Raw genomic sequence first — 288,358 nt, forward strand, 5'->3', positions numbered from 1 at the left:
GGTGTTACTTGTGACGATATGGCAGACATTTGGCAAGTACTATCGACATCTCACTTGTGACCTTGTGACGCGGCCCTGCGGGGACACTGTGTTGTATTATGAATAAGCGACATTCGCAGAAAGCCTACTGTTATCTCCCATATATGGGGCTAATGCTAAACTTGTAGAGAGTAAGCGGTAGAGAAGGTCTGAAGTGTCCTCTGTCCTAGGTGCGGTTTGGGCCTGTCCGGGGTGCTGCCTGCAGAGTGAAGCAGAGGGAGGATCTGGGGCCTCAATGTATGAGAGAGAGAGCCTAATGTAGTATACCATAGCATAGCAATCCTGAATAGCATAGCAATCCTGCATAGCATTATAATCCTGCCACATCAACCCCCCCGTTTGGTCGTCCCTGAACAGGGTGTAGACATCAGGGAGCAGGATTGGTACATAATCGCAATCAAAGAGACCCAGGTATATGGGTGACATAAGGATAGGGTGGAGAGGCAGGATATCCATGATTTTACCGAATCCACGTCATCTAAACGCAAAATCATCAAATTGGTTTTTCTTCACATTTTAATTTCTCCAAATTTATTTTTAATTATGCGGGGCAAAAACCCCCAGCCACCCTACGTCTCCCTACCTTATCCTATCCCCTTACTCCACCCCATCTATGTTTTTACATTTACCTACTTACCTAACCAATTTGAATAAAACAAATTGGGTGATTTCTGAGTAGGTAAAATTGGATTAGGTGAAATCAACGGTATCGGGAGAGGCATAGGGATTGCTACTGAAAGGATACTTTATCTAGAGACAGAGATTGTGAGCCTACAAGGTCCTCATTCAAAGGTTCAGCCCAATCAGTGTTGGACATTTGACCTAACACATCTATAATTTCCTGTTCACTGGAGGCGTCCTCTGAAATTTGATACGTCTCTATTTCAAGGGAGAGCAGTCTGGCCTGAGTGGGCAAGTGAAACGCATGTCTTCCACAGCATGACAGAAGGCAGCGAATAAGAAAAACTATCATTGCAAAGGCTACAACTATTACAACAATAATTAAAATACCATGTAGAATGGAAGAACCCAGTAAACCAAAAGTGTTTTGAATCCAAGTTAACAGTGAGCTGGCATAACCTTTGTTTATACCGTTTAAAGTGGTACCAACCCCTCAGAGGTGTTTTATGACGTCCTAAACCTGGGAGGAGTTATCGGGTACCCAAGTGCCGCATTCTTGTCCTATAATTTTAAAGGTGCCCCCTTTGGCCGCTAGTAAATAATCAAGCGCATTATATTCTGGTGGACCATAGTTCTGAGCGCAACCTGTTCGCTTTTAAGTATCTGTATTCCTTTGGCGGTGTTATTGGCTACCTGTTTGAGGAGGAGTGATAGGGCATGATGATCGGCACTGTTAGTTGTAGCCATGATGCTCGGGATCAGAAACCTGACGAGGCCTTTGAACTATGTGCAGGCGTCGTGTCTGTACCAGCGTGGTGTCTAGTGAGCCTCTGGAAAAAGGGACACATGGCAGATTGCTGGGCGAATTAACCCAATGGTGCGCTGACCAGTCCAGTTAACTGGTAGCCATTGGTAGGTGCTAGCCCACCAAAGGAAATATAACCCTCTGTGGGTGTAGAGTGCTATGTTGGCGCTATTACTATTAAATTGTCCTATCTTACTGACAGCTGTGTCGTTATAGTCGTTGGTAGTAGCACTTCTGTTAAGGACATAGGTTGCTGGTGTGATACCCATTGAATAACCACAAATGTTATGGGTGGAAGGTTTTGAATGAATCTGAACCACTGGCATTGCTCTGGGCAACCTTCCACACCACTGTTTTTTAGCCTGTCTGTGCCATTGCAAAAGGGGTCCGCCATATGCAAATCAGTCAGGTACTGCCACCAATGGTAGAAGCACAGCCCGAACCGCTAGGCCAGGTGCCTTCTGCACGGAAACACAAGCGACCCCAGACATGTTTCGGCCTTGTTGGGCCTCCTCAGTGAGGTGCAGCTTAGTTCCCTATGGTGCTGGGAGTCAAGAAGAGTCATTGATAAGGAGATCATAAACAACATTCAGCCAGATTGAACGGGACGGGGATGAAGGGAATCCCCTCACTGGCATACATAGGAATGTTGCAGCATATATAGCAATCAGAGGCATTCATTAGGTCCGTGTAGGCCCAAGAGAAGTTGAGAAAGGTGTTGGTGTCTGGGTGTAGGATGGTGTATGTAGGGTGAGGCAGAACACATACCATGGAAATGAACAGCCACATGATGCAAATACCTCACAATTACTTACGTAATAGCAGCACTATTCCTATCTTTAACAGTCAACCCTATGCAAATTGAAGCCTTATGCCCAGAATCTCCAAAGAGTGTCAGTCATTACAGGACCCAGTATACAGGATAAACGATGATGCAAAAGTTCAGGATCCTTGACAGGATGATGATGACAGATGCTTAGAGCTGGAAGAAATCAGCTGCGGTGCTGGGCACACTCAGCTGGACTCCAAAACCCCCTTTGGCTGGAGGACTTATGCCCCTACATTTCAGGTGCACAGCGTTATTGTGGCTGCTTGATGAAACCTTTGAAAGTGATGGGCCACCCACAGGAAACAAGGGTAGCAAAAACATTTGAGAGCGATGGGCCACCCATATGAGACAAGGGTAGTAAACCTTGAGAGCAATGGTTCACCTGCTGTTGTTAGGTGAGATGGTGGCCACACTTTGCAAATTGTACCTTGGGACAGGTAGCAGTACTTCGTCGTCGAGGAGTGCTAGATGCGGAGCCACCAGTGTTTTAGCTGCTGGGACCCCAGTGGGCAGCTGATATGGGGTCTCTTTCTCCTGTACCCCTGCAGATTGCAGTTTTGCTGTGTATTTGGTGATTGTGGACGCGCGTTGTCTTTTACCTGGACCTCTTGAAGTTTTTCGTATTCAAGTGGAGGTGCTGCTTTCACACACTGGCTGGCGTCGAAACAGGAGTAATTTCCTCTACAGCAAACTGCTGTTTGGGTTGTCAGCAAGATATGGAAAGTACCTTTCGAGCGAGGATGCAGGGACGATTTTCACTGATGCACTTTCAGAACCACCCAATCTCCCGGCAGGAGGCTGTGGCACAGCGTTTCATGTGGTCGAGGCAGAGCTTCTTGAATTTGCTGGAAGTGAGAACTGACAACGACCATTAGTCTTTTGCAATATGACACAACAAGATCATAATTCAGTTGTAAGTCACAGAGTTCAGGGGAAGGTGGTGGAGTAACTGACCTCCCCAAGAGTATCTTGTGGGGGCAGAGTCCATGTACTCTGTTTACAGAGTTTCTTAGGTCCACGAGGACAAGCGGGATGGCATCAGGCCATTTTAGGCCGGTTTCCTGGCAGACCTTGGCAAGGAGGAGCTTCACATCGAAGTTTCAGCATTCCACTGCCCCTGCTGATGGTGGGTGAAAATGACAATGAAGGTGCTGGAGGAACCCCAAGGCACTGCAAATGTTCTGTACTATCTGTCCAGTTAAATGGGTGCCTGTGACAGAGTTTATGGATACTGGCAGGCCAAAGCTTGGGATGAACTCCTTTAGCAGTTTCTTGGTCACTGTAATGTAATTAGCATATTTACAGGGTTAGGCCTCAGTCCATCCAGAAAATGTATCAATAATGAGTAGGTCATACTCAAACGAGGCACACTTAGGTAATGTAATGAAATTTATGTGGCTATTCATGAAGGGGCCATAAGGGACTTCATGTTTCCCTGGAGTGGTTTTTACAGGCTTTCCAGGATTAAAAGTGAGACAGGTTAGAGAGTGTGCACAGTATTTCTGAGCTATGGAGGGACACTTGGGGGCAAACCAATATCTCTGGACCTCTGAAGTCACTTGCTTGAATGGGACACAGAGTGACAAACACGTGCAGGATATGGCAGGAGTGCTAGTGGGGCCACCAACAAGCCCTTCTTTACACGCCATAGACGATCGGAGCAACACATTCATGCTTTTCCCAGCCCTCTTTCCCGGCCTGGGGGGCCGCTTCTCGGTGCTCCACCAGGACGGAAAGAGATGCTAGCGGTCCTCCAATGATTTCAGAAACAGCGGCACATAATCAGGAGCTTGAGGGCCATGGATGGCCACATTTGTTGCATGGGCGTCAGCCAGCGCATTACCCTGCGAGGTGCTGTCAGAAAGTCGAGTGCGTGCATTGTACTTCACAATAGCCAAATTGGTAGGAGCAGAATCGCATTAAGCAGGGCTTCAATATAAGGTGCATTACGAATGGGAGTACCTTGTGTAGTGAGGTAATCTCTCTGTTTCCAGAGGGTCCCATAGTCATGTGAGATACCAAAAGTGTAACGTGAATATCAGTGTATATAGTGACTGTGCGTTGTGTGGTGATCGTGCAAGCCTATGTTAGGGCAATGAGTTCAGCAACTTGTGCTGATTATACTGATGGAAGCTAAACAGCTTCTAATACTTGAAAGGAGGTGCAAGCAACAAAACCTGCCTATATAGTCCCTGTTGAAACTCTAAGACAAGAATCTCTTTTCTTGGGAGGATAGCTCAGGGGCAACGTGCTCACCTTGGAAGCAAGATGACACAGTGCAACACAGGTTCGATCCCCAGGTCCGCACTTAGACACCTCTGGGTATTAAGCGTGTTATAAATAACCAATTACAATAAGACAAGACCCATCAAAAAAGAGAATGAGGTCTGCATTGGAGAAGGGTATATCCTTGACGTCTTTTCTTGGTGATGATACGCCAACTGCTGCAAGGCAGTCGTGCCAGTGACTGTCATAAGGTGTAGGCAGGAGGGAGGCAGGGTTCAGTGGGGCACATCTGATGAGTCATGTTGGTGGCAGAGAGGAGCAGTTTTTCATATTTGGTGAGACGTGCAGCAGATAGGTGTGTGTTGTGTGAGGAAGAGTGCTAATACAGAGTGTGATACTGTGTTGTCAGCTTTTGTAAAGAGAAGGGCAGTGGCAGCTACAGTTGTGAGACATTTGGGAAAGGCAGAGGCTACACAGTCTAACTGTGAGCTAAAATAGGCTACAGGGCATTGTAGGTCCCTATGCTTCTGTGTGAGAACGCCTAAGGCATGCCCCTATTTCTCATCACAGAACAGGGTGAATGATTTAGAGTAGTCAGGAAGGAGGAGGGCGGGTGCAATCGAGAGGGTAGTCTTTTTTTCTTGGTGACTGCTGTGGAAGCGTCAGGAGACTGTGAGCTTGTCAGGCTGGGAGTCATGTAGCTTCTTCTGCCTAGGTGTAACCGTGCAGGAATAATCAAGGATCTAGGGTGAAATGAATTGCTCATCCCTAAAAAGGAGCACAGCTGCCTTTTAGTGGCAGGCATGGGGCATTGCAAGATGCAGGACACTCTAGAGGAGGCAAGGCACCGAGCGCCATGGGAAATATTGTGTCTTGGGTAGTGGACTGCAGGTAGGCAGAGCTGCAATAACGCTTTGTGTACTTTGTGACCTTTTTCTGCCAGGGCAGTGAGAAGCACTTCGGAGTCGGCGAGGAAGACCTGAAAGGAAGGGGATGCTAACAGGAGGTCATCCATGTACTGGATCATAGTGGAGCCCCCCGGGAAGGTGACATCCTGGAGGTCTTCCTGCAGAATCTGGGAGAAGAGAGACGGGGAGCCAATAAAGCCCATTGGAAGGGACCTTTAGGTGAGCTGACATCCCTTGTAGGTGAATGCAAAGAGGTACTGAAGAGTCCTAGTGGATGGGGTAAGAGAAAAAGGCAGAGGGAAGATCAATACAAGTGAAAAATTGGGCATGGGGCGGGATACAGGAGAGAACGGTCAGGGGGTCTGGGACCTCCGGATGTGAAGGTATTACCAGCTTATTAAGTGCTTGTAAATCATGAGAATTTTTCTGTGCCCTTTTTCTCAATTGGGAGCATCACAGTATTGCAAGGGCTCTTGGTTTAGTAGAGGATGCCCTGATCAATGAGGGAAGAGATGACAGGCATGTTATCTCCTCTGCTCGAGGGGTACTGGGGCACACGTGGGAGAGGCACCTCTGGATTGAGAGTGATGCAGACAGGTTTACCAGAGAGAATGTGGCCTACTTCATTTGCATGTGCTACCCAGAGGGCCAATGGCACCGAGTCAATAAGGTGTTGTACCTGTGTTGCTTGTGCGGGTGTGAGTATTGAAGGAGGCTCAGTGGGAGTCTCCGGGTGGGTGGGCTGTTGGAGGAGAAACAAACATTCAGCTTGCCTAGCTTGTGGAACCTCTAGATAAATACCATCAGGAGAACAATAAATAGTGCAATGCATTTTACATAGCAGATCAATACCTACCATATTTGCAGGTGAGCAACGGCTTAACAGAAAGGCCTGATGTTCGGTGATGGGACCAATATAAACAGACAATTCATTTGATACCGGGTGTGGGATAGTGGTGCCAGATATGCCAACGGCATTGACAATTTTGTTTGAGGCATCCACATTTGGAAATTGAGCAGCTCGCAGTGTGTAGCGCTTGGCACCAGCGTCAATCAAACAGGTCACTCTCTTCCCTTCGATGTCAAATTTGAGATAGGGACCAGACCGGTCCAGTGGTAGCAAAGCAGCATACAGCACGGCAGGGTCTCTCTGGGAATGTCACTGTGGACTATTGGAGATCTGAATGTCCTGGTAGCCCCTGTTAGGAGAAGGAGGAGGTGGAGGGGCAGGTGGTGTGGGCGTAGGGTAGCAATTAGGACTGTTACGAGGAATGAAATAATTGCGAGGAGTTGTGGGACCATATTGCCATGGTCTGGAATGTTTGGTAGGACATTGCTGGATGAGATGGCCCATCTGCTTGCAATATCTGCAGAAAGGTTGCCCTGGCAGGGGTTGCTGGGCAGGAAAAAATGGGTGTGCAGAAATCTGTTGTGGTGGGTGTCCCTTCTGGTGAGCATAACTGTGAACAGTGGCTCGACCTGTGGGCAGTGTGAGTAATGCTGGGGGTTTGGGGGCAATTATTGAATCTGGAAAAGCCATTGATTGGGCTGCGGTCATCTCAACCCTGTAGCAGAAACTTGTTCCATGATCAGTCCACCTGTGTGGGCACAGTGCACAGAATGATACCTCTGTGCCTGAAAACCTGGAACACTCGTGGTAGCTCGCATCTGTTCTCCAACCCTAGCTGCCTCGATAATTTAAGAGAGGCCAACTGCGTTTGCTTGCAAGAGACTTAGCTATTAGATGCCCTGATCCTGGATGGCTATACAATATTTACCCAAAGGGCCAAAGGAGGTGGGGGGGGGCCTCGGTGGACTGCTTACTGCAGTGGGAAACACTTTGGGCTTGAGTGGTTCAATTATTGAAGGGCTTCCGTTTGGAGCCCTGGGGGTGGATCTCTCCTCACGGGATGGCTCACTGAAACTATTGATTGTTAACATCTATTGGCACAAAGGTATTGCGAATGCTGAGGCGTTTGTTGAGAAAGTGTGCCATTTAATGGATGAATGGTCCTTTTTACATCGAAACGGCATGCTCATAGTTGTGGGTGATCTCAATTCTGACGGTGGGTTCCAGGAAACTCTGTGGGATATTTGTGATTTGCATTTGGATCCTGTGGGTACCTCTGTGAACAGGCAGATTGGGAAAATATGGTATCTCAGGTTGGGGGCCCTTGGCCTACAGCTGTTGGTTGGGAAGCTATGTCCTAAAACCAAGGAAACAGTCTGGCATACTTGGCATCGGTGGAACAGCTCATCTATTGTTTAAAAATGCTTGGAGCGATCACTGCTTCTTGACGGCTGTCTTTGATCAGGGAACAAGTATCAGAGAGTTTAGATCTCAGCCTTATGTGGTAGCTAATGTAGCAGGGAAAGCAGTCAGATGGACGGAAACAAATATCATTGCCATGAATCCAAATCTGAGTGCCACATTGAACACTACTACTCTCGACGGAAAATTAACAACTTTAATGCTGTCGAGATCCAGCAACTAATAGGTGTTCTGATCTCTGGTATTCGTCCCAGGTTAGCAACTAGAGGGAGCGACACACCCACTGTTACAATGGGGAATTGGCCCTAGTGAAAGCAAGTATGAGGAGGGAACTGAGAGTTATTCAGAGATCAGATTTGGACGAGCCTGCTCGAGCTAACTCTATTAGGAAAACTAGCAGAAGTACAAGAATTACTGTAAAATATTTAAAACATGCCCTTCTACAGCGGGATGCTGAAATCATGTTAGGGGTATTGATTAACACCAAGGTAAGTGCATTTTGGCCCTTGGTTAATGGGCAAGATCCCAACTACGTGGTTACCCAGTTAAATTCGTTTATGAACTGAGTTTTTAAAGTAGGTTTGGGAGGCCAACGAATGATCAATTTGAGGAAGAGAAGGTCAAAATTGATAAATTGGATACCCTTAGGTGGGAGCCCCAGTTGGAGATGAGTACTATTCACTCTCTACTAAGTAAATCTAAAAAAACACAGGCATCTGGAGCAAATGGTCTAACTAATGAAACCTTTAAGGCGGACCGAAATCTTTGGGCCAACATACTGTACCTCGAATTTAAAGGCATTCTTAGTACTGGTGTGACGCCTTTGTCTTGGAGTACGGTCCATATAATTCCTATCTATAAATGTGGAAGTAGAACAGATCCTAAGAACTATAGGCCCATCTCATTAATAGATGCTGAATACAAGATCTTCTCGGCATTTCTGCTCTCACATTTAGAAGAATGGGCCACGCTAGCCCACCCCCTTGATAGATTGCAGACGGATTTCCATAAGAGCCATGCGACTAACATCAACAGGCGCATCCTTAAATGTATTCGAGAGGATGCATGGAGAAGACCGAAGGGTTGCACCTATATGGTCTCAATTTATCTCTCGGCCGCGTTTGACTGCATTCACCGCAGCAAACTCTGGGCTAAATTGGCAGCATGGAGCATGCCGGCAGGTTTATTTAGACTTATTCATGGGGTACATGAGAATAGCAGGATATAAGTTCGCTTAAGCCAGAAGGGGGATCTATCAGAACACATTTGTTGCTACAGGGTTGTTACGCAGGGATGTGTCCTAGCCCCCTGGCTGTTCAATCAATATATGTCAGATGTGGCGATTTGTTTAGCTAACGAAGGGTTGTTAGCCCCAAAAATAGGGACTGCCAAAATGATATGACTTGCATACGCAGACAACTTTTTGATCTTCGACCTAACTAGGGTCGGTCTGCAAAGGCTTCTGAATAGATTTGCCGGTATGCTAAAGAAAATGGTCTCATCATTAACCCTGCTAAAATATTGGCTTTCTCGAAAGTAAAAAATAAGAATAGTCACCACTGCTGGCAGGTTGAAGGGACCCCCATCAAAACATCAGTGAGCGTCAAATATTTGGGTTTCCACTTTGGAGTACCTAAGGGATCTAGGCTGGGTATTGATATCTTGATGCGAAAGGCTAAGATGCTGGAATCACAAATTGTAAAAATCGACCGCAAGTACGGAAGTTGCTCACTGAAGCCGGCAATTATCTTCTTCGAAGGAAAGATAGTGCCAAAATTAATCTATGGGCTTGAGTTGTCTACAGCGGGCACTATGAAAATCCTGGAAAAAATTGAGGGTAGGAACTGGAGACAGATACTCGGCATTCCAAACGCAGTACCAAGCTCGGCCATCAGGTATGAGTTAGGTGCGTCCTCTCTGCTGGCGAGGGTACAATGGCGCTTACTAACATTAAATGCCAAGATCAAGGCACCTATCCCGAATGCCCTATATCACCTCTTGGGAGATAACGTAAAGCTGTCAGTAGATTTGGCAAATCCCATAATAGTTGTGACTCGATCCTATCCAATATTGTCTCGAACCTTGAGACCCTGATTAATAATCCCCTGCGAACTAAAAAGTCCCTGCTGGATTACAATTGGATTGTAACCACATATGCATTTCACTCAATGTATCGATGAGCCATCTTACCCACAAACATAAATGTTGAGGATCTGTCTCCTCCATTCTCCTCCAATTCCCTTACCGCTACCATCGCAGTCTTCTACTTAGACTAAGGCTGAGATCTAAATGTTGGGTGACCTGGCGACCCAACTACTTTGCATACAGTGATGACCTACTGTGGAAGCACTTCGTTAGCATACAGAATGTTTCAGAGGGCCTGGCCCCATCAGGCTTTGTTAAAGGCTTGAACCTCTTGATAGCCTGAGGAAAACCCTGGACCGCTAAATACTGGTTTCAGATGTAGCTGCTATGGTGGCCACTACCTCCTTAAGCCTCATTGACTGTTTTTCTTTGTAACTGTCTTGGGGTATATTTTATTGTTTTTATAATTGGGAAACTAAAATGTTGTTCCTTCTGATTTATTTAGTAATCACAAGGATGTGCAGTTGGTTTTGAACGTATGTTTATCTTTTTGCCAACTGCGTGGAAATATAGTTTTGGAAAGTTTTGTAACATCCTCTGAAAAGTGATCGCTTTTTTACCTTTTTATTTTCTGTATCCATTTAGTGATTTATACTTGCATTATGTATTTTCACTGCTACTTTACTGACTTGTATGTTTATTTGGTTTTCTCTATGTACTTAGTTGCCCTGTCTATATAATGAATTGGTTTCCTTTTTTAATTTGTAAAGGTTTGATATAAACCATATACAATAAATGTTCTGGCGTGAGGTACCCGGGCATCTCCAGCCCCAAGAGGCAGTTTTTTGTTGAGCATGCTGTATTTGCAAAACCATGAGGTAGGCGTCCATGTAGATTGGAGTGGGAATCTACCTGGCTGGGAGTGGGTCCAGGGTGGCGTGTAGGTAGAGGCCGCTGGTGGAAAAAGTGGAATCGGGCAGGGGGAGGAGATGTTGTTAAGTCTCCCGAGGAGTGGATGGAGAGGTCAAGGAAGCAGGCGGGGATGTGAGAGGCAGGAGAGGGTGGTGGGGTCCTGTAATGTGACAGTTGGCGGATGGAAGTGGAAAAGGAGATGTGTGGGACCTCAGGTGAGGCAATCATGGTGCTAGTTCATCTAAAAGGTCTACATGTGGCGCTGTGGGTGCTTCTGAACCAGAATCTCTAATGGTGTCTCCAGAAACACTTGGGTAAAGGCCTGTTTTGCGAGTGTGTTTACTGTTTGGCGGCCGGCTGGCCTTTGAGGGATGCTTGTACTACTCTAATTCTTTCTCTAACCTAGTTTGAGTGTTCTTAAGCGATCTAGTTTGACTGTCGTGCAATCTGTCCATGGACACTTTAAAGAACTCATCTCAAGTCTGGCTGTATCCCAGCAGTAATAGCGCAGGAACCCGAGTAGCAGTAAGGCAGTAAGTTCCCATTGTGTCCATTGGAACCAATGGGGTTGGGGCCGCTATTAGTGCCTGGCGCAATTCGCGCCTAGTGCAATTAACGCTGCGCTAAAAGCGCAAAAATATGGGCAGAAAGCAGGATTTTTACCTCGAGCAAAAAGCTGGAGGTAAAACTCAAAACTTTCCGTCCAACTCATAATAGGGCCAGCCCTTAAATGTGGCGGTAATAGCGTTACTGCCGCATTTAAGGTCTACCGCCCAATAATGATGATGCCCCTTGTACCAGGTGAAATAAGCTGACCAATGACCATCAGACACCTTAACTTTCTTTGTTCCAAAGCCTCGCGCAAGACAACAAGGTGATCCACATGAAAGGCCCCCTTAAGTGGCCACCGAAACTCCTTTTGAATCTGCATCAAAAAATTCCACTCTTTTAAATATTTACAGGTGAATGCCCCATATGTTGAAAACATGAAAAAGGCATTAGTCGCTACTGCAGGAGTATGTGTTATTGTGGAAAGCTCAGATCCCATGGCTAAGTCTAGAAATCAAAAGATTGGTATTTATCGGTGGTGACAGTAGAAAGACATACCAGAGAGGTGGTACACAAAGGGAGACCGGAGCAACAAGTATTGATAGAGTTTGATGAATATAAAGCTTAAGTAAGACAAGATGCACCAAAGGAACTGCTTCAGGGTTCCTCAGCAATAACATTTGACGCTTAACTGTCAAATGGCTAAAGTCATCTGCATTGCCTTTATAGCAGAAACTAGAACACAGATATAGACTGCAAGGCTCTGAGTGTTGAGGTAGGTAAAGCAATGAAGGTGGGAAGCCAATCACAAAAATGTAGTTATGCAGGAAATCTTTTCTTGTCATTCAAGGCCTCCCCAATGCCTGGAAGTAAAGCATGTAGGTATTTCTGTGAAAAGTGAATAGTAACAAGAAAAATCTTGACAGTGCCGACAATAATCAAGAAAATAAACACAAAGTCATTTCATTAACCCAAAAAAACAAAACCAGCATGACGTGTAACCCCCAAGTGAATAAGGTAATTCCCTAAACACAGCAGGCCTGCAGGCATAAAACTAAAGAAGTCTGGTGTAGGCCAAGGATGTGTGGTAATGGCATACCACAGCGATTCTCTGATTGAGTGGCAAGGCAAGCCACGGCTGAATAATACGGCGGCGGAGAAAAAAAGACAAGACAACCCTGTAAGCTGCAATCATGCAAACAGCAGCCCACAGGAATGTACTTCAATCTACCAGCAACGTACCTCTGAGAAGGCACCCTTAATAGACACCCAATGGCAAATGCCTCTGAACAAGCATCCAAACCTGGTGGCCCTGCGACAAAACACTTGTATGCCCCCAGTCACAAACCGTGTCTATGTGGCGGCACACATAAACCATGTGATCAGCGACTCTTAAACTCTCTCAACCTGGAGACAACATCATGTCTCAATAGCTTGAAAACCAGAAATAGACAGTGACATCACACAGTGGCCTATGCCTAAATCACAAGAAAATACAATGAGGATCTAAACCTCCCCTTTAACCAGTGCAAGAAGCAAAACGAACATTAACCCAAACTGTTAAACCTATCCTGACGAATAAAGATTTTCAAGAATAACTTATTAGACATTCTTAGTTCTATTAAAGACACAGAGGTGAGCATTATACTTCTCTTTCTTTATTCACTTCAAAGAGAAAGAGCTCAGCAGCAAGTTTTTATGCACCCAAACAGATGATATTTTATACATAACAGGGATGCAGAAAAAACATTCATGAAATAACTTTAACCTGAAGAAAATATATACAACTTCTAGTCCATAATAACAGTCACTGAGGCTTGGCCCAAGTTCATGACAGGTCACAGAACATGTGACAGTAATCCTCCAATGCCAGTAGACAAACCCCTCCAAATAGGGACCAATAGTACATAACTCCCTTTTTCGAGGTTGCGAACCATGGAAATAAAACAAGAAAAGGAAATAGATGTAACTGTGGCTGTAAGGCTGCGGACATCCGTAGAAGCCAGCGTAGATCAGGATGGCTTATCCCAAGTCACTATGAGAAGAAAGAAAAAATCAAAGGTTTCCTGATGAATATGATAACCCTATTCAGTGTGCAAGGGCGGCAGAGTAATTAGCACTTTATGCAATTTTACATGGCATGCGTTACAATTAATCCATCGCTTAAATAGGACATTGAACAATTGTACGTAAGCGTGGTATGCGTGACTTTATTTCTCTAGTCGGGCGGGATAATGCTCACCTCTGTGTCTTTAATAGAATTAAGACTTTCTAAAATGTTATTCTGGAAAATCTTTACTCTATGTCAAGGCCGGAGGCTCACATTATGCTGGTTTAAAGCTTACTTACCACTATGGATGCAGGTTGCTCCACTGGCTTCAGGTAGAATTGTTTAAAGATAGACTCGCCTGCCCAGTCGGCCATCTTCATGATGTCCTCTAAACGGACTCCAACCTGAAAGGCTTTGGAGGCCATGGTGCCTCTCACTGAGTGAGCGATAAAGAGATTACTATCAATTAATGCTTGGGAGAGAGTCCAGCGTATCGAGCGTGCCAATGTTGGAGCGGCAACCACCCTATATGGCCTGTGAAGTGCTATCAACAGTTGTCCGTTAGGAGTGGTCCTGAGTGGCGCGGTCACCTCCTCGTAGACCTTCAAGCACTTGACCAGACATAGTTTTGGCTGTTCCCTGAAGGCAGGATATGATATCACTATCAAGTTGCATTTGGTTCTCCTGGATATATGGAATACTATGCCATCTGGAGAAAAGGACCTGCCTGCTAAGTCGAGCGCTCCGACATCTGTGACTCTCCTGCAGGAGACTGTGGGATGTTTTCACTCACTCATCCAAGCCCTACAACAGTACTGTGCATTGCTGGTAGCAGAAACATCAGAATGTCCACTGGAAAGCATGCTGCTCACCAGAAATCATCCAAAAATGCGCAGTAAAAATCTGAAAGATAGGCTGCCATCTACATTTGCCATGTCAGTGAGCACAGGAGATCACTGCCTAAAACCACCATTGGGATACCCACACAGTAGCCTGAAACCACTTGGAAAAAGCAATGCTGATTGCAAAGGAATACAGATCTGTTCAAAAATCTGTTTTATTTGGTGTCAAAAATTGCTAAAATCAAGGGTCACAAAACCACCAAAAAGATCCAACCTTCTTGGGGGGTGTTCCACATTACTCTACTGCAAGAATCCACATCAGTACAATATTAGCAAGAATCCTATGCTATCAAAGTAAAATCCTCTTTTAAAAAATAGACAGCTGTCAAAAATGGGTGCAGTACCGTTGCTCGCCTCCGACAGGCGCTGGCGATCTAAATTCTGACAGGAGAGCTGTATTTCAGAAGCTAAATATGCCAAGCAAGAGAATTCCATCAAAATGCCATATAGAGTGCTACCCAGGGATTTCATGTTGAAAAAGACTTGGTTTAGGGAGATATTGCTTATTTTAAAGTTTATAATGTTATATTTTTTTATAAGGAACTTAGTTGCAAGTGACTAGAAGGCAGCCTGATGCAGTTCAGACTTCAAAAGGTTTGCTTTCCCATGAGAACCCTTCACACCTCAGGCCTACACCAGAAGGCAGGATATTGCATGGTCATGTTAATCAGATGGAGAGTGGCACCCTGGTCTGCTGCCCTCAGTCAAGACAATAGACTCTTTCAATTGAATAGAATATGCTGATTTGGGTGTGCCTGAACAACACTGCTCTGGGAGAAACAAGACATGTGACCTCTGAGTCAGAGCCAAGCTTCTGGGGGCGGAGATAAACCAATGGGTGAATTCAATTGAGAGCAAATATATGTTTTATAAAATTGCAATTTACAAAGTGTTCCAAGCTGACAGAAAAGTACAACTTTGAGAGTCTTAAAATAAAAAATGCACTCACAGTTCAAGACTAAGTTGGACGCCGTGGGATGTTCTAAGGCCAAGCCCCATAATTATTAATATTGTTGATGCAGTGTTTATGCTAGAAACCTAAGAACTTCCAGTAATATGCTCAGAGAGGGTGTGTAGGTCTGTGTAAAATTGGGGGCCGGACCAATATTGCGAAACCCACCGAAATCACAAATAAGTTGTAATTTCTGAACTAAAGCTCTTAGGAAAATCAGAGTTGGAACAGAATGTACCTTAAGTAATCTATGATGTGTACATGTATTCTCAACAACTTGTGTATCTGGGAAACCTGGTTGTTATGAAAAATTGATTTTCTATGAGAAACCAAAGGGGAGGGATTACAGCTGAGCCATAAACACAGCATCACTCTGACTCACCACTCCTTTCTCCAGTCAGAGGACAGTAAATCCTCTAACTTATCAGGATCCTCAGAGGGTTGGGCAAAGACCGTCAGCCTCCACACCCACTTGGAAAACACATAAAAAGAGACTGCTGAGACCCAACTAGGGACTGTCTTTGCACTACTCACCGATTCCTGTGAAGCGCTCTGCCAGACCAGATCCAGACAAAGACTCCAGACTCCAGAGACTCCAGATTCCAGATATATTCAGAGACCAGACTCTAGAACCCAGCTCTAGAACCTTAAGCAGGGGCCTAACCCAAAAGCTGAACTCTTCTCAGCAGGCCTCAGAATCCAGAAACCTAACCAAACTATTCAACAGCCTTGCCGTGCTGTTCGCTTCTAGCCCAGAACCCCGTGCCAGAACCGAGATCCAGAGAAAGCAGAGCTGTATCCAGAACCCATCAGATCCAGTTCAAGAGACCAGACCAGACCGCCGTGCAGTGCCGATAGCAGACCAGAGGCCGTGCTGTGAGCAGAACCCAGAGGGCCTGAGACCTGTCCGGTGGCGAAATGAACCGCAGCCCAAACCTGACCAGATCTGTGACGAGGTCCATTCTATTCCAAAACTAGGAGTAAGTATCCAGTCTAGACCTGTACAGAACCAATCTCTTAGTCTAAAGTAATCTTATCCCATCCATTTCAACCTGTCCAGAACTGCATTCAAAATTTTGTGTCCATCCTGCGATTTCAAATCTGTAAAAGCATCATCTGTCATTCTGAAATCTTGACTTTATTTTTGAAAATCTACCTCCACAAAAACGTCTATCTTTTGAACCGCACGTCCTAGAATTTAACTGTCATTTTAAAGCTAAGAACCTAAGCTTTCCAACAAACCTTATAGTTTTTCCGTAATCGCGATTTACGCACGCGGAAAAAGTGCCGCAAATTGCAATTTAGCTCCATTTCATTTTCTGTCAAAATAGCTGTCTTTTGCTTGCAACTGCTGACTTTCGTTTTCAATCTGATAATCATTCATGAATTATTGCTAGTGTTGACCTGTACCAATCCAAAGTAACTATCACCTACCCTGAATTTCCTTTGGTGAATTAAAATCATTTTAGCATATTTTTCACTTCATTGCAATCACATCTAAAAGGACTTTGCCTGCTTTAAATCATACCTGTTCTCTCTAAGCATGCTGGGGGGAACTGGGATTGAACTGCATTATTAATTGTATTCTTGAAACCTGTGTGTCCTCATTTCCATCTCTTCCTATTGCATAAGGGGGGAGTGAGTTGTCACAAGGGAAAAAGTGATCATATTATCTCTTGCTGAAACCATATCGAGTTTATTTCTGTGTTGCCTTCTTTCCCACTATTGCCTTTCCTTAAACCATACAAAGTATTCTCTGCTACCTTATCTTTTTTATACCAACTCCTAAGTGATTAAAGAGAGTGTGCTATTGTAATATTACCCATTGTTGACCACTATTATATTCATAAGTGTGCTATCAGATATTATTTTGTTCATAAAAGTGTGATATATATATATATTGTTTAATTTTCCAATAAACCTTTTTAATTTGCAAACAAACCTACTTCTTGGCTCAGTGAGGTCAGGGGGATTCAAAGAGAGGGGCATTATATAAGGGTTCATCATCCAGATTTAAGATCTTTGACATAAAAATATATATAAATAAGGGCTTCCATTGGGCATCCCAGACTAGGCATTGACTTAGTTGGAGTGCTGGATTGAAGTCACTTACAGATTGGGGGCTCGTAACGGGACTTCTGGATTAGACCTACCACTTGTGCAGCTTAATACAGTGTGCTGACAGGATAAATAAATCCTGTTGGATCACCACGCTGTGTTACGCAGTAAAAGCACCCCTCAAAAGGGAACGCTCTCAGGAAACGGTCGGTTTTGCAAAATAAAATAAAATTCTGTAAGTCAGGAAGGAAATCAATTTCCAGAATGAAGACACTGGTAGACATCAAGATAGCGAGAGAGCACCTCTTACATAAGCTATTTGTGAGAGGTGAGTGGACTCAGCAGGACCAGAATATGTGGTTGGCTGCAGGCAATCACGCAACAGGTCACTGCAACTGGGTTAGTTATCTGGAGAGATCAGGGCCCCTTACACGTGGCCCTGAGTAAACTATACATGGCCCCTAAGGCCAAAGATGAGCACGGCAAGATTGTCAGGATAGCGGCATATTTATATTTATATATGGCAGCCATACAGGACAAATGTGCTGAAGGCCAAGATCTGGCAAGTAGGTACCATTTTGAGACGCCTGCTCCTCACTGCCACATGCCGAAACTTCCCGCAGGGCACACGAGACGGCAGATCATCCCGAGCTGCCCAGCCCCAATGACTTTGCTCTTGGCTGCCTCCTGACTCGGCCATCTGCTCCAACTTCTGCTGTGCTCCTCTAATAATCACAGGCTTTTTTCCTTGGGACCGACCCCGGACCTCATCCACATCTCCAGGGGTCCCACACCAGTCACCCACGGGGTGCCTGCCTCCAGCCTGGCCACTCTCCCGACCCACGCAACTCCCCCCTGCGCCTTAATCTGCCCTTCGATGGAACCCCCCGGGTCCATCTGCTCCTACTGGAAGCACGACCAGTGAGTCTCCTGACTTTTTTGGCCCCAGGAGAAGGCTACAACCTACCCAGCCGAAACGTCAGCAGCACACTAACCCAGATTTTCTATGGGCTATCACTTGTGTTGCTCCTAAATCTCTAGCATCATTCTCAGACGTAGACCATAATATAAGGTCAGACAATAGCCGGGCACAGGAGACCTATATTTACCGTCTCCTCTACTTGCACTCTCACAGTGTGTTTTTCACATCCAATGACATGGGACACTTGATTCACAAGATGTTGGGCATATGTACAAATGATTAACCCATATCCCATGCCATTTGCATTTTGCCATAGTGAATTTTCAACTTTGTATGTGTTTTCATCAATGGATGTCATGTATTGTTATGCAAAGAAATAACTTAAATATGCTGTACAAAGAAAAAACAGCTCACAATAGAAAGCTAAATTAAAAATTCTTTCTATAATTTTGAGTCATGTGTTTGGCATCAGCAAGCATGTTGCTTCCTACAATGGTTGCTCAAATTGTATGCGCTCCCATTAGGGTCTAAAAACCAGTGTACACTAAACTCCCTCTGTACACCTCTTAGATTCATAGAGGGTAGGACAACCCCCCTGTTGTAGCTTCTCCAGCCCTCCTGTCCTTCCCGATCCAGGGCAGCCTCTTTTTGTTTAACTAAGTAGGCAGCTGATGGCATTAGAGAAGGCCCAATCTGACCTGGACTCTTCTGAGCAGAGGCTGCACAGGAGCCAGGAGTCAGAAAATGATAGTAGACAGTATATCATTAAAATAAAAGAGGACATGGGTATCCTGCAACAGGAAAGGGCAGACCAGGATACCAGAATTCTGGCCTTGCAGAAGGAGCATCAAGAAGGTTTGGACTCCCTACTGCAGAGCCAGAAAAAGCTGGAGCAACAGATAGATTTCAACAGGGCATGCACAAAGCAGGTAGCCACCCTGCAAAGCCAATTGGATAAAGAAAAAGAGGAGAGCAATACATTGATTTTGAAAGACCTGGATACCCAGGCAGAGTTTGATGAAGAGAGCCAGAAAGCTGGTGCCCTTCAATGGCAGAGGGACGACCTGGCGGCACAGATGCAGGCTCTTACTCAGGAAAGGGATACCTTAGGCCAGGAAGTCTGCTACTTAAAAAAGAAAATGGAAGAAAATTACCTGGCCCTCCAGGGACGGGGTGACCTCCAAAAAGAGCATCATAACTTGTTAGAGCACACCAGGAGGGTGGAAGATGCTCTGGCAAGAAAGGAGCAGGCCAGTAGGGATGGGACTCAGGAGGTAACCCTCCTGCAGCAAAGACTGGCCCAGTACTCCAAGACTAACCAGGAAGCACAGAGAGAGAATGAAGCTCTCTGCCAGCACAATGATAGGCTCCAGCAACAGGTAGCCATGCAGGAGAGACTGATAGAGTCTAGCAAGGCCTTGATTGAGGAACTGAAAGCACAGGCTCTGGCAGGGCAACAGGGAGCAGGGGCTGATAGAGATGAGGTTCGCTGGGAAAGGGAAACACCTGAGCATAACCTCAGGAGCCCTAGTACCAGAGGCCTTTATCTCTCCCAGTCCCTGGACTCTGCCACCCCCAGGTCCCCTGGCGCACATGAGCCCAGGGCCACGGGGATGGCAGATTACTAACCAGTCAGAAGTATGGGGCTCATAGGCCAGTACCCCCCAGGAATGGATGGGCAGGCATCCGGGTATGGGCACCCAAGTACAGTGCAATTTAGTGGGGAACCCCGGTAGAGTAGGCCCTCTAAGGGCATTCTGAAAACCTCTGCTCAGTTAGGTCAGTGGGGGGGTACCCATCAAATCCGGGCAGCAAGGAGGAATCTGAAGACTCCCCTGAGCGTCACAGGGCACAGGAGACCAGGTCCCCACATTCTGCCAGCCATTCCCAAGCTTGCAGAATCTGGGAAAACCTGAAAGAGCAGACGGGCACCTCTGGGAGCAGTGCCTCTGAGTCAGAGGATGAATGGACCAGGGTTACCCAAACCAAGAAGTCCAATAAGGCAAAAAGGGCCTTGCTTAAGGACCCCTTAAAACAGATCAAAGCAATAAGGAGCGTCATCACTCCTTACCATAAGAACTCCAAGTATTCTGTTTGGGAACACTTGGAGCTCTTTGAGCAAATGATGGAGACTTTCCATTTGAAAGACAGCAGTAGCTGCATTCAGTACGTAAAATGGACATTCTCCCCAGAATACTCCAGTTTCTTTGCGGGGATGGAGGACCAAAACCATTTAAGATGGTCCACATATAGGGCGGCCATCTTGAAACACTTTTCTGTTCACCGAAATCCCCAAGAGGCTCGCAAGGCAGCCTACAATTTGCAATGTGGGGAGGATCAGGCCCCACAAGAATTTGTGCAGGAGTTGAAGCGTGCCTTTGCGCAGACTACCAAAAGGGTGCACACTGATAGCAAAGAATTTAACACTTTTTTCCATGCCTTACCCAAATACATCATGACCCAGCTAGTAAGAGATTTTCATGAGAAAAGGTCACTAGACTGGGCCATTGAACAGGCCACCCGAATCTATGAGGTGCAGAAGCCCATAGAAAATAAAAGTAATGCTCAAAGATGGGGGGGGCCTAAAAACTTGCCTGCACAGAATAATTCCAAGCCCAGAAGGCACTCGGGCCAGTCACAGACAGGGAGCCAAGGAGGTAGTCCCACAAATGGGGTCCCTCACTCCCCTGACTATGTAAGTCCCCGCTACAAGGGAAACCGACCCATCCTGGGTTATGTTTGGACTCCTCCAGCCCAAGGGGGGGGATCCAGCCAAGCACCTAACCCAGGGAACTTCCCTCCTAACTTCCCCCAGGAGGGCAGAAATTCACCAAACCCTGGGCAGAACTTTTTCCCCAGGTATCCACCCAATTTCCAACCCCAAAATCATCTATCCTTCTTTCCTCACTTCCCTGAGCCTGGACCACCTAATCTGGGAGAGGGGAGGCCAAGGGTGGAGGGGTACCCAAATCTTCCCAACCCGGGGGTACTACCAGAGAAGGGATAGCTACCCTTCCCGGGATCAGCCCAGGGCAGAAAACTGAACCCTGTATCAGCCTGAGCAGGTTTCACAGTTAGAGCGTCACGCCCAAAATATGGCAGAGGATCTGGGCTGCATACTGAGGGCTCAGCAGAACCCCCAGATGAGCATGCCGGCGCAGAATGCCCCAAACTCTGGACCTGATGCTCCAGAACAATGACGGGGGCAGCACCCCGACAACCCACCGGTTCCCAGGTAGGAGGCACAAGGGGAACGGGGGTGTAAAGCCTCAGAGGAAGCTTCCTTCCCCACTTGTGAACAGCCCCTGGAAACCCAGGAACCGGAAACAAAATCTCCTATCCCTGAAAGTCTGCCACCCAAGGAGCAGAGAGGAGGTAGGAGAAACAAAGGACCCAAACAGACCCACTTTGAGGAGGAGGTACAGATCTTCCAATTTGAGGGAGAGGGATCCTCGGAGGATCCTGGGAAAAGGATCTTCTCCTTCAGAGATGGGGAAACTCCTCCCAAAGAAAAATGGGTCCCAAGGGATTCACATCCAGACTGGGTAGATGTGGGGACTGAGCTAGCGCTCGCCCCTCATCTCTTCCCAGAACCAACAGCATCAAAATCCCCTGGTTCAAACCCATTCTGGTGACTGCCTCCAAAAAGGGGGGGCGGCCTGAACCGGAACCAGGGGAACTCAAAACTTCTCCTATCTCCAGTTGCCAACTTTTTCTTTCAGATTCCCAAGACTCTCCACAGAATTCTGCCCAAAACTCTTCTCTTTCAATGTCCAAAACCAGAAAATTAGCCCACTAGTTGTCCAAAAATGTGCATTATCTGTGCCACCTTGCGGAGAAGGAGGGAAGATACTATGCCCCGGTACAAGTACAGGGGCAGGGTGCAATTTTGGCACTGGTGGACTGGGTCCCAAGCTACCCTTCTGTCCAAAAAGGCCTTTGATGAAATGAATTCAGGTAGAGGGGAGAAATACCAAATTCCTCTCACCCCTCTTGCTGGACAACTGCAGAACTTTGACGGGAAGGAGATTCCCGTCGAGGGGACTGTGGATTTGGACATTAAAATTGTGCGACACAAGATGAAACACCCGGTCATAGTAGTGACTCCAGAGGGCCCCCCTTGTTTACTAGGGAATGACCTCCTGAGAAGGTTGTCACCCCTAATAGATTACATAAACAAGGTCCTCTGGACCCAGACTAGCCGACCAATAAAATTAAAACAGAGAGTCAACCATGTTAGTTTAAACGGCACATGCCACATGGTTGAACAAAAATCTGACCAAGTAGAATTTCACTTCCAGAACAACCAAATTCCAGACGTGACAGTAATAGCAGTAGGACAACAGACTGGTGATGGGGGGTCCTCTCTATTTCTGAAAATCAAACTTCCTTCCAGTTTAAGGTGGTATTCCACACTGGAAGGAAACACTCTGAAATTCTTTACCAATCCACAATCAGACATTCCTACTCCAATAGTGCAGAAAGATGTGAAATCAGCTCAGAGCCTGGATGATATTCAGTAAATTGGAGAGCAGTTGTTCATCACTGTTCAGTTAAATGATGGGAAGGACTCTGTTCTCGCCCGAGTGTGTGTGAACAACGGTAAGAGCTTCATCAGCGAAGCCATGTTCCGCCAACTCCCAAAAGATCCAGCCACTCCCACATTCAAACTGATAGACAAATGGGAAATGGATCTGGAAGCATCCAATTCCAAACATCTCCTGCCAAGCAGGTGTATGCTCAAAATCTCCATTGGCAACAAGAGCATAGTCCATAATTTTTGGGTCGCCTTTTACTTAGGCAGTGACATTCTCAATCGCTTTGCCATTAGTTTGGACCTAATAAACTTCAAAGCTTGGTCCCGATTAGCGGTTAATCCCGTGGGCTTTGATGACCAAGTGAAAGCATTTAGGTCAGCACAACTGCTGCCTTATGCAGTTGAAATTCAGATTGGAGAGGATGTCACCATCCCAGAAAGGACCCGACAATTCTCCCTGGAAGTGAAAGTTAAAAGCATTTCTCCTCCACAGATATTGCTCTCTGCTGTCTGCCTACTGGATCATCGCTGCTGGTTGTAATACCAGCCTCTACACGCCAGACCTCGCGCTCGCTTCCTGGAGGAGGCGGAGCGCCCTTGCGCTCACGTGACAGGTCACGTGTCTCTTCTGCCGGCTCAAAGAGGAGCACAACCCGGCCGAGCGGCGCATTTCTCCTCCACAGATATTGCTCTCTGCTGTCTGCCTACTGGATCATCGCTGCTGGTTGTAATACCAGCCTCTACACGCCAGACCTCGCGCTCGCTTCCTGGAGGAGGCGGAGCGCCCTTGCGCTCACGTGACAGGTCACGTGTCTCTTCTGCCGGCTAGAAGAGGAGCACAACCCGGCCGAGCGGCGCATTTCTCCTCCACAGATATTGCTCTCTGCTGTCTGCCTACTGGATCATCGCTGCTGGTTGTAATACCAGCCTCTACACGCCAGACCTCGCGCTCGCTTCCTGGAGGAGGCGGAGCGCCCTTGCGCTCACGTGACAGGTCACGTGTCTCTTCTGCCGGCTCAAAGAGGAGCATAACCCACCCTTGCGGCGTTAAACCCGACGGGGTAAAGGGCGTCGGCTGTTGTGCGGCTGTTTGGCGCAGTGGGGCCCGCAGAAACACTGCTAGCTTGCTTTACACCAATCAGGAAATGACTGCTCAATCAAGTCATGGTGGACCCGTCCTAAGGCGTAAGACCATTCAGCAGCGCCGGATGCAAAATCCTTGGACTGCCCTCAAGCCTGACGGCTCGCCCTCTACACTCAAGAAAACAAAGGTAAGCGAACCAAGTTGCTTGCTTTCACCTACTGCCTTTAACGATCCGCAAGTAGCCCCACTAGCTGCTATGAACAATCTTGCATTGCTCCACACTCCTGAAGTTACAATCTCTGGCACCGAGTTAATCCCACCATCCCCAACTGTACGCGAGCAAATAGCCGTGACGACGGCCATGTCCGGATTGGCGGACATGAATCTTTCGCTGCTTTGCACACAAGTTATTCCATCTGACGTTCCCGCTGAGGTACCTGTAATGTCAGGAGAAATACTAGACGCTGTTGCGACATCTACAATAGACAATGACCTGATTGGCCATCAAGAAGAGCCAGCGTAAGTCTCTAAACTTTCAGTCCACTTAGAAGTCACTCACAGCACAAAATTCCAACCTCAAATGCGTTTACATTCTTTAAAAGACTTACCTCCGATTTCCCGCTTACCATCGATTGTATCTCCTCCTCTGACAAAAACACTTACAGAGCAGTCGTCACTAACCGCCGAGGCTGTTGATGAATTTTTCTCTCCATTTGACTTCACTGACGCCGAATTAATGGAAGCTTCCCAATGTGACGAGGTCACTGAGCCACAAAACAATTCTTCGAATATCGGAGTTGAAACTGAAAAAGAATTGGATGCTATTGTTGATAAGCGGCAGGTGTGCATACCCACTCCTACTCCGACGTATACAGATCCAAACGCTACCCAGCCTCCAAAAAATTACGAGAAAAGAAGTACTTTGCACCATCTAATTGCAAATGTTCACCGGTCACAGAGCATATCAACCTGTCGCCTAGAGCCTTCAGCCTCGTTGCAAACACTTAAAAAACAGCAGAATATTATAAATAAAAATGACATGCAACGAAACATGATGCAACTAGATGACACCCTCTCCATTTTGTCAAAAAACAGACCAAACTCGCGCTCAACGCTCTACGTTGAAAGAGCAGGGTGCGACCTTACAGTATCAACGCTGCAAACACCAAGTTCGAAGCCATACGTATCTCACACTGGAAAGAAACAAGCCAGCACACCAAAAGCCCCATCGGCTCGCACGAACCCAGTACCTTTATCAAACGAGAACATCTGTGCTGCACCAGAAAACTCATCTTCAAGTAGCGACTTGCAATCAGAGACATTAAATAACACACGCTCTTCCGTTGAAGAAAATTCAAGAGTCAAATCTAAACCTAGTCTCTCCTCTGCCGCTGCCATGCAGATTTATAACAATGTTTTAGCAGCTTCCTCAAAAGCCCTTCTTCCCTTTTTAAGAATGTACGAATCCCTTCACGAGTCCTTTAAAGATCAGACTGAGCTCATTATAAATATAAAAACCAAGATGGATAAATTTGAAGCAGTCAACAAAGCCCTACAGACGCAACTGACTCACGAGGCCGAACAAACGTTAAGATGGCAAGAGCGGCTGAGTGATCTCGCCGCACGTCACCATTGTCAAAATGACTCTTTAATGGACGGGCTACTGGATGCAGTACAATGGATGAGGCACACATCAGACAATGGTAAAGTTTCAAACTCTGGTGCCCCATGGTGTTGTACTGGGCCTCACTTGACAACTACCAGCGTGTCACCAGAGGTCGCCACCTTGAACAAGGATTCGTTATTGCACCCTACGGATTTGAATAACTTAAAGAACATAAAATCGCATTTGTCAACCAAGCTTCCAGTAGTGGCCAACATTTCAGTAGTGGTGTCATCACAATGTTCCACACGCACCACCTCCTGATGCTCTCACAAACCGCCTCCTGATGCAATCAGCCAGCCTCTGCATAGTTACTTTCAACATCATAATTTCTCTCTTTTACCTCCAGTCTCATATGGCCTGTCTCCAACCTCCTCCCCTCCCTCCTTTGTCTCGCCAAACTCCGGTCACTACCTCCCTTCCTAAACTGTGAACTTGCTACAAACTCCTGTAACTACCACTTTCTCCAAACATTTCCACCACTCTATTCTGAGTCATTCTTTTTATACTCTATGGACCCCTTCCTACGCTGGTGATCGGGTTTTAGGGTTTGCAACTCTGCATAACTCTGCATAATTGTTGGGGCCCCTGTATTAGTAAAAGATAAGTTCCCTATTTGGGAACTCCCGTCCCCTGCACAATATTGAAGGCTCAAGGAGCCAAACATTTACAGATAGCACTTTTGTCAAAATTCTTCAGAATATCGTTTTCATAGTATACATTGGAAAAAAGCCAATAAGTAAAGAATAAGTTATCCAATTAAGTGCAAAGTATACTTTTTTTATTCACAAGAGGGTACTATGCCCAACGCGTTTCGCGATTAGCTCTCTTCTTCAGGGGCCAATACAATTTCGGATTATTGCAATTTCAGATTATTTTCAATCCAGTCAACAAAAAAAAATCAAACATGTATGTGATTAGAAATCGAGTGTACATATCGACATTCAATGGCACAAGTTTACATTTTCAGCAATATATCCCACAAATTATAGTTTTAAAAAATATACATTCATACCTTCATTGTGATCTCACAAATATTAGACAAAAAGAAGAACTAATTGTTAAACCAGCTAAGGTGATTCAGAAAAAGCCTGCTAGGGTCATGGTAAAGCTAAGGTAAGGTAAAAATTACATGTGACAACCATCGCCCAATATTATAAAAGCAAAAAGATACCTAGAGGTCTTCTAGTCTACCTCAGACCCACGTTATGCAAGGACATCAAACATTCATGAAAATTCTAAATAAATGTTCCCTTGATCTCATTTTACTGACTATTGAAGAACTGGCAAAATCATTATCTTACATAAATCAAGAAATCGATGACCTAACAGAACAACTGTTAAAACTTAAATCAGCAGATGATTTTAAAACTATTCTTGAAGACGCAAACAAAAAGTTGGAATCATACAAAACGGACATTGAGCAGCGTAAAATTAGGAAGTTCCGACAAGACACTTTAGACTGTGCACGTGACAGTCTGCACATGGCAGGACTTCTAGAATAGTCCAAGATCAGCACCATCCAGACCCCCAAGATCACCAGGACCTACCAACAACAGTGACGTCACCAGCGGTGAAAACGAGATTCCCTCACAGACTCCTGAAACACCACAGACAACCGCACCTACACAGCCAGGCAACAGCCGTGAAGAAATTAATATCTCAAGTACAGTACCAACTACCTCTACAGAAGTTCCTTTTTTAGGAGGAGGAGGAAAACCCAAAGACGGAAAAAGAAAACAACGCCAGAAACACAAGCTGAATCAATTATCGCGAACATCTCATCCAAACAGTTGACCAAGTCACAGATTGATAGCCTCAATTTGGGATTATCATTCATACCAACCAACAACACTACCAACTTTGAGGAAGAAGACAACCTGTTCAAACTCATACGGAAAATGGAATTAAAAGTCTTCTTTGACTCTCTTCCTGAGTTTGTGGAAAAACGCAAAAAAAATGTAAATACATGGAATTGAAAATCCAATCATTAACTTATTCAAGTTAAAAACTACCAACGATTTAAGGCGCCTTAAAAATACTACCTCCAATAAAACTAACATCAGAAAACACCAATTTAAGTTGATCAAAGAATTGGCTGACAACACCTCTATCACACTGAAACCAGCTGACAAGGGGGGGGGGCACTGGTCCTAATGGATAACGACTTCTACAACAAACAATGCTATAATCTACTGAAAGATGAACGACTTACCTAATAGTAGATTCTGATCCGATTACCTCAATACAGAAAACAATCAAAGAAATTGTGGAAAAGGCGGAAAGCATGGAATGGATCACTCAAAACATTTTCTAATCAAAAAAATCTCCGGTTACTCCGGTTTTCTATTCCCTTCCAAAAATACACAAAAACAGCAGCAATCCTCCATTCAGACCAATTGTAGCAGGAACTGAAAGTATTTTTCACGCCTTGGCCATCTATTTGGATCGTGACTTAGAACCTCTGGTACAACAAACCATGACTTATCTAAAAGACACAGCTCACTTCCTTAGACTACTTAATGAAATACAAGAAAACACAAATCATTGATTCTGACATTATCCTATTTACACTGGATGTAAATAGTCTTTACACGTCAATCTCTCACAACAAAGGATTAGAGGCATTGGAGTGGTCTCTCCTACAACAAAGAGAAACTCGTCCAAATTATTTTTGCAATGGAATTCATGAACTTGATTCTCTATAACTACTTTCGGATTGATGGGAAATACTATTTACAGACCGCAGGAACATCAATGGGGTCAGCAGTAGCACCGTCATACGCCAACATCTTCATGTTTTACTTTGAACAGACATACGTACTCAATAGAGCTCCCTGGAAAAATAAGATAGCCTTTTGGAAAAGATTTAGCAAGGATATATTTGGCATCTTGCTTGGGACCACCGATGAATTACAACACTTTTTCCAATACCTCAATGAATGTGACGAGAGTATTACCTTCACTTTGGAAATTGGTGAACCAAATATCCATTTCTTGGATGTGAATATTGAAAAAATTGGGTCGGCCTTAGTAACCAGCATCTACAGGAAACCCACGGATACCAATAGTACATTGCACTTTGGAAGTTTTCACCCTGCCAACTGAAAGAGAATCTACCATTCAGTCAAATGCTACGGCTCAAAAAAATTACCTCGGACACAACACGACTAATAGAGGAGTACGATAAGATGAAACATCGGTTCAAGAGAAGAGGTTTCCCTGAAGAAACTCAAACAATGCCATTAGATGCACAGAACCATACACTCGTACAAAACTACTAGAAGTCCACCCAAAAAGAGAGACAACAAGATTGATTCATACGTTGAAATTCTCAAGTCAAAGTTATTGTATCAAAAAGATAATCATGTAAATTGGGACTTAATAAAATCGGATCCCAGTTTATATAAACTATTCCCAGAACCCCCAATGCTTGCTTACAAGAGAGGTCGAAATTTCAAGGACAGTTTAATAAGAGCAGAAAAAGCAAAAAAATCTACTCAAATAATCTTCAAGAAACAAAATTATGGCACACATCCTTGCCTAAGCTGTCAACATTGTGCAAACATAATCAAAAGGAGACCACATCCGCCACCCAAATAGTGGAAAAAAGATTTCTCTGAAGGATTTCTCAACTTGCGACAGCAAGATAGTAGTATATGCACTGAGATGCCCATTCGGCAAATACTATGTAGGAAAAACCATTTGAAAGGCCAAAGAGCGTTGGACGGAACACAAGTCTAACATTAGAACATCCAATCTCAAATCCCCAGTCTACAGACATTTCAAAGCTAATGGACATAACATCACTCAACTCAGATGGGTCATCGTGGAAGTAATCCACCTCCTGCCAATGGGAGGTGATCTGGCCAAAAGATTGGCCCAGATAGAACTCTATTGGATCCACAGATTGGACGCACTAACACCACATGGTTTGAATGAAGACTACTATATTTAGGACCGTTACTTTGAACTTAATCAAGTCCAAAGACCTGAACCAAATATTCCCTACATCTTTGACATATTGCACAAAAGGCCCCTACATCCTATGCATCTATTTACATCAGATATAGCATCACACAAGTGGGCTTGTTCTAAAAAGATTGTGAACTCATTATATGAGTCAGATATGTGTTTCCTGCAACTACATCAAGAATAAGAACTGCATAACCAAAGTGTCTATATATTTCTTATATAGCACACTGATGTAGTTTGTATATAATATTGTTTTTTCAAACAACACTGGGTAATTGATATATAGATTATGAACTCAGGTGAGTCAGACTACTGAGTTTTCATTGAACAAGAATGTATATCTGTCCTTATCCTTTCAAAACTAAGCATAAAACATTATCACTCAAGTCTAGCCGAGAAATCAGAAGCCATAGAATTGTTCTTCTAACACTTTAAACCATGATTATATACATTGTTTCTTAGAACCTTGCACTGTTTTTTTAAGAAACCATGTTTACAGACACTTTAGTCTGTAATTAATACCGGGATTTCACTAATACTGTGCACTTTGGGTCTAACACAGTCATCATCTCTGCGACATTCAATTAATACCACAGACACTGCCACTTGACATTGACCATGACTATGACCACTATTTCCACGTGTCATAATCACGTAATCCATCACATTATGATTATTAACCATTGATTGTGCCATCTTTTTCACACGAAAAGCAAAAAAAATAAACCCCCCCCCAATTTTTTTTATACTGGACGTGCATGTTTGTGTAGATATGACATCATCCGCGTCATAAATGGCAGCACTGCCAGATCCAATATATCTCGCCTTGGAGCCTGAGGTAACCCTCTTGGACTCCTAGGAACGCCACAGATACCCAGGATTGCTGCTTGACAATCAAAAGTAAGTGAACTTTCCAGATCAGCAGGATCACTCTGCTTCTTTCCTCCCCGTTTTTGTAAAAAGTGTTAGTTCTTTGTAATATTTACCCATTTTACTTACCCATCATTCTTACCTGATTTTCAGGACCACCACTTATCATCAGGACTGCTGGTTCTATCTTTCCACACATCTTATTGGGATTAATATTGACCTCAAGTAAAGCTAACTCCTCTGTCTACAGGAACAAACTATTCCACACAGCACCTTTACTACTGTGCTGGTAAGTTTGTGTCCTACGTTTTTGTTCTGTACTTATGAAGAACATCCATCTTATAGATTCAATCTACTGGCAGAGTGGATGAATATGCATACCACTCCATGCTATATGCATCCTTTGGACACAAATAGGATAAGAATTTTTAATTCAGATAGGTATTCTCTAACTTACCTTAGCTGCACCATGACTCTAGTAGGCATTTCCATAATCACTTTTGAACACAAAAGAATTCTAATTCAGATAAGTATTCCCTAACTTACCTTAGCTGAACCATGACCCCGGCAGGCTTTTTCTGAATCACCTTAGCTGGTTTAACAATTAGCTCTTCTTTTTGTCTAGTATTTGTGAGATCACAATGAAGCTACGAATGTCTAGGTCTCCAAACTATAATTTGTGGGATATATTGCTGAAAATTTAAATTTATGCCATTGAATGTTGATATGTACACACTCTAAAATTTGTTGATTTCTAATCACATACATGTTTGATTTTTTTTGGCTAGATTGAAAATAATCCGAAATTGTATTGGCCCCTGAAGAAGAGAGCTCATCTCGAAACGCATTGGGCATAGTACCCTCTTGTGAATAAAAGAAATATACTTTGCACTTAATTGGATAACTTATTCTCTTTATTGTTTACCATATTTTCTGTGGAGATCAGACCCTGTGTTGCCCAAGTTTGCCTCAGAGAGGGTGTACAGTTTACTCTGTGTGGTTGCAGGTTTCTTTGCAATGCCCCTATAGAGCCAGTGGTAGCATCACCTGGCATTTGACCGTCATCTGCCCAATAAAGAGTGTCTCAAGTGTGGGTGAGCAGATCATGCACATACCACTCCTGGGTCCTTCATCCACTAGATCAGGGTGGTCACGCGCTCCCTTGGCCACGCCTCTAGATGTCCCCAGAGTAGGGCAGGGGATTGCTTTTTATTAATCACACCATGAAAATCAATCAATCATAATTACTTGTTGGGTAAGTCCTGGTGTGAGTGCCAACGCAGAGCGATGCCGGCTGCATCTCAGCATTGGCTCTGAAAGTTCTCGGCAGGCACTAGAAACTCATTATCTAAAAGCTTCTTAGTCTGCCACAGTTTAAGTCCTCCACCAACCCTGACGGGACTTTTGTTCTAGTGCTTGTGCTATGCTGCAATTCTGCAGGAAGCCCCACCCACTTTTCTCAGTGGATCACATTCTTACCGTGAGGGTCACCCAACACCCCTTCTTGCATATTCCCAAAAATGGCATGCTATCAATACCGAAAGGCATGCACAGAAATTGTGTATTGGGTGGCAGTGCTCCCTGGGGAATGTACTCTTCCAGCATCCCAGCTTGTACCGCATCCCTAGCCCAATTTGGAAATATTCAGATTGGTACTCTGACTAATGCTGTCTTGAGAAGGAAGATTCTTATAGTTGTACAGAAGCTTGTACTGCTCTGCAGGCCCAATCCTGTCTTACATAAGCACTTTCTGCTCCTCCCCCCATGCGCGTCCAGTTGCCATTTCCCCCTCGGCCCGCTCTCCCGGACCCATGTACCACTTGAACACTTCTATCTGTTTTTCCCAAACTGGACACGTGATGGAGACTGTAGATCACATGCTGGGGTCACCGGCAAGGTGCCTCCATGAGCCCCTTTGGCCGACTCATACAGATGAACATCTCGACAATTGTACAAACGTAAGGTTTTGTTATTCAAATAAATTAGCAGCTCATATATGCAATAAAAAACAATAACTGAAGGCCCACAACCAACTAAAATACCCCCATTACTAGACGTCTTAAAAATGGTTCTTTAACAGCAACAATTATATATAAATTATTCAGCTCCAGCTGCTTGTTGCCCTGCAAGAGTCCTGGTTAAAAACAGCTCATTCAACAGTCCCTTGATGAGAGGCGGTGCTGAGATGTGGGAGACGGGGTGGAGCAGCACCGGGCATTTGGCATTTGGTTTGAACCACCCCTGTCCTGTGCACAGCCAGCTGAGTCCATCTCCGAGGAAATGGCATGTGATCCAAATGCATAGGAGCTTGTCCATGTATGGTTGCTTGGCTCTGCTGCCGCGCCTCCATCTGTTCATTGGCTACAAGTACTGGGGGCAGGATAAACTCTCTACTTCCACCTCGATGGAGACTATGTGGTGCCCAGGTACCATAGCCAAGCCCAGCACACGGGGCTCACGGGCAGAGAAAGAATCTGAAAAGAGAAAACAGAGCGTGATGATCATTCCTACAAGTGTTTCATGGATCAAGAAAGGTGATCACAACCCATTAAGAAATATATGGCTAAGTGCATTCAACAGCTCTTATTCATTGCCTCCCACTGTGTGAACCGTTTGGCAGTATCTGGCATTTTTTGTTTACATATCACGGTTTACACTGCACAAGTATTTTTTTGAGATCGTGTCAACACCCCTTTCCAATTTGTTGAAATCAAGCACATTGGCTTGTTTGTAGTTTTCATTTTTTAACTGTATTGAGTGTCAGACTTTGTGCAAACATGCGTTTTACCAAGACATGGTGGCATACCCTTCAATGCATTGGGCTGGTTAAAGGGGTGGGAGATTGGCAGGGACTTAGGTAGAGAGGCTATTGCCACCTAGGTTCATGATGGTGCAATTCCAGAACTAATACTCCTGGAATCCGTGTCTTGGCATAGGCCTGGTTTGCTAAAGACAATCTTTCTAGGCCAGGCTTTATCGATACCACCGGCCCATTTCCTAGCCTCCTGCTCCCTTATTGCTCTGCCCTCTAATGTTGGGGACAGCCCCACAAACCGGTGTCTCCTCCCCAATCCCAGTTTCTCTCGTATTATGCAGGGACACGCACGCAACCCCCTTTCTCCTTCTCTCGACCAAATCTTTGCCTTCTGCACCCACCGCCCACAATGACCTGCCACCCACACCCACCCCTCATTTCTTCCGTCTCGCTGTTCCTGCATGCATGAAAACTGGTCACTTCCCATTCAAGAAAAGCGTCCCTGTGACACCGCGAATTCACTCGTTAATAAAACCCGAAAAAAAACTACAAACAAGATAACGTGCTTTATTTCAACAAATGGGAATCCGCACCAATGCCATTGGTGTCACATCTCAAATAATGCGGGTTTAGGGCAGTCAAATCAGACCAACAGGCTGCAAACCCCACATTGTACCACCTATGAGCTCAACTGCTACAAAGCAGAAAAACGGCACATACTGACAATATCATCATTACGCCATTGCAAAACAATATACTAACCTAAATCTGCATTTTGGAAGGGTCTCATTTTGGCGGAAGCGTGGCTTAAGTGTTTGGTAGTGTTCGGTTGTGGAGATCAAGAGGACAAGTACATTACGTGCAAAGTGGGTCCCCAAAATAGTTGAAACTTGACTGAAGTGCGTTTTGTTTTTGTCTGTTAAGAAGCCCCGATGCACAAAACTGTTGGTGGGAGTCAGTATAATCTGCATATCAGAGTCTGGTAGTTCTAAACTGATTGAACTACACAAAACCTAAAAGGAAAGATATCACGGAATACGCTTTGCTTCCCTCTTTAGAATATGACGCTCTGAGCGAGGACTGCGGGCTGAGCCTTTGACTCGCTCAGTAGTATATACTAAACTAAATACCGTCTGATTTTGGAGTTTTACTCTAAAATTTGGATTGAAGATCTCCACTCTAGAAAACAAACTCCGTAGAGGAGCGCGAGAGGAACGCCAGTGATGTCAAAGCCATATAACCTGAGGAGTGCTTCGTCGGGGGATACAGTTGGTTTGATAAGATTAGAAGAAATTCCTGCTCCCCCGGAAGAAATGGATGCATTAAGCAGGCCGACTTTTCGAGCATATAAATGGGGGGGAATTTTCTTGCCTCCTAAGAGTGTTTTTCCTGTGGATATTCAAGTGCCAACAAGTTCAGGCATAGGGATGAACTTGAAAGAAACGAGAGAATCCACTCACAGGAATCAGGCAATAAAAAACGCTATATCTGCAAATTTGAATTTTACTGTTAATTGTATGGTATGGTATTGTTTATTTAGCGCCTATACACAGGCAAGTGTTTTAAGGCGCTCAAGGAGGGTGGGAACACAGGGAAAAAAACAACAGTTGCTCAGAGCCCTTGAATTTCTGAAGCAATAATGGTCTGCACAAGCAGATTAAGTGAATATGGTACATTTGACAGTTAAGATACAACAAATAGGCCTGACGGCGATTCTGCTATCTTTTCAAGTGCACATTAAATCTTCCTTCGACTTCTGGCTTCTCTTTCTTGAAACCCTGGTTACGAGCTGGCTGAGAAGCCTTGTGAGTAGCACTGATAAGTTGTAATAAATGTCTTCAGTCCCATAGCACCAGGGAAATGGTGGTTAATCTTCATTGGAACCAGTCCAAGTGGGAATTTGCAGTTTGGGAAAATGCTTCCAGGGTGTGGCAATGCTTCTGCAGTGGGCATGGCAAGCGGAGGTGGGGTGGGGGGACGGAGCAAGCATTGCAGTTCCCATGCAGCTAGTGCTCTGGTGGATCCCTATACCTTGAGTGCGCGTGGGCATCCCTACACTGATCCATAATGGAAAAGAAGGGGGCAAGCCAGCAGATGTTGTAGAGGTCTGTTAGCTGGCACGAGGCATCTGTGCCCAGTTTTAGCACTGCAGCCCAGACACGGACTGTTCTCGTGCATAAGCTTCGGCACTGCCTGGTGACGTATCGTCTACACATGGTGCCACACGGTTTGAGCAAGTTACCCTAACTAAATTGAGGCATGTCGTGGAGGACCAGCCCATGAAGTAGCATTATCTTCTAGCACCAACCACCTGCAGTGTAGCATTGGTCGTGTTGCCGCTTTGCTACTTGAGGTGAGGCTGTGTTACTGAAGAGTTGATTATTCCCTACTGGTACTGCATAGGAAAAGAGGTGCACATCACCAGCTGCACAGAATTTGTGAAGAACGAACGGCCCGAGGGATGTGGCCAGTTCAGTGAAACAAATTCTAGTGCAGTGGCAGTCACCTGATGATTATGCTGTGAAAGGGCCCTGCTGTTGGCCCAGTGCTTGTTATATTTATTCTACAAGCCACTTGTTTTAGCCTATCATTTTGTATGTTTATTAAATGAGCCCACCACAAATATCCCAGACAGAGCATAGAATGCACTGCCAACTGACACAAAGAAGGAAACAGACATCAAGGAAGTCAAAACACCTATTAAAGAATGCCCCCGACCCCTGAACCGCCCAGGGAATCCTACTTCCACTAGATCATTCCCTCTCCTACCACCATATCTCCCAAGACTTCAGCATCCCCTCCAAAGCCCATGAGACGTGCCTGTCAGGGAGACAACCGAGGCGTTACAATGGAAAGATTCTACCCTTTTCTGTGGATCTGTGTTTTCTGAAGTAATTGTATTTTTCTATGTAGCAATTTATCAAATAGAAAATTTGAAAATATGATTTGACACATGCATTATTGCCATTGGGGTCAAGGCATGAAGCAGATCACATTAGTCAAAATGTCATGGGGTTTAAGGGTAGGGTATTTGAGACCCTGGCGTTGGTACCAGTAATGGAGGGTGCTGCTTTCATGCAAACAAGGCCTTGTGATGGATCCCTCTGTTGACGTGTCGAAGACTGCAGCTGACTGAGAGAATGAGTGTGAATTGCAGGAAACATTGTGTCAAAATGCTTGACTACTCGGACGCCGCCCAGGAAGGTCACAGCACGTCGTGGGATGGGTCGAATTGCAGGTTATCTTGGGACCGATTATGCCCACCGGTCCATGGGAGGAAGTTGTCCTCATTGGAACTTCACTCTCGATTCACAAACGGGGTCAGGACAGCAACAGTCACTTCAACAGGCTTCACTGGTTACTGGGAGGGGCTGCAGGCATCTCTGGTCGTCTTCATTTATGGTTCTTCTGTTCCGGTGGTCCATTTGTCTTCAGCTTCCAGATCCAGGCCATTTATTCAGGAACCCAGCCAATCAGCACTCATGCTACATATAAACCTTGCGGGGTGGAACTGGATTCAGGGAGGCATGTCAGAAGAAAGGGCTGCAGAGTTTCAGACTCCTCTCTCGTTTCCCTTCTTCACAAACAGTCTGGAGTTTTGGCCGGCTTCCCAAAGGATTCCCGCCAAAGACAAAAAAATCAAACAAGGAGCACCCCCACCCAATATGGCAGAAGAAGGACCAAGAAAGGACAAGCACACAGGAAATGGCAAAAAAGGAACACATCCACCATTTTGGGCCAATGGTGACCCTTCTGTGCATTACCGAGGCTGTGAACACAACCCGCGGGTAAAACCCATACAAAGGTCGGTAGAACACATCCACTGCCACCAGCCATTCAGATGTGCTCGTCACTGTAAAAGAATTGTTACAGGAGCAGTGAGAAAGGGGATACTATGTAAACCCTCAGTACTCCACATAAGGTGGAGTGTGCTGATTCTATGTCAAGACTCGGAGGCTCAGATTATGCTCTGATCTTCTCTTTACTTCCCCAGCAGCAAAGTATAAACAAATAATTATGAAAAACAATGCAACATAAAACTACAATTCCCAAAAACTACAGTGAATTTGCAGTTCCTTTTTCATAAGTCCACAAAGCCCATGTGCTCTTTCCAGTCCAATCACATTTCACTTTCCCCTATAAACACTGCATATTCCAATATTTCTTCCTCTTTCTTTGCTGCTCGAGCAGCTGAGATAAGTACTTTTCACTTTATTCAATATTTTAGAAGGTTGAATGGTTGTAATGGTCTAATGTGTGCACGCGCATAGATAGCTTTTATAAAAATGCTCAGCCCGTCAGGGAGTCTGGGTGGAACAAATCCGCTTAGTATTAGAACGTTACGGGACTCGTTCCGGCGACCACTTGCCTCATTAGGAGGCACTATTACACGGAGGTTCGCAACAGGACTCCTGGGGTTTCCGGCGCCATTGCGAACATATGTGGAAGAGAGATTAGGAGGTCCTTTTTCATACGAGCGCATTTCCAGAACTACTGTCCAGAGGAAGAAGCAGGGGTAGAGGCTGGAGAGGCAGCGGTAGACAACACCACCAGAATAACACAGGTGAGAGAAACAAAAGCACTGGCGAAAGGGATGGAAGCACATTCCTCCAGGAGGAGGAAGTGTGAGGTTGCATTTAGAAAAATGGGAGGAGATATACTCAGATGCATGGGTGATGCAGACGGTTCGAGGTTTTCAGTTAGAATTTTGGCAGGAACCGTCACATGTAAACATACCAAAGCAGATAAGGTTCAGCAAACAAGACGAGGATATGCTAGACAGAGAAGTAGAGTTACTCAAACTAAAAAAAGGCAATCGTCCCAGCCTCAGAAGGACAGGGAGGTTTCATAAGCAACCTGTTTTTGGTAAAAGGCAAACACAAGGTAAGACCAGTGATAAATCTCAAAGGTCTGAGTTATTTTCTAATATACAGACACTTCAAGATGGAAGGGATTCAGCTGCTAAGGGACATCCGACAGAGGGGATAGGTTAGCAAGAATAGACCTCAGAGACGCCCATCTAACAATTCCGATTCAGCAGAATCAGAGAAAACTACTACAGTTCCTCTGGAAAGGAGAGAAATGGGAGTTCAAGCGTCTTCTGTTCGGTCTAGCATCAGCGCCATGGTGCTTCACCAAACTATTGAAACCAGTGGTAAGTCACCTCAGGGAACAAGGAATCCGAATGATTATTTACCTGGACGACATTTGTATGCGCCAGAACAGAGAGATTCTTGTAGAGCAGATTCAGGAAACAACAGATTTACTACAACAGCTGGGATTTCTAATAAACTGGGAAAGTCAGAATTAGAACCAGCGCAGGAGATGGAATTTCTGGGTTTTATCTTAGAGAGACCCCAGGGTACTCTCAGACTACCTTTGGGGAAGGGGAACTCCATAAAGAAAGAAAGAGCATGGTGACAAGACAGGTGATTTCTCTGAGGGAGATAGCGAGGTTGGTAGGTCGTCTGTTATCATTGATACAGGAAATCTTTCCAGCACCTCTGCACTGCAGAGGTTGAAGATAGAACAGGACAGGTCTATCTTACAAACAGAAAGTGCCCATATCTCAGGAAGCGAGAACGGAGCGAGAATGGTGGTACTGTCACATGGAGGCATGGAATGGCAGGGTGATATTTGGCTCATCCTCGGACCTGGTAATAGAATCGGACGCCAGTCGATGGGGATGGGGTGCCAGATGTGGCGACCAATTGAACGTGGGGAGATGGGCGAGTGAGGAATTGGGCCTACACATTAATTGCTCGAACTCCTGGGGGGATCCTTCGCAGTCCGTTGTTGAACACAGGAAGGAGCGAGATGTGCCATATTACTCAGGATTGACGTTCCGGCAGTCAGATACATAAACCGACTGGGCAGGACGAGATCCAGGATGCTGACAGAGATAGCCAAAGCGTTTTGGCACCTATGTCTCCAGAGGGGAGTCAGCATGAAGGCAGAGCACCTGCCGGGGGAGCTCAACCAGCTGGCGGACTGGAATTTGAGATACATGAGAGACTCCAGCGACTGGCAGCTGGACGACTCAGTATTCCAGGAGATCAGGCATCGGAGAGGTCTGTGTCTGATGGATTTGTTCGCTTTGAGGTTGAACAGGAGGATCTCCACATTTTTCAGCTGGAGACCGGATCCAGAAGCGACGGCGACGGATGCATTTCTCCAGGTATGGGGACCGGCGAAGGAATACGCTTTCCCCGCCGTTCGCCATGATAGCACGTACTGTGGCATAGGACAGGAGATCGGAAGCGACAGTAATTTTAGTGACACCCAATTGGAGGGGTCAAGCATGGTTCCCAGACCTGCTGGAGAGGTTGTACGATTTTCCATTTCTATTGCCACAAAGAAGGGACATAGTCTAGGTCCAACAGGAGAAACTCACCCATTGGTACAATCAGGGAACCTGAACCTGATAGCATGGGCGATTTCAGTAAGGTCTGAACCAAGCCAGGTCTTTCGGGGACGGCTCAGTAATTTATCAAAGAGTCATGGGCACCGGGAACCGGGAAGGCCACAGAGTAGCATGGCGAAGATGGAATAATTGGTGTATGGAGAGATAAGTTCATCCCATACGAACTGATGTAATTCACATTGTGAATTTCCTTGCGGCACAGGCAGCTCAGGCTAAAGCATACAGAACTATTAATACCTACAGATCTGCGATATCTGCAGGACATGAGTACATTAAGGAAAACCAGTGGGTGAACGTCCTTTAATATACCGATTATGGAAAGGTGTCAAGTGCATGAGACAACCTACACCTAGGTATTCGCGTCTTTGGGACGGGAGTGTGGTCTTGCGGATATTTGAGGCCTGGCCGGACAATGAGAATCTTTCTAAGAAATCTCTGTGGGCTAAATTAACTACTTTGTTATGTTTAATTACCTGCAAAAGAGTGTCAATTGTGAAGGCGTTAGAGACGAACAGGAAGTCTTTTTTGCCTACAGGTGTTATATTTTACATTGAAAAAAAGGACAAAAACAGGTATTAAGACTGTAGAATATATGGCATTTCCTGAAAAGCCCAGATTATGTCCAGTTAGGTGTCTGAAAGCTTATGAAACTAAGTCAGATATGGTGGGAACCATGGGGGACTATCAGCTGTTAATAGCAATCAGGAAGCCTTTTAAAGCAGTAGCTTCGGCCACTTTGGCTAGATGGGGGAGATGGTGCATGGCAGAGGCAGGCATTGACATAGGACAGTTTGGAGCACATTCGCTAGAGGTGCTACGGCATCGTCAGCCTTTATGTCAGGGCTCGACTGGAAGATATTTTGAAGGCGGCAGACTGGTCTAATGAGACAACGTTCAAGAATTTTTATTTTAGACCAGTGGAACAGATAGCGTCGTTGGTGGTAAGTAAGCTTTAAAACAGCTTAATCTGAGCCTCAGAGAATTGACATAGAATACAGATTTTCCACACATACGTTACAGAAAGTCACGATTCTATTAAAGACTCGGAGGCGAAAGATTATTCCACCCAATTCAATCGCTATAATGGATGAATGGTAGCAAAAACATTGTTTTAAGAGTATTATAATTTGTAAATGGTAATGTAATGTTTGCCATTATGCGATTACCCACCCGTTCAGGAGGAGATATGTCATGGAATTTATATTTTTTGACAGGATCATAGCAGAAGACAACAACGTTGTGAAGAGGGATCAAAGAAAAGAATAAAGAAGTTGTCTACCAGTTGGGGCGCAAGTTAATAAGTTGTTCGATCAGCGGCAGAAAGAGGAAGGACTGTTGGAATATGCAGTGTTTATAGGGGAAAGTGAAATGGGATTGGACTGGAAAAGTAACATGGGCTTTGTGGACTTATGAAAAACGAACTACGAATTCACTGCAGTTTTTTGGGAATTGTAGTTTTATGTTGCGTTGTTTTTCATAACTGTTTGTTTATACTTTGCTGCTCGGGAAGTAAACAGAAGATCAGAGCATAATCTTTCGCCTCCGAGTCTTTAATAGAATCATGACTTTCTGTAACGAATGTGTGGAAAATCTGTATCTTACAATAGAAAATGTAAAAGGGATGAAAAGCATCCCTCTTCCCTTGGGAACAATAGTTCACCCAAGGAGAATAAAATAAATATAAAAGGGAAGCCCAAAGGGCTCCAAGTAGTACTGCACAAAAGGTGCCGTTGTGCTACAAAAGTAAATTACAGAAGCCTTAGAAATATGGAGGTATACATGATATCCATAAAATAATGAACTAGGATATCCATAGACTGAGCAAAAGACGAGCGAGTGGGGAAAAAGGTTCCCCCTTACTCGGGAGAACAGACCAAAAAAATCCACGAGTCCAGCTAAAAGTGATGGGGTCTTGCAGGTGAGGGAGATTTAGCATAGAAATGAAAATAAATCTACCCATCACTGCACTCCCCGGGATGGATGAGCTACGATACATCCTGCTGTTCTCCATTGTTATACTTCTAATCATTGCAGCATTTTCCACTTAGTACCCACGAGGAGAGCAGCTCCAATAAGTATGTATGTTAGTTAATGAAAAAAAGGTACGGGTGCTTGGTAATAATTGTTAGGGAGTCTTACACTTGTGTGGGGGAGATTAGCGGTGTGGGTCGGAGAAAAAGATCAGTTGGTCATGTCCAAACAAATGTAGGTAATGTGCATGCAAATAGTCGGTAAACAAGAGAACAGACTGTAAATATGAGGAATGAGGGTGGTAAAAGGCTACCATATGTGGAAGTGCAAGGCAGGCCAAAATGGGGATGGCCATGTGGGCGACCCCAGAACAAGCCACAGTTTATAGGTCAGGGAATTAGCAGACCGCAGTGATGTGTGCGCTGTGTATGCAGACTGGGGCTCCCGCCCCTCTGGCAATAACAGGCAGGCTTCCCAAGAAAGTGAGAACATAAAAGAAGGCACCAATGTCTTTGCAGAAATAAGGAAACACATTTATTACAGATAGGGAAGCAGGCTCATTACCAGCACAGTAAGTTAGGCACACTAGACATGGACGATTGTCTGCACAGGCCTGAGGGCATTGATGTGAGAAATACTGGCTAATCACACCCAGAGGGTGAGGGAGATGGAGAGGTCAGAGGGGCAGAGAGTGTGGGAGAGTGAGGGGCACAGAGAGAGAGAAACCAGTAAAGAGCCAGAGGGGCAGGGGCAGAGGAGAGCAGGTTGGGGAGGAAGGGGCACAAGGGGATGGAAAGGGAGTAGGCCAGATTGGGAGAAGTGTACCTGATTGAGTCTTTGTAGCTCAACTTCCCCCACCCACACATCGAGCAGTTCAGCCAAAAAAATAAAAAAATAAAAAGAGACCTAGCCCTGGTTCTCTGTCCACTTATAAGGTTGTTGCTTCCTCCCTGTAGAGCCCACCCACAAGAAGGCAGGGGGCAGGAGGTCAAAATATTAGCAATAAAAAGGGTTGGGATTCCACAGGAAGGGTATGGTGGGATCAAGGGGGAAGGGAGCAGGGACTTGACAGGTGGGCGAACATCCAGAAACAACAGCAAAAGAAGAAGATGGAAGGGCTCCCCCCACCCACACTTGTGGTGACCACAGCTGTTCTCCCGAGTCCAGGCAGGAAGGGGCAGGAATCTGAGCATAGACAAGTCCCTTGGGGGAGCAGGAAAGTCCAAGTGACAGAAAGGGGAGAAGGAGGTCACAGGATGGGGACAGCTGGGTATACATTCATGAACTGGGAAGGGGAAGAGTTCCTCAGGAAGAGGTGATTCACTGGCCGTAAAACTGCCACCTGCTAGCTGTGCCTGGGGTCGGAACAACTGTTATGGAATACATTGAAATGCAGCAATCCCCTGTGCCTGGGTCAGTGCAGTCACATACAGGGAAACACATTTGTGGAAATGTAAAGTCATGCGATACATTCAAATGCACCAAGTGACATGAAATACATTAAAATGCAATATGTGACATATATAAGAAACACAGGTATCCACCCGTGGAGACTCATTTCCAAATATATGCCTTAAACCAATTAAGCTTTGGGGCTGCTGATGAATCACTCTAGCTTGTTTTGCAAGCTGTTAAAGACTGCCTCACTACATTGCGCTTGTTTTTCACCCCTTGATCCTTTGATTCACCTTATTTGGATTATCCAAAATGTCTAACCTCCTTCCTACACAGAGAACTAAGGTAAAGGCAAGATATCGGGTATTAGGAACTTGTAAGTGGGATCAGAGGGACCCACACAAGTCCATGCTCTGACGACAAGTGACAGTAAAGAGAGTCCCCTACCAAGTGTAGGATTGCACTTTCTCCCTTCGGGCATTAGACAGTCCACTGCCGATGCTGAACAATCCTTTTACTGCTATCGCTCCCTGTTCCTTCACTTATCCAAAAGAAAAGCCTCGATCTCTCTGGAGGCGAGTTTTCCATTCCCTTGCCGGGATTGCATTCTGACCCGTCTCAATTGCTGGACAAAGAAACTGATTGCAGTTGATTAGGCTAGTCTGGGGACCCAAAAGACATGAGGGAGAGCCAAGACATCCTTACAAGACCCTTTCAGCATGGCAGTAGTGTAGCTCTAACCAAACCTAAAGTTAGACTACTTGGCAATTTAGGACCAGCATTCCTCTAACGTGGGGAATGTTGGAAGTTCCCCTCCCTTCGTAGTGGAGGACGGATGCACCGCCTATACTCATAGATCATTACTGACAAGTAAGATTTGTAAACTAGACCTCATTTAGATTAACACTAGCATCTGGCTCCTGCATCCAACATGTCGATCGGCCAGAAGGGCAGGAGGTGGAGTGGCAATCATCCACAGGAGGGACCGGCCATACCCAATCATTCCCTCTCACAGAACAAGCTTATTCGAAACACTTGCCTAAGAGCTCCTTTTATCACACAAGGAATACATCACCCTCAAATTCATTTACAGACCACCTCACAGTCGTGACTCTTTCATTAACATCTCCATCTTAATCTCCACTGTCAAATTAGCACACACTAATAAGGTCTTTCTCAGAGATTTTGACATCCTGAGTCTCACACCAACAACCACAATTGAAGCTCACTAGTCACACTGACCGAAACCATGGACCTTAAGCAAACTGTGCTCTCCCCCACTCACAACCAAAGGCAACACCCTATACCTAGTCTTTAGATACCTACTCCCGATTAACCCCAACAAGTGCTCAGAGCCTTGGAGAAACAGTGGTGCAAAAACCCCACAGATTTCACCAACCTCAGATCCCTCTACACCAACTGTAGGACTCTGATCACAGAGGCCAATGCTGCTCACTACTCTACCACCATCACAGCAGCCTCTAACAGGAGCAAAGTCCTCTTAAAAGTAATGAAGCATTGTACCAAGTCCTCCCTCAACCAGAGATGCCAACAACTCGGGTAAAATTCTACAAAAACAGCCTTTTGATTAAAAATAACAGATAATATCCGACAGACCACCGAATCAACATCCCCCAGCTTTAGCCCCTTCTGTACGCCAGTATGCAAACTGCCCTCCTGAACTAAGTTCTCTCCTCTCTGCCCCCAGGAACTCCTACAAATGATCACCTCCCCCAAACCTACCTCTTACTCGACTAGATTACCCTTGACGGGCCCGAGCTCAACGCACTGCTCAGAATCATTAATGCCTCCCACACTGAATAGTAATTCCCAGGGTCCCTCAAGACTGATCTCATACGACCTATTTTGAACAAAACAAAACAAAAAAAAAAACGACCTGGCCATCTACCGGTCCAATACGAACCTCCTGTGCATTTGAAAAATCTTGGAAAAAAAACAATTGCTACAAAACGACTTGCTCAACTACATCTGCTACACGACTTCAGTCAAGGTTCTGTACCAAGCGCAGCATTGAGACAGCCACTATCCAGGTGGTGAACAATACTCTCCAAATCATGGATAAGGGAGACTCATGCCTTCTTTTTCTCCTTGACCGCTCAGCTGCATTCAACATGTTGACCACCGCATCCTCCTCTCCCTCTTTGCTGACAGGACGCGATACTGGCACTGCCCTGAATTGGATTACCTTGCACCTCTCAGGCTGTCACAAGGCCATTAAGATGAATATGTTGCATTCTAACTGACTCCCAATCTCTCATGGATCCTCTTTAATGTTTATTTCTAGTTTTTGGGCAGCCTCCTTAAAGATTCTGATACAGCCATCCACCAAAGTGTGGATATCCACCAATTCGTGGACGATACTCAGTCATACATGAGTGTAAAATACCCGAAGCATAGTCTATGTGGTTACATAGCCATCATCCAGACCTAGATGTTGACTGCCTACCTCAAAACTAACCCCTCCATGACCAAATTCATTCTCATCAGCCCCCTGCTAAACAACTGTACAATACAATGCGCTGCGCTTAGTATGAATAGATTCGCAACTCGCTTATGCTTCACCTGAAGAGCAGCCTGTCCTTCCAGAATCACATGGCCAAGCAGACCCCAACAGCCTGGCCCCAAGTCTCTGCCTTTTACTAAAACAAATACTTCATCCCACTGTATAACTTGTGGACCATAGTGCCGGCTCTTGTGGTCTGGAATATAGATTAGGGAAAAGCCCTTCTGAGGGTCCTTCCAGCCGCTCACTTGGCTCCCCTAAAGGCAGTCCAACATGCAGCAGCACACCTCAGTAACAGAGTGAGGAAAGTTGACCAAATAGCCCCCACCCTATGTTAACTACACAGGCTTTTTCTCTAGGCCAATATACTGTTCAAGACTGCATACATCATCTACAAAGCAGTCGTGAGTTGCAAACCAGTATACCTGGCAACTAAGCTCCACATATCTCGTGGCACACACTCCTAGCACCGCAAATAGACGACTAGCTCGAATCACAACTCACCTGCAAAGAGAGGACTCCTGCAAACAATCCTTCTCTTGTCACACACCCACACTATGGAACTCCACCCCAGTACCTGCTCAAATGCCCCCAAAATTCTCCAATTCAGCAAAGCTGACAAAACATGGTCATTTCAATCTGAACATTTTAACCCTGTACATCCCAGAGTTTGAGCTCATGGGATTCAGGAGTTGGCAGCCAAATGCAAGCAATCCGGTGGGGTGTAGGAACATGTTGCCTGAAAGGCCACTTTTGACGCCTCCACTACAAAACGTGGACAGCAACCATGAGTGCATGGTAGAATACTACAGAATGAAGAATAGAGCTTACAAAACGGATAACCTTTCAAAAACGTGTTCTCACAGGAAGCATTATAGATTGATGGCACCCTCCTGGGGCAATAACTATAGTTTCTTTCTTGGTCATGTAATAAAAAATCTGTGCTAAGCAAGAATGTTATGTTTCTTTAAAAGAGGCAAACCCAAAGACATATTTGGGTCCCTACATTCAAGGACAGCATTCTCCAACCATTTAACTCAACTGGTTAAGACCCCATTTGGCTAGCAATGGCGGGCAGAGGAGCAAGCGAGCGAAAGGACGCGTGTCAGGGAGAAAAAGCTAAATGGCGAGAGAAAAAGAGAAGAGCACGATAGATCATGACAAAATCTGTAACATCAGGCTTAGGATACTGAATTATTTGAGTTCTCACTACAGTACCCAGATATTTCCTTTGTCTAATGTATCCTATTGAAGAGGATTACTTAGGAGCTATTTGACAACATGAACAACCAACACATCCTAACCTGTGGATTTCAAGTACTCTTGTGCAGAGCCCAGGATAACGTTGCAGTCCCTGTCAGTGCATAGGAAGCACCCGACCAATGTGCGCCCATCTGTCATTCTTATCCTCATGTTCTTGTTCAGCAGCTCTTCCAGTTTCTGCCGGGCACGCACGTATGGAGAATCCTCTCTCTCACCATCCGAATCCTGCTCAGCATCATAAAAAGGAAGAAAAACACAAGAATAGATGAGCACCATTGTTCCAATGGACCAGAAGATACAAGGGTCTCTCTGCAGCACATTTTGAGTTCCTACAGGTAAGGGAGCCTGGGTGTGATTTGTAAAGGCTCAGATCCGGCTCTAAATCACTGGCAAACATTCTGGTATACAACTAAAGATGGTTACAGCTGTAATGAATAATTTGTCTGCCTTCTCCTCTCCGGCCCACAGCAATGGAGAGTTTATCATGTAATTGTATGAGCCCAACTGTAATCAGTTGCTGTCAGTGGTGGACTAGTCTACAGAGAACTCGAGATTTCTTGGTGGGAATCTACCCCATGGGAGACATTTATGGGTACACTGTGTGGGTGAAAACTGAAAATGTCAAATGTAATGTGTTCCTCGGCTATATTTGTGATCATAATAAGTCTATGCTAACTGCCATGTTGAACAGCGCCTTACTGTCAATTCTGTGCAGGCCCTATGTTCTAATATGCGTGTCTTAACCACAAGATCAATGCCTACTGCCTAGCAGTGCATCGCTTCCATAGTTCCCACCTGACGTGTTTCTCGCTTGATATATATAGGTGTGTTTTTGAGAGAAGACTTTCTAGGCAAGACGGCCTTAGCAGACGGAAATAGTCATTAAGTAAGCAAGCCAGTGTGCGCTTAACCGTGTGTGAACTGTAGAAGTAGCTTGCACACCAGGAATAGCAATGTTTAATAAAATGTCTTCCGCTGATAAACTAGATTGCAGGGGTTAAAATTGAAATTCATAGAGCTGGAGCCGGAAGTAGTGTCAGGATATTCCTCGCCCCAGCAGTTACTCATCGTGACCCCCAGAGGTATCTCACTTCCAAATAAGAAGCAACTATAATTTTGTGTACAGTACATATGACTATTCATGTTTACATTCTATATGTTTACTAATGCACCTTTTATGCAAATTCCCAAACACCGAGCTAATATTCAGATAAGTATATTTGTGTTCACAGTCGGCTTGGGGAGCCAAACGTAGCTTCTTGTTGCCGTTAGTATCAAGCAAATCAGGCGCTTCTAGGCCCTATCCAGGAAGCAAATATCTCCTAGCTCCCTTTAATTTCAAAGCCTGAGATTGTGCCTTCCCAAGCATGAGAACTAAGCCTGTGTCTAGAGTTTGTATGCTTCAACGTTTCACCAGGTCTCTTCACTTCTATCCATGGGGGAGCCCTTTCCTGTGAGGCTAGGGAGATGAGGCCGCTACCGAATAGTTGCACGAGGGCTGGTAATATGCAGGAGGACCGCATAGGGAGGGGCCCCCTCCTGGGGATAAGGACATCCACCTTACCACCACACCATATGAAACCCTAGCGTCAAGGTTACCCTTTTCACCCACAATGGATAGTGGAACCATGTGTTTTTGTGACTCCAGGACTGGGACGAAGAAGAACATGAAAGACCTATGGAGTAACCATATGCAAAGCCAGCCATGTACTGTCAGAAGGTGGCTCACTGGAGGCATGAAGAGTGCCACAGAAACTTTCTCAGATGGTGTTAATGTTACACAAGGGCGGAGTCAACAGTGTAAACAAGGAAGCAAGGACGGCCTAAGGATCTCTCACTGTGGAAGTCAGCTGTACACAAAGGGAGCCCGGGAAGTTCTAAGTTGGAATGCTGTAGCCGGAGCAGTTGCATGTCTCTGGGAAGGAGAGAGGAACAACAGGATGTTACTGGAGCTTTCTGAGAGCTGGGTCCAGAAAAAATGCAGATATCACGAGCCTGCCACAGAGCTGTGCAAGAAGCAAGAAGGAGAGGCCCCCTTCAAGCCACCAGGAAGAACCGGAGCCGTGCCCAAAAGCCACCACAGGCAACAGGAATGGCAGGAAGATTGGGTGGGGTACGGGAAGAGGCCCAACTCAAGCAGAGTGCACCAGGAGTCATCTCCCTCATCACAGTGGTCAGACCCATACCGCTGCTCAAGCAGAGTGCATCAAAAGTCATCTATCTCAGTGCAGTGGCCCAGTCAATATCCTGCTCGTTACAGTGGTTCAACCAATACCACTGCTCAAGTAGATTTGAGAATGATTTACAAGAAAGATAATTACCCATCAGATGTTAAATGGAAACCAAATAAGGCCATGAGGTTTCTACTTCCTGGAAAGAGTTGACGCGACTGATCCAAGTTGTCTGCAAGAGTGCTGTGAAACCACTGTGGGGAACTTTTATAAAGGAACCATGGGGAAGGGAGTCATATCCCTGGCCCCTATTTGAAGGGACAGTGAAAGAATCATGGCTGCTATAAGACTGAAGCAAGATACTAGGAGAAGATAGTCTCTCTCTAGGCGAAGTAGACACACACTTTACTTGTGTTTTAAATTTTATGGTGAGATTAGTTGGTTTCTGACAGAGGACAGAGCATATTTCATTTGGACAGACATTCTCACAGTTCACCAAAGGTTTCCTAGGTTGAGGCAGGGCACGCCTCTTAAAAATGTAGGGAGAGATAGGTTTCTTTTTACGTTCTATAATAAAGGTCTGTAACCACAAACATGACCCCTCCTCGTCAGTCTCCTTCTTGTACACCCTCACAATGGTGAACCTGAACATTCACCTGAAACATTGTTGCTTGACGATCTCATGCCATGTCTGAACCTCGCTTTCCATTGAAATGCATGTGTGCTCTCCTGCATAAAACCTCTGTGCCTGGAGGGAGTGGGGTTTGCTGTGCCGAGTCTTGTTCTGTTGCTGGGTTGCTGTTGTCCTGTCCTATCAAAGACATTCACCAATCTACCTGTAGAGTGTGCGGTTGGTTTTTCTACAACACCTGGTTTCCTGCCCCTCTTACCAAACCCCTTTACTATCATTTCTCCCCATCCCTTTGAAGCGATATACTTTTATGTTGAACTACTTTTTAATGCCTGGTTAGGGACAACTGTGCTGTAAAAATTCACAATTTTGACCCTTTTTTCAAAGTTTTCTTGGGCAGAGAACACCAAAGTTCTGCTTTTGTGGCTTTGGTTTCCTCGCACAATGTAATCCGAGGCCACTTTGAAAAATATTTCCAGCACCACATTGGGTTCTCAGTCCACCCCCGATTGCTATTGGATAGAGACACATGCGCAACTCAGTTTGCTCATTATACCTTTTTAGCGCAGCATTCACATAATAGCTGGCAATGTACCCTTACTCAAATTCGGTTCTCAACCCAGCAACTAATTCACTTGCACAAACAGTACTCATATCAAACACTGTATCCAGTCTTGTTACTGCAATTTTCATCGCAGTTATTTTATCCAACAATTACCTTTTTTTTTAAATAGCAAAATGCAGAGGTGGGTGGGAGGTGCATATTATCTCCCTATCCCTCCCTCTTCCTCCCTCACCTCCCTGTAATTTGTGGTAAAAAAATAAAAAAGGACAGCAACAAAAAGCTAAGATTAAAATCAAATACACCAACTGGACACAGCTGGTAAAGATAGGATACTGTTACAGTACACATCTCTCTACCAAGGCTATTGTGATTTTCCAACAATGTAATGTATAGTCTTCTCTGGTAATATGAGGGCTATGGTCTACTGTGTTCCCAAACAACCCACAGTACATTTAGCTGCTATACGTCACAAATACAAAATATTGGCCAACAGATAATGTGAGAAACCTGAAGGTTACTCCCTGACTAGTCCCCGACAATCTGTCGTCCAGATGGCAAGGACACAGCCATCGCTACTGGATCCAGTTCCTGGGAGTGGACTAGTGAGAGATGATTACCTGGATGGGCGCTTCTCTGGGAGTGGAAGTGGGATACCGACAGGTGAGACGTGGTATCCCCCTTCTTACAACACCTTTTCCCCCCCATCATACCCTGTAGGATACGCTAACACTACTCCACCTTTTCCGACGCAACACTTTTGCACACCACAGAAGATGACGGACAAACACCAGAGATGTTTACCTGACATGTCCCAGTACAAGGGTCTGGAAATTGACCTGAATCTCACACACCGGACGGCCCTTTCCCTTCCCCACAGGGATAAAAGGTGGAGCATGAGAGCACAATACGAGCAAGGCAGACCGCACAAAGAGAGAGCCAACTCAGCACGGCAGTTCAAGGAGGAGTAGTAAAACGGCGTGAATTGAGAGGTTGCCAAGGAGAGACGCGACCTTGCCCCTTCCGACCAAGGCCTGTGAAACCTCTGCAGAAGGAATTGTAAGGCTGCGAACAACAGCCAGTGTATGTGGCAGCAGATGTCAACGGTACACTGGGCCATCTTCCGCTCACAACAAAACTGGGATAGACGCTGGGCCCCATGGTATCCGCCTTGACTCCAGAGACAAGAACAGCCAAGTGGTTCATCACAGCTGGCGAGTCGAGGGGGGGCCGATAAGAATCCGGACTGTATTGAAAGAAAGTGGCAATCTGCTAATTAAAGAAAGTACAAAGAACTGTTGATACGCAATAGTTAAGCCAGCTATAGAGGAGTCAGGCACCATGTGGGTGCTCACTCAGGAAACTCTGGATGATTACCATGTTGTTGAAACTACCATTACCAGAATGCCTTGCGAGAAAGGCAAAGAGGAGGTCAAAGTGGTCATACAGGGATCTAGTAAAATCCTCTGTACAGTCGAAAGCCTTTGACCGACAGATGATTGTGAAGCTAAGGAAAGCGAATCCCACCTTGTAAGAACTATTCAAGCAATTGTATGATTGGCAAAATTAGCAAGAGTGAACCCGATGGTGGGAATCCGATAAAGAGGGGACCAAGCCGAAAGTGGCGATAAAAAGTGCGTTGACAAGAGTGAACCCGGCAGAGGGATATCCACAATGAACTGTTTAAAAAGACATTAAGATTCATGAACGTCACAGACGAAATTGTGTTAAAAGCCGCACCCGATCGAGGGAAGCAAACATTCGAAAAGGGTCTGAGCCCGGAAGTGGGGGATCCAAGGGTGAAAAGGCATGACCCATTGTGCAAACAGAAAGTAACTTTTGTTTATTTATTTTGAAGACATCAGGTCTTCGGAGGCAAGAGACTTTTTGTAGAAAAGAGGCTTAAACACTGAAGGCATAAAGCGGAGAGCAGAGCGGTTAGCTCGTGCTGGGGAAGCTCGAGCGTGTGCTGTGCACAGGAGTCCCACCTTGTCCCGTGCACAAAACGTGGGAAAGGGAGACCCCGACAACCGCATCCTGACTTATTATTTCTTAGTATAGGCCTTTTTATTTGACAAGACGCCACTAGGACTGCCTTATTATTATTTGATGGTTGTAGCTTTCTCCCATCTTAGATTTAGATTAGGTGTTTTTCCAACCCACATTTACAGTTTAATAAACACGCTTGAACTGTGATCTCTTGAGTCAGTCTTTACATTTGCCACCATAAGTTCCTTGCCATAAGTAATGTTTTGAAGAACAAGGATGTCAATTTCGATCAGCCATAATTTACAATAATACATTACAGATGGCAGAGGCATTCCCTGCAAGGGTGCCTGTACATTAGCACGTTGAACAGATGACTTACAAGGGTGATATTAACCTAGGGAGGAGCTTCAACGCAAAGAAGAATCCTGCACAAACATTAAAAATTACATTATTAGGCGGCACTGGAGGGGTTGCTGGGGTCTGGTAGTACTAGAGGATGGTTGGGCAAGGAGTGGAGTGGATCTTGCTCTTTGGCCAGTAGGTGAAGTTTCAGCCAAGCTTTGAAGATATTCACTGCGCTACGTCCACTCCATTTAATAGCATTAGCACAGACCCATTTAATCCAACACTCAATGGAGCAACAGAACATCACAGCTGCACTTGTCCGTTTGCATACCTGATGTACTACCCCGCACCATGAGGTGAGGCTTTTCCAGTCTGTTCACATACCTATACTGACTGTAACCAACATGCTTGTTCCTGCACCCTACAAATTGTACTATGCACTTTCTGTAACTAGTTTACACTCTGTGGTGCGCCCACAGCCTCCTGCCCTTTCTTGCCTGCATTTCTGCTGCACCCATGTTCCATGAGATGAGGCCTCACTTACTATACACCACTGACCTTTTCCTTTTTCCTGCTTGCACCTCCAATTTCGGCCCTACCATTAGGAGTGATCCCATCCAGACTCTGCACACCCATCTGTATTGCCCCCTGCTTGTTTGTACTTTGATGTATCCCACCATACCATGATGCAAGGCTTTTTGCATCTACCTACCTATAACCACTGGTCTGACACTTTCAGCCCTGTGCTCTTTTGTATTTAACATACCTGAAACCACAACACCTTCAGCCCTGCAGTGTGTTTTTTTATTTAACCTACCTGAAACCACTGGATTGACACTTCAGGCCTGCGCTTTGTTTTGTACCATTTGCTTGTCTGCATGCCTGATGTAGCCCCCTGTACTATGAGGTGAGGCTTTTCCAGTTTTGCACACACACTTGTATGTAACCTGTAACCAATATGCGTATTCTGGCACTTCGCGAATTGTACCATGCGCTTTCTGTAACTAGTGCCTAGATGCCTGTGGGTTTTGTGCGAAGAGAGCTTACACAAGGTCTCATACTCTCAGGAGGAGCCAGGTGCTGTGTACACCCGCTCTCCGGTCACTTGGTTCTGACATGCTCACCATACCACAGGAAAGGAAAGCTTGGCCAGTCAGTGCTTCCTGGAGCAGTCGCATGCCGGACCAACTTCTGCATGACTTCATGATGATGGACTAGGGAAGAAACACTTGGTTAGAGAAAGAGAAAATCCGTTATACAAGGGAGAGGAGGGAGAACGGGACGCCGAGTAGGTCCAATCCCAAGCCCTGCAGGAACCAAGAGACCGATCTGGAGAGTTTTAGACTAAACTTAATTAACAGAACTATAAAATCCTGGGGAGGATCAAGGAAATGCACAGTTAGGGCCGCAATCCAAGAGAGAAAAAGAGAAGCCTAGGCTGATGATGAAATCCCACAAGCAGAAAGGTCTCCAGTCCACTGAAGGCTATTTATTACCTCTGGCAGAAGACAGCGGAAAAATGTTCTGCAGACCTTCTCAGGGCAATATCTCCAATGTCAGAGACCAGAAGGAACAAGCCAAGTCAGAGACAAGAAGAAATAAACCGGAGTCTGTTGAAGGCTCAAGCCCAGGACAATCACTGTTATGTGGGTGACAATATCATAGTCCAACAAGATTCTCAGGAAAAGGGGAGTTATTGGGGCGTGGTGGAGAACTTCCTTAACTGGTGGTAAGCAACAGCAATACTGTAACAGGGGGGTGGGTCGTGCATGTAAGAAAGCTACTGCGGTCTAAGGGGTAAAGGAAATACTTGATGGTATCCTGGTCCTTGAACCTTGGAAGAGCAGTAGTTATCAGAGTGCATAAATGTGTGCCAGAAAAAAAACAAAAAGAAAAGGAGAGAGTAGGGTGCTATATCCCCAGGGATGGTTACTTGATTAGGGAATTCAAACACTAGGTCCTTTGGACACACCATTTCGCACATTTGGTTATGCCTCCAGACTCTTTTCGGAATATTCCCCCTGCCCCCTCTTGAAATATAGTGGGAAACCCCAAGTTCTGTGCTGCACCAATAGATGTGATGATGATCCTGATATTAGTTGACTCTTTCAATACAAACAGATTGGATTATATTTAAATGACCTATTAAATGTACGCCCTTCTATAGAAAATACTCCTGACAAATTGAATCACTGTTTTTTTTTTTTTATTTGAAAAATCTACAGTTTTAACATATGTAAAAACTTTTGTTTCAATTCTACTGACATTGCACCAAACTCCTCCAAAACCAATAGCTCTTCACATAAAGGAAAGGAAGAAGACAGATGATCAGAAACAAAGATAAGAATACATCAGGAGAGCAATCGGTCAGTAATTGTCCGGGAAATCCCAGCTACCTTTCTTATGGACGGGGACTATAATGGCTGTTAGCCATGACACCGGAAGACATTTTTGCAGAGCAATGCAGGCAAATAAACGCTCAATAAAGGTGGCCCAGACAGTTAGATCCTCTTTGAGAATCACATTGCTGATCAAGTCAGGGCCAGCAGCGTGAGAATTCTTTAGGCTTTTGATTGACAGTTCAATTTCATCGAGCGAGTAGGCAACAGCCCAAGGACCCTGACTTGCAGCTGAATAACACACAACAATAGAAATTAATTTTTAAAGATTAATTCAAGTCAGTTTTAACAGATTTCTGTGCAAATTAAAACTGTGTACAATTGTTGGTAAAGGGTTCCTACTCGTGGGATGGTTGTGAAATAAGACATGGGTACCCAGAGAATGGCCAAACAAGACAGGTGGTGGCCTCATAGTCATCCACAAGACCTTGTGGCCCTGTACAAGACTTGATGTCAACAACATTTGTTTCTTCAAAGTCCTCTCCTGCCACTTCCCGCTCTCCCCGACAGACATAGTCATCTTGTATCTCATCTACAGACCACCCAAACCCAACACCATCTTCATCAGAGACTTCACCGACATGGTCACCACCATGTCCTCACGCACACCAACATCATCGCCCTAGGTGGCTTCTACCTCCCAGGCAACAAGGCAACAAGGCCACCAAATCGATGAAGGAAGCTCTCCTCGGCTAGCTCGACACACTAAACCTCACACAGCACACAAACGACCCAATGTACGAGAAAGGCAACATCCTCAACCTAATTCTCACTGCACTGTCTTCCCTCCACTATATCTCTCCTCTCCCGATTCACTGGTGTGACCACCTGTCCATACCTTCAACATCCTGCATACCACCCCAGTCAAGCACTCCCAGCAGAAACCCATCAGACAAACCTTCAGGTCCTTTGAAGAACTTCCAGATGGAAGCCCTCGACAATTTCCACCTCACATGGACCGAACTGTGCCTCTCTACTGATAGCATTCAACACCACCCTCTTAGCCGCCATCGACCGTCACATGCGTCAACGCACCTGCAAACCAAAACCGTCAGCGCCCTAGTATGCACAAGAACTCAACAGCAGCTAAAGAGTAATCAGGAAACAAGAAAAAACCTGGCGCTGTTCCAGAACCGCATCCGACCTGGCGCTCCTCAAGGAATTCCGAACAACCCGTCGACAACTAATCAACATAGCCAAGGCTTCATACTATCAGAACACTATAGCAGAAGCAGACAACAAAAGCAGAGCCCTCTTCAAAGCTGTCAAGCACTGCATCAACCTGCTACCTGGCCCTGCCATACCACACTCCATCGAAAAATCCATCGCCATTGTTAGGAAAGATTCCCATTTATGTGTAATTTTCTCTCCAGTTGTGTATCCAACTTTTTGCTGCTGTTTAAACACCATAGTCTGACTTTGCCAGTGAAGCACAGTCTTTCTGCACTCCACTGGACTTTCGCTCACTTTTTTAAAGGGAAACTGACATGCCCTTAAAGTCAGTCAGTGCTGGGAGACTTTGCTTTCTTGCAATGTTGGGTCTTCCTTTTGTTTTCAAAGGCCCTAGACTCCCTCAAAGGAATTTTCAGGAGAAATGCAGATATGCCTTGGACAGGGCTGGTGGCGGCTTATCTTTTCACTTATTTTTAACCCTTTCTTGCCATGAAAACCGCGTTTTTCCGCGATTGGCACAGGAAGGTGGCCTGGCTACAAAATGGCCATGCCACGAGGTTCTTTGTCCTGTCCTTTGGCCATCTTGTCCCTTTGCCTTCCCCAGGTCGAGCCGACCCGGGTCAGTCCTTATTTGGGCATACATGCTCAAGTGAAACACCAAGCTTTCGCTGGCTTCTGCATGCCTTGTGTGTGTGCTTCCAGGATGTGGGCTGGACTGTCTAGATCCAATACACATCCTGGGTGCCAGAGAGTCTAGTGTGCTGTGAATGACTGGGACCATTGTGGTTCGTGATTGGTCCACGGCCGGTGTGCCTGTATGTGAGCAGATCTCCCATTGGGTCCTCTTCGTTTTGGCGCAAATGAGATTCCGGATAATAGAAGGCTCCAAACACCCACATCAGGTCGTTCTCGAGTTCTCACTGAACATAGGATAGGATCCTGAAACTAAGAAGCAGAGTCAAAGAACCACTGGTGACCCGCTGGAAGGTTTGGCACAGTGATCCCACTGTTCTCCCGCTGGACCCCTCTGCATTTCATCAAACTAGAAGGTCTACAAAAGCGCTTTGAACCATTTGAATAGTGGGACCAACTATTCACGGCACCTGCAAGTAAGCCTCTTCGGAAGTGTCCCTGGGCCAAACAGTGGGCGGACCAGCTTGCGCAGGATCTTTGCTCTGAAACCGCCGCCATTTCGAGGAGAACCTTCAAACGTGGTACATCGCAAGCCCTGCGTTCAAAGCACTTTCACATCGAATTTCAGGTCTGGAATAATGAGAGTGCACCTGTACGGAGTACAAGCTTTTACTGTGTCGTCCAGCCATGGTGACAAACTTCGCAGGTGCCTTGCTGCGGTGTGCCCTGAAACCTGCTACAGTGCAACTGGTCTGATATATCCACCAGAAGCAGAGAAATCGCCACTGTACCGCCAGGGAATCATAGCTGTAACTTTGCCGCTGAAAGCCGCAGAGCCGCACAACTGCCGCATTTGAGCCTGCAACCGAAGTGAACTCGACTGCCGAAGTTTGGTCCTGAGTGCGCCGGGGGTTCGTGAGTACTTGCAACCCTTACCGGTGGCCCCTAGCGCATCCACCCACTTTTACGCACGAGTGTCCCCTGAGGGCCACTCACCTTTCCACAGGTAGCTTGTACAACCGCCGCATTCCTAACTCCTGGAACCTGTTCTGCCCTTTTTGGGAGACCCTCCATGAATAGTGGGAACTTGTTCTTCATTGCCTCACCTACCTTCCTGAGCTGCTGCAGCTCCCATAAGAGACCCTGTTTTTCCTAGTGTGCACCAGCATTTGGAAGTACATTGAGCACTAGGCTCCTCTCTCCGTAGGGACTGGACTGCCTCTCAGTTAGGGTTTATTTAATGAAGAACTGCCTAAAGACTATCTGTACTGCTCATTTCCTTCCCTTTTAGGTTGTGGAACCATTCTGTGCGTTTAACCCTTTAGGCCACTTGGTATTGTATATGTGTTAGAGTAGTGTTGTATTGGTTTAATGTATTACTGTTGATAATTACTTTATGTTGAAGTTCAAATGCCTTGAATATATGTACATGTATTTTTAATATATATATATATATATATATATATGTATATATATATATATATACACACACACACACACCTGACTGGGGGTTATTTGTAGTGTCCTTTACTGTGTGTGCTCATTGAGGTCTTTCAGTCACCCTCACCCCTCCCGAGACCTAGTCTTGACCACTGCCAATGCTACTTTGATTGGTCTGGCTTGTCCAGAAGGTAACCCTGTTCCAAGAAACTAGGCTGACCTTGAGATCCTCTGCCCACCAGGTCAGAGTTCAGAAATCTTTCTTAACAGCCATCAATACCTTCATCAACGAAATAAGCACGATTCGTCAGCACATAAACACCAGCTCTGCATCCACAGACCAACCTCACGTCCCTACGTGCGGAATCTCCACACCCAGGACAACAGAGGACCTGGTAGAAACCCTGGCCACCCACAAAGCCACATCATATACAGATGACATCCTCCCAGCATCCATTCTCAAGACCCTCCCCTCAGAAGCTCTCCTTCGCTACCTGGAGATCATCAACATCTCCCTAACTCAAGGCACCTTTCCATTGAGCCTAAAGACCGGCCAAATCCTCCCTCTACTAAAAGGAATCCACTCCGGATCCCAACAACCTAGGCAACTATCGCCCCATCGCCCATCTTCCCTTCCTAAATAAGATCATAGAGAAGTGGTAGCCCCGCAACAACAGCAACACATTAACACCAACAATCTCCTCCAAACCTACCGATCCGGTTTCAATACCAGATGCAGCATGGAGACGGAAACCATACAGGTGGTCAACGACTCCCTCAACATCCTCGATGACAGCCACCCTTGCCTACTGGTTCTACTCAACCTCCCAGCCACTTTAGTCACAGTAGACCACCAGGCGCTCACGGATACCCTACATCGGTGCATGCTGATCAGTGACCTTGTCCTATGTCCCGGGAGGATAGCGCAGTGGCAATGTGCTCGCCTTGGAAGCAAGACGACACGAAGCAACACAGGTTCGATCCCCGGGTCCGCGCTTAGAAACCTCTGGGTGTTCGAGTGCATTATAAATATGCAACTAAGACAACAACAAAAAAAATTCTAACAGCGCCTCTATGCATCTGGGCTGCGTGAGTGCTTTAAAAATGCAAATAACTAACTATGCTGGTTCAAGTCCTACCTTACCAACCGCCAGCAGTTTGTTCAGATTGGACTTCTCTAGACTACCTGTGGAGTTTCGCAGGGTTCCATCCTCTCCCCCAGTGATCTTCAATCTATACATGAAGCCGCTGAGAGCCCGCCTAGCCACACACAGCATCCACATCCACCAATACGCCAACGACATACAGCTATACCTCAAGACCGACTCCATCAAGGACATCCTCTGCCTCTGGCTGATCCAGTCGTGGATACGCAGTGCATACTTGAAGCTCAACCTCTCCAAGACCAAATTCCTACTCCTCACCAACAACACGAACATCCAGGCATACAGACCTGACTATCAACCGTGAGCCCCGAGGGCTTCACACCCAAGCTCTCCTTTTGCGCCACTTCCCTTGGGTCAAGGGGCGTGCAAGTAACCCTGGAGGTAACCCTGGGGAGCTCCTATCTGAGATCCTGCAATTGATTATGCTACAGCGACTATGCGCTATGATATTCAATAAAAAACACAGCCAAAGACAAAAGGCACCCTGTATCCTGTCCAGAAACCAATGAAAATTGGATTTGGCAAGTTGAAGAAATAAGCGTTTGAAGGAGCGCCTCCACGATCCTCAAAACGGTCGCCGGCGATCAGCGACCTACGCTGGAGGGAAGAGTAGCACAGCAGGGCAGAGTGGTCCACTCGAAACATGCAGCGGAACTACCGGACTCAGTCCCCTTGCTACCTGAGATGGCAAACTCCTCATGAGGGAGCCTGCTGCTTGAGCAGCCGACGAAAAAAGCAGCGTACCGAGCCCCGAGCATCTGCGCAGTGGGGGCAGGGCGCTGGGGAGTCCAGAGCGGCTTGCCTTGTGGGCAGGGAGTGTAACCTGTGGACCGCGGAAGATACCCTGTGGAGGCCCTGGATGAGGTAGGGATCTGCAATTCGCCATTCGCCCAACGCAACTGCCTGCGGGAACCTTATTGCACGGGAGGAGCGCCATATGCCCATTGGCCGGCGACCGCTAACAGATTGGGGGCAGTGGACGGTGCATCAGCCCTGCTACGGAGCAAAAAAACTGGCGCGCAACGGCGCAATGCACTACTCTCAATTGCACTCAACTGCAAACACGTAAGACGGAGGCAACGAGGGAATTGCCCCTGTCTGAGAATTAAGGACTGCAGACCACAAAACACAGCGAGTCACGGAGAGTGCGCTGAGGGCTGCCCGCCTTACACCGCTGCTTTGGGCTTTGGACTGATGTTGGATCCGGTTAACACACCTGGACATCCGACCTGAAACTGGTGAACCCCCCCCGGGTGGGACCTCAATCATCATCACACGCCGCCAGAGTCGCTGTGACGCCTGGGAGTGAACTAGTTGGGGAATAGAGCGCTATCACTAGATATTAGACCCCTTGTGTGTAAATGCTAAAATTGATTGCGACTTTGAACACTCTAGAATTGCTATAAGTGCATTATTGAGGAGCCAAGTGCTGTGGGGCGGAGCACCTAGCCCCCATACCTAAACTGCGACCTAGGACTCAAAATATCCCCTGTGGATGCTGGGACCTGGCCCAGGGCGGATGCAGCCATTTAACACCAATGGCCCTTGAGTGACGGCTGCAGGGTACCTCAGGAGGACAGGAGGGACTGCCCCCGCGCAAAAGTTAACAGAGGCTACTGCAGAGAAGCGCAAGGTCTCCCCCATTGCACACCAACCGCTAACTTGTGGCCATAAGCACGTCTGAACACTGCAGAAATCTGGACCGTTACTGTTGTGGCGAGAAAGGGCTGCGACCACTGGAACGTTTTAACCCGGAAGAGTTGGTTATCAAGCCTGACACAAAGGTCCACTTACCTGAGTCTGTGAAATAAAAAAAATAAAAACACAAGCCTGTGGCCTGCACCCATTGACTGAGCCACTGAGGAATGCCTCCACATCACTTGAGCCTCATAACTGACAGTGCCAGCGATCTACTGAACTGATTCACGCCTGACCAGCTGATTACGTACCGCCATGTAGTACGAGGGAGTCCCTGCATCAACTCACGCCTATGTGGACAAATCAATAAGCTACCTTCATCAAATCACAGAAGGCCACCCTGAACCGCGGACCAGGTTGGGGGGAAACAACTGGAAGCTGAGAAAGTGAGAACTGGAGTGTGTGCCAGAGAAGAGAACAGCGCAGAACCCAACAAAGTCGCTGTGCTTGGCCTTGGGGCTGCACACAGATCACTAGGGTGGCTGGATCTGCCTGTACCCAGCAAAACACCCAATCACTCAACCAACAAGACACACGCTCCCCCTGCGGCGGGGTCACCACATACCGATCATACCACCACTCATTAGACGGCGGGGCCAATACACGCACTCCTCGGAGGGCGGATTCTCGAGTCACAGTCCAGAAGACAGATAGGGCACTGGCGGCTAGCTCTGGCCACAATCATACAGCCATGTCCCCCGCCAAGGGCAAAACAAAGTCAACAATAATGTACTCCTTTACAGCGGCTAAACAGAGACCTCTGGCGCAACTTGACACGATGGCACAAGGAGAATCACAGGCCTCTGAAGAGAATTCCAAGGATGATCAGGTGATGCAGGCTATAGATGCACTCAGAACATTCATAGATACAAAGATTGATGAGGTCAAGTCGGATATGCAGCTCATGAGGCAAGACGCACGCAACCTGACAGAAAGGGTAACCACTGCGGAGGTTGGCCTCCAGGAATCGGTGGAGACCACAGCTGACCTGAAGCCGAAAGTGCAGGAACTTGAGAAGAAGGTGGCTATATTAGAGGTGAGGTCAGAATAAGCGGAAGGATGAGCACGCCGCAACAACATCCGCCTCCTGGGAATGCTGGAGGGCGTGGTCGGCCCGGACCCGACTGGGTTTGTGGAGACTTTCCTACAACAAGAAATTGGCGCTGGTCGGCTGTCCCAGGGTTTTGCGGTGGAGAGGGACCACAGATCCTTACAGAAGAGGCCACTGCCGGGCTCGTACCCCCACCCGATGATTGCATAAATCTTGAATTTTCAGGATAGGGAAATAATACTTAAATATTCAAGAGAAGGTGGGGCAATCAAAAGAGACAACTCCAAGATCGTCATTTACCCGGATTATACACCTACAGTACAGCAAGCAAGGAACTCCTTTGTACCGATAAAAGCGAGACTCCGGCAACTGAACTTAATATATGTTACTATATCCATCCCGCCTGAAAGTGCTATACAAAAGGGAGAGCAGTATTCCTGGAAACACCAGCGGCGGCTAACATGTGGTTGGAGCACAACAATCTGGCTGGAGGAGAAGAACTGATCACGTGAGCAGCACTGAACGAGGGAGGGTGAAAGGGCTCTTGAACAGAGGGCCTACGCCAAGAACTGTGATAACGTGATTATACTGTCTACTAGACCACTGTAGTGTTGATTTGTATGCTTATTTGGATGGCGAGTCCGCTGGGCCGCACAAACTGCGCACTAAAACCCACCCCACAAAATGACTAATGCAGGCCTGTTGCTAGCACAATACCTGCGCCAAATGACCTGGATGGGCCTTGAAGGCGCAGGAGCACCCGAACGCTGCGGAACCACAACAGCAGCTGGGTGCAGTTACTTGTTTATGTTTGTAAACTTGTTCATTATGGTTGTAGTGAAGTTAATTGTGAAGTCTCCAGATGAAGAGGGGGCGCGTCGACGCAGGTCGCGGGAATGATAATGAGTCGAGCACTGATGGGTGTTAGAGCAGAGGGAGGTCCTCGGACATGACTGCCAGGGTGGTAGGACAGAGACAAGGAGGGGGAAGGGGCAGGGGAGGGGGGATTCCTAGAACTTGATACCAAAAAGCCATGGCTACGCAAATTAAAGTGTTGACGTGGAACATAAGGGGAATGGGTACCTATCTCCGCAGAAACCGGGTCAAGTCTTATCTGAACAGAAACAAGATCTCCATAGCCCTATTACAGGAAACACACCTGACGGAAGAGGCCATGTCCAAGCTGAAAGAGTGCTGGGGCGGACAAGGTTATGGGGCAGTGTATTCTAAATACGCGAGGGGTGCATTTACGTGGATCAATCCTCAGATACAGTTCACATTGGTAAAAGTGGAGGCAGATATGGGAGGTAGATACCTAATACTGTGGGGCTATATTGAGCAAACTGAAACATGCATAATTAAGTCTTACTTCCCCAACTGTAATATACCAGCACACCTAGACATACTAAGCACTAATATAACCCAACACAGAGGTAGCTTTTTTATCTGGGGTGGGGATTTAAACTGTGTGAGAGACTTAGACCTCGACAGGTCCACCCCGCCGTTAAACCGCAATGCAGCGGCCTCTATAGCATTGAACTAAGGACTAGGCCAATTGGACTTCGTGGATGTTTGGCAGGAGCTGCACCCGGAAGAGAGGATACTCCCATTTCTCCTCTCCGCAGGGCCTGTACACTAGGCTTGACTAAATATTCGTGGGTAGAGACCAGCTCCCGCAAATAGAAGCCGCACAATATACGGGTAGATCAATCTCCGACCACTCGCCTTTGGAAGAAATCAAACTGATAGAGATCGCTGCCCAGGGGACAAAGGAGGAAGAAGAAACACCGAGTAACTAGAAACAAATACAAAGAAGCATGGGAGAGGCTCGCCAAGTTTGATTATAAAACAAGATCCATCAGGGCTCATAGAGAAGGGGATAAACCTAGCCGACTACTGGCGTGGCTCTGCAGAAGGGAGCATCCTAGGCATCTAACGACTGCACTCAAAGATCCTGGGGGGCGGGGAGGGGTGCTCCAGCAAACTCAGCAAGCGATAAATTACACTTTTAAGTCGTTCTATACCCACTGATATGCACACGACATTCCGATACCCCCAGAAGATATCCAAAACACACTTGAGGAGATCGGTCTACCAAAACTGTCACCCACACAACGTGATACACTAGACGCAGATATCACCGTTGAAGATATTAGCGATGACATAAAATCCCTGGCCACTAGCAAAACTCTGAAGCGACAGGCTACCCCCATACTTTTACAAAACATATGAGGCATCTCTCGCACCACTGCTCCATGGGGTGTTCCAGAAAGCATACGAACTAGGCATATTACCGAGTAGCATGAGGGAAACACTTGAGGTACCCTATACTTAAACCTGGGAAGCTGGCAGACGATTGCGATGCATACCGCCAGCTCACAATGCTTCACTATGATGTTAAGATATTGACCACCATACAGGCAAAGCACCTCTCCGGGTTGATAGGTGGGTTGGTGCACAGTGATCAGAATGGCCTTGTGCCGGGTCGCAACACAATTGCAAACATCGGCAGGCTTCAACACATCATGGCACAAACAGAGTTAGAGAAGGGACCCTACGCGCTGCTGTCCCTAAATGTAATCAAAGCATTTGATTCCATATACTGGGAGTGGCTATTAGCGGTCCTGAAGGAGTTTGGCTTCGGGGAGGAATTCATCAGATGGGTAAAGATCCTATACACCAAACCAGTGGCAAGAGTGAAGTCGGGGAGGGTGGTGTCCTCGGCTTGGGACATAAGTAGGGGCACTAGGAAGGGTTGCCCAATATCCCCCCCAAGCTGTATATACTGGGTCTAGAACCGATCACCATCTACTTTAGGAAACCATTTTTTGATGCAGGAATAAGGGTGGGTGGGACAGACCATGTAATCTCGCTATATGCGGACGATGTTCTCCTATATGTGAGGGATCCACACCTCAATGTGCCAGTTATGTTGGAGGTACTGGACAACTATGCAAGGGTCTCTGGCATACATTTCAGTAGACAGAAGTCCTGCCTGTTCCCGTTGGCAGGCATGAGAGACAGGAACATTGAGAACTTACCGAATGTGGGAATCCAGTGGCAGCTGAACTCGTTTAGATACTTGGGAGTCAACATTAGACACACAACAGAATTAATGCACGAACATAACACTGGAGCAGCGCTCAAAGGGCTACGCACGTCTATAATGTTCTGGTCACAACTGCCACTATCGGTGATGGGCAGGGCATCAATTGTTAAAATGATCATTGTTCCGCGATTCTTATATCACTTCCTAAATGTTTAGCAAACAAGCTTGATCCAGGTGTGTGTGGTGTGGAATGGAGGAGGCGGGATTAATGCATATGTTTTGGGAATGCTTGAAAGTGCAGAGCCTCTGGGCAAAGGTGGAGCAAGCCTGTAGAAGGATTGGTATAACACGGTATGACTGGACCCCCAAAGAATGCCTCTTGGGCACTTATCCCAGAATATCTAAAACATATTGTGAAATGTATGGATATAATGTGCATATTAACTAAGAGAACCATAGCGATGGCATGGAAGCAGGCAAAGGGCCCACAATACACTGCTTGGTACAGGGAACTAGAGCGCTGGGTGGAAGTGGAGACCAGAGCTTGGGGAGATGGCGTATCCAGATCCAATGATGGGACAAGTGTGACGTTTGACGCATGGAAAGTATTGGAATGGGAATGTTTCACCCCTCGGATGATAAACCCCCTTGAATAAGTAATCCAATAATAGAGGAACTAGGCGCCGATAACATGCACCAAGATGGGACATCTGGCCAACCCCAGATGTAACACAGCCCATTTTCAACCCCCCTCCCTCCTTCCCTGCATAAGCTGAATGAATGCATTATACCACATACGGAGACCGTTAATTTGGTTTTTATCTTATTCTGTATTGTTGAATTGCATGAGGACGAAGTAATTTACTGTAATTATTTTTAAAAAATGCCAATAAAAAATTTTAAAATAAATAAATGGGGGAAAGAGGTCACGCTGCTATCCGCATTGCTCATCCAGTGTTCCCAGACCTGGGAGGTACTTTATTACACTCTCTATGGTCCCTTGTGACAAACAAAACACGAGTTTGTCCAAACGGCCACTGCTCCTGCCTTGGGGAAGAAGTGTGTTGCATCCACAGCTGCCGTAATTAAAGGAATACCTCCTGCCTGGGGAAGCGAAAAGTGTCGGCAGTGTTATGTCGTCCTAGGGACCCACACACGCATGCATTCGGGCAGGCACACAGGAAGGACACGGGACGCGATGCTGTCTCGTCCGCGTCCCGGCGGTAACTGCCGCACGGGCGCACTTTATTACAGACGCGCATGCGTGGGCCACAACGAGGCTCGCGCATGCGCATCATCCATAACTCGGGACGTCACATCCCTTTTCAACTTTAATAAAATTGGAACACAAACTAGCAGGGTACATGGACCCCAAACAACTGGTGGCCTTGAACACAGCCTTTAGCAATTTCACTTACGTCCCGTCAGGTCTTTTCGGCTTAGTCGCCCGAGTCTAGTACATAGTCCTTGAGATAGCCTGGCAACCTCCGCTCTCGGCGGACGGGATATCTTGGTGGGGTCCCGGCCCTCATGGGACAGCCGGGTTCTGCTCCAGCTGGGGCGTGTTGCCCGTTCTCGCCTTGGTCGGCGGGTGGTTCCTCTGTGCCTGTGGCTGCCTCCGGTACTTCATTCTCGACGGTATTTTCAATTCTCTTGAAGAATGACCGGTTGCGTGTGACGGTCCCTCGGTCACAGGCCGCCGTTACCATCGTGCCCCTCACATGGGTTACCTTCCACGGGCGTGGCTCGAATGGGAGGGACAGTTTTCCTTCCGGGTGTCGGTTTCTGACCAACACCGTGTCCCCTACTTGCATTTCCTTTTCCTGCAACCCTCGTCGTCCACTTTCCTTTTCGTTGCGCCTGATTCGCTCCTCCCGAATCTTCTCATTGTCGATAATTCCGGGTGTTCGGCCTTCTACCTCCGGTAGCAGTCCTCTTGGACATCGTCCGAATAGTGCTTCCGCGGGGGCCACTCCCGTGGACTGGTGGGGCGTCGTGCGGTATTCCCTTAGAAATTCCACGAGCTTTCTCTCCAAGTCAGCCCCGCTGCTGGCGGATATTCTGAGGACTTTGTTGAGGGTCCGCATCATCCTTTCGGCTTCCCCATTGGCCCGTGGCCAGAGTGGGGACACCCTGCGATGCTGGATTCCTCTTTCCCTGAGGTAGGTGGCGAATTGGTGGCCCGTGAATGGCGGGCCGTTGTCCGAGCATATAAGATCTGGGAACCCATGTGTGGCAAACATCCTGTCTAGTGCCTTCGTTGAGAATTCAGTCGCCGTTGATTCAACTATCTCCACTTCGGGGTATCGTGACCATTGGTCCACAGCTACCAGAAAGTACATTCCCCGTCCTGTTGATCCGAAGTCCACATGTACTGTCCCCCATGGCTTTTGGCTGCGCTCCATGGATCTGATCGGCGGAGCTCTGTCCCCTGGGGTCGCGGCCTGGCACGCTAGACATCTTTTTACAAAGTTCTCTACCATTTTTTCCAAGTCCGGGAACCATACTTTTGCTCTTAACCGTGCCTTTGTCTTGACCACTCCCTGGTGACCAACGTGTGCTAGTTCTAGTATCCGGGACCTCATCGTCCCTGGCACGACGATTTGGCGTCCTCTCAGTATGAGCCCGTCGTCCGAGATGGACAGCTCCTCTCGCACCTTCCAGAGCGCTTGGAGGTCCCTCTGGGCCACCTCTTGTCGGCGCGAGTTGTCCCGCAGTACCTCTCTCCAGTCACCGCTTCTGATTGCAGTCCGGACGATGCCGAAGACCTCGTCATTGGCTGATTCCGTCGATATGACTGCTCTTGATATCGCCATCGGAAGAGAACTTTCCACCACTTGACATAGTAGTCCGTGACAGTCACTCGCACCAATGTCTGTATCTGGACCCTCTTGGTTGGGATGGCGTGATAGATAGTCAGCCGGATTGTTGGTGCCTGGCCTATACATCAGTCGTACCCCATACTCCATCAAAGCCAGCATCCACCTCTCAATCCTGGGTGGTGGTTTCGATGACACTCCGGCTAGTATGGGCAATAAAGGCTTGTGGTCCGTCACCACCACAACAGGTTTGCCCAGGATGTATAGGCGGAAGTGGCGGCAGCCCCACAGGATGGCTAGTGCCTCCCTTTCGATCTGTGAGTACTTCATTTCGGTAGTGGAGAGGGCTTTACTTGCGTATGCGATAGGGCGCATATCCCCGCGCTCGTCTGGTTGCAGCAGTACAGCCCCAACCCCTACCGGGCTTGCATCTACCACCACCTCGGACTCCACTCCAGGGTTGAAATACGCCATGGTGTCGCCATCGGATAGGGCGGTCTTCAGGGTCTGGAATGCCTCTTGCTCCCTGGCGCCCCACTTCCATGCTGTGTCGTTCCTCGTCAGTGCCCTGAGCGGCTCTGCCGTTGACGCTAGCCCTTTTATGAACCGCCCACAGTATGTTACCATCCCCAGGAAGCTTCTCACCTCGGTGGGGGATTGTGGGGCGGCAGCGTTCTTGATGTCCTTGATTTTGGCCGGGTCAGGGGATACACCTGCTGCATGAAAGATAAAGCCAAAGAAGCCTATGCGGTCCTTGAAGAACTCACATTTTTGTCGATGTAGCGTGAGGCCCAGATTTTTCAGCCTTTGGAGGGTACCTTCCAGCCTCTTCAAGTGTTCCGTTTCCGAGGCTGCGAACACCAGGATGTCATCACTCATGTTCAACACGCCTTTGAGGCCTGCTAGGGCTCCTCGGATGGTGTTTTGGAATACTTCGGCGGCTGATGAGACCCCGAAGCTTAGGCGTTTGAATTGGTATAGGCCATCGTGCGTCGTGAATGTGGTTATATACCTCGAGTCAGGGTGAAGTTCCAGCTGATGATACCCTGCTCTTAGGTCTAGTTTGGAAAAGACCTTGGCGCCTTGCAGTTCACCAATGATGTCGTCGAGGGTCGGTGTTATGTGTCTTTCCCTCTTAATCGCTGCGTTGGGCAGCCGCATATCCACGCATATTCTAACCGCCCCGGGTTGTTTTGGTTTGGGCGCCACCACAATCGGGGAGACCCATGGCGTCGGCCCCTCTACTCTCTCGATGATGTCCATGCTGACAAGGGATCGGAGTTCCTCCTCCACCTTTTCCCTGAGGTGGAAAGGTATTCGCCTGTGTTTCAGGGCCGTGGGCCTGATTGATTCGTCTATGTGGAGACGCACCGGGGGCGCTTTCAATTTCCCGATCCCCTCGAAGATGCCTGCGAATTTGTTCAGCAATGTCTCAATGTCTATCTGATAAACTTCGTATGCGAAGTGGACAAGGTTTAACGCCTCAGATGCGGCACAACTGAGTAGGGAGTGTGGGCTGACCTCTGTGACGAAGAATCTGGCCTTGATTAATACTTCCCCCTTGGACACGGGTGCCATGAATACACCTTTGAGAGGCAAAGGAGTGTCTCCCCCAAACGTGAAAATTTTTGCCATGGGTTTGTCTAGTGTTGGAGGGCCTGGGAGTCTCAGGTAGTGTTCCTCCGCGAGAACGCACACCGATGCACCAGTGTCGATGAGGATTTGTGTTGGCACCCCCAATATATTCACTTCGCACTTGGGCTGTCTTTTCTGTTTGCTCCCCGATGCGATGTTAGAGATGAAAAAGACTTCGTCTTCCTCTTCCTCGTCTTCTTCTTCTTCCTCCGCGAGCTGTAGCTTTTGAATTTCTAGTTCCAGCGCTGCGATACTCCGCTGTCTTCTGAAACCGCTACCCCGTGCTCTCGCGGGTCCTCTCTGCATGGGCACCGGAGCAGGGGCGCGGCACATGCGGGCATAGTGTCCTGGTTCATTGCACCGTCCGCAGGACCTACCCTTAGCTGGGCACTCCTCCGTGTGTGGCAGGTCGTATCCACAGTAGGTGCAGGAGGGTCCAGAGGTGGCAGGGGTGTTTTTCTCAGGATCCTTTGAGGTCCATTTGTCTTTCGGCCTGGGCCGTTTGTTTACGGCATATGCCATATCCCGTGTGCTGGGGTGGACCGCTGCGTCCATGTTCGCACCCCTGGACTCTGCCAACTCATATGTCCGGCCACTGTCTTGTATTTGTTGCAGTGACCATCCTGGCTCCCTCAATATTTGCCGTCTCAGTTTGCCTGAGCTGCATCCCTGGATCACCTGGTGTCGTATCATCGACTCTTCGTTGTCCCAGCGACACGTGCTAGCCATTAATGTCAGCCTGGCACAGAATTGGTCAAGGGATTCCTCCTCCCTCTGTTTCTCCTTGGAAAAGAGGAACCTTTCGTAGTCCACATTTGACTGGGGTATGAAGTGGTTTTCCAATGCAGTCTTTACTGTGGCGTATGTGACTATCCGCAGGTTGAGTGATTCGTATATGCGCATCACCTCTAGCCCAGCCGAATATAGGAGCGTCGCTCTTTTCGAGTCATCATCGGTAGTTCCTGTGGCTGTGAAATACATTTCTAGTTTCTTCACCCATAGTAGCCACCTGGGGCCTAGCTTAGATGGGGGGCCAGAAGTATCAAATTCCTGCATGGGCAGTAGCGACCCTTGTTGAGTCCTTATCACTCTTGTCGCGACTTCTGTTTCGCTATCGCTTCCCGCCATCTTTACAGGTCGCACAGGCACCTCTTGGTGATCTTGAGGCCGCAAACCTGACTGGGGTGGGGTTCCGCGTACCTCAGACTGCGGTATACCAGGTTGTCCCAGCTGTTCTGCGCTCTCCGTGTTGTTGTGATCGTCCCCAGCTTGTTGGGGGCGGTCAGGGTTCCAAAAATTCGTCGCTTCTTCTTGAAATGGCAGCGCACGAGCACCTTTTCAGGCCGCTGCTGCCACTCCACGTGTAGTGTTGCCGCTGGGTCCGCTCCGTGTCACCGCGTAGCAACGCAGATTTCCGGTATCTCTGCCCCCACGCACTCGGCCCACGTTGCGGCGGTGGTCCCGCCTCGTCGCCAGTTGTTATGTCGTCCTAGGGCCCCACACACGCATGCATTCGGGCAGGCACACAGGAAGGACACGGGACGCGATGCTGTCTCGTCCGCGTCCCGGCGGTAACTGCCGCACGGGCGCACTTTATTACAGACGCGCATGCGTGGGCCACAACGAGGCTCGCGCATGCGCATCATCCATAACTCGGGACGTCACAGGCAGCATGCTCCATGACAGATCTGAGCTTTGCCCCCTACCTGAATGACCTGGGAAGTGAAACAAAGCGCTCCGTGCTCAGAGCCTGCAAAGGGAAAATAATACATCAAACGTACACTCCAGGTAAGCCCTGAAACAATGCTTATCCGGTGTCTGTTAAAAAGCCAAAACCATGGAGTGCGCCAGTGACCGTTTTAAATAGTGTGTAAAGCACTATCGTTATGTCAACAAAGAGAAGAGATCGATCAACGGCAATGCTGTTCTTCAAAACACACATCAAACGCAGCATTCTCAACTTAGCAGTAACGAACGCCAAGAAGTTATGCTTTAGCAAACACGGATTCTATGACATATGATATAATATGGCATTTATAAGGCGCCTATACTCAAGTGTTTCAAGGCGCGACGCGAGGAGGACAGACAACGATCCTACTAGGCCAGGTATCATTCAGATCACGAAAGTGCATGGGAAGGGGGGGAAGGTTGAAAGTGCAGGGGGAGGAGGGAAGGGAAAGTGCATTACATGAAAAAAAAATATACAATAAGTAAAGGTAACGGCCAGCAAGTGGCAAATGCAAGTGCAGAATCAGATGTAAGTGCAAGTAGTGGGACTGGAGGGATACAGAAACAGTCTCCAAGTGCGGGGATTGCCAGGCAGGAGTGCAGGTGATTGTGACTATCCTAGGCCCGAGATCAGAGGGTGGCCAAGTAGCCAGTGCAGGTCAAGATTCGGCCAGGAGGTCAGCAAGGGAGAGGAGGAGAGAAAGTCGAAGAAAAGAGAAAGGTTTTGAGGTGCTTCGGGAACCGGAGATGGTTCTCCTTAAGTTTCAGGGAGACAGGGAGGCTGTTCCAGAGGGAGGCCCAGCCGAGGAAAGAGATCTACCATCAACTCGTTGCTTGGAGAAGCGACTGACCCCGAGGGAGTTGGAGGTGGATGAGCGAAGAGTTCGAGAAGGCAGATATTTAGGAAGAGAGAGTTGAAGGTATTGGGGTCCGAGACCCCAGAAGGCCTTGTGGACAATGCAGAGGGTTTTGAACTTAAAGGATAGTTCCGGGACTTTTTTTTTTATTGTCCCTACGGGTCGGCCATGTGTTTGTAAGCATAAATCGGTAGATCGTAGGAAACTTTCCTATGGACCTTACCCGACTTTTCGCCCATTATCGCACTCGAAATCAGCCTCCATTTTGTGATAATCCTATCATTTCGCCCCATCGACCTGGCTCACCTGCCTTTGCGGCACTAAATCAAATCCCCCGCCCCTGAGCCTGACATCAGCAGACGCGTACTGCCCATTTCAAGCACGTCTCGTGTCAACAATCGCTGCGCCTCAGCTATTGACGTGTTGCCATGGAAATGGCAGGACGCCTCTTTCCCCAATAAGTATAAACAGACCGTTTCACAACACACAGCAGCAGATTTTCGATTCCATTCCTCTCTCTGTGTTACTTTGAGTATTCTGTGACTCGTTTCAGTGCTCTGGTCAGCTACCTTCGCCGCTTGTAGCCCGTGTGAACACCTGTACCATCTCTGTAAATTATTTTACTATCTTTACCGCACAATGGCCACAATAATGCCGTATATGTACGAGCCCGAGTACACCGAGGAGGAACTACTGGAAAGGCAAGCACGCGAAAACGATGGGGATTCGGACGGCAGTTGGGAGGACCAGTCAACGGATGAAGAGCCTGGACCATGTCGCATGGACGGCGTCTCCACCTGGTGCACGTGCAATCGGTGCGAGCTAATGCCAACTGAGGAGGAGAACTGCTGCTGCCGTGAAAATTCCGGGTGCTTGGCCTACATTTCGGAAAGCGAGCAAAGTCTGCAGGAAGGCGAGCAAAGTCCGCAATGCATCACCGAGCTGCCAGAGTTCAGGGAAGCCTGCCTCTCACGGACCGTGTTGAGGATGATGATGGTGCTTATGCACGAACTTCGTGGCACTGTTCGTCCGCGTAATCCGAGTAACGAGTAAGTATACTCTGTTTGTGATGTCAGTGATGCCACTACTATTTCATGGTCGTCTCCCACATATAAAATTACATTTACATATCATTCGAACGCATGTAAATTGGTTCCATATAGTGCATTTTCTAGATATAATTTTTTTCTAAGAAAAATGACATGTGTTACCTGAATCGACATTGATAAGAAAGTTTTGTCAGTTTAATACAGTTTGCATCTTTTTTTTTCACAGGTGGTACAGGCTGGTGGCCTATCGTTGCTTCACTTGGTGGCTTCACGGGAGGCTCGGACACCGCGTTCGGAGAGTAATACCTGCCTGTGCGGTACTTGCCATTAGACAACATTTCCCCAGTGACAGTGGACAATACCGCGGATTTTCCCTCGATGTGCTGCAACCTCAACTTTACAATGTGTAATGTTTATTATTTATGTTTAATTAAAATCTAAAATAAAGCCCAACATATATTTTAACAATGGTTGTTTTGATTTTTTAAATGAATCTGGTGTGTCTCCGTTGAATAGCCTTCCAGTGCCTTGTCTTGTCACACCACATGTCTCCGGCCAGCATCCTCCCTCACGCTGGCCGCACACCTTCAATCCACATAACCGTTGAACCCATATATGCAGCAGTCATACATATATTATTTTGTGGGTTGGCATCAAGCGTTGGCAATAAAAAGCCGTTGGATTTTATTGATACAAAACATGGTTATAGGTAAATAATAAATATGGTTGATCATAATAAATCCTCTTTTTGGGCACCGGGTACAGAGATGACCCCCATATATTCTCCTGGGAGGGTGAGGTATTTATAAACTCACCCCCCTGCCTTCCATGTAGTAGATCCTGCAGCCATCCTCTTACATTCAGTTAGATGGCCTCTCCTTGGTGAGGCCCTGCGGCAAACGGGTCTTGTCTGCACGACCACCGCCCCAATCCACCCCCCCGCCCTATCAAAGGCAGTTCGCACCAGGGTACTTGTGCTGGCAAGTGGAGCTGTCAGGGAGCGATAAAGGCCAAGAGGTGCCAAAGACCATGTACACTTCAAAGTGGTCTATAGAGCATGGGTTGTTGTTCCCATGTCTACCTCCAGACCCCGTGTCTCCTGCCAAGCATCCCCCCTCACGCTGGACGCCCCCCTGCAATCCACATAAGTGTGTCTCCATTCACGAGTCTTCCTGTGTCTTGTCTGCACGACCACCGCCCCGATCCACCCCCCGCCCTATCAAAGGCAGTTCGCACCAGGGTACTTGCGCTGCTGGCAAGTGGAGCTGTCAGGGAGCGATAAAGGCCAAGAGGTGCCAAAGACCATGTACACTTCAAAGTGGTCTATAGAGCATGGGTTGTTGTTCCCATGTCTACCTCCAGACCCCGTGTCTCCTGCCAAGCATCCCCCCTCACGCTGGACGCCCCCCTGCAATCCGCATAATGCCACGACATATACACGTCATTCATTCACAAACACACCCCTGTTTCGAATTCTTTATAACCCACTTCATATTTCTAATGAGAACTTCTTTGCGCTTTGCTAGTCAACCCGTGAAGGTGCTGGTTATCTGCTCTTCGTCTCTGTGAACTTCCGTGACCACTTTGAGCAAACTCGTCAGTTTGCAACCTGTGAACTGCTCCCTGTTCTACGACAAGAAACTACTCTGATCCCTGCATCTAACTGTTTGTTCGTCAAGGTAAGTCCATGTACCATAATCATTTTGCGTCCAATTTTTTAATTTATATCTATTTGCTAGTAGTCATCAAATTGCATCCATGTTTTCTTTTCGTTCACGACAGTACATGCAAGGAACTAGTCACATGTTCTGAGTTTAGTCAAATTACTTTTTCTATTTTTTGAAAGTTATTGAAATACTTATCCGCATGTGAATAACGTGTATAGTTCCAAGAACCAAAACGGACCTTGCATTGAACCTTTTATGTGTCATTTAATGTTTTAACACATTGGTATTCATAGAGAATTGTTGATCTTTACTTTTCAGAACTTTCCATAATGCCTGCCTGTTCCATTGGCGGTTGCCCTTCGAAGACCCATAACAAATCTGAAGGTACTATAATGCATGTTTTCCCTAAGACAATAGATCAGATAAGAGAATGGGTCCGATATTGCGGATATCCAGCCTCTGAGCTAGAAAGTAGAGTCCTAGAAGTCTTTGCGGACAAGAGGGGTGATCGATACCGCATCTGCAGCAGGCACTTTAGCCCAGACATGTACTCCACATCATTGCTAATAAAGAAGAAAACACCGCGAGCGAGGCGAAAATTGCTCTCAAACGCTATTCCCACTCTATTCGTCCACATCCCTCCACTGGTGAGTCAAGTTTACGGATTTAGCTCTCGGCCTTGCGGTAGTGTGTAGCATTAGCTAACAATAATTTCCCCATTTATGTATCCACTCAATATGAAGGCGGAAGATTCTCCATCCGTGTCGTTATTGCAGTCATCAGCCACTTCAAGCGCCTATCGGGTAATCTTACTTAGCTATTCTGACACTGACTTGTTTTAGGCATGTAAATCAATAGTTTTAATTGATCGTGTAATTATTTTACCTAATGGTACACCACAGTACTCGTCCTCTAGTCTTTGTTTTCAGTTATAATTATTGTTATCCAAAATAATGCAAGTACTGTCTTTCAGGGAGATGCTGAGGAGTCCAACGCATTGACGACAACCGTAGATGTCACTCAGATGCTCGAGGTACGTTTCCGGACAGTTCCATCGATGGAGATCATCAGATCTTGCATTCTTGTAGCGTGATTGTTACACACAATGTTTCTTTCGTTTTTAGCCATTGGTATGTCCTTCTGTCGTCGCCCTCCTATGTGTCTTCTTTTTTCAATATTGTGTTCATTACTAATGAAAGTCCTATGTTTCAGGGAGTCGATGGAGCATTAGTCCAAGAAGAAGGGGGAGCATGCAGTTACGGGTCGGCGCAACAGCTTGCAGAAGTGTGCACCGCAGTTACAGCGTCCCTTGATGTTCTTATGCATTTCGAGGTATGGATACTGACAGATCAATCATGCGAGATCAAATGACGTGATTACATCCGCTATACTTCCTTCTTTATTAACGCAAGTACTATGTTTCAGGGAGCTGACGGAGCTTCTTCAACAAGAACATCACCCCTAGTAGTTGATGCAGATCTCTGGGTGGTGACACTTCCAACGATGGAGCAAATCGAATCATATTTAGATATCCATTATTTATTTTAGACAACTGATCATTTGTGCAGGTCTATTTAGATGAGCCGTTGACGCCTGCAGAAAGTTTATGTTCTTTTAAACAAAATAGAAAACCATACTAATGCAATTACTGTGTTTCAGGGAGTTGCTGAAGCGTCATCTTCAATAATATCATCAATGGAAGTCTATGCGGAGCCCGAGGTATGGATCTTGACAGTTCAATCTAACTAGATCAACAATGCGTGAACTATTGTCGTTTGAATGTTCTACACAATGCGTTCATTCGTGTTTTGCTATTGAGATGTACGTATGGGTATTGGTCCCCAAGTACATTTTGTGTTTTCAATATTATTATACATACTAATGAAAGTTCTATGTTTCAGGGAGTCGATGGAGCCTCAGTGAGTGATGGATGTGCTTATCATGAAAATATAGTCGTTGCAGCGCGAGAGGAAGTGGAGACATGCACACACGAGTCGGAGCAACAGCGTCCAGATGTTGAAGTTCGAGGCAAGAAAGTTTCAAAGAAAAGAAAGCAAAAGAAGGTTAGTGTCCTGTTCACTATATTATGTTGTCTTTCACTGTCAATAGTTCAATACTGTAAGTTGTGTTTAAACTGAACATCCCTTTTCTAATCTGTCCTCTAGTTGCGAGTGGGTGTAAGAACTAGATCTACACAGACAGTGAAGCGAACGAGAGATGTTGCTTGTCAAACCTTTTGGCAGGGACTTGAGACTGGAGATGCATCGTGCCAATGGGAAGAATATGAAGTGATTGACAACGGAGCTATACCACCACCAGCCATTGATAGTGAATGTCCTCCTGGTAGTTTGGATGCAGTCGGAGATCAATTCACAGAATCCACACCCGCAAAAAATAAGAGCGTGCGAAAGTTGAAGACATTGTTTTTTTCTCCCATCTCCGGACAAGGAACAGTTGTTGCAGTGGAAGAGAATGACATGGACGACAATGAAACACCATCAATATCACTCAGCATAGCGGAAGACGATATCAGAGATTGTACCTTTCATGCGAGTGACATGTCCTCAACGTTACAGGCCGAACCAGCTGGGATGCAGAGTGACAGTATAAGGAAAGAGGCCAAATTCATTGTATTCGATAGCTGTTTGATGGATATTATTATGATGATGAAATGTGGGCATTGGGTTGGTGGGGAAGTATGTGGGGAGCCATTGATTAATGTGACTCGTGCAATTCGAGGCACTAACCTTAAAATACATGCCACCTGTACACAATATCATCCGTTCGCATGGTCTGCACAACCCATGCTGGGGCAACTGCCAGCAGGCAATCTACTTTGTGCAGCGGCCGCACTTTTTAGTGGTTCAAGTTTTAAAAAGTTACAGTATTTCTTTCAGTTTGTGGGAATCCATTTCATTGCGAAAACTCAGTTCTACAAATACCAAACCGATTATCTATTTCCAGCCATCAGCGAAGCTTGGAGAATGGAAAAAATGTCAATGGAAAGTACATTCGCGGGCAAACGCTTCAGGCTAGCCGGTGATGGACAGTGCGACAGCCCAGGATTTTCAGCCAAGTACTGCACCTACCACTTTCAGGACATGGAAAGTAAGAAAATTGTGAGTTCGGTGGTCGTGCAGGTGTCACAAAGTACATCCTCAGTGGCCATGGAGAAAGTTGGCTTTGTAGCATCATTGCAAGAACTACAATCGCGGGGAATGGTGATCGACCTGATAGCCACGGACAGACACGTTTCAATTGCCAAGACAATGAGAGAAGAGTACAAAAATATAAATCACCAATTTGACGTATGGCATCTTGCAAAAACAATCAATAAAAAATTGTCGGCTGCAGGAAAAAAAAAAGATATGCAAGGTATTTCACAGTGGTCCAAGTCAATCAGCAACCATCTTTGGTGGAGCTCAAAAACATGTGAAGGGTCGTTGGAAATTCTACTGGAAAAATGGCGGTCAGTAATGTTGCACTGTAGCAACGTACATCGATGGTCGACAAATGAACATTTCCACAAATGTGAACATGGCCATTTGTCCACAGAGGAGGCACGGAAGAAGAAGTGGTTGATTCCTTCATCACCCACTCACAAGGCCATTGAAAAGATTGTATTTGATAAAACTATAACAAGAGATTTGAGGGGACTCACGGAATTCTGCCACACAGGAGATTTGGAGGTGTTCCACAATATGTGCCTAAAGTACAGGCCCAAAAGATTGCATTTTGGCATGGAAGGCATGATAAATCGGACTCTTCTAGCGGTCTTGGCACATAACCATAATGTTGGCCGTCAACAAAGTAGGACGACCGGAACTTTAGGGACGCTTCGCTACAATAAGGCCTTCACTAAAAGAAGTAAACAATGGGTGATCAAACCAGTGTTTGAGGATATGCAATATGAGTTTATTGAGAGACTTATCGTAGATGTCCTCGATAGGCACATACATGGAGTGGTGAACGAACCTATGCAGGGGACAACTGCATTGCCACCCAACATTGCCTCTGTTCCATGTCCACCTAAAGCAGAGCTCATTGAGAAATACACATCACGGTTTAAATGATTGTAATTTGATTGTCTGTTCTCTCGAGTCTCCTCATGTTGCAGGCCCATTGAATATGTGTAGGTATGTATTGTGTAAATAAAAGTGATTGCTCAGTGTACATGCAATGTGTCTCTCCACCCTTGCCCCTCCCTTCACCGTGCAGTAGTGCGAACCACCCGGGTGTCACCTGTGACTTTGCTCTCGAGTCTCCTCATGTTGCAGGCCCATTGCATATGTGTAGCTATGTATTGTGTAAATAAAAGTGATTGCTCAGTGTAAATGCAATGTGTCTCTCGAACCTTGTTCATTTGCGCATTAAATTAAACCAAACAGTAATATAAATCATTTTTACAAAAATTATAGAATGTTTCCGTATTACAAACACATGGCCGACCCATAGGGACAATAAAAAAAAAGGCACGCAGACAAGATGCCCTTACACTAACTGCAGCTAACTAGAAATGTGTGCTCGCTCAAAGTGAAGGTCAGCTGCTTTGATGTTTTGCTCGGGTGGCGGAACGGCCCACGACCCAGTATAAGGTTCTATTGTGATTTGACCTTGACAGGCCGGGACCATCCCGAAAGACTAAGAAAAGATAATGAATAAAATTTCAGAAACGAAACGATGAGCCACGTTCATTAGAAGAAGTAACGTCGGCAAAGAAGGAGTGGTGTTTCGGGTCTGCCCTACACAGAGACACAATGGAAAATGCAAATATAATGTAAGTAACTTTTGATGAGTTTATACCGCAATTTCATTACTATACAGTGGCTTTAAAGACGGGTTCAGTTGTACTTGTTCGTTCTATGTGGCATATTGTTTTCTACCGCGCACTATCTTGAGGAGAAACATCTGCTTTTACTGAAGCACCTCAAAACCTTCCTCTTTGCTTCTGCTTTCTCTCTCCCTCTCCCCTGCTACAACTGGTCCACTGTCTGCGACCTCGGTCCTGGGCCCTTCCACTCTCCACCTGCACTGCCTCCCTGTCAACCCCTGCACTGGGGGACTGTCTCAGTATCCTACAGCCCCCCCTTCCCAGCACTTGTTCTGCACTTAACTTGCACTTGCCACCAGCTGGCCCTATTTATTTATTATTTTATGCTACTTACCTTGTACTCCACTCCCCCCCCCTCCCTGCCTCGCCACGCCTTTAAACACTTGTGTACACCCAGTAGCGCTGTCCTCGCTATGAAATGAATAATTTTAATAAGGATCTGATGGTGAGACTAATTTCATTTTTTATGTTTTTAGGTACATCATTCACTACTGTCTGTGTCACGAGTACCAGACACCGGCGGACGGCTTCTACAGCCGCCAGTTGCTTCTCCGCGTGAACAACGTTACCACCCTGACCATTTTATGGGACGATCGCCAAGTACAAGTATGCCCTTACGCGGTACTAACGGTTAGATGCAACATACCTACCGTTGTGGTGGCCTAGTGCCTCGTTGTTGGAACAGCCATGCGATTATCAGTGCGACCGAAGAGCTTATTTTTATCGTAAACCAACACCCTGTGTACTGCACACGAACATCGCTTCCCTCAAGACGAACTAATTTGGATCGAGAGCAAAGAAAAATGCAAATCGCTGAATATTCTCTAAACATTTGATGTCCAATAAATGTACTTTGCCAAATGTACAATCTTGCCGTTTGCTTTTAAACCACGGTTTCACATTCCGAATTGTGGCGCTGTATTGTGAGATGCTCTAAGACCCTGTGTACAGCAAAGGACCATCGCGTTCCTCAATACGAACTTTTTGGAACATGAGCAAATAAAAATGCAAATCGCTGAATATTCTCTAAACATTTGATGTCAAATAAATGTACTTTACCACATTTACAATCTTGCGGTTTGATTTCAAAGTACAGTTTCATATTCCGAATTGTGGTGCGCTGTATTGTGAGCTGATCTGTGTTGATTTCCGGGGTCTGTGTGGAGTCGCGTAGAAGACGCCTGGGCGCGTTTGCCTACGCAGCACAGTCACGTCACGGATAGAGGCGGGGAATATGAATGTTTTGATGAAGTCTGATTCAGGGGCGGGGGATTTGATTTAGTGCCGAAAAGGCAGGTGAGCCAGGTAGATGTGGGGAAATGATAGGATTATCACAAAATGGAGGCTGATTTCGAGTGCGATAATGGGCGAAAAGTCGGGTAAGGTCCATAGGAAAGTTTCCTACGATCTACCGATTTATGCTTACAAACACATGGCCGACCCGTAGGGACAATAAAAAAAAAGTCCCGGAACGATCCTTTAATCCTCGCAGCCACTAGGAGCCAGTGCAGAGATTTCAGTCCTGGAGAGATACGATCCTTGGGCTTGAGGCCAAGGACACGTCTCGCAGTCCTGTTCTGGATGAGTTGCGGAGAGTAGAGGAAGGCAGATTTAGAAGCTGTTGCAATAGTCCAGCCTAGTGAGAACCAGAGCTCTGGAGACCGTGAGCTTCTGGGGGGAAAGAGAGGAAAGGAAGAATACCTCTGAGGAGACGCAGCTGGTAGTGTGACTTCTTAGAGACGGCAGAGATGTGAGGGACGAAGGAGTGTGTGGAGTCGAAGACGACCCTGAGGTTTTTTGCCTCGCAGGTGGGGGCAGGAAGAGGGCCAATGGAGGCCGGCCAGAGAGCGACAGGAAAGGTGGGTGTGCCAACAAGGAGAATCTCAGTCTTACTGGCATTAAGGCACAGGTCAGTGGCGGCACACCATTCTAGGATGGCAGACAGACAGTCAGTGATGAGAGACTGAGAAGAGGTGGCCAAGGGTAGCCTGAAAAGGAGCTGAGTGTCATCCGCATAGGACTGAAAGTTGGGGCAGAGAGCGGCAATGCGGTGGGCAAGGAGGGCCAGTTATTTCTTGAACAGCAAGGGAGAGAGGTTAGACCCCTGAGGGACACCACAGGTAGAGAAAAAGATAGCGGAGAGGAAGGACCCAAGTTGGACTTGGGATGGTCGATCAGAGAGGAAAGAAGTCAGCCATGCCAGTGCCTGACCGGTAACACCCAGGTTGTTACGGAGACGGTTGAGCGGGATGGCATGGTTGACCATATCAAAGGCAGAGGAAAGATCAAGCAAGATGAGGACACAGGGGGTGTTAGGTTCAAGGTTGGAGAGCAGGTCTTCACTGATGTTCAGGAGAGCAGTTTCCATGCTTCTGGCAGGTCTGAAGCCAGACTGATGGTCATGAAGACAACCAACAGATTCAGTATGGAGATTAAGCTGGCAGATGGCCAGTTCCTCCGGAAGCTTGTCTAGGAAGGGAGTGATGGAGATTGGGCGGTCGTTAGCCCGGCATGAGGGGTCAGCAGAGGGTTTCTTAAGAAGAGGGTGCACAGGGAGTTCTTCAGGGGGGATGGGAAGAGTGATTGCAGAAGTCAGCCAGGGTGTCAATGTGGTCCTTGATGGTTTTGGAGGAACAGGGGAGAACCTGTTTTGATGAGACTTTCATAGATCTGACTTGTCTAGAAGCCTCATCTGCAGAGAACAGGGGAAAGGCAGAGAAGGAGGGAGGAGAGGTGGCTGCAGAAGGGCCAGAGAAGCAGCAGGGGGATGGAGGGAAGAGGAGGAGAGTGAGGACAGGATGTCCTGAGTTTTAGAGATGAAGTGAGAGGCCAGTGCCATGCAGAGGGCCCGAGAAGGGACAGGAGAGGTAGAGACTGCGGCAGGATTGGCCAGTTCCTTTCAGATTTTAAAGAGTTCAGCCGAGTTGTTAGATGCGGCAGAGACGCGGGCTTGGATATGAGCTCTCTTCTTGGTGAGGACAGAGAGCCGGTATTGCCTTTGGAGCAGGCGGCAGGCCAGTTTGTCAGAGGATCTACATGAAGCACACCATTTCCTCTCGGCCACCCTGCACTTGCGTTTTAGGATGACGAGGTCAGAGTCGTACCAGGAGTTGCACTTGGCTTTAGGCGGATTCTTATGACAGGGGCAAGGATATCAAGAGTATCAGATATAGCATAGTGGAGTGTGGAGTGGGCTGTGTCAGGGTGAGAGTCAGCCGAAGGGGGAAGGGAGTGAGAAGGTGGCGGCGAAGCCTCAACTGATACACGCTTCATGGGTCGGATGACCGAGAATGTGGGTGGCAGTGATGGAGGTGGCTTGTCAGGAAAGGAGAAAGTTATCACTCCAGGAGTGAGGAGTGGAGAGAGGGACAGAAAGGGGAAGGTCTGAGGAGATCAGAACATCCAGAGTGTTTTTTGCCTCGCAGGTGGGGGCAGGAAGAGGGCCAATGAGTCGGGCCACAGGGGAGAATAGCGAGTGAGAGTCTGCAGACGAGGCATTCAAAGGAGGAGTAGGCCTGCGTAGGAGTGACAGAGGCAGGAATCCACTCAGGCAAGATCAGGGCTACACCCCCTGCGGAGCAGTTGGACCTGGGCGCAGAGAGGATCTTTTAGCCGACAGGAAGGAGCGTGTCAAAGCTTGGGACAGAGCTGGCCGTGAACCACGTCTCAGTGAGACCGAGAACATCGAGGTCAAGTTCTTCCCGAAGGCGGAAGATGTCGGAGGAATGTTTGACAGCTGACCGAGAGTTAAGAGTGGCAATGTGGAGAAGGTTGCCGTCCTTGAAGGATTTCCAGGGAGGGGTACAGATCAGAGGTACGCCCTGCGGAGGTGTAGATGGAGCCCCGGAGGGGGCAGAGAGGGAAGGAGAAGGCAAGGTAGCTGAGGAGGAGGCGAGGAAGCTGTGGAGGAGGGGAGAAGGGAAAAGGAGGTGAAGAAAGGAAATTGATGAGGCGCGGGAAGCGTATATCAAAGAGGTGAAGGTTGGCCGGAGGGCCGGGGCGTGGCTTGGGCAGCCATGGAATAGGACGTGCTTCCTGAGCAGCTCTGGAGGATCCGACATATGATCCGTGAAAACTACCTACAAAAACGCGCTACTGATTCCAGGATTGACTATACATGCATGGGAACGTGTGTTCTGCTCACCGTATAAAGACCAAGTGAATCGTTTGTGGAACTCTGGAGGAATTGCTCGGCGAACGACGGCGGCTGCTCGGTCCATTGTCACACAAGATGGCCAACAACAAAAGAAACGAAACTGAAGCACCCGGAGCGCCAGAATAGAGACAGCAGCCGCAGGGAAAGAATGATGATGGTGAAGTGGAGATGGAGCAAAACCCCTGTGGCGGTAAGCCTTGTGTCTCGATGGCTTGCGTGCTGACCCGGAAGGCAAGAGCCCGGGGGCAGAGGGAGTGCGAACAGATAGGCCGCGCCACGACAGACATAGGAAGCTCTCGCTCGGCATCGATGAGCAGAAAGCCGCGGTGAGAGGCGGCGGACGGTGCGACTGCTTGAAGAGTACTACAACAGCTGATAAGGGTGGAAAAGACGGTTGGGGAGGCACGCGGAATCGAGATAGCGAGGCCCAACGGAGGCCCCAGAATGTTGGCGCGAGGGCCTGTGAGCAAGAACAAGAAAACAATCCACAATGGATATTTTTGCCAAAACGCAACATTCTCCTGCGGCCATCGCACCCAAAGGCTCGATGGTACCAGAGGAGGGCACCACAGTGGCTGATAACCATCAGATTTTAGAGGCCATCAGATTTTAGAGGCCATCACAGAGCTGAAAGACTCGTGGGGGGTTGCGATGTTGGACCTGCGCACTTCCCTGGAGGCTAAAATGGACGCAGTGGGCATAGAAATCTCCCTGCTGAGGCAAGATGTCAGGGGGCTGGCGGAACAAACAAGCAGCCTGGAAGGTGCGGAACACGGACACCAGCACTAAACGCAAAGGAGATCCATGTACTCAAACAACAGGTAGCTAACTTGGAGTCTCGAGCAGAGGAAGCAGAAGGGAAAACGAGGAGGAACAATATCAGCGTGGTGGGCTTGCCGGAGGGTGAGGAGGGACAGGACCCGAAAGACCACGTCGAGAACCTACTCCTACAAGGAATTGGGGCTGTCAAATTCTCGCAGGATTCGCTGTGGAGCGTGCACATAGAGCCCTTATGAGGAAGCCGCGACCAGGGGCCCCTCCCCGGGCGATAATCGCCAAAATATTGAACTACAAAGACCGCGAGAAAATACTGGAGTACTTCCGAAAAGGTGGAACAATCGAAAGGGCCTCAAGCACCATCACGACGTATCCGAACTACACTATGCTGGTCCAGAGGCAACGATACAGCTATGTGGCAATCAAAAGAAGGCTGCGTGCAGCGGGAATAAAATATATGCTTCTGTACCCCGCGAAATTGAAGGTGGTGCACAAGAGCAAAATGTATTTTTTTGACACTCCAGAAGAAGCAACGACGTGGCTGGATCTGCAGGGCTGCCCGGAACAAGACACAGAAGAGACCCAAGAGGGACGTGATAAGTGACTGGGATACGGTATGCATACCGTTAAGGCGTCGAGCGAGCACCCCAGGGGTGCCTAGATGAAGATTAAGAACAATGGGCGTGGCTGTAGGAGGCTGATATTTTGATAAAATACTGCTGATTGTAACAGACTTGAAGGACTGGAATATAGTAGTGTGTACATATATGCAAATTGCATAGCAATGTGCAGTCAACCCGATGTGACATAGGAGCGGCAGGGCGAAAGCACCCTACCCCCTTCCCCCCAATTATAGTTGTAGTAGTAGGTTGGCCAGTAGGGCGGCCTCACCCTGCGGAGCTTCGAGTACAGGCGAGAGCCAGAAAGAGCTAGATGCGGGGGAGCCTGAGATCCAGGGATGGAGCTGGGCAACAGTTGGGGGGTGTGATGTTGGGGAAGGGACGGGAGGGAGGGGGAACGGGAAGTTTGGTGTGTTTTCGGTTAAAGGGAATTTAGAATGGGATGCGAGCCTATACAGATTGGATTGGAATTCAAAGTCAGACTGCACCTGGGGGAGGAGGAATGGAACTGGTACAGGCCATGGGGGACCTAAGATACTTACATGGAACGTGCGGGGGCTCAACAGCTACTTAAAAAGTTATGTTCTAACTGCGCAGGCAGAAAATAGATATTTCATTGCTGCAGGAAACCCACCTTACACGAGAGAGGATGAACATAATCGCTGAGAAGTGGAAAGGGGTGTTGGTGGGCTCATCGTACTCTGCTTATGCAAGAGGAGTGCTTATTTGGGTGGCGCCACAGGTCCCTTTTCAGCGATTGCAAGTGGTGGCTGAGATAGACGGGAGGATGGTTATGCTGAGGGGACTGGTGGAGAACAGGGAGATAAGCATTGTTAACACGTATGCCCCGAACCAGAACACAGTGGCGTACATTAGAACATTGAGTGCGAATTTGAGCGTATGCGTAGGAAGCGCGATGATCTGGGGAGGGGACTTCAACTGCGGATTGAACCTGAGGGTGGACAAATCGGATGGGAAGATGGATAGACCGGCCCCTGCAGCCAGGGCGTTACAGACATTGCTGGATGACTTTGGTTTGGAGGATGCATGGAGAGTGAGGCACCCCCAGGAAATGTGTACAAAAAGGGGGGGTTGTCCTGACTGGAGAAGTCTAAGCTGGCTGCAGTTTATTCATTGCAGTGTAATTTTTAAGACAATCAGCTATCTAAGGGTATCACAATTTATATAATTACCAAAGATAGCAGTACATGAAAAGAACGGTAATAAAACACATGTGCTAAATCATTAGTTTGTAAAGGACCAGCTTTTATTAAGTGGCTGTCCTCATTTCTTTAAGCATTTTGTGAAAGAATTGTAAGTATCATATATCAGGGTGCACATACTTCACCCCAAATCACACAACAAAATACAAACAGGTATCGGTGCAAAGCATGAAACAAAAAGTAAAGTCAGTACATACAGGCACGTGCTGTGTGTTAACATTGATCCAAAACAAGGTAATAGTATAAAGGCGTCATGTTTGCCACTAATACATTCTGTTTTGCTGTTTTTCTAATTGTAGAATGATTCTACCCAATAGATCTATAACAGGTTTACCCAATGCAACGTGTAACTGGTGTAACCTCAATAATCCTAAAAAGATGTAAAGACCTTGGGTGGGTCTATAATAGCACAGATGTAAAGACCTTGGGTGGGTCTATCATAGCCAGCCTGGCTATTACCTTGTTTTGGATCAATGTTAAACACACAGCACGTGCCTGTATGTACTGACTTTACTTTTTGTTTCATGCTTTGCACCAATACCTGTTTGTATTTTGTTGTGTGATTTGGGGTGAAGTATGTGCACCCTGATATATGATACTTACAATTCTTTCACAAAATGCTTAAAGAAATAAGGACAGCCACTTAATAAAAGCTGGTCCTTTACAAACTAATGATTTAGCACATGTGGTTTATTACCGTTCTTTTCATGTACTGCTATCTTTGGTAATTATATAAATTGTGATACCCTTAGATAGCTGATTACACATTTGTTAATGGCCCTTAGTCCCGAGTCTGGTTTGGGCTCCCCCTCCCGTATACAAAGCACCCCCAGGAAAGGCAATATTCACATTAGTCTGCCCCACAGCAGTTATCAACGAGGTTGGATTATGTCTTCACATCACCCGAAATGATAGCGGAGATCGCACAAATAGAGTACAAGGCCGGGGTTCTTTCGGACCATTCGCCCCTGATCCTCGCATGGCTATACTACCCCCCCCCATGGCGCCTACGAGCGGAGGCATTGCGAGACCCCTTTTTTAGGGAGGACTTGAGGGAGGAGATTGGAAATTATTTTGAAACAAATACTGGGAGCGTGGATTCCACGGGAACACTATGGGAGGCCTTTAAGTTGTCATGAGGGGGGAAACCACAGCGAAATCCAAGGTCTTACAAGGTGGAGTTTTAGCTGAACTGCAGCAGACGGAAGAAAAATTAGAAGAGGCCTTAAGGGGCGGAGACGATACAGCAGAGAAGCTAGAATTGACACTTAGGTTACAACAAAAATGTGTGGAATATTGGGAGAGATTGTGTAACCTTAATTATAAAAAATACGTAGAGAGACAGCATGCGGGAGGTGATAAACCGGGGAGACTTTTGGCGTGGTTATATAAGAGTGAGACCCCCAGAGTCACAATCGGGACTATAGAGAGAGAAGACGGTAGCGTAGAGGACACCCAGGAGGGAGTTAATCAAGTGTTTGTGGATTATTATAAGGTATTATACGGAGATGACAGGGAAAGTAGTCGCGCTATGATCGAAGAAAAGGTTGAGGATATGGGGTTGCCCAAGACAAGCGAGGAGGAGACAGAGGAACTAGACACCCCGATCACCTTGGAAGAATTAGGGGAGGTGGTGAGGCAGCTGCCTACTTGTAAAACCCCAGTGACAGATGGACTCCCAAGTGACTTTTACAAAGTATACATGGAAGAGGTCCTCCCCCCACTGTTAGAGATGTTAAACAAAGCGTTCGAGACGGGACGCTTACCGGAGTCACTGAGAGAGGCTGTCATAATACCTCTCCCCAAACCTAACAAACCTGGGCACAGCTGTGGTTCCTATAGACCCTTAATGCTGAATCAAGACGGCAAGATATTAACTGCTGTCTTATCAAATAGACTGAAGAAGGTTATTGGCAAATTAATACACCCGGATCAAACGGGCTATGTCCCTCATAGAAACATTACCAATAATCATAGGCGACTCCAGAGAATCATTGAGTTTGGCAGAGAAAGAGATGAGGAAATGGCAATTGTGTCTTTGGATGCAATCAAGGCCTTTGACTCCGTTAAATGGCCATGGCTGCTTGCGGCCCTGAAGCACTACGTGTTAGGGCCTGGATATGTAAGTTGGGTGAAAATTTTATATAGCGAACCGCTGGCTAGAGTTAGGACAGGATCTGTGATATCGGAAAGGTGGCAGCTCGTCAGGGGTACTAGACAGGGATGCCCGTGGTCTCCAATGCTCTACATACTGGCCCTGGAACCTCTAGCAATATATCTGAGGCAGCAATATGACACCATAGGCATCGAGGTGAAGCGGCATCTGATCTCCCTATATGCAGATGACATGCTGCTGTACTTGCGATTCCCAGAAGAAAATCTCCAGTACATCTTAGAAGTGCTGGAGAGATACGCTGTGCTGTCCGGTATAGCAGTGAACCTCCAGAAGTCCAGCTTGTTCCCATTAGGGAGGTACATGGGGATTCCAGCGGAGCGGCTACCTGAATTGCAAGTGCCGTGGGCGGTTAGCACATTTCGGTACCTGGGGATAGATATATACCACACTGTGGAGGAAGAGCATAGGTGCAATACAGAAGCAGCCACTAAAAAAATTGAGAAGTGCATGCAGTTTTGGGCAAAGCTGCCCTTGGCGATGATGGGGCGGGGAGCAATGCTAAAGATGGTGGTCCTGCCAAGGCTCCTACACTACTTCGGGAACATACCGTACCTGATTCCTAAGAAGTTCTTCACCAAATTGAATAGCATGTGTAGGGACTTTTTGTGGCATGGCACGCGAAATAGAGTGGCGTTATGGAAGCTACAGAACTTCCATGACAAAGGAGGGATAAAGCTGCCCAACTATGAGGCGTACTATGTGGCAAGCCAGTTACAGTATGTTGCCAAATGGCTCTCTGACGAAGACACCTCGGAATTTAGACTGTTTGGGCGTGATTGTGCACCTTTTTATTTGAAAGAGATGATGTGGGTACCCAGTGCGGAAATGGTGGTGCGCCCCAAAATGATGCTACTGGGGTGGAAGGTGTGGCACTGGGCATGTCAAATGATGGAGGACCCGTCCCCATGCTCACCGCAGATACCACTGGTTGCATTGACGAGGGCAGACGCGCAGCTACGAATGATACCACTGGGAACCGGCTGGGGTGGCAACAATGGGTGATATTTGGCGGGAGGGCTCTAGTATTACTTTTGAGGAGCTGCGGGAAGAAACTGGGTTGCACGAGGGCCAGTATATTACGTATCATAGAGTGGTACAGAGGATTAAGGGAACATGGCCTGAAACTGTGTTGGAGGAAGAATCAGATGCCACCATAGACGTGATATATGACATAGCTGAGGGGCCATGAGATTTCCAGATTGTATGAAATGCTGATGTCTAAAGTGGGGAAGGAGGTCACGCAGTTGAGACTTGACTGGGAAATGGAGGTTGGAGCCCCGATGGGAGACGGGATGTGGGAACGGGCGCAGGGGTATCATAAGAAGGTGTCTAGAAACACGATGCTGAAACAGATTCAGCTGTACATAACGCACAGGGCATATATGACGCCTTAGAGGATATCGAGGTTTGAAAATGCAGGGCAGCAAGCATACCCCAAGTGTGATGAGGAGAATGCGGGCATGGTACATATGTTCTGGTCATACCCGATCATAGAGCGTTTCTGGAGGGGAATGAAAGAGAAACTGGAAGAAAAAGGGGTTAAGATGGTAGTGGATATAGTGTGGGCCTGTCTGCTGGGGGGTTCCCCAGACCACAGAAGCTCAGGCACATAAGTAAACTGAGGGATCTGGCTTATGTGCTTGCAAAGAGGAGGATTGCCATGGGATGGAAGTCATGCCATGTGCCAAAGGTAGAGGTGTGGTGGAGAGATTTGCAAAAATGGGCGGATGCCGAAACCATGGCATGGCAAGAAGCGAGTAGCACAGGGGGGGGAGGAGGAGACTGAGTCCCTGATGGCCTGGAAATCACTGATAGCCGAAATGTTTGGGTCATTAGCTGACCCGGCGGAGCCTGTAGAAGAGGAGACCGAACCACAGGTTGCGGAAACTGAAGGTTTAATGCAATAGACCCGTAAAGGGGGGGTGGGTTAAGGGAAGTAGTGGTTAGAAGTTAAGAAAGTGTAATGAAACTGTTGGAACATGCACTGTTTGTTCGGTTTGTATTGTTTGGTTGTTTGTATAATTCAATAAAATGTTTTTTTTTTTTTTAAAAAAGGTTGGCCTGAGGGCCTTGAACCAGGACGGTTCCATTAGAGTTAACATTAATGATGACCTTAGAGGAATGGAAGGAGGCCAGGAGGGCATCCCACCAGGTGCCACCATTAATGGGAGAAGAAGAGAAAGGAGAGAGCACTGAGACCATATGCAGGGTCCATAGGTCTGGCGAGGGAACGACAAGGAGGATGTCTGTGAGAGTTTCCTTGGAGGAGGCACTGGTGTAGGTGTCAGCAATAGGGAGACCTGGGTTGGAGACCAGGATGTCCTTTTTAAACTTCTTCCTACCAAATTTAGTGAGGAGAGCAGGATAGTCAATAGAGAAGCAGTTAGAAAAGATAGGAGAGACAGAGAGCATCATAGGGTACGTAGGGAGAAGAGGGAGGTGGAAGGGAGAGGGTGAGACACTAGAGAAGGACACAGGGAAGGGTGCAGGCAGAAGCAGCAGCAAGAGGCAAGCTGGTTGAGCAAAAGGACAAGACGACAACACTCAGGATTAAAGACCTATCAAAAAGCACACTATAAGATAGAGGAAAACGCACCTAAGTTTGAGAATCCTGAATAGAGGGAGAAGACCTAGGTTTCATGGCAACCTAAGTAGGTTTACAAAACTGTTGTGCGACCCCACGCGATTTGCTTCCAATACACTGCACCAAAGTTATTATAAAAACGTGCAGACCACTTATACGGTGTGCTTGCTCTTGTGCTGCTTTTAACAGCAAGGCAAAGTGTACTGTTGTGATTACATTTCCAGGACCAGTAATGAAGAACTTTAGTACGTGCTTCAGAGTTTGCTTAGCAACTGGGCATCAACACACCGCAAGCACCAGCAAATGTCCAGACTTGGGGCAAATAGGGAGAGACGCTTGTGTCTAAGAAGGTTACATCAGCAGCTCCGGCATCTACTTTCTATTTACGATGCAACAGTGTCTCTAAAGGCACAACTCAGCCAGTCTTGTGGAGCCGCAGAAGAGAGAGCCTGTGCAACAACAACAGATACCCCACCACCACCATGGGGAAAGTGAATCCTGTATGGGGGGGGGGGTGGGCTGGGAGTCGTGTTGCTGCGTTGGTGCTGCCTCTATGAAGCCGGCCCACCATCATGCCGGGTGACTGAGCATCAGATCTCCACTGAGAGGGTGCTCGTGCGGCCTAAGGGGGAGGGCAAGTAACACTCTGCCCCCTAAGGGGGAGGGCAAGTAACACTCTGCCCTTCCCCCACTCCCAATGCCCCTCTTCATCTAGGGCATTGAAGCCTGAACACAGTGCAGCCCAGACATTTACTTTATTATATTTATATAGCCCAGCCATGGACCCACAGGCATTAAGTCACGTAACAAGATGGACAAGAAACACAGTGGGGGGAATAAGAAGTAGGTGAGGTCAGAGTACAGAACTAGTCAGATAGGAGGGAGGGAGGGGACGTGTCCAATCAAGATACGAAAACAGCCATGTTTTCAGCTTTTTTCTGAAAAGACTCAGGCAGCAAAGACCGCGTAGCTCGGAAGGGAGCAAGTTCCAAGCCTTCGGGGCTGCAGCAAAGAAGGCTCCATTTTCAACCTTGTTCGTTTTACAGCTCGGTATGACCAGCAGATCTTGATTACTGGACCGAAGGGATCTGCTATTAACCTTTTTACGGATGAGGTTTTGCAAGTACAGGGGTAGAAGGCCAGATCTGCATTTAAATGGAATGACCAAAAGGCGGAAGCGAATGCAAGCTTCCACCGGGAATCAATGCAGAGCCTGCTTCGACGCTGAGACATGGTCACGCGGGAGAGACCAACTACGACTCAGACTGCTCCATTCTGGACGGCCTGGAGTCTATTGATGTCCGCTTTACGTAGGCCCACCAGAGTTCTACTGGTGTTCTACTGCAATAATCTATCTTTGAACAAATAATAGCTCTCGCTATGGTTGCAGCGTTATGCTGGGAAATAATAGGTCTCGGGTGCGCCAGAAGCTTCACATAATAAACAGCTCCGGAGACAAGGCAAGCCGCGTGAGACCTCATATTCAATAGTTGATCAAGAGTAACCCCTAGAATTGTTACTTTTGCCTGTGGATAAAGTTTCACTTCACCAAGCATAAAGCAGCAATAGTCAAAGTGCAACTTCACTAGCATCCATGCGGTGCCTACAGTCATCAACTCCTTCTGTTGAGGGAGAGATCATTGCCGTCCATCCAATTCTCAATCAGAGAGTAGACTCTATTAAGTTCACCTTCATCTGTGGCATGAAAGCTAGTCAGCGGGATGACACATTGAGTGTCATCTGCATAGTTAGAAAGAAATGACTCCCTCCTGCTCCAAAAGGGAAAAGAAGGGAGCCATGAAGATGTTATAAAAGCATGGGGAGAGGCCGACACCCTGCCACCAGTGTCTCGCTGCCTGCCCCACCACCTGGACTACAGCTGATGTTGCCCCTTGTATCCCCAGGGGCAGCTTTGTCGTCTTATTAGATGTACTCTCAACTATCCTGGACTGATAAAAGTGTAAGATCAAACTAGTTTCCTGCAGCGCTGCAAATGCTCAAAGAGGACTCGGTAAACATGTACTTTGAGGCTGTGAGCCCGCATGTCATTTATGTGCTTAAAGCAGTCCCAGTAATTAAGTGTGTGTGAAGCTGTGACGCTGCAGCTTGTGGCATGCTCAATATGGTTCAAGTAACCAACAATGGTGTTGTCCGTTGGTTGGAGTTTCCCCTTCTCCCCTGCTGCAGTCTCTTTCAGAATGTGGTAGAACTGCCAACATGCCACCAGCAGTCCACCTCCAACCGTGACCAGGAAAATATGTACACAGTGGTCGCTGTATGTTTTCGTGTTTGTAACTGGCCGAGTCCCAATGTATGTGATTATTGTTTTACCCCACGGTTCCTAAGTGGACCAAGTATTGCTATTTGTGACTGTTGATTTATTTGATGTTGTCTTTGATAGATTTGTTATGAAAAAGGAGTAGTGTGGTGTTGACCCTTTAAACCCTTAAGTGCCATGGGCGAGGTATCTCGTCTTTGGGATTACCTCCCAGTTGCCAGGCACAACGTTAGAAGGCATTGAATGGCGAAATACTGAAATCACCAAAAAAGGCTTTGGCACTGGGGGGGGCAGGGTGGAAACCCATGGCAGTTAAAAGGTTAAGAATATGTGTCATGACTGACAGTCAAAAGGAGCCTCAGCCAGCACGTGTGGCAAAATCCACGAATGACACTTCTGTCTCGTGTCCAGTGCTTTAAATGGCCCGGTCCTACACGGCCCTCTGTACCTGCACGGTTTTTGAGCATTTCAGTACCTGCACTTTTCAACGCTTGAAAGAGTACCGATAACTATATTGCAAGGTGAAAATGAAAGCTTTTCATTTCACTTTATTGCAACTTAAGGAACTAAACTGCTGCAGCCTATACTGGGGAAAGCAGCGCCCTCCCTCACCCTCCTCCTCTCTCCACCACCTGCAGTGTCAACAAAAGGGGAGACAAACATGCATCTACAGTGCTCTTAGCACACGAGGCGCAGGAACACTGTTTCCCTAAGTAGGTTTCATGTTTTACCATTGGTACATTTAATGGAGCATGATTGTTTTGGAAAGCCTGGGAAATTACTTTAAGACGTATCTTTGTATAAGCAATGCTTCTTCTAATATGTAAGTGTTTTTGAGTAATTGGAGTTGTGATGGGACGTTTTCGACTGAAAACTTGCACACAGCTCCACTTACTGAACACATTTCTCATTAGGCAATGAAAGCAAGCAATAATATAACTTCCCATCTAAAACTTACTTTACAGCAATGATATCTGCTAGTTTGATACGCAAAAAAGAAAGAAAAGTCTAATTTAATATATATATTCAAACATTTTTTTTAACACAATTCATAATGACAAACTGGAAGTTTGTTTGTGTGAAAGGATCTCAGATAAACTGCTTTATCTGTGTGCTCCTTGGCACATAATTTAATCTCACGGGGCATTGCCTGCAAACAACGGTGTGTGCATAAAAGGGACCTATGCCCAAAGTGCAGCACTGCAACGTCCGGCTTCGTAACTTGGTGAGTACCTGCACTAGTACTTTTCCATTTAAAGCACTGCTCGTGTCTTATTATTGAGTCTGCAGGCTGACGCTGTGTAATCACGGTACTGCCGCCTGTGTAACTTGGGAGCCCCCAGCCCACTGTCCTGCTGTGTGATCACAGCACCGCTGCTAGCCCGGGAGACCCCAGCACTTATCGGACTGGCCTGTGTGTCGACAGGTCCAGCCCACAACAATAGGGGATGCGTTGTGAGGAAAGCGCCTATCCTCTTAAGAATAAAGAGGCACTGCTGTAAGGAGAGGAAGAGGAGAAGCCTCAGGGAGGAAGAGGCGACTGGTCAATAAAGTATGTGAACGAAGCGAGACGGTGTCCTGTGTTCTCTGTCCTTCGACCAGGCCTAACAACTGCTGACGACGATAAAACGACCCATTTTAATGGCCTGCGTGCCAGAACTGCTGTCCTGCTGTGAGCCACAAGGAGGCTCATCCGCCGAGATCCCGGCATCCTTTCAGGCAATCCACCTGTCCTTGTCGCTGGAGTGGCCGGCGTTCTGTGATGGCAGTCCGCCCGCCCCTGCTACTGCCAGAGAGGCTGGGTGCCGCGCAGCAGTGAGCCTGTAGCCAGAGGACCGCCCCCCCTCCTCCCCGCGAATGAGCTATTCGCTCATCCATGTCACCATATGAGCCGCAACGCCATCAGCCGGCCCCTCCAACCGAGAGGTGGCTTTCCACGTTGTCCCGCCCACTAGTTCCACTATGTGAAGAAGAAAAAAGAAAAAAACTGTCACAGGCAAGCGCCAGGGAAATTTAAGAAAATGACATGCAACTGCTTTCCATTGCAATAGAAATGTACAAGGACAAGGCATCAGACACAAAAAGGGGATGTGCTACTGGGACACCAACTGAAGACGCCACCACAGTAAGAAAAGCACAGCCCTCACCACCTGACGACCCACCCATAGGGCGCGGTGAACAATCTAAGGGGCGCATAGTACCCACGAACTGCACGGAGGGTGCAAGAAAAATAAAACAAACAAATTCTCCCCCGCCACAAAAAAACAGTCCATCCAGGACAACAGAGGAAGGGGAAGGTACGACCTCGTATAACAAACAACACTACTAGACACGAGAGCCCAACATACCGACCACCATGGTGGCCCAGTAGGGGAACAGGGTGTAGCTCAGCAGACCATCAGCAATGTGGTGTTCTTGAGGAAGCCATACCCATTCAGCCTCCAACCCCAGCTGGACAGATAACCAAGATGGACCCCATGGGTCGAAGAAAAGTAACCAGTAACCAGTACTCAAGGACATCTTCACTAATCTGGTAGGGACGGAAATCAACAGCACCATCAAAATCATCCCAGCGGAAGACAGAATCACCTATGACGCCCTTGTGGCTGGATAAGAAACTTGTCATACAGCCGAAAAGGGACTATGAACGGTATGTGTTCAACCAGTGCCAACAGGCGCCCTATGAGACAGTAGAAGAATTCCTCACATGCCTGTGTCAAAACCTGGTCCACTGCCAATTCTCGGCTTTTTCATATGACGAAACAATTAGACTCCGTTTTATCGAAGGTTGCATGTCGTCCACACTGCGTAAACAGCTCCTAAATAAGCCCCTGATGATCGACAAAGTCTTCCAGTCAGCAAGAGTTCATGAGTGGGTGGAGATCCAAGCATCCGTCATGGAGACGCCCAAGAAGAAGACTGATGGAGATGAGTCGGTAGTAGCCATCACCAGCAGTAGCGACGCAGGGAGAGAGACACATTACTAGACCCCACCGAAGGGACCGCCATGGGAAGATTACACACAGACGAGACCAGGCTCACGCTCACAGAGACTATGCTACTGATGCAGCCAGATATTCCCTCACGTGGGCCCATGCCTGGCAATGAGCCAACGATGCTCCAGGCGCGGAAGAGAAGGTAGACCGTTCCTGCCAGCTCGACAGAATCTGGCGACACAAAGCAACTGGAGACAGCCATACAGGCCAAGCCCGACAACCACACAGTGGAGACAACAGCAGTTCTACCCACAGCAGCCAAGAGAATGCTGAGAGCGATGGACCAGGGCCTAGACTACGGGGAGCCCCCGGGTGGTAATCAGCTGCCACAACAAAACTACTACATGAACCACTACAGTTACCCAAGTGATCCGCTCACGCACTGGGATGAATTTGCATATGGCCAGGACCCAGAATTTCCAGACGAGTTTGAGGCAGCGACTGGTAATGGTGGACAAGGATGCAGTCTCCCATCTGTTCCTAGGTGACAAGGGAGTCACTGTCAACATCATGGGGGAGCAGGAGTTCCTACTATCTGGGAGTAAACGGGATCTGGTACCGTAAAGAGCAAGGATCTACCAATGGGGAGCCATCACGCCACTACCATCGTTGGGGCAATTCAGAAAGACGCTTACATTCAAAGGGAAGACGACCGACACCATCATTCATGTGCTTAGAAGCCCAGTCAACGGGAAATGCCTGCTGAGCCATCGCATTGCGAAGGAACTTTGCCTCATAGACATTCACTTTCAAGACAATGAAGTAGTGGTATGCAGAGGAGACCACAGCAGAAATGGAAATTAAGGTATATGTCACATGAAAGGAGCCCATAATGAACAAGGATGATCAGGACCATGTTCCCCCAGCTCTTCAAAGGCCTGGGGATAGCTGACAGGAAGGTAATCCGCCTGCACATCAACAACATAAAACCCGTCCCACAACCTGCTAGAAAGTTGGGAATTCACCTGCATAGGGGCCACAACGGGGCCCACGCCGTGGATCTCACCCCTAGTAGTGGTACACAAAGATGAAAACAGACTTCGACTATGCGCCGACATGAGAGTTGCAAATACTGCCATCGAGTGGGAATGACATCCAAAGATAGAGGACATGATCGTGCAGTTAAACTGTGCAACAAAAGTCTCAGGCTGGACCTCAACCAGGAGTACCACCAACTGGAACTGCACCCTGCCTCCAGAGGAATCACCACCTTCGCCACCCATTACTTTTTTCGCTACAAGCGGCTAAACTTTGGAATCTCCTCCGCCGCAGAGATTTTTCAGAAGACCATTTTACATCTGCTGCTCCCAGTCAGGTCAGCCTTTAACTATTCTGATGACATTCTTGTATACAGCACCTCCCAGGAAGAGCATGACAAGCCCTCATCGACGTATGCAACATCCTGAAAGAGGCAGGACTCACGCAAACTACGAGAAATGCAACATCAGCAAGGACACTCGGGTTCTACGGCCACATCTTCTCTGGAAAAGGGATGCAGCCTGACCCGGAGAAGGAACGTGCCATCAACGAACTGCAGACACCCACCCACGCGGTTGAAGTGCGATCATTCCCGGGGATGGCAGGCTACTGTGCTGGATACCTACAGTGATATGCTGTTACCACTGAACCGCTAAGACGCCTCCTAGGTAAAGACAAGCTGTTCACCTGGTCCCAAGAATGCCAGAAGGCATTGACACCATCAAATCCGAACTGGCAAATGCTACTCACCTCACCTACTTCAATCCACAATGGCACACAGAACTGGTGGCCCACGCCAGCCCAGTCAGCCTAGGGGCCATCCTGGCACAGCGAGAGAGACCAGACGCCCCTGCAAGCTGCGTGGTAGCATACGTGAGCAGGTTCTTGTCCCACATGGAGAGCACAGACTCATAGGCGGAGAAGGAAAGCTTAGCAGCAGTGTGGGCCTGCAAATACTTCCACCACTTCATGATAGGGAAGAGATTCGCCCTCATAACAGAGCACCGGGCCCTCCTATCACTATTTGGCAACCTGAGGACAAAGATGCCACCAAGGATAGAAAGGTGGGGCATCTGCCTACAAGAATATGACTGACAACAGACACAAGTCAGGGGGAGACAGCAACCCTGCAGACTACATCTCATGCCACCCAACGACAAGGGACATGCCACCGAGGGAAGGGGACGCAGAATACCTATGCTACATCACAGAACAGGCCTTACTGCCCACTCTTACCGTCCATGTCCTGGCAAAAGCAACACAGGCTGGCCCATCCACTAGGTGGGCCAAGATGCTCACATCACACAACAAATGGAGGGACTACAAGAGAATGCTACACTATCAGGAGGGAGTCAACAGGCAGGAACTTGCATTGTCAGAACAAGGAGTTCTGTTGAGGGACTGCTGCATGGTCATCCCATCATCCCTACGGAGGGGGCTGTAACGCAGGCACATGGACATCGGGAGTGGAAGCAACCAAGAAATTGCTCTGACAAACAGCATGGTTCCCTCTCATGGACAGCATGGTGGAGGAATTAGTCAGGAGCTGCCTACCATGCCAGTGCCCAGCCAGAAGTGAGCCACCCCCACCCCCTGATGCAAACGCACAAACCTGAGAAGGTATGGCAAGGAGTTGCAATATATTTCAACGGGCCGCTAGAGTCAGGGACCATCTTCTGGTAATTGAGACGAGTTCTCCAGGTTTACCATTGTCAAACACACATCGTCCAGCACACTTCGTCCATGGCATTCACCCAGGTAGTCAGGCAATAGACAAAGTCTTCAGCGAGTGGGGCATTCCCACTACAGTCAAGACAGACAATGGGCCACCGTTCAGAGGCCAGGACTTCCGCCGATTTGCGATGCACATGGGATTCACACACCAGAACATAACACCTCTTTGGCCACAAACGAACGGTATGGCAGAAGGATTCATGTAGTTCATAAAAAGGACCATTCAGAAGGCGACCAAGGGGGGCATGTACATTCAGCAAGCACTGTGCCGAATGTTACGACACTACAGAAACACGCTGCACTTGGTAACAAGGGTACCACCAGGTGACCTTATGAGGGCATATCAAGCCAAGACACGCCTACCCCAGGGAAGTCAAGGAACCCAGTGGCAGCCAGAAGACCGAGACATCCTAGAAGATGAGGTGATAGAGAGAAAGACACGAGAGCAAAAGAAGCAGCCAAAGAAAGAACCGACTGGGCCCGAAAGGCAAGACCTAAAAGAGTTTGAGGAAGGAGAAGAAGTACTTGTGAAGCAATGGATACAGAGGAAAATGGACAAAAGGTATGACAGCACACCCCTTAGGGCAGCGGTATTCAAACTGTGGGGGGTGGTCCTGTGGGGTAGAGGCGGCTCACATGGTCCAGCTGAAGCATGACACTGTCTCAGGCACTAATGAAAAAGTGGCCCGCAGTTGTAAATGGATATTCATTGACAGACTGTTTGAATAGTACCCAAGGGGGTGCTTTGTGGTAAAATATAAGTACATTGTGATATTTATAGAATATTTATTCAGCAACAATGGTCAAAATTACTAACTGCGTAGGGAAGTAAATCATCAAACTGGCCCACATTGGCAAAAAAGGTGGCCCATTTTGACTGGCCCACACTAGCATTTAGTATTTTTGGTACAGGCATTGCCCTATGATATGATATTTTATTTGTATGGCGCTCCTACACAGGTGTTTCAGAGCGCAACCAGGCAAAGGGAAGGGAACAGACCAGTCCGAGCCTGGCGGCTCATCCATAATGGCAAGGGGGTGCCCACCCAGTGGCCCCCTCACCCATTATGGAGGAGCTAAGGAGCCAGTCCAGTGAAACAATGAGCTCTCCCTCAGCTGCTTTTTCCAGCTGAGGGAGTGCTCCTGGGCTGGCTGAACTGTCAAAGGAAATCCCTATTTCCTTTGACAGTTCAGTTCATTCCCCAGCCGCACATGTTCCCTGAGCCATGCAAGGCTGGGGCGTTTTGTTTCGCCAGCATTGCATAGCTCATTGGAAACGCTGGCTGGGGCACTGCATGTCTGTATGTGCAAGGGGGAGCTCCTGCGCCTCCTCGCACATACGGACAGAGCAGCCTGAACAGGGAGTTTCAGCACCCACATGCAATCCAATGCAAAAGGTATGTTTATGTTAATTTATTTTATTGAATCATGTGTATGGATGCGTGAATGCTTGTGTTAAGTGCGAGTGTATGGTGATGGATGCTCGGTGAATGATAGAGTGATTGCTGCATGAATGTGTGTAAGTTTGTTTTGGTCCGTTCGAGCTGATTTTGGCAAGTGGTGGACAGAGGGGAGGGGAAGGAGGGTTGTACAACAAAGGCATTTTAAAAATGCCTAAATGCCTTTGTTGCGCAATCCCCCTACCCACCTGCCAAAATCAGCTATCCTTCTGAGGCGCTGTGGAGCCCAGGGGACAGGGATGGTATTTTTTACTGGATTTCTATCAGAAGTCCAGTCAAAATACCATGCTTTCCCCCTTCACACCCCAGCGTCTTGCATACACACATAACCATGTTGATTGTGTTAGGCCTATTGGGGCCCAGGGGACAGGGATGGTATATTTTTGCTGGACATCTATCATAGATGTCCAGTAAAACATGTCATGTCTGCTCCCTGGGCCCCCAGCAGCAATTGCAAACTGTTTGGATATTTACCCATTTGTTTTTAAAGAATGCTCTTCAATGCAACATTTTAACCCATTATTTTATTTTAAAAATTCACGGGGGGAAACCCACCCCCCAGGCTCCACCTTGATTGGTTCGGACTCCCTCACTGGGCTCGGTCACTATGGCATTTTCAGGGGAAATAGTTATGCCCCTCCACTTATAAAAATTCAAGAACTTAAGACGGCAGGAGCTTGGCCACAGGCCTTGGAAGGAGTATTACATACATGAGAAGATCGTCCCAACTTATCGTGATGGTTATTTTTCTTTTGTATGGGAAGTGAGATACTTTTGGTTCGCCCACTGAGTACATAATATCTAAGAACTTGAATTTTAGACACAGCTACATCAACCTGCTCAAATCGACCGACCTATAGGCCTGTACTGTCTCTGTATTCTCTCATCAAAGTATTTATTGACTCATGCCTGTCATCTATCTGCACTATTTCTGTTCATATTTTGTAACCTTGTAACTTAAGCCTTGCATGTCTTGTAATTGATGCGCCCTGATACCCAGGGGCTGGTGTGCATTAGAAATAAATACAAAAACAAACAAACCCCAACAAAACGAAACCAAATGGGATAGGCGTCTTTCCTGGTCCTTGATATTATACTGGACACGTCCGTCGGGGGTTAGAACTTTCTCCTCTGAGTTTTTACCATGCATATTCTACCCTTGTGAAACTCTGTTAAAGAGCTTGTGTTATTTTAATTACGCTGGTGATACTCCCCGTACTTCGGTTACACAAATACTATTTGGACCATAAACAACTGTTTTGACAATGGGTTTTTATTCTACTCTTTAGACTTCCCTGGTTCATCTAAGCACTGCCCGAAAACGAACAAGAGCAGAGCTTTGGGTCATGCGGCGGTCTTTTGCTAAAAATCTTCATCTTTTGCTTGCAGTATTAAAGAGATTAACACAGTCTGGGGGGGACTACGTCATGCGCCCCTGCCCACTCGTATCATGTCCTTAGTACCTCCGGTAGGGGACTACCCTGACCGCTGCAGCCATTCTCCTCAAGCGACATCTCGGCCATTCAACGTCCGCGAGTCCGCAAACAAGTGTGGGCACCGCGCCCGCGGGTGCTCTGGGAAATGTAGTTCACACTGAGACTGGCTCGTGACCAAGAAAACATGCTAATGAATATGACGTTTAAAGTGAAAGAAAGCGGCCGGGGTCGTTGCGGTCTCTGGCGCCTCCAATACAAAATAATACATCTTTACTGGCATGACTAAAACAACTATAAATAGAGTGTTCTCTCTGATGTCAGGTATATTTTGTAATAGATAAGCTCAAATAAACCACCCTGGCCACTCCTTTGGTTATGTAGACCACGCCTCTCTGAAAGATGCCGTTGTTATTTCTTAGACCACGCCACCAAATGAGTATGAATTTCGTTACGTTTACCCCGCCCATCGTCATTCCCATGTTGTGCAATTGGTTGGATGTGTGTGGCGTTGTGCCGGAACGTGGGATTTGTTGGCCATCCTTTTATGTTTACTGCTCCAGAGTCTTCAGTGTACACGACAGTGAATCTTCACTTTCCATTATAAAACGGGCAACACATAATGTCCTTCTTCCATGCTTACGAAGAGGGCGGAGCAGTGGTTGCTGCGGTTACCAGGGACGCTTCAGTTCTTGGAGTTGTGGTGCAAAATGGGAACCAAAGCTCGGCCCCGATTTTTTACCCCGCGGGAGGTGTCCACGCACACCACCCCAAAGGACCTTTGGGTGTCGTACCTGGGCAAAGTGTACGATCTGAGCCCTCTCATAGCGAAGTACGCAGGTATGGTAGGATAGCACGGGGGAAAATGCGAAAATGGGCTAGCCAATGATGGTAAATGGGTCGTGGGGGCAACCTCATCGCCTCTAAGGCTTTCATGTGAATAATTCCAAATCTTCATGAAACCTGCTAATGGTGGGATTGTTAACTGTGATGGGCCAAATCCATTTTAAAGCTAATTCCCCACCACAGCTCACAACACCTGATTAGTTGGTGAAATAAAAGGTCAACCAGGTACTTTTAAAAATGTACAAAGCTGTCTGCTTGGTTGACATGCAAAAGGCGCTTTCTTCTTTTGCAAAACTGCGCATATTTTATTTGCTGAATGCAGAAAATGCTGGACACCTATTTTAAGATAATGAAAGAAATGAAAGCCCACCGCAGTCTATGCAGAAATCTCACGTTGTCCACTTGTCACATGTGAACAGGACACCCGCCCTCCCTTATTTTCTTTCATTGTGGTACTTGTAGCTCCAAATTTATAATGGCAAATGTCGATTTACCTAGCTAAGTTTTGTATGAAAATTCTGATTTTCAAAACATACATTACAGAAATTCTAAAAAAGACACGGAGGCAAAGGGTTATGCGTTACTCTCATCTTTACTTTCTCGTTTGAGTCTTTGGTAGTCTGTTGTGGCCTTGAAGGACGACAGGACGCTGTAGTGAGTCTACTCTACTTTATTAAATAACAACTGGTGTGGACTGGTATATGTCCAAGTTCTCATCAAGCACGTACTTACAATTCAGTTTAGTTCAGGACTTCCCCAGTTGAATCACTGAGGGAAATGGGTGCACTAGGATGGCACGCTGTAAGCTTCTAGGGCCCCAGGTAGCCTCCTGTGGCTGTGGTGTTACACCCTAGAAGCTGTGATGTACGGCTGCTGGAAGTTCTCACTTTATTGGCTCCTCATCAGGAGCAGGGCTGTGGTGCGACCGCTTCATCTGGCGGGCTGCCAGCTCTGAAGCGGGAAACGTTTTCCCGCGGAGCGTGGGCTCGCGAGATCACGTTACGTGCGATCTCGCGAGAACATGCTCCCGCGATCGTGTGATATCCCCACATAGTCCTTCGGTTATTAGTCTTTCAAAACAGGTGACCTTTCTCAACCAATAGTTCATAACCAGCCTTATAAACAATGTCCACCATCTTAAATCCTCCTTTCTTTCGCTGGTCCTCTCAACTTTTGCGCCCCAACCTGTAGACGGTAACTGGCATGCACCTCCAAGGCGATGATCAAGTCCCTGTCGGTTTGTTATCCGTCATGGAACTTGCAACATAAACCATATCTCTGACATTTGGTCTATTTGGGTGGGCAATCGTGACACAATAACATCTGCATAACAGAATTGCATCATTACATCATTTATCATTGTTCGCTGTTACTAGGGTGGGATAACCCTTCGCCTCCATGTCTTTAATAGAATGATGACTTTCTGTAATGTATGTTTTGAAAATCTGAAGTCTATGTCAAGACCCGGAGGCTGGGATTATGCTTGTTCAAAACTTTCTTACCACCAACGTTGCCACCTTTTTAACTGGCTTGAAATAAAAAGTCTTGAATGTCGATTCATTCGACCATTCTGTTGCTTTCATAATGTCCTCCAGTCAGGCTCACGCATTAAATGCTTTTGAGGCCATTGTTCCCTTCACTGAATGGGTGCCATAGCACTCAATATCAATGCCTGCCTGGCTCATCACCCATTTTGCCAGGGTCTCCTTAGTGCAATGAGCAGCAGAGTGACCCCTGTGAGTCACATGTCTTTTGTCATGTTTTCGTACGTTGTATATACATCGCAATGGGAATAGCTTAGGCTGATATGGGAAAGATTCATAAGACACTGATCTCAAATTCGTTTTTGTTCTTCTCGTCACATAAAAGGTTGTCCCTGGCGGGGATAGTGATTTAATGTTGACTTCTAACACTCTCACGTCAGAAACCCTCTTGCATGACAAAAGACATAGACGTATTGTCACTTTGGCAGATAATGCTTTCCTGGTTAGTTCACTTTTGTCAGGCCATGTTGGGAACATTCGCAAACTCTTATCTACATCACTTGGTCGTACTTCTCCCTCGAAGGCCTGAGCAATCGACACCCCTCAGCAATCTGCATATAAGTGGGTGTTCCCCCGACTGCCAACCCTTCTACCTTCGGGTGGCCTGCCGATATCGCTGAGCGGGCCGTATTAATGGTCCTGTATGCTTTGCCTTGTACCGCCAGCTGTGCTAAGAAGTTGGCTACTTGCACCACATCTGTTCCAGAGGGATGGATGTTCCTTTCCATGCCCAGCTATGCCGGGTTGACCATGCTGACTTGTGTGCCTTCCTGGTCCTTGGAGCCCAGCATTCCTCGCTGATATGTGCAGCCTCGCTCGCTAGTCCTGGCATCTCCTGAAATTGCCCACGCAATGAAATTGAGGCTCAACATTTTCACCAGCGTGTGGCTGTATCCCGAGGGGTCCCCCACGATCAACTCTCGCCTAGGCAGAGCTATTTGATTGTCTTGTCGTGTGACATCTCTAGCAGATCTGGGAACCACATCTGACCCCTCCAATCTGTGGTTATTAGAATCATGGACACCTGCTGTCTCCTCACTTGTGCCAGCATCCACGCTATCATTGAGAATGGCGGGCACACATACTCTGTGTTCGGACTCCAGGTCTCGAGGAATGCGTCTATCACTTCGCCTCGGGGTCTGGTCTCCAACTGAAGAACCAAGGTATTTGTCTGTTCTATCTCAATGCAAATAGGTCTGTCTGACATGGACCGCAACTCGCCATCAAGTTCTGGAATTCTCTCTCGTCCAGCTTCCAATCGCTGGCATCCCTCAAGAATATGGAGTTCCAGTCGACTACTTCACTCTGATGGCCTGGAAAATGTTCTGTCGTCACTGACACCTCCCTTTTGAAGCTCAAGGCAGTTGATGTGAGGGTTCAACTCCTTCTCTGACTATCTGCCCCCTGTCGACAAATCTCCACATTGTGCGCCCCAACCCCTTCTGCTGGCATCAGACTCTTCCGTTCCGTGCATCCATATGGTAAAGCAACCACTCAAGCTCCTCTCTCGCATCATGTATTAGGGCCAACCTTTGCTCGTAGGGTATGCCCCTCCTGAGATGTTGTATCTTTAGTCTCTGGAGGGCTCTGTGGTGGAGTGGACCTGGAAATATTGCCTGGATTGAAGATGCCGGGCACCCCACCAGCCTGGCTATCTCGTGTAACAACATTGCTTCTTTCGCCAGCATATTTTTTTCATCTCTTTTTTGATGTTGCTCACCTTTTTCAGTGGGAGTTGCAGCGTCCCCTTTGCTGTATCTACTATGAACCCCAGAAATTCCATGGTCTGCTCCGGTTGTAGGAGAGATTTCTCTCAGTTCACCAAAAAACCTAGGCGCTGAAGATCTATTGTGGTGTCCACCTGTTCCTTGTCCTGACACATTATGCAAATGTTGTGCAGGTAAATGATCACTCCTTGTTCTCTCAGAAATATTACTACAAGTTTCATCAACTTTCTGAAATACCACAGGGCTGGTGTCAGCCCAAATGTGAATTCCCATATCTGACCCATGCATCGGAATCTTAGAAATTTCTGTTGCTCTGAAGTAATGGGTACTGTCAGGTATGCATCCTTGGGATCTTTACCTGCCAATCCTCTTGCTGTAATATGTCTGTCAGGAGGTGTATGCCCTGCATCTCGAAGTGTGTGTATACCACAACACTGTTCAAATCTCTTAGATTTATGACTGGTCTCAGTTTGTGATGCCCTTTTTATCAAAAACATGATGCTTAAGAAACTTCCTGACGTATCTGTCACTTGTACTATGGATGCTTTTGTTCTATCCCTCTTATTTCTGTGCCTAGAAGTGCCATGTCTGTTGTATTCTGTACCAATTTGTATGGCCATCTCTCTTGCACTGGTAGGGTATGAAAATTTCTATGAAAACCTTGAACTGTATCTAAAACGCAAGCATCTGATGATATTGGATACTAGCTCTCTACACATTGCGCTAATATCCTGCCCATGACTGCCAGTACCTGTTAAAACCTGCCTTTATGTCTTTCACATATTTTCCCATAAACGTTACCATCCGGTCATCGATATCCAGAGTTTCCGCTATCCCCTCTGGGAGATGAGGCTTCAGGCATTCCGTCCTGAGTTTGTTCCTGGGCTCCTTTGCCAAAGGCGTCCTGCAGCGCTTTTTCAAATATGCCGTTACTTTCGTCTGCGGTTCACACTCTGTAGAGCGTGGGTGTATCAAGGCATCTGGGTCGAAATCATTCCTGGCTTCTTCCTCAATGTCAGCGGCTTTCCTTTTCTTAGGAGCTCTTTTCCGCCCCTCTTCATCAGAGGATATTATTTCGACCTCATCCTCTTACGACTGACATTGCCGGTCGTCTTCCTCATATTCCTCTGAGCTCTCTTAAGTCTCTACTTGCCATCTGCTCTCCTTTGTTCTGGAGCTCCCTTCCTTCTTTTTTTGCCCTTTCATTTCTGTGGGAAGCCCGGTGGGGTCTTGGCCTCTCTCTCGGGCTTTACCAGCTTTTTTCCTTCACACTTTCTCTCTCCCATGTCCACTCGCTCCTCTGAGTTTCATACCTTGAGAGAATCTCAACCAGTCCTCCATGAGGGACAATTGGTGGGACCCATGTCCCATACTGGTTCCCAGAGCCTTCTTTATGACGTGCCCCATACTGGGCTGGACAATTGTTTTTTGGTTGCCCTGAGCCCTTCCTTCTTCACTGAAGCTGGACGTCATGTAAAATAATTTACAGGGAGATTGTCCACAGTCAACAACAAACACAGGATTCTTGGGGGCCTGTTCCCATCAAATATATTGTACGGCCCACGGTAGCGGGCGTGTAGTTATGGTTAAGTTGCTAAACGCGCAGGAAGAGCTCTTTTTCGGCGACTTATAACTTCGTTCCCCCTGGAGGAATCCCCACCAAACTTTGCAAAAAAAGTAAATGGCCGTCTCTGAATTTCTTCGCCAAGTTGGGGGTGGTTTCGTGCATGGGGGCGGCAAAGTTATAGGGGGTGGCACCAAAATTCTTTTTTTTCTCCATAGACTGAATGGGGAAAAACTTTGTGCACGGCTACAGCCCAAACGGCTGGGTATATTTGCACCAAATATGAGCAGGAGTGGGGGCTTGGGTCAGAAAGCGTGCTTATGTGTGTTTGGTGGGAATCCGATCAGTACGTTTGTTGCAAACAACTGAAATGTACGTCTCTAGAAATTCGTGATATCTGGGTCTGCTCGCAGACCCATTTCACTGTTCGCTCCGCAGACAGAAGTGTCATTGGCTTGCGGTACGGCGTGCTGTCGGAGAAATTTGGATGCAGCCGGTGGTTGGCTGGAGGGAAGCATGCTCTGCGTCAACATTTTTTGGCAAACACAGCCATGGTGTATCGGAGGACAGTGCGCCGGCAGAAGGGTATGCAAAATATACCGTATGCCATGTGTTGGCGACAAGAAGGAAGGGAAAGGGTGGGGGAGTGACAAGTGGTTCATGTGACATATGTAAGTAGGTGGAAGAAAACGGAGGAGTAGCTGCAGTATTAGTGCATATTGTGCCAATTCACGGTTACCTAGACAGGTAACTACTTTGTGTGGTGATTGGAGGCAGCTGTCGTAAAGGCCTGATAGCTTCTGCTGCAACCTGTTTGCAGCAAACTCTTTCCGTGGTGACTGCTGGCAGGTGAATTTCAGAAGGGGAGTGAATTGCACATGGCCTAGGTTGGGTGGGAGCGCGGGTGCCTGTGCTATGTGGATGGATAGCAGTAGTTGGGCACATGGTGGCATGCATGGGTGCATGAAGTTGCAGTGGGTCTGTTGAAGGATTAGACTATTGGGTGCATGGCCGAAGACCATAGGCCATGCACTTAAGAGCCTAGGGCTTCAGCTCACCCACCGCAGCAATGCTTGTCTGACTCTGCATCCGGTAGAGGGGGGGTGCATGCATAGTGTGGTGTGTGCACATTGGTTGGAGTAGGGCCAATGTTGCGAACAGTATGTGGGTCGGTTTGCAGTGACACAATAGTTTGGGAATGGAAGTGGGTACGGCCACATTATGTGAATGAACGTGCACAGGGGTGCAGAAGACAGTGTTTTATTTATACATTATGGTAACTGTTGCAATTTTTTCCTGCATAGCTCCATGGCGGTGCACATGTTGGGTAGGAGTGCTGGTGGCAGTGCTGTGTATGTGGATTGGCGTGGTTGGTGACATGCATGCTGGCATTACGTTTCGGTGTGTGTGTGTGCAAGGCCTAGACTATTGGGTGCATGGCCGAAGGCAGTAGGCCATGCACTCAAGAGCCTAGGGCTTGAGCACACCCACCGCAGTAATGCATTTTTGACCCTGCATCAGTTAGAGGGTGGTGACTTGTACAGAATGGGTGTGGAGCATATTTCAGATGCAATAGAGCAGCAGAAGTGCACTGCCATGCGTGTATGTTTGGTTTAGCAGGTCAGGTGACTGTAAGAACATGGTAAAGTTTTTCATGTGTGGTTGGAGATGGTGTAGTGAAAAGTCACACAGTGTGGGCACTGGGTGCAGTGTTTGCATACTGTTAGTATGGCAGCAGGTATGGTTGCAGGGCAGCTTATGTGTGCTGTGTGCAGATTGCTTGGAGTATGGGCAATGTTGAGAACATTTTGTGGTTAGGTTAGCAGTGACATAATACTTTCTGAGTGGAAGCGGGTAAGACAATAGTATGTGAATGAAAGGGCATAGGGGTGCCGGAGACAGTGTAATGTTTGTACATTATGGTAACTGTTGCATTTAACACTGCATATCCATTGCAGTGTGGAGGTTGGGTAGGAGTGCTGGTGCAAGTGGTGCGTATGTGCATATTGGTAGTTGGTGACCTGCTGACATGCATGGTTGCATTACGGTGCAGGGAATGTGTGCATGAAGCACACCTACTGCAGCAATGCAGGTTTGATAGTGAAGCGGGCACAGGGTGGTGATCTTTGGAGAATGGGTGTGGAGCACATTGTAGACGTGCTACAGTAGCACAAGTGAGTTGCAAAGCATGTATTGTGCGTTCCATGATTGTGTTGATAGTTGCAACATGCTACAGTATTTGCTGTACGGCAGGAGATGGTGCAGTGAGAAGTTGTGTAGTGTGGCCACAGAGTGCAGTGTTTACGTAATGTGAATATGGAAGAGGGTATGGTTGAAATGCAGCTTATATGTGCTTGGTTACTCTCCTGTGTGCAAATTTATTGAAGTAGGCCCAATGTTGTGAAGCTGTTGTGCATAGGTTGCCAGTGACACAATACTTTGTGAATGGCAGTGGGTAGGGGTGGTTCAGGCAGTGATATGTTTGTGGATGCTGCTAATTGTGACACGTTTTCATGAATGGGTGCGTTTCGGTGTGGGGGAGTTAGGTGGAAGTGCCGCTACGTATGTATCGTTTGTGCATAATGTTAGGTGTCCACATGGTCGCATGCGTGGATCCATAGTGTTGTGGTGGGTGTGGAAAGGGCTGCACTGTTGTGCATGGCCAAAGGTGTGCTGGGTGCGCCTCAGAATCTTTGTGGATGCTGCAATTGTGCATTCATTAGCAGAAGTTTCTGGTGGAGGGGCTTTGGAATCAAACGGAACGTGTACTGAGATTGTTAAACGGTAAATATGGAGTGGTGTACAGAAATTATAGTGTGCAATGCAGATGTTTTGTATGTGATTGCTGCATGCGTGTTTGAATATTTGACAGCACCCAAAGGGGGAGTGCTGCAAAAATGCCCGTGCAAAGCGAAGAAGTACTGTGTGTGCTTTACTGGGCCATGGCCCCCACTGTAGATGGGAAAGTGAACGTGCCACATTCTGCCATTGAGCATGGTGGACATGGAAATGGAATTGTGGGAAATAGGCAATTAAGTGCGTAGGGTATGGCTCACAGGAATGGCCGGTACCATTTCGTCCCTGTGTCGTGAGGTTGATCGAGATGGAGAGCCGCATAATGCTTATTGTCGGTGATACCTTTATGTGCCATCTGCACAGGTGTTGTGTGAAAAGAGGCGTTGCTGGTAATTTTGGGTTGGAAGGAGTGGACACTTTCTGGGGCTTTCAGGGTGACTGCAGTTTCGGCGGGATGGTTCGCCTTTGCAGATATGTGGCATCCGTCACGAACGTTGACTTGTTGTGGTGGACTATGGAAGTCTACATTTGGGTTACATGTCATGTGGCCGTTTAATCTGTCACCCTAAGAGGTTGCTGAACGCAGTGATCGGGATTTTTCCTACTGCCAAGGTCGTTTTCTCATGCATATCACCAAGAATATGGGCCCATGACGGTGTAATTTGTCCCCAGCCATAGGTCGGAAGGTGTGTTATAAACTGAATTATGTGTGAATATATGCAGACTGCTGGCATGTTCTCCACCCACTATGAGTGTCATGCATGCCGGACACTGTACCTCTGGATCTGGAACTCCGTCTGTGCGTAGAACGGGTTATGCTTATAGAACAGCTAGACCGTTTTACTCAAGATGGAGGTTGTTTGATGCATTACCAGGAAAACGACGTCTGCATTATCCACGTCATTGAAATTCACGTGATTTCGGTTAGTCACGTGTTTTACGGCAGAACGTTTATAAGCAGCGTGGAAACGCCACTCGCTGCTTCTGATTGCGTCTTGGTAGCTGAACTTGTCATCTGCGTCCTCGCATCCAGTCAGTTGCTTCCCTGGCCTTCTTCGACGTGTTTCCTTCACACGCGATCTCCTGCATCTACAACTGACTTTGTTAGCGTGTCTTCTCACACGCAAGGCCCGGTTTCATTTGGATGCAGTTTTCCGGTTCACATGAAAAAACCCACGGAGACTCTGAACTCTTCAATCGCGGCTGTCTCGGCTGCGTGAACTGGTTTTCGCATGTAAATCGCACGCGGGTGTTGGAACTCTTCAAGCGCGGCTGTCCTAGCTGCGTGAAATTGGATTGCGTGTAAATCGCACACGGACGCTAGAACTCTTCAAGCGTGGCTGTCCTAGCTGCGTGAACTGTTCGCGTGTAAATCGCACGCAGACGCTGGAACTCTTCAAGCGTCGCTGTCCTGGCTGCGTGTAGTTGATTCACGTGTATCCAGCACCTGGTTGACTAAAGCCTGTGAGGAAGTAACAGGTGGACTCATTTCGTTATAAGTTCTGTTCCTGGTGTGATAGGAAGGTGTATCTTTGACTACAACTTTAATTTGCAGGTGTCTGTGCACAGAACTATCCTGTGGTGCACCAACCCGGTAACTAGCGAGAGCCTCGTGCCGTTCGGGATAAGTCTCCCTTACTAACCTTCCCTCCTTTGTCATTGTTTTTTATTTTCTTTCTGGATACTTCATGGACTTTGGTGAAGACTACAGTTCTAAGCCTACAGGTTAGTGTTGGAATCTGCATTATTACCATTCTATTAGAAAGGCAGTTGAGATAGATTCTCATTATGCTTTCTTTTCCCTAGGCTGCCTTCCTATAACTCTCCCACGCCCTTTCCAGTGATCCTCCTCTCTGCCTGTTCCACCAGTCAGAGAGTTGTATCACTTGGAAGGTCTAAATTGACATCCCTTCTATCAAGTCATGTGAATTAAAGGATCCGGAAGACCCTTATCAATTGTATCCTTTTTGGTTACCGTATCCTTTTCATAAATAACTTTGGGGATTTATGACAATGAGATCATGAGGTCGCAAAATATGCAGTGGTTCCGTAGAAATGGCATTTATTTGAGCGCCATTGGCAATGCTGTTTTCTTTTACACTGTGCAAGAAGCATTGACCAGAATGTGGTAAAAATGTGAGGAGAGGCAAACGGAAACGCATATACAGAGAAAAAACCAAAGTTGCTTGCACGCATGTAAAAAAAAAAAAAACCTTTATACATCTACGATGGTAGACCCAATCCCCTATCCAGCTTGATATTGTTTACCCCGCCGCCCCACGCCGCCCCCCACCCAAACCCCTCACTATCACAAAAAGGTAGCGTATTCCGCAGTGCTTTCAGGATTACACGTGCCACATCCTGGGTGGCCATGTGGATGTATACGGATGGAGAAATCGTGCATACTTTTACTGAACTTTGTAGTGGACGTGCTTTGGAGTGGCACAACACTTGTACTGTAAATGTGTAACGTACATTTGAATTGTTGTACAGGAGTGACAGTGTTGGATGATGGCGGCTTCGATGCGATTGGTGGATGCGTGTGTGCCTATTTACGCGTAACCCAATTAGGTACTTCTGCAGAGAAGATAGTGCAAAGGATAGAAGGACTGCTCCAGCTTTACAGGGGTGTGGCCCTCGCAGTACTTTGGGAGGCGCACATGCCAGAATATACTCTTCGCACCACGTTGCACAATTGACACGGCACTGTGGGGATTAGCCAATCAGGTACTGTGGGTGTGGTTAAGAGGAAGGGGCGGTGAAACTGTTGTACATTATACTCTGCATACTGAGGGTGGCTGACATGGCAAAACGCATTTTGTTGACTGTAGGTGATCCCTTTGTCATAGATCTGTACAACTATGCCCTGGAAAGACACTTTGACAACAATTTTGGTTTGGAAGGAGTGGACGCATTGTGGAACGCTGTGTATGAATGCAATTTTGCTGATATGCATGCACTTTGCAGCTGTAGATGTTATCGTCATCCACTACGGCGGCATGCATATGGGTGACCTCTCTTGCTTGCATTTGTTCCGCAGACTGAGGAGATTTTCCCACCGCCAAGGTGCTTTTTCGCATCCATAATACCACAAAGAGTATGGGCCACTGCTCATGGATGTTGTTCCAAGCCAGACGCAGCAAAGTGTCTCTTCAACCGAAGCATGTATGCTTTTTTGTCCGCTCGTGGAATGTTCTTCTGCAACAATGATCTCATTAGTTGTGGAAATGCAGAGTTCTTCCAAGAAAATTGCATTTTGTTGTCACCCATTGGCAATGTTGTTTTGTTTGCCCGTCTACAGGATGCAGTGAAGAGTTTACTGCACTAATGTGAGCACAAGAAAACACAAAAGCAAATAAAAACTGAAAAAAGGTGTTTCTGTAGAAGCATCTAAAAAAAAAAAAATGCTCTTTTAAGAGACTCTCCTTCCCACAAACTCACAAATTTATTCCCCCACACCTGCACGCAGCACGAAAGCCATATCCGGGGATTTTGCGGGTGGCGGTCACGGAAATGGCACTGTGGGGATTGTCCAATCCAGTGCTTATGGTGTGCGGCAATAGGAAGAAGGACTCCTGCTTCACTCGGGCCCGGCCCTCACCGTACTTGGAAAACAGCACGTGCCACATTCAATGCTTCTCACCATGCCGGCCTATGGAAATGGGACGGTAGGTATTGTCCTGTCAGGTGCTCAGGGTGTGTGTCACAGGGAAGGACTCCTGCTGCTTTACTAGGGCGCGGCCTCGCTGTACTTGGGGAAAGGCACGTGCCACATTCTGCGCTTCTCACCATGCTGGCCAATGGAAATGGGAATATGGTCTTTGGCCAATTAGGTGCTCAGGGTGTACGTCACAGGAAAGGGCGCCAATCATTTCTTCCATTGTATTGTGTAGTGGGGCTGGCAAACATGGCAGGATGCACAGCTTTCGGTGTGGTTGAGGCCTTTGTGGAAGATCTGGTTGTGTATGCCCTCCAAGAAGGCTTTTTTGGCAATTTCGATTTTTGAGGGAGTGGAGGCTTTGTGGCACAGTGAAGTGTGCAGTTTCGGCGGAGTGCTTGTAGAATGTCAATGCATGGCCACTTCTGGACCTGTACATGTTGTGGTCGTGCACTTTGGAGCCTTATTTTCGGGTTCCATGTCTTGTTCCTGTGTGTACTGTAAACTGAAGAAGATGATGAAAGTAGTGCAGCACATTTTTCCCACTGCCAAGATGCTTTTCTCATGTATACCCCCGAGAATAGTGTGGAACTATTCCAATGATTCCTGTCGCCAGCCAGAGGTCGGAAGAGGTTTCATCAACAGAAGCATGTGTGACTTCTTGTGTGCTGCTGAGATGTTCTCCTGTGAGAATGACATTTGTTCTTTGCTATATACACCTTTTCAAAGGAAATGTCTTTGTCGACCAGTGCCAATGACATTTTCTTTCACACTCTACAGGCTGCAGTGAAGACCCTATTGTAAGAATGTGAGCGGACGTAGAAAACACAGAAATACTTATAAAAAGCGCACAAAAAGGTATTTTTACGGAAGCACCTTTAAAAAAAAAAAAAGGTTCTTTAAAAAGCCGCACAACTAACTACGTCCCTTACCCTGGTTGAACGTTATTCCCCCATTCCCGCGTGCGCACAGCACAAAAAGTCATCGAATATCGCGATAGTTGCAGGGTGGCACATATTAGATACGCCCCTTTTGCAGATGACGGCCATAGAAATGTGCCTGTAGCGGCAACGGGATTGGTCAATAAGGTTTCTGGGTGTGGTGTGTACGCACAGACTGTGGACAGAAATGCAGAGGGTGCGGTTATGGCTGTGTGTTTCAGGAGCCACAGCGTGCAAGTTCTATGGGAGTTCGAAATACATTGATTGAAAGTGAATGGAAAACACTGTGCAGTAGCTGCTCGTTTTGGAATCATGTGGATTTGTAGTGCTATGAAGTACCTACAATGAAGTGACTGATTTTGGTTTGTCTGTGTGACACTTTGGTGGCACGCGATCATGCCGATATTATTGTTCATTGTGGCGGCATAATTGCACAGCATGTTACACGCGTTTCAGTGCTGTTTGCGATGAAGGCGGCACTTGCCCCGGTCATGCGTTTGTTTTCGATCTTTTGTGTAACTTTCTATTACATTATGCAGACACTGATATGGCTGCGTCATTTTTGATGTGGTACGCAAATGAAGAAAGTGCGGTAAATTGCAAAGAAGTGTATTTGTGCCTTTGTACGACATGTGCCAATGGCGTACTTCACACATAAGAAAATGACGTTTCACAGCACAAACAGTTTCCCCCAGCTATAACGTTCATCTTACTATGCCTGCCATCCCAATTTCTGCACACCCCATCCAAATTGCCTTGGTGCCCTTCTTGAAAGTAGTGGAAACATTTTTGTAGTAAGTGTTGCGCACTGATACTCTTCAAAACGCTGTGCAACACGTAAAGAAACCCCTTTCTACAGCGACTCCCTTTCCAACTGATTGAACTACAGTGTTTTGCACAGTGCCACGCCCCCCACCCTGCATCCGTTCATTGGCAATTCTATTGTTCATCTCTGAAAGGTGCTTTTTTTAAAATTTCCCTTTTTTCCTTTCCCAGTTAATTTCCATTTATTATGGTCTTCTGACACACGCCACAGAAGGAACGGCAGGAAAGGCCCGGTACAGAAGGGGCAGCATCTGCATGGATACCATAGGGGACATGCCGAGAGAAGGAATTATTGGGTGGCGCTCACCTAGATAGGCGCCAGTCATTGTTATGCTCCCAGCCGCACCCTTCCCACGCACTGCCAAGTACCTTCCCTCTATAGAGTAGCGGTGTTGCAGTACATGCACAATAAAATGCCCTTTGTCGGGTAAGGGTCTGTAGCGTTGCATATGGTCTGCAAGGATGTTTTGGAGCTCCGCTGCCCTCACGAGTGCCCCTTTTGTTGCCCACAGCAGATGTGGCAAATGCTGTACATGAAATTACTCTACGTAACTGTTGAAAGGGTGGTAGACTGCCCACTGGCCCCTTGTGCTTTCATTTCAGTTGTCATTACATGCCGTACAAACACTTCCTGCTACGCCATTAGTCTTAAGAGTAGCATTCATGGAGATGCATGCATTCTGGAATACAAGAATGTTTACAACAACGCGAAACGCATCTTTATTACGTGGAGGAGGAAGGCATTTATTCTGTGCGACCCATGCAGGTACAGTACTTTTCTAAGCACCACTAAGATTGTTCGCGCTCTGCATATTGCACTGTTTGCTTACTTGCCTTTACATGCACTAGTATGTGCGTTACCAAGCTGCACCAGCTTTGCCATTTTGCAGACTGACTACAAACTGTCCCACCTGCACTTACATGTTTTCTTCAACTGTACGACCCGCAGGCGACCTCTTGACACTTTCCGTCACACTGCTCAGTGCAGACACGATGTGGCTGTTTCACGGGTCATGGAAAGGCAAGCAGCACATCAATCAAATTAATGCAACATTTAACATGCCCACGTTACACTGCAGGTTGCTGTTCCTTGTTTACCAGTGGGCGTCATACAGTCAGGCGTTCTTTAGCCACGCATTGGTAGATTTGCAGAGCCACCCACTTAGTCGGCAGGGGTACCTGAAATGCGGTAGCCTACTGTATGAATCTGTAGGGCTGGCGACAGGGGCGGTGTTACCAGCACACAGTGGATGACCTATGCATGGGTATAGATGTGGAACGGATACACGTGCGGTTCCACAACTACGTAAAAGTGTATTCGAAGATGCAGACACTAATGGAGTCCTACAGATACTTGCAGTGTGATTGCACATACGCTGACCAGGTGCAGTCTCCCTAGCAAATGTCCATATTGCTCATCTGTAGTCATCTCGGCCAGTACTGTGCGGCACAGATTCACCGTGCAATGTTAACACAAAAAGAGAAACTACTGAAACACTCACCAACATTTACCATGTTGTTAAGTGACTCCAATCAAGCACTCCCACTAAGTCAGTGCCTTGTCTGGGATTGCTCAAGAGAAGCTCTTATTTATATATTTTATAGCAAGTTATACCCTGGATGATAAACCCTTGTATAACACCCCTCTCTATGAATCCCCTTGATCTCACTGAGCCAAGAAGTAGGTTTGTTTTGAAATTTAAAAGATTTATTGGAAAAAGTAAACAATATATATATATATATATATCACACTTTTATAATAAATTAATAATTGATAGTACACTTATGAATATAATGTTGATCAACAATAGATAATCTGACACTAGCACACTTCTTTACAATCAATGAGGAGTTAGTATAGGAAGGATAAGGTAGCAGAAAATACTTTTATGGTTTCAAGGAAAAGCAATGAGGGAAAAATGCAGCACAGAAATAAACTTGATATGATTTCAACAAAAGATAATATGATCACTTTTTCTTTGACAATTCCCTCCCCCCTATGCAAGATAAGGAGATGGAAGGAGAGCACACAATTCTCAGGAATACAAAATGCAATACAAATGTCCAGTTCCCCCCAGCGAGCTTAGAGGAAAACAGGTATGATTTTAAAGCAGGCAAGATCCTTTTAAATGTGGTGGCAATGAAGTGAACAATATGCTGAAAATGCTTTTAATTCCCTCTAGAGGTTCAGGGTGAGTGAGAGATACTTTAAATCAGTTCAGGTCAGCCCTATCAATGATTCAGGGATGGTTATCAGGTTGAAAACGGGATTCAGTAATGGAAGCAAAAGACAAATATTTTTACACGTGGTTGAAATGAAGCAAACTGACAATTTGCGGCACTTTTTTCCGAGTGCGTCGATCGTGATTACGGCGGAACTATAAGGAGTAGCAAGTCGGTTCTAGGCTTCTTGGAACGCTAAGAATCTTAGCTTTAGAATGAAAGTTAATACTTGCTTCTAGCACAAACGGTTCAAGAGATGCGGACGATTTAGTGGAGGTAGATTCTCAAAATAAAAGTAAAGCTCAGAATGACAGATGACAGTTTTGCAGAATGGGCACACGATTTCTTATGATGCAGTTCTAAATAGGTTAAAATAGTTTGAATTAGATTATTTTAAACTAAGAGATTGGTTTTGCACAGTTCTTGCTGAGTACCCACACTATGAATTTGAAATAGGCCGTCAGGGTCTGGTCAGCAGGTTTGGACTGGACTCCAGCGGGTGTTTCTGAAGTCGCAGCTCTCTGGGTCAGCTCTGCTCTGCACTTCACAGCGGTCTGGTCTGCTGTTCTCTGGTTCTGGTCTCTCTGGTTCTGGTCTGGTCTGTGGTTCTGCTGTCGGCACTTCTTTCTGGGTCTGCTACCGGTTCTGGCAAAAGTTCTTGGCAAAGAATCCAACAGCTCGCCCGGCTGTAGAATAGTTTGGTTGGATTGCTGGATTCTGAAGGCCTGCTGAGAAGAGTTCTCAGCTTGTGGGTTAGGCCTTTGCTTTAAGTTCTGTAGTCTATCTGGAGTCTAAGTTCTGGATGTTCCTTCTAGATGTTGTGTGGTCCGGCAAAATGCTCTGCAAGAAAATGGAAAATGAATGTCTCTACCTGTGTCTTGGTGTTCCTTTTATGTCTTTAGTGTGTGTGGCATAACTAAGCCTGCCCCTCACAACTTATCATTGGCCAAGTTTTCCTCTCTCCCTTGATTGGGGGACTGAGTTGTGAGTCAGGATGAGTCAGAGTGATGCTATTTTTATGGCTGGCTTAAATCCCTCCCCTTGTCGCATTTCACACAAATCTATATTTGATCCAAATACACATTTATCTATGTACCATATTTCTAATATTATATCTCCAGTTAACATATTTTCTGTAGCACCAAACCATCCGATCCCTGTCTTTGTAAGATGTCGTGTCCACTTCTGACAGAATTCTGCCCTTTTCATCCAGATAACGACCTCTAAACCTTTCCAGATTTTATACAAATGTGCACAAGGAATATGGGTATCAGATGATAAGGTGTCAGATTTTTAACATACAGACATTCTGTACCCCCCAGAACATACCACAGAGTCCTAACACCTCTTAAAATGTGCACAGAAAAATCACAAGAATAATGATATTAATTATATAATTTTGACAAGTCCGTACTATGAATTATCCATCTTTTTAAAATTATGCTCTGGCCCAGAGGGGTGTAGATTCCCAAAGCACATGGTGGAATTTCTGGTTTGTCCACTTCCTCCAACTCAAGTTGCCCCTCCCAGTTTCTCTCAAGAGGAAGCCATTTACGACCCCCCCCCCTAATTTAACATTTGCCTGAGCCAAGGAAGGCTCATTGTTCTGTTTCCTTCCAGTCCTAGATGCCACTCCCCTGATTCAATCAGAGAGGTGTCATCTCCTTTTGGTGGGGGCAGCAGAATGCAGCCAGGCCTGGGAAGAGTTGCTGGGCAAGTTTCAACTCCTGTCGGAGGTAGTTGCCGGGCAGAATTCAATCTCTTCAAGCCAGGCTTCAGCTAAATGTCACTTTTGTTCCAGTTTTCTACATCCAAATCAAACTTACAATTTTTACACATGCAGCTAGAATGCTGATTCTAAGTTCAAAACTATGACATTTAACAGTTGCAAACTATGTGACAGTCAACAGTAGGTCACTCATTTATTTTAAACATTTAGATTTTAGTGGCTTTCAGTCCAATTTAACTTAAGCTGCTGACATCCACAGCTCAGCCAGTTTCATTATGAACATTATTTTAGGCTCTTTCTTTTCCCATATTTTGTATGCACACAAGAGTTCATTATGCCAAATGTCTGCTGGTGTTCAGTGAGATTTTTGAATATCTTGCAATGTTTAAAATAAGCATTTTTAGCTTGCATTTCAGAGAAACAAAGGTGATTTCAAAGCGCTTTTTTGATCTAACAGGCACTGCTGTTTTTCCTTTGGCACCACGTTTCACTCATGGCGTTTCTGGCCCACCACGCTCGCACTGGTGGGTGGCAGGTTAGGCGACCATTTTGGTGTGCGCAGTAACTGTGCGGTTTTCCTGAATTCTGGCGCAATGTTGGCTTTTTTGGCCATCTTGGATTTTCTGAGCCCACAGCACCAAATGTTGTAGCATAATAGTTCAAACGTGGGTCAGGGCACCCAACAAGCCCCCCCGCCCAACTGCGCTTTGATTTCGAGTCGAGGGGAAGTCGGGTGCATAGGATGTTTTAATCCACGCGCTGGGATGTCCGCATCATCTTCTTCTGATTCCGCAGATGACAAAGTTCAGCATCTTTTCCTCCATCAGGGTGGATCGATCGGTTCTCCTCGCCGGTCCTGATGAGAGTATTGGGCGGTACCCCGGGCCCCTCGGATCTTGGCTCCCAGTCCCGAGGTCGTCTTCCGTGGTCATTCTCCAGATTTTCTTTCTCCTAGGATGACAAAGCAAAGCGGCAATACCGATTTGTAGACATTTCTCCCCCACAATTGTTATAGTGGGGCGGCATATACATTTTATAAATCAATAAACATTTACATTCTTATTTTTTTTTTAAAAAAACAAGATATAATTAGAAGACATTTTCATTCAAGAATCATAATATTTTAGAGACTATATGTGGGATATTTTAGGGTTGGAACTGAATTACTCTGGAGCGGCCCCCTCTGGTATTGCAGAGGACTCCTCCAGTTGCTGCAGGGTGTGTCTGGGATGGCAACACTTCAGCTGATTTATATGGACCCACTTGTCTTCCCCTTCTGCCAAACTACCTTTGGGGATGCGGATCTTGTAGGCAAATGGGGAGATCTTGTCTATAATTTCAAAAGTTCCCTTCCATTTAGGCAAACATTTTCGCTGTTTGGCCTGGTTTCTTTGGAAATTGTATAGATAAATATGGTCTCCTACGTTGTACTCTTTCATGGTGGTTTTCAAATCGTAATGGGTCTTCATGCTATCAGCTGATCTTTCTAGATTCTGCTGAGCATAGGCAAAAGCATGTTGAAGGTGTTTCCTTAAATTCTCCACATACTCATGAGTTGTGGAGGCATTTATCAATGTCTGCTCTTGGGTCCTGTAGAGCAAATGCTGGGGAAGCACCATCTTGCGTCCAGTCATCAGCTCAAACTGTGACATTTTAGTTGCAGATGAAGGGGTAGATCTGATGGCCATTAGGACCAGAGGTAATCGGATATCCCAACTTGGCCCAGAATCTGCCACAAACATTTTTAAGATGCTCACTATGGTTCTGTTGTATCTCTCTACTGCACCAGAAGAGGCTGGCCGGTAAGCAATATGTAGCTTCCTTTTAACCCCCAGTATCTCCCACATCTTAGTCATTACTTCGCTGGTAAAATGGCTACCTCTGTCTGACTCAATCTTTTGGGGTAGAACAAAACGCGATAAGATGTGGTTGATCATCAGGGCAGCTGCTGTTTCTGCCTGGCAGTTTGGGGCCAGGAGACATTGCACCCACGTGGTAAACAAGCATGTGACCATCAACATGTACTTGTTTCCCCTAGGGGAGCGAATCACAGGGCCTATGAAGTCGATTTGCAAATCTGACCATGGCAGTGTCATCCCCCTCTTTTGGAGAGGTGCCCCGTGTGTGAGGGATGTTGGCTCAAATTGTGCACACACAAGACACCCCTTCAAGTATTGGTCGAGGTTCTGCCCCATGAGTTGTCAGTATGCAACCTCTCTTAAGATCTCATGTGTTGTATGAAACCCCCTCTGACTGGCGGTGGCCGCATCATGTGCGTGACTTATCAGGCTTCGGAATGAGGTAGGGACCACCCACTGATCATGGCCAGCTTGGGATTTCCTTACCAACAAACCGTCTTGGATTCAGAACATTTTTGGACATTTCATCAACACTATAAGGTCCTCTTTCCCAATGAAATCGGTATCCGTCAGGGGAAAGTTCTCAGGATCTTCAATGTGTTGGTAAAACTTACCAATTATTGGATCCACCTTCTGAGCCGTAATCAAATCAGCATCTGGGGTCTCCTTACTCCATTGTGCAGTTGAAAGATCATTGTCAGCATTTGTCTGGGACCTAGTGATAGCAGTGACCTGGATTTCCCCCAACAGGGACTCCATCTCTATTAGATCCACTTGGATGGCCCCGGTTTTGGCCAGCTGATCAGCTAAGTCATATCCAGTCTTGTCTGGTCCCTCTACTTTGGAATGACCCTTGATCTTTTTCCAGTAGATGGTCATCCCATTTGAGGTGACCAGATCATCAATGTTTTTAATTAACTTCCCATGTTTCAGGGGTTTGTTATTAGCACAAAACATGCCTCTGGTTTTCCAATTAACCCGGTGCTCCACGAACCCGTTCCGTACATAATCTGAATCTGTGGTTATGACCAGTTCGTGGAGTTGATGTTGGACATCAGTGAGGATGGCTTGATACACAGCCATCAATTCTGCCACCTGACTACTTCGGGGACCAATTTTGTATCCAGCTGAGGGTTCTGGGGACTCACTCACCCATGCATTCCCTACACCGGCCACCAGTTCTTTTTCCCCGTTGTCAACATGGTAAGAGCATCCATCCACATAGACAGTGGGCATTCCCTCACACTTGTCCTCTTCAAAGACTTTGTGTGGGGAATTAATGTATGCCTCCATGTTGTCCTTGATTTTTAGACTTTCGTCCTCGAGACAGTTTTCTCTGGCACAATCATGCAAGTCAGCCAGACCTTGCGCGAGGGGACTCTTCTTGTTTTGGCCATATCTGACCTCCACAGGAAAGCCTTGCATTGACAGGATCCAGGAAGTGATTCGGGAATTACTCACATTTCCGGCCCGGATTCGGTCACTTTGGAGATATTGCAGAGGCTGGTGTGGAGTCTCCACTATGATGTGTTCCCCCTGGATGAACGGGCGGTAATTCTTCAATGCCCACACCGTTGCCAGGAGTGCCTTCTCACAATCGTTGAATTGTTCCTCCACAGAGGATAAAGTTTTGCTCGCATAGGAGATTACTTTATTGACCTTGTCATGCTTTTGGTATAATACTGCCGTCAAGCACGTATTAGAGAACCCTGTCTCCAGGAAAAACTCCTTGTTTCTGACAGGGTAAGCTAGGCAGGGCGCTTGTGAGAGGCTTCCTTTGAGCTGTCTTACTGCCTCAGCTTGTTCTGGACCCCATTCCCACTTGACCACTGTCAGGACTGGCTGGGTTAGTAACAGGAAGAGTAACAGGAAGAGTTTGTACATAGAATTAACATTGTGCTTTCAGAGCTGGCTGGGTTAGTAACAGGATGTCACGCCGCCCGCCTTGGGGTCCACTTACCTAAAGCGGCGCGCCCCATCCTGGAGGATGTACCCGCGCTTTTGCTTGGGGGCTCCAGGGTTGTCCTGGTCCTCGGGCGCTTCCGGGTTCCCTGGGCATGCTGGTCTGCGCATGCATGGGCGGCCGTTTCGCGTTCTCCGCGCATGCGCACTGCACGGGGCACTCGGTTTGGACAGCCTTGCGGTCCACGCCTCTCTCCAGGCTAACCAACGCCTGGGAGACAGCCCGGATTGCGTTCCAAGCCTCCCGGTGTTGCTAGCCCTATTTAAGGAGCCCGGCCATTCATTCAAACCGCGTCTCAACACGGTTTGAATTGGATCGTGTTTCCTCGCCGGTTCCTTGTGCCTTCCTTACCTGTTACCTGATTCCCGTTCTTCCTTGTTCCTGGTACCCTCCTGGTACAACCCGTGGTTGTGTTGTCCTGTCCTCCCTTCTCCTTGTCCTGTGGTTGGGGCTCCCTTTTTCTTTCCTTCTGAGTTGGGTGCCCTCTGTACCTTGTCTGCCTGCCCGCTCTGCCTCCCTCTGCCTTGGTCCCTTCCTTGTGAGCCAACCACTACCTTCCTCTGCCGGATCCAGCCTTCTACAACTTCCACTGTGACCTGATCCTTGGGACTTCCATCTTCCGGATCCAGTCCTCCTTGGGACTCAGTATCGTCATCTGGAAAGGCTCCCCCTGTCAGTGCTTGCACTGCCCTGATGCCACGCTAATCAGGGGAGAGCGCACCCGTGGCGTTGGGAGCTGGTTCACCTACAACCCGGTTCCACTCGGGCGGGAGCTGGGCTGGTTTCCCGCATCATCAACCACATCTCCGCATGACTCCTGACAGCCTGGCATCATCTTCAAGGTCCTCAACCGGACGAACAGGTACGCAACGTCCTCGTGACGCAGTCTATAACACAGGAAGAGTTTGTACATAGAATTAACATTGTGCTTGCCCAAGTCAAGATGGAGAGAAAGAAACTTAATCTGTTTGGTTAAAGGAACAATGATATGTTTGGTTTGCCTGATTGGTGGAAAGGACAATGGGTTTGATTCTTGGGAGGTGAGCAAGATTCTAAACTGCCTTTCATCCATAGAAATTCGGTGGCTGGTTGTACATTAGTTAAGCTCCTTTCAGAGTTCAGAAAATTTACCAAAGAAGTAAGAATATCGTTTTTATAAGAAAACTTAAAGAGTTAACAAGTTTCAAAATTATTTGAGAAAAGAGACATTTACAGTTAAGTTACTATAAGGAAACAAGTTTGAAGATTGTGCGTTGAAGTTTAAAGTTTATTAACTGCGTGCAATGTACTTCAAGATTGTTTAATGTGTGCGCGAGTTCGCGTGTCGTCGTTTACGTGTTTTTGGAAGCGCGCGGGTATTCAGAGCGATGGAGCACGTGCCCAAATGAATTGCGTGAGTGAATTTTAGCGCGTGTACATTTTTACCGTGAGAGACGTTTCATAAGACAACGCGTGTTGGGTTGCGATAGAGCGCGAGTCCATTTTAATTAAGCGCAAGTTGTTTTTAACGCATGAACTATTTTACGTGAATTACGTTTCGTTTCTCCGCGTGTGTTCAGTAGCGATAGAGCGCGAGTCCATTTTAACTAGCGCATGTTATTTTTATCGCGTTTACATATTTTTTCACACGTGCGTGTTTTGTTAAGATGCGCGTGTGTATTTTAAACGCGAGGACAATTCTTCACGTCTTCTGATTTCACGTGTTTAACGCACACGCTTATCAAGAAAGAAACTATACGTTTTTATGTGTAAATAAGGAAACAATTCACACGCAGAAGGAAAGCAGCATTCCAGAAAGTTAAAGAGTATCTATTTAATGTTACTTATGCAAATGGAATTCAATACTTCAGAGAAAGACTGCATTTTATAAAAGCATTAAAAACTACATAGAGTGAAAAGAACTTTAAAGCAAGAAGAATATCTAAGTCTGTAAGGTGTTTGCAAGGGTCATCACTTTAGGATTCTAAAGAGACTTGAGTGGCTTGAACTGGATGCACTAAACAAGATATTATTTACAAGATATTCCACACAGATAATTAGCCTCTAAGTCTTTTACTGAGGTTTAAGTGGTAAAGAGTTTAGAGTTTGTTTAGAATAATTTTAGAAAAGAAGTTTAAATTATCATATAAGTAACCAGGTGTATTTGTTTACTACAGATACCAGAGTCTACCAGAAGGTTGCAGGGCTGCAGTGTCTCCGTTGTTATTTTCTCCAAATTCCCCTTTCCCTTTCTTGGGGTTTTCAGCTCAGCTTATACTTAAGGGTTGAGAGGTGAACTCCTGGTGAGGGTCTGTGGGGCCAGCATCAGCTCCTGTGGAATTCAGTCAAGCCGGACCCTGACAACCCCCCCCCCTTCAAGAGATGAATCAGGGGTCGGTGATCTCTGCTTAGCCCTCAATGAACTTTCTGCTGTAATTAGTCAGTCCAAGGAGGCTAATTAGTTCCCGCAGAGTTATGGGATCCTTCAATTTTTGGAGTGCTTCCACTTTCTTTTCCTGGGGACAGAGACCCTGAGGAGTAATCTCGTGCCCCAAGAAATTAACACGGGTTCTACACCAGTGTGATTTCTGAAAGGAAAGTTTTGCTCCGGCGGCCCTCAACTGTGTCAGAACATAACGGATCTCCGCTATGTGTTCCTCCACAGATGAACTTAATGATGAGGACATCATCTACATAAGCCAGGTTACCCCTCCATCCATGTTGGGCATGGCCTTGTGTAGGAAAATGTTGAACTCATTGCCGGAGTTGAGGTATCCGAAGGGAGTCCGGGTCCATGTGTACTGCTGGCCCCCAAAGGTAAAAGCCAGTTTGTATTGGTCCTCCCTACTGACGGGCACGGTCCAGTATCCATTGGTCAGGTCTATTGCAGTGAATACCTGTGACCCCTGAATCTGGGCCAGCCCTTGGTCAATGTAGGGAAGAGGCCATCTGGAAGTATGGACCCGTTTGTTGAGCTCCCTAAGGTCGGCGCAGAGTCTCCACTGGCCTTTTGGCTTCAATATTCCCAGCACTGGATTATTGAAGGTGCTGTGTACTGGACGGATTATTCCCCGGGACTCAAGGTTCTTAATTATTTCAGTAAGGGACTCCATTGATGCTAGAGTCAAGCGATATTGCTTCACAAACACTGGAGTCATGCCAGGGTCCGTGGGAATTGTTGTTGTGTGGATGTCGGTGCGACCACAGTCATATGAGTCTACCTCAAAGAGATCTTGAAAATCCAAGAAACCTTGTTAAAACTTTTGCTTCTGTTCCAGAGTCACGCAGGCATCAGCTAGGTTGACTCTCTCTTCCACCATCTGCCTGAAGCCTGGAAAGACTTCTGGTTTTGCTATCTCAGCGGCCTCCTCCAGCTGGGTGGAGAAGTCCCTGGTCAGAGTGCTGATTTGGACTGGAGGCTTCAAGTGGGAAAGGCAGCCCTCATGGACCTGGAAAATCACCTCATCCCTCCTGAAGTCACAAGTCACATCTTCCTTACCATAAGGGCAGGAAGTGTACACCAGGAAGTTCCCCCCCATGCCGGGTAAAGATCCTGTCTGGTGTTGTATTGTCATCACTGTCGCTGTCAAAACAGTCCTTGGGGATTTGTCCTAACAGTTCATTTCCTAAATCAATGGAGAAATGTCGGTTATCAACCGCCATTCCAATAATGGTGCCCGCGGCTAGAGTAATGCTCTTTAAGTCGCTGCTATCCACCTCTATTGGAATGATGTCATGTTCTATGTTGACTAATGGTGTTGGGTTTACCCCCAACCCTTGCTGTTGGAGAGAAGCATTTAGATGAATATAAGCATCAGGGTTTTTCAATTTCTGTCCTCTTTTAACTTTCACTCCCAGGGAGAATTTTCGGGTCCTTTCTGGGATGGTGACTTCCTCTTTAACCTGAATTTCAACTGCAGAAGGTAGCAATTGAGCTGACCTAAATGCTTTTTCTGGATCATCAAAGCCCATGGGATTATCCGCTAATCGGGACCAAGCTTTGAAGTTTATTAGGTCCAAACTAATGGCAAAGCGATTGAGAATGTCACCGCCTAAGTAAAAGGCGGCAGTGACATCTCGCACGACCCAACAATTATGGACTATGCTCTTCTTGCCAATGGAGATTTTGAGCATACACCTACTTGGCAGGAGATGTTTCGAATTGGGTGTTTCCAGATCCATTTCCCATTTGTCTATCAGTTTGAATGTGGGAATGGCTGGATCTTTTGGGAGTTGGCAGAACACGGCTTTGCTGATGAAGCTCTTACCGTTGTTCACACACACTCGGGGGAGAACAGAGTCCTTCCCATCATTTAACTGAACAGGGATGAACAACTTCTCTCCAATTTGCTGAATATCAGCCAGGCTCCGAGCTGATTTCACATCTTTCTGGACTATCGGATTTGGAATGTTTGATTGTGGATTAGTAAAGAATTTCAGAGTGTTTCCTTCCAGTGTGGAATACCACCTTAAACTGGTAGGAAGGTTGATTTTCAGAAATAGAGAGGACCCCCCCATCACCAGTCTGTTGTCCTACTGCTATTACTGTCACATCTGGAATTTGGTTGTTCTGGAAGTGAAATTCTACTTGGTCAGATTTTTGTTCAACCATGTGGAACGTGCCGTTTAAACTAACATGGTTGACACTATGTTTTAATTTTATTGGTCGGTTAGTCTGGGTCCAGAGGACCTTGTTTACGCAATCTATTAGGGGTGACAACCTTCTCAGGAGGTCATTCCCTAGTAAACAAGGGGTGCCCTCTGGAGTCACTACTATGACCGGGTGTTTCACCTTGTGTCGCCCAATTTTTTTTTTTTTAAACTTTGGTTTTATTGGCATTTTAAAGAATATAACAAGCAGGCTACATATGTAATCACCAATCGTTCACGATGCACTTGCCCAGCAAACTCCCCCCCCCACCCACCCTCCCGCCCCCCCTTCAAACCACCCTCCCCCCACCCCTCGTTTTACCAACTCGAACCATGACATAGGGAGATTTGGACTTTTCTTTTGCGTCCATTACTTGGTAGTGAGTGTGAGCGTCGGCGTTTTTTGGTGGCCGATGGCCGGCCGAATGTCCCCGGGCCGTGGGCGCCCATTCCGTCCATAAGGTCCCTGGTACTTTTTGGTACAGTCTTTCGGCTTAGTCCCCCCGAGCCCCGCTCGGCCCCCCCTCAGGCTTCAGTGCACATCCCATCCCCAGGCCTCCCTTACCCCCTGCCAATTTTCAAGGAATGACCCAGAATCATTGTTCACCATGGCCGTTAGTTTGTCCATTAGAAACAAGTTTTTCAATTTCTTTAGCCAGTCAGCCTTGGACGTGGTCTCCGGGCTCTTCCAATTCTGTGCCAATGCCACTCTCCCCGCCCGTAGCATCGTTTCCCACATTCTGGGGTACCTGTAGAGGTCCGAGGTCTCTGGCGGGAGGCCCAACAGCACCGTCAGGGGGTCCTGGGGAAGCAGTTCCTCTGTGACCTCAGCCATCCAGCCCCTCACCTCTGCCCAGTATGCCTGCACCTTCGGGCAGTGCCACCACATGTGGCCTCGTGAGCCCCTCTGGCCGCAGCCCCTCGGGCAGTCGGGGGACACCGCCGTAAACATTTTAGACAGTTTCACAGGGTCCCTGTGCCATCCCTGCAGAATCTTAAAGTTATGTTCCATATCTGCCGTGTACAAATTACCGTGAAAAGCAATTTTGAAGATCCTTGCCCAAGCGTCTTCCGAAATCACCTCTCCTGCGAGATCGTTCCAATATGAGCGAAAGCCCCTCCGTTCTACCAAATTCACAGTGTTGAGGATTCCATACATTCCGGAGACGGCTCCCTTTCTAGAGGTCGCCATATCAAGGAACTTCTCAAAGGGGATCAACTGCCTCCTCAAGTTCTCTCCCCATGATTGGTCGCCGAGGATTCCCTTCAAGCGTAGATACTCAAACACGGAAAGAGACCCCCGCCCAATGGCGTCCCTTAGGTCCTCATAGGGCAGGAATTCCCCCTCCCGGAATAGCTGTCCCACCCATTCCAGACCCGAATCAGACCATGCCTGTGCCTTGGAAAAACCCCTGTTTCCTAATCTGAACGGGTGTCCCCAGAGAGAGGACATTGGGGATGGCCACGTCGTCAGGTGCGCCGTCTGGGGGCCCTCCCTCCAGACTGCCCAAAGGACGCCCAAGGTGGGATGGGATTTCAATCTGTTCGGGATGAACCTGTGTGGCGCCCAGAGAAGATCACGTACCTTGAGGGGGTGGGCGTCCATGTCCTCCAGGTAAGACCAGTAGGTGCCCATCCCCTCCCTCATGTGCTCCAGGAGGACTCGCAACTGGGCGGCTCGGAAATAGAGCTGGAAGTCAGGCAAGCCGAACCCCCCCTCCTCCCTCGGCAGGGTCAAGACCGCCCTCGCAGTCCTCGGGGTCCTACCCTGCCAGATAAACTCTCGGACCGCCTTCTGTAGTGTCCTCATGAGGTGGTCGGGAATGTTGGATGGGAGAGAGGTAAAGAGATACAGTAGGCGCGGTAGCACGTTCATCTTTACTGCCGTCATGCGGCCGTACCAAGACAAAATCATAGAGCTCCACCTCCTGAGGTCCCTAGTAATGCTAGCCAGGGCCGGTTCATAGTTAGCGGGGGACAATTGGGATAAGTCTCTGGTGAGGAGGACTCCCAGGTAGCGTATGGAAACCCTGCCCACTGTGATCCCATGAAATATTCCCACGGGGTCCAGAGCCGGGTCGTTTACCCGCATGGGGAGAAGGACCGATTTGGAAGCGTTAATCTTTAGCCCAGAGAAGTGCCCAAATGCGTTCACCAGGGACAGGAGGGGGGGGAGGGAGGCGCCGGGGTCCACCAGGTACGCCAGGATGTCATCGGCGAACAGGGAGAGCTTGAATTCCACCTCCCCCCTCATTATCCCTCTGATCCCCGGGTGCGACCTCACCGCTATGGCCAGGGGTTCCATCGTAAGGATATACAACAGGGGGGACAGTGGACAACCCTGTCTCGTGCCCCGTGAGAGGAAGAAGGGGTCAGACAGCCTGCCATTCACTTGTACCCTGGCCTTCGGAGCTCTATAAAGAGCCGTCACCCAACCCCTGATGTGTGCACCGAATCCCATTCTCTGGAGGAGTAGCTCCATATATCGCCATTCGACCCGGTCGAACGCTTTCTCCGAGTCCAGAGAGAGGAGGCTCGCGTCAAGGTCGGAGTTCTGGGCGTGGTGGATCAAGTTTATAGTTTTACGGATGTTGTCCGAGCCCTGCCTGCCCCTTACAAACCCCACCTGGTCCCCATGGATCAGTGCCGGCAGAATCTTCTCCATCCGTTTCCCAATGATTTTGGCAAGGACCTTGACATCGATGTTTAGTAGGGATATAGGGCGATATGAGGAACATTCAGTGGGGTCTTTACCTTCCTTGGGAAGGACGACAATTATGGCCTCCATCATGGAGTCCGGGAGGGTCCCCCCCTCTAATACTGCATTGAAAACTTTTACTAAGTGTGGGGCCAGAGTAGAGCGGTACCGTTTATAGAAGGACACTGTGAAGCCATCTTCCCCGGGGGAGGTCCCCGCTTTCATCCCACTAATAGCGTTACCCACCTCCTCCTCGGTCACCTGCCCCTCCAGTCCCTCGGCCATCTCCCCGGACAGGGCCGGTATCCGGACCGAGTTGAGAAACCCCTCTATCTCCTCGTCCCGCCCGTCATATTCCGAGGTATAGAGTTTTTCATAATATCTCCGGAAGGCCTCTCCTATGTGGGGAGTGTCATAGCCCGTGGTCCCCTCCTCGCTCCTCACTGCCTTTACCATTCTTTCCCTCTGGACCTCCCTCAGTTTCCAGGCTAGGATTCTGTCCGCTTTGTCCCCCTTTTCGTAATACTTCTGCTTGACCAGTTGGAGGCTCCGCTCCGTTTTGTGTAGGAGGAGGTCTCGCAGCTGGAGCCGATAATCGGTTAGCGATTCGAGCCGACCTTGATCCGAGGGGGCCGCTCGGGGCCCCACCGGTTGGAGTTGGGCAATTTTCCCCCTCAGGGCTTTCTCCTGGGCTTCCCTCCCTCTTTTGGCCTGAGCGCTCATTTTGATGAGAAAGCCCCTTAATGTGGCCTTGAAGGCGTCCCATAGGGTGTGTGGGCCCACCTCGCCATTGTCATTAAATTCAAAGAATTCCGTAATAGCCTCTAGCACCTCCTGGGCACGGACCTCATCCCTCAGCAGGGAATCGTTACATCTCCATCTCCCTCTGCGGTCGCTTAGCCAGCCTCTTGCAATGGTGGTTCGAACCAGGTCGTGGTCCGACCATGGGACGGGGTCGACCTTGTGGCCCGAGACGTATGGGTGCAGGGACTCGTCCACCAGGATGTAGTCAATTCTAGAAAAGGACGAGTGGGTGGACGAATAATATGTGTAGGAAGGTGTACCCGTTCCGGGGGAGGGGAGTGTGTCCACCAAGCCCAGCTCTGTGTTAACCTTCCGGAAGGACCGGGCCATGTGGACATCCGTGGGCCTGGAGAGCTGAGGGCCAACACGCCTTCTGTCTGAGTCGGGGTCGATTACCATGTTGAAATCGCCTCCCACCACCAACCCCCCCCGGACAAAGAGCTTGAGTTTCTCCGCCACTCGCTCCCAAAACTGGGCCTGGCCCTCATTTGGACCGTAAATCCCCGCCAGGGTGAGCGGGGAGCCCTGCAGGGATCCTCGCACCAGCAGGTATCGGCCTTCCGGGTCCTTCACTATTTCCTCTTTTACAAAGCCCACGTTTCTCCCCAGTAGGATGGCCACCCCCCTCTTCTTGGCCCTGTGGGACGCACAGAACACCTCTCCTATACCTCCCCCCCTCATCGTGGGTTCCTTCCCTCTTGCCCAGTGAGTCTCTTGCAGGAAGAGGATATCAAGACCAGCCCTTCTGAATTCTCTAGAGACCAGGGACCTCTTCGTGGGGGTGTTCAGGCCCCGTACATTGAGAGTGCCCACCCCCAGGGCCGGCAGACCCTCAGCCGTCATCTAGCGGCTTCACTCTCCGTGTCGGCTCACCTACACCACCCTTGTTTGGATACTCCCATGGTTGAATCCTTTGCACCCCCCCCCCTCCCCACCCCTTCCGGAGGGCCTGTAACTATTCCCCAACTGCCCCCCGGACCCCCCCCCCAAACTGAAACCCCCCAACTCCCGCGTTGACCCCCTCCCCCCTCCCCGGCGTCCAGCCAAATTGTCCCGCCATATCTGGCTTTTGGCCGAACCACCAGCCCGCTCCCCTGGCCGGGCCGATCATTTTGGAAGCTGTTCCTCCTGAGCCCCCCGGGCCCCCCAGGGCCCCACCCCTTTAATACATCCCATATACTTGCTGTTCGTCGGGGCGTAGTAATCGGTACAACCACATGCACCGAACTGTGCTGTCCCAACCTGTGTGCAGCGATCCCTTTCCTAGTCATCCGGGTCTCTCCCCTCCCCGTCTTTAGCCGGTGATGGCGTATTCATTTTTCTGAACTTTCGTGCGCCGGTTCGCCTCCTCCTTTCCCCCGACGGGCCGGGTCCACTAGGTCCTGCCCTCTCCGGCCCCGACGGGCCCCTCCGGTCATTCGTGTCCGTCGCATATTCCAGCAGGGCTCCCCGGATGTCCTCTTCCGTGACCAGGGTAGTTCTTTGGCCCATGTATTCAAAAGTCAGGGAGAAGGGGTAGCCCCATCTGTATCGCACTCCCTTCTCCTTGAGTAACTGCGTGAGCGGGCGGCACATTCTCCGCTTGGCTAGCGTGTAGGCGGAAAGGTCTTGGAATATTGAGACCTGGGCATTGTTGTAGGTGATATTTCTGGCCTTCCTGGCTTCCTCCAGCACCTTCATTTTTTCCGAATAGTAGTGGAACCGGACCAGTATCGACCGGGGGCCCCCCGGTCTGCCCCCCGCCCTATGCACCCTGTCGAACGTAGGTTCTGTGGTCATCTCTTCGGCGAATAGGAGGGTGATGATGTCCCGCACTGCTCTGATGACGTCCCTCTCTGTCTCTCCTTCCAACTCCGGCACCCCGAAGATTCTGAGGTTATTCCTTCTCTCCCTATTCTCAAAATCGTCCATCTGTCGGGCTCTCTCCTCTTCTCTCTTTTCCAGGGCCTCCAGCCTCACCTTAAATTGTATGTCTTGGGTCACTGATGAGGATTGATTGGACTCAACCTGGAGTAGTCTGTCCTCGACCTTTTCCACCCTCTGGTCCATTTTCTCGAGTTTCTGGGCTATGTCAGAGCGCATGTCCCTGATTTCTTGTAGGATCGAGGCGAAGCCCCTCTCCATAGCTGACGGGGGGGGGGGCCGCATCCTCCGGCTGGGCCATGGTTCTTTTGAGGCCCAAACCGTTGTTGCCCCTATTGGCTTCTTGAAAGCGGTACCCCTGCAAAGTCTCTCTCCAACTCATCCGGTGTATGACCCGAGGGCAGGGGGTCCGCCTTTTGCACCCCCTTCGGGGGGGGGGAGGGGAGGCCTCCTCGGCACGGGCCGCAGGCGCTTCCGTGAGATGGGCCCCGCACCGGGGAGAAAGCTTCACCTCACTGAGGGCGGGCACACGCCCCACCGTCTCCCGGCGGGGGCCTCACACCCTATATCGAGGTCACTGTGGCCAGCCGGGGCCCGCCCTTGCTTTTTTTTGAAAATGTTTTTTTTTTTTTTTTTTTTTTTTTTAAATTTTATTTTTTTCCTCCGGGGGGGGTCGTGGAAGCGGCCGCCCCCGCGGGACCCGATCCTTGGGGCCCTCGACGGGGGGGTTGCAGCTCCTGTCCCCCTGTCCCCCTTACACTTAGGACTGATCCCCACAGTGGGGGGGGATCCTTCCGGGCGGGCACTCGCCCCACCGTCCCTCAGCGGGGGCCACTCACCCGGGTAGTAGCTTGAGGCAGGAGGGGGGCCGGTGCTCGAGCGCGCCCCCTCACCTTCGATCCCCGGCTCGAATCCACGGACTCCCCCCTGGGGGCCCGCTCCCGCCGCCCGCGGATCCACGGCCTCGACGGGGGAGGAGGGGCCCGTCCTCCGCAGCGGCCGGGCCTGAAGGCGCGAGAGGGACTCCGGCGCACCCCGACGGGGGTTCGCTCTGGGACCGCGTCGTCCCGTCTCCGCTCCCCGTTCCCAGCGCTGGTCACCGGCTCCAGTCGGGGCTGGCTTGGACTCCGCCCGCCCCTCGCCGCGTGTCGTCCGGAGAAACGCCGGAAGGCTGCGCTGCCCTGCTGGTTCTGCGGCGGGGCGGGCCGCGTATCTCGCCTTCCCGCGGCTCACGCGGGACTCGATCTCGGGCCCCCCGGGGTCTGCCGACTCCGTTCTTTCGCTGCGGGGGTGCCCGGGGGGTCAGCCGGCCGGAAAATGCAGGTGGGGCTCCGGGGGGGTCTCAGGGGGGGGCTCAATACCCTCTGGCAGACCGGATCCGGCGGGAGCGATGCGATCAGGCAGCCATTGCCTGTGCGCCCCCTGGTGGCCTCCGTGTCGCCCAATTTTGATGTCCAAATCTGCAGTCCGCTCGACGGAAATTTCCTTCCCGTCAAAGTTCTGGAGTTGTCCAGGAAGAGAGGTGAGAGGAATACGGTAATTCTCCCCCCTTCCTGCATTTAGTTCATCAAAGGCCCTTTTGGACAGAAGAGTAGCTTGGGATCCAGTGTCCACCAGTGCCAAAATTGTACCCTGCCCCTGTACTTGTACCGGGGCATAGTATCTTCCCTCCTTCTCCTCAAGGGGGCACATATAATGCACATTTTTGGACAACTGGTGGGCTAATTTTCTGGTTTTGGACATTGAGAGAGAAGAGATTTGGGCAAAATTCGGTGGAGAGTCTCGGGAATCTGAAAGAAAAAGTTGGCAACCGGATATGGTTTTGGGTTCCCCTGGTCCCGGTTCTGGGCCGCCCCCCTCTTTTTGGAGGCAGTCACCAGGATGGGTTTGGATCAGGGGTTTTTGGTATTGTTGGTTCTGGGATAGGATGATGGGCGGGGTGATAGCTCAATCCCCACATCTACCCAGTCTGGGTTGGAATCCCTTGGGACCCATATTTCCTTGGGAGGAGTTCCCCCATCTCTGAAGGAGAAAATCCTTTTCCCAGGATCCTCTGAGGATCCCTCTCCCTCAAATTGGCAGACCTGTACCTCCTCCACAAAATGGGTCTGTTTGGGTCCTTTGTTTCTCCTACCTCCTCTCTGCTCCTTGGGTGGCAGACTTTCAGGGGTAGGAGATTTTGTTTCCGGTTCCTGGGTTTCCTGGGGCTGTTTACAAGTGGGGAAGGAAGCTTCCTCCAAGGCTTTACACCCCCCTTCCCCTTGTGCCTCCTCCCTGGGAACCGGTGGGTTATCGGGGTGCTGCCCCCGTCATTGTTCTGGAGCACCAGGCCCAGAGTTTGGGGCATTCTGCGTTGGCATGCTCATCTGAGGGTTCTGTTGAGCCCTCAGTATGTGACCCAGATCCCGTGCCATATTATGGACCTGGCGCTCTAACTGTGAAACCTGCTCAGGCTGATACGGGGTTCTATTTTCTCCCCTGGGCTGATCCCGGGAAGGGTAGCTATCCCTTCTCTGGTAGTACCCTGGGTTGGGAAGATTTGGGTACCCCTCCACCCTTGGCCTCCCCTCTCCCGGATTCGGTTTTCTGGGCTCAGGGAAGTGGGGAAAGAAGGATGGATGATTTTGGGGCTGGAAGTTGGGTGGATACCTGGGGAACAAGTTCTGCCCAGGATTTGGGGAATTTCTGCCCTCCTGTGGGAAGTTAGGAGGGAAGTTCCCTGGGTCAGGTGCTTGGCTGGATCCCCCTCCCCCCCTGGGCTGGAGGAGTCCACACATAACCCAGGATGGGTCTGTTTCCCTTGTAGCGGGGACTTACATAGTCAGGGGAGCGAGGGACCCCATTTGTGGAATTACCTCCTTGACTCCCTGTCTGTGACTGGCCCGAGGGCCTTCAGGGCTTAGAATTATTTGGCGCAGGCAGGTTTTTAGGTCCCCCCCCATCTCTAAATCTAAAACGGGGGCAACCTTTACCTCTGCCACCTTGGCAGCAGCAGGGGTGCTGTTGGTTTTGGGGTTTTTGGGCTGATTCTTATTTTCCACCGGTTTCTGCACCTCATAGATGCGGGTGGCTTGCTCAATGACCCAGTCTAAAGATCTTTTCTCGTGAAAACCTCTCACGAGCTGGGTCATTATGTTATTTACTGTCCGTGCGCACCCTTTTTGTAGTCTGCGCAAAAGCACGCTTTAACTCCTGCACAAATTCTTGTGGGGCCTGATCCTCCCCACATTGCAAATTGTAGGCTGCCTTGCGAGCCTCTTGGGGATTTCTGTGAACAGAAAAATGTTTCAAGATGGCTGCCCTGTAGGTGGACCATCATGAATGATTTTGGTCCTCCAGCCCCGCAAAGAAACTGGAGTATTCTGGGGAGAATGTCCATTTTACATACTGAATGCAGCTACTGCTGTCTTTCAAATGGAAAGTCTCCATCATTTGCTCATAAAGCTCCAAGTGTTCCCAAACAGAATACTTGGCGTTCTTGTGATAAGGGGTGATGACACTCCTTATTGCCTTGATCTGCTTTAAGGGGTCCTTAAGCCAGGCCCTTTTTGCCTTATTGGCCTTTTTGGTTCGGGTAACCCTGGTCCACTCATCCTCTGACTCAGAGGCACTGCTCCCAGAGGTGCCCGTCTGATCTTCCAGGTTTTCACGGATTCTGCAAGCCTGGGAATGGCTGGCAGAATGTGGGGACCTAGTCTTCTGTGCCCTGGGCCACTCAGAGGAGTCTTCAGATCCCTCCTTGCTGCCAGGATTTGATGGGTACCCCCCTGCCCCACTGACCTAACTGGGCAGAGGTTTTTAGGATGCCCTTAGTGGGCCTACTTTCCTGGGGTTCCCCACTAAATTTCACTGTGCTTGGGTGCCCATACCCGTATGCCCGCCCATCCATTCCTGGGTGGTACTGGCCTATGAGCCCCATACTTTTGGCTGGATAGTAATCTGCCATCCCTGTGGCCCTGTGCTCATGTGCGCCAGGGGACATGGGGGTGGCAGAGTCCAGGGACTGGGAGAGATGAAGGCCTCTGGTACTAGGGCTCCTGAGGTTATGCTCAGGTGTTTCCCTTTCCCAGCGAACTTCATCTCTGTCAGCTCCTGCTCCCTGTTGCAATGCAAGAGCCTGCGCTTTCAGTTCCTCAGTTAAGGCCTTACTAGACTCTATCAGTCTCTCCTGCATGGCTACCTGTTGCTGGAGCCTATCATTGTGCTGACAGAGAGCCTCATTTTCTCTCTGCGCTTCCTGGTTGGTCCTGGAATACTGGGCCAGTCTTTGCTGCAGGAGGGTTACCTCCTGAGTCCCATCCCTACTGGCCTGTTCCTTTCTTGCCAGAGCATCTTCCACTCTCCTGGTGTGCTTTAACAAGTTCTGATGCTCTTTTTGGAGGTCACCCAGTCCCTGGAGGGCCAAGTGATTTTCTTCAATTTTTTCTTTTAATTGGCAGACTTCCTGGCCTAAGGTGTCCCTTTCCTGACTAAGAGCTTGCATCTGTGCCGCCAGGTCGTCCTTCTGCCTTTGAAAGGCACCAGCTTTCTGGCGTTCTTGATCAAACTCTGCCTGGGTATCCAGGTCTTTCAAGATCAGTTTATTGCTCTCTGTCTTCTCCCTATCTAGGTGGCTTTGCAGGGTGACTACCTGCTCTGCGCATGCCCTATTGAATTCCAGTTGTTGCTCCAGCTTTTTCTGGCTCTGCAGTAGGGCGTCCAAACCTTCTTGGTACTCCTTCTGCAAGGCCAGAAATCTGTTATCCTAGTCAGACTTTTCCTGTTGCAGGATATCCATATCCTCCTTTATTTTAATAATATACTGTCTACTATCATTCTCTGACTCCTGGCTCCTCTGCAGCCTCTGCTCAGAAGAGACCAGGTCAGATTGGGCCTTCTCTAATGCCATCAGTTGCCTATTTGCCAGATCTTGGCCTTCAGCACATTTGTCCTGTATGGCTCCCATATATAAATATAAATATGCCGCTATCCTGGCAATCTTGTTGTGCTCATCCGTGGCCTTAGGGGCCATATATAGTTCACTCAGGGCCACATGTAAGGGACCCTGATCTCTCCATATATCTGACCCTGTTTCAGTGATCTGGGGTGCGATTGCCTGCAACCAGACCGCCTGGTCCTGATGAGCCCACTCACCTCTCACAAATAGCTTATGTAAGAGGTGTTCTCTGGCTATTCTGATATCTACCAAGGTCGTCATTCTGGAAATTGATTTCCTTCCTGACTTACAGAAGTTTGTATTTTATTTTGCAAAACAGACCGTTTCCTTAGAGCGTTCCTTTTAGGGGTGTTTTTACAGTGTAACACGGCGTGGTGATCCAACAGAATTTATATATCCTGTCAGTTAGCACACTGTATTAATCTGCACAAGTGATAGATCTAATCCAGAATCCCTGGCTCGAGCCCCCAATCTGTTAAGTGACTCCAATCAAGCACTCCCACTAAGTCAGTGCCTTGTCTGGGATTGCTTAAGGGAAGCCCTTATTTATATATTTTTATAGCAAGTTATACTCTGGATGATAAACCCTTGTATAACACCCCTCTCTATGAATCCCCCTGATCTCACTGAGCCAAGAAGTAGGTTTGTTTTGCAATTTAAAAGAGTTATTGGAAAAATTAAACTATATATATATATATATATATATATCACACTTTTATAATAAATTAATAATTGATAGCACACTTATGAATATAATGTTGATCAACAATAGATAATCTGACACTAGCACACTTCTTTACAATCAATGAGGAGTTAGTATAGGAAGGATAAGGTAGCAGAAAATACTTTTATGGTTTCAATTGACAATTCCCTCCCCCCCTATGCAAGATAAGGAGATGGAAGGAGAGCACACAATTCTCAGGAATACAAAATGCAATACAAATTTCCAGTTCCCCCGAGCGAGCTTAGAGGAAAACAGGTATGATTTTAAAGCAGGCAAGATCCTTTTAAATGTGGTGGCAATGAAGTGAAAAATATGCTGAAAATGCTTTTAATTCCCTCTAGAGGTTCAGGGTGAGTGAGAGATACTTTAAATCAGTTCAGGTCAGCCCTACCAATGATTCAGGGATGGTTATCAGGTTGAAAACGGGATTCAGTAATGGAAGCAAAAGACAAATATTTTTACACGTGGTTGAAATGAAGCAAACTGTCAATTCGCAGCACTTTGCGGAACTAAGGAGTAGCAAGTCGGTTCTAGGCTTGTTGGAACGCTTAGAATCTCAGCTTTAAAAGGAAAGTTAAAACTCGCTTCTAGCACAAACGGGTCAAGAGATACGGACGATTTAGTGGAGGTAGATTCTCAAAATAAAAGTAAAGCTCAGAATGACAGAGGACAGTTTTGCAGAATGGGCACACAATTTCTTATGATGCAGTTCTAAATAGGTTAAAATAGTTTGAATTAGATTATTTTAAACTAAGAGATTGGTTTTGCACAGTTCTGGCTGAGTACTCACACTATGAATTTGAAATAGGCCGTCAAGGTTTGGTCCGCAGGTTTGGACTGGACTCCGGCGGGTGGTTCTGAAGTCACAGCTCTCTGGGTCAGCTCTGCTCTGCTCTGCACTTCACAGCGGTCTGGTCTGCTGTTCTCTGGTTCTGGTCTGGTCTGTGGTTCTGCTGTCGACACTTCTTTCTGGGTCTGCTACCGGTAACTAACTAAGCCTGCCCCTCACAACTTATCATTGGCCAAGTTTTCCTCTCTCCCTTGATTGGGGGACTGAGCTGTGAGTCAGGATGAGTCAGAGTGATGCTATTTTTATGGCTGGCTGAAATCCCTCCCCTTGTCAAATTGCACACAAATCTATATTTGATCCAAATACACATTTATCTATGTACCATTTTTCTAATATTATATGTCCAGTTAACATATTTTCTGTAGCACCAAACCATCCGATCCCTGTCTTTGTAAGATGTCGTGTCCACTTCTGACAGAATTCTGCCCTTTTCATCCAGATAACGACCTCTAAACTTTTCCAGATTTTACACAAATGTGCACAAGGAATATGGGTATCAGATGATAAGGTGTCAGATTTTTAACATACAGACATTCGGAGGAACACCTTATTTTCCGCTACTACCCCCCAGAACATACCACAGAGTCCTAACACCTCTTAAAATGTGCACAGAAAAATCACAAGAATAATGATATTAATTATATAATTTTGACAAGTCCGTACTATGAATTATCATCTTTTTAAAATTATGCTCTGGCCCAGAGGGGTGTGGTTTCCCAAAGCACATGGTGGAATTTCTGGTTTGTCCACTTCCTCCAACTCAAGTTGCTCACAGAGGCACTGCCCCTCCCAGTTTCCCTCAAGAGGAAGCCATTTATGACCCCCCCCTAATTTAACATTTGCCTGAGCCAAGGAAGGCTCATTGTTCTGTTTCCTTCCAGCCCTAGGTGCCGCTCCCCTGATTCAATCAGAGAGGTGTCAGCTCCTTTTGGTGGGGGCAGCAGAATGCAGCCAGGCCTGGGAAGAGTTGCTGGGCAAGTTTCAACTCCTGTCGGGGGTAGTTGCCAGGCAGAATTCAATCTCTTTAAGCCAGGCTTCAGCTAAATGTCACTTTTGTTCCAGTTTTCTACATCCAAATTTAACTTACAATTTTTACACATGCAGCTAGAATGCTGATTCTAAGTTCAAAACTATGACATTTAACAGTTGCAAACTATGTGACACTCAACAGTAGGTCACTAATTTATTTTAAACATTTACATTTTAGTGGCTTTCAGTCCAATTTAACTTAAGCTGCTGACATCCACAGCTCAGCCAGTTTCATTATGAACATTATTTTAGGCTCTTTCTTTTCCCAGATTTTGTATGCACACAAGACTTCATTCTGCCAAATGTCTGCTGGTGTTCAGTGAGATTTTTGAATATCTTGCAATGTTTAAAATAGGCATGTTTAGTTGCATTTCAGAGAAACAAAGGTGATTTCAAAGTGCTTTTTGATCTAACAGGCACTGCTGTTTTTCCTTTGGCACCACGTTTCACTCATGGCGCTTCTGGCCCACCACGCTCGCACTGGCGGGTGGCAGGTTAGGCGACCATTTTGGTGTGCGCAAAAACGGCGCGGTTTTCCTGGATTCTGGCGCAATGTGGCCTTTTTCAGCCATCTTGGATTTTCTGAGCCCACAGCACCAAATGTTGTAGCATAATAGTTCAAACGTGGGTCAGGACACCCAACAATGTACATCTGTAATTGCTAAGATACACCAACACTATTCAGAAAAGGAAGGGGTAGCACAAATGGATATTTAAAACACACAATTTGGCCTTTCCACACGTTTATCATGAGGGCAGTCGAGGAATCGGTAACAAATGTTGTTAACCGGACATTATGGTTCCGTTGCAGTACCAAACAGCTATCATCTTTACAGAAAACACTATGCTAAAGCAACGTTCTGCTTACAGTGCCCTACTAAAAACCTATCAAATTCCCTAACAAAAACATTGTTAAAGGGACGTTATGGTTAAGTTGCACTAGCAAACACCTATGAAATGTAATGGCAAAACGTTGTTACATGTATGCTATGGTTACAGGTAAAGCCGAAACAAAAAAAAATGAAATTTGCCAGTCATGGTAAGCTAAGCAACCATAACTCTCGCCAACAGTGTGCACTGCAAGGACTAACACCCATGACATCAAATATGCCATCACAAATCTCATTGGAAACGAGGAGGACCGGGATAGGCTTCCTTAACCGGGAAACCGATCAGAACCATCCAAGGTGGTGAGAAATCTCAGAATATTAATGGACAACAACTTAACACTCGAACCGCAAGTCAACGAAGTAGTAAAGAAATGCTTCTTCCACCTGCAAACAACCAAATGGATACTTCCCTTTTTCACATAGAACATTCACCGTTATTTCTCTCATGTCAAGAATAGGCTATGCCAACAGCATCTATCTCGAAATTGCAGACTGCTTAGTCAGAAAACTACAAAGAATATAGAATGCAGAAGCAAGACTACTCTTCAGCCTCACTAAAGGAGAACACATCACACCAGCACTGACAACCCTACATTGGCTACTTGTCAAACACATTTTCTTCAAAACACGTTGCACAACACATAGAGCAATCCACGCCCAAGTTGCAGAATTCATCAGAATTCATACAGGGAAAAGCACCCATCTACAAACCGAACATTAAGGTCCAGCAGCACCATTCACCTCGAACCTAAACAATAATCCAAGCAGAAACATGGGAGAACAGTGTTCTCCTACATAGCAGCAAGACTTTGGAACGCGCTCCCAAAGGAAATATGAACAACGGAAGATCACCTTAAGTTCAGAAAATTGTTAAAAACTGGGCTTTTTCACTCGCCAAGCTATATAGGAAACATCATCGAACGGAAACTGGCAACACATCACAATAGAAACGCCAAAAACAACTGAAACCTGATGAACTGAAACCGGACCACCCAAAAAAATAACGTTTTCTACCATAAATCACCAATGAATAATATAAACTCGACGGATCAACATAACCTTGCACGACTCCCACTAATCCTACATCATCAAAGAATGCGCAGGCTGGGGGGGCGTGGCTAGCGCACGACAAGATGGCCGTCTAGCCCGTGAGCTCCGGCTTCGATCAATCCTGAAGACCGACCATCCTTGCTCAGGGCCGCCCTAGCAGCACGATCAACACGCCGTTGTGTGGCGTACGGTCGCGGCCCCCACTCATCCAAAACTGGGGTTTGGGCACCGGACCGTGAGGAAGATACACCGCCCAGAAAATCCGGCGGCCTTTGGCCGCGTCGCTGGCCGCCTGCGGGCTCCGCGCGCTACCCATCCGGAGACGCGGGGGGAGGGGCCGCGTGCGAATACACATCCTGTCCGCGTGTGGCCCGCCTAGACCTGGTGGACGCGGAGGCTCCCTGCTGGTGTCTTGGTTCTGTGGACCGGGGGTCTGACGGAGGCGACTGTCGGATCGCCCGCGCGTCTCCCCTGCTTTTCCTGAGCCTGCGCGGAGCCCGTGGAGGACTACTGCGACGACATCTGCGGGGTCTGGCTGGACGGCTCCCGCCACAAGTAGGTCCGGTGTGGTGGCTGGCGGAGGGAGGACCGTCCTCAACTAGGGACTGGTACTGGAGGGTGTGGACGCACTCGGGGAGATCCCCCCCGGACAATAATCCTGTTGGGGTCTACGGAGCCCGCCACACACATAGCGAGACTCCTTGCGCCCCTGGTGCGGGCCTAGGCGGCTGGGGCATTGGACTACGCGACACAATATTACCCGTATGCCTAAACTTGGCGGTTACACGCATCGGCATGCAGTGTGCTGCTGACCCCGTGGTCACCTATCCGTAACTCTCCCCTATAAGGGCCACTGCGACCTTGCCTTCCCACTGCGGCTTCGTTGGACTCGCCCCCACCCCGGCTCGCTCCCTATTGCATATGGGCCGCCACGATTTGAAGGGAGCGCGCTCCAGGAAAACCGGTCCAATGGACTCCTTTGCAAGTGCTCAGCCCAGCGGGTCCGCGGATCCGCCAACGCAGCGGGCAGCTGGATCGCCCGAGCTGCCAATGGAGGAGAGGGTGGATAGACTGATGGCTATGGTCCAGGGTGGCTTCTTGGCGGTGAATACAAAACTCGATGACATTGGGGCAACAATTAGCTCCCTCAAGGCGAGGGTGGACAAGGAGAGTGCCCGCACCACTGAGGCCGAAGGTAGAATCGCCACCAACGAAGAGGCGATAGCACAACATGACCGTGACATTGCCCAACTGAAGGGGGACCTCCGGAAAACTCTTAATAAGTGTGAGGATCTGGAATCTCGTTCAAGGAGAAATAACATAAGGCTGGTCGGGGTGGCCGAAACCTTCGGTAAAGGAGCTATGGAGCGCCAGGTAGAAACCCTCCTGAAGGAACTGCTGGGCCCGGATACATTCTCGGCCCACTTTCTGGTTGAACGAGCACACCGTACATCGGCACCCCCGCCCAAACCGGGCGCTCCGCCTCGTACGATAATCGCCCGTCTCCTAAACTACAGGGACAGAGACGCTATCCTGCGAGCGGCCAGGGAAAAGGGCACCTTGCTACACGAGAATAACAGAATACACATATATCCGGACTTTTCTACGAACGTCCAAACACTAAGAAGATCTTATGAACCCGTCAAGAGGCAGCTAAGGCTGCGCCAGGTCCCGTATTCACTTGTTTATCCGGCGAAAATGAGGATACAGCATGGTGGCCGGGCCCATTTTTTCGAGAATCCAACAGAAGCCATGTTGTATGTTGAGGCCTCCATCCCGCTGCCGGCTCGGGACCGGGCTGGGGGTCGCACCCCGCTGCCCCGGGGTGGGGCGGAGCCCAGTGTCCCCGAGGGTTGATGTGATTCTCCTGATGTTGCACTACTATAATGCTGCGGCCTGCTGGCCACTGGGCGGCCCTGAATGTTAATGTTTGGTTTAACGAGGCCACGCAGATCTCTTGGGCTGGAGGCCGCGTGAGTGTCGCTCATACCCCCCAGGAGTGATCCTAGGTTATGGTTCTAAGGGTACATCGTCCAGTTGGGGTTGATGATGCGGGTGGGGGGTGGGGATGGGAAAATGGCACGGTTAGGCCAGCTGTTATGCCGGCTCTGTTGGGGGATTGTACGTTAAGTGTTGCTATGTTTAAACTTGAGAGCAGTTCTATAGCAGGTCCTTCGTTTCCCTTACACGGGGGACTGGAGGGTGGGCTCCCACTTGATTTGTGGTATGAACATGACACGGGACAATAAAGGACTAGACATCAAGCTCCTATCATGGAACATCCGGGGGTTGAATAACCCAGTTAAGGCAAGAAAGATCTCAGCGTATGTGGTAAGACATAACCCCCAAATACTGTTTATGCAGGAAACGCACGCACTTGGACAGGTTAATGTTAAATTTTTGCCTAAATGGGGACCCCACAGGTATTACACTGATTATTCGTCACAATCCAGGGGAGTGCTGACCCTTATACACCCTAAACTATGTTTCAAATATCAGTCCAGCAAAATAGACCCACAGGGGAGATATGTGTTGGTAGTGGGGGAGTTGGCGGGACATCAGACGATCCTGATTAACACATATGGCCCCAATCTAGATGATCCACGGTTTTATAGTACCCTGGCAGATATGTTAATCTCGTTCGGGGAAGCGCGGGTCGTCTGGGGTGGAGATCTCAATATGATACTGGATCAATCCCTAGACCGCTCATCGACGGCCCCTAGGGCCCCCGCTAGGGCGGCACTGGTGGTTAAACAATTGATGGAACAGATGGGCATGTTTGATGCATGGCGAGCACTACACCCGAAAGAGAAGAAATATACTTTCTACTCGTCAGTGCACGATTCACACTCGCGCATTGATTACTGGATCATTAGTCAATCCCTGGCCGAGGCTATCTCTAGATGTGATATACACCCCCGTACCCTTTCTGACCACTCACCGATAACACTAGATATAAATTTGAGGGACGCCCTCCCCCCAGCGAGAAGATGGAGAATGCCACCCACAATCCTCAGAGACCCCAATGTATGTGAGTCACTGCATGTGGAGATCGCAGAATTTTTGGAAACAAACGAGGGTTCAGTCCCGAGTTATGCGACTCTGTGGGATGCATTTAAGGTCTGGGTCAGGGGTAATATCCTGGGGAAGTCGACAGGTATGTTGAAGTCGGTGCGGGAGGAGCTGGGTTCTACTGAGACGAAGCTTGATTTACTACAGACCGAATACAGTATTACACAGAACAAGGAAACCCTTGCTCAACTGCACACAACACTGGACGAGTTCCATAAACTAGCTCATAGAGAGGTCCTGTACATGGCCGCACCGGCCAGAGCACGACGGTATGGGGAGAGTAATAAGGCCGGGAGGTTCCTCGCCAACATGCTTAGATCTGACAGGCACCGCAACCCGATCCCGAGTATATACGCCCCTGACGGCGCACTGGTGAATGGAGAACGGGACATTAACTCGGCATTCATGGAGTTTTACTCCACTCTTTATTCCAACCATGATCAAAAAAATAAAGAAGACACGTTCAGATATCTGGACAACCTTGACCTTCCCACACTAACCGATGCGACCCGGGAGGCGCTAGATAGTCCCATTACTGTGGAAGAGATTGTTGAGTCCATAAAGGCCTTATCGAGTGGTCGCTCCCCTGGCTCTGATGGTCTACCCGCGGAGCTATATAAAGAGTTCAGTGATGAATTGGCCCCGCTGTTGTTGAAGGTATGGGGGGAAGCTATGGACCGGCAGGTGCTTCCGGAGTCAATGAGGGAGGCAATCATTACTGTTCTTTTGAAACCCCGTAGACCAGCACACGACATGGCGTCCTATAGACCCTTATCCCTAATTAACACTGATGCAAAAATTTTTGCAAAGGTGCTGGCCACTAGACTCCTCCCGTTTATGTCAATCCTTGTCCACCCCGACCAGGCGGGCTTTATTCCAGCCCGATCTACTGCCCTAAATTTGAGGCGCCTCTTTAATGTCATGGCACAGTTAGACCCGGATGCCAAGGCGGCTGTAATTGCACTAGATGCCGAGAAAGCATTCGATTCGGTGTCTTGGACCTACCTTTTTTTGGTGTTGGAGCGGTTTGGCCTGGGTCGCTACTATATCAACTGTGTGCGTTTGTTATATACACAGCCGACAGCTAAGGTCTTGACTAACGCCACTCTCTCCCCCGCTTTCCACCTATATAGGGGGACTAGACAGGGATGCCCATTTTCACCCATACTTTTTGCTTTAACCATCGAACCAATGGCGGAATTCATACGCCAACACCACGCACATAGAGGGCTTAGGATGTCTGGACCTCAGATTATTTCGCTTTATGCGGACGATACCCTGTTATACGTCCGAGACCCCATCGAGAACGTAAAACACATCATGGCAGATATACAGGAATTCTCGGAACATTCTGGATACAAAATCAATGTGCCTAAATCCGAAATATTCCCCCTTACGGATGGCACAGGGGACCTGGCTGGTATAGAGGGTTTCCGTTTTGCCCCCTCCACAGTAAGGTACCTGGGGATATTAGTTGCTCGAGACAAAGACCTGCTATACGCACATAACCATGGGGAATTGCTAACAACTCTGGTGACTAAGCTTCAGATGTGGGCTAACCTGCCACTATCACTATACGGGAGGGTGGCGTTACTAAAGATGGTGGTTCTCCCCAAGCTCCTTTATTATTTCAATAATATCCCTCTCTGGCCTGGTAAACCTTTCTTCATTAAACTTAAATCTCTTGCTTCCTCGTTCATTTGGTCTGGGAAGACGGCCAGGATGGGGTGGGATAAGATGGTGGAACCTTTCGCTAAGGGTGGCATTGCTGCACCAGACTTTGAACTATATTATTTATGTGCACAAGCACAATTCGTAAAACACTGGTTTGATCCTAAGGACACCGCTCCACACATATCTATTGAAAAACACTCTGTCCGCCCTAACGACATACGTTCAGTCCTCCTCAATCCACGTTACGGTGGCACATGCCCATTTGACCCGGTATATACAACGACACAGGCCTGGGCCAAGATATACAGAAGAATCGACGTGGAATCCCCCTACGACCCGGAAGTTCCCTTATGGGACTTCCCTGGCATCTCCCCCACGTTCGATCGGGCCCTCCAGCAATCCTGGGATCCTAACAAGCTTTTTACACTGGGCGATATGTTCCCTGAGGGGGAATTCTGTGATCTCATAGATTTCGTTGCTGTGGTGGGCAGAGGTCAACTTAAACACCTCCAATACTACAGAATGAGGGCGGCCTTTTCGGCGAAATGGCCAACATTCCCACAAGAACCCCACTCCCATGAATGTATTAGATCAATGGTGTCTTCGGATAGCTGTGGCAAGGGGGTCTCCATGTTATACACCCTGGTTCAAGCCCACTCCCCATCACGTAACATGATGAGAGAGGTCTGGGAACGAGACACAGGCACCCAGATAGATGAGGTCCGCTGGGCCCGGTACTGTCAACTAACCCGATCGGTGTCTATGAACTCTGGACTACGTCTAATCCAATTTAAAGTACTGAACCAACTCCATTATTCCCCCTCCAGGGTGGCTAAATTTGTGGATACGTGTACGGGCGCCTGCCCTAAATGCGACTCCCCTGCTGCTGGGCCTTATCACATGTACTGGATGTGTCCCAGGGTGGCTGAATTCTGGAGGGAAGTGGCAACGCTCCTCGAAGACATTACAGCCATTCCGGCAGACCTCTCGCCCCTGAAATATCTCCTGGGCGACATAGGGAAGGTGAAGGAAACTACGAGGAGGCTATTCAATATATCATGCGTCATCGCAAAACGTTGTATCCTTAAACACTGGAAATCCCCCAATGCCCCGACTAGGGCCTCCTTCCTGAAGGAACTATGTATGGTAAATGATGATGAAGAATTGTTTATACTATCAGTACCGTCGCCCTCTCGCCCCAAGGACATCTGGTCACTGCTGCGCTTCTATCTTTGTGACCTGGATTCAGACTCGGACACAGCATCTGAACACACACCCTGATTTGTGTTATCTGCCTATCTTACCAGTGATGTTTTTTTGTACTTATACTATGAATACTGTGATGACCCACTGTTTAATGCTCCCTCTTTGTATGTTAATGACAGTGTATAAATTAATGCCGTGCTTGTGAACTGCTCTCTTAATAAAAACATGTTAAAAAAAAAAAAAAAAAAGAATGCGCAGGCTCACTCACCCCCATCATCACAGCATTCATTAAAGCTTCCCTCTCCACTGGCATCATACCACAAGACCTAAAAGAAGCCTGGGTTCGCCCACTCATAAAAAAAAAAACACCCTAGACCCCGCCTGCCCCAAAAGCTATCGTCCCATCACTACCGTTCCCTTCCTCCCAAAATCCTGGACAAAGCTGCCCACATCCAAATCCAACAATATCTGGAATCCAATGCCATCCTAGGCAGAAGACAATCAGGCTTCCGCAAAGGCCATGGCACAGAAACCGCCCTCTTAGATCTCAAAAACCAAATCACCAAAATAATGGATACTGGCAAACCAGCCCTCCTGCTCCTCCTCGATCTCTCGGCCAAGTTTGATCTTGTTGACCACGACATCCTCACCTCCCACCTGTCCAACGCTGCCCACTTCTCTGACAAAGCCACCTCATGGATCACCTCCTTCTTAGAATGAAGGGCCATGAAGGTCTACTATTACCAAGCCCAGCCAGCACCCACCACCATTAACTGTGAAGTCCCCCAGGGCTCATGTACTAAACCCACCCTCTACAACCTGTTCACCAAACCTCTCTTTGACTTACTGGAAGCGCTTACACAAACTATGCCGACGACACACAAGTCCTCCTCCCTCTCACTGGGAACTATGGCCATGACTCAGAAGCTCTCCTCCAGATATATGCCACCATTCAAACATGGATGGCAATCAATTGTCTCTGCCTAATCGGGGATAAAACTGAGATCATCATCCTGGGCCCTAAGGAAATCCTCTCCAAACTCAACACTAAATACTCCCACTTCACCATCGACAACACTAATATACCTGTCTCTACATCTGTTAAGACCCTTGGCGTCTACTTAGACTCTACACTTTGGATGACAAGACAGGTCAGCGATATCTTCTACGCCTCTGTCCACACAACAAAACTCATAACTGCTATAAAACCCTTTCTAACCCCACAAAACTGCCATAGCCATAGCCAGAGCCACAATAGGAGCCAGACTCGATTATTGCAATGCCCTTCTGGCAGGCACCCCTACAAAAATCATCAATAGACTACAAATTACTCAAAACAATGCGCTCCGCACAGCTTTCCCATTCCTAGAAGTGATCACATATCCCAGGCCAGAGGCGAAGCCCATTGGCTCCCAGTCAAAGAACGGAACAACTTCAAAATCCTCACCCTTACACATAAATGCATCAATCTCTCCGCCCCATCCTACCTGTCAGAAACAATATCCAAAAACATCTCTGCCCGCCCAACAAGAAGCCACCTTGCTAACCAACTCTGCGTAACCACCATAAAAAGAGCCAACGCCGGCAGCATTGGCTTCCCCCACATTGCACCGAAACTTTGGAATGCCCCCCCCAACGCACTAAGAACAGAACCTTCCTTACTCGCCTTTCACAAATCCCTCAAAACAACACTAGCCATAATCCCTGGCGCCCTGCTAACCCAGTAGCTGCAATCTACCATTTCTATGTAACCCCAACTGGACTGTACTGCAAATATATACTGCAAATATATACTGCCTGAAATGTACTATGTAACCCCAACATGAACCGTAAATCCAAATGCCAATGTAACTACTTTTGTAACCAGATATGCTTTTGTAACAGCGCAACAATGCCCCTGGGCTGCTGTGTACTTTAAAAATACGGATAAATAAATAAAATAAAAAATACTAAAAACTCCATATTCTCTGCATACTCATCCTCAAACACTGAGCAAATCACACTCATACCTAAGCCCCAGAGAAATAAAAACTAAAACCACCACAGCTCCACACACTCCAACAGGAAACTAAACCCATACACATAAATCACCCCATACACACGCATGAACCAAACACTACATAATGTCTTCCAACTATAAACAAACCAGCCTGCAGAGACCGTTTTTTCCAAACTGAAGCTACTAACAGCACCTCAAAGCTCTCTTAAGATTTTCCCTCCTAATCCCACTAACTAAGCCCTCCCAACCCTCTTTCCTTTTCAGATCTCGCAGAGTGCCTGGAGACCATGAAAATGGCAGCGGTGGGTGGTATAAATCACAATAACATAACAGAAGGAGACTTCAGTACAGTATTGAACAGTTATTGGGACAGATCATCCATTAGAATTAAAAAGTCTACTAAGGCTTCTGCCCAGATCCTTGATAATATGGTTTCATTTCAATTTACATGTTGTATGGAGATGCTCACATGAAAAAGAGAAGCTATATACCTATTACTCCTCTGTACATGAATCTTCTGCCCACATAGATTACTGGCTGCTCTCCCCCACATTCTATAAAGCTACTGTCGATGGTAGCATTCTAACCAGGATGCTGTCCGTTAACTCTCCTGTTAAAGTTACAATAGCCTGACTTACCAGTTTAAGATAAATGTACTGTGCCGATTCAAGAACGACCCGATTAGAGATCCACAGTTTTCCACGACCCTCAGGAATGAAATTCATCAATGTTTTGACAGAAAAGAGGTGTTGGTAATTGTCATATATACTGGGGAGCAGGTAGGGGCAAGAGGGGTTAGGGCCTGGCAAACTAGACATGCCTTGTAGGCACCCATCAATCCCTTTCCTCCCTATCACAATAAGGTAGACATTAAAATTGGCCCGGCCCCCTTAGAGGAATCTGATTGGTTCAGCCACACTTCCTGTGCATCCAAAATGGCCCCTGGCAGCCTTTCAGTTAATTTTACAGCATGCTCTAGCCTCTGGGGGTGGTTGGCTATATAAGCCACGGCCAAAGGCACACCCGTGCTTCGTGTTGCATCTGTAGCTTCAAGCAACACGCTCACCGCGATCCAGCTCCCTCCGGCCCTCGAGTTGGACTCCTTGAACTTCAGCTACCTCTATCTGCTTTCCGCTCCAAATCTCCGCACGCACGTTCCTGGACTCTGCACCTAAGAGAAAAGGAAAGACAAAAAGACAATACCTGTAAGTACTCGCGCGTTGACCCAACTCCTGGCTCGTTCTCGCAAGCGCGCACGCAAGCTTCAGCACACCTTGCCTGAACTTCTTGTGGAATCCCGAGCAGCATTGTGAGTTCGCGCGTACTTCCTCTCTCAGCGAACTCTTCAGAAGAAACCTGTGGAGAGAGAACAAGGGTTAGACTTGCATCAGCAACTCTTTTCTCTCGCGCACTGGCATGCAGAACTCGCCGTGACCTAAGAATATGCTGCGACCACTCAGAGTTGCCTGAAAGACTTACCTTCAGATACTCCCCCAACTACGAGCTGGGAACAGCGCTGGATCCAGTGAAGCAATTGGAAATCCGAATTTACCTGCAACAACACACTCAAAATCCGCTGGGTGAAGAAACTCAGTGAGTGGCAGAACAGTGATACCAGAGCCAGGGTCAAGTGGAGCAACTGATGCGTGGGCTCCAGAGACACAGCACCCCTGCCTTGTTCAGGATGGAGAGTTTGCCTAATTAATCCCTAAGGTGCGCCAAACTCCTCCCATCACACCACCGCAGCACACTACAAGGGGAGGGAGAAAGAGGGCTCTGGGTCCAAATCCTGGCAGGCTAAGCATCTTACCTCTCTATTGGCAGGTGGCCTGCAGTCCAACGCTAGAGATCCCAAGAAAGCAGGGAAGGGGTCTAGAAGGCTTCATCGCTCCCGCAGAGACCCAGGTGAGTGTGACAGTGATGGACTATTGTATGGTATGGGAGTCCTTTAAAGCATACATAAGGTGAATTCCCCTTCTAAGGAACATTGTATCCTAAAGTCAATCCAAGCTGAATTAAAACTGTTAGAAAGAGAATGGAGGCGTTTAAAGGCCTCATCTGAGGAGACATTTTCCCCCCCGCCCCTGCACACACACCCATGCCACTACCTGAGATATTGCAACAGCAAAAAGAATTTGATGAACTGGCAAATAAAGAGACCAAGTTCCGACATGCGTTGCAAGACGCTAGGAATTATGGGGAGGGAAATCAGAGAGTCCAGGTAGGATTCTAGCGAGACTTCTCAAACAAGAACATGGACATCCTATACTTGCGGTAATACAGGAATACATGGGAAGGCTGCAGTGATCCCACTTCGATAAAGAGGACATGATCACCCTCACCACCATATACTCCACAATCTAGTCATGGATGGCAGATAATTGGCCCTGCCTTAATAGTGAGAAAACAGAAATCCTCCTAATTGCCTCCCCCACTACTCTGGGCAATTTGGATCAGCAGTACTTGTCCTTTACTATTAACAACATCCCCATTAAGGTATCCAACAATGTTAAGACACTTGGGGCCTGATCACTACTTTGGCGGTAACGCCGGCGGTATCACCACTGGCATTATTAGCCCTACCGACGAACTCCCCGGCGCTAATAGCGCTGGATCACGAGTTTGGCGGTAATGTAATTCCTCATTCCCCATTGAGCCCATTCGGGAATGCCCCATTCCCCATTGGGCTCAATGGGGAAAATTTGCGCTCTTACCGCCGGTGGATTTCCCGCTGGCGGTATTAGCGCACATTTTCAGCGGATTTCCCCCCAGCCAAAAGCTGGGGCGAAATACGCCGAAGTCCTGATTTGGCGGACCCTTAAATCTGGCGGTAATCGCGCGACCGCCGGATTTAAGGGTTACCGCCAAAGTCGTGATGAGGCCCTTGGTGTTTACCTTGGCTCGGACCTGACCATGGAAAGACAGGTTAACGCCGTGGCCTCCTCATCCGCCTATTATTCCAAAGTTCTCAATGCAGCCAGGCCTTTCTTATCCCGTCAGAACTGTCTTACTATCGCTAGGGCAATAATTGGATCAAGGTTGGATTAGTGCAATGCCCTCCTCCTAGGGACCTCCTGCAAGAACCTTGCTAAACTCCAACAGGTGCAAAATAACACCCTCAGAGCGGCCACGGGCACATCAAGGAAAGACCATATCTCTGAGGTACAGAGACAGGCCCACTGGCTCCCAGTCAAAGAACGAATCCTCTTTAAGACTCTCTCGCTTACACATACATGCCTTCATGATCTGGCACCACCCTACCTTGCCCAAAGAATCATTAAGCACACCTCCACAAGGCCCCTCAGGAAGGGCTATGCCAACAATATCATCACTCCTAAATCGCTCAAAGTTCGTGCTGTGGGGGTCTAGCTTTCCTACACTGGCCGCTTCTCACTGGAACGCTCTGCTCTTCCCTTTCGCCCAAGGATGATCGAGTCCCACCAAGCTTTCCGTAAAGCCACCAAAACTAAGCTTTTTGTACAACTGTATTCCCTACTCCGGTGCTATGTTATTTCTGATGTATTACTGATTGCGTGCCCACTTCATTATGTTTTCAAGTCACCTACCTTTCATGTATTAAGTCACTGATTGCTATGCACTTGTACACAAGAGACCAATTCGGTCACCTGTAACCTACTCAATTACACTTTCATGTAAGATTTCATGTAACAGCGCCTCGATGCCCTAGGGCTGTAAGTGCGCTATACAAATGCAAATAAATTCCTTTTTTAAACCCTGTTATACAAAGTTATATAGCTCTGACACTGAGGCAACAATGACCAACATTAAAGCATACCTAGAAAATCTAACTATGCTGTGGACAGAGAGTCGGCGCAGGAAATGACTGGGATGTCCCGTCGCCATAAAAGAGATCAAAGAGGAAACTAATGAACTATCCCAGGGCAATTCTTCTGGGAGGGATGCACTGACCATAGAGTTCTATCAGCACTTCTCAGACATCTTTGTTGGCGCAGGGACAATTTCCTGACACACTTTGGAGAGCCTAAATAATTGTAGTACAAAATCTTGGGAAGGATGATAGACTGTGCCTTCTACACGCTCCTCTCCATAATTAACATGGATTACAAAATACATGCTAAATTATAGTCGCACAGATTGCTAACACTTATGTAAGATGTAACACGAGACATGTTCAGCGTTCAGTACCACCGAGCTGTAAGAGAGTTGTAATTTCTTGGCCATCTTTCTGTAATAACTAACATCACCAGGGAGGCGTACTTGCTAACCGCTCACCTTTTCTGTCTATCTTTGTTCGCTATTGCAGCACCACCTTTATCCGTACTCTGAAAACCCTCTACAATACTTGTTGCATACAAAGCTGCTTTGCAAGTTCAGCTAGTAATCACCCTACTGGGCCCTATTTAACTGGAAAACACTATTCACTTTTGACACAGTGCCCCGCACACTGCTCTTTCCGTTGAACGTGCTTTCTGCAATTCAAACAGAACACTACTGAGAGCGAAATTAGATGGCGACCTATCGTCTTACAAGATCAATGCCAAAATAGGCAGCCTCACTTATAACGAAACCACCGTGCTCTAATGCCTCGCTACAGATTCTCCCACCTCCTTCCACAAGCCTGCCGACCCTTGAGCGGATTCCACCTGGAAGTGTTGACCTTAGACAAGTCTGCCTAGCCAATCCTATTAACAAAATAACCACAAACGTCGTTCAAGTTGGTGAGGGACAGAGCACCCGACTTACTCTGGGCAATACCGATTCTAGTATTCAACCTAATTTTTCTGCGAACGATGAACGTTCGATCCCAGAGGTCTCTGCCTCTACACTACAGACCTGCTGTATGCCTACTAATACGGAGAATGTTGGTGATGTATTTTCCACCCCTCTAGCCCTTCCTTGCTTTGAAAATACACTTCGCTAATCAGCAATGATTCACATGGTTGATTCGAGTGCCATTGCTCCTCTATATTTTCAAATTTTACAAGCCAACATACCGCCCACTTTTACTTACATGTCCTATTCTACCAACATGAACAGTCCCAGGAAAGCATATTGATATCGGAGAATATACCATCGCCTCTGACACATCTCTCTCCTACAATTGGTGCTTTATCCCCTGATAAATACATATGTCCCTTCAAACCACCTTTTGAAACTGCATCTGTTATCTCTACTAGGTATAAAATGAACCAAATGTATATCCCCCTGAGGACATACCTGAAACTATCCACACATCCATGTCAAAGAGCTCTTTGTCAGAATCTTTTGCCAAACCAATTCCACGCCCATCGTTTGGCTTTCCCCATCCCTCCTCAATTGCATTGGCTACAACTCTAGCGGCACTTAACGCAAGCATCATGTCGCTGGCAAAACTCTTCGAAGCAATGGACTGTAAACTTAATACTCACAATTATTCTGTTGACTCCTTATTGCAAAAAATGGACTGGATTGCGGGAGAGGTGATGTGACCCTCGAATACCATGCAAGTTGTCAAATCTGCCATGTCGGGACCAACACTTTCTCCATATCAGATTGCAATAGAACCTGTGACAACTCCACCGAAGAGCAATTCCACCTCAGCAGCCTCCCTGGCCATTGTGTCCCTCTCCAACTGCTTCAATCAGCAATGTAAAAAAAGTGTCCAACATAGAAAAGTCAAATGTTGACATCAGTAGGAAAGAGGGAGACGAGACTCCTGTCTTTGATCTTTTTCACCAGCACATCTGTAGAAGAAAAAAAAACGTAATCAGGTGATTGTATCGCAAACACACAAAAAAACAAAGAACTAACCAAACGTGTCTTTAAAAAATGCAAAACAAAAAACTAAAAAATGTGTTGAAGGTATCAAGATTTCCCCTAAACACCTTCATACTGGAGATCTTACCATCAAGGATTTGCTCATCCCACCGACACATAGAAAAAGGCGCTGAGGGAGTTGCTTCTCAGTTGTGACGTAGAGGCGGTACCATAAGGTAACGTACCAACTCTACATGTTAACAATGTAAATGTCATGTCTTCTGTTGATGTTAATGAAAACGCACAAATGATTGATGAGAAACTAATGAATCTATCTGTTTACCCCAACTCTACTCCTCCTCAAACAAATATAATTCATCAAAGCTTTGAATTATACGAAGGCACAATCATTCAACAGTCGACAAATAATCTGTGTTAATTTGGATATAGATTACCCAAGTTTCCAAAGCCTGGCCCAGAAAAGAGCCCAAACCAACAGCTCTGAAGTAATTGATTTAATGGATGCAACCGACTCACATATGCTTAAGTAATACTTGTCCCATGATTCTATATCTGTTGCTTCTCAGTCTAATGAGGTTCAAGGCACCGTAGATGCAACTCAAACAGACATAAATATATAACGATCCTTCTAAACACTGATAGATTAGTGTTGACAATGTTAGACAGAGCTCTATCGGACCCTTTTACCAACAGAGCAACTCTTCTAACAGTGTTCTTCCGGTTAATCTCAGAACTTGTGACGATCTGCTCTGATAATATCAAAGCAATTTGTTATATTTATTCCCCTAACATGGATATTGTAATTCTCGATATCCCCTCTAACATAGTTAAACATTTATTATGGAAAATGAGATTCAAATTACAACCCTATGGGTTCTTAATGCAACTGCAACCCCGCCCAGTCCGTGACAAAGCCGGCGTTCCAGAATTTGCACTCTCCTTGACACAGTGTAATTGCACTTGTAATCATAACTCTCATAATACGAATGCATCAGTGAAGCCCAAACCTCCACCTTTGCCCATTTCAAAATGGATATGGCTATCTAAAGCTGTGCAGACTAATGCCAGACAGATCTGTTAGATCCACTCCTCGGCGAATTGGCACTCCTACATGCTCGCAACATGGAACACTAGAGGCTTTGCTCATTTGCTCACCACTAGAGCAGAAAGCCTATTCGAATACGATATTATAGTGTTACAGGAAACTTGGATTACAGGTCAGCTGATGTGGCCTAATTTCCAAATTTCATATGTACCAGCTAAAAAACCCTCTCAAAGTTCGGCCATGCATTGGCCAGTTTATTGCAGTAAAAATGGAATCTAACATTCATGTACACCATGGGCAGCACCCTCCATTGGCATTCAATTAGTAAGACTTTCTACAACCAACTATCACCATCCCTTATTCCCATATGCAGCTGTCACGTCCCCCGGTTTCTTAGGGTATTCTTATGCCCAGGGGAGAAGCCTGTGGCGTTTAACTTGGCGTTTGCGGCAACGCCGACGCCACCGCCGGTAATCAACTACATCTCCCAAGAGGACGATGCCCGCCAGGAACCTTTGGAACGTTTTTTACTTTCTTTTTGCGTGCGTTCCACGCCTCGATTGCATTTCACTTCCTATAATTGGCCACGCCCCCAGTAAGCCGGTGCTCCTAAACCATTGCGTTACGCGAGCTACGCTCTTGGAATAAGTTCCTTCTCCCCTTTTCCTTGCCTTTCTGGTTCCTGAATTCTATGCTTACCTTGGACCTTGGACCTTGTTATCGTCTCCTTGGTTCTGCCTTAGACCTTCGTTTGATCAACTCCCCTGCTCGACCACGGAATACACCTCGGACTTGTTTTGGATTCTGCTTCTCATCTCTGGTTTCCGGCTCCCTTCAACCCCGTAGTCTTCAAATCACTCCTGGCCACCCGCTCCCCGAGTGGAGAAACCTCACTTCTTGGTTATTGTTGGGACGCTTTACTGTGCTCATCACTTGTGGGATTTTTTGGGACGCTTTGCTGTGTTCATCACTTGTGGGATTTTTTGGGACGCTTTGCTGTGCTCATCATTTACTCCGCCCCCTTGGATCTTGAGACACTTGGCTTCACTCCTTGGATAGTGGGACGCTCTGCTGTTTTCTTTTGCCTACTTGCTCTTGGAACATTTGATTTTGTTTTCACTCATTGGAATGGGGGACACTCTACTGTTGACATCACTAATCCATCATTGAGGGAAGTCTATGGTCCCCCTTCATTCAAGCAAGAAAACTTCCCCTGACCTTCACGCACTCCCATTCTTGTGTATTGTCACAAGTAGGTATTCCGCTGAAGGAAAAGAATACACAGGTAAGCTTGTGGGGCTCGGAGGGGGTAGAGGGACTGGAATTGTCAACAAACGGTATGTAATATTTGCTTTGTTTGTTTTCTTCCCTCTAGCTCCGCTGTGCGTTCTGCCTTTTTGCCTGAGCCCTTGGCCTGACAGGTGTTTCTTTTCCCTGCAAGCTGTGCTCTCAGGAAGGAAGTCTGAATTACTTTAGCGGTATCTAACCCAAGTGATTCCTCAGACTGATCGTGGAACCCTCGAAACGCGACAGATTTAGGAGCCCAATACTGTCTGTCCGAGATGGATCCTAATGCAGATCCTATGGCTGCTATGATGCAAGCCTTTACCACGTTACGCACAGACATGGCAGCAGCACATGCCGCTTTGCACCAACGCATGGATGTCATGCAAAGCTTTGTGCAACCCTTGCCGGTGGATGAGGAGTTTGGGGATGTTCCCGCTCCTGTACCACCACCAGTTCCTCCGACACCCCTAGCCCCTGTGGTGTTGCCGGGTCCTTTTCCATTGGCACCACCGGAACGCTTCACGGGAGACCCAAAAACGTATAGGACATTTGTCAATCAATGTCGTTTACATTTCCTATGCCGTCCCTTGGCATTCCCTAATTCTGAAACAAAAGCAGCTTTTGTGCTCTCTCATCTAGGGGGTATGGCTGCGGCCTGGGCGAATCCGTTGTTGGAGTCCAATGACCCGGTCTTGTACGATTTCGATGCCCTACTAGTCGCCATGAATCTGGTCTTTGACACCAGATATAAGGCTCAGGCTTCGGATTTAGAGTTTTTGGCAATATCCCAGGGGAAACAACCCCTTTTGGCGTATTTAGCCCGATTTAATCAGCTGGCCGCAGAAACCTCTTGGCCTGAATCAAAAAAGGCGGCAGTCTTTTATAAGGGGTTATCAGACGAACTTAAGGACGCATTGTCCGTTGTCCCTTCTATCCCTTCAGTATTTCCTGAATTGCTTGATTTGGTATTACAGGTCGATGCTCGGATGCAACAAAGGCGCGGAGAACGCCGTCACTTTGATCCTCGCCCTGGCAAATCCGAATTAGGATCTTCTCCAACCTCTGGAGAGGTAGAACCCATGCAAATTGGGGCAGTAAAAGGTCCCCTCTCAAAAGCAGAGAGGGAGAGAAGAATGCAAAACAATCTGTGTCTGTATTGTGGACAAACGGGACATTTCATTCGTGTCTGCCCTAAACGCCCTGTTAAACGGGCGGGAAACGCCACGACCCGTCCCTAAATCGAGCCGACGTGACGGGTCAGCCTTCCAATGGCTCATTCCTTCAAACAGCTGCCGCGCACATATATTTAGATATGTCTTTTATGTTGCCCAACTCTCAAGTCTTTTCTAGTCCAGTCATGATAGATTCCGGGGCAACAGGTAATTATATGGATGAACATCTGGCAGCAACCTATGGTATCCCGGTAGACCCTAAGGAGTCACCAGAACTTGTCTATGCAGTAGACTGCTCCTGTTTGGTTTCGGGTCATGTTGTAAAACAAACACAACCCTTGCGGATGAGCACAACGGAAGGGCATGCAGAATACCTGTCCTTCGATCTCATTTCCACACCACAATTTGGGGTCATCTTGGGCCTCCCATGGTTGCGTAAACATAACCCTATCATTGATTGGGTGGAGCAAACAGTGCTTTTTTCTTCTCCCCTGTGTTTGAGGGACTGCTTTCCACTTCACGGGACATCTCACCCATCTCCATGTAAGGCTCTGATTTCAAGTATCCTCACTTGTAACGCTACTACTAGGATGACGGTGGAAATTCCTTCTGCATATCAGGACCTGATGGAAGTGTTTGACAAAGGTTTGTCTGAACAACTGCCGCCACATCGGGAATATGACTGTCCGATTGATTTGGTACCCAATGCCATTCTCCCCCACGGAAGGATATATTCTTTGGCACGGCCTGAGGAAGAACTCCTGAAGGAGTACGTTGAGAAATCTCTGAGATTGGGCCATATAAGACCTTCCCGTTCTCCAGCTGCTTCTCCGATTTTTTTTTGTCCCAAAAAAGGAAGGGGATCTCCGGCCTTGTGTAGATTATCGTACACTTAATGCTGTGACAATAAAAAACCAGTACCCATTACCCCTCATTTCGGAGTTGTTGGATCGTCTCTCTACCGCCAAACTCTTTACGAAACTAGATCTAAGGGGGGCCTACAATCTGGTGAGAGTGCGTGCGGGCGACGAGTGGAAGACTGCCTTCAAGTGCAAATACGGCCTTTTTGAATACCTAGTAATGCCGTTTGGTCTATGTAACGCCCCCGCAACCTTCCAACACTTTGTCAATGACATCTTCCGAGACCTGTTGGATGTTTTTGTTGTGATATATCTGGATGATATATTAATATTCTCGGAAACGTTATCACAACATGAGAACCATGTCCTGACGGTGTTACTCCGTCTTCGGGAACATGGGTTATATGCAAAGGCTGAAAAATGTGTCTCTCATGTTTCCTCTGTGGAGTTTCTAGGATTCGTGATATCCTCTCAGGGTGTTCATATGCATGATGCAAAGATACGAGCAGTCCTTGATTGGCCTGCTCCTACTTCGCTTAAGGGTTTGCAATCTTTCCTAGGATTTGCTAACTTTTATAGACGCTTTATTGCGTCCTTTTCAGCCATTGTAGTCCCATTGACACGCCTTACCAGTCCCTCAGTTCCCTTTTGTTGGGACATTCAGGCTCAGGACGCCTTTCAGGCCTTGAAAGAGGCGTTCACTACGGCTCCGGTCTTGCTACATCCAAACCCCCTATTACCTTTCATCATCGAAGCTGATGCCTCTGCCCTTGCCCTTGGGGCGATCTTATCTCAAAAATGCCCCACGACTCGGCAACTACACCCAGTAGCCTTCTTTTCCAGGAAATTGACTTCTCCGGAGAAACATTATACTATAATGGAACGTGAGCTATTGGCTATTCGAGCTGCTTTTAAGGAGTGGAGACACCATCTACTGGGGGGTCGACACCCTGTCACGGTTTACACGGACCACCGTAACCTACAAGCTCTATCCACGGTGAAATGTACCAACTCTAGACAAATCAGATGGCATTTGTTTTTTGCACAATTCAATTTCACGGTTTCTTATCGACCGGGCCCCTTGCATGGCAAGGCCGATGCACTTTCTCGTATCGGAGTTGATATCCCCTTCGAGGAGGCAGTCCTTCCTGTTTTGCCACACAACACGGTTATGTGTGTCTGTGCTGCAACCGGTTCCTTATTAGAACGGATCCGTCACTGGGCTGCTGACCATGGGGAGGTACTTCAAGGGCTAAAAGCACAATTGATATCGGGATTACCTTACGTACAGGAACGTCTATATATCCCTGATGCTCGGACTCGGTTACAGGCCCTAAACTGGTCCCATGATACTCGCCTGGCGGCCCATCCAGGACAAACTAAGACAACTGATCTACTCCTCCGGTGGTGTTGGTGGCCCAATATGAAACGGGATGTGGCAGACTATGTATCTAAATGTGCCGTCTGTACACAATGCAAAACGGTACCTGGAAAACCGGTGGGGCTTCTCCAGAAAATGCCCATCCCATCACGCCCATGGCACACTGTGTCACTTGATTTTGTGGTAGAGCTACCACCAGTCCAGGGGTTTACCACTATCTTGGTGGTGGTAGATGCCTTCACCAAGATGGCACGCTTTGTCCCCTGCAATGGTGTTCCTTCTGCTCCTACATTGGCCAAGTTGTTCTTCGAACAGGTGGTTCGCCTATTCGGCCTCCCTCTGATCCTTATCTCAGATCGTGGATCCCAATTCACCTCGCGTTTCTGGGTGGCTCTCACTCGATTTCTTGGCATTGACGTTCGCCTATCCTCAGCATACCATCCTCAGACGGACGGGCAGACAGAACGTCTCAATGCCACAATGGAGCAGTATCTCCGATGTTTGTGTCTACAATATCAATCGGACTGGCTGTCTGTATTGGGGGCTGCGGAATTCGCTTACAACAATGCCTGCCATGCATCGGCTGGTTGTTCACCCTTCTATGCCATGTATGGTTTACATCCTCGAGTTCTACCATCCACCCTTCCTTCGGTGGCACGAGTACCCGCAGCTCAGGCAACAGCCCAGTCCTTACGATCTATCCGTGCCGCTGTGCTTCAGCATCTACACCAAGCACAGGATCGCACGAAACGAAATGCTGATAGGCATCGTAGGACAGCCCCGGAGTATCACCTGGGGGACAAGGTCTGGCTATCCACTGTGCACCTTCGCATACCAGGCAAACGTAAGCTGAATCCCCGCTACGTGGGTCCCTATACCATCACGCGATGCATCAACGCAGTGGCCTATCGTTTGGGCATACCCTCGGCTTGGAAGATCCACCCCGTGTTCCACGTCTCCCTATTACGGCCTTATGTTGCCGGTACACGTTTGGGTGATCGTCCCGCTCCCATTGCGATTCAGGGGGAAGAGGAATATGAGGTTCAGGCCATATTGGATACTCGAGTAATCCGGGGCACCCGGCATTATCTAGTAGACTGGAAAGGCTATGGCCCCGAAGATCGTACCTGGGAACCCGCCTCAAATCTTCACGCTCCGCGTCTTTTGCGGGCGTTTCTCCGGTCTAATGGTTCGAGACCCGGGGGAGGCCCATCTTTGAGGAGGGGTACTGTCACGTCCCCCGGTTTCTTAGGGTATTCTTATGCCCAGGGGAGAAGCCCGTGGCGTTTAACTTGGCGTTTGCGGCAACGCCGACGCCACCGCCGGTAATCAACTACATCTCCCAAGAGGACGATGCCCGCCAGGAACCTTTGGAACGTTTTTTACTTTCTTTTTGCGTGCGTTCCACGCCTCGATTGCATTTCACTTCCTATAATTGGCCACGCCCCCAGTAAGCCGGTGCTCCTAAACCATTGCGTTACGCGAGCTACGCTCTTGGAATAAGTTCCTTCTCCCCTTTTCCTTGCCTTTCTGGTTCCTGAATTCTATGCTTACCTTGGACCTTGGACCTTGTTATCGTCTCCTTGGTTCTGCCTTAGACCTTCGTTTGATCAACTCCCCTGCTCGACCACGGAATACACCTCGGACTTGTTTTGGATTCTGCTTCTCATCTCTGGTTTCCGGCTCCCTTCAACCCCGTAGTTTTCAAATCACTCCTGGCCACCCGCTCCCCGAGTGGAGAAACCTCACTTCTTGGTTATTGTTGGGACGCTTTGCTGTGCTCATCACTTGTGGGATTTTTTGGGACGCTTTGCTGTGTTCATCACTTGTGGGATTTTTTGGGACGCTTTGCTGTGCTCATCATTTACTCCGCCCCCTTGGATCTTGAGACACTTGGCTTCACTCCTTGGATAGTGGGACGCTCTGCTGTTTTCTTTTGCCTACTTGCTCTTGGAACATTTGATTTTGTTTTCACTCATTGGAATGGGGGACACTCTACTGTTGACATCACTAATCCATCATTGAGGGAAGTCTATGGTCCCCCTTCATTCAAGCAAGAAAACTTCCCCTGACCTTCACGCACTCCCATTCTTGTGTATTGTCACAAGTAGGTATTCCGCTGAAGGAAAAGAATACACAGGTAAGCTTGTGGGGCTCGGAGGGGGTAGAGGGACTGGAATTGTCAACAAACGGTATGTAATATTTGCTTTGTTTGTTTTCTTCCCTCTAGCTCCGCTGTGCGTTCTGCCTTTTTGCCTGAGCCCTTGGCCTGACAGGTGTTTCTTTTCCCTGCAAGCTGTGCTCTCAGGAAGGAAGTCTGAATTACTTTAGCGGTATCTAACCCAAGTGATTCCTCAGACTGATCGTGGAACCCTCGAAACGCGACGGCAGCTTTATTGGAACCCCGGAGCTATTAGTGACAACTTATTTTTCTCTCATATAGAATCAATATTAGACTTAACTTCATCTGATCCATCAGTTAAAACTACCATCATAATAGGGGATCTAAATTCTAATTGTCTAAAAATAAATACAAAGTCAACTCCAACCAGAGCCGATAAGTAGATGACCGTCATGACCTTATGAAATGTTGTCCTACTAAATGGCAATATAACAGGAGACGCCTGCCTATACCTGGGTGAGAGGGTTGTCTTCATCTGTCATAGACAAATACTTTTGTCTCTTCAGATGCGGTGAATCAAATCCAGTCTTTCCACATCATTCCAAATATAGCAAGCAACCATGAAATTCTCGTAGTGCAGTGGCAACCCCACAGAATGCTAGCGCAGCAATTCATACATATGTCTCTAAATCTGAATCAAAGAAAGAATCTCCTCATCTGGTCGTCTCAAAAATTTGACTCGATACCAGCTTCTTTATCTACAGCGACACATGAGTCCTCCTCAACCAGGCCATTATACACTGATTATATAAACTTAATTACCAAATCTATTTCCACAAATAGCCGGCCACTATTCAAACATACACATAAATCTGACCCAGAGATCCAAATGTTAAAAAGGAAATTTTGGCAAGAGATGAGGAACCCATCGCCATGCACGACTATGCAACAAAGACTCACACTTAAAACGGCATACAGGAATCGAATTAAACAAATTAAGTTTCAGAATAAACAAGACAATGCAGAAAAAATACTTAAATCCATGATGAGTAAATCTAATGGCCAAATTTGGAAATTATTAAATTCCAAAGATGGATGTGCAATAGACTCAATCCTTTTAAATCCTATAAATAATCAAGCCTGTGCTGACCATTTTTCAACACTTCTCAACAATGTCTTGCAACAAAAAAAACTTTTTGGTAGCTTGCCATCCCAGACTGCACTCCATTAAACTTTGATAAACTTGACATCATGATTCTAATAAAAAAATTAAGCACATCACGAGCACCCGGCCCAGATACGTTATCCAATGCCACGCTCAAAGCCCACTCGCACAAGTGGGCTAAGATCCTAATGTTGATATTTTCTAATGTGTTGCGAGCCGCTTTAATCCCCTCATCATGGACTGAATCTATAGTGATTATGTCGCAATCCTCGCCCAAAACCCCCTCTGGCAAACCCATTGGCCAGTTGGAGTCAGGACTCAGGCCTCTAGAGCCTGGCATCCTCTTCAAAAGCCCTCATGGGGTCAGTCCTGGCGCCTATGGAGCCAGGCTCATACACCATGAACAACAATGTGCTTGGGAACTACTTTATTGTATTGTCAGCCAACATGGAGGCATCCACATAGCTTGGTTCCTAAGAACCAAGCTATGCGGTCTAGTGTTTTGGGTGTGGCAGGCCTGGAACTACGTTTCCTGGTACTACTTTACCTGGGCTATACAAACCACACCCTGACTTCAGAACATGCTTCATGTTACTTTGCAGCTTGCAACGTGACGCTCATCGTGTCCAGCTATTCCCTCGAACCTCAGAGAAGCAGAACCTTCAAGGAGACAAAAGGAACATCATTAGCAGCAGCATCTTACCTGCAGTCTTCATCTTTAAACACTCGCAGCTACTGAGAACAGCTTCCTCTAATCTGCACGCCTCCCAGACAGAACGACCTGAAAGAGGAAGATAGAGGCAACATTAAAGAAAGCTGTAGAGACATTTACAAATTACGAACTGCTAAAAAGGCTTACATGGCTGGTCGCCTCTCGGCTGGCACCACTCCGGACATTCCACTCGCGCTGAAGAACACTGCGACCTACAAGGAAGGAAAACACAGGTTAGCAAAGGCAAGACTTTGCAGCGCTGCGCATAGCGCTTACTTACCGCATCATAGCGCTCTTAATGCGCCATCATTTACCAGCGGGGCTCAACCAAGCCAGTTCGCCGCTCTGAAGCTCCGTATGTCCAAACTTGCTGTGTCGTGAAGAGTATTAGGGCCTCTGTCCCCAAGTTCCCCACAGAGAGATACAAACATACTCTCTGTGCGGGCCTTGAGGCCACAGGTGTTGGTGTAGTTGCAACAGGAACCAGGCGCAGCCGAAGACCCCAAGGGTGTGGGAAGGAAGCCAAGTATTAGCACAAACAGGCACAGTATTTAATTACACAAGCAAACCTTAATACCCAAAAAGGAGCTTATCTAAACCCGATAGGAAGAGGCCGGGATCGGGAGTTGTGGTGCAAGGGGCGTGCAAGACGGGCCCTGAAGCCTGGCACCCGATGGTAGTGCCGGCTGCAAACACCTGGATGTTTCTTGACACTTGGTAGAATGTGGAACACTTGAACGTGACTGTAACAGTTCAGGCAAAACGAAGGCAGGACCAAAAACAGTCCGAGGGTCAGTTTAGCTAATCGAGGTATGGAAGAACAATCAGGGAGCAGTTCAGAGGCAGTCCAAAGTTCGTTATCCAAAAGGTCAGTATTCCGTGTAGATCAAAGTAGAAGTTCCAAGGAGAGAGAGAGCAGTCCATGATTCGTGAGCCAAGGTCGAGTACCGTGAATCTTGAATCCTGAATCGAAACGCCGAACAGTGTTTGAGTGAGAAACAGCTGTGAAGCAACAAGCGTTTCGAATCTGCCGGCTTTTATGCACGGCTCCCGATCAGGTGAGCGGATGACAGGGCAAATGATCAGGAAAGCGTCCCGTAACCATGAAGTGATAGCGATCGGCTGCTCCTGCCCGACCGCAACCTCCAGGGAAGTTGCCAATGAAAACAAGACACCCAATGAGGACGGCCGCCGCCCCTGCTCAGAAACAAGGACCGCTTACGCTTCCCTAGCACCACAGGTAACGTAGGACCCTGAACTGGGTGTGCCCTGGGATGCCTAGCAGTACTGCTTGTCGGAGGGTAACTGGGATTGGGAGTACTGATATCACTATCTGCAGTGGTCTGGCTGTTAGGCATGATGGGGTGCATGTTGGTATTCCTCCTGAGCATGGCACCGCACACCTAAGGGAGAAAAAAGAGACATTTTAAACAAAGAAAGGCATGCAGGATAGCAACAAAACTAAAGAACAGCAATAAGACCTACCTGAACAATATTAAACGGGCCGGTGTCAGTGAAGTAACTGGACCGAATTCGCCCATGAAAGACAACATGCCCCTGCAAAGAAGGCAGGACGGAGAGCACGCCTAATTCTACCACAAGGGGAGGAGAGGGCTCCAGAGAGACTGAAAGCATACGGGGGTGGAGGGAAGATACTTACCCCAATCGGTCAGTCTTGAACACAGTCCTCCTGTATTTTCAGGCAGAACCTTCCCCGCAGACCACATCAGGGCAAAGCTGAGAAGCATACCAGCGTGTAACCCAGCTGTGTGTCGTCCCTGTGGATACCAGGTGAGCATAACCGATTCCTATTTTCAAAAAAGAAGTCGAATTGACCCTAGTAATTACAGACCAATCGTGCTCCTGGACATACCAGGAAAGATATTTAGGCGATTAATTCAAAAAGATTTCTTGGTTTGGGTCAACGCCAATGCTTTTAGATTTTCATCAATCTGGTTTAATTAAGGTGGTTGGCACGTTTTAAAATGTGTTGATTCTCACTGCAATCAAGAAACCAGCCATTTTAACCAAACAACCTGTGTTCTTAGCTTTTATTGATTTTAAACAAGATTTTGTTTCAGTTTCAAGAGGTTTTATGGAATAAGTTGTCAAGAGTAGATGCCCTGCATATATATTATTTTTTATTCAACATGTTTATACCAACGCATCTTTAAGAGTCAAACTTACTCAGCGTGGGCTTCTTTCAGATAAGATTTCGACAGCTATAGGCCTTTAACAAAGATGCATATTCGCTTAGATTTTATTTAATTTCTACATTAAGGATATTAGCACTGTATTTGAATCTGTTCACTCTCACCCTCCCCCTCCCCAAAACTAGGACTCAGAGAAATTTCCCACCTTCTATATGCAGATGACCTGGTCATTCTGGATATGACCATGATTGGATTACAAAGGAAATTAGCGGCCTTAGATGCATGTGCATTAAAAAACATCTAACTATCAACGTAGAAAATTCAAACACTATGGTATTTCATTATAACATGCACCAGAATAAGTTCAAATTCAATTGGACGCTCTCTGAGGTCACTAGCCCAAGTGCATCATTACAAATATCTAGGCATGAACGTAAATACGCATATCTCTGTACTTTCAGCCCAGGGACCGGCCGTTCAAAACAAATATGGTACATTTTCATATATGCCGGCAAGACTGTATTATAAACAAAAAGTGCTTCCTAGCATTGCTTATGGGGCTCAAACAAAACTACCACTAAATCTTCTGAATTGGAACCTCCTTGAAGGAGTATATTGGAAAAAAAAATCTAAATTTACCAGCATGGCAAATATCAGCCTACCGGAAATTACTCTCAACAGAAATTAATAATCCTACTCTAATACCAATGATGAAAGCAATTCTTCTTCCACACAAGAGCTTAAAGCATGGGAAGATCAATGCAGGCACATTTAAGAAGAAGCTTACATTTCAGTTAACTTATTACTGCACAACCCCGATAAAGCAAAACTAAAGTTGTGGTGCAGAGATTGGCAAACAACATGGAAAATGTGCATCTCATATAGCTCATTTAGAGCGGGAGCATTTATAATTAAATCTCTAAATGAAGTCCCTGCATATATAAAAATATTCCCTGATACTAAATACATACAAGCACTTTTAAGAATGAGATTGAATCTCTGGCTGACTAGAACACAAGTTGCTAAATATAGCAAAAGCCTTTGTCCAGTCATGACCGGTAGATTCTGGAAGCTTCCTCAACATGACGAAACTGTTCAACATATTTTAACAGAATGCATAGAGCTGTCAGAGTTGAGATTGAAATATTATTTTAAACACTTGAAAGATTTTAGACTGTTGAATATATATGTGTTCACATAGCATCTATTTAATACCACAAAAGTATCAGTGAATATCGCAACGGTTCAGTTCTTATCAATCCTTAAACTAGATGACCAACTTTGAAACAGGCTGATTTTTATTTATATTATGAAATTTATTTTAAATGAAGATAATATAATATGCGTGTGAATGAGAATTGTAAACTGGAATATTACGATGTAAACCACATGAACTGCATGATCGCAACATCAATTGTAACAGTTAAAGTTAACTAAAGGAAAAGATAATTGTATATGTGACGTATATTGCTAATAGGGATTATTCAATTAGTCCATCTACTCTGGAAATTTTATAGTTTTACTTGCGATTTATATTCTTAACAAGGATGGTTTTAAGTATTGCATTCATCTTTTGACTTTCATATCCTTTTATCCTCTTATTTTACATTGATCTTCTTATATTGATTTTATCTTGATTGTTTGAAGTAATCCTAATAAGAATTGTATTTGAATTGTAATCTAATGTAAAACAACTCGAACAAAAAAACGCAATGAGAAGTTGTATATCGAAAAAGTTTATACAACTAAAACAATAAAAAAGAAAAAATAAACACCCTGCCAGATTTACAAATTTGACCCAACCTCCCTGGGCGCCTGCCCTCGATGTAAAGTGCAAGAGGCTCTTTCTACACATGGCCTGGGTGGCTGGGGGAGGGTCCTCATTTTGTATAAAATGTTCAGAAAACCCTTAGAGAGATTGTGTGCAATAAGATCACTCTTAGCCCGGAAATGGCCCTCTTGGGCCTCACTCGTGACACTCAGAAAAGTGACTGCAGCCTCCTGAGTATAGCACTCCTAACGGCCAGGAGGTGTGTGGCGATGCAATGGTGGTCACTGCAGGCACCCGGGGTGTATTCCTGGCTAAGGGATCTCACCTGGTGCAACACACAGGAATGCACTTATATAGAGATAGTGATCCCTGCCTCCCGTCCAACAGATTACTGGGGCCCATTTAGGTATTTTCTTAATGGTATAGATGCTCCTGATAATTAAGGGGATGGGCTAATAATAAAAAGGAGCGGTATGTGTACAGTGAGTTTGAGTCGCACAGATTTGTGCTGGGCTGCGAAATGATGTGTGGATGCCAGTGACTAACCCCTATGTTACCTGAAGATGTTAGGGGGCCTAACACGTGCCTGTGCTCCATTGTTATTGGGCCATGTTTCCTGATGCATTAATGCCCTGATGGGGCGGGGGATGGTCATTCTCATATTGTCAGTTGCAGCGTCTGATTGACACTGTTAGACACACTTAATGCCTGGGGGGTTCTGGGCACTATGTCTGTAATATGAGTTCTGCAGTAATATGGCATGCGGCCCCCATATGGGATCCTATGTCACCTGCTATATCCTCATTTATTGCTTGTTGATGTAATGTAATGGACAGCATAAATATACTAAGGTATTTGACTGTTATGTATTTGGTAGTATGTAACACTGTAACATTGGGGAAATTAAAATAAACACCCTGCCAGAAATATACAGCCCCTGCTAACAGAGGTTGAATCCATTGGTGAGGTATCTGGCCTATAAATTAACCATTCAAAGTCTGAAGCCTTCCAGCTCACTGATTGTTACTATTGGCATTGAGACAGTGCTGTGTAGCGTGGACACTGTGCGATACCTGGGCATTTATCTAGCAAGATCGAGAGACGGCTTGATGGCACTTGACCATACAAAATGCCAGGCAGATGGTCCACTCTATCCCTATCAATGATAGGAAGAATCTTGATAATAAGTCTGGTAATGCTACTGGTTTTTTCGCGACTTGAAATACGTGGCATTATCTATTCATGAAAATACCTATTAAGATAGCATTGTCCTTTTTTCAGAAACTCTGGACATTATTAGGTAGACTGATATGGGGCGCAACACAGTTTAGGATTAACTGGAGACACCCTACCCAACCTCTGGATAAGGGGATCCTGGTGGTGCCAGACATGGGAAAAGTATTATCTAATATCACAATCATCATACTCCTGCTGTTGGTACACCACTATCTCAATTCTACTGCATGTCTAGTACACTGCTTGGGTCACCCAGGGGAGTGTACTGCTGACATCTCATCTCCTCCTGATGGGTGATCTCAACATCCACTGGGACTCTCCTGACTCCTTAAGACCTTTCTGTGACCTGTGCGCCTCTCTCCCTCTCTATCCTACCATCTGGCTTCTCGCCACCACGGGCCACACTTTGGATGCTCTCACTTCCACTGATATCCCTCTCTTTATCCCTCTCACTACCTCTCTCTCTTGGACTGACCACTCTCTCCTCTCGACACACCTGAAGCTCTCCTCTTGCAACAACACACCCGGCACGACCCCTCGGCTTCAAAGTCACCAGACCCATGAAAAAAGTGACAGCGGCTGCCTTTGCCTCCACCTACTCTCCTACTCCCATTCCTGCAGCTGACTCGCACCCTGACACAGCCCTCGCTAACCTCAATCTCTCAATCTCCAACACTCTTGACACATTTGCCCCTGTGATGAGGGTCCGACTGAAGCCTTCCAAAAAGTGCAACTCTTGGTACGACTTCGACCTTGCTGCCCTTAAACGCAAGTGTAGGGCAGTTGAGCGGAAATGGACCTCGTCGGGCAGACCATCTGACAAACTGGCCTGCCGCCTCCTTCAAAGGCAATATCAACTCTGCATCCGTTCCAAGAAAAGAGTCTTTATTCAAGCTCGCATCTCCACGGCATCGAACTGCACGGCCAAACTCTTCAAAGTCTGCAAGGAACTGGCCAATCCTGCAGCAGCTTCTTCTTCTGTCACACCCACCCAGAACCCTAGCTCGGCCCTGGCTGCACACTTCATCACAAAAACCCAAGACCTTCTTTCCTCCCTCTCTTCCACACCACAGCATAAACAAACACCGGAGCCTCCCTTTGCCCCCCTCCACTTACCCTCTCCTCTCTCTCACCCGTCACACCCGAGGAGGTCACCAGACAAGTCAGGTCTGTGAAGGCCTCATCCAAACAGGTGCACCCCTGTCCCTCTAAATCCATTAAAGACAATATTGACTCCCTCACCCTAGCCTTGGCGTATCTCTACAATCTCTCGTTTTCCACTGGAGTTTTTTCCCAACTGCCCTTAAGCACTCCCTCCTGCTCAAGAAACCCTCGGCTGACACCTCCATTCCAACTACCGCCCTATCTCTACCACACCTTTCCTGGGTAAACTCCTGGAGAAGTTGGCTATCTCTCAGCTGACCCTCCGCACTGAATCTATTGGTTGCTTCCATGACCATCAGTCTAGCTTTAGAGCATCCAGATGCATGGAAACTGCTCTCCTGAACACCCTTGAAGACCTGCTCTCAAATCTTGACATAACACTCCCTCTTGACACGGTTAACCACAACATCCTGATCACATGGGAATCACAGGTCAGTCTCTAGCGTGGTTAACCTCCTTTCTCTCTGACAGCCCATCCCAGGTGGAACTTGGAGCCTTTCTCTCAACTATAGCTCTTTCAACCTCTGGTGTTCCCCAGGGATCTAATCTATCCCCCTGGCTCTTCAACATCTATATGGATGCCCTGGCACGTGTGATTGCCACTTTCACCCCTAACTTCCAGTGTTGCGCGGATGACACGCAACTATCTTTCACGCTACCCTCAACCTCCTCCTCCTCACTAATTTCCTACTGTCTGTCCGCTATTCAGTCATGGTATGCCGGAAACGACTTCTTCCTCAAGACCAGTAAGACTTAGATCGTTCACATTGAGACCCCTGTTCCCGCTTTCCCACTTTCACACTGGCCGGCCTCCCTTGCCCCTGCACCCGCACCCACCTGCAAGGCTAAACACCTTGGGGTCCTTTTCGACTCCACTCTCTCTTTCTCCTCTCATATCTCTGACATCTCTGTGTCATCAAAGAGGTTTTTACACAAGAATGAAGCACTTCCTGTGACAGTTGACCCGTCCTTCTTAAAATCCTTTGCAGCTTTGAGTTTGATAAGGCTGGAAAATATCTTTCCTGAACACTCATTTCTAGTATGAACATGTATGTGTACTGGGAGGTATAACTAGCACGCATGCACTAGAATAGTCAATGACCCAATGTCTTTGAGTAGTGCATGCTCATTCTTATTCGTCTTTATTTTAGGGAACGTGTTGCTGAAACCTATCATTGAAGCAGGTGGGAAGGACATCAGCCACTGGTTTAATCCAAAAACCAAAGATGTAAGTACCATTACATGGTTGATGTATTTGTAGGTAGTCAACAACACCCACGGTAGCTGATTTTTGAATCCCCTAGAATTGTCCACAACCACAAGGACTTTTTTTGTTTGCTTTCTGTGATCCCAAATGTTCCTTTAGTTGGACCTTTTTCTTATAAACCATGCAACCAGCCTATTTGCTTATGTAGCAGTATTATTCTGCGTCCCATTTCTGTACCACAGTGAACACACCAAACTGGAATTTCTCACCACATCCATTTAAGTCACTACAGCCTTTACACCTGATGGGAAGTACCCCTGGTATAATTTGGTGAGAAAAGAATCTGGTGGCTTTAGACCACTTAATACATGATGAAAGTAAAGTAAACATTTGTACGATTCCTGGCTAAAGTGGTCAAGTAATTCTGTCCTGACATTGGCAGATTGCTGTCCTTGGCTGACCAAATATGAGTGCATTGGGAGTCTGGACATGCTTGGAACAGAGTTGTGTTCTGGCGGTGCTGTGGTTTAATCAGTTTATTACGGGCACCCCTGTGGTCCTGGTGGAGGCTCAGGCACTCTGTCAAAAATTAGCAGAGGGGGGTGCATATTCAGGTGCCACCATATGCTGATGATACCATTATTCTTGACAGAACACCAATAGAATTGCTGAGATTCACGCCCATTCTCTAAAAAGGGTTTTCTCACAATGGCCTGTTATTAAACAATAGACTAAGATTTTGAAACATAAACTAAACCAATATCTGTGACCTGGTTCGTAAGATTAGAGCTCATTAACGATAATTCTTATTTGGGGCTTTTGTTTGATGAGATTAGGTCAACTGTACCACTAAGGAGTAAACAAAGTGCTATAGCTCACTCCATTGCAATGCCTCTTACCAAGTTTGACAGTAAATTGGAGGACATGAATTTAGATCCATTGGTTGAATCTTATGAGGACAGAGTGTGCCCAGTGATATTTTGGTGTCATGATTTGAGATCATGTCGGAGTATGTTCGCTTTGGTCGAAGCCCATTTTTGGAGATTGGCTGCAGGTTCAAGACAATAAACTCCACTAGTTCTGATGTGGCAAGAGTTGGTTATTCCATCTCTGCATATCCAAGCATATTAAGCATACTGATTTTTCTGTAAGAGCATCATGAGGTCTACTGATGGCTGTGACGACTCACTAGTACCCGTCGCTTCTCCCCATAGGGAAGCCCTATCCTATGAGGCTATAGAGGTGAGGCTGCTACCTAAAAGTCCCCTATGGGTGGTAATATGAAGGAGGACCTCACAGGAGAAAAGGATGTCCAGCTGGGGAAAAGCCTCCCTGGCACTCTATCCCAAAATACCTTACCCAGATTTTCTCCACCCTCCTCCCCAGTTGACAGAAATACCATGTGTTCTACTAAAGCCACGACTGTCACAGGTGTGGAGAATACTGGGATGAGGAAGACTGGTAGAAAAATGTGGATTTACAATATGCAGACTTAACTAAATACTGTGAGGAAGTGGCCTTTGAGCGGCATGAAGATTGCCACCGATACATTGCAACGTAGAGTTGACATTACGCAAGTGCTATGATTGTATATTTAATATGCGCTTATGCACAAGTGTTTCAAAACGCAACTATGCATGGGAGTGGAAGAAATAGGGAAAACAAGACAACGATCTTACTAGGTAAGGTACATTCAGATTATGCAGGAGAACAGAACAGGAAGTGTGTGGGGGGGTAATAGGGACCAAGTGCGCCCATTGCCGTCAGAACATGGGTTCAGTGGAGAGAGCTATCACTCTCATGGGTCGTAACTAAAGTGCAGTAGTGCAGTAGTGCAATAGTGCAGTAGTGCAGTAGTGCTGTGGCAAGTGCAGGAGACTGGTGAGGAAGCTTGGGACCTGTGAAGATCTGAAGGTACACCAGACAGCCAGTCAGAGAAACTGAGCAGAAGTGGAGGAGAGACAGCCAGTCAGCGAAACTGAGCAGAAGTCGAGGAGAGAGAGCGAGAGCGCAGAAAGAGGTGGTTAGCAGGGGAGAGGGAGAGAGAAGGAGGAGGCAAAGAGGAAAGTCGAGAGCGCAGAAAGAGGTGGTTAGCAGGGGAGAGGGAGAGAGAAGGAGGAGGCAAAGAGGAAAGTCTTGAGGAGTTTCCAGAACTTAGGACGGAGAGAGGCAGGGAGGCTGTTCCAGGGGGAGGCCCATACAGTAGATCAAGATCTCCTCCCCGCCCCCCCCCCCGCCAAAGTCTCACCTTGGAGAAGCGGCTCACATGCAGGGAGTTGGAGGAAGACAAGTGGAGGGTTCGGGAAGGAGAATATTTAGGAAGAGAGTGTTGCAGATGGTGTGACCAGGGCCCAGAAAGCCTTGTGGACAATGCAAAGAGCCTTGAACGTAATCCTTGCAGCCACAGGGAGCCAGTGAAGGGATTTCAACGCCGGAGACATGCGGTCCCTGGGCTTGAGGCCAAGGATAAGTCTTGCGGTTCTGTTCTGGATGAGTTGAAGAGGATGGTGGGGTAGAAGAGAGCAGGTTGAGAAAGAGGCTACTGGAGTAGTCCAGCCTAGAGAGGACCAGGGCTCTGGAGACGTTGAGCCACTGGGGGAAAGTGAGAAAAGGTAGGATACCTCTTAGAAGGTGCAGCTGCTAGTGGGACTTTTTGGAGATGTCCGCGATGTGAGACGAGAAGGAGAGAGTGGAGTCGAAGATGACCCCCAGATCTTTTGGCTTGTTGGTAGGTGGAGGCGCAGGGCCCACGGGAGGCCGACCAGAGGGAGGTGGGAGCAGGGGTCCCGATGAAGACAAATCTGTCTTACTGGTGTTGAGGCAGAGGTCGTTTGCAGCACACACTGACTGAATTGTGGACAGACAGTCGGGTATGAGTGAGGAAGAGGCCAAGGATGGCCTGCAGGAAAGCTGCGTGTAATCTGCATAACACTGAAAGTTGGCGGTGAGGTGGCTATCGTATGGGCCAGGGCGGCCATGTAGCCATTGAAAAACCAGGAGATAGGTTAAAAGCATGTAGAGAGAGTGATGGGGAGAGAAAGGACCCCGATTCCACCTGGGATGGGCGGTCAGTGAGATAGGTTAGCCACTCCAGGGCCTGATCGGTGATGTCCAGGATGTCACAGAGATGTGTAATCAGGGTGTTGTGGTTCACTGTAGCGAAGGCAAATGAGAGGTTGCGTAGAATGAGGGCAGAGGGAGAGTCAGAATCAAGATTTGAGAGCAGATCTTCACCCGTGTTCAGAAGAGCAGTTTCTGTGCATCTGGATGCTCCCCAGCCCACAACTGTGATCAATTTATCAAGCAATTCAAGCAATGTACATTTTACTGAATGAGCCAACTACTGATATAATTTTAGATATGTACAGATTTTGGGAAATTGTAATTAAGAACTGTATGGTTTAATTTGTAAACATATTTTGAGTGTTTCCAATTTACTGAAAAGAAACAATGCATAAGTGGCCCATTTTCAGTTTTAACTCCGGAAAAGCCTTTTCCCAATCCACCCACAGTATGGTAAAATAAGAACAGATTTCCTAATAGGGTAGACTCATGAATTGTTCTACATCAAACCAACCTAGGGAGATAGGGTTTAGCAGGTCAAAACAAACTTGCACAGTCCTTTGCTGCATAGGCAAGAAAGTAGAACATTTAGCATACAACTGTACAGATGAACCTTGCAGTTTACTTTTCTTGCCATAGTGCAATGGCTTCAGCCATTGCACTATGGCAAGAAAAGTAAACTTGCCCCCCCAAGCCAAATGTTGACAGTAATCCCCTGATACCGAGTCTTCTCCTCTTGGCGAAGTGATACATCTGGATGCTATAGGGCAAGAAAGAATCTCCAAAAAGACTTATAATTAACTGGAATCTCAGACATTCTTATCATGGCTAGGCTAACATGTATACTGCAAGGTTCATCTGCCACCTCTTTACATTGTTCCAAAATTAAAGATTCATCAGGATGGGTGAAATCTAGTCTGTTGTAAAATTACAAACTGTAAAACGTTGAAAATTGGGCTCAGAGCCCAGCTTTCCCATGTCACCAATGATATTATTCTGGTGAAATAATTGTACTATGTTTGGTAAGTAATGTTAATAAGGTCTACTATATATATCTGAGAATGTGTGGGAGGGGGATGAGGTTGGTATGGAGTTTACTTGTTCTGGAAGTTGGGTCTGCTAAACTCCATACCAACCTCTCCCCCTCCTCCCCCACACATTTTCAAATATATATAGTAGACCTTATTAACATTACTTACCAAACATAGTACAATTATTTCACCAGAATAATATCATTGGCGACATGGGAAAGCTGGGATCTGAGCCCAATTTTCAAAGTTTTACAGTTTGTAATTTTACAACAGACTAGGTTTCACCCATCCTGTTGAATCACTAATTTTGGAACAATGTAAAGAGGTGACAAATCTAAGGAATTTGTTGGTATAGCAGAACCATTGCTGAACCAGAGGGTCTGAGTTTGCTCTTAGAGCCAAACGAGAGCTGGCATGGCAAAATAACCATACCTGGCTTCCTGCCTCCCCAGCCCACAACACAAAACCCATTCCTACACTCTGTGTACCCATCCCCACAACATAAGACCCTCACCTGTATTTATAGAGTATACACCCATATTAGTGAGGCTTTCTCTACAAATAGTTCAGGAAAATGAGGTACAGTGATAAAAAGTGGATTGCTCTGGATCACATAATGTATGAAGTGTGGCAGATTGGGCTTTGAACTCTGTCTTTCCCGTTCCACAGTTTCCGATTTAGAAAGCAGGGAAGGCTTTATCTTCTCTTCTGCCATCTTCTATATTAGAAATGTAAAATACTTTCTGCAAAGTTGTTATTCAAGGGCTAAACTAATAAACTGTTCAGTAAATGTGGTTTTCAAAGCACCAACGTATTTACAAGGGGGAATCGTATGTATCCTGAGGCAAATAATCTAAGAACTACGATTATAATTATAATGAATGCCTACTAAAATTGTAATCTTAGTCTGTACAATTGTGTGTACATTAAAAGCGCCAAGTCACATGATAAAGCAGCCCGAAAAAAATATAAGAGAAGTAGTAAATGAAATATATGCTCATAAATCAAGTATGCATCACTTAATAAGAAAGAAAGGGGGTTAAGCCAGTCTTACAATCAGGTCAGACATGGATCTCAGCAACAGTCAACCTTCTGACCTACCATTGCAGATGTGTATGTCTGTCTTATTTACCCTAGTTTCCTTACCCATCTTCCTCCAGTGTCCTTCCCTTGCACCACCCCCTGTTTCTTACAATTTTCTGTCAGACCTTTTGCTCCATTCTTTAACTATTACCTCAATCCCCTTCCCTTTGCACCTCCATCTGATGCCCACGTTGCTCAGTCTCCAACTCCTTGCCACTCATGCCCTTTAATTGCCAATCACACCAAGCCCATTGCTTGGCCTTAACCACCTTCTGTTGCTCTACCTTACAGGTAGGCAGTAGGCAACCTTGATTTGCCAGTCACCCTTTGCAAGACATGCCAAGAAGCCATGGTCAGGGTCTTGCTGGTAATTGTGGCTATTGGGTCTACATTTGGACAATGCAGAGCGAAAGACGGTGAGGGGACGTGGCTTTTTTTGTACTTTCTTGGAAAGTCGGATGCATATTTCAATTCACAGAAGCAGAGAGAACTGCAAGGGGAATACACCTTGGACCTGGTGATGGAGAGGTAGCAACAGCAGCCTATGATATTTGTGTGTTTTCAAATAAGGTGGAGTGTGGTTTTTAGTTTCTGTGACTGGGGCAAGGTGTTTGCGTGTATTTGCGACAGAGTAAAGTATAGGTGGAAGAGTATATCTGTGTTCATGTGACTTTGTAACTATGTTTCTGATGTTGATTTCAAAATGTGATTTTGTTGATCACAAAGGACAAGAGTGTTCTGGACAAGACAATTAAAAAATATCACAGACTTAAGGGGTCATTCAGCATTGGGTGCTAACAGTAAAATAGTCAGTATTTGGAAAATGCTGTTGATTTCACTGGCTACAACATTCAGGGTTTGATCAAATACTATCAGGGGTGTGCCATAGGAATACCAGCAGTGGTATTTTAGGCAGTCATTTGCAGAAAATCCACCTATTTGTATCCACCTTGAAGGTGGATATGAAAAGCCCAAACGAGCCCAAATGTTTTAAATCTTTCTTTTTACTGTACAGAAGGTGCTTCCCTTCAATAGAGTGGAACAGGTTTTTTTTTTACAAAGGGACATGTTGAGGGGGTAATAGGGTGGGCATCTCTGATTGACTCCTCCCACCAACGTACCCATATAATGCATAAAAGGGCCAGAATGTAAGCTTTTGTGCATTAAACAAATCAACAGTAGTCATGTGAGTCACTACTGTACATAATCAATTTCACTCTTCACATTGATGCTGATAATGTCTGAAAGAAAATGTTAAACCTTTTTTACATTGGCACCATCGGAGGTGGTATTTCTGAAATAGCACTAGAGGTTTTCCAGAAATAACACTGTTGCTTGTGGTAAATTTTGAGCAGAGCGTATTTTCAGAAATGCCACTGGTGGAGCTGGTAAATTTATTCAGCGGCATTCAAAATCCACCCGACTCTGAATGACCCCCTTAGTTTGTTGTCTTCTAATAATTGATACCTGAATGTTATATTTTTCCTATGTGTGTTTTTAACTTGTCCAAAAGCAAGTACCACAAACAGTATCAGCCATTTCTATAACCACTATAGAAGTAACATCCATGGGTGCTATTAAACTCTTTTTGTATGAACACAGTGGTGATCAGGAAGTTCACCACAACATAAGAGAAGCATTCCTAGAGAATCCAACTGAGGACAGAAGATATGGACCTTTTCTTCCTTGGCAAGTAGAAGTCTGGATAGGCTGCTGTGGATTGTAACAGACCAATGGTTTATGGGGAGTGTGGTGCCAACATTACCATCCAGGGACACAGAATCTGTTATTTAAATGCATACATTACCACTGGGTGGTATGAACATGCCGCTGCAGCCTAGACTCCTCTCCCTCCCACTCACTGTGGAGGCCCATGTGTGGGGGCACATCTACAACATTGCTGAAATGAAGGTGAAGGCCTCACCCCATTGGCACAGAATCTGAGCAGACTTTGCAGCACTCTGTTCCTTTGTGGCAGGCTAGATTCTGAAGTATTTCATTTTACATTTTGGAGATCTGGCCCGTAAGGCAATAGTCCAGCCAGTTTGGGGTGGGGGGTATTGTCCCGTTGCCCCCCTTAGCATTCCACCCATGCTCAGTATCAAATGTAGATCCAGGCTTACCTCCGTGCTGGGTACTGCCAATGACCCCCACCCGAAGACCCCATGCGAACAAAAGCAGATTCCTTGGGAGTTGGGTAACTGATTATTTCCCCGATTGCGGCTCCGACCTCTTACCAGAAATCTCTCAAAGCTGGGTGTGCTCACTATGCTTTAAGAAGTCATTCTGCACTTGCACACTCTGTCAGTACTCTCCAGATTTTCTAGGAAACTCTCTTAAGAATTCTGGGGTGCTATGCTAATGAAACATCCATGCATGCTATGTTTCCAGAGCATGTACATGATCAGAGATTTATTAACAGCCCTCTCCCAAATCTCATACCAGATAGTTTCATCGGCCGGGTCCCCCAAGTCGTTCTCCCAGGAAGTTATGTCATTTTCAGAACGTGTTTCTTTCAGGGCCAGCAGGGACTTATATATGCCAGAAATTAGACTTTTTGGCCGGTTTACCCCTGTTATTTACTCCATGACCTGTCCAGTGCCTTAACTGGAGCTATTGAAAATGATCGTGCTCCATCAGTCCATCTCACCAATTTCCATTTACAAAAGATTACCTCCCCCAGATCTGATTTAAAGTCGTGATTTTTATAAAAGGGAACAAAAGGAGAAGGAAACATGGTCCTGCCCGGCTGTCATGTCATGTTATCAGAGGTATCCAATGTCGGCTTGCTGACCGGGTTGATATTAAAGGAGTGGGGTCTGTGTGTCGGTAAGCCAAGGCAGTTCCATATATGTGAATCTGTAACAGCCTCTTCCATTAATATACGTGGTGTTTTCCAAGTGGACTTGCATCCACTCCCCAATACCCTAACCTGGGCTACTTAGTGATATTCCTGTATTTATGGCCAGCCCAGACCCCTCACTGTAATGCTGAAACCGAATCCTCTGGTGCATGCTGGGCTTCCTACATGTCTTCCAGCCCAGTATTCGGGCTGGGACATGTAGGGCCTGAAAGGGGTATAGAAGCAGAGGTCGTATATTCATCCTGGCTCGGGAGGATAGCTCAGGTGCAATGTGCTCGCTTTGGAAGCAAGACGACACGGAGTAACACAGGTTCAATCACTGGGTCCGAACTTGGAAACCTCTGGGTATCAAATAACCTATCATATCTTGATTATGGCAAGCCTGTCCAGCCAAGACACATGCAGTCCATTCCATCCTGCCTAATAGTATCGAACAGTTAGGGGAACAATTGAGCTATAAAGATTCCAAATTGGTGAATGGAAAATTCCCAAGTATTTAATGTTTTAATTTTAGCCCTAGTCGCGATCAGATTCTAGATTTCCGATTTTGCACAAGTCACCTTCAAGCCAGAGACCCCACAAAACCTGTCTCTCTCATTACTTGCTAGGAAGGAATGTGCCAGATCTGCCAATTAAAATAGTACATAATCGGCAAAGAGACATATCTTACGAGTTTCATCTCCCTGCGTTATGGCCGCTCTATCATCCGGATCCTTTACATAGCCGATGAAAAGTTCCATAAACGAGGCAAGTGGGTAGGGACAGTGGACAGTCCTATACCACTCACTACTCTGAAGGGGAACATCTCGGATAAGGAGCTTTTTGGTTTCCAGCATTAACCAGTGGCCAGGAGCTACCACTGGGGAACGAGGGGCTAGTACACAGCGTTCAGCAAATCTAACTTACACATAAGTGCAAATGTTTCATTTTGTCCATTATTTACAATCCCTTATGCTTTAAATGACGTGTAGATGTGTCCTAATGTTTAACTATAGGTTGTCTCGAATGCACAGTTAAACTCATAGGTGTGTTTGTTCAGCATCAGTTGTCATGGGAAGCCAAATGTAGCTCCTGGTAGCTGTTGGTGTCAAGCAAACCAGGATAATCTAGGCTACAAGCAGGAGCTAAATAGCTCCCAGTTCCCTTTAATTTCGAACCCTGTATTACTGATCGTTCCTGTTGGGTATAAAGTCTGACTGATATGGATCAATGATAGGGCAGGACTTTATTATTAAATAGTCAGCAAGGATCCTCGTTAAGTTTGGCATCTGTATTAATCAGGGTGCTAAACTGAGCATAGGAAAGGCTCCTTACTTAGTTTGTGGACAACCATAATGTGGGATTCTTAAATGAGGTGGCTATATTTAGACTGCCTAAATTGATTAACAGAGGGTCACAGTGTGATGTGCCAGAGTGGTGGAATTCTTTTTGTAAATTTTACTTTATAGACACTTGGGCCTGGATTTTGTTCTTTTTCAACTTTTTGATCGCTGTAGTTAGCTACTCTGAGATCAGCGTCACCCTTTGTACTTGTGTAAGCAGAGTCAACTACACTTCCCTGAGGTATGACTAGCTTGCTAAGATAGATATGGGACCTGGGGAGTACTGCTCAAAGAATGATTGTTTGGCTGTCAGGAGAATACATGAAATGTTATTAGCAATTAAATGATCTAGTTGGATTCTAGTAGCTGTATGTTTTTATTAATATTGAGTTTCTATCCGATTCATTGTGTAGGCATTCTATTTTTCCTGTTTCAGTTCTAAATTCAGCTTCATTTAGGTTATGCACTTTCCTGGCTATGACTGATAGCTCATTGAGCTTTCCTTGCACATCTGCCTTCATAAAATACTACTCAATGCCCACACAAGGTATCCCCAATGTTGTTGGTGGAAAAACACTTCTCAAGTGTTTCCTGTATTTAAGAAGAAGGTCTCAGATTAGGTACTCCACGAGCCTACACCTCCTATTCTCAAAGCCTTCCTTCCCACAATAGACTTGGATTGAGACAGGAGCATGCTACAAGAGAGAAATGTGGATATGGAAGAAGAATGTGTAATTTGCTTCCTCAGGGTGTGTCGTTTGCCATCCATCTGAGACCCAAAGCTCTAAGCGGCGATTTGAGTCTGGCAGATATGGTGGCATTCCCAGGGAACGCTGAGCTTGTAGAGCAGTACATCCCTTGATCATGGACCAGATTAAGATCCCTTCCCATGACCACCTCTCCCTCACCCATTTTGTCCTCAACTCACTCCACTAATTTTAAGCATTTTAACAAAAACTCTTCTTGGCGTTGATTAGGTGTGAATATGGAATGAACATTCCAGCCATCTTTCCCATCACGTACACATAGCTGTCATCCAGATCCACAAGAAGTTTCTTCTGGATAAACTGGCAATTTCAGAATTCAAATCTTGACCGATTTCTAGAATACCTATTCTAGAAATGGCAATCCTGTGTCTTTCTTCCTCCCTCAAGTGAATCTCCTAGAGAAGTGAAACTTCCAGACAAGCTGATCTGCTCTCCATTGGGGACAGAGTAATCATGCCTTGCACATTTAATGACCACATTCTAACCACTTCTTAGGTTTGTCCGTTCTAAGGTCCTGCGGTGCCACCCCTGAGCTTCAATTAATGTGCATAAATGGAAATAAAAGTACCAGGCACACTGTGTAACCCTGCCCACGAAAGTTGCTTAATCTTCAGTTGCCTGTTCAAGCAGACACAGAACATTAAATGGCCCCTCTCTCTACTCCTTACCCAAATCATCCACCAAAGCTCCCCACAGAGATCCGACCACAGCCCAAAACCACAGGGCGTCCTTATGCATGACAGAACAAACCTAACTGTCCCTGAATTATGTCCATTGTAGGATGTTTTAATTGATCAACATCTAGTTAGGGGAGTTTTCCATCCACCCCAAATCAGGCATTCACAATTTGTATTTATTTAGTAAAGTTCTTTTAATGAACCTGGGGCACACCAATTTATTTGTATTCATTATATGTATTTTTTGGGTTTGTATAGCGCTTTACACCAAGGCGCTTAATTTAACAGTATCGATTCCCTTTAGAGTATACCTCACCATAGCATTATATTTCCCGTTGGCATTATACTTGCATAGGAATTTCTTTTGGCTGTTTCGTAGACAGTGGGTACCCTCTTGAGGACTGGTTCAATTTCCCACTGCTGTAACAGGTGGGAATCAGTCAGCAAGATAGGTCAGCTTCCCTTTACACCTGGTTTCTCTCCTTCTATAGTGGGCCTGTCTGCCTCCTTTTCCACTGAGTAACACCTCGAGTTTATTCCATATAAGCCTCTCACAATTGTCTGCCAGTAATCTAATATGTGTCAAAAGGAAAGCAGGCTATTCTATTCTCCTCCCTGTTGTTGTCAATTCTTCTAGCTCCTTCTTCCAGTGAGTATGTGTGTCCCTTCAATCTATGGGTTTGGACATTTATAGATTAGAAACCACTCCCTTTTAAGGTATTTAGCACTTTTCTATTTTGATTGGTGAATCTATGTGATTTGACAGTGTTCCAAAAGTGACCTCACACTAAACCACCCCATTTGTACACATTGGGCATATTAATGAGGAGGACAGTCTAATGGGAGTAGCTTCCCAACCCAGTTTCACTCCCATTTGATGTGATGTCATCTTGTCGATTTTTACATTAAACAATTGTGATTTTTCTAAAACAGTATGTTCCACACATGTACTTGAGTTACCAATTAGTTCGCCTTATTGTTCTCATTCAAGTAAATCAAAATTATGCTAGTCTCATATCGGCACGAAGTGCGATGTCCTTGTGACATATTTTTGCATTGCGCTCTCTGTTTCTTTCACATAAATATTCTTGTCCCATCTCAGAATATCAGCCTATCCAGCATGGAAACTAGCAAATAGGAATCACTTACGTGGCATTTTTCTGTGCAAAAATAGGTTACCAGACATTTGGTCAGAAAAAAAAGGTCGACAGGACAAATGGTCGACACCATTTGGTGGAAAACCAAATGGTCGAATGTTTTTTTTGTTTGTATTTTCACTATTTTTTTTTTTTTTTGGGGGGGGGGGTCCCCCACCCCCTTTTTTTTCTGAAAAAACCCTTTTTTCCCCTAAACGAAAACCTAAAAAATATATATATATAAATAAAAAAAAATTCGACCATTTGGTTTTTGACCAAATGGTGTCGACCATTTGTCCTGTCCTTTTTTTTTTTTTTTAGACGAAATGTCCGGACACCCAAAAATAACTAGATGTGTCTAATTTGCATAATTAAATACCATAAGCATTTTCTTCTTATTTAACAAAATATTAAATAGTTCCCTTTCCTGACCTGGCAGCGGACCAAATGGTGTTGGTCCTTTGACGCTGAAAGTTGTGCCATTTATGACCCCTAAGAGTTCTGGTTGCCATAGCACCATTGTCAGAAGGTTCTTTGAAGTTCAGTTGCTCAGAGTGATTATGCGACTTGGCTGCCACAAATACCAGATTTCATGTTTGAGTAAGCGTAAATTGCTTCCTTCATGGAAGACCTATTTGGTGAGCATTTCTGATTACTTGGGGTGAGCCCAGGTTTCAGAAGACATTCCATGTGTTTTAAGGGAATTATTGGATATACCTAGATACAAATACCGGCTGTTAATGAGCAGAAATTATTTCCTCAGAAGGCCTGTCTTTTGAGGACAAAGAGAACATTTGATCCATTGGTGTATCCAGGCAGTTCAATAAAGTTTATAGCCAGCCTCAGAGGCCTGGATTTAATTTCCTTAGGGAAACATATCACCAGCACTGTGGATTGAGTCTGATAACATATGGGTTTGATTCCTAGCCCAAAGTTGCTATTTCATTCTCAAATGTAGTATTTAAAGTCACTTTCTTTTCCATATTTTCATGTTTTGATCGGTTCTGTAACCAGGGGAAACATTATAATATTTTTTGCAATCAAGCTCCTGTCAAAGATTTACACATTAAGTGTCTGTAGGTTTATATTTTATAAATCTGATTCTCAGTCCGGCAAGGAAGAAAGCATCTCATTTCAGTTTTTTACTTTTCTATAAAATGCTGTACTTTTCCATCCCTGATTTGACTGTTCTCCATTTAATCCAGGTTGCTGGATACTTTCATATAACTGGAAGGATTTATTTTTGGCCTTGTCATTTATTTACTGTGGACAAACACACTCTTGCTGTAAATGAGCTGCTGATATCACAATATTTCCTCGCATGTGTTCCTTTCAAATACTTTGCGGAGGATGCAATTCATATATTTATTTTTTAATGTAGAGTTTTCTTTTGCATCCTTTCCTTTTGGTATAGATTTCCCTACACCATTATAAGTCAGGAGGGTTTATATATCCTGATAGGCCACCGTTCCTCACCATCTCAACAGGCAAGTGAAAATGTCATGGCTAAAAGAGACTGAGGCTGGCCTTTATTATGTTGAGTGCTCATGATGGGTGATCTCCCTGGCTCACCATTGACCGTCTCCTATTTCTCTTCCTCTAAAACTTCTTCTCTTGTTGCTGGCCCGATCATACGTCGATCTCAGTCAGGCTGGTGTTTGATGTTTGTTTTTCTCATCTAGCGCTATTTACAATCTTTCATTCTCACTGCATCCAAAATGGAAAAGTCTGTTTGTATCAAATATCTCTGTATCGAAGTTATTCAAGCACTGGTATCATCTCGTTGCTCCTCGCCAACATAGTTCATGAAATGTTGTGTAAGGGTTTAGTTAAGCTGTTGAGGGAAGCCAGTAAACACATCCATCTCACACTGGCTAGGATCTTTTCTTTACTTTGGAAGTTGTGTAGTTTGACCATGTCTCTTGGCAGATGTTCGGAATCACTCCTGCCCTGCCTTATCCTGTGTACTCTTGTCTAAGATGTGCAAGGAGCCAACCTGGCAGAGAGTCTTATAAGGAACTCATGGCTCATGTTTACGTAGAGCCCATCCTGCTCGGTTTCTTTCTGGGAAAGTTTTAGTTAGTTACCCTGGTGGGCGTGCCAATCTCGCCAGAGTCCATATTATTGCTCCAGGCTAGCCTCCTATCTTTTGTTCTCATTTTCCCTCTGCTTCTCCGACAGGCACTTTAGGAGGTGCTCCAATCAATCGCCAGACCGAGGTCGATAAGAATCTCTCCAGTCACCCTGTCTGTGCCCCAGCTTAGGTTCCAATGACTCTATCACCTAATTCCCAGTACTGCCTGTAGTCATTGACCTTCTTGGCTTGGCCAATGCTCATTGTTTGCATTCGACATCTCAGTCTACCTCTTTCTTTCTTCTTTCACCCTTCTGCCATGGCTTACTTCTTCCTCCTTCTCAGGGTTTTGCACTTCTCTACCATACACCTGAAGCTTCTCTGTCCCTCCTCTAACACCTTCCTACTCCATCTCTCTTCTCCTGTGCTCAACTCTCTTGGTCTTCCCCTCGCAAACATGTTTGTGTTCCTTATCCCTCCTCCCCACTTTCTCTGTACTCTATACATCTGATGAACTCTGTTCCCCTTTAGACATTCGTCCTGCTGATAAGAGTTCTTAAGGGCCGTAATAAAGCACCTAGGACCGGTTACGCAATTTGCCATCTGATTGTATGGGGGCTGCATGTCCGACCTCTCTCTAGGTGTAGCCATTAATGTCTGTATTATCCATTATTTGCCTGTGGTTCTGTGGGCCGAGGACGTAAAAAGGGGGTGGTCTGCCATTTTGGCATCGGATGGACCGGTCCTGGAGGCAAGAACCAGTCCTGCACGATGGCCCGTATGGATGCATTACCAGCCAGCATTTCATGGGCAATTTCTACCAAGGGCAAGACTAATGATATCCTCCACATGGCATACTCCCCAAGTCCCACTCATGTAAATAAACCATCAATACAAGAAAGAAAACGGACCAGAACAAACGTGTGTATGAACAACTTGTTCTCCAAGCAACTAGCTCATCTTACCCCCTCAGTGGCGCAACTATTACTGACACTTCTCCCTGTTGTATCCTCTTCCACCCTCAACTCTACTTCTCCCTTTCCTTTTGGCATGGCACTTAGGACAGGGAGGGTGTGGGAAAGTCCCAGGAAACTTGTTTTTCTCCACTGTGGGCTCTCACTGACGGATGTCTCTGCGTTGCATGCAGCTGGCAGAAGGAGCTGGGATGCTGGCGCACACTAATGCTTGCTACATGAAGATGGGGCCTCCACCCACCCTGATACCAGAATGGGTTATGCATCTTGATGCATGACCCTCTCATAGAGGAAGGCCATCACCAGGCAGGGGGCTGTTGCATGATGAAAATCCGGCTCCAGGCTCCCTTGCATGTGCTGATCCAGTATTCAGCATGGGGGTGGAGGTGTGGAGATGAGTGCTGTGCGAGGCAGGGCGATTCTCCGAAGCATCATCTTTGCCATCAGATGTGTGCAGCATCTCATACAGATGGCGATGAGGGCGATGCTCATATAGATCACCACCCTCAGGGCTTGCTATGTGCTCCTTGTCATTCTTCTGCAGCTGCATAGGGTGCCAGAGACCCAGCACTTGATTCGTAGTGGACTGGCAGTAGCATCTGTTGGTCTGGAAGGGGAAGATGTAGCAGATGCCTTTCTGGCAGCTGGTATGTAGGCAGGCAAGATGCTGATTTCTTTTTTCAGCTGCATAGGTGTCTACTGAGCCCCAACAGTCAGCTGTGATGGTGGCGGCACATGTATTTCAATTCTTGTATTTGTTGGAGGTTTTCTAAAGAGCAGCAGGCACCAATGATGCAGTTCTGGTGGGGTCAGCCATGGTGGGGCGCTGGCAGCAGGCATGCTGCCTCGAACACTGTGCCTTCTAGAGGTTCCAGCAGTGGTTCCATTATTATCCAGCTTGGTTCATTGGTCTGCTATTGGACAGGCATAAGGCACACAGTTACTTGCCTGACTTTGTATTTATTTGGAGCACAGGTATGTCAATTTCGATCAGAAATGACTTAAAATAATACATTAACAGATGGTGGGGGCATTCTCCCAAAGGGTCCCTGTACAATTGCCCAAAACAAGTGGCGTGCCAGTTTATGAGGGTGGAAACAAAAGGGTGCAACATGGAATGGATCAGGGATAAAACAGAACATATATATATATATATATATGAAACAGGTGACTTACAAAAGTAATATTGGGTGGGGCAGCTCACAAAACAAGTGGAATGCCATATCCCAGTGACCATGCACTCTACATTAATGTTAATGTTACTTTTGTAAGTCACCCTGGCTAGACTGGCCTATAGGGAACTCTGGAGATGTGCTGGTAGGCCTCTGCACCATAGGCCTCTTTTGTGTGGTAACCTATTTTATTTCCAAATGTTCTCATAGGAAATGGTTTGGTCTTGCTGAACATGTGTAGTATGGGACCACTTTGAAAATAATTTCCCGGACCCCTTTTGTTTCCCAGTCCACCCCGGTTTCTTTTCTACGCCCCACTCTTTTTTTTAATTTTTTTTTTTTATTATTATTTTTTTTTTTGCACATTCATGAACTTCCAAGGACAATCCTGGATTGTGTGTAGAGATGTGAAACCTTTGCTTAAAAAAGGCTACGTGCCGAATGTGTGGCCTGGCAGGCGGCTGATGGTCTTAGACCCGTGTGTAATGACAGGGTGTGGGGGGTATCTGTACTCCTGCTCCCTATATGGCACAGTAGAAGCACAGAGCACCCCAGCCAAGGTTCTCTATTCGGTAGCTGTGGACAAGCAACCAAGGCTTAATCTCTCAGGAGGGTGCACCCACAAAGGAATATCCACACACTATGTTAGTGAAAACAGTTCTTTATATAAAGAAGGCTTTGATTATGTACACATACAATAGCACACTGTGTGCTTAGGCAATTCTAAAATGATAAATATATACAGTCTCTATGTGGTACCACAATTACTTAATTGATCCATTAAAATGCATCAACTGTAGACAGTTTGTTTCAAATGGCATACAAATCAATTAATGAAGTGAACCAATAATAGACTTGAGGAGGAAAACAAGTTGGTTGAAAAATTGGTAGAATACTGGCCTCATTACCTAGACACAGTTCTGGGTAAGGATCCCCCCACCTGGACAATATGTAAATAAAGAATATTGACAAGCCCAGTCCATATATTGTTTATAAGAGTCTTATTTGCTTCTATAATTGCTCTACCACCCCAATGTACCTGCTTTAGTAGAGTTCGACATCGGGTCGTCGACGGATCCTTCTCAAGTGACTCCCTTTAAGGCAGAAGCCACGGATCGTCAAGATCCCTCGAAGAGAAGGGTGAACAATGGCGTCGAGGCTATAGCTTCGGTCCTGGAGGTGCTCATCAAAGATCGGTTATGGACGTCCTGCGTAGATGAGGCGTGCAGTGCACCTCGACGACGATAGTTAATTGCTGCACAGAGTCAATGAAGAACTTTGTCCCAGCAAGGGTGTCGGGTCGTCAGTGTCTTTGTGGTCTTTCGGTGGCGGGAAACCCACCGATGGATTCTCCTCGGTCATCGACGACCTTGACTTTCTCCAGCCGGATAAAGTGGTCGACAGTGATGAGCAAGGGAGTCCTTGGATCAAATGTTTTAGGCAATGGAGCACTGCTGCTCCGGTCAGCGACGGCGGTCGGCGATGGTAAGGGACTTCAATGTCTGGGCGCTTCACTTCGGTTTCCGCAGCGGTCCCATTCTCAGATTGACAGCCTTTCGAGGGTCTGACTTCCAGGGAGCTTTTGGCAAAGATCAGCTGGTTCACGATGGTCCCTCATAGCTCGAGAAGAGGTCTACTAGCCAGATCCTCTCTTGGATCAGTTCTTGAAGGCATATCAGCTTTCAGTTGCGTCGAAGGGAACATCAGTTAACCTTCTTCTTCCGCTCGGCTTTGAGAATAAGCATCAGTTTCGACTTCAGCTTCTGAACAATTTCCATCAGTGAGAGGTCCCTAGATATACTGTTTGGTCTCTCATTCACTCTGCTGGGTCATACTCAGGCAACCAATCATTCTGAAGGGCATTTATGCAGGCAGGCAGCCAATCAGGCTCACAGCCATTCTTCTCCATCCAGATACTCGCAACAAGGAATGTGGATTGGGACAAGTACCCATCCATTCAGCACTCCACATTGCATTCATACCAGTTTCAGGCAAGGCTGTCTCAGTCTTTGTGTCACATACCAGACACCTATAACATGAAATGCATATTGGTCGCACACTCCATTCACCCAGGTCCCACCCAAAAGGTGTACTCGTAACATATAATCATGGGGAAGGCTCCAGCCAGTCTGGCCTGGTCCCCACAATACCATATATGGAACGTCCACCCAACAGCCAGCCAGGGGAAGGGACAGAGTCAGGGCTTCCCAGGACTTGGGGAAAACAAGGTAACCGGCAATAGAAAGCAAGAGGCCAAAGGGGACATCTTGTCTCATATCAGGAATGAACTGATTCCAATGGCAGGGCCTGGATATCCCAAAATGGAGGATACTGGGAGCACTTGTCAAATTCAGCATGGAGCTGCCACCAGCCCATACCCTGCTCTGTGGGTCACGCACAGGTGCCCAAAAACATACACTAGGAGTACAGGGTTGTACCCCCTCCCATGGGTGCCATAAGGGTATCCCAAGGGTCTGTTCACCAAACCAAAAAGAGGAAGAGCTGCACTGCCAGGAGTCCCACATAACACAGAACACACATGATAAAGGGACTACAGGACAAGGACAGGGAGGCCCTGTCCCTCCAATGCATTTCCAGCATCACACTGTGAGCGCCTCAGCACATGCCATTGTATATGCAACTTTATGGCGTCCTACTATCAATCTGTGCCCTAAAAGCAGCAGGACCCGTGTCGGTGGACCCTTGTGCCGGCTTGGTGTGATTTTGACGGTGTATGGAGACCGAAGTATTCCGTGTTCCCCGCTGGAGCGCATTGGCTCCGGAAAACATGGCAGCGTCCCACTAACTGCCAGCAACGAGGTTGAGTGACGGAGAGGGTGCGCCGCCCCGGGGCAGCGTATGCCTGCGATCTTGGACAGCACTGTAGGAGCCGGACTGCGGGGTAGGAGCCGGTGGCCCCTGTGATGTGACAACAGATGACGCCATGGAAATGACTGCAGAGCGGAGGAGGCACTGCGGTGAGCGGCCAACCTGCAAGCTTTAGACGGAGCGCGGCACAGTCTTTATCACACGGACCTGGGGGTGAGTTGCGGCTATGGTTGGGCTCTGCTTCCCCCCCAGGACTTGCAGGAAGTTAGAGCGGAAAGCCCACTTCACTGCTACTGGAGCCTTTGCCTGCTTGGTGGCAGGGCTGTAAGCACTGCTTCTTCACCGGGTGCTGCGGCAGGTTTCGATATATTGAGCAGTCTGCTTTTCCTATGCTGCCACTGCAGACCTGCCTTTAGTTACTAGTTTCCTGCAATTTTTGATCCCAAGATGATTCTTCAGTTGGACTTAATGTACGATTGCAGAGTGCACACAGATCTTTAGAGTGCCCTCTGGTTGACAGTAGTCCTAACGTCTTTCCCTCCACTGGCTTTTGGCTTGCATTCATGGTGTGGTGAGCAGGTCTTTATAAAGCGAGTGGTAGAGGTGGCGTGCAAAGCTCATCTGAACATGAAATCTAGCAAATCCAGGAAGATGTCGGCTGCCTCAATTAAGGACTTGCTGCAGTCACCAGGCCAGCCACATCTGGAGCGGGGGGTATGGAATCACCTTCTGTGTTAGATCACGACTCGCAGCCTGCTATTAAGGGTGACATTGCGCAGCTCTTGTAATCCATTCAATCCATTCAAAAGGAGATGGCATACACCCTGCAAGAACTGAAGGGATCATTCCAGAAGTTGTCCCGTAATGCCCAATGGGCGGAGCATGCCTTGAGTGATCTCGAGATGGCCTTTTGTGATTAAGCTAACTCGCAGGACCAACTGGAGCAGCGAGTGGTGGCGGGTGGAGAGGCATAAAGCAGTCACGGACGAGTGGTTGGAGGATACAGAGAATCATTCCCGAAGAAATAATCTCTGGATTTGCAGGGTTCTGCAGAAAATCCTGAGCCAAGATCTGGAGATGTATGTGAGTGACCACTTTCGCCACATTCTATGGGAAGAGGAACAAGCTGACTTGATTTTAGATCACACTCAGTTTATTCGAATTTCCAGCAGTGCCAGAATCTCCTTTCAGATCTCAACTCCATTTTTTTCACACCAAGGAGCTTATCTGGGGAACAGCGTAGCATTACATTCAGGGGAGCCAAACTGCAAATATGGTCCAGATCGCCGGCAGATGAAGCCACTTACTCCATGGCTGCTACAGAAAAGTGTTCACTACTGATGGGGGTGCCTCTTTCGCTTTCTGTTTAACTATGAAGCAATTCAGCTCCAATTCACTTCACTGGCCGCTGCAATCGAGGCACTAAAGATCCCTGGTGCAGACCTGCAACGCCCAGAGGGCACTGAACACATTGTCCCCCATGCTGAGTGATCCAAGGCATGGTCTTGAAAGAGCAGACGCAGGGATCTGAAGGCAAGCCCCTAAACAGTCACACTAGAGAGAATGCAACTCGCATGTCAAGAAAGGCCCAAGTCGATTTTGTAAGGATAACAAGTTTTAATTTCACACACAGATGAGAGCACCAGCAAAGAACTCTGCTGTTAAGAACATTCTGCTCAAAAGTAATAGAAGCAGAATCTTATAAAGGAAAACATTGTCATAAATGACGCAATACATATAGTAAAAACCTGCACGGCTGGTTGGTGTGCGTCTATACATGATGTGCCTGCTCCATAAGAGATGCCAGGCCATTGCTTCCAGCCCAATCCGTCCGTCTTCTGTCACATGGGAAGGAAAGAGGAAGAGTCAACAGCTACCCCAGGTCAAACGTGTAGAGGAGGTAGGCTTAGAAGAGGCATCATTTGTCCTCATTTGGCTTACAATGGAAGGTAGAAAAACAAGTGACAAACTGTTATAGTATCACAGTTGGTTAAGTGAGGGTTAGTAGCATATATTTATCGTGTTGATTTCAAATACTACTGTTAAATTAGTAGTATGTTGTTACAGGCTCATATGTGACTTTTACAAGTCAGTGTTTGTTGTTTTTTCTGTTTTGTGAACTTAGTATTTCTAGATATGTGTTTAAATCTACAAATTGATTTTTTTGTCCAACTTCAAACCTATCTGTGACCTTCAATGGCTAGTATTCAAAAACTAGCTCCATGCCTCTTCTAAGCCTACCTCCTCTACACGTTTGACCTGCGGTAGCTGTTGACTCTTCCTCTTTCCTTGTTATGATAAAATGCCTTTTCTGAGTCAAGCCCCCCTTAAACAAAAAAGAAGGCTCCCCTTGCCCCTATATTCCTTCTGTCACATGGGTGCTGAAGTGATCCTCTTCTCACGGCGAAGGTCAAAGAACAATTTAAATATTCTTCTAACATAGAGCTACTTTATCACTTATACTGTGCACCTTGCAGGCCTTAAAACGGGCGCATAGGAGGTTCTGAGGCACTCTAACCTTCACACACACATTTCACTCACTCCCTTCCGCGCAGTCCGGCTCCAAGGTCTCCACCCTCGTTTTGAACTATAATGTATCCCTTTCAGCACCTCGCAATGCAAATCACACGAGTGTCACTCAACGATGTGCCCTGTTCGTCCTCTTTCAACATTTCAGGACTTGTTACTTTGGGGTTGGTGGTCAAAGGGCAACTGGTGCCATGGAATTCCGGGATCTTAAGGTTTAGTCAGTTATATGTTCAAAAAAGCAGGTGTGAGGCGGGCACTCCAATTCCTGGCCAATATATTACCTGAACAAGTATCCAAAAACAATCACAGGGTTAGATCCCAAAGTGTCCAAAATATTCACAGGGTTAAATCCCAATAACGTTCACAGGGATAATTCCCTTCTTGCACTGTTGTACTCCTCCAAGCGTTTTCGTATCTGCAATACTCATGAGGGAGGCTGAGTTGCCATTCAATTCAGGTGAAACCAATATAAATGCAGTTGCAGTCTCTAGGAATTATGGTCAATGTAGTGAACCCATTTAAACAATTCAGGTGACCAGTGAAAGACTCCTCTCCAACACACACATCATACCCTTAGCAAGGGCAGGGGGGAAAATCATGATTATGGCTCTCTAGTGTAGGGCATAATAACCCTGGTGCTGCAGCCTCTGGAGTCCGGATCTCCACAAGTTAATTGTTCAAAAAAGCAGGGGCGAGGCGCGCACTCCAATTCCAGGCCCATATATTACCTGAACAAGTATCCTAAAACAATCACAGGGTTAAATCCCAATAAAGTTCACAGGGTTAATTCCCTTCTTGCACTGTTGTACTCCTCCAAGCGCTTTCGTATCTGCAATACTCATCAGGGAGGCTGGGTTGCCAATCAGTTCAGGTGATTGGGATTTAACCCTGTGATTGTTTTTGGACACTTGTTCAGGTAATATATTGGCCAGGAATTGGAGTGCGTGCCTCGCCCCTGCTTTTTTTAACATAGTTATATGGGCTATAACTTGTGGTCGCCTGGGGATGGGCCAGGTCATGCTTTGGCCAGAGTGAGATAACATGCACATCTGTAACGCTCACCTGGTTCCCACGGAGGCGCAGGTCTGGCTTCGAGTGCTGATGCTTCTTCAATGGTGAAGCACAGGACTCTGAAGATGGACAGGAAGGGCCCTCTACTCTGGCTTCTCCGGCTCGTAGGAATATACCCCTGTGCGTGAAAAGGGAGTATTACCTACTGACTGAGTTATGCTCAAGCCTCCCACTCTCTTCCAACCCTCCACGATACCCTTCCACGATTCCCAGTGAAGTCTCACCTTAGGGTCTGAAAGGACGAGCTCTCCATCCTGCTTCTGACGCAGGGGCGCGTTGAACCCAGTTACTTCACTGGATTGAGGTTGGATGGGAGTTCAGGTAAGCTTGATTATACTGGTAAGGCGCTGTAAAAGTTCTGTTGCAAGTTCAAGCTTTAAATAATAATGTTCATTTGTCTTTTTTCAGGTGATGAATGAAGATTCCTTTGGAGACTTCTTGCAACAAAGCGCTAATGTTGATGTCTTTTCCCCATAGGGGCCGGGGTTCGGAATGCCGGAGATATGGCGCCGACCCGAAGTGAAACGTGCAGTTCCAGTAAAGATCTGGTAAGTCCTAGATGAGCGCTCAGGTAATGTTTTTGCATTCGCTCATCTAATGTCTTTGTCTTTTTTCCCCATAGGGGCCGGGGTCCGGAAAATGCTTGGAAGCAGCAAGACCCGAAATGAAATGGGAATGACCCAACAGGTAAGTCTTAGAAGGAAACTGAGCTTTTCCTATTCCCTTCCTTCTCTCACCTCTTATTCTTGTCTTTTTCTCTAGGCTCTGGAACCCAGGAAAGGTGAGTGAAATGCAGCGCTGCAGCAATCGTAACGAAATGCTTTTAAAAATGATGTCTTCCCTTTCAGGATCGTCGGTGATGTCTCCGTGGTTCAGATTAGCTGGTAGGTCTCTTGTCTCCCTTTGCAGGTGACCCAGGATGCTGACAGGTGTGGCTGAAGTCCAGATGCAGGAGCTGACACAGTGAGCGTCCAGCTGCGAGGAGCAGAACAACGCGAAGCGTGAGTTGCTGATCGGGTGTGGTTTAAATAGCTTTGGAAGAAGTTCCAAGTGTGTATCCTTCCTCCGATCAGGTATGTATCCTTCCCCGACCACACCCGGGTGGAAAGTAGTCCCACAGGTAAAGTAGTTCCTATTCAGGCCTCAAGAGGGCCTGGATGTGGCCGCATGGTCTGCATCAGGTAAGTGCACATTAAAACACTTGAACACATGTCTAGCTTTATGAGCCTGGCGCCTAAGGCGCCAGGACTGAGGTCCAACATGAGCCTGGCGCCTAAGGCGCCAGGACTGCGTCCAAAGGGCCCCAGCTTGGGCCCGCTGGCACTCCCCTGGGGGAAATGATGCCTGCCTCTGTGGTTGCTGGGTCGGACCTGGCTCCTTGGAGGTAGGCATCATGACAACACCAGGCGCCGGTCTGTGATCACGGTCTTGTAGGGCACATGCCTCTCGACCATCGTTGCAACACTGTTTGAACAATGAATAGACGTTGTGGCGTTTGAAGATGTGGGCTGTCCTCACGGGAGCTCGGGCATCACTCATCTCGCAATTTGGGCCTAGTGCATACAATGCTGCATTCGCTGTGCAGGCCTTTCCTTCTACCTATGGTTACTAATATCTACGCAAAATAGCAATTCTGCTCGCGCCCTACGCTATACTATGTGGGTTGATTATATTTGATTATATTGGAGTGGGTTCCTTTGTGTATTGGCAGGTGGTCCTCTCACCGTCCCTCCCTCCCGCCTGGCCCATCATAGTGCTTCAAATGCATCTCACCTCACTCTAATGCTCCTGTGGGGCGGGGCTGCTCCCTTCCCAACAGATCGCAGGAGTCCCTCTATGGATAAGCGAGAAAGAAGTGGGGACTCTGGGGACCCAACATGATTGTGTGTGATGACTTGCATTATTTCAAATTTTCCCCTCTGCTCTTTTGGGGTTCCTAATTGGAGGCTGTTCTATTGTTGTTACATCTTTGTTGGTTTCATGTGTGATTGCTCATGAAGCTGCTTAATGTTTGTGTTCATGTATACATGGACAGGGCAACGGAAGTACCTGTCCTTTTTGGGTTCATTGGTAACCCGATGTACATCCCAGATGGGATAGACTTTCTCTGTTTTTGGTTTTGGTGTCTTTTGTTTTTTGATCAGTGCAGCACTGGGGTTAATTCTATGTGGCTTATTTTTGGTCAGGTTGTCCATCTTACGCAGGGGTTGTTGACAGGTAATGGGGGTGGTCTCTTAGTTTGGAACTATGCTGGAATGCAAAAGGGATTGCCACACAGCGGAATTACTTGATAAATGGGTGATCTTAAAGTGATTTCACTAAATGTGCAGGAGCTTAACTCCCCTAGAAAGAGGAAGAGCGTGTAGCCACACTTGTGCAACTAAAAGATGATGCTGTCCTGTTACAGGAGATGCTTTTATTGACGGAAGACTGGTCTCGGCTTCACTCTAAGGGGATCCCTCGCCAGTATTTTTCATCACCACCAACCAAGCGAGCAGGTGTTGTTATTTTATTTGCTCAGTCTCTGAATTTTACAGTGGTGAAGTCACTTAAAGATCCGCAGGGGCGATATTTCCGATTGCATGTTCGGGTTGGGGATGTGGATTTTACTTTCTTTTCAGTGTATGGTCCTAATCAATCACAGGATGTATGTTTTGCTCAAACACTCCCCCACATGGCTCAATTTCAAGTGGGCAAGCTTATCGTGGGAGGAGATTTGAATGCAGTACTTGGCGGTAGGCTGGAGAAGGTCTGGGTTGGCGGGGGAGATAGATGCGACAAGGTCGGAAACACTTAGGCAGGCTATTGATGACCTGTTATCGGTGAACATCTGGATGCGGCAACACCCCCAAGAGGGAAACTATACCCATTTTTCCCACGTTCATCGTAGCCATTCACGGCTAGACTTTTTCCCCATTGTTCCACTCCCTGATCCCGAAAGAGGTCGATACTTTCATTGGTTTGGTGGTGGTCTCTGTCCATGCTCTGGTGTTTCACCAGCTGGATATGCTTCCGCCGGGGGCCCGAAAGGTATTTCCAGGAAAACCTTACTGGAAAATTACAAGTCACAACCGTTTGGGATGCACTGCAGCCCACCTTATGCAGAGAATTTATCAGTTTGGCCTCTGCTAGTAAGCGGCTCCTGGTGTCCAAGCGGGAGGAAATGGAGTGGCATGTTTTGGAGCTGAAAACATTGTATAAAAGGGACAGAGCTCGTACGGTCTACAGGCAGCTTCAGTAGCTAGGGCTGAGCTTAAGGCTCTATGGGCATCAGATATTTCCCACAAACTGCTCCAGACCAAACAATTGTATTTTAGCACCTCTAATAATGCCTCATGTCTCCTGGCGTACAAATTAAAGGCCAAAGGGCTAGAAATGCTATTGCTAAGATGCAAAACACTTCAGGGCAGGTGAGGGCTGAGGACTAAAATGCGCATCATGGTGGAATATTATAAGTCTCTTTTTGGCGCTGATAGTTGAGATGGGATGGGATGAGGAAGCCCGGGAACTGTTTATTAGGGAGGCATGGTTGCCTTCCATCTCTGCTGAAGACTGACAGGCATTGGAGAATCCGATCATGTTGGAAGAGGTGACCCGGGTAAAACTATCTTGCCCCCCAGTTAGTCTCGCTTTTCAATAGAAGCATCTACGCCCACCATGGGTGAATCCTTGCTTTTGCTTACAGGCAAACCAGATAAGGATCCCACCCTTAGCACATCATATCTCCCTATCATGGTTCTAAACTATGATTCTCAAATCTATTCTAAGGTTCTCGCAGGACGCTTGGCGGCTGTCCTATCAGGCATAGTTCAGATGGACCCAAACCGGTCTCGTCCCGTGCCGTCAAGACAATTTTCAAAGGACCCTAGATGTGATTGAGTATGTGAAGAGGCCTGTCCTGGAATTGGCAGTACTTTTTATAGATGCTGAAAAAGCATTTGACTGCATATACTGGTCATATCTTTTCAACGTGCTCAGTGGGTCTGGATTCAAGCCACTTTTTATCAAAAGAATGCAAGCCAATTTTTCTCATCCGACCACTCGTATAAAATTAAATGGGTTTGCCTAAGCCATTGGCTTTGACTAGTGGGACTCGCCAGGGGTGTCCATTGTTCCCATTGTTATTTGCATTATCAATGGAGCTATTGGCGAGTAAGCTTAGGGTGTCGGATAACATTTATGTTATCACTATAGCACAAAGTTGTGCTTTACGCGGAAGACCTTCTTTTCTATTTGCATCGTCCTCAGACTACTTTACCTCATATTTCTTTGCAAGAATCGTTCCACCGGGTCTCTAGTTTTAAAATTAGTTATTCTAAACGACTCTGTTAGTCCTGCGATGAAACAAGATGTTCAGAAGGGGTTTGATTTCCAATGGACCGAAAATTCTCTTGTATTTGGGGGGCCAGATTACGCCTCCGTACTCCCAGTCATATGCGCGGAACATTCTTGGTCTTTTCTCCTCTGCCAAGGCCGACCTTCTCTGATGTGCACAGACGGATATCTCATGGTTGGGGTGGGTTGCAGCCCTTAAGATGACGTTAGTACCACGCCTGCTATGTCTTTCAGGCCCTCCCGGTCTGGGTTCCCAAGCAGGTCTTTAAATACCGGCAAACCTCAGTTTTTCAATTTCTTTGGGCTCGGAAATCTCTGAGGGTCTAACGCCGTACTTTAATGACAACAAAGGCAAAAGGAGGGCTGGGGGTTACATATATGGAATGTTATCTTTATGCGGCGTAGTTAGCCGCTTTGTTTGATAGTGTAAGCGCAAACGGAAGCCCTGAACATTGGTTGACTATAGAACAATCTAGGCTGCAAGTTCCCCTATATGATTGGTGCTGGAGGTCTCCCTTGGTTTGTAGAAAGAAGGCCAGCCGCATCTCGGTGATCCAGGATTTACTGGAATATTGGGATAAGGCGGCTCGTAAGTACCAGGAGACAACATTCCCTACCCCCCTTACTCGCATATGGAAGTCACCTGAGTTTCTGCTAGACTGTCAGCAGGGGAGGATCAGTAGATCGGTCGAAGGGGGCCTGGAGTGGTTGGGTCAGGTTTTTTGACAAATGTAAGCAGACCTTTATGGCCCGGGACATAGATAAATAGTCTTATATACAACTCCGCCATTGGGTGTCTAGCGCAAAAGTCTCCCAGTAGGCTAAGAGGGACACTACCCCATTCAAGGACCTATATGTTAGTAGCCCCCCCTTCCCGTAGGGTTTCTTCACTGTACCAGGTTGTTAATGCCCCTGCATTGTTATATGTTGCGTTGGGAAGAGGAGATGAATGTCTCCATAAGAGATCTTACATGGTTGAATGTTTGGAACAGGGCTTCTAAATCTTCTAGATGCATACTGTTTAAGGAAAACAGTTATAAGTTACTATTTCGATGGTACCTGAACCCCAGCCCCCCTCACGATTTCATAAGATGGACCCTGCTGTACCAGATTGTTGCTGGAGATGTGCCCAGGCTCCGGGAACTCTTTATCACATTTGGTGGTCTTGTACTGTAATTCAGACTTATTGGAAGGAGATTGTGGCTCATATTAAGGAGATCACGGGTGTTGACCTTGCTATGGCACTTTTACCAATATTTCTGCGTGAATTGTGTGCTCAATGATGGCTGTGAGGGATCCAGCTTCCAGCTTATCAGCCATGTGATGGTCGGACACTTGCCAGCTTATCAGCCATGGCTGCCATAAGGAGAGGTGTAGGTGTGTGTGTCAGTCATGGAGTGCTTGTGTTAATGTTAAAATACTTCTCAGACCTTGGTGGCTTTGGTCTAATCAGTGGTGCAAAGGAATGCTGCCTGCCGTCTCCATACCTTCCAGTCCTCGCGAAGCCCGAGAACCTCATCGCGCTCAACTCCTCCATAGCAATTTGTGGGCTAAATCACAAAACGGAAACTTTCTACCAAAAGCAATTAAACTCACTTTACATCTGTTTTTTACACATGAATACATTGGTATGTTGCCCTTATATTCTTTTTGTAAGTGTAAACATTTCACACCTAACTCACCTACATCATGAATAAGTGGGCATGCCCAAGGTAGGCCATTGTAGAAAATACTTGATGGAAAATGTAAATTTTGAAATATAAATGTAGAGACATCAAAATATTGAATCAGTAAATGTTTTCTGTGCATTGCTTTTGTACTACATTTCCTTTTTTTTATTGATGTGTTTGGGTTATTATGAACATTTTACATCGTACACATATCACATAGAGTATACGACATTAAAACATACTTTAAAACACAATTCCCAAAGTTTTGTGAAGATCGTTAACTGAAGCAATTTTTAAAGATGTTTCATCTCCAGTCAGAATTCTTACCCAAAATTCATTAGACTCAAGATTTTCTTCATTGTGAACAAAACGATTAAAATAACAGATTCGGGTAGTGTGTAGAGCAGTACGTTCTATAAGCAAGGGTTCTGATTCTTACATAGTTAAACAACAACATCTGCACAACCTGTGTTCTCTTGGTATCCTTTGTCGTGACTGTAAAACGTCAAAGGTCGGTATTACATTTCCAAATTTGCGACAGTACCAGGATTGCCCAAGTATGGGGTATTGGAAATAGTTTGTTTTAAAATATGGGTTGTCCTGGAAAGAGGTATTTTTAGTAGTCCTATGTTGTAAGTGGCATTTTGGGTTCCCCCGTTTGTTATTTAAGTGCCTCTTTGTCTTCTTAGCAGTATTTTAAATGTAGGTGTTTACAGTTGATTGTGCTCGGTTTCCTTTTTTTATTTTTATTTGTAAAAAATGTGCACGGTTTCCTCTGTCAGGTGTGTATGTATATTATATAGTTTCACTTTCAGCATTTTCATTTGAGAAACTTTGGCCTGCCCCCCACTGAGCGACAGACTTGGGAAGGGATTCAGCCTACAAGCCCAAGCACCGCCTTAATCCCTGCTCTTAACAACTCTAGAGAATCGACTCTGGAGGTAGTCGATAGAGATCATACACCTATTGAAATTGGGAGTCAGATCAAATTGTGAGTCGTGGCTGAAATCCATTCTTCGAGTAATCTCCAAACTCCAACTAACACTTTGCAGGAACAAACTCCAAGTGACCTATGTCACGGTTCCCTCGAAACACAACCAGAAGATGAAATAGCACCTTAAGCAGCGCCGAAAATAGTATCGACTGAAAAAAGCATTGCGGGTTTGGCCTCTTCTTCCCTTTCCAACCATAGGGAAGGAGTCAGCGTTACCCCACCTTTAATCCCCATATCAGCAGTTAACATAAGGACCCCATGCTAAGAAAATAAAAACAGCACACACAAGGCTAAAAACACAAACTGCAAATAATTCAAGACAATTGATGTCAAAATTAAAAAAAAGGGCTCTGAGAAAGCGCCACATAATTCAAACCTAGTTCACCTTTCTGAAGGAAAGACTACGAAAACTCGAAGGACATATCGGAAGTAACACCAGAGAGACCTCTTCTGTCTGCAAACTTAACAAACTACTTCCTTAAACAAAGGAAGTCATAACTGCAAGACTCAGCAAACGAGCTGTCAGACGCAGATGTTTTGGAGGGCATAATGGACTCAATGGAACAAACGCCCATTCAAAACCAATTGACTGACAAAGACAGTACTGGAATTCCACTGGATTTCCTAAAAACACGATGGCACGCAGTGGTGCAACTAAATACCAGTCTATTAGTGCTGGTTGCAAACTCAACAACTTACCTCAGCCCCGAAAAATTGCCTTCTGCCCATTCATTGGTTACTTGCGAAAAGAACGCCTTTCAGGGCGAGGCCAATCAGCCATAATTACCATTAGGCTCCATATTAGAGGAAAGTGACTGGAGGACTCAAATACCCGTGCTGGATGTAACCAACCCATTTGGCCGTACTGGACATCTAAGGGCCCACCCAGTAAATCGAAGGTCTCACAAGATTCGACTGAAACAATGGTACCTTGTACGGGACTCCCTGATAATTGAAGAGGAGCATGTTCTAGTAGGTCGGTCCAGCTCAACACTAAGTCAACAAGTTCTCGACTTCGCACAAGTTCAAATAATGGTTCAGAAAAATATGCAGAGGACCCCAAGGCCCATACCGACTCAATAAGCCCACTTAATTTACTGAAGGTACTAACACAAGCCCAGGGGCATGAAGAGAGGGGACAGCAGACCAGATCATCAAATCTTGATCAAAACTGTATACCAGGGACTGCTTACCAACCAACGGAGGGCTTTAGCCCACTGAACATAGCAACACAAACCCCTGACCCAATGTTTACACCAGCACAAGAAAGAAGGTCAGGCCAATGAGCGGACCACAAAATTAAAGACAACTTGAGGAAAACTGACTTACTATCCATAATGTCAACAGTCAAAATAGCTTTGGCCCCTTTTTCCAAATTGTACGATCAATTAATGAAACACTGAAAGATCACACTACTAGGATTGCAATGATGCACTCTAAGTGGGTCTTCCTGGAAAGCTATATCACAGCCATAGAAAACAAACAACAACCTTCAAAACGTTCATATTTCAACAGTGAGAAAGAAAGCTAGACGGAGCCTGTTGAAACATCTAATAGCGAATCTGGACGAAAGAAATCTAATACATTGTGCCAAATTGACCTCCCAAAAGAACTAAAGGGGCGTCAAGCTTCACAGGGGGCTCAAAACCAAGCCGCCCCTTTGAACGCAAACCGAAACTTAAAAGAGAAATCGGAGGAAAGAACGTTTGCACCTACTCCCTCTGGTAGCAAGGGAAGAACATTGCGGATGGATAACTGTTGTGTCCAACTGGAAATTACTGAACCAATTGGAGAAGACGCGACTGTAATACAACAGACGAAAAAGAATACCCTTTTAAACCATCAGAAGCGGTCCAATAAAGACTATTCAATCTTTGAGAGCTCAAAAAAATCCAGTATCCTGGACGAAAATAGCGAGATATTAGCCGAGAGCAAACAGGAATTCCCGGTCGTTCTGGCCCCCAATGGAGATCCTAAAGTAGATCAAAGACCTCCAAGACCCGCTCCAAGAAAACTGAACAGGGGATCGGGTGTGCCTAATATAACAAACGCGAGAAGGAACAAAGAACGCAGAGCTCACAAGGACCATACTGATGACAATTAATGAGGATACGGATAAATCACAGGACAGGACCTGATGGAGCTGTCTCAATACTCCATTGAAGACTCAGAATCAGACCTCCCTCAACCCCGGGTAGAATTGCAACGTCCTCAAAAAGAAAACCAAATGTCTCTGAAAGGAACAGAACACATATGCAATCCAAATCTGCGCCCCAGAGTCTCTCCTTTCATGACATTAAGGGGAAAAAAGAGTAAGAACACTGGAGGGCAACACAAACAAAGCCCAAGGGTCCCCAACGCTGCCACCTGGGTGCGCACCTCAGCTCTCTGGCACCCCATACAGAGGAAATGCTCCTACAACATGGTCTAACAAAAGACACTCGAATTCTCAAAGTCCTCCCCGTAGACATCACGGGATCCCCCAAACACCTGGCGCCTCTAGGAGCAATAAAAAGAAAAAACAAACTTCCGCATGGGAGGTGAATCGAATGACACACAAATGGTCGCCGCCGAAATTTAAGCGAAGATCATCCTACCAAACAAGGGCACACGCTCAAAAATCAAGTCGAGCCAGTGAAAGTACGTTCAAATTAGAAAGATTGTTGGACAAGGGGGATGACCTGATATTGAACAGACTGTGTTGAAATTATTCACCAGGGAAAATTGCCAAACATGGTGGCCATAAATTGTTATTGGAATCCACAGACAATCTCTAGCTACAGTTTGATTGACGTGGCAATGGACATAATCGATGACGGATACTCCAATCACAACGTAAAATATGAGTGTTTGCAGTGATTTAATTGCCACATGCCTAACAAATTGAAAGGGGAAGGGAGTCCAAAACTCCACCCCATGTCAGAAGCAAGAGGAAGTTTATGGTTGATGCTGATGCACTCTCGTGATCTTCACTCCCTAAAGACGGAAGAAAGCCTGGGAAAGAGGTAATCAGTTTACTGATCTGGATCACATCTATGTCTCCAAAGAACTCCTGCAGCATATAACAACGTTTGAGGTGATTCGGCCAGCAAATAATGACCACAATCTCCTAACTACATCATGGATGACCGAACCGAAACTAGCTCGGTCATTGATGAAGGTTCACGTGGAAGTAAACTATGGTGGAAACCGCTTAAGTCTAAGGAGTCGGGACGTCTCAGCATTGACAAGAGATTACACCATTGCGGTAAAAGACAGAAACGGTGATAACGAGACCAAAACTGTGGACTAGATACCACTCCTGAAATGCTTCAATGTTAAAAAATCTGGAACTGGAAAACGGACAAGTAAGGGACTACACACATATGACAATAGTTAAAAAAAGAAGAGAAATGAGGCGAGTAAAGCGCAGAGCAGCTAAATCTAACTTGCAACAGCACAAGACACAAGCAATAATGGTATTTTGTGCCTATAAAAATTGGGTAGCTGCATGTAGGAACACAATGCTCCAAAAAGATTCTGAGCAAATGCTTTGCATAATATGTGGTATTAAGTCCAAAGACTTCTGGTCACTGATCCAATCAACTACACCTGTAAATACTTATTCCCAAAAGAACAACGTTTGTGAGACATCATGGAAGGAAAGTTTTTTCACATTATTCAACGGCTTAACTAAACTCTTGCCGGTATTCTTGTCTGTTCCAGTGAAAGTATGGTCAGTCCCCTACGACGTTGAAACCATTTTAGGGAAAATTCTAAAGCTGAATTAATCAAGGTCCCGACGGCTTCCATGTTGAAGGAACAACCGGAGGAATGGGCTTGCTTTGTCCATGAAAAAAAGCATCTTCAACCCGGGCAATCCCGAACTCATGGAGGACTGCAACGGTAGTTCCCATTTTCAAGCAAGGGAGGAAAGAAGACCCAAAAAACTACCACCCAATCGCGTTGTTAGACGTGATTGGAAAAATGTTTTGCTCCCTCTTGCTGATAAAATTTCAGGATTAGACAAGAAGAGCAGGCTGGACAGACCCGTTTCAAACTGGCTTTGTTAAAAATATTGGAACATCAGTAAACATCATACTCTTTAGCATTCTGAAGGGCAAGATTCAAGAAGGATGACCCAGGATCTTTGTCGCATTTGTTGACCTAGTTCAAGCATTTGACCAGGTTGACCGCAATCTATTGTAGAGGAAACTGGCAGAGAGGAATTTCCCCAGCAAAATAATAGAGCCCTTGAAGGCCCTCCATTCTAATATTTCTATTCGAGTGCGTTTAAATCACGAGGGTCTATTGTCATCTGTGATCCCCACATCAAAAGTGGTCAAACAGGGTTGTCCCCTGGCGCCTGCCATCTTCAATGTCTGTGTGTCAGACATTAAGAACTTTGAGACCTTATTAAGATCTTTCCCCCCAGTATTGGCGGAGTGAGCGTATAACGCCTCCTGTAAGCAGATGACTTGTTCCTGACTGATCAAACGGTACTCGGCCTCCAATGTCAACAGGACAGTCTTTAGAGATACATTACTTTGAACCATCTGGAGATAAATCAAGAAAAAACCAAAGTTGTGTGCTTTGAAAAACCAAGCACCCGGAGAGACACCGAAATGGTTCTTTGGCCATAAAGCGATTGAGCAAGTCAAAAAGTTTAAATGCCTGGGAGTCACTCTCAACAACAGTTCCATCGAGACCCCTATGCAGGAAGCTCTCTTGGAAAAAGTAAAAACTCTGGCCAGCTAACCCAAGCTAATGGAAAAAAGATACGGCCGCTTTTCCTTGATCCCAATAGTTAATTATTACAAGGCTAAAGTAGTGCCTGCATTAACTTATAGGGCAGAGGCCATGCCCGAAATCCCTTGCAAACTATGGCCCAGGCTGGAAGGTTTATTTTGGAGAAAGACATTAAATCTTCCAGACTCAACTGCTATATCGATCATATGCAGAGAAATAAATCTCCCATCGCTGTACGCTGCTGTGAAGTGGAATAGCCTGGCACTATTCTCCAAAATCACTTCACCATCAAGTCCAACAATCTTTCAAACCATAAACCAGGAACTTTTGAGTGGCTCAAGTAACTTACTAACTGAGTGGTCGAACAAAATCAGATCAAAGCTGGAGTTCATCGGCTGTTCTGAACTAAATCTTAGGTCGAATCCAACTAGAGTCAAACGGAAACTCATGGACGACGACTGGATCTGCACCTTGGAAATGGCATCTTTCTGTAAGCTTACCTTTAGCCTAACCCCGAATATGAAAAAATTAAATCAACTTCAGGGTTACTTGTCAAAGTTCCCAAGCAGAATTTACCGTGATACCTTCCTAGGAATGCGGTTAAACTTTCTCCCCACCAATGGGATTAACGCAATCCGGGATGGATCGGAAATAAACACCTGCAGATTTTGTGGTATGGTTGATCATGTCGAATCCATCAAGCACCTACTCCTTTGTTGCCAGGACTTAACCAAGGAAAGGGAAAAGTACTTAGGACCAGTGGTGTCTAAATTTCATACCTACGACGAGGATGACCGGTGGGCAAACTTGATAAATTGGGAAAGGACTGCATGGGTGATAGCGGCAGTCTCATTTATACGCAGTATCCATCCCACAGGAACAGAGCTACACGGAACTGGCAGATTAACATAGTGAGAATCAAGGTCGAACTAAACTGTCAAAGTGTTATGAACGTTATCGCTCCTCCTTCCGACCTTGTACCCTCTAGCCTTTACATTCTGTTGTCCCCCTTACATCGTGGTCCTCGTCTTGGATCCGGATTAAAACTATAAGGGTTAAGATGGACAAATCTGCAAAGACTTCAGCGACATTAAGAGAGTGAACGGGACCATCGTTTTCTTTCGTTACAAATTTGTAAAAATTGTAATCAATTAAATCAAATAATAAAAAGAAAGTGCTGCCTATCTAGAGAAGGGCATAGAGAAGAGAATGTCCCCTGACTAACTCACTACTTTCCTATGTCTAACAATAAAACACTTCTCGAAGTTATTTTTCTTTTTATTCCTCCCTTTTTAGTGTACAGCAAATAAAAATTATTCCGCAGACATATCTGCTTCTTAAAAGAATCTTGATTTTGTTTCACCCAAGCTCTCAATCAGTATGAGTCTCTTGGGGGTTCAAGACATCACCCTGAATCTCTAGTCGACCGGTTTAAGCGGAATTATCTTAAGTCTAGCCGCTGTCTTCAAGACTATGGCCCAACCCTGTAGTTGCGGTCACTTTAGAAGGGAATGCACCATTGTTCTTTCAGCCAAGGTCCCCATTTTTCTTTTTAAGAGGTTTTTTCTCTCTTCTTTTTTCTTTTTTTCTCTTATCGTTTTGTTTGAACCCTGAATAGGGAGACATAAAACATGGAACCATCACTGTATATATAACCCTTTTTGAATTCTTATATGGAGCTCATATTCCTCCATATTGGATGTCTTATCCTCAGTTGCAATCTTGTGGGTATCCTGGCGAAGACCATCCTTTTAGGGTCTGCCTGCAATCAAAGAACCCATACGGGTAATGTCCTAACTATTTTTCATAAGCGCACACACCATTACATTTATCTCTATGAATTTTATAATATCACATTTGATTTTTAGTATTTGCACAGACGCATTGCATTCTTCTCACTTCCTGTTTTTTTTCAATGCTCACTAATGTGTCCTTTGGTGCGTCCCTTTCGGAAAACTTTTCTTGTTTCTCTTTTTTCTCAGATGTTTTTCGTCTTTTACAGAATCTGCCAATTGTAGGGACCGGTCAGTATCTAAATGGCATGGTTGCGACACCAGTATTTTAGCTTAAAATTATCTGCGTATTCTTTACCCTATATTGTTGTGCATATATCATATATTGTAGCAGTTCTACTTCATCATTTTCTTTATTTATTTAAAAGTGGAACAAGCATTATATCCAACACACAGAATCTCCCTTCTGTCTACATGTGTGTCCTCTTCTTTTGCAAAGAAAATCGCTTACCATGATTTCTTTATTTGTTCTCCAGGGCCTTAGCATACGCGCATATGTTCCGTTGGTAAAGTGTTCCCTTCTTCCTATCGAACACCAGGATGTGTCACGTGATGTATATCATCAACGTTTTCACGTCACATGATGTTTGTAGGGTCAACGTGATGTAGGGTGGATCTCAAGATGCGGGCTGTCCTCTTTTTGTTTCTACATATCTATGCCGCGATTTAAATGGTCCGCACACATTTTTTAACATAAAATCCTTACGCTTCGGTGTATGTTTATTTGTAATTATGGCACTCATATGTGCATAACGTCAGTGCTCACTTGTTTTACTTAATTTCTTCTTTTTTGATTAAGCTGCATGATGTTGGCGGGTTATGACTTCTTTTGTTTCAACTGATGGTAAACACCATTCTATATCCAAAGAGGACATTAGTGCCGCCATCTTGCTGGTTCCACTCGATGTATATATACCTCTACACGACTGTTCTATATGTCCTCAGTTTTTGTCTTTACACGATTTCCATTGATTATTTTTGTACACAGTCTGCTGTTCTATTTGAGTCCCATCTTTCTTATTACGCATGGATAGTTAACCCATGATTTATCACCACAAAGTGGCCAAAGTTTGCCAGCAGATTTCTTCATTTAGACCGTCTTTGAACGTGTTAAGGCGAAGGTTCCATTATTGCTCTCTCTTAAGGAGGATTGATCCCATGACGCCTCCTCTTCCTGGTATCTTCACTTTTTCAAGGATTGTCCACATTATGTCATTCTCAGTGTGTTTCATATTGACAAAATGTTCTACCAAGGGTGCTGTCATATGCTTGGTTCTAATATTAGAGCAATGTGCGCATATTTTTACTTTAATGGTCTTTGTGGTCATCCCGATGTACCTTTTTTCGCATGGACATGTAATCTGGTATATCACATTAGTCGTGTTGCAATTGGTTAGGAACCTCTGTTCCCATAGTGTTTCCATCCTCTGTCTATCTTGGTTGTATGTTTTGTGAATGGACAGACTGAGCATTGGCCAGGGGGTGTGTGTCGGACAACTTTTGGCAAGGACCATAATCTGTTCTGATCTCTCATTTCCTCGTTGTTCTCTCGATATGTGTTTACCAATGAGTCTGGTAGGTTTTTACTTCTTTTGATAGCAAATAGTGGAACTGCTAGATTAACATCTCCAAATTTAGAATTGGCCAGAGATTCTTGATTTCTTGTATAATCTTATTCACCACAGGTGACTGGCTCAGTACTGCTGTTATTTGATTCTGTTCTTGTGTTCTCTTCTCATGTTGGGTTAATATTTAGGACACTTTTTCTTGCGTGTTGTATACTTTTCTCAGGGTAGTTCCTTTCTCTTCATTTTTGTGCTCGCTTGGTTAACTAATCATCATATTCCCTTCTTTTTGTGCAGTTCCGTCAGTACCTCATGAACTGTCCAAAAAGTAGGTTCTCTTTCAGACTCCTTGTGTGATAATTGTTAAATTCCAAAAGAATGAGCTTGATACAAATCGAAACAGTGAAATTGATCCAACAAATGCTTCTTAAACTGTACATTTTGTGGATAATGCATGATTGTTGGGAATTGTTGGACATCTTAGATGGAAATAAGTCTTTGTTAAAGCATTTTTTATTGGGACTCCACGCCCCGCTGAACGGATTTCCTTCATGCTGATGATTTTGAGAATGCCATCTTGGTGTAGTCGAAAGCATGCTGCTTGCTGATCCTATCTTCGTGGAGAAACACCATGTTTAATACTGTGGTCCAATCTTGACTGACCGCAGATCACAGTGATGTGTCATTGACTTGTCAATTGACGCCACACTGACACATGGTTTGACCTTGGGGAGACCGCATCTTTCATGCCTTCTCAGGGCTTCCACCTGACTACATTCCTGGCTCCAGCAGAAACAATTTGCCACGGACTATGGAAAATGCAGCAAAGAGGTCAAAGTACTTCACCAAACTCTTGGTGGTCACCTGTATTTCAGTCATTCTTATAGCGTTAGGGAACAGGGGCAAAGGAGATCCGCACAAAGACTTATCGCAAACCACTTTTGGTATTGGTCACTATAGATCACTTTCTCAGATCTCAAGTAAACTACTTTGCTTTTCCTCATCACACTTTTTAAATAAGGTTTTGGGATTGAAGATGCCTCGTGAAGCAAGATGGGCAACCAGGTTCTTTCTCTGTTTACTCTGATTCATCCAGTGGATTAATTAATGCACCAGCAGCTCAGTGAAAATTACATTCACTAATTCACTAGTGAAAATATGAATAGTAACTATTTACAACTTAGATCTAACCTCTAGTATCTGTCACAGCAACCCGTTGGTCGTTGTTGCACCGATGGAAGAGAGGAACTTGAGCGTTCCAACGCTCTATTCTACGACCGCAGCGGTCTAGTTTATTCCAAGATGGCCACTTGCATTGCAACGTTTCCATTCATAACCGGCAAACTCACAACGTGCATTGAGTTGCAACTCTCTTTGCTCCTGCTTTCATGGTAAGATGCTGAGTTTCCTTTTGTTGCCGTTCTTCCTTGCTTTCCTCACCTCCCTCCTGAATCTCCCTGCAATTTCATTCTGCATGCCCGCGCTTTGGTGCTTTCCCTTCTCTAAGCGCTTCTGGTTCTTTGCCTCCTTTTCCTTTTGAGATTTTCCCAGCAAATGCTACTATCAGCTACCATTTCCAGCGCGGATTCCTTCTGTGCCATTTGGTCTTCCACCAGCCTTTCTTTCACCATTGGGACTCCATTCCAACGTCAAGACATATAATTGCCTCTTACAACATACAGGTTTTATTAATGCCTTTGGGCTTTTCCCTTAACATTCTGGCCAAATCCTACCTGTCTGCCGCATTGTCCTTCGTGTTTCCACCTACAGGAGGTCATAGTGTAGCGGGTCAGGATAGGCCTTATCTCTACCAGGATAGACTCTGTGACAAGGCAAAGAACAAAAAGGTGACAGTCAAGACCTCTTGCAGAGGATCCTACTCTTCAGACTCAGGTGAGAGTATCTGGGCATTGGATGTTGACAAGAGGGTATAAAAACACCTCCTTGTAAAAGCAGACACATTGAACTCATGCAAAGCAGCACTACCCAGAGCAAGTGCAGATAACATAGAAAGCAGTACACTGGTTGTATGGCTTTGCATTGCTTATGGTTGATCACAATTCGATTGCAGTGGTTGGCAGACTCCATTGTAAAGCTGTGTGCAATTGCGACATTTGTTTCAGGCTATAAGGTAAGAGTAATCGAGGAATTCTTCAGGACCAGGGTCAACCAAGTTACTTTCCTCTACATCATGAGAATGTTTCTAGCAAGGAATGGTTAGTAATTTTCTTTGCAAAGAATTGTTTGATTAGAGGATTCCAGGTGTTGGGGTATTTGACATGTATGAAATCCTTGAGATGAATCAAATGATGTTACTTAACCCTATAAAGCATGAATAATATGGATTGGAATCCATGTGTTTGTAGCAATCTGCAGACATCATTTTGCGGTAGATGGTTTCATGATATTCAATGGTGGGTGAGTGAACATTCATTGAATTTCCTATGCATGGATATTTTAACTTTAAAAATTCCAGTTAACTGCATTGTATCTATCCTACATGGGCCATATCTATGCACAGTTCTGTAGCACTGTCCTTTAGTTGAGCATGCATGAACTCATTGAAAAGAGTATAATTATTTTTAGTAACTTTTTGTGAAACTTTCAAAATGGAGTGTGCCTAGGATCACTAATATTTCTCTCTTTATTGCAGATCCGGACTCATATTGACCACATGACTGGGTGTTTAAAGTACTATACCCCGCAAGGCCGTTTCATCCACATCCCGCCCCCACTGCCCCGCACAGACTGGGACAACAGCTTTGGCCGGCCTTGGTGGAAGGACAGTTCGTATGAGGCTGGCATCTTGTCCACAAAAACGAGGTTCATCCGAATTATCAACACAATGACTTCACAGCAGCAAGTGTTGGAGGTGCGTCCTAAAATGTGACAACCCAGGGCTTAGTACACCAACTGTGTATCTATGTGATAATGTTCATTACCATAAACAAGTACAATTTCTTTAACACAATTTCTAATGCAAAGTATCACACTTAGCCAGACCTAATACACATACACTGATACATTTATGTTTGTATTTAACATAGTTTAAACCTTCTCATGAGTACTTGGAAACACTTGTGTATAGGCGCGTTATAAATGCCTTATATCATATCATATTGCCACAGTGTGTAAGGAAGGTTTGTTGTGATACAGACCTTGAATTTTCCCTTTAGTGGAGGGACTAGTGATATTACATTACTAGTCGATTTATGAGTTGACACAATGTGTTTCGGCCCTATTAACAAGATACATCTATCCAAAGACGTTCTAGTGAGATGTGTCAGTGGGCCTTCATTAGGACGAGAGATTTGAGAACCCAGTTAGCCTTCAGAATGAAGAACTACAAAACAAAAACGCATGCTTAAAAACATTTTCTCAGGGCTTCACAAGAGGTTTTTTAATTTCTTTACATGATGGTCTAACACAGACCTAACCTTGATTTTTTTGTGGAGTAGTTAGGACAGAGGTCTTAGATACACAGTTGGTGTACTAACCCCTGGGTGCGAACACAAGAATGTTCTACCATACTTTTCCATTATTATTATTTGTTAGATGCTTACCAACCTTTTAGTGGTTTGTGCTTTCGTGTCATTGTACTGTTTTTTATATGAATTATGTGTCTCTTATTTTTTTTTAAAGCACTAATGAATTGTAATTTTAAACTATTGTCTCTGGTATTTGTGCTGATAATTGTTTCGTTGTTTCGTTTTCAGCCATCCGATGATGTATACACTTAGCAGTTATTGATTATAAGGGGGGTTTTACCTGTCTCCCTGTATGGATAGCCTTAAGGGTTTCTTCACTTCGTGCAACAGTTTCCCCATTAACACAAAAGAGGGACATACCCATAGATAATATATAAGTCCTACTCCACTTCCACAACGCATTGGAATACAGCTTTTTCTCTGCCTCCCGCGACGCTCTCTTTGCTCGAGGGAAGGGGAGAACCTGAGGTCTATTCCATAACTGCAGCATGGCTCCCTGACAGTGACAAGCCACCAGCCTGTCTGCTTTACAGGCCTGCTGCTCCTGTGATGCCATCAGCTCGGCTTCCATAGCTCTGAAAATAGGACACTGTCAGAGCTCCCATACGGTCAGGAAGCCATACCAGGATGGGACGGGTGGAAAAGCTGAGGGAGGTGGATTAGGGTAGCAGGAGGATGCCAACCAATGTCTTGGGGGTGGGAGGGCGGGCAAATAATAGTTTGTGGGTATATCAGGTATTTTTTTGGTTGGAGTGGGGAACATGAGGTAGGTGGGGGGAAGGTGGCAGGAGGACAGGTAATATTTGGTTTTGGAGGTGTATAAGGAGGAGGGGCCTATGATACTTATGTGTTTTGCATATACCTACTCTCTGCACAGATGTCCATGGAAGCATGGTCTACAAAGGGTACACTGGGTTGAGGGGGGACATACACATTCGTAGATGGGCAACTTTGAACAATGGGCAATTTCACCTCTTGTATCCTTGTGACCTCATCGTCCGTTCAACATTCACTCTCGTTGTCTACGAGATGTCACTTAAAACCCATTGATGGAATATGTCCCCTTTGTTGATATTTACCCATTGTGTGAAGGGCAGCAGGAGTGGGAAGCACAAAACAGCAGACACAAGGATGAAGTTCTAAAAAATAAAAGGTTATTTACAGAACCAAAACGCAAGAAGGATTGTTCAATAATGAATCTTGAGCAGAACGAATGTCTCTTACGTAGGTCCTGGTTTGAGAACGACCTGTCCCTGCTCCAGTGTCCAAAGGAATACCCTGGTCTATGTCTTTGAGCATCTGTATAGGTGTCCCCCTGTGCTAACTAACATATGAAAGGCTAGGCAGAATCCTAGGTTCTCTTCTAGAAGTCTGAGACAGATGTGGATCTTACCACCAGGTTATTTTCCCAGGGTTTCTGGGACAGGCTTGGGGAGTTCACTGTCGGCTAACTACTTCCCTCCCTGTTCCAGTGTCATGGTCCGCAGAACAATCCCCTCCTTGGTATGACTATCCTAACCTCCCTGTCCCTAAGAAAGATTGCACCGTCTCATACCTCCTTCCACTTCTGATGTCTCTCCTAAGACAATCTGGGGTGCTGGAACCTACCTAGTCTCCGTGGCTAGTTACTGGACCTGGTCTCCTCACTCCTCCTCAGGTCTTGTAACTCTTTCTCCCCCTTTTCCTGCTCTCTTTCCTCTTCAGATGGTAAGGCTCTCGCCCACAATCTTTGACGGAACAAGTTGACTTTTATACTCTGGTCTCTCTACCTTTTGGGTCATGCTTAGGGGCATGAATTGCATCTGAAGAGTGTGGGCTCAGCTGGTGTGTGATTGCAGCATTTCAGGTGGGCTGAAAGGGTTTTATAAAGCTTATAACAAGGCCTTCCTCCATCTTGGTGTTTAAAACTGCCCAAGACGTATTGGGTCTCCTTCCCTCCTCTTTGGAATGACCGGATTTGGACTGGGTTCCTCTATATTCTCAGCATGTAATTCGAAGTCGGGGAAGCATTTGGTAAGCGAGGGACAGTGTTTGAAATGAATGGAACAATTTTGCCACAGGGAAATGGTAACTTTGTACTTGCCCTCCACAACGTTAAAGGGAGAACATGGTTTGTTTTCTACTTTCTTTTTTTTTTTTAAATTTCTTTATTGGTTTTAACAACTTATAATCAAGCTTATAGCATCATCACTGCGATATTCAAGATTCGAACAACTTAATTCCCTTCCCTCCCTCCCCTCCCTCCCCCAAGGCCACTGTCTATTCGTCAGTCCTCATTGTGCCAGCTTTCGAGTCTGGGCCATCCGCTTCATCTGAGGTAGCGCCAGACGCGTTGGGATGGAGCAATGGCACTATTAGCCCTATCCATCGGTGCAGGTCCTGGCTAGTGTCTAGCCTCTGTTCTTGAATTGCGGTTTCCCATGCTCTGGTTTCGGCTGCTATCCATCTCGTGAAGTCCCCCCCACCACTGTGCTTCGCTTGGACTTTGGGGGCTCTTCCATCCCATGACTATGCGTCTTTTCACTGTTATGTAAATTAGGTCCTTAGGTCTGTTCAGAGGTTTGTTTTTTCTGCTGTGTTTGTATCTGCCCAAGATGCAGGCCGCCGGGGTTTGCACTTCCACTTCAATGCCCGCTCCTGCCACTCGTGCCTCCACTTGCGCCCAGAAACCTCGTATCACTGAGCAGCTCCAGAACATGTGGGTCATTCCCACCCTCATGTGGGTCATTCGAACCCTGCCCTGGGTTCGTTGCATTTGGGGCATACCTGGGTTCCCGCACCCTTGAACTTTGATATGGCTTCTGTAGTGAGGTATGCTCTATTAGGGATGTAGAGCTAAATAAGTTGTAGGCGGGCGTTTCTAGAATTTTTTTTGTGGTAGTGTGTTCTTTTCCCCCATTCTTTATTTTCGAATTCTAAGCCCAGTTCGTGTTCCCACTTCGCCCTGCATTTGAGCTAGTTTCTGGTCGTGCCCTCCATTAGTGCTTCATAAAGTCTCGAAGTTTCGTGGCCCCCTTTCGGCAGTGTCTAGCATGGTTTCTATGATCTCGTGCTCCGTTGCCAGGTTGGTGGTTTCGGGCCATCTGTCCTTCACTCCCTGCACCACTGCTCTGCTCTATGGAGCAAGAACTGTCCTATAGGTAGCCCTGTGGCTTCGTTGAGTTTGTCGAACGTTGGGATCTCCTGTTCTTGTATCAGTACCGTAACTCTGTAGTGCAGCGAGAGGGTAGAGGCAGGATTTATCCTTGTTGATCTGGATCCCCGTATATATCTGTGGAATCCATCTAGGGTCTCTAGGATATAGGGCAGGAGGTGTTCAGGATTATGTAGATATAATAGTGTTTCGTCAGCGTACATGGAGATAAGGTTGGTCACGCCGTCTATCTCAATGCCCCCATCTCCATATACTTGCCTAAGGTAAGCCGCCACGGTTCATTGGCGATAATATATAACATGGGCGACAGTGGGTATCCTTGGCGGGTGCCTCTGTGGAGGGGCCATTTGTTGGAATATGTTTTATTTGTGCGAACCCTGGCAGTTGGATTGGTGTATGCTAGTTGAGTCCATTTCAAAAAGACGGGTCCTATCCCCATTTTCACCAGGGTGGCGTATAGCCACTTCCACCGTACCGAATCGAAAGCCTTAGTAGCATCTAGAGATGCGACTGCGTACTTCTGGGGCCTTTTTTCGGTACTATATATGACATGGTGCAGCCTGAGCAGGTTCTCGGTGATGGAGCGCCCTGGCACGTAACCTGTTTGGTCCTGGTGGATCAGTAGGGGAACTACTCTACGCAATCTATTCGCTAGCAGGGCTGTTAGGATCTTATTGTCAACGTTTAACATGGAGAGGGGCCTATAAGAGCCGCAGTCTGTTCAGTCCTTGCCAGGTTTCAGCAGGGGGACAATAACAGCTTCCCTCATGGTGTCGGGGAGGGTACCGCTTTCATAAGCCTCGTTGAACACTTGGGCCAGTAGTGGGGCCAGGGTCTCCTCGTATGACTTGTAGAACTCTCCCGGGAGGCCCCCCGTGCCCGGGGATTTCCCGGACGGTAGAGATCTAATGGTTACCCGTACTTCATCGGGAGTAATGGGTTCGTCCAGGGCTTCTGCCATCTGTGTGTCTAATTTGGGCAGTTTAATGATGTCTAAGACATCGTCTATTTCGGTATCGGTAGGGGGCGTGGTACTGGAATAGAGGTTTTGGTAATACTCAGAGAAGGCCGAGTTAATTTCTGTTTGCATGTGTGCAGTGGTGCCGTCTGATTTACATATATGACAAATGGGTGTCCGGGGGGTTTCCCTCTTGTAAAGCCAGGCTAAGAGTTTCCCGGGTTTATCTCCTAGGGCATGGGTTCTCTCGGTATGTTTGGCATGGCTTAATTTCCCCAGGGTCTTCCAGTGTGTTAAGCAAGTTTGTCTGAGTTCAGTCTCCCTTTGCAAGAGTTCTGGGGCTGAGTTAGCCCTCCCTTCTAGTTCGCCAAGCTCGCTCTCGGTGCGTTCTAATGTGGTTATAGTGGATCTCTGGGCGCCTCCCACCGCTGCGATAATTTCTCCTCTCATGACCACCTTGTATGCCTCCCAAGCCGTGCTTACGTGTCTCACACTATTCAAGTTCGTCTGCCAGTATTCCTCTGTTCTATCTCTTACATGCTCTCGGAAGGCGGTGTCAAGCAGGGCTTTGGCACTGAGCCTCCAAGTAGGCATCAGGGGTCTAGGCGGGACCACTTCCCAGGTAATTGCCAGTGGGGAATGGTCAGACAGCACCCTGGGCAGGTAATGTGCATCGCTAAACATGGCTTGTTGTTCTTTGCTCACGAATATGTAGTCCAGCCTAGTGTGGACAGCATGCGGTGGGGAGTAAAAGGAGTATTTGCGTTGTTCTGGGTGTTGTTCCCTCCACAAGTCTTGGAGTAGGAGCTGTTGTGTTAGTGAGGCTAATAGCTTGGCGGGGGGGGAGGGGAGGGCGGGTGTGTTTGTTATCTGATCTGTCCTTTAGGGGATTGAGGGTGCAATTGTGGTCTGCCCCCCATATCATGGTGCTGTCGTGGTTGGGTGCGTAGGTGCTGATTAGGCATAGCTCTTTCCCCTCTATAGTACCATGTACTAGCGCCATCCTGCCCTCGTTGTCTGTTTTGGTGCTTGTTACCTTGAGGGGGATGGTCGGGTCAATCCAGATCAAGACCCCCCTGGCATAGGAAGAATAGGAGGACCCTATCAGGGTTCCCCACCATGTCTTGGCTATTTCTTCCAGTTTCTGCGCGTTCAAATGAGTCTCTTGGAGCATGGCAATCCCAATTTTGGGACTTTTTAGTATGCGTGGATGCGGCGTTGCTTGACAAAGCTATTCATGCCTCTAACGTTCCATGTCATAACTTTTATTTTTTCAGCCATGGGTATTGGGTGGTCGGGCATTCGTGTCTGGCATCAGATGAGGCTGTGCTGTTGGTATGCTGTACGTGAGATTTACATGTGGCCTTGGTGTTTCCCGGTTTTGATTCCCAGCTGTAGTGCCAACTCCCATTTTCCCTCCCCCCGTTAACTTTGAACTCCCCAAACTTAGAACAGGTCCAGCGAGGTTTCCCTCGTTACGACATTCCTGTTTCTTCTCCGTTGGACCGTGCATCGGTCTTCTAGTGCCCTACGGACGGGTATATATACCCTAAGAACTACTGATGGTAGAAGGATATACGTCTCCGGTGTCTCGCTTTAAGGATCGTTGCAGCTGTGCTTGTGCTCAGTTATTCCGTTGGTGGGCCAATATGAGTCAGTGGGCCTGCGTGCTGCCTTTTAGAGTTGGGCGCTGCGCTACCTACGCCTCTTTTTGTCAATGTCCGGGATCTGCTCCCCATCCATCCAGTCGATGGTTTGTTTTCTACTTCTTGCAAATAATGTGTGTAACTTTCCTTTTTTTTAATTCTGTTTGTATATTGAGTGCAACTTGGGATCTGTGGAAATCCCGAGGTCTATGCTAGTCTGACTCATGCTCTCAAATGCTTCCTTTGACAATGGGGCAGAAGAGAGATGTATTTCCACACTTGCTGATGAATTCAGAAGGTTGCAACAATGTTCCCTTCAAACGAAAGGCATTTCGAATGGATTGTGTCCTCCCATGTATTCCTCATCTTATGAAATTTCCATATCTAGCTTCAGCTGCTTCGGAAAAAGCTTTCCAGCAGAGGGCACTGTGCGTCGATGCCTGTGAACTCGATGTCTTTCAGAGGCCTCCATCTCGATGTCGACGTCATCGATGATATAAAGCATGCCCAGCGACTGTTGGCTTCAGTTCCGTTTTTCCCTAAAAGCCATTGCTTTGATACAGTAAACTTTGGTTCCCTACAGGAATCTTCGATAAAAATCATTAGAATGGCATCGTCTTCGGCGTCTTCAACTCCGAGATCGGGGTGTACGAAGTGCCAGGACTGTGGGACGAAGATGTCCCTTAAGGACCCCCATCAGGTGTGTCTGTGGTGCCAGTGCTCCTCTCACAGTACCTTTTGACTGTAAGGCCTGCCTATCGATGACGGCGAAAGCCCTGAAAGAGCTAAGAGGAAAACTAGCGGCAGGTAGGTCTAAATCACCATCGACAACTCTGTCGAAAAGACAGTCTTCAGATGAGTCGAGAAATATTTCTCCTCGTTGAAAGAAGACAAAAAGATCAAAATAACGCAGTGGTTCTCACCACTCGTCATCTTCGCAGCTTTCGAAGAAACGGGACCATAGGTCACTGTCTTCGTCATCATGGAGTTCCTCCTCAGAATGGTCAAAAGCCTGACAAAATCGGCCTCTCCGGCTGAGTGGGAAAAATTCAAAGTAAAAATGATGAAAGTATTCAAGAATGCGGCCTTGATCCCCTCGAAGACTTATGAAATCCATGCCCAGGCCAAAAAACTCGGCAAGAAAAGAAATAAGGGAAAAACCTGTGCGCTCTCGGCCCCAGGAGGCAAGAAATAATATCCTCAAGCGGTCAAAGGATCCCTCGAGTCGAGACAAATCTCCTTTGAGGAAGAAGTCATCAACGCCATCAGGCCGATCCTCATTGGGCCTAAAACGTCCTCGACACTGCAAGCGTTGAAGCAGTCGACGGTGTCAACTTTCCACGCCACCATCGATGCCATTTAGGATTACTGAAAAGACATATACACCACTATCATATACACCACTATATTTTAATCACGATACACATCCCTTTGGCCTACAATATGGAACACCTGGGGTCCCTGAATCCTTCATCTCAGAGGAATCGAGGATTACAAATCTACAGGATTGCCTGCAAAATACAAGTGGACTAGATACGTCCCCAGATTTAGAATTTGGGAGAGCTGATCCTACTCACCATACAGACGGGTCATGCAGACATTTAATGTCCAGGTTAGTGGAATACATAGGGTGGGAAAGACCCACACCAATATAGGAGTAGGATGGTCTTACAGATATCCTAGATAAAGGACCCCAGGAGGATCATATTCTTCCCTTTCATGTGGCTCTGCAAAGGCAAGGAAAATACAATTTGGGAGGCGCCAAAGTTAATTCCGGCAGTAAATAAAAAGCTAACATCTATATAGAGGGCGTCCAGTAGTGACCACATTTAATTGACGAAATATCAGACTCTTGTAACTTTAGTAGCGCAGCCTGCCAGATCCACCTCAAAACAAAATGCATACCCAACTATTACCCCAGACAGAGATGACAAGCGTTACAGCGCTTTGGCCAAGAAAGTTTTCTCTGCAGGGAGTATGGCCCTAAACTCAGTGAATGCTATCTGCACGTTGGCCAGGTTCACTTACACAATTTGGGAATGTATAGCAATGGTGGCTGAGCATATCCCCGAAGGGGACAAAAGAGACACATTTTTAAATCTAGTCAAGGATGGGAAGGACACAATGTACAAATCCTTCCAGACAGGTCTCCACACTGCTGACAGCATCAGCAGGTCATTGGCGACTAATACAGTAATGCGCAGATTTGCCTGGTTAATGTCTGATTTTGCTCCAGATGTGCAATCCAGACTTATTAACATGCCCTTTGACGGCACACATTTATTTGGTAGCAAGGCTGACAAAAGCCTGGAGAAATTGCAGACCTCCAAAGCATTAGCCAAATCCCTTGGTGCTGCTATTAGACAGCGACAAAACCGCCCCACCGGGACACCTTGGAGGGGTATGTACTTTTGCTTTTACTCCTCAGTTGGAAGGGGGAGAGGATTGTCGAATCAAAGAGGTCAAAAAAGTTTCCGCCGTTGTGGACAGGGAATAGGGACTAAGACCGCCCAGGCAGCGGCTACTTTACCATCAGCCACTGCTCCAGTCACCTCAAAACCTCTCTGAGGCCTTAGTTCACAAGACCCCGGTGGGAAGCAGACTCTTACTGCTTCTGAAAGAATGGTGAGACATTACTTCAGATGCATGGGCATTGGAAACAGTTGCCCAAGGTTACTGCCTTCCCGATTCAAAAATGCCTCAGAGTCATCCACTGGGGAACAGCTCTCAAAGCTCCAGAACCGCTCCTTATGCAGGAAATCGTTACCCTGCTAGAGAAAGGTGCTATAGGACCAGTACCTGTAGCGGAGAGGAACAAGGGTTGGTACTTCCTAATTCCCAAGAAGGACGGAGGATTGAGACCCATTTTGGACCCATTTTGGACTTAAGAGACTTAAACAAATTCCTCAGGAAGGACAAGTTCAAGATGGTTACCCTTTCTCAAATCCTTCAGGCCCTCCAGCTTCAGGACTGGGTGGTATCATTGGACCTTCAGGATGCTTACTTTCATGTGCCAATCCATCACAAGCACAAACCGTACCATTGGCGGTTCTCATTATCCATTTCGAGTTCTGCCATTTGGGCTGCCTCCGCCCTGAGGGTTTTCACCAAGTTGATGGCGGTGGTGGCAGCAAGTCTCACGAGAAGGGGGATTCACGTCTACCCCTACCAGGATAATTAGCTCATCAGGGCCAGTTTCCCTGAACAGGCCCTGGAACATCTCAGCTACACCTGTCATTCTCTCCACAGACTGGGCTTTGTCCTCAACTTCAAGACGTCCCAAATGATACCATCTCAAAAGCTCCAATTCATTGGAACAGTCCTGGATGCATTCCTGGGAAAAGCCTCTCCACCAGAAGTGAGGGCTCAAGACATACCCTGGTCTATGTCTTTGAGCATCTGTATAGGTGTCCCCCTGTGCTAACTAACATATGAAAGGCTAGGCAGAATCCTAGGTTCTCTTCTAGAAGTCTGAGACAGATGTGGATCTTACCACCAGGTTATTTTCCCAGGGTTTCTGGGACAGGCTTGGGGAGTTCACTGTCGGCTAACTACTTCCCTCCCTGTTCCAGTGTCATGGTCCGCAGAACAATCCCCTCCTTGGTATGACTATCCTAACCTCCCTGTCCCTAAGAAAGATTGCACCGTCTCATACCTCCTTCCACTTCTGATGTCTCTCCTAAGACAATCTGGGGTGCTGGAACCTACCTAGTCTCCGTGGCTAGTTACTGGACCTGGTCTCCTCACTCCTCCTCAGGTCTTGTAACTCTTTCTCCCCCTTTTCCTGCTCTCTTTCCTCTTCAGATGGTAAGGCTCTCGCCCACAATCTTTGACGGAACAAGTTGACTTTTATACTCTGGTCTCTCTACCTTTTGGGTCATGCTTAGGGGCATGAATTGCATCTGAAGAGTGTGGGCTCAGCTGGTGTGTGATTGCAGCATTTCAGGTGGGCTGAAAGGGTTTTATAAAGCTTATAACAAGGCCTTCCTCCATCTTGGTGTTTAAAACTGCCCAAGACGTATTGGGTCTCCTTCCCTCCTCTTTGGAATGACCGGATTTGGACTGGGTTCCTCTATATTCTCAGCATGTAATTCGAAGTCGGGGAAGCATTTGGTAAGCGAGGGACAGTGTTTGAAATGAATGGAACAATTTTGCCACAGGGAAATGGTAACTTTGTACTTGCCCTCCACAACGTTAAAGGGAGAACATGGTTTGTTTTCTACTTTCTTTTTTTTTTTTAAATTTCTTTATTGGTTTTAACAACTTATAATCAAGCTTATAGCATCATCACTGCGATATTCAAGATTCGAACAACTTAATTCCCTTCCCTCCCTCCCCTCCCTCCCCCAAGGCCACTGTCTATTCGTCAGTCCTCATTGTGCCAGCTTTCGAGTCTGGGCCATCCGCTTCATCTGAGGTAGCGCCAGACGCGTTGGGATGGAGCAATGGCACTATTAGCCCTATCCATCGGTGCAGGTCCTGGCTAGTGTCTAGCCTCTGTTCTTGAATTGCGGTTTCCCATGCTCTGGTTTCGGCTGCTATCCATCTCGTGAAGTCCCCCCCACCACTGTGCTTCGCTTGGACTTTGGGGGCTCTTCCATCCCATGACTATGCGTCTTTTCACTGTTATGTAAATTAGGTCCTTAGGTCTGTTCAGAGGTTTGTTTTTTCTGCTGTGTTTGTATCTGCCCAAGATGCAGGCCGCCGGGGTTTGCACTTCCACTTCAATGCCCGCTCCTGCCACTCGTGCCTCCACTTGCGCCCAGAAACCTCGTATCACTGAGCAGCTCCAGAACATGTGGGTCATTCCCACCCTCATGTGGGTCATTCGAACCCTGCCCTGGGTTCGTTGCATTTGGGGCATACCTGGGTTCCCGCACCCTTGAACTTTGATATGGCTTCTGTAGTGAGGTATGCTCTATTAGGGATGTAGAGCTAAATAAGTTGTAGGCGGGCGTTTCTAGAATTTTTTTTGTGGTAGTGTGTTCTTTTCCCCCATTCTTTATTTTCGAATTCTAAGCCCAGTTCGTGTTCCCACTTCGCCCTGCATTTGAGCTAGTTTCTGGTCGTGCCCTCCATTAGTGCTTCATAAAGTCTCGAAGTTTCGTGGCCCCCTTTCGGCAGTGTCTAGCATGGTTTCTATGATCTCGTGCTCCGTTGCCAGGTTGGTGGTTTCGGGCCATCTGTCCTTCACTCCCTGCACCACTGCTCTGCTCTATGGAGCAAGAACTGTCCTATAGGTAGCCCTGTGGCTTCGTTGAGTTTGTCGAACGTTGGGATCTCCTGTTCTTGTATCAGTACCGTAACTCTGTAGTGCAGCGAGAGGGTAGAGGCAGGATTTATCCTTGTTGATCTGGATCCCCGTATATATCTGTGGAATCCATCTAGGGTCTCTAGGATATAGGGCAGGAGGTGTTCAGGATTATGTAGATATAATAGTGTTTCGTCAGCGTACATGGAGATAAGGTTGGTCACGCCGTCTATCTCAATGCCCCCATCTCCATATACTTGCCTAAGGTAAGCCGCCACGGTTCATTGGCGATAATATATAACATGGGCGACAGTGGGTATCCTTGGCGGGTGCCTCTGTGGAGGGGCCATTTGTTGGAATATGTTTTATTTGTGCGAACCCTGGCAGTTGGATTGGTGTATGCTAGTTGAGTCCATTTCAAAAAGACGGGTCCTATCCCCATTTTCACCAGGGTGGCGTATAGCCACTTCCACCGTACCGAATCGAAAGCCTTAGTAGCATCTAGAGATGCGACTGCGTACTTCTGGGGCCTTTTTTCGGTACTATATATGACATGGTGCAGCCTGAGCAGGTTCTCGGTGATGGAGCGCCCTGGCACGTAACCTGTTTGGTCCTGGTGGATCAGTAGGGGAACTACTCTACGCAATCTATTCGCTAGCAGGGCTGTTAGGATCTTATTGTCAACGTTTAACATGGAGAGGGGCCTATAAGAGCCGCAGTCTGTTCAGTCCTTGCCAGGTTTCAGCAGGGGGACAATAACAGCTTCCCTCATGGTGTCGGGGAGGGTACCGCTTTCATAAGCCTCGTTGAACACTTGGGCCAGTAGTGGGGCCAGGGTCTCCTCGTATGACTTGTAGAACTCTCCCGGGAGGCCCCCCGTGCCCGGGGATTTCCCGGACGGTAGAGATCTAATGGTTACCCGTACTTCATCGGGAGTAATGGGTTCGTCCAGGGCTTCTGCCATCTGTGTGTCTAATTTGGGCAGTTTAATGATGTCTAAGACATCGTCTATTTCGGTATCGGTAGGGGGCGTGGTACTGGAATAGAGGTTTTGGTAATACTCAGAGAAGGCCGAGTTAATTTCTGTTTGCATGTGTGCAGTGGTGCCGTCTGATTTACATATATGACAAATGGGTGTCCGGGGGGTTTCCCTCTTGTAAAGCCAGGCTAAGAGTTTCCCGGGTTTATCTCCTAGGGCATGGGTTCTCTCGGTATGTTTGGCATGGCTTAATTTCCCCAGGGTCTTCCAGTGTGTTAAGCAAGTTTGTCTGAGTTCAGTCTCCCTTTGCAAGAGTTCTGGGGCTGAGTTAGCCCTCCCTTCTAGTTCGCCAAGCTCGCTCTCGGTGCGTTCTAATGTGGTTATAGTGGATCTCTGGGCGCCTCCCACCGCTGCGATAATTTCTCCTCTCATGACCACCTTGTATGCCTCCCAAGCCGTGCTTACGTGTCTCACACTATTCAAGTTCGTCTGCCAGTATTCCTCTGTTCTATCTCTTACATGCTCTCGGAAGGCGGTGTCAAGCAGGGCTTTGGCACTGAGCCTCCAAGTAGGCATCAGGGGTCTAGGCGGGACCACTTCCCAGGTAATTGCCAGTGGGGAATGGTCAGACAGCACCCTGGGCAGGTAATGTGCATCGCTAAACATGGCTTGTTGTTCTTTGCTCACGAATATGTAGTCCAGCCTAGTGTGGACAGCATGCGGTGGGGAGTAAAAGGAGTATTTGCGTTGTTCTGGGTGTTGTTCCCTCCACAAGTCTTGGAGTAGGAGCTGTTGTGTTAGTGAGGCTAATAGCTTGGCGGGGGGGGAGGGGAGGGCGGGTGTGTTTGTTATCTGATCTGTCCTTTAGGGGATTGAGGGTGCAATTGTGGTCTGCCCCCCATATCATGGTGCTGTCGTGGTTGGGTGCGTAGGTGCTGATTAGGCATAGCTCTTTCCCCTCTATAGTACCATGTACTAGCGCCATCCTGCCCTCGTTGTCTGTTTTGGTGCTTGTTACCTTGAGGGGGATGGTCGGGTCAATCCAGATCAAGACCCCCCTGGCATAGGAAGAATAGGAGGACCCTATCAGGGTTCCCCACCATGTCTTGGCTATTTCTTCCAGTTTCTGCGCGTTCAAATGAGTCTCTTGGAGCATGGCAATCCCAATTTTGGGACTTTTTAGTATGCGTGGATGCGGCGTTGCTTGACAAAGCTATTCATGCCTCTAACGTTCCATGTCATAACTTTTATTTTTTCAGCCATGGGTATTGGGTGGTCGGGCATTCGTGTCTGGCATCAGATGAGGCTGTGCTGTTGGTATGCTGTACGTGAGATTTACATGTGGCCTTGGTGTTTCCCGGTTTTGATTCCCAGCTGTAGTGCCAACTCCCATTTTCCCTCCCCCCGTTAACTTTGAACTCCCCAAACTTAGAACAGGTCCAGCGAGGTTTCCCTCGTTACGACATTCCTGTTTCTTCTCCGTTGGACCGTGCATCGGTCTTCTAGTGCCCTACGGACGGGTATATATACCCTAAGAACTACTGATGGTAGAAGGATATACGTCTCCGGTGTCTCGCTTTAAGGATCGTTGCAGCTGTGCTTGTGCTCAGTTATTCCGTTGGTGGGCCAATATGAGTCAGTGGGCCTGCGTGCTGCCTTTTAGAGTTGGGCGCTGCGCTACCTACGCCTCTTTTTGTCAATGTCCGGGATCTGCTCCCCATCCATCCAGTCGATGGTTTGTTTTCTACTTCTTGCAAATAATGTGTGTAACTTTCCTTTTTTTTAATTCTGTTTGTATATTGAGTGCAACTTGGGATCTGTGGAAATCCCGAGGTCTATGCTAGTCTGACTCATGCTCTCAAATGCTTCCTTTGACAATGGGGCAGAAGAGAGATGTATTTCCACACTTGCTGATGAATTCAGAAGGTTGCAACAATGTTCCCTTCAAACGAAAGGCATTTCGAATGGATTGTGTCCTCCCATGTATTCCTCATCTTATGAAATTTCCATATCTAGCTTCAGCTGCTTCGGAAAAAGCTTTCCAGCAGAGGGCACTGTGCGTCGATGCCTGTGAACTCGATGTCTTTCAGAGGCCTCCATCTCGATGTCGACGTCATCGATGATATAAAGCATGCCCAGCGACTGTTGGCTTCAGTTCCGTTTTTCCCTAAAAGCCATTGCTTTGATACAGTAAACTTTGGTTCCCTACAGGAATCTTCGATAAAAATCATTAGAATGGCATCGTCTTCGGCGTCTTCAACTCCGAGATCGGGGTGTACGAAGTGCCAGGACTGTGGGACGAAGATGTCCCTTAAGGACCCCCATCAGGTGTGTCTGTGGTGCCAGTGCTCCTCTCACAGTACCTTTTGACTGTAAGGCCTGCCTATCGATGACGGCGAAAGCCCTGAAAGAGCTAAGAGGAAAACTAGCGGCAGGTAGGTCTAAATCACCATCGACAACTCTGTCGAAAAGACAGTCTTCAGATGAGTCGAGAAATATTTCTCCTCGTTGAAAGAAGACAAAAAGATCAAAATAACGCAGTGGTTCTCACCACTCGTCATCTTCGCAGCTTTCGAAGAAACGGGACCATAGGTCACTGTCTTCGTCATCATGGAGTTCCTCCTCAGAATGGTCAAAAGCCTGACAAAATCGGCCTCTCCGGCTGAGTGGGAAAAATTCAAAGTAAAAATGATGAAAGTATTCAAGAATGCGGCCTTGATCCCCTCGAAGACTTATGAAATCCATGCCCAGGCCAAAAAACTCGGCAAGAAAAGAAATAAGGGAAAAACCTGTGCGCTCTCGGCCCCAGGAGGCAAGAAATAATATCCTCAAGCGGTCAAAGGATCCCTCGAGTCGAGACAAATCTCCTTTGAGGAAGAAGTCATCAACGCCATCAGGCCGATCCTCATTGGGCCTAAAACGTCCTCGACACTGCAAGCGTTGAAGCAGTCGACGGTGTCAACTTTCCACGCCACCATCGATGCCATTTAGGATTACTGAAAAGACATATACACCACTATCATATACACCACTATATTTTAATCACGATACACATCCCTTTGGCCTACAATATGGAACACCTGGGGTCCCTGAATCCTTCATCTCAGAGGAATCGAGGATTACAAATCTACAGGATTGCCTGCAAAATACAAGTGGACTAGATACGTCCCCAGATTTAGAATTTGGGAGAGCTGATCCTACTCACCATACAGACGGGTCATGCAGACATTTAATGTCCAGGTTAGTGGAATACATAGGGTGGGAAAGACCCACACCAATATAGGAGTAGGATGGTCTTACAGATATCCTAGATAAAGGACCCCAGGAGGATCATATTCTTCCCTTTCATGTGGCTCTGCAAAGGCAAGGAAAATACAATTTGGGAGGCGCCAAAGTTAATTCCGGCAGTAAATAAAAAGCTAACATCTATATAGAGGGCGTCCAGTAGTGACCACATTTAATTGACGAAATATCAGACTCTTGTAACTTTAGTAGCGCAGCCTGCCAGATCCACCTCAAAACAAAATGCATACCCAACTATTACCCCAGACAGAGATGACAAGCGTTACAGCGCTTTGGCCAAGAAAGTTTTCTCTGCAGGGAGTATGGCCCTAAACTCAGTGAATGCTATCTGCACGTTGGCCAGGTTCACTTACACAATTTGGGAATGTATAGCAATGGTGGCTGAGCATATCCCCGAAGGGGACAAAAGAGACACATTTTTAAATCTAGTCAAGGATGGGAAGGACACAATGTACAAATCCTTCCAGACAGGTCTCCACACTGCTGACAGCATCAGCAGGTCATTGGCGACTAATACAGTAATGCGCAGATTTGCCTGGTTAATGTCTGATTTTGCTCCAGATGTGCAATCCAGACTTATTAACATGCCCTTTGACGGCACACATTTATTTGGTAGCAAGGCTGACAAAAGCCTGGAGAAATTGCAGACCTCCAAAGCATTAGCCAAATCCCTTGGTGCTGCTATTAGACAGCGACAAAACCGCCCCACCGGGACACCTTGGAGGGGTATGTACTTTTGCTTTTACTCCTCAGTTGGAAGGGGGAGAGGATTGTCGAATCAAAGAGGTCAAAAAAGTTTCCGCCGTTGTGGACAGGGAATAGGGACTAAGACCGCCCAGGCAGCGGCTACTTTACCATCAGCCACTGCTCCAGTCACCTCAAAACCTCTCTGAGGCCTTAGTTCACAAGACCCCGGTGGGAAGCAGACTCTTACTGCTTCTGAAAGAATGGTGAGACATTACTTCAGATGCATGGGCATTGGAAACAGTTGCCCAAGGTTACTGCCTTCCCGATTCAAAAATGCCTCAGAGTCATCCACTGGGGAACAGCTCTCAAAGCTCCAGAACCGCTCCTTATGCAGGAAATCGTTACCCTGCTAGAGAAAGGTGCTATAGGACCAGTACCTGTAGCGGAGAGGAACAAGGGTTGGTACTTCCTAATTCCCAAGAAGGACGGAGGATTGAGACCCATTTTGGACCCATTTTGGACTTAAGAGACTTAAACAAATTCCTCAGGAAGGACAAGTTCAAGATGGTTACCCTTTCTCAAATCCTTCAGGCCCTCCAGCTTCAGGACTGGGTGGTATCATTGGACCTTCAGGATGCTTACTTTCATGTGCCAATCCATCACAAGCACAAACCGTACCATTGGCGGTTCTCATTATCCATTTCGAGTTCTGCCATTTGGGCTGCCTCCGCCCTGAGGGTTTTCACCAAGTTGATGGCGGTGGTGGCAGCAAGTCTCACGAGAAGGGGGATTCACGTCTACCCCTACCAGGATAATTAGCTCATCAGGGCCAGTTTCCCTGAACAGGCCCTGGAACATCTCAGCTACACCTGTCATTCTCTCCACAGACTGGGCTTTGTCCTCAACTTCAAGACGTCCCAAATGATACCATCTCAAAAGCTCCAATTCATTGGAACAGTCCTGGATGCATTCCTGGGAAAAGCCTCTCCACCAGAAGTGAGGGCTCAAGACATTATGCAGATGGTTACCAAATTCCAATGCTCAGCGTCTCCTGGCCTTCGACTTTCTGAGGTTGCTCGGCCTCATGGCATCTTGCCTTTTTTCTGGTGCCAGAGGTGCGCCTGAGAATGAGATCTCTCCAGTGTGCTCTCAGGACTCAATGGTCTAAATTCTCAGGCAGGATGGCAGATCTCCTTCAGGTTCCAAGCAGGGTTGCACAGGATCTCCTGTGGTGGGCCTTTGAAGACAACATTCTGAAGGGAGAACCTTTTTGGAAGCCATGGCCGGAGATAAAGGTAGTAAGGGACGCCTCACTCACAGGGTGGGCGCACATACCAACGACAATCAGCAGTCTCCATCCAAGTCCAAACTACAGATCAGCCTTTTGGAGCTGAGGGCAATCAGACTAGCACGGAATATCCCTATGAGCAGTTCACCTAGCCGGAGTGAAGAATACCGCGGTGAACGCTCTGAGCAGGCAGCGCATAGTCTCCCACGAGTGGGAGCTAGCTCAGGAAGTCCTTCAAGAGATCTTCTGTTCTATCTTGATGGTCGTGCAGAAATAAGATACCTCCGTCCCCAAGAACCGCACGGGTAAAAGTAAAAACTTACTACCCTTGCAATCTTTGAGGCCACAGGTGTAGAGTGTTGTCAGCCTGGAACCGGGAACACCGGAAGGACACCCTGAGCGCTGCAAGGCAAGAAGGTTAGGTTATACAGTGACAGAGAGAGTACTTTCTCTTGACGAGGATTAGCCCCAGGAGCTTACCTAATGGGAACAGGGAGGTCTCCTGAAGATGGAAGCAGGAGGGTAACCAGCAGCAGCAGGCTGGCGAAGGTTTTGTGGCACTCTGAGAACACACCTGAGGCGAGTGGTGATCAGGATACGTGATGCGTGAGCAATCCAAAACAGTCTGAGGTCGTAACCAGAAATTCAAACCAAGACCAGGGAGAACCAGTTCAAGATCCAGTAAGCAAGCCAGGGGTCGTAGTCCATAAGATCAGGGATAATGCCAAGGTAGAGGATAATCCAAAGACAGTCCAAGCAACGTTCCGTAGTCGAGAATAACACTAGGGAAGCAAGAAAAACCAGATGCCAAACAGTCCTCCAAAGAAGCAGCTGTGAAGCGTTGCTTCCGCGTCTGTTCGAGCCTTTTGAAACGCGAGAGTGTCACATGACGCCGGTCTCGTGACCGTGGGCAGCGTGTCACGTGACCCGCGACGAGGAAAAGAACTGGGTATGTCCTACGTGATGTTGCTGTCGTCTTCTGGTCACGTGACCGGAGGGTTTCCAAGGGGCTGTGTAGCGCCGCCTCGCGTGGAGTCGCCACGGCAACCGCCAACACGGAAATGGTTGCAGGGATCCCGAGCCACCAGTTGGGAAACCCCGCCTCCGGCTGTACTGCTGCCCCTACCGCTGGGTACGTGAGAAGGACTGAGGAATGGGGCTGGATGGGTGAGTGTGGAGGGACTGAGGAGTGGGGTTGGATGGATGGGTGAGTGTGTTGGGACATGACATCTTCACCCTCAAGTGGATCTGTTTGTGACCAGTGTCAACCGGAGGTGCGAGCAGTACTGCTCAAGGGAATATCCCCTAAGAGGAGCTCTAGGGGACGTGTTCATATTGGACTGGGAGTTTCCACCCCTGTACGCGTTTCCTCCAGTCCCCGCCATTCCTCAAGTCATCAGGAGGTTCAGGCAATCCATAATCCTAATTGATGTGGATTGGGCCAGGAGGACATGGTACCTGGACCTTCTGGACATGTCCATCTGCCCTCCAATACGTCTTCTACAAAGGGAGCTCTCTCCCTCTCTCCCCCTCTTCTCTCTCTTTCCCGCTCTCCCTCTCTTCTTCTCTTTCTTCTCTCTCTTTCCTCTCTCTCTCCTTCCTCTCTCTCTCCTCTCTCTCGTTCTCTCCCTTTCCTCTCTCTCTCTTTCCTTTCTCTCCTCTCTCTCTCTCTCTCCCTTTCCTCTCTCTCTCTCTCTTTCCTCTCTCTCTCTTTCCTCTCTCTCTCTCCTTCATCTCTCTCCTTCATCTCTCTCTCTCTCTCTCCTTCCTCTCTCTAGACTCGAGTCTCTCCTTCATCTCTCTCTCTCTCCTTCCTCTCTCTCTCCTCTCTAGACTCGAGAGGGAGAGGTTGGGTTCTCCATCCAGAGGTCAAGACACTCAACCTTCACGCATGGTTTCTGAGTGGTTGAGATACAAGATTGGGACCTCAAGGAAGACGTAATGGAGACTTTGCTTTCGGTCTGAAGACCAGCAACAAAATGCTTGTACTGCTGCCATTGGAACAAATTCTGCAGCTGGTGCAGGGATACGAATGAGGATCCTTTTACATGCAGTAACAACTATGACGTTATCCTTCCTATTACAACTGGACAGTCTGGGGCTCCAGGTTGGTACAATTAAGGGGTTTCTGTCAGCGCTCTATGTTATTAAGCGCTCCTCTGAAGAGGTATCTTTCTTCAATATCCCACTGGTGATACAATTCTTGAAAGGACTGACGAATACATTTCCTCCCGTCCCAAGTCCCAATTTGGGACCTCAACTTGGTGTTGAAATTTCTAATGTGTGTTCCTTTTGAGCCTATCCATTCCTGTCCTTTAAGGTTATTAACTTTAAAGACCATCCTTTTAGTGGCCATCACATCAGCCCGAAGAGTGAGTGAACTTCAGGCCTTGTCCTGCAAGCCTTCTTATACATTCTTCAATAAGGACAAGGTGGTCCTTGAGGTTAAACTTACCTTCTTACCTAAGATTGTGTCTGAGTTCCATTTAACACAGAAAATAATGTTACCTTCATTTTATCCTCCTCCTCCTGGAAAGGAAGAGGAGAGGATGCACAGGCTTGATCCAAGGTGTGCACTCAGTTTCTACATCTCCAGGATGTCTAAACTAAGACAGGATGACCAACTTAATTTTGGCTACACGGGCCACAAGTTAGGTATGGCAATTTCAAAACGAACCTTATCAAGATAGATCATTTTAGGAATATCTGAATGCTGCCAGATTAGCTGGAAAGGATCCTCCTGAGGGTCTAAGAGCTCATTCGACCAGGGGCATGCCTTCCTCCTCTGCTTTACAGAGGGATGTCCCAATTAAAGATATTTGTGTGACAGCCACATGGTCATCCGTACCCACTTTTACCAAACACCATAATGTGGACTCTTCCTCAAGCCGGGAAGGTTTATTCTTATTCTTCGCAGATCTACATTCTGTGCACAGGGGCCTATAAAGTTACTCCTCCAGAAATACATACACTGCTTTGGGAGTTTATCATAAGATGAGGAATACGTGGGAGGACACCATCCATTTGAAGAACAAGTTACTTAACAATGGTAAGGTTCTTTCGACTGGATGTTCCTCCCATGTATTCCTCATCGCCCCTCACAACCAACATCACAGTAGAATTTTCCATGTGATTGCAGTCTTCGCTCTTTCAGGCATAGACGTGCAGCGCCCTCTGCTGGAAAAAAAATTCCAAAGCAGCAGAAGCTGGTTATGGAAATATAATATGAGGAATACGTGGGAGGAACATCCAGTCGAAATAACGTTACCATGGGTAAGTAACTTGTTCTTCTACACTCGTGTTTGGGTCTTGCTAGGGAGTTGGAAGGGCTCCCTTGGAGTAGCAATAGTGGGATGAGAGGTATCCTCTTGGGGTTTGGCCTGAACCTCTTTCTATGGTGACCAATGGTGTTGGGGAGTATGTTCAGTGACTGCTCATTACCTTTATGCGAATTCTCAGTGGAGGTGGTCTGGAGATCCCTTGTATCCATCATCCGGGTCAAGCTTCCACTAGCTTGGGGCTGGACTAAAGCCTTTGGACCATCCCACTGTCGGTCCCTAAGGTTAGGCAGGTGATCTTGTCACACCATCCACATTTCTATATTTGGAGTAAGTGGGTTGGAGCCAATTCAGCTCTGGACCCTAAATATGGTGTTTTCTCATGAAAGGGCCAACACATAATAGTATATAGTTGTGGTGTCTATGGGCTGGAGTTGATGTGTGTTGACAGAGATATTATGTTTGAGAGCCAAAGGGAGAAATACTTGAGTATTTTTAAAGAATGTACAATTCATTTGCCCATGCCCTCACCTGGATTTTTCGAATACAGCATCTTTGAAGTGTGACTGCCTGGGGTTAAATGTCTTTGTTCCTTCTCCAGGTGTGTAACGAGGAGACCATTACAGAGATTCTGCAGCGTTACTTGCCCTACAATTCCCATGCTGCCAGTTATACTTGGAAGTACAAAGGCACAAACCTTGACATGGACAAGACCCTCGAAGAAAATGGAGTGCATGATGAAGATGAGGAGTTCTATGAGCTCCGCATGGACGCAGCCGAGTACATGCCATACCTATACCTGTACTTTAATGATGACTTGACTGAGTTTTAAATATATAGCTTCAACATGAGCTATACACTATAAGTTGGTGTCAATGAATGATTACACATTATGACTTAAATGTCTGCTAGGAGTTTCATAATACACATTCTTCGTATTACAAAGCAACTTGTGGCTAATCCTCTTCCAAGATATGGAGTTGAGGTGCAACCTCCTTACATGGACTTTCTTTACTGTTCATGGATCGCCAATGGGTGGGTTGATTTGATCCTTTGGACAGTTTCTCTAATTCAAATACTGAATGTGTCCATCCAGTGGTGGCCTATATGCATGACTGTATCACCTATTGCTGCTAATTAAGAGATATCTCCTTCGTCTACCTCTACACAATATATTTAGGGTTCAGAGTTGAGTCATCAGCAAAGTTATACCAATCTTTTTACAATGCCAAACATAGTGATATTGGTTAAGAAGCAAGCATTTGGAAGGCCTACACGTCTTACTTTTTTACAATAAAAATCTTTTCTAATTTGAATGTTCTCCTGACGAGGGAGGCACAGAACACCTGGAGACCACAGTTCAAAGATTTTGCACAGCCTGTATTTACAAATACAAATAGATTGTATATCTCCATGGTTAACAAAACTGATGTACCCCTCTGGGCAACCTGGTTATAAGCCACAAAATTGAAAAGGCTTCCTCTCCAAAATCTGCTATCCCATCTACCAACAACCCATCTGCTTCAATAGCCCATATGGAGCTCAGGTCTGGTTTATGAGACTGTCTGTGGGACCTAATCACTTTTGAACTCAACAAATGAGGGGAGTTTTCACTAATCAAACAAGGATCAAGAATGGGGAGACAAAAACAGTGTATTTCCTATCCTGGAATGACCTAGTGTCCTGAGTACAAACAAGTTCAGGCCCTACTCTAATGGGTCCATGAAGGATTGATCACCCATGGACAGTATCCACAAAGATGCCTTGCATTCTTCAGAAGAAGGACATCTGCACCCTTCTCGTTGTCATGGTGTGGTCTGGTTCTCTGATACTATGGTCTTAGGTTGTTGGCTCTTCCTTGGCCACATAGTCACCTAGGACAGTAGATGGCCTTCAGTGATCATTGGATCACTAGTGTACGAATGAGTCTAGAGTGGCAGTGCATAGTCGTCTCCTCACTCAAGGAGTCCACTCTAGCCTTGCCTATTCTGCCTAGTGGAACTTGTGGAAAGTGCAGGTGCCTAGTTGTCCATCGTACCTTAGCATTCTCCTTTGTGTGGCTGACCCTTCCTGGGACAATTCGGGTAGGCATCACCCTCACATACTTGGGTTGATCTGTATACAGTTTTCTCCCTCCAACCTGTGTACTAACTCTAGGGCCATACGGATGAACTGGCCACTGATGCATTAGCCTGAACCCAATCCTACCTTTCTGGTATCACTTTTTACATATAGCATTCCTGACTCACTTCAGCAGCCTTCCTCTTACTTTCTGACTGGTCCTTACCAGATGCGGTCCAAAGCTCCTTTGCCTTGGCATTGATTCTCTTCTTAGTGCCTGGCTCTGCTGCCAGGGGACTCTGTGGGTAATTACACACTAGCTTGTGCCCCCTTTCCTCCTGGTCTTGGTCCTCTACCACCTCCTTCAGCTTTTATTCTTCCTCCTCTAGTTCTCAATCCTGTGGTCTTGCTTTTCGAACCTCTTCCTTTCTTCCCTCATTGCTCTCACCTCCTCCTACATCTCTCCAGCACATCGCTCTCACCAGCTCCCAAGGATGCTGACTCTTCCCACCAAGTTAGTGGAAACTAGCTACCTTTCATAATATGCATAATGGGGTGATTGAGGACATTAGGGCTCTGGCTGGCCCATTCTACCTGGTTTTTACTGGCTTTACTTGGCACTGACCCTGTATGCCCACCACTTTCCCTTGTGGGCAACTACAACTCTTCCTTAACTCTAGGTGAGAGGAATATTCCATTGGATTAGTTTGTTTATCCACCATATTAGGGTCATGCAGGAGAGTCATGGCAGCTGCCTGGCAAATTCATTGGGAACTGACTCTCACTGCTCTGATTGTGTGTTTTTATCTGAATACTGCTTTTCACGAACGCCTGATCCCTGTCACAGCCATATGTTTTGATTTAGCGTCTAGTCCACAGTCCGTGTATTGCATTGTTCCTCGAACACACCCTGCGCTGAGACAGAATCACTGCGCATGGACTCACAGACCGTAAGCACATATATTTCTTTTTCTTCTCAGTTGCCTATATGTTATTTTATGTTACTTGGATTCCTACCTTGCTCCTCTGCCATTTTTATGGTCTCCAGGCACTCTAAAAGAGAGGGGAGTTGTAAAGATTAGTGTGGAGAGAGGGAAAATGCAATATAACTTTGCATTTGCATTGATGCGTAAAGACCAAAAGAACCATGATCTCTGCGTGCAGATCTCTTTCAAGGTATTCTGTGTCGAGAACATAGAGACATTTGCATTCCGTCTGTCTGTGATGCTAGGACGTTTGCCTGGGTCTGTGGTTTGTAAGTTGGTAGTAGGGGTGCAGTTTTCTTTTGTTTTATGTCTGTTGGAAGAGGTGTGCAATTGCCAAGTAAGTGTGCCTAGGTTTGTGTGTGTATTGTGTGTTGAAAGGTAGAATTTGAGTGTGTTAATGTGGGGAGTAGTCAGGCAATACCTTGATGGGTAGGTTGGTGAGGGATGCAGGCAATCTTGAAGCCATATATAGCAAATCATTCCATGGCATATCAAGGCATGACATAGGCATAACAAAGCATTAGGAGTCATAGTGAAGTGTGAAAAAAGCCTTTTGTTATGTTCTATGCTTTTTGTGCTGTACTTTGTTTATGTTCTAACAGATGTTCCAGAACCCTAGTGGGCTCTGGAACACATGGTGGTTGGAGAAGGGCTGGGCTGGGTTCCTGTTGCTCTCTCTCTGTAACTTAATAAACATTAAGTTCTTCTACTCACTCTGGTCATGTCGTACCTCGCATCAGTGGCGATGAGGATGGTCCATTCCCAGAGATTGCTGTAAGTGGGCGGAACGAGAACAGTGACTGGCTGTCAGCAAAACAGAAGTTGGCGAGAGAAGAGCAGACTCGCAGCCGGCAAGTGCGAGGTGTGGTGAGAGAACAGGCACCGCAGCCAGAAAGGGCAAGAGCTTCCAGGTGAGGGGGGCGCATCCCGTATGGAAGGGATGGGGGGGTGAAGTCCAGGAAATTGTAAAATAAGGCCACACGCGACGCATACGCAAGCCCTGAATTATCTATCAATCATTGTGAGGCGTTGCTCAGCTACGCAACGCGTCACGAACATCTACAGAATCAGAATGAAGGGGATCAGTTGCTAGGATACAGTAAACAATAGGAGCTTTGCCGGCAAAGCAAGTAAAAGAGGCTCACTACGAAACAATGCTTCCATTGCAAGTTTAATGAGCAGGAAGTTTACGCTCGGAGTTATATGACACAGTTATTAGAGATACAGTTAATCCTTGCAGACAGGGCCACCATTGCTACGAATTTCTTTTTTTTTTTTTTAAAGAAACAGAGTAATAATAGACTGGTCATGGCAGAGCTATTCTGCCTTTCACACTAATAATAACAACACAGTCCTATCGATTGTAGAGGGTTTGACAAAGAAAAGCCAATATGCCTAATTGCGCTTTCCGAATAGTCTCTTAATGCACTTGTGTTGTGCTAAAAGACACATGCTCCACCGCTTTGGCTTTGGCATGTGTTGGCTGCCCCCCAGATGAAGATAAACATTAATTTTATTGGATTTTCTCTGGGTAGGCAGGTGCAAATACAAGTTAGTTAAAATTGTGAAGAGTTTTCTTCAACGACAGTCTCTCTTGAGGTAGGTCACCTCGGATTGAGAAGGGGTCCCTGAATGCTTTTAACAGGGTAGCCTCAAATTGAACGAACTAGAACTGTGCGGTACGTGTTATGCACTAGGTTAGAGTCGTTCTCTTAGCCTGCATGTGTGCCTGCTGTTAGTCTCATGGGGCAGCACTGTCTGCGTATCTTAACGTCCTCTCCCTGTAGGGGTGACAGGTGGCTTAATCAAGAACTACTCAATTTGGTTAGAAGAATAAGTAACGTTTTGTACTGACTTGCGAATTTGGGACTTTGACAAACTCTCTGATTCGAGATCAATTGGTAAGGTGCACAAACAACCGCAGGGTGCAGTAGAAGCTATTAGCAAAGGATATGACATTGGAGCAGGCAGTGGAAATCACTAGAAGTATTGAACAAACGACTCAGCATATGAAGGAAATGAACGTGGAGAAACGTGGGGGGCAAGAGGTATATGCGATGGGCCAAAGAAGACCACCTGTGCCGAAGAAGGAATGGTGGGAGCACAAATGTCTTAGGTGTGGAAATCCCAGACATACAGCGAACAGTGTCTTCTGTCCATCGAAGAATGCGGAATGCATTAAGTGCAGACGGAGAGAACATTTTGCATGCATGTGCAAGGAGTCACCGATCAGTGTGGTTCAGCAGAAGCAAGGTCATAATGAACAGGAGACTCCTGGGGGCGTAGCCAACTGCCGAATGGTGCGCATGTAAGTCTTCGGAGCTCCCGTGCCACCATAGGAATCCTGTTGTAATCCGGTATTAAAATAAAACCCAGGTAAAGAGATCCGAGTGAAGGGGATAAGTGTGTACCTGCAGTGGGGAAGCGGTCCTGCGGCCCGCAGAAAACTTTGCTGTGTGGCGGGAAGGAGCTCTCAAGATGGCCCCGGCAGCACAGTGAGGAGGAGGAGGAGGAGGAGAGCAGCCCGCCCAGCGATCGAGAGTGGAGGAGGGACGCTACAGGCCCGGACCGGCGGATGGAGAGCAGGCTTGGCTCCAGAGAGGAAAGAGAGCCGAGGCACGCCGAGTTGCAGCAGCGGTGAGGGGCTTGGATGTGAGGCTCCCCCGTGGTTGTAAACGAGGTGCGGGTGGACGGGGGAGCGGCGTTTGAGGAGGCCTCTCCCTCCCCGACAGTGGAGACGTCCACCCCCGGAGAGGAGGAGCGAGCTGCAGAGGCAACGGTGATGGAGAGTGTGGCGGCCCGCACTGAGCGGGAAGGTAACGGTGCAGCCGTGGGTGGCTGAGGAGCCCGCTGGCGTGGTGGAGAACACAGAGCGCAGGCTGGCACCCCAGGAGTGGTGGAGAGGCTGTGGAGCGTGGCCAGGGCGGTAGCAACATAAGCGTTGCATCTTGTCTCAGGGCCGGTGGAGCTGTCCTGAGGCCAAGAGTACATGGTGGGTGGGAGCGACGCCTGCTAAAGACACGGTAGGAGGGAGGCAGTGGCTGTCCCCCAGGCACTGCAGTGGGGGCATAGTAGAGGAGGAGAAGAGGGGCAGGGGACCGGATTCAGAACCAATCGAGGGGATCCGGTGTTGTAGATTACGGCAACATTCTTTACAGGAACTGGAGCTGGAGGCCCCCCTGGAGCAGGGGTCCTGGTGAATTGGAATCGTGTGGTAGAGAGCGGAATTTTGAATACGGGGGAAGTCTGGCAGAGACATTTTTGGGGGTCACAGTAGACGCTAAGCAGTACTAGCCATTGGACGCTGGCAGGGCACAGAGCTGCGGGATTTGAGGCCAACATGGGGAAAAGCCAGCAACGAATAGACAAATATGCAGCTGCGAAGGATAGGCCACAGGGACAGGCCGGACTGGATCAGCAGGTTGCGGATGCATCTTCAGGGGGGGAGGGAGGCACAGTGACTTTGGACTCAATAATGGAAGCGATACAGGTCTCCAGGAGCACCCTTCAAGAAAGTATCAAAGAGGTGAGGGTGGATGTCTCCCTGGTGAGAGCTGACCTTCGCAAGGTATGTGAGAGAGTAACTGAAGTGGAGCAGAGGGTCAGTACGGTGGAGGATGATGTCCAAAAGCTTAAAAATCAGGTGTCAGGCCTGGTAGGGGCAACTCGAGTACTAGAAGCTAGGGCGGAAGACGCGGAGGGCCGCTCTAGGCGGTGCAACATTTGCTTGGTTGGGATTCTGGAAAGAGAAGAGGGTCCCAGTGCGGAAATATTTGTGGAAAATTTGATCCTAAAAGTACTAGGGATCAAAGGCTTATCCAACCTTTTCACTGTGGAGAGGGCCAATAGGGTCCCGGGGAGCCCCCCCCTCCCACCGGGTGCCCCACCGAGGGTAATGGTGGCCAAAATTATGAACTTTTGGGATCAGGACGCGATTATACAGGATGCCCGCAGAGAGGGTCACTAAGCAATTGGTAATGCAAAGTTGAGAATTTTTCCAGACTTCACGCTGGAGGTGCAGCGTCAGAGGAGATCTTACGATGCTGTCAGTAGCTGTCTGCGGGAACTCAATTTAAAATATATGATGTTCTTTCCGGCAAAGCTTAAGGTGTTGGCGGGGGGGTGGGGAGTCTTGGTTTTTTACATCCCCCAGAAAGGTCTGGGACTGGTTAGATACGAGGTCGCATAAGATGGATCTTCAGGCTGGGGGGTCTAAGGGGTCGGCGGGACCAGACTCGGAAGAATGTGGGTGAAGTGGGGTACTGAAAGGGAGGGGGGTCTGTATTACAGGGGTGGGCTGTTTCGGAGTGAGCAGGTGATGACCTGGAGGGGTATTAGATTGGAGGGGTGGTATGGGGGAGGTGATGGACCCCCCCCAGTCCAAACAACGGTGTTGACCGCTGGCCCCGTGGGAGTAGCGAATGGGGGGGTTGAGTGGGTCAATGGGTCTACAGTTATGGAGAAGGAGGGAGTGGTGGAGTGCAACTCGGGGGGGGGGTTTATGTCTGAAAGTTATGGGGATTGGAGGATGGTGGGGGGTTGGGGGAGGTGGGGTGGGAGGGAGGGGAGAGGGGAGACGAGAGAGGGTGGGGGGGAGGGGTTGGGGGTTCTGGTCGGGACTAAAGCGCCAAGTTGGGGATAGGTGCAAGAAGGGGAGTTGGGAACAAGGAAGAGAGGTAAGGTTGGACGCAGCAGACACATGGTGTGAGGGGAAGGTAAGGGTAAACCTGAGGGCGGATATTAGGGGTCCTGGGAGAGGGGAGGGGATAACGTGAGTGATATCACCAATAGTCTAGATGGGTAGGCTTGGAGACTTGACAATTGGGTAATGGAATGTCTGGGTATTTGGGAACTACTAGAAGAGGTGGAGAGTGGGGGAGTTTCTGAAAAGACAGGGGATACATATCCCATGAAGCGACCCCGCCATATACTTCTTAGGGGACCTAAGAAGTATATGGCGGGGTCGCTTCATGGGATAATGCAGGACCTTGACTTGTGGAGGGAGAAGCATGGTGAGGAATGGGCTTATTCCTACTATTCGGGGGCGCACGGCTCGTATTCACAGTTGGATTACATTATAACGGGGAGAGATCATTGTCAGCATTTTGGGGAGACAAGATACTTAGGGCGCACTTTGTCGGACCATTCCCCCTTAGTGGTCACACTATTTGGGTTCATAGAGAGGCCCCCGCGGTGGTTGTGGCGTTTTCAGAGGGAAGTGTTACAGGATGGGGCGTTTGTGGGGGAACTCTGAGAAGGGATAAGATCATACTTCGAGTTAAATGAGGGCTCGTGGAGTCTAGGGGAGTGTTGTGGGAGGCCTTCAAGACGACTGTGAGAGGGCAGTGTTTATCCGTGACACTAGGGATGCGTAAGAGACTCCTAGCTTTGTTGCAAAGAATGGAGGAACAGGTGGCAGAGCTGGATGGGGAGGCGGCGAGGGGTGTGGAGATGGGGGAGACCTTTGATAGCAGTTGTCACACTTTGGTAGCAGTAGGCGGGATGTTAGATTGCATGGGGAAGGAGATAAGGCGGGCAGGTTGTTGGCTTGGTTGATTGGTAGGGAACATCTGAGTCAGGCCATAACCCAGCTAAGGTCCAGTACGGGGGAAGTAGTAGGGACCCAGAAGGGAATCAATGACACTTTTGTGGCATTCTACAAGGAATTGTATACGAGTGAGGGAGGGTACATAGAGGAGGATGTTGAGGATCTCATGGAGCTACTGCAGTTACCGAAATTGGGGGAGGACAGGCGGGAAGAACTGGAGGCCCCGATAGAGGAAGGGGACATTCGTTGGGCGATCCGCACAATGTAGAGAGGCACAGCTCAGGGTAGCGATGGGCTCCCGGTGGAGTTTTACTCTGTTTGCTGACCTCCTGGCACCACAACTGCAGAAAGTATATGAGGAGGCGTTCCAGAGAGGCTGTCTCCCGGAATCGATGAGGGAGGCTGTAATTACGGTGCTTTTAAAGGAGGGAAAAGATCCAAGGGATTGCGCGGTGTACTGCCCCATCTCTTTATTGAATGTGGACGGGAACATTTTAGGGAAAATCCTGGCCGCTAGGTTGGCGGGAGTAGCGCCAAGTTTGGTCCTCCCGGACCAATGTGGGTTTATTGGAGGAAGGAATACATCAGGCAATATCACGCGTCTGCACCATGTTATGGATTTAGTGAAATCACAGAGTCGAGAGATGGCGTTGGCTTCGTTCGACGCCATGAAAGCGTTTGATTCCCTGGAGTGGAAGTGGTTGTTTCGGGTGCTGCGTGAATTTGCATTTGGTGAAAATATCTGTAGGTGGTTGGCCCTCCTATATGAAAAACCACTGGCGATGGTTAGAACAAACAATTGGGTGTCTGCTACATGGGAGTTGGGAAGGGGGACGTGGCAAGGATGTGCAGTTTCCCCAATTCTGTTTGCCCTAGCCCTGGAACCGTTGGTGGCGTTCCTGAGGCAAGAGATGATGGAGGCTGGGATTGATGTGGGGGGGTCTCAAACACCTAGCGTCTCTTTACGCGGATGACCTGTTGTTGTATATAGTGGAGCCTAAGGTATACCTTCCGGAGTTGTTGGAGATACTGCGGAATTTTAGGTGTATGTCGGGTTTCCGGATTAACCTGGAGAAGTCGGTACTGTTTCCGTTAGGGGGGATACGGGGTCGCCCCCTGGGGGAGCTACCAAAGCTGGCGATACGATGGGAGACTGAGTCATTTCGATGTCTGGGGATACGAATATTTCACAAACTAGAAGACACGTTTGTATACAATACGGGGAGGGCATTGTCCGGAATAGGAGATTCTGTCCAGTTCTGGAAGGTATTACCGCTTTCTTTGATGGGTAGGGTGGCCGCCTGTAAAATCGTGATCGTGCCACGATTTTTGTATTTCTTTACTAATATACCATATGTGGCAAAGAGAGTATTCTTTAAAATGCTAGATGTTAAGATTAGGGAGTTACTATGGGATACAGGGAGAAGGAAGATGTCCTTGAAGACTCTGCGAAGATCAAGGGAGGACAGGGGATTAGGTCTCACGGATTATGATAAATACTTTGAGGCAGCACAATTGCAGGGGGTGTTGGTGTGGGGGTCAACCTGGGGGAGGCCCTTGGGGTATTGGTAGGAAGTTTGCCGCCAAACAGCAGGCCGGCGGAGCTTCTTTGGTATCCACTGGGGGATAGAGGGAGAACGGTAGTGTTTGAGGCGGTGAGGGAGACGTGGAGAAAGTATGTTGGTGGTAGAGGTGTTGGGGGGCGGTACAAGGGTAATCTCCCGTGGGGTGCCGATCAGAAGCTCCGTCGGGCGATTGGGAGGGTAGGGATACAGAGACTTAGGGAAAAAGGCTGTGTAACGGTGGGGGATCTTTTTGCAGGGGGGGAAGTTACTTTCCTGTGAGGAGTGGTGCCGGAAATTCGACCTATCGCAGGGGTTTTTTCTAGCGTATGGTGCAGTGGTCCGTAGGCTGGCAGAGTTGTGGGTAGAAATTGCGGAGGAGCCGGAGGTGTGTTCGGTTCTCTGAGTATTGCTGGACCAGGCGGGGGGGGAGGGCCTGCATACCGCGGATCTATAAGGCCCTTCGGGAGGGAGGGGCAGAGGGGCAATTGAGGGTCAAGGGGAGATGGGAGGCAGACATGGGTCACCCTATATCGAGTGCAGAATGGGTTAAGGTCGGGGGCTGGTCCGACAAACAGCGAGGAATGCCCGGTTTCAACTGGTTCAATTCAATATTTTGCATAGGACGTATGTGACCCGGGTGGTACTTAAGGCAATGAACAGGGAGTTATCGGATGACTGCCCCAGATGTGCGGTGCCACAGGCAGGGTTCTGGCATATGGCATGGGATTGCAGGGTAAGAGTGGCATATTGGGATGAGGTTCTACAAGGAGTGAATCGTTTGTTGGGAACTAGGCTGGAACGTTGTCCTGAGACGTGTCTGTGGGGTAAGCTCCCGGGGGGGAAGAGGCATAAAGTGCAGAACAGGATGAGTCTGTTCCTACTTTTACTGGCTAAACGCCGAATGGCGATAGCGTGGAAATGCCCTCAGGGTCCGTCAGCTACCCTATGGCGGAAGGATGTACGGATGTGGGTGTTGACAAAAATTACGGTTCTGCAAAATGTGGACTCCGAACTGGAGGGGGAAGGTGTTACGGTCCAATGGGCCCAACTGTTGAATGACCTGTCTAAAGACAAGGATTTACGACCGCCGTGAGGATTTACAGATAAGGAGGAGGGGAGGGGATGATAAGGGAGAAGGGGGGAGGTAGGTGTTGGTGAGCTGGCAAGGACAAGGTGGACTCTCAGGGAAACCATGGATGTTGTGGATCAGTATGCTGTGATCGTTGGATGGCCTGGAGGCCGGAATTGGGTTATTGGAAGGGGGGGACGGGGAGATGGGGGGGTGGGTGGGGTTAGGGAGTGGTTAATGTTGTTTAATTAAAGTTTTCGGATGTATGTAAGGGAAGGGGAAGGGAGGAGTGGGGTTGGGGGCTGGGAGGTAGGGGAGTGGGGTTGTGGGGTGGGGGTAGGGGGTAGGGGGAGTGGGTGGTTGGGTGCTCAGGTTGCTAATAAGAAATGCTAATAGTGAAAAACAGGAGACTCCTGCATCTGTTTCAGATGTTGAAAGCAATCCTCATTTGAGATTTCTGCAATATCTGAGGGGGTGAATGTTCCAGTGGATGAATTCCAGATTAATGGGCTTAAGTCATCAATGAAGGTGGACTCGGCTTCTCCATGGACAATTGTGTCAGAAGACACTTTCACACATACCCTGCTAAGAGATGTGCAAGATCTGTTGCCGTCTCACGTGGCACTGTGTGGGTACGGGGAGAGCGCAATAGATCTTCTAGGAAAATTCTGTGGACTTGTAAGCTACAAAGGCAGAGAATGTGTGGCAAACATATTAGTGGCAAGGAAAGGATCATCCCTACTAGGATGGGAGGAACAAAACAGTCTGGGAGTTTGGATCCAAGCGAGTGCTCCAACACCAATTTCGGTAGCTGAAGTGAATGACAAATGGGCTGCAGAGTTCCCAGAAGTGTTTTTGGAAAGCCTGGGGAAATTAAGGGATTTTGAGCATTACATTAAGATGAGAACTAACTCTCCTGTGATACACAAAGTGAGACCAGTCTCGCACAACATGAAACAACAGCTGCATGAAGAGTTAAATAGTCTATTACAACGTGGAGTGATAGAGCAGACGGAAGGCACGGAATGGCGGTCTCCAGTGGTTCTGGGGGCAAAAATCAATGGAAAGATGCGACTTTGCGTCGACCTAAGGGAATTTAACAAGAACATTCTGGTGGGGAGACACCCCTTGCCGATCATCTCGGAAGCCTTATCTGTTTTAGTAGACTCCAGTTTGTTCACAGTTATTGATCTATCAGCAGCATACCATCAAGTGCCGTTGTCCAAGGAGTGTCAAGATGTCACAGCATTTATTACACCAGAAGGGACTTTTAAATATTTAAGGATGCCATTTGGGTTGGCATCGGCTGCAGCAGTGTTTCAACGAGTTATGGAGAAAGTGCTAGAAGGAGTTTCCAATGTGATTGTATTTCAGGATGATATTTTTGTGTTTGCTGAGTGTATGGTGCAATATGACAACATTTTGCGGTGTGCTTTGGAGAAATTTAAAGAAGCTGGTTTTAATTGTGCAGTGGAGCAAATGCAGGATAGGTGTGCGTGAGGTAGAACATTTAGGCACAAAATATCGTCCCAAGGTTTTGCCCCCAAGTCTTGTAGAAAGCATGGGTAAAGCCCCAGCCCCAAGAGGCAAAGATCAGCTAAGGTCATTTCTGGGAATAGCTGAGTTGTACCACAAACTCGTTAATAACTTTGCTGCCATTTCAACCCCTTTGAGAGATTTGCTCAAGAAGGGTGTAGGGTTTTTTTGGTTGGATGTATGTCAGGATGCATTTAAAATGGAGGGTATTTGTTGGTGCTCCCTCATTGGGAGGATTTGTGAGTGGCAGGAAAATGGTGCTGACGGTAGATGAGGGTTTGGGAGAATCTCTCACACAGGTGGACAGTGGGAAAGGGGAGCATATAATTGCGTTTGCATCCAGACCATTGAGGGGTGCGGGAAATAACTACTCGGTTGTAGAGAGAGAGGCATTGGCCGTGTTTTGGGCGGTTTTGCATTTCAAGTTTTTTTTGTGGGTTCAAAGGTTCATGATTAAAAATGCCCTTTGGTACAAATGATGGCTGGTGAAGGTTGGGCAAAAGGGTTGCCAGAATCTCGAGGTGGATGTTAGGTCTGCAAGGTTAACATTTTCACATGTGTTATGTACCTGGGAGAGAAAATGTGGTTGCAGACTGTTTGTCGTGGCTTCCCGTGGAGGGACTTGGGGAGGCTGGAGAAATGTTGCAAGAAGATGAAATGAATATTGCCAGCATCGAACTTGGGGCGGTGGAGATGGGAGAGTGTTTGGTGGCAGAGAAGGAGGATGATTTACTTAGTAAAGTGAAGGAATAGACGGTGGTAGGTTGGCCGGGTAAAAAGGAAATTGAAAGGAAATTTGTTTTTATGAGGTTAAAGATGAGTTGTGTTTGACAGAAGCTGGAGGAAGGAGCCAGAGAGAAGCTCATTGATATTGCCCATCAAGGGCACTGTGATAAAAGTGGGGCTAAGAGGTTTTTGAGGCAGAGTTATTGGTGGCCAGCCATGGACAGTGGTGTGGACAAGAAGGTGAGGGAATGTGGAGTATGAGTGCCGTGCGACAAGAACAAGGTGGTAAGAGAGACGCCACTCTTACCGGTGTGTGTACCGGGTTAGCCCTGGCAGAAAGTAGCAGTAGATTTGATGGGTCCCATTCAAGGGTTTGGTAATGGTTTTAAATTAATTGTTGTGTTGATTGATTACCACTCGAAGTGGATAAGTGGAATGGTTTGAGAGGAATGGTTTGAGAGACGTTACCACAGTGGAATTACTGGTATTTTTTGAGGATGTGTTTTTTAGGGAAGGTTTCCCTTCAGAAATAGTAACTGACAATGGCGTACAATTTTGTTCTGGAAACATGAAAACATTTTTGTTGCGCTTTGGGATAGTGCACCCACCCCAGGGCAAATGGGTTGCTGGAGTGAGCGAATGGGCATTCATTTGGCCATGAGATCTGGATTGTCATAGATTGATGTGCTCAGGGAAATGGTGTGGAGTTATTGTACCACGCCTCATTCGGTTACCAAGGTTTCACAGTTTGTGTCATTGAAGGGGCACCAACCGGGCACTAAGTTATGTCCAGGCTGGGTGGGGTTATCTGGCAGTGTAAATGTGGATCACAAGGGGATAATGGAATTGATAGAAGAGGCCCAGTGCAAATACAAGAATGTGTTTGATGATGTCTCCAAAGTTAAGGAGCAGGAATGGGCAGTTGGAGAGGTGGTACTTATTAAAAACCCCTGGTATGTTCTCAAGTGTTTAGAAAGCAAATTCCTGGGTCCAAAAAGGATTACCGCTGTAAGAGGGAGTGTGGTGGCTGTTGAGGGAGGTGAAGTTTGGTCAAAAGGATGGTTGGTGTTAAGCAGTGCACAGCTGTGTGAAGAGCAAGGCAGGAAAGGGAGGTTGAGTTGGATGATGGTAGGGCACATGTGGGTGTCAGGAGTGCGTATGAGGAGAGTTGTGTGGGAAGTGGTGAATCAAGTGTAAGTGGACGAGTTGTGGGAAGGATCAGGAAAGTTCCTGTCAGATTTAAAGATTTTATTTGTGACTAAGATTTTTGGGTTGTTCATTATAAGGGTGGGAGATATGTTGTGTTCTATGCTTTTTGTGCTGTACTTTGTTTATCTTCTAACGGGTGTGCCAGAACGCTGGTGGGCTCTGGAACACATGGTGGTTGGAGAAGGGCTGGACTGGGTGCCTGTTGCTCTCTCTCTCTGTAAGTTAATAAACATTAAGTTCTTCTACTCACTCTGGTCATGTCGTATCTCGCATCACCTTTCAAGGGCAAACTTTGCAGTCCCCTCCCTGCACTCCTACCACTGTTTATATCCGGCGGCTCACATTTTATGCGTTTTGCCTCTGTCATACTCTCTTCCATTGTAAAGCCTGTAAACATTGGGAATGCCGACGTTAACCCCTTATTTGTGCATAGACTTGCATAATAGCCTGGCACTTAGTACAACACTGAGTCCAACCAAATTAATTTCCCAAAACACACACGGTCCAATACACTACAAAATAAACCTTTACTTGCACTGCACTGCTACTTCACAGCATTGGTGTTTCTAAAATTAACTGTCGTGCTACTGCCGCACACGAGTTGTGTACCAGGGCTGACAAGCGCGTCTGGGTCGGGGAAAGATGGAAGTCGCGAGCATGAGAGGTAAGTTTTTGGGTGTCTGTGTATTTTTGGGGGGATGTTTGTAGTGTGAAGGAGAGGAGGTTGGGGAGAAGGTGAGTGTAACTGTGGGTAGAGGAGGAGTGTTTGTTGCGTGGAAAGGAGGGGGTGAGTGCCTTTGTGTGCATGTCTGTGAGAGGAGAATGGGTTTGTGTATGATGTTTATGGTGGGGAGGGTACAGGGGATCAAACGGAGGTTTGTGGGGTGGAACCACTGATTTAAATAGTGAGGTCAGGTGGGGGATCGCTTTCAGTGGAGCTCAGGGGGTAAACCTCCCACAATAAGAGATATTTTCAAATATTGTAGGCGGTAGGAAATGGTCCGAAACAGACTGCAGGATTTAATATTCGAACTATCACGTAGATTATTTTTCTAGGTAGTAACATTAACTCTTTTATTGAAAATAAATGCTTTATGCTTTTCCCTTCACTGATTCAAAACAGATTGTTGTTGCCCGAAAACAATGGCTAATTGTTCTGGTGACTAAAATATATATTTGAACAACAGTCTCAAGCTGGGTGCATAAATGCTCCCCCTTTCCCTTCAAAGGGGTCCAATAAAATAAACATCCTTTCTGTTTCGTCAAACTGTTTGAAGTGTTGGCATACGAGATGAACATCTGGTATGCCTAGGGTGGGTTCCCTTTGGGTCAAAATGACCTATGCACAAAATAATACAGAACCATGAATGAGATCTGAACCTGACTTCTGCTTCCCAGAAGAATAAAAACCAAGCTGTTAGGAATCCAGCATTACTTTCCAATAGAGTCGAAAAAAGTTGTGACAGTGTTAACAATGGCAATTCTTTTTCAGATGACCCTTTTCAGACTAGAACATGGAATCACCACTGGGCTAGGAAGGAAGGAACCCTAACTGACCAAGCATCATCCAAAGGAAACATCAATCATCCAATCTGTGGATCAGTGAATCCTCTAATCAACACCATTCATCAACATGGTGAACGCACAACAAACAACAACTATAACACAAACACTCCACATCATACTATGCCTATCAAGATAACAGTTCTATTTAAACCCACCCCCTGCAGAAACCAAGGATGTGCGGACTTAGATACAGAACGGAAAGGAAGGCCACGTAAGAACCTCTACACACCGTACAAGTACACCAGAAGCACAGTACCCTGACTGCTTACCAAGCAAGAACCAGAACTGACCAGTCACCTTACGCCAACCAGCACTTATTCCAGAATTCAAAGGAAACCCAGTGACTACACACTCCGTACATCATGAGAGGTTGGCATGTAAACAAATCAAACCATATCTAGGACAAAAAGAAAACATCCCGAAAAGTCCAATGAAGGGCTTCACACAACTAAAAACTCAATACCACACATCCAGTCTCCAAACCCCAAAATCAGTAGATAATGATAACAACAAATGTTGTACACATTGACCTAAAAACAACAGAAACACAGGAACTCGGGCCAGATTTCTGAGAGGATCACAAGCAGACAAAAAAATGCATATCTTCCGTATTAACACTTGCTTGGTGTTGCAGCACAAAGCCAACATCTACAACGTATTACTCAAAGGCAGTACAGACTTCCTTTTTATGCAGAAACGTGGCTATCTGAAGACTATAAGGTGTCGATACACAACCATCCCACCCAACTTCAAACTCATCCCCACCAATTGGTAAGGAAAAAGGGAAGGGGGAGTCTCCTGCCTACACAAGGACACCAGCAGCAGAGAAACAAAACTATCAAAAAACATTTAATATGCAAATGTTTTCTGGTTCACCTCAACATTCAAACAATATCAATGGACCTTATGGTCATCCCTCTCTCTCTTTCTCTTGTCTCAAAGCATCTCTTCCCTAGCCCAGACGTCGTTTAGCCGCAGGTTAGCATATAGCAATTGTTTCACCCTCAGAATGATAACTACTTAATACATTGATATGTTAATCTAAAATACCTTGGCATTATCTCACTAACTCCCTCTGGGAATTCCTAACTTTCCCTGTTCTAGCTAGTTGTTGGTGATCTACACTTCTCCCTCTACACTACTCCTTTCTCCAAACTACCACTGTTCCCTCCACATTACTACTACCACTCCCCTTCCACTCCACCCACCTCTAGCTCAAATACCTTTCACTCAGACATTCACTTCACATTCATACTCTACTCTCCTTCTCCAAATTGCACTTGCCCCAGTTTTACAGACACAACGCAGTACAACGTTCACTCATTAGCCATTACCTCACCTCCAGAAATCGCCTCCTACCGCCTGCTGATCTCTTGATCTTCCACCTCCTCCAACTGTGGCCTCACCTGAATAACCCACACTTCCTGTGGTCTCTTTTTATCCCCCTCCCCCTGTCTCTATTGGTTTGCTCTCCCTGGCCAATCTTTGCCTGTCTTCCCCACACGGAATGTTGTGATGATCTGGAAAAGTTATAAGTAGCAGGCCAAGCCCCGCCCACTTCCTCCACTCTGACCCGCTATGGAACAGCAGCGGTAGTCTGTGAAGTTGAATGTCCTTGTTTGTGCTAGAGTGCCTGGATTCTGGTGACCCTAAGGTAAGCCCCCCTGATTGTGAGGGTTTCGGTCCTTCGTGGTCCAGAGTGCTTGCTGGCGGCCGTGCATGCTCACCACCATACCTCAACAGCACTGCATGGATTCTCAGTCCACTGCACGTAGATGGTGGTGATGCCCATCTCTTTCACGGTTGGCCTTTCTCTGCTGGGAGCATATTGCAAATACAGCAGAGCTGTCTGCTGATGGTTGGGTTGCAGGTTCAGTTTGATGTTTCTTGTGGTGTTTTTGCACTGATGGTTGGTCGCTAGAAGAAACAGAAAATGGCAAGGATCTTGTCGAGAACGTATGGCATTAGAGAAAGGTGGTTTGCTTAAAAACAGACTGGCACAATGGGGGTGGGGGCAGGAACTGAGGCTCTGGACTTTCCATGGTAGGCTTACCAAACCTAGCTGAGAGGGGTTCCTGTCACCCTTGAATAGAGCAATATGTTCAGACATTCACAGAAAGGCGCCGTTAGCTAAAAGTAAAACGGAAAGATGGGGCATAGAGAATTTGAAACTAAGTGAAATATAATTTGTTTGCATGTAAAGAAGGATTCGAGAATTGTGCGGCATAAACAAATAAAGCATGATATAATACACTATTGTATGTTACCTCGCAAATGAAATGCAAGATTGATATGTATTAGTTGGTGCATTGTCCTAAATACCATGCAGATGGAGGCAACCTTTTCATTTACTTTAGGCCTTCCCTCAATATTAGGATTTTGGAATGAAGTTGTAACTGTGCGGGAAAGAGACTTTGATATTTTGCCTGCTGGATCTTACCCCGCATTCCAATAAAAAAGGCAGAACTAAATATGTGTATTTGGGTTGTTCATTAGCCAACTGTCAGATTGCTATGTAATGGATGAGAAAGATGGCACAATTAGTCTATGCATGGCTGCAAGACATGAGTGGTTGAGCCACTATTGAAAAAAAAGTACTGGCCCAACATCAGAGGAGTGATGAGGAGATCACAATGTCATTGCAGAGGGGAGAGATGCTTAACATGACCTTGATTCCACCCGATTTTATGTACACAAGATATGCTGCTTATTATACTTGAATGGATGGGTTCAATTCATTGTATAGTATTGCTAAGCTTTGTTATTTTATGTCATTTGAAATCCTATAGAGATCTCATTGCACACTGGAAAATATATGGTAATGATTTTTCTGTCAGTATGCAAGCACACGAGGAATGTAATATTATTGGCCAATTATTGGAAAGAGATTAATTAACCTCCAATTAATATACACTGTCAAAATATACTGTTTGGCCTGTTCGGACCTACAGCAAAATTTTATAAACACATTTACCAAATAAACAATCATTGGCAAAGCCAACAGTTCTGGCATTTGTAGATATGTATTGAATTTTATATTTGCAGATAGGAATGCAGCAAATAGTTGGGCTTTACTTACCCAATAATTTGAAACATTGGTGATTGCAGACGAATAACACCATTAATAGACACAACAGAAAGACTTATGTTCGCAGCAAGGTGGGGAAGTCTTTTTACTATGTTTATTACTAAATACTAACATGTTACACTTTTAAGGTAAACATGGTGACTTTAACCCCTTAACTTCCAAGGAACTCCCCTCCCCCTGTGCCAAGGCCTTTTTTGGTAATTACGGTATGTTGCCATTCAATCCCTTGTAACATTTTTGTTACATGAGATATCTCGGCCAAATCTTGCCCCTTTTCTTCCCACATGTAGGCGGTCATACCGCCACCAAGGAATCCTACTTTGCTGCAGGGAGGTGAGAGATAATAAGCAAAAAGGGAGAACATTGTTATTTTTTTTAGAAAATGCCAATAAAATGATGTACAAAAAAGCATGTGGTTTTTTCCTTGCAAGAGCTAGAAACAAATGGTTTGCTGTGCTGAATTCGCCATTTTCTAGGCTTTCGAGAACAGGTTGAGTGGAAACCAAAAGAACATTCTTTGATAAGGTTACCAGCCGTTTCTTGAGAGGTAGGCGATTTTGGCCTTTTTTTCCCAATAGGACATGCGTGGGCAGAATGGAAGAGGAGGGTAGGAAAGGTGAATGGGAAGACAGAAAGGCATACATTTCTGAAAAGGAGACAAAATTCCAAGTTTAGGAAGGGGCGATTTGAGCAGGTCAGGCAACAACTATGTAGGGAATAATTCCATAGTTTGGGGAAAAACTGGGTAAATGACAGATAAAAAAGGCATGTGGTGGACATGGTTGGCCCGGTACGTCAATGGCTTCTGTGAATTTTTAGAAAAGCAATGCCCTGCTAGATTCCCACGACTCTTCCAGTTAGGAAATCACACATTTTTCATAATATTTCACAAAACAGGCAATACCACAAGCCAGAAACTGAGCCATGGTACACAGGTTTTTTATGCTTACGGCCTGAACAGACGTACTTAGCAGGTGTAGGTAAGGAAAACAAATGTGGTGAGGAATGGCACGCATACATTTTTAGAAAGAGCACAGGCAAACCTTTTGAAGGGTAGTTCACTTGTGCAGGTAACAAAAGTGTGTAGTGCCTAAAGCAGTGACTAAATGTAGGTCACATTTGGGAAACGAAAAGGGTTGTGTGCCAAAGTGCAGCAGCAAATGTTCGAAAAAAAAAAGTATGAAAACCAAGCAAACACAACAAATGTCCTACCTTCCCGCATTCCCACAGGTGTCCCAATGAAAACGGTACCTTACGCGTTTGGTTGCACCGACCTGGGCGCAAAGGGAAATGGCTAAACCACTGGTAACCCTGAGTGTTTCGCCAGAGCAGATTTTGCAGGAATTTGCTCTTGCGGGCAACCTACAGATTTGGGCCTGGTGTGTCGCAGCCCACCAAGGAAAACAGGGAACCCCATGCATTTTCCAAACGAAGACACCCGTGGGAATCCACAGAGGTCTGACTTGCGCGGATCGCTCCAGGATTTATTACCCACAAGCCCCGGCAAAGTCCCAAATTTGGGAAAAAAACATAATTTTCAGACATTTTCCCACCTGGAAATTACTGAAACACGCCGCCAACAACACATGTCCTACCATCCCACATTCCCACAGGTGTCCAGATGAAAACAGCACCTCACGTGTGTGGGTGCACCTACCTGGGCGGAAAAGAAACAGTGTCGACTGTCCACAAGTCCAACGGCAGCCCCAGGGAGCCCCGGGAGGGTCCCCGTCCGTTCCCAGAGGGAAATTTGTAATGCTACCTAGCCAGAGCTTAAGGATGGTCGGGGTGATGCCCCAGGCCTTGGGCACCCATCACCCATGTGGGTTGCCCATCCCTAAGTCCAGCCTGAAGCTCTGGGTGGGCTGCATTACAGCTTCTCCCCCCGGGAAAGGTTGGGAACCCTGCCGGGGATCCCTGGAACCCCTGCTGGGCTTGCTGATTGTCGATCCACATCACCCCGACCATCCTGGTGGTATGGCTGGGATGCGTTACAGAGTTTATCTCCGGGAAGGCAGGGGGACCCTGCCGGGGCTCTCTGGTACCCTGCCATCCCCAAGCCCAGCCTGGAGCTCTGGCTGGGCTGCGTTGCCGGCTTTCCCTCCGGAGAAGAATGGGGACCCTGCCGGAACTGCCACTGGAATGGGGATGATCGACCGACATGGGAGACAGCCCACCAAGGCCAGGGACATTACCCCCCAACTATCCTAGAGCTTTGGCTGGTCTGCGTTACAGCTTCTCTCTCTGGTAAAGTTTGGGGACCCTGCCGGAGCTCCCTGGAACCGCTGCTGGGCTTCTATTCTGGCTGGGCTGTGTTACAGCTGTTCTCTTTAGGGAGGCATTTGCACCCTGCCGAGACTCCCTGGTGGGGAAAAGTTGTAATACAGGCCAGCAAGAACTCCAGGTGGGTTGGAGTTGAGGTTCCCGGCCGTGGGCATCCCTTTTCCATGTGGGTGTAGCATCCCCAAGCACAGTGACAGCGCCAGGGAGCCCCTGGCAGTGTCCCCATCCCTTCCCAGGGGGAAATTCTGTAATGCAGCCCAGCCAGCTCTCCAGCATGGTCTGGGTGATGTCCCTGGCCTTGGGCGACTGTCTCCCATGTGGGTTGACCCTCCCCAAGCCCAGCAGCAGTTGTTCCAGTAAACCCTGGCAGGGACCCCAACCTTTCTCCGTGGGGAATTATGTAACCCAGCCGAGCCAGAGCTCCAGGATCTGTCGGGGGTAATGTCCCTGGTCTTGGGCGTTGTCTCCTATGTGGATTGACTATCCCGTAGTGCAGCGGCAGTCCCATGGAGCCTCGGCAGGGTCACCGTCCTTTCCCATAGGGAGAAGCTGTGACGCAACCCAGCCAGCGCTCCGGGGTGGTATGGGGTCATATCCCTGGCCTTGTGCAGCTGACTCCCATGTGGGTTGAACGTCCCCAAGCCCAGCAGCGGTTCCTGGGAGGCCCTGGACATTCCCTGTCCTTTCCCGATTTCTCGAGGGGAGACGGGGAAGCGGTATGGAGTCCAGGAACCTATCTATATCTGCCCCATCCCCACTATACTCTGAACTATACAGGTGTTCATAGTAAAGACAAAACTGTTCCGCAATCCCTGGGTCATCGTTACAGCCCGTCCCGCCTAGAAGAATCAGAGAATCCACCCTCGTATTACTATTAAGGTCCTGCAGCCTCTAGGCTAAGATTTTATCGGCTTTTTCACCCTTCTCCATGTACCTTTGCTTAAGGAAAGAAAGCTTTCTCTCCATTTGTCCGATTAAGGGAGAAGCGAGTTTCTCCTTTAATTGTAGCTCAGCTCACTTGCTTGGGGATATCTGGGACCTAAGCTTACCCCTTGGTTGCAGGGCCTTGATTTTGTCCCTGAGAAGCTTCTCCTCCCGGCACCTCTCCCGCTTTCTCGCACCCCCTAGCCCAATGAGAACACCCCTAATTGTGGCCTTAAAGGCCTCTCAAACTCCAGCTGTCCCCACTTGCCCGTCATCATTGATTTAAAAAAACTCCTTAATGGAGGCAAGAGGGACTGGAATAGTTCCTTATCTTTCAGCAGGTGATCGTTGCAGGTCCACCAGCGACCCGTCTATGCATCCCCAATTGAACCTTAACTAAGTTGTAGTCTGACCACGGCGTCACATCCACCTTCGTTCCCGTAATCCTCTCACTGAGTGCCTTATCGACTAGGATGTAGTCAATTCTGGAGAATGACGAATGGGCTCTAGAGAAGAACGTAAATAGCGGGTCTTGGCCCTCCCGGGCCGAATCAGAATCCTGAAGCCCCAGCTCGTCATTAGTGCTCCGGAAAGAGGCTGCTAGGCGCTTCTGTATCAGGGAATCAGTACAGGGCCGTTCGGATCTCCTGTCACGATCAGGATCCAAGACCATGTTAAAATCCCCACCCACCAAAAGGGCACCCTCAGTAAAGGACATGATTTTGGACTTCATCTCCAACCAAAAGCGATCCTGGGCTTCGTTGCAGGCATAGATCGAGACTAAGGTCACCTTGGAACTGCTTTGGGCTTTCTGGCTAAAATGAGCCTTCGGAGAAACCACTATTGCCACCCCCCTCCTCTTAGCATGGCAGGATGCGTGAAAAACCCTCTGTATGGACCTAGCTTTAAGGGTCGGTTCCCCACCCCGCACCCAGTGGGTTTCTTGAAGGAAAAGAAAGTCAAGCTTCAATCTATTGAATTCTTTCACAGCCAGGGATCGCTTCTGGGGAGAGTTGAGACCTTGTGCATTCAATGAGCCCAAGGTCAGCAGCAGATCGGGTTCAGCCATCGGGGGTACAGAATCTAAGCTCTAGTTCACTCAGCATGCCAAGACCCACGAGGCCTCTCCCTTGACATGTTCGCCAATGATTCCCCAATAGACATTTTTCTCTCCATTGAACATAGACACCAAGCGGTTGATACCAACAATAAAACCCAACAATAAAAAGAACCCCCCCCCAACCCTCCTCCCTCCCTTTTCCCGAGCGTCTGGAATACCTGCGACATGGAAACTGACGCACGACCAGGCCACCAGAGATCCCCTCCACCAGGGCGATTAACAAGCCCACAACATTCTGAGCCCCTCTAACATTAACGACAAAACAAAAAACTGCATCCTCCATTCCCACCCCCCTCCCTCCCAGAAGGCATCATTAAAGACAGAATCTCTTTGCCAGCGATCTAGAAACCGGGCTACCTCTCAAGCAACCCGGAGATTGCTCCATGTATCAACCCTCACTCCCACTCATCCCAAATTAGAGCAGCATGGACACAGGGCTCAGTCAGGTTACTGGTTGCTCGGGAGAGGAAGGCGCCGTCTTTCTGAATTTTCTATGGCCTTGAACTCATCGCCTATCCACAAACTTGCTAGCATTGCGAGGTTCCAACAAGACTTTCCTTTGTTCAGTTCTCCATCCCTCGGCGCAATATTACCCAGGTGCGCCTGAGTTACTCTCTGTATGTCGACCTCCGTATCCATTAAGTACTTGTATACCTCCAATTCAAATGAGAGAGAAAATGGATGGCCCCATCTGTATCTCACGCCTCTGGACTAGAGCCACTTCGTTAACGGGCTGCATAACCACCTACATGACAATGTGAGGGCAGATAGGTCCTGGTAGATTGAAACTTTGGAGCCTTCCCACTCAATAGGCCCCTTCCTCCGTGCAAGCTCCAGGATCTTAGCTTTCTCAGAGTAATAGTGGAATTTCACCAGAATCGACCGGGGCCCTTTGGCGGGAACAATCGCCCTGTGGGCTCTATCAATTGTTGGCTCGCTGGTGTTCCCCTCATCAAAGAGGGTCCTTACCACCGCATTTACTATTCTAGAGATGTCTGCCGGTGTCTCCCCTTCACGATCCGGAACACCCAAAAATCTCAGGTTACAGCGCCGCTCTCTATTTTCTAAGTCATCCAGCTTGAGAGCAACCTTCTCCTCTCTCCTCTCCAGCTCCGATAGGTGCTTATGAAATTGAGACTCAAGGATGTCGACTGAGGATTGGTTGGCTTCAAGGGCTTGGACACGGTCGTCCACAGAGTCTACCTTTTTGTCTAACGTGTCAAGTCTTTTACTAATGTCAGCCCTGAACCCGTGGATTTCCTCCAACAGGGCTGCCATGGCTCTACTCATCGTTTGGGGTTCCATATCTTCTGGATGGCCACTATTCGACATAGCACCGCTTTCCTTTGCCGCCACAGGTGAATAGCGGAACCTTTGCAGAGACTTCGCCCGGTCCATTTAGAAGGGAGGAATGCGTCTTGACCTTGATGCCCTCGAGGCCTTCAGAAGAGTCCCCAAGCCGATCACAGAACGGAGCTGTTGAGGCGCAGGGCCCCCAGAGCAAGGCCAAAGAGCCAAGACCCTGCTAGGACCTGGGGGCTTTGATCCACTTGTGCCGGTATGTGCAGCAAAGGGGGTTTTACACAACCTCAGCCCCACCCTAAGTTCCAACATGACACCCAGGGGGTTGAGCCTGCAGAAGAACAGAGAGCAGATCGCACCAGGGGACCAAGGGGGGGGGGTATCACCATGAGACGTGTTGTGGTAGGTTATGGGGAAACTGCACCGCGTTCCGGGGGCAGCCGAACAAGGGCCCTTCAGATACTCCCACCTTTCAATTCTGGTAACAGTCCAGACAGTGGAGAGCGGGAGAGAGGTGATGATTCAAGGCTAGGCCACAGATGAGAGGTCGGTGCCGGTCAAAAAGGACCAACAAAGGGCGAGCTCCACCCTCCCCCCAAGGGGACCCAAAAAGAAAACCCTAGGAGTGCCAACAAGGTGAGTTCCAGTGGGATTCCTGCTCTCCCTCCACCCCCGCGCAAACCGGAATGAGCAACAGCTCCCGCCACTCAGAGGCCAAGACCTCCACAGGATGAGGCCAGTCCAAGGGGGCAAAGTGCGAAATCAAGGCGCTTGCAGAGATCCAGGTGCACAGTTAGAGGACCTCCAGGGCTAGGGGGGGCCCCCTATCCACTCCAAAGAACCAACGGGGTGCAGCCCTGTCAAACAGATTCCCCTCCTATAACCACAGAGGGCTCCCCCCCCCCGACACCACTCTTGACATCGGGGTATGGAGTGCACGCCCACCGGCGCCACGGCACCTCACTCCCTCCAGACTGACCCACACCGGGGTGTGCCGCACACGAATGCAATGGCCCCGGGGGAAGGGCACCAACTTCACCAAGCTCTCGCCCATATCTCTCCCTAGCTGCGGCTGCTCCGCTCTACTCCTCAGGGACTCCCGGCACCCGCCCGCAGCAGCCGCCCCTCCAACGACCACACTCAGGCTGCTATGGCCAGGCGGACCATCGCAGGCGCACGGGTGTCATGCCCGCCAGCTCCAAGAGATCATGCAGTGACAGGCTCGGCTCCAGCACCCCTCTCCCCCGCAGCGCCACGGCCCCCCGACAGCTTCAAGGGGGAAAGTGTAACGCTCACCTGGCTCCCACGGAGGCGCTGACCTGGTCTGGATTGCTATTGCTATTAGGGGCCGCTGGGATTTTACCAGAGGGCATGATGCCTGCTCCCGGGGGTGCTGGGCCTGTCCTGGTGCACCGGGGGTAGGCATCATGACAGCACTCCCCCCCAAGGCCTCTCCCAACGTCGTTCCCTCTGGAGGTTTCGGTTTGTTTGGGAAATCCCGATGGAACTTTTTTACCAGCCGAGGTGCATGTACGTGGTCGCTGGGTTCCCAAGACCTTTCCTGAGGCCCGTACCCTTTCCAATCAATTAGATAGAAAAGTTTTGATTTTGAAATTTTAGAATCCAAAATGTTCTTCACCTCGAATTCAGACTCCCCATCTATCTGAATTGGTTCTGGTGGCTTTATTAATCTGGTTCCTGGTTGCACTGGTTTCAAAAGTGACACATGAAAAACGGGATGAATCCGCATGTTAGCTGGCAGATCGAGCTTGACTGCCACTGGATTAATGATAGCTTTGATCGAATAAGGGCCCAAATACCTTGGATTAAAAGTTCGAGGTCCCTTGAGCAATAAATGTTTGGTAGCCAACCATACTTGGTCTCCTATTTGGTATGAAGGCGCCTCCTTCCGATGCAGATCTGCATTTTTCTTGTATTTTTCTTTCGCTTGTTGCAAATGGGCAGTTGCATTCTTGAATGCTTGAGTTATAGTGGAATGCAAATGGTCTACTGCGGGCATTTCAAGGCTCGGAGGAGAGTCCAGGTCTGAAGTACGAGGGTGATGTCCATATAGGGTGTAAAAGGGGCTTTGTCCAGTTCCAGAGTGCACCGAGTTATTGTATGCATATTCGGCCACCCATAACAAATCCTTCCAATTACCCTTCGATTGATGCAACATACACCGTAGGTATTGTTCAAGGGTCTGGTTCGTTCTCTCCGTCTGACCATCGGTCTGTGGGTGATGGCTGGTTGAGAGTCTTACGTCGATTTGTGCCAGTTGACAACACCTTTTCCAAAAATGTGAAATAAACTGGCTTCCCCGGTCGGAGACTAATATGGACGGGAATCCATGCAAGCGGATGATATTTTCGAGGAATTCCTTAGCAAGGACAGAAGCTGAAGGTAATCCTTTCAACGGAATAAAATGAGCCATTTTAGAAAATAGATCCACCACAACCAGAATAGTATTGTATCCATTACAAGGGGGCAGGTCCTTGATAAAATCTAGTGACAAGGTGTGCCAAGGCGCTGGTGGAATGTCTAAAGGCTGAAGAAGACCGGCGGGTTTTGTCTTTTGGCTTTTGTTTTGGGTGCAATCTCCACAGGACATCACGAAAGATTTAATATCCTTTCGCCAGGAAGGCCACCAGAATTGTCGTTTAATTTTTTCCTCAGTTTTGGCAATGCCAGGATGTCCTTCCATCAGGGTATCATGATGACGGGAAATAACCAGTTCTTGTCATTCCTTTTCTGGCAGAAATAAGCGTCCTTGGAAGTAAGGTAGGCCATCGTTGACCGAAAAGTAAGACCCCCTTTGGATCCAATCCTGCAAGGCGGTAGAGTCCAGGAGTTGTTTTACTCGTGCTTGAATGTCTTCAAAGGTTTGTAAGGAGGTTAATCCCAAAATTCTTTGTTCGGGAATGATCGGCACAGGTTCTGAATTAGTGTCTATTTCTCCCATTCCTATTCTAGATAGTGCGTCTGCTTTGCTATTCTTACAGCCGGGACGGTAAGTGATTACGAAATCAAACTCAGCAAAGAACAAAGCCCATCGGAGCTGACGTGATGATTGAGCCTTGGCAGTCTTTAAATATTGTACATTTCGGTGATCAGTGATCACGGTGATGGTGTGCCTGGCGCCAAGAAGATAATGCCGCCAAGCCTTAAAGGCGGACTTAATGGCTAATAATTCCTTATCGGTAATTGCATAATTTACCTCAGGCGGTGAGAACTTTCTGGACCAAAATGCTACAGGATGCAGTTGGTTGGTTTCAGGGTCTCTCTGAGACAGGACAGCTCCCATGGCTAAACTGGACGCGTCAGTTTCGACTATGTATGGGAGATCGGGACGTGGGTGCTTCAAAATAGGTGCAGACGTGAATTTAGCTTTCAATTCCTGAAAGGCCTGTTCGGCTTCCTTGGTCCATTCGAAACGTTTATTTTTCCGCAAAAGTGCAGTGATGGGTTGTACTACACGTGAAAATTCCGGAATAAATCTGCTATAAAAATTGGCAAAACCAAGCATGCTTTGGACCCTTTTTACCGAGCTAGGAGATGACCATTTGAGGATGGCCTCCACTTTCCGTGAGTCCATTCGGACCCCATTAGGTGTCAGGATGAATCCAAGAAACTCCACCTCGGTGGTATGGAAAACACACTTTTCCAGTTTAGCAAACAGTTTGTGCTGGCGCAATTTCTCAAGGACGGCCCGGACATGCTTTCTGTGATCAGATTCCGAAGAGGAGTACACAAGAATGTCATCGATATATACGACAACACAAACATCGATAAGTTCCCGAAGGACATCGTTCATGAAGAATTGGAAGGCAGCAGGCGCGTTGCACAACCCAAAAGGCATCACCTGGTATTCGAATAAACCATATTTTGTACGGAAGGCCGTTTTCCATTCGTCGCCTTCTTTTACTCGCACCAGATGATAAGCCCCCCGGAGATCTAACTTGGTGTATACGCAAGCGTCCTTCACCTGGTCAAGGAGTTCAGGGATCAAAGGCAGAGGGTAACGGTTTTTAACCGTTATCTGGTTCAATGCGCTGTAGTCGATACAAGTTCTAAGGTCGCCTTCTTTTTTGGGCACGGAGAACAAAGCCGAGGATGCCGGGGACTTTGACGGGCGAATGAAACCATTGGCTAGGTATTGATCTAAATATTGTCTCAAATGCCGGTTCTCAGGTTCAGTAAGGGCATAAATCCTGCTACAAGGGGGTTGTGCACCGGGCACCAGATCGATTTGGCAATCGTACGATCTGTGGGGGGGTAACGTGTTGGCCTGTTCCTTTTGGAAGACGTCCTGAAAGTCTTGGTATTCCGGAGGTAGTTGCATGGAGACAGAGGTTACAGATGCTAGACTAATCTTCAGATTTTCTGGGTAGCAGGTTTGTGCACAATCTGGGAAGGTTATTCTCTTTGCTCGCCAATCAATTCGAGGATTATGTGGCTCTAACCAAGGAATTCCAAGAATAACCTGAAACTGTGGGGACTTGATTACGTCAAACACAACTGCCTCCCGATGGCCGTCCGGACCAATAAGAGTCACCTCAGTAGTGGAATGTGTTACCGGTCCTGAGGCAATTTCAGTTCCATCGACTGTGGTGATGACATCTTTGCTGGTTTTTGGACGCAGAGGGAGGTTAATCCTAGAGACCAATTCACGATCCACATAGTTTCCTATAGCCCCACTATCGATGTATGCCTTTATTGCATGCAACCGCTTAGGCTGTTCCGGATCTACGAGAACCATTGGCACAATGAAATGTGAGGTCTGAGAGTTAGTTTTCAAGCTCGGCAAGCGGACCCCTACGCTTGTCGGGCGGAGTCGTTTCCCGAAACAGAGTCTTCATGGTTTTTATCAGCGGCTCCTACCACCTTCTTAGGCGGTTTTGCCGGGCAATCTCGTAGAAAGTGTCCAGAGTTCCCACAATAAAGACATAATTTTAACTGCCGCCTCCTTTCACGTTCCTTTTGGGTTAAAGGTCCTCTAACCTCTCCAATTTGCATAGGCTCAGAGACATCGGCACCCTTGGGAGTGACGTGGGTCTTGACCAACACCCGGGTTTCAAACTTGGACCGATCCGCTTTTCGGTTTTGGAGCCTGTGATCCAATTGGACCACTAAGTCTATATATTCTGTGCATTCTTGGGGCGGATTTACAACTTGGGCCAAGACATCTTTAAGTTCTCTGCGTAGACCCCGATAGAATGATGTGATTCTTTTATCCTCTGGCCACCCAGTTTCCACCATTAGTCTGTTAAAGGTTGCTATGTAGGAGAGGAGGTCTTGGTTGCCCTGTCGCAGGGATAGAAGTTCATCATCCAGAGCTTGTCCCTGAGAATGTCGAGCAAATAATCTCTCCATGCTTGCTTGAAATCCTTGGAAATCCTGGAGGATTGGGTCATCTTGAGTAACCAGTGGTACTGACCAATCGGCAGCACAACCGCTAAGGTATGACAACACAAAAGCTACCTTGGTCTGGTCATTAGGGAAGGCCCCAGGTCTGCATAGGAAGTGCAAACGACATTGATTCATGAATACGGCAAACCGTTTGGGGTCCCCAGCAAAGCGTTCAGGTGGGGACAGCGGCATATTTCCAGGTAGATTGATTTGCACAGGGTTACTTGAAGCCACAGGAACAGAATTCCCCCCGGAACCAGGTAGAGGGGTTTGCCCAGCTTGACCTTGCAATACCTGCCTAGCCAGGTCATCAGTTCGTTCCTTAGATACGATTAGTTCCCTCCTGAGGGCATTAGTCTCTTGACGAGCGGCATGTACTTCGGCCCTTAATTCCCCAAGTAATTGGACCAACATATCAGTCTCAAAAGTTTCCATAGCGCCTGGGTGGGAATTTGTAGGAAGGCTTCGCGTTCTGTAACGCTCACCTGGCTCCCACGGAGGCGCTGACCTGGTCTGGATTGCTGTGACCTCTTCAAGCGTGATGCGCAGGATTCGAAACACCGACTGAACTGGACCCCCAAATCTGGCTTGTCTGGCCCGTAGAAAAATCTTTCTGTAGGTGGAGAAAGGGGATTAACTGACTGCAGAGTATTGTGATTGCTTCCCACCTCCCCTTTGCTCTTCTCTGACCACCTCCGAAATCCCCAATCAAGGCTCACCTTAATGTTTGAATGGATGAGCTCTCCATCCTGCTTCTGGTGCAGGGGCGCGTATTTGACCAGTTACTTCACTGGTTTCGGAAGGCGAAATGCCGTAAGTATGCAGTTTAAAAAGTTCCAGAGTAGAGTCTTCTCTTTGTTTGCTTTTCTTAACCTTCGATCTGTCCTTATTTTCGTGTGCAGAGTGGAAGTGATGCTTCGAGGGATATTGCCGGAGATAAACTCAGGTGAATTCGTGATAAAATGATCCCTTTAAATGTCTTTGAATCCCTCTAGTAATGTCTTTCTTTTTTCCCCTTAGGGGCCGGGGTGCGGTACCAGACCAAGAAGTGGCGCCGACCCGAAATGAGGAGTGGTTCCGTCAAATATGGCCAGGTAAGTCTTGTGACGGAAAATCAAGCTTTCCTCATTTGTTCCTCCTGCTCACCTTTTGTCTCTTCTTCTCCCCTGCAGGTGCAGAGATGTGGCGGAATGCCCAGAAGGTCGCGGTGGATAGTGAAGAGCCCACGAGGCAGGTGAGTGATGCGCGGCGCTGCAACAAGTAGCGCAATGCTTTTAAAGAATGTCTATCTTCAGGATCGCTGGCGTGATGGTTCCGGACACAGGTAGGAAGTTAGATTAAGTTCTTGTTTTCACCTTTTCTCTTCCCTTCCTTCCTTTCAGGTATCCCAAGATCGAGGCGGGTGTGGCTGGAGGCAAGATGCAGGAGCAGGTACGGTGAGCGTTCAGCTGCTAGATGCAGAGCAACGCGAAGCACGTGTGGCAGTCCGGGTGTGGTTTAGATAGCCTTGGAAGAAGTTCCAGGTAAGTATTCTTCCACGGTCCCCACCCAAGTAAAATAGTTCCTTTGATAAAATAGTCCCTCCTAAGCCTCATTTGGCTTGAGGCTTCATGCAGCATGGTCTGCGTCAGGTAAGTGCACCAAACACCCTCTTAAATGAGCCTGGCGCCTATGGCGCCAGGACTGATGTCCAACATGAGCCTGGCGCCAAAGGCGCCAGGACAAAGTCCAAAGAGCCCCTATTAGGGGCCGCTGGGCTTTTACCCGAGGGCATGATGCCTGCTCCCGGGGGTGCGGGGCCTGTCCTGGTGCTCCGGGGGTAGGCATCATGACAGAAAGGATAGGAGGCGAGCCCTGGCCGCAAACCTCAGTGCCCCCTGGAATAGGTGCCGCAGCACCGCCGAGCCCAGAGGCCCCTCCCCCACCAGGGGAGAACCTCAACTGCCATGGAGCCGCCGGCGGAAACGGGCCACCAGTAGCTTCCCCGGCGAGTGAAACCAGCCCAAATCTCGAGAATTCGCCACCGCCGACGATCGGATTTTCTCCCAGCTGGTGCCCGCGGAGTCCGCACAGCCACCGAGGGGGTCAGATCTGCTTTGGGGATTCGGGGGGGGGGCATCAGATTCTTTTTTCGCTGCCCTGGGGAGGAGAACAGCTTCAGCACATCTCGGCACTCCCTGGTGGCTCCCTGCCACCCCCCTTTCATTGTATACAATTCCTGGTGGTCTAGTGGCCCCCCACCCAAAACGGAATTTCTTTATTTTATTTTTTTTGCCCCTTGCCTAGGGGCGGATGGGCACATTACTGTGCCCATCTGCCCCCAGAGGGGCAAAACGTGCTGCTCCATCCTTTGGGGGCCAGGGGGGGAGAGGGGCCTCTGGACTCAGCGGTGCTGCGGCCCCTATTCCAGGGGGCACTGAGGTTTGCGGCCAGGGCTCGCCCCCTCTCCTTTCCCCCTTGAAGCTGTCGGGGGCCGAGGCGCTGCGGGGGAGAGGGGTGCTGGAGCTGAGCCTGTCACTGCATGATCTCCTGGAGCTGGCGGCCGTGACACCCTCCCCCCCCACTTCACAAACAGATCCCTGCTGGTCTAGTGGCATTGCTGGGCGCGGATCGAGCGATATGCGCCCGATCCACATCCAGTAATGCTTCAAAAAGGTGTTGTTGAAAAGAGGAGAGTCTCCCCATTCCAACGACCCCTCCCTCAATCTGAACGGCACAATAATGCTGCAGATCGAGGGAGAAAAAGAAGGAAACGTACCTTCTGTTTTCACTGCGGCAGCCGAAATGGCTGCCGCAGTGAAAATTACTTTCAGTTTCACGTCAGCAGGCATTACATGTGCTGACGTGAAACTGAAGGAAATCCAACCCACGGGTCGTGAGGAGGAACCTTGCCTTGCAGGGATTTCACAAAGTGACGTGCCAAAAAGGACGCGCTATCTCGTCATTGGCAATACAAAGGTAATGCTAAGGGCGAGATAGCTCGTTAAAGATACAGAGGCGAAGGATTATGCTTTCTCTCTTTACTTTAAACTCAAGCAACATTGAAAACTATTACAAAGCATACAAAAATAACATACACATTTAAACTACATTTCCCAACCTACTTAAGCATTAAACTGACGGGCAGGGTGATTGCGCTATACAGAGCAAACATACTAGAGCTACTTAAACAGACACAGGCAGACTTTGTGAAGTGGTCCCCTATGCGAATCTCATGGATAGGACGTATGAACACAGTCAAGATGGTGACCCTCCCGAGGATACTATATAGATTCCACACACTGCGATACCCATACCGCGTATATTCTTCAAAAGAGTAAACACACTAATATCTAAATTTATTTGGCAAAACAAACGCCCAAGAGTCGCCCTGGAGGTACTGAAGGCTCCCAGACATAGGGGGGGAATGGGGCTGCGAACGTATATCATAACTATGAAGTGACCCAACTTAGAGTAGTGAAGGAATGGGTTTCGGGAAACACTGATAAAATATGGGCACGCATGGATAGGGCGGTGGCAGGTATGCCACCGACGAGTCTGCTTTGGCTACGGGGGAGTGAAAGACCCGTGAACACATGCCGTTGCAGGGTGCTACGTACGACATGCGATATTTGTGACAGGAGACTTAAGAAAGGGCATTTATCGTCAAGGCCTTCCCCTTTCACCTCTCTCTTTGATAACCATAATTTCACCCCGGGGATGACGAAAGGAGCATTTTAAAAGTGGAAGGAAAAGGGATGTGTAAAGATTAGAGACATGCTATGGCAAGGGGAAGTAATGTTGTTTGTGGATTGTAAAACACAAATAGGGGTGGGAATAGAAGACTGATTTGAATACACCCAGCTCAGACACTGGCTGAGGCAGAAGGAGACTCTACAAGCGGCCAAGAGGCCACTGACGAAGTTTGAGACATTCATTACCTCACACTCGGGGGAGAAACACCTTGTGGCGGACATATATAAGCAACTACAAGAATGCACAGATACACGCCCGTGGCCATACCAAATTGCCTGGGGAAATACACTATGGGAACAAAGGCGTGGTACAAAATGATGCTCCAGTGGCATTATACTCCCACCAAATTATGCATGATGTTCCGTACCATGTCCGAGGTGTGCTGGAAGGGTTGTGGGGTATTGGATGCACATCTGGTGGGGCTGCCCCAAGATAAAGACATTTTGGGAAGAGGTGAGGGGTGCCCTACAGGAAATAGCCCCAGAAGCCCTACCCCTGACGCCCGCTGAGAACATGTTGGGGGCCCTAAACCCAGAACTAAACATTGCATCCAATGCGCAGAAAAGGGCTTTGACAACGGCGTTGCTAGCAGCCTGGATGGTAATTGCTAAAGACTGGAAACAGAGCTCCCCCACCCCACGTTAATCAGCTTGTACCAGAAGATGTGGGACATAATGGAGTGGCTGACATACAGGGCCCAGGGGGACACAGAAGGAATAAGGAGAGACCCTTACATTTCTGAAAAAAATCTTTGTGCAACAATGGTGCCCCCAAAACATACGGGTGCTAGACATGTGCTAACAACAGAGTGCGGAGAGGAAGGACCACAGAGAAAAGAAGACCGCCCTAGGAGACAAGAGGCAGAGAGCAGTTCCTTTTAGGGGAGGGAGGTGGGGGGGAGAGTGGAAGGGACAGAGAGGTGTTAAGAATTGTTTAAGAAATGCCAATAAAAATACTTTAAAAAAAAAATACATTTCCCACGGAATTAGCCTTTTTGTGTGTAGTCCATTTTTGATAGGTCCAACAAAACACATGTCATTTTCTAACCAATCCTGTCCTCAATAGTCCATTATCTTCCTTTACAATCCTCTTTCCTTCTTCTTTCTTTGTCTTTCCCCAACTTTCAGATCTGCGCCCCATCCGGTAGACGCTGCATTACGCTGTGGTCTTCTCCTTCCCTGTTCATGATCCTGTTGTCTTCACCTCCGTCCCTGCAGAGTAATCCAGTTACAACAAGCTGAGCCTAGCTGTGATTGGGTGGGCAATCATAACACAGCACTGCTTCGCAATAATATTATCCCATATGCATTACATGTCTGTCACAAATTTCATATAACGATTAATCGTGTGGGATAATCCTTTGCCTCCGTGTCTTTAATACAATCTTGACTTTCTAGAACGTTAGTATGGAAAATCAGTATTCTATGGCGAGACTGGATGCTCAGATTATGCTTGTTCAAAGCTTACTTACCACCAACGCTGACATGTCATTTTATAAGTCTAAAAATAAAGATTTTGAGCGTTGACTCCCTAGACCAATCTGCTGCCTTTAGAATGTCTTCCAACCTTACACCTGCATTATATGCTTTAAACGCCATAGTTCCTCTAATGGAATGCACCCCGTACGTTACAATGTCAATGCCTGCCTGAATCATACACCATCTAACCCATCTTGCTCATAGTATTCTCTGGAGCTTTGCACTTTTGTAATGCTAGTGGGTTTTTGCAGGGTACTTGGGCATGTACCTGTCTGAAATGTGCAGCTTATGTGGGCCTGGTTTACTTTATTTTAAGTTTGTCTTGGGTCTGTGCCCGTTTTTGTGAGTAGCACTTTCTATTTAGTAGCTGCTGCCTTTCTTGTCTGATATTAGGTGATTAACACCTCAACCGCTTTTCTTCCCCGTCGGTCTCTTTATTGGCCACCAGGTGGCGCTCCGATGCGAGCTGCTGATTGCTTTTGTCAGCTTGTGTGCAGGTTTCACTCCAGTGCGCTGACGCGCGGGCTCTGTGCCCGTTATAGATCTATTATAAATTTCGATACATGAGCGTTATTGCAATCGGTCCACCTAACGGTCCGGATATGATCACTGAGCGCCGGAACCTTAATTGATCCGTCGCACCCAGGATCACTTCTGTGAACGCACTGCCCCCGTTCAGAAAAAAGGAGATGTTGCGCTCGCCGGAGCTGACAGCACTGTCGCAAATGTTTTCCAAGTATTTATGCTTTCCCTACTGACTGCGGATACGCTCCGCCACACTATCATTATGTAATAATTCATCATACATTCGGAATATCATAAAGAAGTTAAAAGCACTTAACTGGCTGCCTGAGCAGCAAAGAAAGAGGAAGGACAGAGGATTCGAAAGGAAGATAATGGACTATGGAGGACAGGATTGGTTAGAAAATGCCCCGTGTGTTTGTTGGACATATCAAAAACGGACTACACACAAAAAGGCTATTTGCATGGGAAATGTAGTTTTAATGTGTATGTTATTTTTATATGCTTTGAAATAGCTTTCAATGCTGCTCGGGTTTAAAGTAAAGAGAAAGCATAATCTGAGTCTCCGGTCCTGACATAAAATTCAACCCCATTATATTCCTGCTAGAGCACTCCACTCAGGATCGGACGGGGGCATAAAATTGTCTTGGGCACCAATGAAAAAGTGGCCCACAGTTGGAAATGGCAATTAATTTCTTTTGTGACAGACTGTTTGTGTAGTAGCCACGGCAGAGCTTTTTGATCAAATGTGATGCAAATTCTACATTTTAAAGAATATTTATGCAGTAACACAGGTCAAAACTACTAGCCGAATGGTGAAGTAACTTATCAAACTAGTCCACATGGGCCAAAAAAAGTGTCCCACTTTGACCCAAAAAACTGGCCCACACTAGCATTTTGTGTTTTTGGTTCGGCATATAGGCCAGTCCGACCCTGTCGCCACTCTACAGGTAACAGACTGGTAGTAATACCCTGGTATAAACATGCCTGGTTTGTAGGTCAGTCCTCCTTCCATCAGGCCCTGCTGTTGTGTAAATCAATACCCCCAACACGATAGGGACATAGGCTGACATCTTGATTTAGAAAAGCAATGAAGACCATGACTTCACCCACTATAGCCCTGCCCCCTTTCTGTTTGTCTCAGCAGCCAGCACTGTGAAGCCACATTGCTGGCAAATACAGTGCTTTACACGTGTTAACATAACATAACTTTATACTGTGTCAATGAGTATTTGGGTACATACTGGAAGTACCTGATAATACAATGGCAACACCTGACATGTAATAAGCATGTAACTTGGCGTGAGAGGCTGTGCCTAGTACATGATGTAAATTGGCATATATGGGTGTACTTGGCATAGGAGAGCAGTATGAGAGCATTTAAATGAGCATGTGTAATACCACAGCAGCACCTGGAATAGGAAAGTAACATACAGGGTCGGACTGGGGCATAACATTGTCTGGGGCACCAGTGTAAAAGTGGCCCACAGTTGCAAATGGCAATGATTAATCCCCCTCACTAATGTGAGAGGGGGTTTAGATTCTATTAAAGACAAGGAGGCGAGTGTTATGCATTATTCTTTACTTCTGACAACCACATAAACAAAGAAAAAAAAAGACTTTACAAACAAAACTTTTGAACAACAGAACTGACAACAAAGTTTAAGGTCAATGCATGGGCCAGGTCATGCCCTGTAGATTAACAATGAGCTGGGATTCGCCCCCATATAAGTCCTTTACTCCAATCCCAACTCCTCTTTCTGCAGCTGTCTTGTATCAGACACCCACTGCAAAGATCTGATGTTGTAGCGCGGAGACAGGATTCAAACAAAGTTCAAGGCTCTTAACCTCGCTGCATCTTGTAACTGACGGAATGCTCCTGAACGAATCATCTCACCCCGAAACTGTAAGAACAACAAACACAGGGTGGGTGGTATAATACTCGCCTCCTTGTCTTTACTAGAAACTAAACCCCCTCTCACGTTAATGAGGGGGATTAATCATTCTATGTCAAGACAGGAGGCTTCTTATTATGCAAGTTTAAAGCCCTTGAATCACAATCGCAATATGATCAATACGCTTGTGATAAAATGTTTTGAATGTTGATTCTCTTGACCAATCGGCTGCTTTCAAAATGTGCTCCAGACTACCTCCCAGGAAAGCGGCCTTAGATGCCATGGCACCTCTAACTGAATGAGAACCAAAGGAGGAAGTGTCAATCCCGGCCTCCTTCATAACCCACTTAATCCATCTGGCTAAAGTGGCAGGGGACACCGGTTTATGGGGTTTCCTTTAGGAAATAAGCAGCTGAGAGGTATTAGGAGGTCTAACAGCCTCTGTCTTCAACTCAAAATATGTTAAACAATGAATCACACATAACTTAGATCTTGAAAAGCTGGATAAGAAATGGAGGAAATTAAACACTTAGTTCTCCTGGAAATAAAGAAAGTGGCCCCCTGAGGGGTGAACATTTTGTTATCCACATTCAATGCTCTAATATCAGAAAACCTCTTAATAGAAACAAGGCATAATAACATGGCTAACTTGGAAAATAGTTGCTGCAAAGACAAATCCTCATTAGAAGGCCAAGAGCAAAACAGATCCAATACCATATTAACGTCCCATAAAACAGAATACCTAGCTTTAGGTGGAACATTAATGCAAATGGATTTGAGAGCCCTGCGCACGAAGAAGTGCCTACCCACTGGTTCACCTTTAATCAATACATGTCCAGCTGAAATTGCAGATCTAAACCCATTTATAGTCCTGTAAGCCTTATCCTCTTTAACCAACTCCACCAGGAAGTTAACCACCTCTGCTGGAGAGGCAGAAACTGGATCGAACTGTTGAGCCACACACCAGCTAACCCAGCGGTTCCATGCTGAAGTGTACCCTGACTTGGTACAGGCCACCCAGGAATCCTTCATGACACAGATAGAGTCCTGCGAAAGTCCCTGAAAGCACCAGGAAGAGCTGAGATCTTCCAAGCCATAAGGGAGAGGTGTCCTTGAAGGACCAGCTCATGAGGGAGACCTGCCGGGTTTGACAGAAGCCACGGGTGGAGAGGGAGAAGACGAGGAATATCCACCACCAATTCCAACAAGGCTGGAAACCACACCTGGGAAGGCCACCGCCTGCCGGCGCCACTGAACCAGGACTCTGGCTATCATGGCAAAGGGAGGGAAAGCATACGAAAGGGGACCTGACCAATCCTGGAGGAAAGCGTTGGTTGCTAGCGCAATGGGAGCCGGTCTCCAACTTTAGAACCAGGGAACCTGGCAGTTGAGTCTCGAGGCAAAGAAAACCACTTGAATGGGACCCCAAAGAGACAGAATCTGGGCAAACAGAGCCCTGTCTAACATCCAGTTGCTCCTGTCTTGGAGATGTCTGGAATTCCAGTCTGTGACAGTGTTGTTGACCCGCGGAAGATACTCCGCTTTCAACAGAATGTCCCGTTCCAGACTGAAATGTCAGAATTCCCTCGCTAGATCTGCCAGGGCATTGGACCTGGTTCCCCCAGATGATTGATGTATCGAACCGCTGAAACATTGTCCATCCGGAGAAGGACACAGCAATTCCTCTGATCTTTGAGAAGACTCTTGACTGCAAAAGAGCCTGCCAACAGCTCCAGACAGTTGATATGCAGTTGGTTCTCTGAAGTGGACCACTTTCCGCCTGTGGAAACCTGTCCTATCCTGGCCTCCCACCCACTCTGCTGGCATCTGACTCCAGGATCGCAGCCTAATCCTGTGAGCTCGCTGACATTCTGCAGCACGCATTAGTAAGTTTTACATACCAGGGACCCACATATACACAAGGCTGACTAAACCCACGCATACATATTCATCTACGATCCAGGCGGTGACTGCTTCATTCCAAGAAAAGGCTTCCGCTATGCACAGCCATCAGCTGTCCACTACAACCGCTACTGCTTCATCCCCCAAGTAGCCCACTACACTGACAGCTCAGCTCCTCAGGACAGCTATTTCCTGCCTGGCAAATTGGAGTCCAAAAGACCCAAGACTCTTTGTTTCCCCATCCCAGGAAGATGTATTTAAGAGTCCACTAGATCAGGGAGACCCAGTCTTGGCCCCAGATGAAGGATTACAGACCAACCTGCTGAAACGTCATGGGATAGTTCAGTTTTGGTGTTTTGAGTAATCCCCACTTAGAACCATCTACAGTTGATTTATATTGAGACGTTGACCGATGACTAGGTCACCCCATAGCTCGGCTACATTGACCATTTAATGGAACCTTGAGAAAGAGACATATCAATCTAAGCTTCAGACATACTTGCTTGTTATTCTCCTAATTTTTGTCATAAGAATGATTTATTGAAAATGGTCACACTTCTATATATGTACTACTTATGTTTTTGTTACTGGACCAGTTTTGAATATTAGTACCCGGCGAGGGCGCAATCAGAATGAAGGAGCCATTCTGATTGGCCCTCGCCGAGTCATTACCAGGCCGGGAATCCCTCCGTCGGGATTCCACGGCCTTTGTCCCCGGCGGGGGGCATGGCAGCCCCTCAGCCAATGAGGAGGCTTGAAGCGGGGCCACCCCGTTCCAAGCCTCCCCGCGGCTGAGAGGCTGCCTTCGCCACTCGCCGGGGACTTGGTTAAGTCTGTATTTTCTTTTTTATTCCCTTCCCTCACACCCGCCCCCCTGTCATCCGCCGTCACGGCCATAGCCGTAATTGGCAGCTGTTTCCGCGTTGGAGCTGGAGACACAGAGGTAGGGTGTTTTAGTCCTTTCTCTGTATTCTTGCTACCAGCCCCAGTTATGTGACGCAGCGCCGCTGGAAGTATTTAAACTCCCCGTCTACTGGAAGACGCTGCGTTGCAACCCATTTTGGACGCTTCCTGTTTCTGGGTTTCCTCGCTCCGATCCTCTGCCGTCCACCTTTCGGACCCGCCAGAGGGTTTTCCTGTTCACCTGTGTTCCTGTTTCTTTCCTCGGAACGCTACTCCCTGCTTCTATTTTCCTACCGCTCCTCAGGGCGGTACTCCGGTGTGCTTAATTCCGTTTCTCTCTCTCTCTTCTGATTTCGGGAATCCTTCCCGTACTCTCTTTCTGCGGTGCTCCTCTGAGCTGTGCTTGCTGCATACCTTTCTCCTTTTCCTGGAACCAGTGTCATCTCTTCAATCTGCCACAAGGAGCCTCCGTCTCCTCTGACTCTACCACTACATGGTTTAGATGGTTGGACATCTTCTACTCTGCTATCCGCCTCGCTCCATTGCTTTCATCAGCGATCATCCTGTCATCCGGTTTAGAAGAGTCTACACTACTCCGTAGGGTTTTTTCCCTTTTGGGTTTTTCCCTGATTTCTGACTTGGTTCCAGAAAGGGAGTCACGGGACAGCTGTTTATCCAGCGGTCATTGTGGCTTCCCTCCGTGACAAGCACATTCATCTTAAGAAGGGAAGAGACTACCTTGCACGACGACGTCTACAAGAGACCGACAACTCAGACAGCTCAGGTGAGGAGAGTGTGCTTGCGGGGGAGAAAGAGTTTGAATTGCACCACTCATCACAGATTGCAACGCCAAAAGCTTCAAAGATGTCTGCTGAGGATCAGGTTCAAGAACTGTGGAATGCTTTGAAAGCAATGTCTCAGGAGCTACAAGGAGTAAAGACCGAGAATGCTCTGCTTAAACAGATGGTATCAGCTAGATAACCTGCCCCCCCGGAATTACCACCCATGGCGCTGTCCTCTGGGAAATTCGATGGATCTCCCAAAAAGGTGAAAGAGTTTCTGGAAGCATGCATGGTTTATTTCACCTTTAGGCCTCGTACCTTCGCTACAGATCAAGCCCGGGTGGGTTTCTTAATTTCAAATATGACAGGAAACACACTGTCCTGGGCTACACCATTTGTGACTAGTGGAAACGCCATTTTGCAAGATTTTCCAGGTTTTCAGAATTTACTGAAGCAGACTTTTGAGCGACCAGCGCTGTCCTTTACCGCCTGTGAAGATTTACTGGATGTCAAACAAGGCTCTCTAGATGTATTGTCGTACATCTCCTCTTTGAAAACCTTGGCAGCTAGAGCGGGGTGGCCCGAGACAGCACAATATGCCATATTCAGGAGAGGCTTAAAGGAAGAAATCAAAGATGAACTGGCCAGGTCTCCTCGTTCACCCACTTTTTCAGACCTGCTAGCGGCTGCTCTTCACATAGAGTATCGTCTACAGGAAAGAAGGGCGGAGCGTCGCAAACAAAGAAGCCCTGGTTATCCTTCAGAACCCTCTGCACACTCACTCCCTGGGCGCTCTACTGCTACTTCTTCCGAAGAACCAATGCAGATCGGCACCACCAGAGCACAGTTATCAGCTGCTGAAAGACGTTGCATAAGAGAAAAAGGATTATGTGCCTACTGTGTTTCAGACCAACATCTTCTCAAAGACTGCACAGAATTACCAAACAAGAGATCGGGAAACGAATACCCTCGGCGTGAGTAGGGACAAACGACCGGGGGTCTTCCAACATTTCTCACCGTCCCTATGTCTCTCTTTCAGTTGCATCTTCTGAGTCTAAAGAGGACTCCAGACTCATGGTGATTCCTGTACATCTTGACCTAGAGAACAGACAAGTTAAGACCCTAGCCCTACTGGATTGTGGAGCGGCGGGTAACTTTGTTGACACCCTGTGGGCAGACAACGTGGGTCTCCGCCGGATACCACAGAAGGAAGGACAGAAGGTTGAAGGAGTGGATGGGACGCCATTGTCTTCTGGTCCTATTACCCATACCACAGAAGAACTTTCTTTGACGATAGACCAACACAAGGAAGTCTTATGTTTTGACATCATCAGGGCCGCCCATTTTCCCATTATATTGGGCATCACATGGCTCTGCAGACATAATCCATTGATAAACTGGTCTGAGAATGAGCTGAGCTTCAGTTCCCCGTATTGCGCTACCAACTGTTTTTGGTTGGAGTGTAGGGGAGACCTACAGCCGGTCAAGATTTTTTCCAACAATCACGTGGGAGTCCATGCATTACCCAGTTTCTGCTCAGGATTTTCTGAAGTGTTTCAAGAGTGCCTTCATGCCAAATTGCCGCTTCATCGGCCAGAGGACTGTACCATCGACTTGGAACCTAATGCCCTGGTTCCGTTTGGTCGGATGTTCTCTCTCACTCAGACGGAGAAACAGGTTCTTCGGAAATACTTAGATACCAATTTGGAGAATGGCCTTATACAACCATCAAAATCCCCTGCAGGAGCCCCTTTATTTTTCATTAAGAAGAGAGTCTCCACAGATCTTAGACCCTGTATAGACTACCGGGGTCTAAATAAGGTTATCCGATGCCACTTATCACTGACATCATTGAGGCTGTACAAGGGGTTAGAGTATTTACCAAGCTTGATCTTCGAAACGCATACCATCTGCTACGGATTGCCCAAGGAGACGAATGGAAGACAGCATTCCGTACCCCTCTGGTTTTGTTTGAATATAAGGTAATGCCGTTTGGATTGGTGAATGCCCCAGCGGTATTCCAGAGATTTATGGACCGGATGTTTTCGGACATGCTTTCGATATCAATCATCATTTATCTGGATGATATCTTGATTTTTTCATCTAACATGGAGGATCACATCAAACAAGTCAAGCAAGTTCTGAATCGCCTGCAGAAGAACAATCTACTGGTCAAGGCAGAAAAATGCAAATTCACTGTACCTTCGGTGCAATATTTGGGATATGTACTGTCTGAGGAAGGGATCGCCATGGACCCAGATAAGGTACACGCCATTCTCGACTGGTCAGCCCCTACTTCTGTTCGGGAGGTGCAGCGGTTCTTGGGACTTTCGAATTATTATAGGAGATTTATTCCAAACTTTTCAGAAGTGGTGTATCCCATTACCCGATTGCTCAAGGAGGCCTACCCGTTTTCCTGGTCCACTGAGGCGGAGGAGAGCTTCTGTCATCTGAAAAGCCTTTTCTGCTCAGCCCCGATTCTACAACATCCGAATCAAACTCTACCATTTATTCTTGAGACGGACGCTTCTGCCATTGCTGTTTGGGCCGTGTTACTTCAGACCTTTCAGGATGTAGAACACCCGGTCGCCTACCTATCTAAGACTCTCTCTCCAAGTCAACTCAGTTATTCTGTTCTTGAAAAGGAGTTACTGGCGATGAAATTGGCTTGTGAAGAATGGCGGCACTTCCTCATGGGTGCCCGCCACCAGTTCCTCATCCGCACAGATCACAAGAATCTGAAGGCCTTACAAGAGATGGAATGTTCAAACTCCAGACAGGCAAGATGGGCTTATCTGTTTTCACAGTATGACTTCCAAATCACATACATTCCGGGGTCGTTTAATCGACTAGCTGACGCTTTGTCTCGTAAGGACTCCCATACTGAAACAGTGTCTGTCAAACCGAGCCCATGTTCCACCGAAACCAGATCCTAGCAATGGTGGGTTCTTTTCTTCAAGAGGTGAAGGCTGCTGTCACGCAATAATTGCCTAAAATCTCCTTCTTTTCCGATTCCCCCTTTCAAGTAAAGGATGGATGGGTGTTTTATAAGAAGAAGTGGTATATCCCAGAAGGACCGCTACACAGGAAGATCCTGAGATGGTGTCATGACTCTCGTATGGTGGGACACAGAAGTGTAGACGGCACTTTAGAACTCATCTCAAGGTCGTTTCTCTGGCCCAACATGAGAAAGGAGGTGTTTGAATACGGGAAATCTTGTCCGATTTGTGCCCAGGCCAAGTATGCCTTGGGCAAACCTCTAGGACTCATCACTCAGGTGGAGAAGCCGACTCGCCCATGGGGACTCATCTCCACGGACTTTATAGTGGATCTTCCGGAGTCTGAATCATGTACCTGTATCATGGTGACGGTGGATGCTTTTTCCAAATTGGCACATTTCTCGCCCCTTCCGAGATTACCTACCGCAACCAAGATGGCAGAGACCTTTGCTCGAGACATTTTCAAATTACATGGTCTCCCTGACAAGATAATTTCTGATCGGGGAAGTCAGTACATTTCAAAATTCTGGACAGCCTTGTGTAACCGATTAGGGGTAGAAAGAGCCCTTTCTTCTGGTTTCCATCCGCAATGAAATGGCCAAACCGAGCAGCTCAACGCCACTCTAGAACAATATCTGAGATGTTTCATTTCTCAACATCAAGACAATTGGGTCTCTCTACTTCCCACGGCAGAGTTCTCCTACAATAATTCCAAACACTCCGCCACAGGCCTATCTCCGTTTTTTTGTACTTACGGAGTCCACCCAAGATTTCTAATACCAGAAGTACCCCAATTTTCCAACTCACCAGCCGCTGAACAGGTTTTGAGAAACATCCAAGAGGCACAGACCAGCGCATTGCAAGGATTGGAAGATAGCAGACGAAGGAATAAGGTTGGAGCTGACAAGCACCGTAGAGAATGCCCTTCATGGAGGCCAGGAGACAAGGTGTGGTTGTCTACAAAGTACCTTCCCCGATGAACAAGACCTTCCAAACTGTCTCCACGCTTCCTGGGGCCTTTTTCCATTCTCTCCAAGATCAATCCTGTGACCTATCGTCTTCAACTCACCCCTTCTCTTAAACGCATTCACCCTGTTTTTCATTCCTCTCTCCTCAAAACTTACTATCCAGATCCCCACAACAGGTCTCTCTCCCGGCAAATTCCTGTGCCTACATCCACCCAGGAGGAGTATGAGGTTTCTGCGGTTAGAGATTCTAGGTTTTACCGTGGTAGGTTGGAATACCTCTTGTCATGGAAGGGTTACCCGGAGTCGGAGGACTCTTGGGAACCGGCTTCTCATGTACATGCCCCCCGGTTGCTTGCCAGATTCCACCGCTTGCACCCGGGGAAGCCGGGGTGCTTGTGGTCTAAGGAGGGGCATACTGTCATTCGCCGTCACGGCCATAGCCGTAATTGGCTGCTGTTTCCGCGTTGGAGCTGGAGACACAGAGGTAGGGTGTTTTAGTCCTTTCTCTGTGTTCTTGCTACCAGCCCCAGTTACGTGACGCAGCGCCGCTGGAAGTATTTAAACTTCCTGCCTCCTAGAAGACGCTGCGTTGCAACCCGTTTTGGACGCTTCCTGTTTCCGGGTTTCCTCGCTCCGATCCTCTGCCGTCCACCTTTCGGATCCGCCAGAGGGTTTTCCTGTTCACCTGTGTTCCTGTTTCTTTCCTCGGAACGCTACTCCCTGCTTCTATTTTCCTACCGCTGCTCAGGGCGGTACTCCGGTGGCTTAATTCCGTTTCTCTCTCTCTCTTCTGATTTCGGGAATCCTTTCCGTACTCTCTTTCTGCGGTGCTCCTCTCAGCTGTGCTTGCTGCATACCTTTCTCCTCTTCCTGGAACCAGTGTCATCTCTTCAATCTGCCACAAGGAGCCTCCGTCTCCTCTGACTATACCACTACATGGTTCAGATGGTTGGACATCTTCTACTCTGCTATCCGCCTCGCTCCATTGCTTTCATCAGCGATCATCCTTTCAACCGGATTAGAAGAGTCTACACTACTCCGCAGGGTTTTTTCCCTTTTGGGTTTTTCCCTGATTTCTGGCTTGGTTCTGGAAAGGGAGTCACGGGACAGCTTTTTATCCAGCGGTCCCTGTGGCTTCCCTCCGTGACAAGCACATTCATCCTAAGAAGGGAAGAGACTACCTTGCACGACGACGTCTACAAGAGACCGACAACTCAGGTGAGGAGAGTGTGCTTGCGGGGGAGAAAGAGTTTGAATTGCACCACTCATCACACCCCCCAACTTACCTTCTTGTTCCTGCGTCCCCAGTGGGGTACGAGGGAAGCCTCCAGCCATGTGGAGACTCGGAGCGGGCCATCCCCGCTCCGCGCCCCCACATAGCTGGAGGCCTCCCTCATCCCCTGCCGGGGACGCAGGTATTTTTTAAAAAAATGTTCTTCCCCGTCCCACTCCCGCCCTCCCAACCCCACTTACCTTTTTTTTATCCTTTTTTCGGGAGCGGACGGCATGGAAAGGGAGAACGGACTCGGTTTTCCCTTTCCATGGCGGAGGCCATTTTCTTGGTCGTTTTTCTTTTCTGTCCTGAAACGCCGCAGCGTTTCAGGACAGAAAAAAATGCTTTTAGTGCCCCGATAACACACATAATGCGGGCCAGGGTACAAATAGCAATATGATCCTTGCAGCGGGGGCATTACCGACTCATGTAATGCCCCGGGGCATTTGTTAAGGCCCGAGCGAAAACTATGGGCCCCGGGGCATGAGTCGGTAATGCCCCCGCCTCTCGGGTCATATTGCTTAATTATGTTATGCACTGAAGATGTTTTGTATACAATTGAAAATGGCAAAAAAATAACCTTAAAAAATACAGATGCTCTGAATGAACATTGTACTGCTTCACAAGCTAAATGATTAAAAGCTCTGTGAGATTAGTTTGGTTGCTCCTCTATCTTTTCACTCTCTTAACTGATACAGAACATTTCCTGTAAAAAATTAAAAGCATGATAAAGTAAGGACTATTTACATTAAAAGGATTGTAAATACCAAAATATGTGTGGTAGGACACCACCCTCTGTTTCAGGCATCTGACTCCAGGATGACATCCGGAGAGGGACCAAAAATTGCCCTACCATTCCAGGCATCCATATGCCTGAGCCACCAAAGGAGCTGCAACTTGGCTCCGGGAGACAGAACCACTAACTGCGAGTAAGACAGACTCTTGCGCAGGTGTTTGGCCTTGAGGCGTTGTAACGCTCTATAATGGAGATGGGCCGGAAAGATAGCTTGGATGGAAGCTGACAACATCGCCACAACCCTGGCTAGCTGTCTGAAGGAGACCCTCCCTTTCCTGAGGAGGAGGCGGATCTCCTTCCTTATTTTGGAGAGCCTGCAATCCGGAAGGAGAAGGATACAAAGCTTGGAATCTATATTGAAGCCCAGAAATTGGATACATTGCGTAGGCTTGAACATGGAATTCTTTACATTTATAACAAACAGCAGTGTCTACAGAAGGGACACTTAATTCCAGATGAGCCCGAAAAATCGGAGAGCTCTGAGCTAGCAGAAGCATTCACTGCAGGCAGCCGACGCGAGGTGAGAAAGGCCATCCGGGCCCTGCACACCTCTATTGGTGGCAACTAGGCCCCCAGACCCCCGGCGCATCCCTCTCCCACCCCGCACCCTCTTCCTGGGTCCCGCTCCCCTCCCGCCGTGAGCCCTTCATCACTGGTCCTCCCAAAGCAGCCCTCTGCCCGGCAGCCCCAGCGGCTAAGGGCCCCATGGCCAAGGGCGGCTCCAACAGAGGCGGCTCCAGGAAGTGTCAGCAGGTGTCCGCAGGGGACGCCAAGGAAGCCAACAACCAACAGACACCACCAAAGCCGTGAGTGTGGTATGGGTAGGGGAGTAGAGCAATCACTCCACTCCAGAAAGCCCATGCCACTCTATCTTACTAGACGGAATTGTGAAAGTTAGCATGTCCACTCTAGAACTGTGAAAGTTAGCATGTCCACTCCTAGACGGAATTTGCGAAAGTTAGCATGTCCACTCTAGAACTGTGAAAGTTAGCATGTCCACCCTAGAACTGTGAAAGTTAGCATGTCCACTCCTAGACGGAATTGTGAAAGTTAGCATGTCCACCCTAGAACTGTGTAAATTAGCATGTCCACTCTAGAACTGTGAAAGTTAGCATGTCCACTCCTAGACGGAATTTGCGAAAGTTAGCATGTCCACTCTAGAACTGTGAAAGTTAGCATGTCCACCCTAGAACTGTGAAAGTTAGCATGTCCACTCCTAGACGGAATTGTGAAAGTTAGCATGTCCACTCTAGAACTGTGAAAGTTAGCATGTCCACTCCTAGACGGAATTTGCGAAAGTTAGCATGTCCACTCTAGAACTGTGAAAGTTAACATGTCCACCCTAGAACTGTGAAAGTTAGCATGTCCACTCCTAGACGGAATTTGCGAAAGTTAGCATGTCCACTCTAGAACTGTGAAAGTTAGCATGTCCACCCTAGAACTGTGAAAGTTAGCATGTCCACTCCTAGACGGAATTGTGAAAGTTAGCATGTCCACTCCTAGACGGAATTGTGAAAGTTAGCATGTCCACTCTAGAACTGTGAAAGTTAGCATGTCCACTCCTAGACGGAATTTGCGAAAGTTAGCATGTCCACTCTAGAACTGTGAAAGTTAACATGTCCACCCTAGAACTGTGAAAGTTAGCATGTCCACTCCTAGACGGAACTGTGAAAGTTAGCATGTCCACTCCTAGACGGAATTGTGAAAGTTAGCATGTCCACTCCTAGACGGAATTGTGAAAGTTAGCATGTCCACTCTAGAACTGTGAAAGTTAGCATGTCCACTCCTAGACGGAATTTGCGAAAGTTAGCATGTCCACTCTAGAACTGTGAAAGTTAGCATGTCCACCCTAGAACTGTGAAAGTTAGCATGTCCACTCCTAGACGGAATTGTGAAAGTTAGCATGTCCACTCCTAGACGGAATTGTGAAAGTTAGCATGTCCACTCTAGAACTGTGAAAGTTAGCATGTCCACTCCTAGACGGAATTGCGAAAGTTAGCATGTCCACTCCTAGACGGAACTGTGAAAGTTAGCATGTCCACTCTAGAACTGTGAAAGTTAGCATGTCCACTCCTAGACGGAATTGTGAAAGTTAGCATGTCCACTCCTAGACGGAACTATGAAAGTTAGCATGTCCACTCTAGAACTGTGAAAGTTAGCATACCCACTCCTAGACGGAATTGGGAAAGTTAGCATGCCCACTCCTAGACGGAATTGCGAAAGTTAGCATGTCCACTCTTAGATGGAATTGTGAAAGTTAGCATGTGAAAGTTGCATTTAGAAAGTGTGCCCTACAGCCTCTCCGTCAAGCTTAGAAATGTGCCCAATAGCCTCTCTGGTAAATTGAATTTAGATGTGTGCCCAAGATCCTCTGTGAAAGATGCATTTAGAAGTGAGCCCAATAGCCACTCTGTGAAAATTGCATTCAGTAGTGTGCCCAATAGACACTCTGGAAAGCTGCATTTAGAAATGTACCCAATAGACACTCTGGAATGCTCCATTAGAAGTGTGCCCAATAACCTCGCTGTGAATTTAGTAGTGTTCCCAATAACCACTCTGTGAAAGTTGCTTTCAGAAGTGTGCCCAACAACCCCTCTGTGAATTTAGAGGTGTACCCATTAGCCGCAATGAGAGTTACATCTAGAGGTGTGCCCAATAGCCTCTCTGGTAAATTGAATTTAGAAAGTTCCTAATAGCCTCGCTGGAAAACTGAATTCAGAAGTATCCCCAATAGCCTCGCAGGAAAATGAAGTTAATAGTGCGCCCAGTAGCCTCTCTGTGGAAAATTGAATTTAGATATGGGCCCAATATCCTCTGTGAAAGCGGCATTTAGAAGTGTGCCCATTAGCCACGCTGTGAAAGCTGCATTTAGAAGTGCTACCAATAGCATCTGTGAAAATTGATTATAGAAGTGCATCCAATAAACACCCTGGAAAGTCTCAAGTAGAAGTTTGCCCAATAGCCTCTCTGGAAAATTGAACTTAGAAATGTAGCCCAGTAGACGCTCTGTGAAAATTTGCATTTAGAAGTGTACCCAATAGCCTCCGCGAATGTTACACTTAGAAGTGTGCCTAATAGCCTCGCTGATAAACTGAATTTAGAAATGTTCCCAATAGCCTCTGTATGGAAAATTGTACTTAGAAGTTCGCCCGGTAGCCTCTCTGGGAAAGTGATTTTAGAAGTTTGCACATTGAAAGAGCATATAACCATTCTTACCACACCCCACGCTTACTCTCTCCTTTACATCATCACTCAACTAGAACACAGAGATACTATGACACCATTCGGTATAACTGTTCCCATACGAACATCCACCGCTTACTCCACATCATTCTATGTAAACACTGCTGGTCTCACACCCCCAGCCAGGCGTTTTCCTCAGGCCTAACGCAGCCACATCCGTTCCGGATAAATCCTGCCAGAACGAACACATTCTCCTGATCTCTCAACCACCACACCTACCAATAAGAATCAGCTATTACATGTGTACCGCACGAGCTGCACACATATCCGGTGCACACACGCACCTTTTGACTCTCCCTACTCTCTCTACTGATCTGAACTTCGGTTCCCAAGGGCGTTCAACCTACCAGCGCCTTCAGACCATACTAATGGTATATAAGGCGCTATATAAGTGCAAAATAACAATAACAATAACAATATCATCTAAGTAAATTATTATCCGAATCCCATTGGACCTGAGGTGCGCCATCACCAGCTTCATTAACTTGGTGAAGCACCAGGGGGCTGACGAAAGGCCAAACGGAAGGGAAGCAAACTGCCAAGAGCGAGACCCGCACTGGAACTGTAGAAACTCCTGGTAGGGAGGAAAGACAGGGACCAACAGGTATGCATCCTTGAGGTCTATCTTGACCATCCAATCCGGTGGGAGAAGGGTGTCCCTGAGCAGGTGAATCCCCTCCATTTTGAAGTGATGATAAACTTGCAAGCCTTAAACTTGTTTGTAGTCTATGGCTGGGCAAAAATCCTCCTCGGGCTTTGGGACCAGAAATATCATGCTCAAAAACTGGGAGGCTGTGAAGGACGCTGGGACAACTGCCCCTTTGAAAAGGAGGTCTCTGACCCCCGCATCTATCGATTCCTGGCTTGTACTTGTCGAACACTAGGGGAAATGGTAAGGAAAGCTGACAAGGGGATAGAAACTCCATTTGAAACCCCATCACTGTCTGCAACAACCAGGGATCTGAGGTGAGAGTCTCCCATTGAGGTAGAAACCTGGCCAACCTTCCCCCTAAACCTTTGTGGGAAGAAACCTTTAACACATGTGGCATTACCCGGAGCAGATCTTGATCTACCAGCAACTCTGCCGGCACGTCCTCTCCAGTGGAAACTCCTTTGTGGGTAAAACAGCTTGTTCTCCTCGAGCAGAGGAAGAATTGTGCGCACTGCTTGATGTGTATTGCTGGGGACGGGTAGAGCCCTGGTAGAAATGTCCAGAGGAGCAGGCGCTACCTCTTCCGGCCCTATCAAAAACCTTAGGGGCAAAGACTTTCTTTATATTGGCTTGAGCTTTGTCTAACACTGTGAAAGTGTGAACATAGGCAGAGAGATCCTTAAAAATCTGTCACCAAACAAATTGCCTTGGGCCGTAGGACCCGCCTCCCTTTCTGCCATGTCTGGCAACTTGGAATCAAGCCGCATGAGGGACTAGTGCCACGCTCTAGAGATGGCGGCGTTGGCGCTGCCGAGCAGGCAAACTGTTCTCTAAATCTAGCCCCGCAGGACCTGCACATAAATAGGGAAGTTAAAAAGTGCTGCCTCCTCTGCCAGTTAAGAAATCTGGGTCACTGGACCCAACACATCCAACAACTTGTCCTGACAACTCCTCGAGGCCTTATCTACCCCCTTCTTGGGGTCTTTCCCTTTCTGGGACTAAAAGGATACCATGGACTGGTCGATTTCTGGAGTGAGGGCCACCTTATCTGGAACCACCGGCCTAGGACACTCAAAACATAATTTGTTTCTGTCCTCC

The 288,358-nt window shown here is 47.1% G+C and overlaps 2 protein-coding genes across 2 annotated transcripts; one reads left to right on the top strand and one right to left on the bottom strand.

The window, feature by feature from the left end:
* Positions 1-32,207: 32,207 nt before the first annotated feature.
* Positions 32,208-102,254, bottom strand: NAA38 (N-alpha-acetyltransferase 38, NatC auxiliary subunit). The gene is made up of 3 exons (XM_069646288.1): positions 101,930-102,254; positions 46,633-46,816; positions 32,208-32,733 (listed from the first exon to the last, which is right to left on the bottom strand). The coding sequence occupies exons 1-3, from the start codon at positions 101,987-101,989 to the stop codon at positions 32,621-32,623; spliced, it is 357 nt and encodes a 118-aa protein (XP_069502389.1). The 5' UTR covers positions 101,990-102,254; the 3' UTR covers positions 32,208-32,620.
* Positions 102,255-102,527: 273 nt separating this feature from the next.
* Positions 102,528-239,476, top strand: CYB5D1 (cytochrome b5 domain containing 1). The gene is made up of 4 exons (XM_069646285.1): positions 102,528-102,739; positions 173,957-174,033; positions 214,342-214,560; positions 236,322-239,476. The coding sequence occupies exons 1-4, from the start codon at positions 102,535-102,537 to the stop codon at positions 236,550-236,552; spliced, it is 732 nt and encodes a 243-aa protein (XP_069502386.1). The 5' UTR covers positions 102,528-102,534; the 3' UTR covers positions 236,553-239,476.
* The last annotated feature ends 48,882 nt before the right edge of the window (positions 239,477-288,358 follow it).

This window comes from Ambystoma mexicanum, chromosome 1p (genome assembly GCF_040938575.1).
Source record: "Ambystoma mexicanum isolate Mex_15411 chromosome 1p, UKY_AmexF1_1, whole genome shotgun sequence".
NCBI lineage: Eukaryota > Metazoa > Chordata > Amphibia > Caudata > Ambystomatidae > Ambystoma > Ambystoma mexicanum.

What these genes read in the sequence shown, in the direction of transcription:
- NAA38 (XM_069646288.1), bottom strand. Translation starts at nt 101,989, where the DNA reads ATGGCCGAGATGTCGCTTGAGGAGAATGGCTGCAGCGGTCAGGGTAGT. An exon ending in AGGGTAGTCCCCTACCGGAG is followed by an intron (nt 46,817 to 101,929) that starts GTACTAAGGACA and finishes GATGCTGAGCAG; the next exon opens with GATTCGGATGGTGAGAGAGA. An exon ending in AGAGTACTTGAAATCCACAG is followed by an intron (nt 32,734 to 46,632) that starts GTTAGGATGTGT and finishes TTCTCTTTTCAG; the next exon opens with ATTCTTTCTCTGCCCGTGAG.
- CYB5D1 (XM_069646285.1), top strand. Translation starts at nt 102,535, where the DNA reads ATGCTTACGAAGAGGGCGGAGCAGTGGTTGCTGCGGTTACCAGGGACG. An exon ending in TTAATCCAAAAACCAAAGAT is followed by an intron (nt 174,034 to 214,341) that starts GTAAGTACCATT and finishes TCTTTATTGCAG; the next exon opens with ATCCGGACTCATATTGACCA. An exon ending in CACAGCAGCAAGTGTTGGAG is followed by an intron (nt 214,561 to 236,321) that starts GTGCGTCCTAAA and finishes TTCCTTCTCCAG; the next exon opens with GTGTGTAACGAGGAGACCAT.